We start from the raw sequence: 273,389 nt of genomic DNA on the forward strand, positions 1-273,389 counted from the left end.
TTTGGTTGGTCAAATGTATCAATATCCTTTTTTTTTCTGTTTGTCACTTTTTTTCAGTTGGAAGTGTAATTTTAATATAGATAAAAAGAGATGAACCTTGTCAGATATTGTTACTGTTGATAGCTATGTGTGAAAAAAAGGTTTATTCACAAAAGATATGTTGTGTAGAAATATTTGTGTCCATACTTACATTCTTTGCGCTAACCACCACGTACTTGTGTAAGTTTGTTTTTCACAATCAGGTGATCTATTCATTTTGTAAATGCATCTTTGTTTTCATCATTTTTGAAAAATGCTTGTGGCAGCAACTTTGTAGAAACAGTCCTTGGTCAAGTGGCAACTGACAGATAAAAGATAGTCAAGGACTTCATGTGGAGACTGCTACAGTGACTGGTTTCGACCATTTCACCTAAAATCTCTGACGAAGAAAATTGTGCCAGATCGCAGTGTTAGACGCAGAAGGGTGCTATGGCTCTGTACCTAGTCAATGGCATGAACACTCTTCTTCCTCTCACTCAACAATGCCATTAACATTTCTTCGTGATCAGAATTTGAATGTTGAGTTAGGGTTCCTGAGTGAACTACAGCATTTTTCTTTCAGCCTTCAGGGGGGTGTTTCATCAACGTTTGTCAGCGCTGACAACTGTCAGCACTGACAATTTCAGCAAAATCTTTGGTTTTGATTGGCTGAGATGCTCTGGTCACTGACTGTTACTATGGTGATTCAAGTTGTCAGCGCTGACAAACGTTGATGAAACACCCCCCTGATGGTTGTTTTTCCATTTGCTGTGAAGAAATTTCTTTTGTCAATTTTGAGGGCAGACATTCTTATTTCCAAGAATGCAGCAAGTTTTGATATTTCAGCGATCACTCCTGAATCTGGTAGGAGAGAGAATCTGTAAAGTCTGAGTACTCTGGGAAACCTCCTGGAATATTGCGAATGCTTGCTTTTCTTTCATGTCACATGAAAGGAAACATTATAATACATAGACCTATATAAAGGTCAGAAATACAGACATGGACATAGCTAAAGGACTGAACTTTTGACAATCAAGTTACTCGCATGGAAAATGATTTCGAGACCCACATACAGGTACTCATGTCTGTGTTGCTCTAATGTCATGTGAATATGTTTAGAGAGTATGTCATGACCAGAAGGAAAGTCACAAATTTTAGCTGTTCAGAACAGAATTCAACCAGTTTCGCATGAGCTAACTCTCCTGATCAAGAACAATAACATTGTTTAAAAGATGATCTGAATAAATTTTTTGTTTGTTTTTGACATTTTAATTTGATCCTGTGAATGACTTTGGTTCATGACTGATTACTCTAGACTGACTTGAATATGCATTTTTTTTAAATTTTTTTTTTTGAGGGGGTAGTTTAAGCCTGGTGAAGAAAAGTTAAGATACACATTTGGACAAGTGAATTATGTTACTGTAGTAGTGTATCATCGATATTGGGCACCAATCACAAAAACAGTGTACTTGACTCATTTGTTGCCCAGTCATGCAGGATCATGTTTTTATTGTCACTGATAAGTTTTCTATTTGGACTCAAAAGGGGCCTGAGCTCCATATTACCCCACTGCCTCACTACTTGTTGATAAGCAGTTTTCAGCAGCTCGCTCTTTCTTTCTTTCTTTCTTTTTTTGTTGTTGCTACATTACGGTCCCATTTTCATAGATATAGGGAGCATGAGATTGTTTTCTTGCGAATTATGTCTGTTGGATGATTTTTTTATTTAAATCTTATTCTCGTCACCATGACCAATGGATTCCCTTTTATGTTTCACCATGATTGGCTTGTGGAGTTTCTTAGGTCAGATGGCATATTCACATTCATATCACAAAATATGGTGAGAATAGATAACCCATTTTCTCATTTTTGCATCAGAAATGTCACCTTGATTTTGATGAGGATCTCAAGGAAGTAAACGGTAAAAGATAGATTGCATGTTAGTTTCAGAGAGGAAATGCGTAAGTGTCTCTGTACAAAATCTTACCCTTCTAATTAACATTTTCTTGTCATTAGTGGCTTATATTTCCTTCTTGCACTATGCCTCTGCTTCCTCTCTGAGTAATGGGGAGAGAAACATAAGGGCCCAAATTCATGAAGGTGGTTTAAATTTAAACCATGATTTATGTAAATTTCTTCTGCGATTGACAGATTGTGTACGCCAACAGACGTCCAGTAACAAACGCATGTATTGATACCTGAATGCTAAAGGTACGCCTATATCACGCTAATTTTAGACCATGGTCTAAATTTGTACCGTGGTCTAAAGTTTAAACCACCTTTATGAATTCGGGCCTAGGAGTTCTGGATCTTTTTATAGCTTTCTCAGCAGGTTTTAATAAAGTTAAGAGTGATTAACTCTTTCTCTCTCTCTCTCTCTGGGTATCTCCCTCTCTCTCTCTCTCTCTATCTAATTCCGATTCTCTCTATATGTATCCATATATCTTTCTCTACCTCTAAGGCTATACTTTCAGTCAGATGTACTTGATTGTTCTTCATTTTAGTCACAGCTAAGAGCAAAAATCTCTTTTTATTTCTTATTTTCTTATGGGGGGGGTTCTTCAACTGAAAGAGTTAAATATATCAAACAGCAAAGGTGCAAGAAAAGAAACGTATTACTGACCACAGACAGGACAGGACAAATTTGTGTGCTCGTAGAAAGTCGTCTTGTTCTCTCTAGAGAAGAATCATGTTTGGTGTGTGGTCTTGTCAGTGTTAAAGAAAAATGAGTTCTCTCAACAGAGGGCAGCATTCAAAGTATCGTGCTGTGTTTATATCACATGGAGTTCATTTTGTTCACTCTTACTACCTATTACCAACATTCGTTTCTTCATCCTCAGCTGTGCTTTATTCACTTTATTTCTTCTGTTAGTCCTGATTTTGGGTGGTTTCAGATATTTATTGTTACTCAAATTGTCGTATTGTAAATATCTATTATGTGTGAGTTCAGTGTTTTAGGTATACCTGATGTTTGCGTCTCGTGCATTTTATGTTACATTGGTGTACTTCCGATGTGTTCGTTACGTAGCGATTTATATTTTGTTTAGTGTAGGTGAAAGCAGAGTGCTCTATGGATGTCCAAAAATCCAAGGTGTAAAAGACAATGACGATGACAAGGACAGTGATACGAGGACCGACTCTCATGCCATTATAGAGTTAGATGATATGTCCATATTTTTGGAGACTATGATGTTCAGATATATATCTCGCAGGATGTCCGTATTTTTTTTTTCTCCGACTAATGAAACGACAAATTGATGACGCAGTGGTGGATCAGTTTTCGTGAGAGTCACTGCTGCTGCCTCATAAGATGAATCTTCTGTCAGATCCTGAGCTTTGACAAAATCTCTCCCTGGTGTACGAGCTCTAAAACATTCCACAAATTGTAATCTTTAGCAGAGCATGTGCCATCATTAAAAAAAAAAAAAGAAAAGAAAAGAAAAGAGAGAGAGAGAAAATGCACAGGTCACTCCTGTTTCAGTGAAGTCTTAGGGACCGGTGCTTTTATATCACTATTTTGAAATTTCATAGGAACTGTGTTTGTTGGTGCCCAGTATCCTGTGTTAAAGTTAGGACTGAAATATCTTCACAAAACATGGTTACCTCGTGTATTCTCTCAATTCTTTTTTCACCCCTTCTGGGCCAGGGACTTTGTACAGTGTGTACAATGCTTTGGGGGTTTTCTGTGCCAATCTATACTTAAAGGTCATAACAGGTTAATCCCATTGCCTGTAAGTTGGATCGGCTTCATAATTATCATTTTGTCAAGATACTGGTCCAGGAAACCTCATGAGTTGTAGAATGACAATTTTTTGAGCAATCAACTTTATCACAAAATTTAAAGACATGTCGTCTCAAAAGGAATGATGCATTATGGCCTGAAGAAAGCAAGATTTGTTTTAGAAGAAATAAATAAAATTGCCAAAAGATGGACCTCTTAGTGATTCATTTTGCTTTAAATGTTTATCAATACATAATTACATTTTTGGCTCAGGTTGAGGAGAGAAGAAGCCTTGATGAAGACTAAGGTTTCTGACAGGAGACAGCAGCTTCTCTCTGGGAGGCAGAGATGTTGATGGGGGTTGCCGGGGACAACAGATGATCATGTCTGGAAGGGAGTAGCCCTCAACTGCAATCCATCATTGGAAAAAACAAACAAATAAAAACACAACAATGATATCAAGGCAGATTGTGGCAAATTTTAGTCAAAAGCATTCAAAGTGTTTGTAGAGGGAAGTGAATGTGTATCTTTGATTTCTGTACAGTGTCTGTGATCACTTAACCCTTTCCGTGCCAGGGACTTTGGACAGTGTGTTACAATGCTATGGGGTTTTCTGTGCCAATCCCCACTCAAACCACACAAAGAGGTAAGGGTCATCACCACACGCTCTGAGATATTAGATTGTGATTTATTGGCGAGTGCTACAGAAAGCTCAGAGTGAGTAAAATTACTTTAGTGTCACATTATCTGGCATTTTGAGCCAAGTTGAACCTATTTTCTCTTTGAAGTCTCTCCAATGACTGCAGTTGAGGGATTCTGCCTTTAACATGCTTCAGGGAAAGCAGACAAAAGTTGGAAAGGATTCTAGCATAGAGAAGAGCTAATGAGTCCCCCCACATCTAGACAGAAAGATCCGTCTGTCCGGAGGAGTCTTTTATTTTTTTGACATTATCGCTCTCCTCTGTGTATAGGAGGGGATCCGTGAAGCCAGACGCAGTCTCCGTGGAACATATCCCCGATGACCAGATACAGACCAATCTTTCGGTCAACCCCACTTCATACCTGCATCCATAAAAACAAACATGTGACATCCCACAAATGACTTAATTAGGGATAAACAATCGAGTGTGAATGGTGAATGAGAGATTTATGGATATGTTGTTGTTTTTGTTTTCTCTCAGCTTTTCATCTCTGGATTCTATTGCACATATTTTGTGTACATACATATGACGTCAGAAAAGCTTTTTTGAGTGTGTATAGACAGAGTTTGAAAAGTCGAGTGTGAAGAGGGGGAAGGTGGTAGTATCCTCTCTTTACCGTTGTGTTTAATCTCTGCTGCAGTGTACAAGAAAAGGGAGTTGATCTCAGTATTTCATATCAATAATAAATTTGGACTTGAAAATCCACAAAAGAGTGCTGATGTATACTCTGTTGTCTATGTGAGATAGTTACAGTGACACAAAACATTTGTTGTGTGTAGCAAAGTCATAGTATGCTGAATATGAATTCCTCTTCCTCTTTATTTCATATCAGTAATAGATTTGGACTTATGGAATTTTGGGCCTCTTGCTGCTGGAGTGAGAAGTAAGAATAGATAACTGATGTATAGCAGTGGCCATCATGAAATAACAAGACTTTGCTCTGTGAACTTTATTTAAAAATGGTGGACAAATGTTATGTCTGTTTGGCTGTTGAAGATAAAAAGGATTGGACTTCAGGTACCATTTTATACATGTACGGCTTGTAAGGCACTTGATTGACATGTTGACCTCACGTGACCTCCAGGATGAGTTCATGCCCTGGAGTTAAAACATGTCACATCAGTTAAAAGTAAATGGATACGTGATCTTGTTTGCAACATCAAAATGTAATCACAATCATACCATGTAAACAAAACAAAGCAAAAAATTCTACACAAACATCAATATCTCTATCTATGGGCCTATGGTAAAAGTGAAAATATTTGCATAATTTTTCAGTCAGCTTGGTGAAATGAACTTCAGATGTTTTTAGTTCTGAAGAATTGAAGAAATAAAATATTGCACACAAACAGCAACAATATTTTTGCAACAATATTCAGTCATTGCAGCTGATTGACAAATTGCCCTACATAGACGTTAAAAAATTTACGTCGATGTAGGGCAATTTGTCAATCAGTTGCAATGAAAACATCTCGACAGAAGAATTTCATGAATTTGAATAATATTCAGTCAGCTTGGTAAAATCAACTTCAGATGTTTTTAGTTCTACAGAATTGAAGAGATAAGATGTTGCACACAAATGGCAACAATATTCGCATTTTTGCGCTAGATTCATGTTAAAAATTCCCAGGATTGTCATATGTACAGTATGTCCACAAAAAAAAAGAAGTTATAATCAGATTTTTGCATTGATAACACCCAATATGATTAAACCATCTAAATGCTACTTCAGGGTCTTAGAATATAACACCTTAGCTCTATTTGCTGAAAACCCCATTCAATTTGGTTACACGGTCACAGAGAAATGTGGATTGTTGTAAAGCATGTCACGAGTCTGATTCTTCCAAGTTTGGCACTTGGATGCTCTTGGAACTGCATATTAATGTGTAAACACAATAGACAGAACTTGGAGGGAAGGGATTCCTCATATGCTCTACAAAAATCCCCATTTTTCTTTGACCACTGAAGCAAATTGAATCGGTTTTTCTGTAAGATGTGGGCAATGATTTATAGTTTCATACCCTGAAATTGTGAGTTTGGATAGATTCACTATTTTTAAAGTTATCGTTGCGGAGGGTACCGTTGTCATTTTTTTTTTTTTGACATACGGTAGGTATGTATCTAGGTATCTAACTACCGAGCTATATCTACAGCGTATGTATATTCATATACATTTATTTTTGTTTATCCTTCTTTTTCAGTTACCACAAATACAAATAATGTATCATCCATTCCACTTTACTCATTCTTCAAGTCACACACATCAACACACAAATACTACTGTAGATGGCACAAACTGGTTATACTTGAACCACACAGTACAGATCTCATTTCATTACGGCTACCATGAACAGACACACACACACAAAGTATGTAAAGTATTTTTGTTTCGTTTTTTAATCAAACTTTAGAAGGAACAAGTATAAATTCAAATAGAGTCACACAGCCACTGGTTAAACAAATCTTTCAGAAATCATTTGGTTTTACGTTTGATTGCTTTACTTTAGAATGGTGAAAGAACAGTCTCATAACCAATGCCCATATGGTGAACCAACCTAACTTTGACAGAATAAAAAGTGACATAAGCATACCAGGGGAAACCTTGTTATAAAATGAGGTCCTGAAAACGATGACAATTGTACCTCGTTATATCGGGTTACTCACAACATCGGGGTACAAAAACAAATAAATATTAAGAGTTGGGACTGGTAAAATCAATTAAAGGATTTTGTTACAAATATCCATCCTTTTTGGAAGGAGGTTCCACTGCACTTAATCCAAGTATGAAATCTACTGTATACACCACATATTTCACAAAGGTTTTATTTTCGCGAATGTCATGAGTCCGGAGCTATTCGTGAATTTAATTCAGTTATGACATTTTCTAGAGGTTTTGAATTTTCTGTAACTGAAACAATGATATAAGAACAAATTACAGTTCATATGAAAAACACTTTTTACTCTGCCCTATGATAACCTAGCAGCGAATAGAGTGATAAAAAAAGATACACAATATGACTGAAAAGTGTTTTCTGGGACTTGAGAATTATAGCTCCACAAAAGGGGACTGAATTACAAGTAATGACTATAAGAATGAAAAATTAACACTTTCTGCCATGTTCTAGAGGCATGGAAAATTCACCATTTGTATCATGCCATGATTTAACATAATTAACAGACAGTAACATATTAAACAGACAGTGTAAAACTGATGTACAGATCTGTGTGTGTCAGATGGTACTGTGTGAACAAGATGGCATGGCTCAAAGACATGGGGTGAGCTATGGTTTGTGTTGGGCCATACTAAAGTTACTAGACCATTCACTTCTCCCAACAAACAATATAAACCTCATCATGTTATAGAGAGTGCATGTGAAATGAAATTTTGATCACTTCAGAAAAACCAGTGGACTGTTACATACACTGTATGAGAAAATAACAGCAACAAAAAAAGGCTTGAGGTTGTTACTTGGCAAACTACTCAAAATAACGAAATGAGCTGGGGAGAGCTTGGGTGCAAAGTTCACACACATAAAATGGGTTCTCTACTACCTTCATTGATTTACAGCTAACATGTGTTATTACATGTGATAAACCTGGTTTTGAAACCTTTGGGGGCACTCCCAAGAACAGACCAAGCTAAACACGGCTGCCAAACATTCACACACGAAAATCTGGGTATTTCCAAAGTTTTATCAGGGAGATATTTGTGTCTTGCATGCATGTCAAAAGGCAAAAATACTTTCCACATCAGGGCAGCTTTTACAAGGTCATTCTCTTGTCTCCAAACCATGAGAGATAAGTCTTTCAGGGAGCCCACCGCAGAATTCTCGAGACTTTCCAGGTTTGCAAAAAGAGCTGCTTGGTTTGACAAACTATGGTGAAAAGCACAACTTCAATACCTCTGATCTTCAAAGGCACATAGACCCGGTGGTTTAGTCGAATACGTACGCGGGCGCACGTCGCAAGTTCCCTACAGAGACCTATGCTATCGACTCCTCTTTAGCGCTTACGCTTTGGCCCATTTCCATGAGTCCGAAGAAGTCCGATCCACTGTAGTTAGTGGTCTGATCACAGTTCGGCTCATGATTCGGCTGATGATGACAGCTTTAGCAAACTTCTTCTGTGACGTCATACCCTGGCGTCAATACAGACTGCGTGATGTGTAGAGAAGACAACAAAGGCAACTTTACCTAGCAACACTTACGCGCTTTACTCTTGATTACAGTTCAACTTTGGCAATCTTCATATCAATGCTAACGGTGATCAGCACTATCATCCAACAGCGCCCCCTCAACTACCGGGTCTACGCACCTTTAAGCAAAAAGAAATCTGAGATGTCTATTTCAATGAATCAGACAATTTCACTATCCACAGTCATTGTTTAATCTATAAGGAAGTCTGGTCCAGAAAAAAATAAATAACACTCAGTCTGGTGTTTTAAAGATGTATTCCAACAATTGAGGATTTTTTTTTTCTGTATCTTGTCATAATTGACTTATCATACCAGGACATTTGTCACGGATATCACGTACAATGTATTACAATATTAAAAAAAGTACTGCATGCAGGCTTCATCACCCACTGATTTCCTGTTGCTATCACATTGGATTTAAATCTTAATTTACTTCTGAACTAAAATAATATTAATAAAACAGAATCTAGTACTCATTTTCTACCATGCATTCTCTCTGCCCACGCAAGCCATACATAAAGAAAAAGAAAAAGAAATCATATAACTATATATCATTTATATAACAAATTGTACGAACAAACACACGGCTCCTTCAGCGTAAAGACTTTTTTTTTCTCTGATTATGTACACCTGTAACATATACAAAAATCACATAAATATAAACTCTCAAGTCATATATTCATACATATATAAAAGCTTCATGGAATCGTCGCCAACTTACAGCGTACAATATCACTTCCTACTACCTTGCACCACAGCAAAGTTTAGTCAGTTGTTTACACAGTGAAAAGCAATGCATGAATTAATCTGTACAAAATAGTGGAGCTGCATAATTTTGAACTGGTTATGTTACACAAACTCACAAGGACACATGGTATACTGTAAAAGCTGGTATTTTCGCAAACAGATATTTTCACGAATGAAGTCACAGACATTTTCGCGAGATGTTGTTTCGTGATTTGATGCCGAGACTATCACCAGTGCACTAATACCCAAGCATATTTTCGCATATTGTTAATATGCAACCCAACAGTGATTCGCGAAAAGCCTTGCAAAAATAACAGCTTTGTAAGCAATACATAAAGTCATCTGGTCTCAGACCAATAGTGAAGATTTAACAGAAATGGACCAGGGAGTTAAAGAGCGCTGGAAAAATTGAGGTCTAAACATGATGACAGAGAAGAAATACAGACTGTATCAACAAGACTAGACCAAATGGCAATATACCAACTAACAGAGAAGTCTGCCTGCTAGAAAAAAAGAAAAATCCTCCATTGAACATAAATGTCTACTTGAATTTAAAATGTTGAATTACTCAGATCCCCATATTAAAAGTAACATGTGAGCATATTTTCAACACAGCACCATCTTAACATCATAGTTACCTAATTTGTCGCTGTGCAGAGTTTTAACTTCATCCACGGTCACATTTCTCTCTCATAGAAAAAATAAGACATTTCATCAAATGTTAGAGTTCATATAAAGCAAACAAACAAACAAACAAACAAACAAATTTCCAATATCTTGAACTCCAGTTATGCAATCTTCGTGATGTATTTAACTTTTCATATTTCACTACCTTTCTAGGTGATTTCATATACACTGACACATTATCAGCACTGGCTTGGTCATGTTATAAAACATTAATCGATCAATATGCAGACAACAGAGAGATGATCACAGAAAAAAACAGACCAATGAGATGAGAAATAATCAAAGGATGCCAGCTGAATATGTACAGATCGTAATTCTTAAAAGACTCCTGAGCAGCCAAGAAATTCTCATGCTTGATAATTAAGTCAGAATTCTCTGATTCAAATAGTGTATGATTTGACAGCACTGCACAATGCAACATTAAAACCCTAGAACAGAAAGAACATAACTTGTGAGAGAAGAAAATCTCCCACCAATGATGGGTGAAATACATCTTTATCGCATCATATTATTCATCATGCTGTTTTTGCCCATGCAGACACAATTCATACCAGAATGGCAGGTGTGATATCATGCTATAATACAAAGAGGAATACATCAATTTGTAATTTGGCTCGCAAAATCCTCTGAGGAATACACGTCAGACTGCAATAGAATTTGTTGTAAGAATTCCATCAATTGTATGCATAATGTATCTCCATTTACTTTGTCTTGCTACTACATGATTCACACTGTAGTCATCCTTACTACGTCCACCTAACACAACTTACACATGCAGTAGTACATTTTTTTCTCACCTGCACAAAAGTCAATAAACCTCACCTCACATGTGTACATGTATGCAGCTTCTTCAGTCTATATGGCTTCAATGAAAGTAGGCTGGACACAGTGATATAACGCTTTGGAGTTGTTACACATTCAATATGCCAGTTTCTACCTACATGTAGAACATTGTATAAGTGACCATGTGGTCAAAAACAACTATAAACTCACTGGCTGTTCTTGATTTTGCATTATCATGTATCTGCCAGCAAAACAAGATTTTGAAAACTGGGCAAATTTTCTTCTCTATGTTAACACCATATCTAAACAGCATGCACTGTTCTTTATCCTTCACAGCATTTCAGAAACCTGCCCTGCATAGAACTGATCAGCAGCAAAAACACCACAGACTCAACCAACCTTCCCTACGGCTATATATCATACCAAGTGCACTTATAATACAGCATGAAAAAACATTAGCAAGCAAAGGTTCCAACCACCAAACTCACTTTGTTGTTCTTGTTATTGTTGTTGTTCTCCATTGTAAGGATACTATACATTCAACATCTGAATGGTTATATATGCAACAATATACATATTTTTCTCATCAATGCATCACATACACAGTAGACATGTTGAGCCAGTATAAATGCTCAGAGAATAGAACTGTTGATGTATACACCCATCTGACTTGGCAGAACCATCTGCCATTACTGTGGTGTCCCATGGGCGTATGCGTTTAGTGAATGCGCGATAGATATTGCAGCCAGCTCACAGGACACCGCAGTAATGTCATACACAAATCAATCCTCAGATCGGTCTACAGCACAAATGATGGTGTCTAATACGACAAGTTTTCAAGTTCCCACTCATGGACCAGATGGGATAACATAGAAAGCTTGCCTCTCTTTACAGAGACGTGCATTCTTAATTACATTGATTTCACACCTGTGTTTTACTGCCATCCATTCACACACAAACTTCTACTAGAGTCTCACTGAGAAATGCATACTATGCATTATTTGTGCATATAACCAGGGCATACAATAGATATTCAGGTACGTGGGTAGTAGGCCTTGGCGGATCTACATTGAGCCAAGTAGAGTTAAATTTTACAAACTGGGGAGGGGGGAGGGAGAAGGATCTTGTACGGTATGTAACGGACTACATGCAGAGAATGTTAGTCTGTGTAACTTGAGTTTTGATTACTTACATTATGTTAATTAATTACATTTACAATTGATTGTAATATGAGACTTAGAAATACTAATAGCATACTTCATACATTTATAGTGAATTATAGTACTGTCATAATTGGAAATTTATACCAGATTACAATAACCTTGCTCTATTCTCACAGTATTTACAGAGAAAGGAGATGGCAAAAGGTGAACATGAGAACCATTTTCTTCATTTTACAGAAAAGATATAGGATATGCAGATACAGGGCTCGACACCAGCTTCTTTCTATGGTGGCTTGTTCAGGCCACTAAAATCTTTGAATCTGAATTTTGGTGGCCTGAAAAAGATATGTAGTGGCCCAAAATCAACAGAAACATGACAATCCATTTTGAAACTCAAGTGTCCAGTCAAGCCACCAAAAGATGGCAATTTAGGAAATTTGGTGGCCGACATCAATCTTCAGTGGTGCCAGGCCATGGGGCCACTACTCATGTCGAGCCCTGGGGGGCATTTCATGAAGTGCGTTGGTCAGATATTTTTCCGACAAACTGTTACAAGCTACAGAAATCCTTGCATCTGATTGGCTGAGAGCAAATATGTCCGACAACTTTGTCAGACAAAATGCTTCATGAAATGCCCTGCGATATAGATCCCGGTGTATGACAGAATTTTCCTGCATGATGTTCACTGAAGACGCCTTTCAGGTTGTATAGGCTCTCTGGAATAGAGGGCAGTATTTCTCCCCCGTCACTATATTTCTCAAGGAGGCAATTGATGATTTGCGTAATAAAGAAGCAAATCAATTTGCTGGCATGATTACAAGGTCAGCAGTTGCTAAGGAGGACAGAGCGAGTCAAGCTCATAACATCATTCCTGCCTCAGTAAGAAACACTCCTGAAAATCAGATGAGTCAGGTCTGAATGCTTTCTATCACTTGAGAGTCTGAAGTGTACAAGCCCCTCTACTGCATCTTTTTGCTTCTCAACAAGGTCAGTGGGACTGTAATACAGTATCTGCATATCATCGGTCATATCAAAAAGGAAATAAAAGCATTACCTCTAGAAGATTTGCAATATCAGCACGTTTGAATGAATATAATATCAGCAGAGTATATACAAGTTCCATCCTACTTTAACGAGGCAAGTTCAGAATAGTTCTGTTTTTGTCTACCATCTTTCATCCATTTAGTAACAAGACAACTTGTTCACATATACATCAAAAGGTCGTGTTTGGACCATGATTTAATAACAATGCTGTGACCACATTTCCAACATAGTTTTTGTTAATTTTGTGGTCAGAAAACTCCAGATTAGGAGTGAGATTTGGATCATGATTTACATCTCACTAAAATAATCACTGAAAATATTCACAATACTTTGCAGTGAGCTCTTGGATGTGACCAAAGCAGAGTCAGAACATCACTGTTCTTCATCCCACTGCGCATCATCAACCCAGCGTGATAACACTGGCAATCTGAGTGATCGCAGGGCTCACACTCCGGTTAATGAACATAATACACTGAGTAGGCTTCTTGGGAGATGAAGTTTATCAGCTTGGCTGCATGTACCCAAAAACAATATTTTAAAGTGAAGTTCACTTCTGAACACGCATGTTTTGACTACCTTGCTTGATGTACATGTGAACGAGCTTAATGCAGGAACTACTGCTGTTGAAGTCTCAATTTAAAGCCACTACTTAACATTTGCATGTGAAAAAAACAAACAGCTTTAGTGCTTCAAAGTAGTTCTATAATGTGAGTTCAAGATACACGTAGAAACAACCAATGTAAAACCAACGTCAAGTATGAATAGATAAAGTGTGAACAATAGCTTTATCAAAATCATTTCGAGAATAAACCATCTACCATTATGGTTTATTGAAAAAATTAATATCTCCTTTTATTTGTGGCTTTATTGCAAAATTTTATATATGGTAGGATGTTTTGTGATAGAATTGAACTACATATTTGCATCAAATGTAATTACTCAAGCATTTTTTCAATAAATGCTCCAAATAGTTAACAGTGGCTTTAAGATGACTTACAAATAGCTTCCATGCATGAAAGACATGAAATACACAAAAAAGGGCATGCATGCATGGCGTCAAAATCACAGAAGTTTATATTGCTCAAAGGGTACTCTCTGCTCTGTCAAGGCTACATGCTCAGGGCAAAAAGCTAGTATATACGAGGTTTGTCAAAGACAGAAAGTAGATGAATGAAGGTAACGTCATTGTGATAGCATTTATATCACTAGACACAAAACATAATACATGATGTATGCCTATATTGAGTGTTGGTATGTGGTTATACGTATATGTAAAGCATGAACCCACATATGCATACATGCATAATTATCATACCTAGGCACACATACATAAACGCGACAAATGTTTCAAGAAATTCATGTTCATTGTGATGTCACAGTCATGGATTCAGGGTCTAAATGCTGAACTTTCCCACAGCTTCACATACTGTGATTGCAACAAGCACCTCTCTGATGAAAATCAACTCCATCCCATTGTTCAGTGACTGCAATGCAAAGATGCAGTTACCATGGTAACACATGTGTCTGAGGACTTCATCGATGCAAGTATCCTATGGGGTATATGCTGGAGGCGGGGCGGACATTGAGGTTGGGGGGTACCCGGGGAGTTCCTGCTCCAAGAGTTCGTCCCAGTCCTCCACGAGGCGTTCGCGGCGAGGCTCATCGTACAGCGGGTATCGGCGCAACAAGTTGGTGGCGGCTATGATAACGGAGAGCGCCCCCGACACCACCACGAGGTAGTAGCCCGTCTCAAAGGTCACGTAGACCTTGCTGGTGGGCGCTAGCTTGTGCAGCTTCAGCTCCTTCTCCATGCTGGTCGACGCCCAGTAACAGAACCCGTTGATTGCCACACAGAATATCACTAGTTCATGGAGGAAAGGGAAAAACATTGGCACAGGTTTTGTGTATTGTCCTCTAACACACACATTTACTTTAAGGTTTTAGGATTATATAGTTTGGACACAACAGGGAATTCTGTATAAAAGTTTAGTGAGAAGAGCCTAGTTGTGTTTTAGGGCATGTGTGTTCCCATATAACATGCCAAAAAGAATATCATAATATGATAAATTTTCCTTGTTTCACAAATAGAGAACATATATAAAAGCTTGATTTGGACAGACATACTGATATACATGATAAGCAATTGATTTTGATCATTTAAACACACACATACACATGAACAGCTTCATATCTAAATGTGTCTCGCAGAATGACAACAATGTTGAACATATGTAATCGCAATACTTCTGTTTCAAATTCAAACTATACCATTTTCCATAACAATCATTATGTCTTCCTCTGTACTTTGGAAACATATAAATCACAGCAACAACTATATAATAATAAATCTTTAAACAATACACCTTGGCGAATTTAGGCCTGCATCTCAAAATGCTTTCAAGCTTGTTTAAAATACATACAAATTGTGACAAATAGGTCATGTAATGTAATCTATTAAAGCAAGTAACACATATTCAATTTGAAGTACATATGCCCATGATGCTAGATTATTCAAAAGCACTTTTTTCAACATTGCCATGAAAATAATATTCTTTCAATTAATTACTACTCTAGTAATGGAGTGTGTCACTGTAAAAATCAACAACAGCAGCTAATTTTGCTTTGAGAAAAAAAGTCCATTGGTCTTGCCTGAGGACAAAATGGGGGTTTACATACCGGTAATGATTGAAAAGCAGGCAAAGCGTCGACACATCTTGAGGGCAGTCTTCATGGGTCCCAGGGTGTCGAGAAAGAAGGCAATGAGGGAGGAGGTGATGGCTAGGAACAGGAATCCAATCACTGCCCTCATGACACTAATGGTCTGGACATCAAAGCAATGCTGGTATGCTGTACAACAGGGGGGAAAGTTATGTACACAAATATTACCAAGTAGATGGTTGTTCACTTACAATGTAGTTCATAAATTGTATTCAGGAGACCCCTTTTATAAGGTGATTTAATCACGTGAATTCCATATCATAACCCAATAAATCTTAGAATTGCAAGAGGACTAGACTTGATGCACACAATATGACCTAGCATCTGTGCAAAAGAACTTTGAGAATGGGACACATGCCTAAACCTGTACGACAACTGATGAAAAGGTTCGAATACATATTCACACTACAATAATCAATAACATTTTTCTTTTAAAAAATGCAATATAATGAACTGTATTAAAATCCAGCACAACAGAAACCCACTTTGCTGTCTACACAAGAATTACTTCAAATAATTAAACAGTCTTGAAACATCTACCTACATCTACATTTGTACATGTACCTACATCTCATTAAAACTGTATGATCAACTACTACACTTGTCCATGTAACAACTAGGTGTACACCCATGTTTTCACCATGCCCAAAGGTTTTGGTTAGATTAAAGAATCAATAAACTTGTAACATTTATTAACATGACCTTCTTTTCCTTATATCTAGAGTTAGTTGAGCATTAGTTATTACAGCCACGAGCAAGTGGACCATAAAGTGCTCAGAAGATCAGAACTGGACAGTAACTTGCCATTCTAAGCTTCGATGTAGAGACATCCTTTGATTTTGTACCTCATAACCTTATACTAACCATAACACACAATTTGAGGGCATTCCCTTTGACAAAAGACATTGGTATATTAGTAAATAGGGTCATTACAAAGTCTTTTGCACCTTATTTCACTGATAGACAATTTTTTTACACAACCATGGCAATTATTGGGTAAAAATGGATGCAGTGATGAGCATAGGCTGTTAACCCTTTGAGGACGAGTCCCGAGTTTTCTCCGGCAGGTGTCTACAGGAAATGTGTGTTGTAAAAATAAATCAGCTCGTCCTCAACGGGTGAAGATTTCATTGTCACCTGGTGTTGTCTGCTAGAATTTCAAAATGCACGTCACCACCCTCGCGCTACACACCCCCCACTAAGCTAGCTGGAATATGTGATTTTTAAATTCGGCAATGTTGGATGCAGTATGGTCAAACTCACCAGCTATGTTATCCAGATTTGGAGTGAGGAACTGGTAAGCACCCAGGTGTGTAGCAGAGCACTGTCCCCCGTGGAGCATGAACCAGTTCTTGTCAGCCAGAGCCGAGATGAGCACCGCAATCACCACCATGCCCAGGATGGCGGCCACAAGGTTCCGCTCGGTCTGCTTGGGCCTCAGCCGATGTCTTCTCCGGTGCCTGTGGTGACTGTGGTTGGACCGGCTGCGACGGGAAGAGCCCGCCGATGAACGACTCGATGAAGGCATCTGTGAAATGTGAGACACACACAGTGAGGATCCCCCAGTTTCTAGAGCTTGTTGCAACTACTTTCTTGATTTCTTTTTTGCCTGTTTTATCAAGCACATTGCAATTCTTCTTTTGATTTTATCACAAATTCCCAAACTTCTATCCCTCTTTCCAGAGTCCTGGCTTTTCCTAGATGAGTTAAAGCCAATATCAAAAACGTAGCTCAGGACTTGGATCTACAACGGTCCTAGACTTGTTATGGACTTCACACTTTGAATCTGGAACATTGGACAATTCATCAGTTACCATATAGTCAGCAGAATTATCTTCTTTCAGGAATTTCCATCTTTTGGTCTTTTAATACAAAGCATAATGACCGGGCAGATTCACAAGGGCTTTTAGCATGTCACAGCAACATAATGAAATACTTGCCCAGCATCCTGTCCAGATATCATACGCAGCACACAAGCGCAATGTCAAAAAAATCATGGCATGCTAAAAAGAAGAAATTTGGAGAGTCAAATGTCTGCAAATGTACAACTGTACTAAAATTGGTCAAAGATAGAGATCTAGTGTTCTTGGACTACATAGACAGCTCATTCACTGTGGTCACATGGTCAAGAATAATGCTAAGATGGCATCAGAGAGATTCTAGAGTCCTAAAGATTCCAAAGCCCTTGAGTAGGCCATGGACTCCATCTAATAGACACTTCATGTTCCTGGTGTTCATTTTGCAGCAAAATAATAACATTTGTAGGTATATTCATCAAGTTGTGGATCACTGACCCAAACTGCACCTTTTACAAACTCTAATATGGTAATACACCACTTGATTCAGACATAAAGAAACTATTTTGTCATTGGCAAAGTTGTGAATAGGCACCCTCCATCACAGGGCGCAGGTACTGTAGTGCGTGCATCCATGAGTATGAAAGCAAGTAAGGTTTAGGGTGGTGTAGGTACATGTAGAGTTGTATGGTAAAATCATTGGAGGGACATTAGAAAGTCTCTCCAAGAACAAAAGGAAGAAGGAAAAGAAAGATCAAAGGAAAGGTATCAGGAAAAAAAGGAAAGGACAGAAAAATGCTATGCTGCAGAAATCAGCCATACCACAACTGTATCAATTGCGCATAAACGTCACTTGGTGGAGATGTATTCACAGGTATTAAAGGGATCGTATAGTTTTGGTTGAGACCTAATTTCAGGTTTCTAACATTTTTTGGTGATATAATGAGAAACCTCTTATGAAATATGAAATAGCATGTAATTCCATGAGGAATTCAATGTTTATTTGATGAAAATTGGTTTTGAAATGACTGAGATATCGAGAACAGAGCGATTCTAATAAAGTGTGGGACCCACATTTTATTACGATCCCTTTGTTTTATTTTGTTTTTGGATGTTTCAGTCATTCCAAACCCGATTTTCATCAAATAAACTTTGAATTCCTCTTAAAATGGTATGCTCTGTACTATTTCAGGAGTGTTTTCTTGGTACGACTTTGTATCTCGCAAAAAGTTGAAAGCCCAATTCTCATCTCCACCAACACTGTACCATCCCTTTAACATTACACTGTGCAAGAAAGCCCCGTCACTGTGCTAATTGACTGTTGAACGCCATGTTGGGGCTGAATCTACATTGTATAAAACAGACTAGACCAGAGATAAAGAGTCTTGTTAGGTACCATTCACTGTAGGTAGAGGGAAATACATGTAAGGTCCCACAGTATTTAGTATAATAGATCACTCTGAATTTAGTGTTGCCGTGGGGTCTGTATCAATGTATCGCCGTTACGGTATCATTCATAAAGTGAAAATTGATTCCTGTTTCTTTGAATGTGTATGTAAATTTATCTGCACAAATTTCAATTTATGCTCTGTTGAGTGCGACAGTATCTTGGCAAAATGATAACCTTAATTATCACTGGTTGGCATCACTAGCCCAACTCCATCATAACACTTCAACAGTAACAACTAGAAAAGCACTCGGCGAGCACAGACCTCCGCCAAGCCAGCAACTCGTTTCCCAAAATAAAAGCCTGTTGTTCACGTCATTGCACGGCGCCCTGCCCAAGCTGAGCACACACTTCAGATTTTCAGTGCGCGTATGTAAACCTCCAGTACGCACAGCTTGAACCCCACGTTTGTTGATCTTACAGCAAAAGATGGAAAAAACCTTCAAAAATCTATCAAAATTCCTGGATCACTGCCAAAATTTAATGAGGTGTTCCTTGTGTCTATATCGACTTTTTATGCAAGTTTCATTTTAATCCGTATGCAAGTTTCATTTTAATCCGTACACAACTTTTTGAGATATTTTGCAAACAGACAAACCAACATTCAACAACACCAGTGAATGCAGTGGCAATGTTCACTTAACCTCCTTCCTTGGTGGAGGTACATCTATGAATTAATAACAAATGTGCATGAGAATTAATGAGATGGACGGACTGTCCATTCCTAACATCTTAATTCATGCCATGTCCACATGCCCATTTATCAAACCTCCTTTTGCATTTCCTGCCTGTGTACCGGACAGTTACCGATTGGGATAGACACTGTCTATCACAGTTCGGGAAACCCACTCACAAGGGGGGCCCCTCCTGATAAGTAACCCGTCCCCCTTATAAGTAACCCCGTCCCCAAGTCGCCACGTCTGCACTCAAGCATTGCCGCGCCGCTGCGCCTGGGACTGAGTACAGTACTCAGTCGCCACGTCTGCACTCAAGCATTGCCGCTCCGCCGCGCCTGGCGACACTCACGCCAGTAATCGCTCGCATTTCAGCATTCGCATGGGTCGTTTGACATCGCATTTAAATCCATGATTTTAGATATGATGCCTCGAACCGATTTTGCTCAAATTTCGTGAGCAACTAGGAAACTTGTGAAGCTTTATGGACATAATCAAGCGAATTGCCGCAGTCCTTTCATTTTCGCGTTGCATTGCAAAAAAGCGTGGAGACTCCTTATAAGGGGTGCCCCGGGGGTTACTTATAAGGGGGACGGGGTTACTTATAAGGGGGACGGGTTACTTATAAGGAGGGGCCCCCCTTGTGAGTGGGTTTCCCGAACTGATCACTTTGTAGCCATAAATTTACAAACATAGCTCAAAACTGCGCTACGGACTACAACAATGGAATGGAGGAGATGAAGGGATTGAGGCTCATTACATCCTTGTCATTGATTGGAATCATATCTAACGTTATTCAAAGTCAATGAATAACACACACAGCTACAGCGTCAATGCCAATGGCAATGCATTGTCATCAGTGATTGCCATTGGCATTGCATTGCGGTGTCACTGCACTACATGGTACATGGGCCATTGCCCATGCCATGGCAGTGAAACAACACAACAGCAAATTACACTAACCTTTCGGTCGTTCTATTTGCCAATTTCTCCGACGCTGATTTCCAGTCTAGGTGTTCGACTATTCATCCATGATTTCAACTCGCGGGTATCAACAGCAATGCAACAGAAAGGACTGAATACAGATTTACATCGAAGATACTCCCCTTTCATCCACACTTCGTAGCGCAAACTCGTCCCACGATTATGACATCACTGAACTTTTTGTTCCTGGTACGGGTGTTACAGAGTGTACACACAAATTCTGACACAAAACATGATCGAAGGGCAAATTCTCGGTAACCACTGTATTCTATTGCCAAAAGATGGCGCTCTTCAGAAATGAAGCCTCAGAATGAAGTCTACCGACGGTGAAACCTACACCTTCCTTTGCTGGTGACGTTCAAGAATGAGATTTTAGTTGACACTATTTTTCATGCAACTAATAACGTCAATCTCGTCACCTAAAAATGAAAGACAATGTTTCAATAGAGATGTCATGAAGCTGGATAATAAACGACACGACATTTTCATCGTTAGACTAAAAAGATTGTGACTTGTGACAAAGATTTCAGTCTTGTCTAGATTGCTCTCGACATTCGTAAAGCATCATCACATTATTATAATTGTGATATCTAATTTTTTTTTGGCATACTTTGTTGAGCATTTCAATACACGTTACCCAGGCGTAGAATAAAGATCACAAGATTTCGTTGCTATGTTTCTCACGAACATTTTCTGTTTGTTTCTTTGTTTCTTTGTTTCTTTGTTTCTTTGTTTCTTTGTTTTAGTCTTGACTGGCTTTCTTAATCTCTAGAAAAAATACTCCGAAATAGGTTAGACTAAGACTAGAGAATTGGAAAAAAGGAAAAGACTGTCAAAAATAATTACAATAAAGGTGTCATTTAAATGGTATTGTGTGTCGTTTCTATTTCTTAAACTTCTGATCTGCAACTTCACGTAGACCTACATAGAGAATAGTACATCCGTGTTCCACTTTCATGCCATTTTGAAATGTTACCAATAGACAATAATGAGTGAATATGGTTGCCTTGGGGTTGTTTCGTCCTGAAATATTGGAAATGTTGAATTTTGCCAAAATCCTTCTAAAGTATGAGTCATGTCATGTCATGTATACACATGTGTAGACATTTAATAACATAACATTCTGTGAATTAACATCAGTTTATGTTGTCAGACATCCATCAAACTTTGACCAATCATTTGCTGTAACATACAAAACATTTCGACACAACTTTTCTCCTGGAATTGATTTCGTTGTCAAAGGAGAAATATTATTGAACGCAGAACCTAAATAAAGTGAAACTGATTAGATCAAAGAAACAGATAAAACAAAAAGGAGCGAATTAGACAATGGTGACAAAAAATAATTTGAACAATTTGAACATGGGTATTGTCTGAAAGTCATCAATGATGGCGCCCTACTCGTTCCAGTGTAGCCAATGATGTCACGCTTGCTATAAAAGTTATCTTACAGTTTCTAAACAACCCGAAAATTATGCCCTTTTTAGATTTTGTGTGTGTGTGTGTGTGTGTGTGTGTGTGTGTGTGTGTGTGTGTGTGTGTATGTGTGTGTGTGTGTGTGTGTGCGTGCGTGTTTGACAAAAACAAACAAGTGTGTGTCGGGGGTGTAGGTGTGTGTGTATGTGAAAGAACTTTTTTTTTGTCATAGTAGAAAGAATGTTTACAGGGTGTGCAAGAACAAGACAATGTAGATACGACTAATGGTGCAAATAGCTTGAGAATAGGATAGGGGTGTCACGTGCTCTAGAGAATAGACAGAACGTCGTGTAATGTGGGTTACCGGTATTCAATTTTCCATAAAATGATACTGTTCTGTTGCAGTTACTCAGTATGGGCTATGAGGTACATTTTTCATGCATTGTAATGAAGCATTGAAATCTTGTTATAACTCGGATAGGACATAAAATGGAGGTCCCGTGTATGAGAGAGTCACAACTAATGCACGTAAAAGATCCTGTTTCATTCATTCATCGCAAAGAGCAGGGTGTTTAACCCGATGAAGTGGTCCAACCTCACATCCAACTGGACCCCATGGAAGACCAGCTTAGCGTAGCTGAATAATAATGGGCTATCCAGCCATCTTCTCAGATGGAAAATGAACAAACAAGCAAGCAAACAAACAAACAAACATACCAAAGCTGATACATGTACGTGGATGATTTATGCCCAAAGAAAGCGACAAATACACCGACTGACAATCGTATTGAAAATCCCAAATGGCTATCTGAATCAGACGTCATAAAAACACCTTGTGAAGTTGCCAGAAGAAGATAGATACCGCTCCTGTGATTGGCTGGAAGTATGGGCATTGTGACGCAATGTGACGTTGAGCTGTGCGCGGGCGCGCGTTCACATGGATACGTTGTAGAGCATTCTAGCATTGACAGACCATGGATGGATCTCTGGTGCATTATTCCACACGGAGCAGCGCTGTTTAGAATTGCCACCCTAAATGATCGGAGATTTGAGAAATTGCATCTTCTGACAGAATTTCGAGAATTAAGTGTCATCTTCGAGATCCACTTTCCGCAAGAAGAGGTAAATCTATGTACAAATTTCTATCACCTATAGATAATAATGACATACATTTTTGTAAGCAGAGATACGTTAACTCTTTATCATCAACAATTTGGTAATACATTGTACATCTTCAGTGTAAAAATATAAATGTAACAAGTTAGCCATGTAAATATCCATAAAATTGCCTAAGCTCTCGATTGAGTAAAGGGCATGTCAGAATTTCTTACTGGCAGCCTGAGTATACCTAAATAAGATTGCAATTTCAATCTGAAGTTGTACTCGACAATCGTATTTCATCCGCTACATGTTAATAACAAGATTGTTTTCTATCCTTTGAAATTTTGGCATATTTTTTCCCTCAACCCTGCTTTTAAAGAGGTATTTATTTAAGTAAAGTAAACGTGATACTTATACGTTTTCTTCTTTTATTTTTGTTGTTCACTATTAATACAACTTGCAAGCTGTATTAGCCAAATGGAATATCTTTGTCTTCATTATGGCTACTTCTGTTCTCGGTTTGAAAGCATTCAATCAGATGAACCGATTAGTACTTATAAACAAACATTGCTCTTAGTTAATTCCGACATGATATATCACACCCCTATTTATTTTGTTATGGACCGAAGCTTTGGTTCTGTAATCTATCAAAAATAGCCTTGTGTTATCTATTTGCTCATAATATCATTGCATTTTGTAGCTAATTTCTATGTTTCGACAAGTGTTTTGATGATTTTGATATTGTTTTGTCCACTGATATGTATCGTACTTGGTTGTGTCGAAAATACGAGAAATGAATTCAGTTAAATCATTATGGAAAGTAAGCTCACGAGAAAGCCAGAAAACAAACGTTGTTCTCTGTTTTGACCGATCATTTTTGTTCTGCACTCGGATGTTCTGAAATACCCTAGCCTTTTCTTCCTTTGAAGAGTATGCTATTGAATATAATTGAATGCACTGATGCACTCATTCATTACAGAATAAAGTGGCTAAATGCATACTGTTGCGCATTTTGACCCAGAAACAACAGAGATAAATATAATTGCTTATGTAATGTGGTTTCTGACAATGACCATTTCTTTATATAGTCTGCAAAGAAATGGAGGAGACCGTCCAGTCATCATCCAGGTTAGCCGAAGGAGAAGAAAAGTCTGCTGGCAACCGATCAGCTCGGCAGCGTAGGGCGAAGAGACTGAACAGACAACAAGAGTTGTTTGTTACCAAGGCAACTGCATCTGACACCAATGTCATCACCACCAGCACCATCGATGACAATGTGGCTCCCAAGAGCGCTACCACCAGTGCCTCTACGTGTACCAACTCAAGCCTCGTCACCAGCTCCATCGCTAATGTCACCAACAGTCCCACCTCCATTAGCGCCTCCACCACAGCGCCAATACACCTTGGACCAGCCGGTATGACGTCAGTCAAACACCCCCTTCACTTCCTGATGCCGTGGACCAGAGACGGACCAGACCCGGATCAGAGCCCGATCATAGACTGGAAGATCGTCCCACGGAGGGAGCGACTTCGGGCCATTGAGGTAGGGAGGCAGATTAGCAAGGCAATGGATGCCGCATCCGTTACCAAGACGACAGATACCATTTCGTCTGATGTAGAAGATGCCCTGGCTGATGGAAAGACCGCTCTGGTGACGAATGTGAAACCATTTGCAACTAGCTATCACACAGAACACACTGCTGCTTTGGTGAGTATTCGTTTTAGTATTTAAATATCTGCAAAGTTTTGATGAAGTGCTGTTCCTGTTTTGAAAGGTGTTGCCCATGATAACTCACAGAAGTCATAAATCCAGGAAACTGCATTCTCTTACTGTAAGTTGTAGATTTTAGCATGATGTTAATCATTCGTCGTTCATGTTTCATTAGGTATAACAGTGGGGGTTTTTTTCACTTAAAGTCAATTGTGTTCATTTGCCATTGTTTATTTCAGATGCAGAAATATCAATGGCCTCTGAATTACTGAATCAATAGATGATCTCTCATTGGCAACACATTAAAAGAATATAAGAATGATTATTTCTGCTCTTTGCTCAAATTGGCAAAGATTTTATTTTTCTGACTTTGCGCAGATTTTATGAGATTAACTAGTTCTATTTTTTCCGATATAATAGGCCTATACCAAAAAAATTCAGAGCTGTCCATTAAATGAGGACAACGCAACAGGATGTATAATTTCTACAGCATAAATCCCCGTGCAGGTCTTTATGGGTTAATGACCTCTGATATGAACAATGCTTCCAGCGAGAGGATGTCTGAGACGGAAATCCCACACTAGAGTATTCATTCTTTTGTATTTCAATGAGCAAATAGTCGCTTTTTCCCCAATCCTTTTTTTTTTCAAGATCAAATGAATCATTACCTTAACTTCAACCTCTCATGCCCGATGCGCTATCTAGTGGCTCAACTCTATGTCTTTATCATTATTTGCAACTGAATGCCCAGGGTACAATTTAAACAGTATACCAGCATTGTCATCCCATTCTCAAAACGGATGACACTTTTTCATATTTAGGGAATGGATCATTACCATCCGCTAGTAAAGCGACCGCTGGCCGTTCTATCGTCATTCCGCCCGCGGAGAACTTCCGGCCAGGGATTCGACACCCGCCGCCTCTGGGCGCGCCCTGCGGAGCCTCCTCAGCAGAAAATTGACTGGAAGAACGTCCCTCGTTCAGAGCGTCTCAAAGCTATCGATGAGGGCAAGAGGCTCATTGAAAAACTGTACGGGCCCAGGGAGCAGCCAAAGTCAGAAGCCGGCGTAACTCCGGACTCAAACCAACTAACTCCGGAGTCAATCCAAGTGAAGGAGTCCTTAAAGGCTTGCGAGGGAGAGGTGAAGATTGCCAAGGGAAAACTTGAGGTGCGTTGGCGTAACACAAGAATGATAATTCCGTTTTACAGGTAGTGTTAATCCTTAAAGCCACGAGTTGCTCTCAGCTGAGCATGATAAGCCATTTCAAACACAATTCAGTTACAGAGTTGACTCCGAGATTAAAAAGTGAGTGTTGTAAATTTAAATAGAAAAGAATTCAGGAAGCAAATAACTAGAAAGATAAAGACAAACATGACTGGTACATGTTGTTGTTGATGTTGTTCCAGTAAATTACATCAGAAAACTACGAAAGCCCTGAAATCATGCTGAAGGTAATTATTCATTGAATGAAGTTCCTCCCGTCCAGTGAGTGTTTAATTGCATATATTGTACTTACACCGGGCAAATTTCTTCTAAAATTTTGGTTTTTATTTCCCGCATACCAGGCTTCGGAGTCGACGGTCGAATACCTGCGCCTCCGGCTGGACGCCGCAGAGAAATTGCTCTTAAAACAGTGTGCTGAAACAAAAGTAAGTTTGTGTGCCGTATGTGTATAGTATTCTTAATGTCAGTGCAACATGCAATGACAAAAGTGCACGAAAGCACAGACACATCACCCATGGATAATGATGATGTCATTGCCTGTTTTAGTTGATAGATAAATTACTCCGCAAGTTAACACTCTTTACAATAATTTTGGTCACACGAATTAAAACATACCTGAAGCAAACCTTAGTTGTTTTAGACATGTCCTCTCTCCCTATCTTTCTCCCTCCCCCCCCCCCACACACACACTTTAAGAACAATAGGTTCAACTTCGCACCTTTACCGATGTCCCACTGGGAGCACCTTTACGGGTACAACTTTGCACCTTTTCAGACCAGTGTCACGATGGGAGCACCTTTAAAGGAGCTCCCAGTGAGACATTGGTCTTTACCTTTAAAGGTGCAAAGTTAAACCTATTTTTCTTAGTGTGTATAGGGCCTACTCATCTCTCCTGTTCCTCCCACTATAGGACACAATATCACCTCTCTCTATTCCTCCCCTCTTAATTGTGCCTCCCCTCTCTCCAACTCCTCTCTGTCTCATATTTACAAGTTCACTCACTCTGAAAGTCTTTAATCACCATCGCTTCAACTCAGCATTCTAGCTCCATATAAATCTGCTTTTGTTATTGTTTTGCTTTGTTTTGTTTTTGTTTTTATTTTTGTTTTTGTTTTTGTTTTTGTTTTTAGCTATAAGAGCAAACATCACGTCTTTCCGGTGCAATCCTTGTAGGCCCTATGGTACACGTCCTTCTTTCGGTTAAATTGTTTCATAATGAGCATGCAGGGATAACCCAATCCAAATAATACCCGTTCAATTTGCCTGATTTAGCAACTTCTACACACGTGCTGCATCGTGACTGGTCGGTTCGAGGTGAGTAAGGTAGAGGACATGACCCACCTCCTCCTGGAGAAGTGGTCAGCGAAGACGGTGGAGTCCAGCGACCTCCGGCTTGGGATGGAGAATGCCGAGGAGGAGGGGAAGAGACTGGAGAAGGAGTTGGGTGTGGCCAGGAGGAAGATGAAAAGGGTGGAGCGGGAACGGAAGGAGGCTGACGCTAACCTTAAGGTACTTTGTTTGTTTGCTTGCTTCATTTCCATCTGAGAAGATGGCCGGATAGCCCATATTCAGCTGCAATATCCAGCTGGTCTTCCATTGGGTACGTCCAGTTGGATGTAAGGTGGGATCACTTCACCGGGTTAAACATCCTGCTCTTGGCGATGAATAAATGAAGCAGGATCTTTTACGTGCATGAGTTGTGACTCTCTCACACACGGGGCCTCCATTTTGTGTCCTATCCGAGGGACAGAGTATTTTGCCTCTTGCTAGAGGGGACGGTATGATTACGCACAACTTTGCTCACCCGGTGTACTCATAAGCCTTTGTTTGGGACTTTGTATATTTCTCCCATCATTATAATTCATTTTCGTCTGTTTTGCCAGTCTTAACGGCTATAATATCATTACAGCGGCATGGCTTCGCTTCATTGTATTCTAATTTGCTTGGGATCGTTCAGATACAGTTATCTTCGAATTTAAGGGCGCATTGTTCTGTCACGGAAGAGTATACCTGCCTATATGTTACTCTATCTATTCGTCAAGATGGTATAACAAGGGCAACTGTAGCAACTTCGCGAAATACAGCTGGTATTGACGAGAAAGATGTTAACTTTTCTTTTCACTGGTGACTCCGATTCGCATCCTGCCTTTAATTCCTGGAGAGTGAGTAGCAAATCATGTGCAATGTATAAATGCGTATACTCAAACCAATCTTCGCTCTAAAAAAAATTCCGAGTCAGAACTGACCCGGAACTGGGTCCGTTGGGGTCATACACCGTTCCGGATCAGAAATGACTTGAATTTGGTCATGAAGACCCCGACTGGGGTCACCCTGACCCAATTCATGACTCTGAATGGGCATATCTGACCCCATTCCATGTCATTTCTGACCCGGAATGGTGTGTGGCCCCAACGGACCCAGTTCCGGGTCAGTTCTGACTCGGATGTTTTAAGAGTGTTTGCAACTAGTCAATATGCACATGTTTCAACTTGCTGTTAATCCGCTACAATCTAAAAGGACCTTGTTGCTGCCGTCAAGGAGGTAACCGGCACGTCGGCTCGGCTTAGCCCGGAGAATGCGGGGATAGTTCTTCGAGAGAGCTGGGCAAGCCTGACAAACAACTACGCCGACGTTTCGGAAAAGTACACCGATGTTTCGGAAAAGTACAAGACCACGGTGAATGAACTACAACCACAGCTGGACCTTGCCAACGAAAAAATCTCGGTGGGTTGATATCATTTTTACCTTAGTCATTTTAAAATGATCGCAATCGATTCTGAATTCTACTTGACTGTCATTATAATATATTAATTGTTTGTTGAGAGAAAAAAGTAAAGGCTTATCTATTCTAGATAATCACAATGAGTACCTGTTGCGAACGTTGCATAAGAACATGATTATTATGTTCCCATATCTTATACTCTTAAGTCATAGTTCGTGGGCTCGTTCTGTTTCTAGATCTTGACCAAACCACTCGAAGAGATTCTCGAGGTGGACCCAGACCAGTTCGAGGCCCAGGACCTGGCCGACAATCTGAGCATGGCGTGGGAACGGGTCCAAACAAACCAGGACCAGCTGAAGATCTCTCTAGAGGTATGTGGCAGCCATTTTGATCATGATCTCAACCCTTTGTCATATCTGTGCTTTATGACAATGTTGTACGAAAATATGCTAAACATTGATTTAAGTACCGAGACTGTATGAATGGTCATCAAACTTCTCCTCAGAGATAGATGCAAACAGACTTAAGATGTTTAAGGCTTTTATATGCACCATGGAATTTTTATACAGCGCTCCTTATAGTCTTCTGTTTTACTGATTGCACGATGGAATATTGCTTGTGTTTAGGATACACAAACTTTATCTAAATGCTCTATGGAGGCAGATACATTATCTGCAATATTCTTAATGCACTGTTGTACTTCTCTCTGACGTATATAATTACAGAAGTCTGACAGGGAAATACGCATACTCGAGGCGAAGTCCAGAATCCTGGCGGATTGCATCAAGGTGAGGCATGGCAAACTCTTGTGTAATCTCATATCAGATGTGCAAACTATTGCAGTGTTCAACATGCCGAATGCTGTTGAGATACTTGAAATGTTCGGTTTAGGTGTTGTTGGTTTTCCAAAATGAATTAGGATCTACTAGAGATGAAATATCAGTTACATCATTGTCCAGATATATTTGCTACGACTCACATGGCCGAAAACATTATCATCATCATCATCATGCTCATCATCATCACCTTTTCAAGTGTGCAATTCATTCCTTAATTTCTGCGTGGGTGTGTGTTGTATAGGATTCAGCCAGAGAGTTAAACATCCATTTCGAAGAGAGCACCCCCATGCGGGAGATTGTAACCATGATCCTCAAAGCGTACTATGACGTCACAGCCCGGATGACATCACAGGGCGACGAATTTCGAGAGATGAAGTTAATGAGTGACCAGGAGATCGAATCACGTAACTTCGAAATTAAGGTCAGCACTTCATTGTCATTAACGAAACATAGCTTAATGTACTATGATAATGTGACAAAATCATGTCAAAGTGTGCGTATGTTTGTTGTTAATTGTTGTTGTTGTTGTTTACTGTACATAGTCCTCATGATGATACGCAGATTTGTACATGAACGTAAGTGCCGGTAAGATTCAGTCCTACACACTTCATGCTATGAGTCCTAAAAAATCACCCCACTTTAAAATGTCAAGAGTATTGATATTTTCTTCTCCACTTGTGTCCAGTTACTCCAGACGCATCCACGTATCTGTATGGGCAGGATTATGAGTTGGCTCGGTATTCCGTAACCACCTGTGCTCTGTTTTTATCTGATAAGTCTTGATGTAAATACTGGTCCTTCTGCAGAGTACGGTATAATGAAATGATGTCGCAGCACTTGGCGTGTTCTGTATGCAGACCTCTCTTCTTTCTTCTCTCTTCTTCCTTTCCTGTCTTTTGTTCTTCGTAGACTTGTATTGTTACCGTCTTCTCTCCTCTCGGTACTGTCTCGCGTCTTATATGTTTGTGGGTAATGTGTGTACGAGTGTGTTGTCCTTGTCATATTTTCCCGGTACACGTGGTTCAGTCAACAGTGTCCGGGCATTAGCATTGATATTCTATTTTTATTTTTTTTAATTTTTTCCCGACCTGCGTATCTCAATATAACTACATGTATATCTTTACAAATAACTTAAATAATCTATATCAAATACAATAGCTATTAAAAAAAAAACCTCGAATAATATATTATTTATTCATTATTTATCCAACAAGCTTTGCTTTTTAGTGGATCACTATTTTCCATAATCGAATCTATTTTCCGCACGCCCACGAAGTATATATGTATTGTTCCTCGTAATTATTGATATATATATATATATATATATATATATATGTTGTTATATAATTTATCTCGGATACTACATGAATCTTTTGCAAATGTTTGAACAACTTTGTTTCATGATACTTTGTACTACGTTTTGATTTTCGTTGATTGGAAATAAATTATGATTGATTGATTGATTGATTGATTGATTGATTGATTGATTGATTGATTGATTGAAATATAAGTGGGAATTTATCAGTGTCTGTATATAATGATTGTAATTTTAGGCGTTGAGAGCCGAGGTAACAAGGATCACGGAGCAGATGCACATATTGTCAGGCAAGAAGAAAGGAATCTTCAAGAAGCTGAGAAAGAACAACAAAGTGCAGCCATTTATGGTTCGTCATTTTTTTTATATTTCTTGCAGCCTTTGAACTAGACCCCCATACAAACTGATGGACGTTTATCATTTCATGCAATTTCTTTCATCCCACACAAAATACATTTCAGAATACGAGTATACTATCATTATAGCATGGTCTTTATCACTGTAGGAAACACAAATAATCATGAAGCAAAAAAAAAAAAAAAACACACACAAGAAACAACTTTTTGTCAGATTGAGAAAGACCAGAGAAATAGAGAAAAGAGTCAGGTGACACGAAATTCAGGTGAGGTAAAGTCGGATTGATAAAGGGTAAAGAGATTAAAAGGCAGAAGAGATAGATGATTACAAGAATGCTAAGAAATATGAGGCCCCGGAAGTAAAAAGAACATTCAACAAGAAGAGCATGAATTTGAGAGATTCATCTATATACGAAGGTGATGCGGTTGCAGGTGATTATCAATTTTCAAGAAATGTATGAGTGATATAATTGTATTTACCCCCCCCCCCCCATCATCACTCAGTGTGTTCTGCTGAACATCATGAGAAATAACGCATATTGTTTTTATTAAGTCATGTGTTATTTGTTTTATCAATATTGCAGGGAACTCCTAATTCAGCCGCTAGTAACATACGGCAGCTGCAGGAAACCATCAAGTAAGTAACATGATTGACTGACACCACAGTCAGATTGTGGGTTTTTTTTTTTCGTACATGTATTTGCAGTTTTCACTACCATTTCATCACTGAAATATTAAACTATAGATTACAGGCTGAACACGAGAAACCTTTAATGTTCTTGTTGAAATACCCACAACGATGCAAGAGCAATGTGAATGCAGTGTATTTCTGCGTTATAATAATTTTTTGTACAAAGAATGTCATTGTAACGTAATATGTCTTGAAACACGCGTGCATTTTTCATTGGCGTTCGTGATATATACGCTACGTAAACTATAATGATTACATTGGTAAGACTTTGACACCGCAACAGGACAATTCATATCAACGCACTTGATTTCATGACACATTTTGTTGATCTGCATTTTGTCCTATTGAACTGCGAATGGTCTTTCTGTCGTAAATTCTATAATACTCCTTTTCTATCAGGGAAAGAACATTGAAAGAGTTTTCCTCATCACACTGCTGTTCGAGGCAGTGCAAAATTGTAATGAATTTCAGTTCTCGGTTTACTCAGTACTTTGTCAGACATCCGAGAACTATTGAAACATCACAGACACCAAATAATCTGTGTTCAAAGTGAAATCAGGTGTAACATGTATGTGTGTGCTCGCAATGTGTAATGTGACAGTATAATATCATGTTAACGTCAGGTCCCTTAACGCTGAGAAATCCAGTTTGGAGAGTAGGCTCAAGAATCTCTCGCGGGAGAAGGAAGAGGACGAACGCCTCCTGAGGAGGACCCGCAGTGCCAGGGACGGACTGAAGCTAAGGGTCAAGGCACTCAACTTTGACAATGATCGGCTGACTGAGAACATCGACCAACTCTACCGTCTCGTTGCTGAGTACGTATTTGACGAAAATTGTAATTCACTTCAATTCATTTCAGTTCACTTCAGTTCAATTTAGTTCAGTTTATTCCAGTTCAGTTCAGTTCAATTCAGTTTGATTCAGCTCATTTCAATTCAATTCACTTCACTTCAATTCAATTCATTTCAATTCAATTCAATTCAAATACTTCATTTCTATCGAACAAAAGATGATATATAATACAAAGTATACAGGGAGTGAAAGTCGTAAAGTATAATACAAAATATATGTACGATGAATATATAGTACAACACAAACTATGTATTTATCTCGGTCTACACAAGTCCCTAAGAACTCAGTTATCATCTGATGTTAGGAGAGCTGAGGATTGTTTATTTGTTTGTTTATTTGTTTGTTGTTTTTGTTTGTACCCGATTTTGTACGATATCTAAGTACAATTAACAAAAACATTCACACATCGAAAAGTTGTTAAATAAACGGGAAGAGAAAGAAAAAAACCCACAACAAATCGCTGAACTTCAAATCGTGGAAGATCGTGTGAAGAGAGCAGGAAGTATTTGCCATCTTCAGTGACATGTGTTCCGCCTGATGCATCACGTCATTCTTTGTGACTGAAAACGTAAACTATGTTGACGCTGCAATGCTTTACACATGACACCCTCATCTGCATAGTCTTATAAAACTGCTTAAAAAGTTTATTTCTGATAAATGAAATCTGTATTCAAGCATCAAACTCTTTAATTTCTCGCTTGATATTATTGTCACTTTTAAAAATTATAAGATTTTCATAAGAATGGCGCATCAATGCATCAGTAATCCACTAAACCCGATTTACTTGTTACATACTTAATCTCACAGACTGCAAAATCGCCACCACCCGATACCCCCTGGGGCACTTCATAGCACTACGGTCGTCAACGATTCCGTTGTCCTTGACAAGCTGACATCCACTTGCCAAGCCATAACCATCGATGACGTGTTGCCATTCTACCAGGACTCAAAGTTCCCTGAAACCCTGAAGTGGCTGGCCACAGGAAATTACTCCGAGGTCACTATGGCCCGACTGAAGGATTCCTCTGCAGCAATTGCTGTCAAGAAGCAAAGTCTACCCAGAGGATTAGTCCCGTCTGAGGCTGCTGCCGAAAGAGAGATCAACAACTTCCGGGCCAGGAAGGAGATGGCGATACAGCAAGCTGTTTCCGGCTGTGCGTCTTTCCCGCGATTCTACGGAACCATGATGATGGAGGACGACTTCTGCATCGCCATGGAGTTCATCGGCGAAAAGAACTTCGGGAAGGTGTACTCGCTGAAGCAGATCCTAGAGAAGACCCTGAAGAACGTTGTCCTGACGAGGGTTGACATGTTGGAAGTTGCCATCGACATCACCAACGGCCTCATCGTACTTCACGACAAGGGTATTCTCCACAACGACCTCCACAACGGCAACGTTCTGCTCCAACCACGCCGTGGACGTTGGCAGGGCGTGATCATCGACTTTGGATTGGCGAGCAGCATTGCGCTTCCCTTTCGCCGAAAGGTGTCCAAGGACGTCAAAGCAGAGTACAAGGCAGGGAGGATCTACAGTCATATGGCTCCTGAAGTCATCCTGCAGGAGCATCCTACAACCATCCTATCTGACATCTTTTCCCTTGGAATGATCTTCAAGGACATGGGGAAGACGGCATCAATGTTTGAGCTGCGGAGGATGGGAGAGGAGTGTACCAAGTACGAGACCATCTACCGACCAGACTCGCTCCAGAAACTACTTGCCTCGCTTAAGAAGGCAAAGTCTAAGCTCTGGAAGGATTGGGGAGAGGGTGATGGAAAGGAAGAGGAGGAGGAGGAGGTGAAGGAGGATTGTGGTGACGTGCCAGATGACTGCCACTTGGAGGAATGGGACGACGATCTGTCGGTTAATGGAATCAGTGAGAGTTTGGCCTCTTTTGCTTAGGGATTTCTGATCATCTTTTAGTGATTTAATGTAGTTTTCCTATTGATGAGCCCTACTTATCCCAATATCATATATTTTGTTTGAAGTGAAAACGGACAGCCGTACATGGACACCAGCTGGTACTGGATCAACCTGAACTTTATTTACGTAATATTACGTGGGGTAGTATTGGGCTTATAAAAAAATGACTAAAAGGGAAAAAAAAACCAACACGAAGCTATTGCTATTCAAATGGAATTCTAGATTCAACCATAATCAGTGTAGCAGATACTTTCAGAAAAGTTCAAAATGATAAAACAAAACAAAACAAATCGCATCATAATAATAGCAAACAAAGTTACAGGAAGGAAAAATCTGTCTGTGATCAGAGAGCCACGGCCAAATCAACAACTAGAAAAAAAAAATAATTCCAAAAAAAAAAAAAATTCAAAATGTGAAAACTGTCGGCAATCAACAGCAGCAAACATCTTCAGGTGATAATGCTACCACAGGCAAGCGAGCAACCGAAAGAATATTCCGTCGGTTTTTCCTTACATCATCTAAATCGTCAACAACATCAACTATGTGTAGTGGAGCATTAGAAAACAGTCCTAGCGGCAAGCGCTGATCTATTGGCCCGATCAAGCAAAGATGCGCGCGTTACCCACCCATACCCAATACACCCAATATATAGACCCGGATGCCTTTCGATGTCCTTAAACAGCGTGCACGAAAGCATTTCAAATTGAAGTTCTTCATATCGACATGCGAATTTGTAACCCGTATCTCACGGCATGCAAATTCTAAATCGCAAGGAGTTGCCAAGTTATATAAGGGAGAGTGACCAATGAAATAGTACTGTGCTTGCTGCGAAATCTTTTTAATTACGAATTTTTAAATGCGTTATTTTTGTTGTTGTTTTACGCTTCACGATTCTTTTCGTAAATCGATGATTTTGATGGATTTTGATTTTGTCAGTATTTTATTATTGTAAGGAGATTGAGAATGAAATGTTTTGTCAATGATTATCTTATGCAATGTTTAGTGTAAGTAGATTAGTACGAGTAATTTTAAGTAAGAAGTATATTTGAATATGTTTCGTATTACTATATATAATAGCAATGTTGATTGAAATGTGTATGTCTAAGTTTTCAGCTGCTTGTGAATTGCTATTTATTAAATATTTTGTATTAACTTGCAGCTGACAATTCATCATGATGTTTATTGTATAGCATTTTAAGATGTGTTTTGAAAAAAAAATATTGCGTCTGAGTAGAAATGTCATCTGAAAGTCGCAGCGCCTTCATATTTCAACACGGAAGTACAAGCATTGCTCAAACTCATTAAAGCCTTATTCTTAATGCGCTTACATCATTTCGATCACTCGATCGGGCCAGATATTAGTCGAGCTTCCATACCGCTTCTCCATCTGGACTGTTTTCCCGCGCTTCGCACTCATAGACAAGACGGTGAGCAGTGCCGTGGTCAGCATGTTACCTGGAGATTTTGTTGCTGTTGCCGTTTTGGATACATACCAACCAATCAACCACCGACTAATGCAAAATCGTCACCCAGTGATGATTATCCACAAACAACAACAACAACAACAACAACAACAAACAAAAAACAAACAAACAAAGAACACTTGATATGATATGCAAAATAATTCATTCTGTCTGGATTAGATACAATGTATTAGCAACAGAGAAACTGTTCAGCTGAATTTGAATTGAAAAAAAAAAATGCGTTTTAGCATGAATATTATATTAAATAAAGTATAGTTATTTATCATACTCACCTTGCCTACTTCATGTGTTTTCTGTTTCATTGTCAAAATAATGTTGAGGCAATGCTAGCGATGGTTTAGTTTCCTCTCACCTCCCTGGTTGGTCCTAATATACTCTTCCTCTGAATGTAATCATACAAAGTGCTGGTAGATTGTATGAATAGTGGACAGCTAGCGGTTTAATGTTTAAACAGAGAGAATGGAGACATGTTGCAGAGAGGGACAAGGAGAAGAAACACGATAGAATAGCAAAATTCAATGATACAGGGGGGAAAAGGAATATTACAACAGCAAAGCAGTAGAAACAAGAATTTGTTGCATTATTCAATTTGCCTCTATATTCCATATACTCTTAGCATATTAATCAATTTCTGATGTATCCGTGAAATTGAGGATAACAATTTGCTGAAAAGTTATCGATAAATCTGTAATTCATTTATTCATTGATAGTTTATACACAAACAAAATGGATTAAACGACAGCTACAACAAATGAAATGAAAAACAGAGTACACAAGTACACGTCCACGTTGATTGAAAACTTGCAGATGGTCATTTTGATCACTGGTACATGTATCGAATTATTCATCATTTCCTGATGGACGCTTACGAATGGCGAGAATGATATAAGAGCACAGATAAAATGTTGCCCATCTATACTCCTGCTCTTATCCGAATCAGAGAAAATCAGTTTAACCAATGGACTGCGTACCAGTAATTCCATCTCTGCAATGCTCTGGTTAATGAAGACACAAATGCTTTGATGTCAAGCAAGCTATTATAGTGACTTGAATAAGATGTTATTGTGTCTGTCCCAATTCTAAGCCACAGGAAGAGAAGTGCTTGAAAACTTGATTGTCGAGAGACAACAATCCATTCAAAGAAATAAAGGTATAGTGCAAGCATCAATGAAATATATGACAGTAATGATGTTTTATGATACAATCTTATTAGGAGAATGATGACTTTGTATCAGTCGGTAAAAAAAATCATAGATTAATAGTTTTAAATATGTACATCAATAAGAATATGATTACCTACAGTTAGAATACAATGTCATCATTAAAACTAAGAGTGACTTCATTCTGTTCAAGTTATACATCAAAAAAAGGGTCAGGGGTATCCGTGGTAGCTAGGGACCCTGCGTGTCTAAGTATTCATAATATTATGTTATAGTACATTGTACCTATAGCCGCTGAAGCTGAGACGACCTCACGGTGCTTGTGCAGTAAGATAAGTTAACGATAGGGAGTTGTATATTTCAGTGGAGTAATGGATTTCAGTCCCGTTTTTTTTTTCCCTCCCAAGAGAGTAGCTGTATGGTCTTCATTTCACAACTTGGTCCGACAACGTAATGTTATCACAGCATGAAAATTCCATCAGGGAGAAACATTAGTTCGGTGATGGCTTGCCAGACATAGCACCAAGCAGGCTGACATCAACCCAAGGGAGTGGTATAGCGAGCCGGTAGACCCCACCACCGGGTCAGTAGGTGTTTCCGTGGACGTCAGTAGCGAAGCATCAGTAGCTGTAAACAAGAACGTAATAAGGAAGATGGTGCACATTGTGAGTGGAATACGAACGAAACAAAGGATGGTAAGCAGGAAAGGAGACAAAAAGCAGTAAGAACATAACGACTACAGTCAAACCTGCCTTAATATAGCGGCCACCTATCTATAGCGGCCACTCGCCGTATATGGTCACTAAAAACGACCCCCCCCCCCCTATAGAGAAGAGACATGTTAATGACCAAGTCTACAGCGGCCGCCTGTCTATAACGGCCATTTTTTCGTCTCCCTTTGGTGGCCGCTATAGACAGGTTTGAGTGTATAAGATTTCAGGGATGGTGATAGAGATAAAGAAGATCATAGAACACCGAGAAGGAAAAACATGGATAAAGACGGTGTGAGGTAAGATGAGAGCGAGTGATGACAGTGGAAAGGTCAGGGAAGAAGACACAGAAAGAGGAATGACTGATAAAACAAGTATGCTACTAATGATAAGATATCAGGAAGAATCAATGCTGCAATGACTACTGTGTACATCATCATTGACGTTACTATGATTGGAGGAGACATGCTTCTCGTTAAATATGTCAGTCTTTGATATTTGAGCTTGAAGCTGACTCCTTCAAAGACACAATGCATTCGACATTTAAACAATGTACAATGCAAGATAATTACATATTGCTAGTAGGCCTATGTGCGCAGCTCAGAGAAAAATCCATCTGTTCACCCACACACTTACCAACGATAATGCCAAGGAAAGCTGCAAACATACGAGAAAGGAGGTTCACCTTCCGCATGGTGTTATCCCGCCTAAAAACAAATGTGATATACAAGAGGAAGACAAAGACGCATTAGAGCATTTTGCTTAAAATACTAGTAAGTTGTTGATTTGCAAGATAAGGGATATTACAATGACTCAGCGTAAAATACCTATTGCTTCGATCATAATGTTCAGGAAGTCAATAAAAAACTCAAAATCAAAATTTGAATAGACAGCAAGAACAAAATAACTTTGACACATTAGTTACAATCCATAAGTCTTGTAAATCTGCAATCTTTTGAGGTGCTACAAGTACTGGCATTGGATATGATTACGTTTTATGATTCACTTTACTTTCATGTAAACTTTAGTTATAAGATGGGAAAGCAGTATTAACAGTAAGTGGCAAAAGTTGATGAAACAAACCAGCAAAATCAATTTAACTGACTCATAGGCGTACCCAGGATTTTTTTAGAGGGGGGTGTTCAGTGGCGTACCGTGGGTCAAGACATTGGGGGGGGGGGGGGGAGGGCACCTCAATTTTGACATTTTACAGTCCCCAAACTGCCGTTTGTAGCTATATATAATAATATATGTATGGATATATATATATATATTTGCTCTGGAAATTAAGGGGGTTGCACCGGGTGCAACTGCTGGCAGTTGCTGGCAGTAACATCAGGAGAATGGCATAACGATTAAATGCGAGCGAGCGAAGCGAGCGAGCTTGAAATTTTTGACATTTTACAGTCCCAAAACTGCCGTTTGTAGCTATATTTTTTGGCTTTGGAAATTAAGGGGAGGGGGCGCACCGAGCGCAACTGCTGGCAATTACTAACAGCAACATCAGGAGAATTGCATAACGATTAAATGCGAGCGAGCGAAGCGAGCGAGCTTGAAAATTTTGACATTTTACAGTCCCAAACTGCCGTTTGTAGCTATATTTTTTCGCTTTGGAAATTAAGGGGAGGGGCGCATCGGGCGCAACTGCTGGTAATTACTGACAGCAACATCAGGAGAATTGCATAACGATTAAATGCGAGCGAGCGAGGCGAGCGAGCTTGAAAATTTTGCCATTTTACAGTCCCAAACTGCCGTTTGTAGCTATATTTTTTTCGCTTTGGAAATTAAGGGGGCGCACCGGACGCAACTGCTGGCAGTTACTGACAGCAACATCAGGAGAATTGCATAACGATTAAATGCGAGCGAGCTTGAAAATTTTGATATTTTACAGTCCCAAAACTGCCGTTTGTAGCTATATTTTTTCGCTTTGGAAATTCAGGGGGGGGGGGGGGGGCGAACCGGGCGCAACTGCAGACAATTACTGGCAGTAACATCAGGAGAATGGCATATAACGGTTAAATGTGAGCGAGCTTGAAAATTTTGACATTTTACCGTCCAAAAACTGTCGTTCATACGTTTTTGTAGCTACATGTATATTTTTTTCGCATTGGAGGGAGGGGGCGCCCGGTGCGCCCCCTGGATCCGCCACTGGTAGTCAAGGGTGTCAGTTTATGTTCATGATTGGGGGAGGTATGACCAGCGAGGGGGCGTCGAAGTGACCAAGCGGGAGAAGGATGACCAAAATCTGCACTTTATATAGAGCATCCCCTAATTTGTTTGTGTTTGTGAGTGTGTGTGTTATAGATGGAAAAGTTAGGAAATAGCCAAGGTCAAGTCTTATTATCTCGTCTCCGGGCTTTTTGAACAATGTTATACCTCTTTAATTATTATGGTTAAAAGAAATCTTAGAAAAATATCTTTTTTTCTTGATCATCCTTTCATGTCGATTTCAAAAGCAGTTTACTAACCCTTGAATTACCATTTTCGTAGGGTTTTTTTCTTTTCTTTTTTTACCAGCGGTTGGGGGGGGGGGGGGGCACGTGTGCCCCCCCCCCCCCATGCCCCCGTAGTTAACGTTACGCCACTGTTCCTAGACCTAGATAATATCTAGTGAATTTTAGGCGCAATAAAGTCATCCAACCACAATTTGTAGACTCACACTCAGTTATCTTTCAGTTTTAACTTTCAGTCATTGAAAAAATTCATATCTACTATTACTAAAGATTACAAGTCCATGTGCTATTACTAATTACATTGAGTAGCAAGTAACTTGCTACTCCCAGAGCTTCCAGAGCTTGCTGCTTCCAGTAGGCTACTATACTGACTGTACTTGGTAGTCAGTGGCGTATCTAGGGAAAACGGCGCCCGGGGCAAGCGCGAAAATTGCGCCCCTAATTTCTGAAAAAGTGTTCAACCCCAACCCCATCCCGGTAGGGACTTAAAAAAGTCCTCATGATATGTTTTTTGAAGCACTTAAGAGGGGTCTTTTGAGGGTGATTTAAATGGTAATAGGCAACCCCAAATTTTGATATATTTTGGCGAGCGAGCGCAGCAAGCGAGCCGAAAATTTTTATATTTCAGCTTTATATCACGTAACATGGAATTCTTGTCATTTTTGGTTATTAAATCTTCGAATTACAATTCTAATCAATATACAGTGACGGCCTTATAGATAACGATTTATACCAACAGTGTCCAACCCCATCCCGGTAGGGACTTAACAAAAGTCCACATGATATGCTTTTTCAAGCACTTAGAAGGGGTCTTTTGAGGGTGATTTAAATGTAATAGATATTGAAGAATTTGGGCCAGCGAGTGCAGCGAGCGAGCCGAAAATGTTTGTATTTCAGCTTACAAAACATGGAATTCTTGTCATTTTTGGTTATTAAATCTTCGAATGACAATTCTAATCAAGATATAGTGACGGTCTTATAGATAACGATTTATACCAACAGTGTTCAACCCCAATCCCATCCCGGTAGGGACTTCAAAAAAAGTCCTATTGATATGCTTTTTCGAGCACTTAAAAGGGTTTTTTTGAGGGTGATATAAAATCTGATAAATTTTGATAAATTTTGGCGAGCGAGCGCAGCGAGCGACCCGACAATTTTTGTATTTCGCCTTACAAAACATGGAATTCTTGTCATTTTCTGGTTACTAAATCTTACAATTCTAATCAAGATATAGTGACGGCTTCGTAGATAACGATTTATGCCAACAAACTAAGGACGTGGAAAAATACTCTAAATTACTACGAGTGAGTGAGCCGAAATGTTTATATTTCCACGTCATCATTACGTTTTGTTCTTCTTATTTTTTTTTTTTGATAAATTTTGGCGAGCGGGCGCAGCGAGCGAGCCGAAAATTTTTATATTTCAGCATTACAAAACATGGAATTCATGTTTTGTTTTTATTTTGTTTGATTTGGTTTTCTGCCCCCCCCCCCCCATTCTCCTTCCCCCCGTCCGGGCGAGGGTTTTTTATTTTCTTCTTCTTCTTCTTCTTCTTCTTCTTTTTCTTCGTCGGTTTCTTTTTTCTTCTTCTTCTTTTTTTTCTCGTTTTTTTTTTCACGTACCCCCTTGCCCCCCCCCCCTAGATACGCCACTGTTGGTAGTTGATACTACTAACTTAGCATGCAATGTGCCTATAATAGGCTGCAGCGCAGCATGCATTGTACACACATAATATTATGCATCATCCTACACAATTTACGGTACCGCGTACGGTATAATACCGGTAAACGGTGAACATTATGCGCAATGTATCTCCGCGATTCGGTCAGAAAGCAAAGCAGGGATCGGGAATGTCTACTGTTTGCGCGTCAGCTTCGCGCGCGGTGCAGTAACGTAGTTTTAACACCTACTGTACACGAGTTCTTTAGTACGAATAATATTACAGTTGTATGTAACTCCATAATGTATCATCATCCACACAAACATTAAGATAAAATAAGGAAGAGAGAGAGAGACAATGAACGCAAAAGAAAGGAAAGGCGGAATTCAAAACGGAAATAAAAGCGGTAAAGACAGCTTTTGTTTCATTTGTCAACATCTAAACATTGCTGAAGAGGGGTGTTGAATAGCTCAAACAACTCCCTTTTGAACAAGGGAGGTGTTTGAACACCTCAAACACCCCCTTTTGGCAAAGGGGGGTGTTTGAACACCCAAAACACCCCCTTTGGGCAAAGGGGGGGGGGGTGTTTGAACACCCAAAACACCCCCCCCCCCCCCTCGGTACGCCCTTGAACTGACTTGTGTTGCTGTTCATCACACAAAATTACGTGTTAAGATCATATATGTATGTGTTTTAGCCTACGTATAGTGGCACCGGACGTTCTCTGTATGGCTTTCTCTTTGCTTGAGATGAAAATTGCGTGCGAGAACGCAGCTTCATATTCTGACCAATGAGCATGCGCAAAACTAGACTCGTGTGTACTAAGTATTGTGACGCCAGGAATGATTTGCTGCGCATCAACGCGCTCCGAAAATAATTCATTTCTTAATTGTGACGTCAGGAATGGGTTACTCCGCATCAACGCGCTTTGAAAAATATGTCATTGTGACGTCAGAACCACCTTGCGCATACATCACCACGGTGACAAAAAGTAAACAAAAGCACTCCACACTGTACATACAGTCATGTACTGAATCACACTGCCATCCACTGTTTCGAGGTGTCAATGTTAGTCACTCGTACGAAAAGCGGAGCATACGTGATCTTCCGAGCTATCGTAGAAAGAACGCAAGGAAGCCATGAAAAAGGAAACATTTCAGGCTCGAAAAAGAAAGGGATTTCTGACAAAGTCATATCTGACATGTTGTTTTACATCAGGTAAGACCACAATAAATACAGTACAGGCAACAAATTTATCTGTCGTGATTCTCGCCCCTAAGAAATTCTGAAATCTCCATATACTTTGCAGATGACCGCACCCAGACAATGTGAACATCATTTTTATACTATCACATCATCTTTTTCGTAGCAAATATGTAGAAGGGAGTTCGGACGCTTTTGAAACATCGAAAGTAAAACTATACATATAAACTCATTTTCAAGGACTCTATAAACAGTATCATTGTATTGATACTCTTTGTCAAGAATGGCGTCCGTATAGGTCAACCTGAACAAAATTTCAATATCAACGTTACCGGCAGATTGCGACAACAGCTATAATACCCCCCCCCCCCCTCTCTCTCTCTCTATCTCTCTCTATTTATATAGATCGTAATATCTCTCTCTCTCTCTCTTTCTCTCTCTCTCCATTTAAATCTTCCCTTATTTGTATCGTTGGTGTACAGGTCAAAGGGAGAATGACGAGAAAGCAGTGGCCAAAGCCAGGCCCAGAGTGAACACAAAGAATGAGAAGGTACACAATGAAATACTAACACAGGACGTACAAAATTGTATAATTATAGACATATTAATTGATGCTATGAAAAATGTTAACGGTCACTCTCCAAACTTAGTCACAGTTACACTCATTTTATTTGCGGAGCACTTATACGTTTGTGTTCAATTTGATTCGAGTTAAGCATAAAAGATATTATCTAGTCTATATAAATCGTTGAAACACAGTTTTAACGCTGAAAATGTATAATACCTTACAATGATAACTTGGCTTTATATCCAACTTATCTGGGGAAATCGATAGGTCTATACAGCCCGCAAAGTTGTGTGATATATTATATATATTTATATAATCTACCTGTAATATATATATATATATATATATATATATATATATATTTATTTATTTATTTATTTATTTATTACTCCAGTAATTCGAGAGAAATTGGATATATGTTTGTTACATTTGCTTTCAAAGTTCATCATCGCTTGAACAATTTGCGAAAATTATGTAGTTATCCATGTAGTTCAAAAATATTATTTTTTCATAAAATCATTTCACCTCTAAACCTATACACTTGCCACAACCCCGATGATGTCGTTCACTTATACGTGAAAGAAAGCTTATCTTGCAATTTATTTCCGCTTGATTTCTTATAATTTTACTCGGGCTTTTTGTTAAAAACAAGTGAGATAAAATAACATCAATTAAAGCATTAAAGCACAAGCTGTCTTGAATAGTGAAACTGAAAGCTGCCTTTGCATTTCATTGGTATTTATTTTTATCAGAAATTCGGTAAGAGTTGCAATCTCGGGAGACGTGAATTCCAGACGGAAAACCGAAATCACGATGACGGCTCAAGCAATCCGGAGACCGAGTCCAAGTTGACAGCAGAAATCATCAGAAACTTCAACCAGTCTTATGCCTTTAACAACTTGTCTACTTGCAGAGAAGATGTCGAATCTAGCGAGGACTTAACCGTTGTCAGCGAACTCTCTGGAGATTTAAACGAGAGCGATGTCGACTGCGACAATGAAACGAGCGATACCCTCGATGAGCTGTACCTCGCAATAAGGGAAGCTGAGGAGGAGATTGAAGATTGCATGGTGGTCATTAACTCCTTTGCACAGAAAGTTCGAAGCCGCCGTGACAGAGCACCGCGGCAAGGGTGCGAGAACTTCGGCTCACTGTCCGGAGAGTTTAGCGGTGATCAGCCTCAGGGTGCCAGGGTCCCAAATGACAACACAAACAATCGTGTCGAGGGGAAGGAACTCCACGCCGAGTCTCACCGAGACATAGTCACTCTAGCCGCAGGAGATGTAAAAGCTTCGATGAGCGGAGACTGTGGAGACGAGGAAGGCACCTTGACATCGGTGTCCGAATTGTTCAATCCAGCTCCTGAAGAGACTGACACCTTCTCCACAAAATGGGACATGAAAAGTCCAGATGCAGACATAGATAAACTGTCCAAACTCCTATCAGCACGTAAAGACAGGGCAGTAAACGTTGCAATAGGGCAAGAGCCTGCGAGCACATCTTTCGAAGCCACAAACGCCCCAAGCGCCGACGTCGATGAACACGAGCAGCAGGTGGGTGAAAACTTCCAGGAGACTCTGGAGTTCACGGTGGAGTGCGGACGATACTCGTTGGTCGTGGAATTCACCAACCCGCCGGGCGCAGAGCCGATGCAAGTTGATGGCACTTGGTCTGCCATCAAGGCAGCTAGCTCGTTGGCTTGCCGCTACCTCAAGGCACGAGGGAAAGACTTCGGGAAGAAACTCTTTAGCTTTTGACTCTTTATGTCACAAGTTTTACAATATTAAGGTGATGTCACTTGATACCAACAGTCATTTTCTGTCGAAACAGCCTGGACATTGTTGAATCATTGAAAGATTTGTCCATCTGCTATCGCCATAAGAATGCGCAATTATCTAGAAGATACGCTGCACCAGGGATAATGCAAATTGTGGCAACATGGCGAGTAAAGATACGGGAAAATGTTCTCTGTTACACGATACGAGATATCTCTTTGTAATTCCTAAGGGTCATTAGTCCAAAAAGGAAGTGCGAAACTTCTCCATTTTCACTGTGCGCCCGTGAGTTATGACCGAACACCATGTATTTCAAAAGTGTCGGTTCTCTCGTCAGCATTCATGAAAAGCCAACAAAAACAAACTAGAGGAGATTGAGTTTTACTGGGAAATTCCCGTATCCCCAGAATCACATGATTTCATACAATTATCGAAGTGATCGTGTCGTCTGTTGCTGATCATCTCGGACATCTTGATTCTAACAAAAGACGAGGGATAAAGTGTATAGATTTAAAAAAAAAACCACATAAATCAATCGAGTTTTAATTAAAAACTCTTGATCAATCCGAAAACACCAGTGATAAGTCCTGCACAAACTAGATGTTGGGAAGCAATTTCAGACTAAAAGAGAGAAAGGGGCGGGAGAACAAAATGTGCATCTCGTGTTAACCATTGCAACTGTCAAAAGATCTTTTAGAAAAATGTAAAACTGATGACGTGGGGATAGTAATGCTCATCAATACGAATTGATAAACAAAATAAAGTGGCAGAATGGATGAAAACCGAATTGATGCATCCGCGTGAAATTCATTGTTCTCATTTAAACATTATATATGCAGTAATCGTATTCATACATTCATTCATGGAAAGGATTATTATAGACACGTAAGCATTGAAATCACATCACACTCGACAAAATACACCTGCCATCCAAATAGACTCTACATCGCTACACGGTGTTGCGTTCAAGGTGATTTTCATAATTGCATGAAAGTAACGTGTATGTTTAATGTGTTGTCCGAAGTATATTCCTGTTCTCTGCGTGAAATCCAGACAGTATGTACTTCATAGTTCATATCGATGAGGATATTGCACGATTTGTCACACGTGTGCTTCCGAACGAACATCAAAATTAATTGAAAAAAAAAAGAGATGTGTCACGAACGTAGGCCTATGCAAAGAGTCATGGTGGATTATTTAATTCAGGACATGATAAATACAATTGTACGTGAAAAGCTGACATTTTTCCTCCAACTTTGCTAGTAATTCACTTGATCGCACCCGTTCAAATCACACGACTCCGTAACGTGCTGACAATACCATAGCCTACCACATCGGAGGCACAATGTAGGCCTATGCATTTACGATTTTTTATTAGTTTATATATAGTAAACCCACGACTCCTTTACCAAAAAGGTCTATCCCACCTCCCTGGCTTTACTTACCACGTACATCAAGAAGAAACAGACGAAATAGGAGGCTTTCTCACATAGTAGATTTCCGTTTTATAAACGGCGCCAAAATTTCATGGCGATGCAATTCCGGAACCTCTTCAACCTCTCAGAACTGTCCATCCTGCGACTTACTTCCCCTGTGGCTGGGGAAGAGCACAAGTTTGAGCTTTTCTCCCCTTCCCCCTCAGTAATGACGCCACGGAGCTGAATTTCATCGATTTGCCGTCTTGTTATTCTATGTTGGAAGATATACTCGCACAATATCTGACCTAATTTTAACTCGAATCTATAGAGACCCCTTAGTTCGCTTGACAAACAGCACGCACTACTCAAACGCATGCGGACATGAAAAGTAATCATGGTACAATGTACATTGTGATGGACTTTCTTGGTCCTGCAATGAGCATAATATACGGCATCATTTCTGTTCGGTTAAGACATGGGAAAGAGGGGTGGGGAGAGTTCAAAGCCTCAATGAAGATAACAAGCGTTCTTTATTCATTTCTTTTCACCTTTGCATTGTCGAGTTACGGACAATTGTCCGAGTCAATGGGACCAGGGAGGTGTCTCACCTCCCTGATGGGACTGGATCGATACAAGCTAGGACGAAGAAAAAAAGTAAACAAGATGAACCTGGGAGCACGCACTAGAGAATAAGAAGAGTTTTGTTTGTCTGTAATGATTGGCAACAAAAAGGAATGAGAGGGGGCAATGTAGAGTTATTTACTTTCCCGGTATAGTGAGAACTAGTTTGAATTAATTCAAATTCATGATCTTGTAACAAATATGAAACGATTATTTGATCACGTTAACAGATAGGAGTATCAGGGTCACTCAAGTGTGTCTGTCTATTAAAATAAAACTAAATAAACATCATAAAAGTCTGTTTATACTTATGTACTCGAATGTGTAATGCAATAAAATTGTGTACATCGTTTAACATCCTATGAAAGACAATAACGAAAAAGAAAAATACAGACACAAACAAACGTACAATCCGATACATTACTGTCCTCTGCTAAAGTAAAATGCTTCATCTTTTTGAATGCCTTAAAAAGAACTAAGCACAGATTGCACTCCCTGGGGAAATGAATGAACATCGCTAATGATTTGATGTTTGAGATGAGAGAAAAAAAAAGCTTCACTCAGTAAATCGTTTTAGTTAGATAAGTCTCCATTGAAATCATATGTAACCACATAAATGAGGAGTTCCTAATCTGATATGACAGTGACCACCCCAGAGGGTTTATAGTACAGTATTTCAGATGACCACAGGGCATAATGGTAGATAATTTATCGACACTTAGATTTGAAAATTTGTCCAAGTATTTTGTGCAATCTAATGGCTAATTTTTACAAATCTCTCACTTTGTTACTCCATTCACTGATTCTTCTCACTATGAAGCAATTTCTCTTTTGATATCCTCTATTCCATCCACTGACAATTTTTTTCCCCATAACATCTCTTAGAATTGTTGTAATCACATCAGGTCAAATGAAAAGGCACCATTCAAAAGATATTGTATAATTGTTGATTATCAAGGCTTTAATTTGGTCAAATACTGAGTCACACAACTAGGCAACATCCCATTCCTCACATTATCCATCTTTTGTCTTAGCGAGACAACAATCTGATGAAAAATTAACAACTGACTTTGTCCAGTGGTGGATCCAGGGGGGAGTGCACCGGGCACGCGCCCCCTTTATTTTTTTGTTAAAGCAAAAGAAATAAAAAGAAAAAATGGGGGAGGGGTGCGTGCACCCCCCTTTAATTTTGTAAAGGTGCCCCCTCTTTACGGAATTCCTGGATCCGCCCCTGACACATGAGCATATTAATCCATCATCAAAATGTCAGGTCATGCTGTTATAATGTTGAACATTACATAACCAATTCATTTCATTCTTCGAAAACATGTTACTGTTACAATTAGGCAAATGATTACAGTCTGAGAATTTCATGATGTCTTTCTGTATCGCATTTTAGGTGACAGTATTAAAAAACACAAGAATCAAATTGCTTGCATCACATGGCAATGTCTACAGTAAGATTAAATCAGTTTTGACAGTGTACTGCATAAATATTCTATAAGTACTGAGCAGCATGTTCTTTCTTGCAGCAGGTAACTTTTTTTTAGTTGTTTTAATCTACAAGGACAAAACACTAATCAGAGAATATCTTTTGTTCAACTGATAAATTTGTTTCCCTGTCAAATGAATTCCCATGGCTTTGTGACAATCAATGGCGCGTCACATAGATTGCATTCACCAAATACTTCTTCTATTGGCAGATTTTCCCAAGTGTTGATGATAATGTGTAAAAGAATGTGGTGAAACTTGCCTTGTACACAAGGTCAAAGCTTGGTGTAACACTTGATGGACACACTGATTTACTCTCATTTTAACCATTTCTGTGCCACAAAGGGTTAATCATAAAATGAAGTAAAAACAATTAAAAGAGAAATATGAGTTGACTTAAATATGGTTATTCATTCCATTACAATGAGCTCTTAAGATTTGCATCACAAATTTGATAAGCAAAGCCAACTGACTGGAATTAACACAAACTGATTCTGTTACATATTTTTGCTTTATAACTATTGGTTAAGGTTGGTATATCTTTATAACTGATACAATCAGAAATGAGAACATATCAAAACAAGACATCAAAAACAAACACAGAATCATACGACAAATAAATTTTGATAATACAACTAGATCTAAACTCTAAATCTGATTTGAGAGTTTAAGACTTTAAAAGGACTTGACAATTTTGTCAAATGCTGGAAATAGAAATAATATTGCACTTCAAACTGTACTTTGGGATTTCACATAATCGAGAACAGAAATACAGATAAAGTTGCCTCTCTGCATAAGTTAACATCAGTAGCAGAACAGAAAAAAACTATACTAACTATAAATGACAAGGGTGGACACAATAGTCTTTCCTATACCCCCACAAAAAGAGAAAAAAAGAGAGGAAAGAATCACTACTATTTGGCATTATTCATTAATACAGAGAGAAAAGAGACACTACATAGAATTTATACAATTCTTCAGAAAACAAGTTATGAATTATTTATACAAAAAAATCTCTCCAATGACACAATATGTCTCATGAATGTGTAATATTTTCTTCTCTTCAATTTGAATGAGTACAAAGTATGTCATGCCCTTCCACTTTAACATGTGAGATGTGACCCAAGACCATCACAAATCTTCACCTCCTAGGCTGCCGTGGAATAGTTGTCATTATCTTTTATTTTCTTTCTTTTTTGTACTAGTGTACAAACAATGCACATTACAGAGGGTATTAGTGACAATTATCCACCCGATGGTAACTTTGGAACAGCCAGAAACACACAAGGCGAAGCTATGTGTGTGTTTTGAACTGTGCAACAGAGTGGGAAATTTGATAATTCCCAACCAAGTAATGTGCATTATTTGTTTTAAAAAAACAGTGGCATGATTTACATTCTGCAGCAGCCATTTTTCCAAGATTCAATGCAAGCACCAGCTCCAAATGCAGGCAATGCAACTTTGCATAGACAAGCAGTCTGCTACACTAACACCTGGTAAAAAGTAAAGTTGGGCATTTACGCAGAATAACAGGTTGGTCATGTGATACCTCTCATCCAATCATTTGATTGGGATCCATATCATAATTTTACACAAATTATTTGATTTTGTGAAATATATTTCACATCATCTCATGGATTCTAAAGCAAACCTTCCAGTTAAAATGACCCTAAAGACATGATTTTTTACATCTAAGACAAACTATTACAGACATACTGCTCAAACTTGTCTCACATGCACTGTAATTCCTTTTGATGGTTTCTGCTAGACCTGTATACAACAGTTTGGCAACATTTCACACTTTCACTTTGTATGATGCATAAATGGATTTTAAACTTTCATACGAAAGTCGCTGTAAGCTTCATCTGTATAGACGACCACAACCAGAAGAATGCCACGCAAACACTGAAGTGAAAGTGTGCAATGCTCCAAATTTTGCTGACAGAGTGTGTGATTTACAATGTGAGTGATTAACGACAAAGTTCACAAAAGGATTTCACTATAATCAGCTCACAGAAAATGAATGTAATCTGCTACATAACTTTCTATGTATTGTGACTGATCCGCATGCAATATGCCATATTACGATATGGTTTAAATATATCATAGTATTTCAGAAATAAAAAACACTTCCCCCTGTTTCTTTGGCATCACTAGAGGGTATTCCTTGAATTATTCTTGCAACTATAGATGCAAGAAACAAGACTTTTGATGACTGGTAAAAAACACACTGAACGACTGAATATGAGACGGGGGATGCTTGGAAGAACAGAGAAAAATGGTTTTGTAAACAGGAAAAAAAAATGATAATAGATAAATGATAAGAGAGTAGACTATATATGGCGGCATGAAATCATAAATCTGTTATAAATGGAAAGGTGATCTTTCTCTCTGTAAGAATTAACAGCAGAGATTAAGATCATCTTTTAAACTCTTGTGGAATGAAACAAACACTCACACACACACACAGACACACACTCTCTCACACACACTAAGACACACTTTCTCACATTTTTTTTTTCTCTCTCCCCCTCTTCCTCTTCTCAAAATCAACTAATTGTTGACAGGAATACCATAAATAAATACATGACAGTGGTGATGAAATCACGAAGCCACTCACTAGACGATCCTATTGCCACACAACATGTATCTGTCAATGTCCTTGATATCTCTTGGCGGCTGCTTTGGAGGCACTACTCCCTTCGGTCTTCGGACAGCCTCCCCCGCCTCCACGTGGCTGGACAGCACGCCGATGCTGGTCTCCGACATTGGCACGTTGAGGGAGCTCACCGAGTGTAGCGTCGTGGGCGACAGTGGGATGGTGGGCGACTGCAGTGACGTCAGGTTGGGGTCAGATGATCTCAGGTCGACCAGCTTTGGTGGAGGGCGTTTTGTTGGTTGGGGTTGGGAGGATGAGGAAGGGGCGGAGGGGGCGGAGGAGGCGGAGGTGGCAGAGGAAGCAGATGGCCCATGAGTTGGAGATTTCTTCTTCAGGAGTTCCTCCATCAAACCAGCTTCTCTCACATACTGACATGCTTTCCCCAACAAGACGATGCTCAGCAAGATTTTCACTGCTACCAGGCTGAGGACATAAGAAGAAAACACCAATTCTGAACCTCATTTCACAATGGAAAGTTTAACATCTACGTAATTACAACAAGCATTGCATATGAAATAAAAAATCAACAATCCATAATCCAATCAATAGTTTTACTGTTATACAGACTGTAGTTACTACCACCAATGTCTGTTTTGTTGATATACATTTTGTTTTTGTTTTCTGAATTCATCCATGAGTTTTTCATCACCATCAATCATTTCAGGTGGAAGAAATATGCCCTCCTGTGGCAGGAATGAGCTTCCGTCACTCTTCCCTTTCTGTTGCCCGGCTGGAATGCAGCAAAGCAAAATATGTCTCGCATACTTCTTAATGACACTACAACCAGCCATTCTTTTAACTTCAAAGGCAATATCCTGACATCTTTGCACATATTCAAAGTTTCTTACAACAGCTACATTGTACAAAGGTTGTAAATATTACATGAGTCACTGATAAAAGCATGCAAATCCAATAATTAATTAAAGAATTATTCTACAGAGCTACAATCTATTAAACTGTTGCAAATCTCGGTGACCAGGTTTTTGAATGATGGCATAATCCTTTCAGATAGCTTGTACCCAGCACCTAGACAAGACTGGTCCTAATTATCACACTTACCACACATATAGAAATGAGATGAGTACCACAGCAGTGTTCCAATTTAGTTTCACTGTCTGCCTGATAATTCTGATCACCTGCAACAACAAAAGATCACAAGAATCAAATTCCATTTCATCTGTACATTTGATACACTTTGAGGGATAACATACCATTAACAGGTTCCCTGATACAGCATATTATTATCATACTATCACACCATAAAAAAACTGAAGCAGAACAGGAACTGCATCAAATCTAGAATGTGAGTAAAGCCTATTAAAAATACAAACATTCATGATGGAGGGCATTATAGGTGACGACAAATTTATCATTCTATGTTTTAATACCTCCTACATGCACATAAGGCCTGCTTCTGATGATTTTACATATACATGTATCACACAAAATTTCACAATCATCAGATTCATAGCACATAATAGCATCATAAGTTACAACAACATTGCACAAATAATTTGTTCCTGTTGACATCTGCTGTCTTTGTGGGGTGAATATAGAAAGGATATGGTAATAATGGACTACTACTCTTTCTTTTGTTACTATAAATTCATGAAACTGAATACCATATTTCATTGCAACCTTCACTTTTCACTATGTACACACAATACTGTGATCTGAAGACTGAAATGACTATTTGTTGGATTACTCACAACACAGCCGAGGGGTAGAGGAATAAAACCCATTCTTCGGGCCACTAGGTCAGAGTGGTCTGAAAAGGCCTGAAGGAGATAAGGTTTGTTAGGAGAAAAGATTTATGAGGATCACCTACAGGTGCTGTTTAACAATGCTTTCAGTTTGAAAACTCTGAGCTATATGGTATTATATGCTACCAGTCTCTGATTATGTCTGAATATAACAAAAGCTTTACAATGAAGAAGTGAAAACATGTTGGTGAACACTATATCACACTTAAAATTTTCCTCCAAGATCAGTGTCAGAATAAATAGTGTTAAAATATATCATTGTACTCTCCTTTTCGGAGAGGTAATATTAAACAAATATGACATTATATTCAACGCTGCACACTGGCACTGGCCCGACAGTCCAGGACCAGTAAAAATCACTGTTGGGCCAGTAACTTTGTCAGGAATAGACCAGTAAAATAATGAAAAACTGGGTACCTACTGGTCCAACACACAGGTTGGACCAGTAGAAAAAATGGGTTAGTGTGCAGCCCTGTTATATTATAGCCACTTTATCTCTGTTGTCCTTAAAATTAGCACCTGTTGCATTATCCATTTTGATGAGAAAAAACAAAAGCATTCAGAAACATTAGTCGATGATTCTGTGTGTTGCAAGTGTGTGGGTGTTTTCTCAAATCATTTTGAATAGAGCTTGTCTTGCTGGTAAAATAAACACAAACTCACATTTTTCTTCCTGCTGATAACCATGTCATAAGCTAGACTTGCACGAAATTCAGTGTAATTCTGTGGGAAAGAGAAACAAAATTTCGATTAAAAGTCTGAAGATGGAAATAAAAGTATGTGTTGATTACATATTGGCTGATAAACTCCATAGTGACTACTGGCCACGCTTTGTTGAGGAATCAAACAATCAAATAGCAACACACTGTCACAAATACAACCAAAGAACTCTCAAATTTCATTACATAATCAACTCATGATGAAGCGCCAGAAGGAAATATTTGTGGTAAATTCATCCATAGCAAGATTATTTTGTAATGGGTTCTGTACTCCTTTAATTCTATTTTGTAACTCGTCATAGCTTCCATGGAGAAAAATTAGGAGTCAGAGGCATTAACTCCATCCATTTGCTTTAATAATCAATAAAGGAAGAACTTCCATAATTTGTCCCATTAAAATTCTAGTGGAAAGTGATGATGTCTGTACTTCTTATCTGAACCAGCCATTCAACTTACCGATGCTGAAAGAGCATTGAACTTGCTGATAAAAGCATGCTTCACCCAGTCAATCAAGACTTCAGCACAGAGCACCATCAGCACATCAGGGAGCATCTTCCAAAAATGATCTAAGGGAGGATGATGGCAAAACGGAAATTCACAGTAAAATAAAGTGCTTGATGCACAAGACATTTCTAGAGCACTACCACCACATATTCCTGCAATCACCAAAGCATCTACGTTTTAAGTCGTTAAAGCACAGCATGACTTGAGGGATGCATGTTCTCAAACACAACCACACAATTGATACATCTTTGCTTCAACAGTATGCACACAAGACACTAATGTAACTCATGGGTAATTGTCTGCTTGGCTAATTCTTGAGTTTGGCAAAATGGCATCAGCTATAACCTATAAACATATTTTGTATATGTTTAATGCAGAACCTGACATTAATTTTTTCCTCTATTTGCCCAAGAAAAATCACCAAATTTCAAATTGCTACTTGCCTCACAGAAAAAAAAAAGTACTTGCCCAAACTAGTACCAATGTATTGACTTGAGAAGCTAGTGATTTTAATATCAAAGTTAACATTTTACTTTCCCAATAAATCTTACTTTCCACGCACCAGCAGGCAAGTGCTAATTCCGAGCCCTGTTTAGTGTCAAGAGCTCTTTGGAGTTCAAGTTTTATATGAACACCTTGACTTCCAGAATATATCTCAATCAACAGTTACAGAGCCATAACAATGTTTTCTGGTAGGAATTCAAGTTAATACTTGTAATATACTGTTTTGGGATAGTAAATGGTAAGGACAAACTCACCCAGACTCCACGAAAATGCAGCCATGTTACGTAGCACCACAAAGAAAAGGAGCACCATGTAGTGATATCTTTCTCTAACATCTATTAACAGGCGCAAAGAGAGAAAAACATGGGGAAGAAAATGAAGCTCAGTACATTGCAACAGGACAATAATACACTCAACATAACAAAACCATTGCGAATACAGTGTTAACTTTGTTATCAATCTAACAGAAGCACTATTGTTTTCTTCTGTGTGATTAAAATAAAATGTTCTTTGTTGGTTACATAAATGCGTATGTCTAGACAGACTCAAACAATACTTGGACGTCATTACCTTGAGAGTAAGTGATGAGGTATAAAAGAATAAACAGACATGTGTCTCACAATTGAAAGCACCATATAACACTGAATGTAAATAATGCATCCAAATTTCAGTATGTTGTTGTCTAGCATTCACTTTTCTTACTACTGTAGACTATATTCCACAAAAATGTTTCCTTTCCTCACAAAATTGAACAATATAATGGTAACTGCTTTGCATGAATTCATAGATCAAAGATAAACCAACAGGGTGTACCAATGTTAATATCTGAATTACAGAAAGCAAACTAAATATTTAGCAATCAAGTGAATGGGATCCTTAGAAGCACTACGTGTACTCACCTGAACATGATATTTGATAGAGGTTGAATTTGTCAAATTTCTTGAACACGCTTCCCTTCAATTCTACAAACTGTGAAGTGCAGTGAGACAAAGATGTTGGTAAAAAGTTGGTAACAAAAGTTGCCAGCAATATAAGACATACAAGGGAGTCCCATTATAGCAACATCAGATACAACAAGAATTTGCATTTAACGAGGTAAATTGTCATGTCCCAAATAGCCTTTACATGTTAACCTATAGAAATTCTGTTTCTTTTAATGCGAGATAGATTTCAGGCCAAAAACCTCCCCCCAAAAAACAAAGAAAAATATGAACAGAAACAACAATAAAGAGTTGGTCCCAAATCAAAATCGGATGCCGTGTACAAACAAACTTCTGTTGAATAACCGCTCGCTATAGGCCTACCTGTCTGCATTATCGCTGAATGCTTGCAGCAGGCCTACATGACAATCTCCCTTGTAAAGAGCCATTTATTTTACGCAGAAAGTTGATGATGGTCAGGTTTTGGAGGCATGACTTGAATACAGCTACTCTACAAGAACTTGTCATTCATTAAATTGGATATTAAATAAAAGTTGACAGTGATCAGTGTGACAACGGCGTAACACAATTATTTTTTCTGCACAGAACTATTTCCCACACACACCTATGTATACATAATTTTCTGTACCACGCTATACTACCTGTTACAGTAATGTCAACATTTTTGCATGGAGCACATGTCTATGCTGATGCTATTAAATAAACTGTTCCTTTCTCAATACATAGCAACATTATACAGTAATTAAATACAAAATTGCATCAAATGACAAAAATAAAAAAATAAAAATGCTAAAGCATAGCACACATTCATCCATCATGCAGGTAGGCATAAATGAATCCACTCATAATATGATGCAACTCAGAAGGCATGGGAACATTCTGAAATCATAAACCATTAGGTATTAGCGCCATGCAATCAAACCGAAAATGCTCCTCACCCAACCAATACAAAGCTGCACACGTTATGTTGTTGCACCTACTCCTCAGTTTATTGTACTCTCATTTCAAGGGGGAGGGGGGGACCTATTTGTAAATCCCACTCAACTGTGATTAAATTTGTTTTATAGAATGCATGTAACATTCTGGTCACTTTTGTAATTATACAACTTTTTGAAGTTTTAGCATATTTCAAACTCAACTTTCAGGAAAACACATTTTAAATTTGATAGTAAATTTGATATTTCACGTATTCAACTCAACAATCACCATTCCTACGAAGAACAAAACTGTCTGTAGCTAGCCTTCTCCTGAGAAGTCTGAGAAAATACCACTGTCATTTCATGCTGCATGGCAACTTAACTCGTATCAATGACCGAATTCAACCAAAATGCTGTGAAATTTATGCATTCACAAAATAAAACTAACAAAAACAAATAAGAATGATTGTATTATCTATTGGGTCTTTGCACCTTTATCGAATGCAAAGAAAAGTAAAAAGTGATATTTTTTTTTAAAACTATAACTATTAATAAGTTTGTGATGATATTCTATCTTTGGAGAGCTGATGTGACGAAATGGTCCAAGCGATGAAACGTTACTGCTTGTGTGTTGCCAAGCCTCAGAGAGTGGTCAAATTATTTAAAGAAAAAAAGAAAAAGGTCAGATTGTACTCACATTATTAGACATCATGATGGTAAGAAGAGCTGTGCTGAACGAGTTGAATGCCACACTCAGTGTGGTAGCTTGGAAAATGGCTAAAATAGCATGGAGTGCTGAAGAGTATGCGATTAAAGGTTGATGCAGAAATTTCAGACAGTGAATTTTGATATCATGTTAAGGAAGCAATCAGAAAAGCTCAATCAAAAAGCTACAATCACATCAGTCTTGGAGGACCATTTTATAAGTTTTCTCTTTTTTTTCCTTTTGATAATCCGCAAGGTCTACCGAAACATTTTTTAATCAACTTCAGTTTTGGTTCAGTGTGATTAAATCCATATTTCCTGCCCAGCTTGGCTCTCCCCAATGAACAAATAATATTCTAAGTATGTCATCCAAACAAGAACTATCATTCACAAGACACAAGCATGCGATCTAATCTACAACATTTTCCTGTACAGCATGATTTCATTATCATACATTAGGGTCATGTTGTGAGGAAGACTCGCTATAAAAGTGAGTTACATTAACAGCAGCTATCACAGCAACAGTTACTCAATTTCCATAATTACAACATGTTGCTTTGAAAGTTACTATTTTAGCAAGTTACCGTGATAGAGCAAGTCTTTTCTAGTAACAGGGCGAACACATAGATGTTCTTTACGCACAATATCATCTGCCGCTGCAGGCTTTTTATGACTGAAAACATTGTTAACACACAGCTGTGCACACATCAAACTGAAAATATTCAAGCATAAGTAAAAGAAAACTATAAATTATTAAGCAATCACCCTTACACAACAATAACAAATAAATTGGAACATGAAAGGAAGAGCCAAAAATTCACACCAAACTTAGACTACATGACAAGGTGTGTATGCACATTCAGGGCTGCTTTTTCCACAACATGTTTTCTATAAAGTTACGCTGGGCTCAAACATAAACTCACACATCTGATTACTGTTAACTTGTAGATGACATCTGGTAAAAATTTCTAAAAACTGTCATACAATCAAAATATGTTTAAACTGATACAAATTGGCCTGCTCTGCTTTTTAGACATACTCTTCCCCTTGTCATAGAATCCTAAAAATGAAATTTCACTTGAAATGAAAGCAGTGATAAAGGGTTAACTTGATGATTATTTTTCACATATGATGAATATGGAAATGAGCACATGGCGTCCACTCTAGGCAGGTTGATGGTGTATACCAAGCGATATCTGAATACAATGGGGTAGGTTGATAAACCATACACTTCCATCATGACATGAATCATAATAATATTCATTCACAACAAAAACGTGATCGGTCAAAATGAATCTGTTCTTGGTCAATCTTTTCAGACCTAAATGTGTACCAGTGCTGGCTTTCATGAAAGCCTATTGATGAGCTCCTAAAGCAAAAGACGCATTTCAATTGCAGATAAAGCTTAGGATCAAATAAAATAGGAACGCATAATCTCAAACTTTTTAACACAGCCAGAAATGCATCAAGCTTGTTCAAATTTTCATGTCAATTATCCACAACAGACTTCTACAGAGAGGGCAACATCCAAGGAGTGGTTAATTAATAAAGGAGAGAAATAAGAAAAACCCAAATACTATAAAAGATAGTAATGAAGAAGATAATAAGTATTATATGAGGCTATCGTTACATGAAACATGCTCATACCCATTCATAACAAAACAACTACATAAACTCATAGAGATATATACTATGAAGAACAGTATTCAGGTCTTTTGCAATAAGCAAGGTTCAAACTTCAAACTGTACAAGTTACCAGCTCAAAGCAGCTTACTGACGGATCTTATGAAAGCCACTCAGAAGGTGAAACATGAAATATCAAGCATCACAGTTTGGATAGAACTATGTACACGGAATAGGATGAGGAATGGGGGAGTATAACTCATCGCACACTTAAAGGGGAAGGCTAGTAACTGATCAGTGGGAATCAGTGGAAATGCTGGGAGATGATTGTTCCAATCCTTATGGGATTCATTCAAGAGTTCATCGTATATCTATTGTTGTGTGAAAATGATTTGCTTCAGAATGGTCTCATATTCAAGTAATGTGCAGTTTAATGCTTCCAGGTTAGCGTCCCTGGTCAGTGACGGGGCATTAATCTGCACATTACTTGAATATGAGACCGTTCTAAAGCAAATCATTTTCACACAACAATAGATATACAATGAACTCTTGAATGAATCCCATAAGGATTGGAACAATCATCTCCCAGCATTTCCACTGATTCCCACTGATCAGTTACTAGCCTTCCCCTTTAAAGGAAACAATTGGGCTAATAAAGATTCTATCTGCATTTGCATGCAAAACACATCCAACTATTAAACAGCTATTACTTGGCTATCACTATTTTTTCTTCACTGTTCATAACACAGCTTTATACAGACACTAAAATATGTGAATTCACAGGCCTTGCAATATGATGCTCAATGTGTTTATACACGAAAGCATCACCCAAAGTAAACAAGATTATGTGTTTGAATGTTATCAGATCACTTGGTGGACTGAAAGCTAGAGTTCATTTATCATTTTAAGCAACAGGTTGTTGGATGGCCATGTTTTAGAAATGCTGGTGTGAGTGTGTGTGGGTGTTTGCGTTGTTTGTTTGCTTGTTTGTTTTTACTTTCAGATTATATGCCTGAACAGAATATCAATTTTGGAAGACTATCCAGGATGCACGTATGTTTAGCTTCAGTATATAGCATGATAAAATGTCATTTTCTGACGCCCTTCAAGTCTTACTTGTCACTGATTTTACACTATTCTCTGCCATAAAAGTCAAGAACTGATCGAAGATACACCTACAAACATATGGAAAGTGGAAATGGGTAGAGGAAGAGGAAATAATGCAGCAATAACAACTATTGCACAACAGACACGATTCTCATACCTCCAGTCAGAGCAGCAACTTACGTTGTTAGACAGAAGAATGGTGAGCAAGGCCCGGTTGTGAGAGTTGAAAGCTACTATAATACAAGTGCCTTGAAACAAGACTAGAATGGTGTGAAGAACTGCATAAAATTGTGTTATGGAAAGACCACGGAGTCCAACGTCAAGAGTTGAGTAAATCATATCTCCATGCCTCAAGAATCAAACAGAGTATTCAGAAAATGATTAAGTATATCCATCGCAGAACCCATAATCAAGCATGTTTGTATAAAACTTTCCACCAAAATCAAGGTTCACAGCATCCTTGCAGCTTACAAGCCTATTGGAAACCTTTAAAACACATCTAATGAGATACATGCTACAGTGGACTCCCATTATAACGAAGTCCTCGGGACCAGCAGTTTTCTTTCGTTATATCGAAATTTCGTTATAACTGAATAAATAAATAATAAAAGACAAAGAGCATATAATGTTGCGGCCTGATTTTTCACATCATTGTAACCAGAATTTCGTTATAATTGTGTTCGCTATAATGGGAGTGGACTGTATTCAACTTGTCACTGCATCAACATCCAAATTATCCAGGTTACAATGCATAAGCTGTCACAAAAACTTTCATCACTTATCATTTCACGAGTTAAAATCATATTCACAAAAAAAAAAATTAACAGCAATCACTTACGCTCAATGGTTTAGCGCTGCCACACAGTCAATCTTGTTAATGTAAGTGCTAATGCTAATCCTTTAACTCCCCCAGTCTATAAAATTATACAAAAAGGACAAGGAATGTAAACACCAGGAGAGGGGAGAAAAACTGCGAAGTTTCTAGTGCACTGGTAAAATTTGATAACCACATCTTGAAGATGACGCATACTCTGATTTTTGTTCAATTTTTAACGTGCTTGATGCATTGACTTGTGAGATTTAATGAAATGCAAGCATTTGCTGTGATAAAGATATCATTCGTGATAAACAGTGTGTGGGGTAAAATATCATCCAGCACTCATTTCAAGACAGAAAACACAACCTGTATGGTTTCATGATATGAAGTGACGCTTTACTCGCCTTTACAATCTATCAGCCCGAACTGCAACACTCACACCAACAAAAATGCGCAAGGCAAGTCCAAAATCAACAGCTAGAATAAATGCTTGGATTTTTTCTTCTTTTTTTTTCACTGCGCCCACTTACATTATTGTTGACCATGAGGTATGTTAGAACGTTCTGCTGCGAGTTGAAAGCAACGATGAGAGTAGTGGCTTGAAAGAGAACTAGGACAGTGTGAATAACTTACAGTGGAGAGTGGTGGTGAGGTTAAGGGTCTCACAAACTGTAAGGCTCTTAAAAGATTTCAATATCACAAAAGAAGTAGACTTGCTGCACAACAGGTTGGATAGTGAATGTTTAAAAATCTAAACATATTTCAATAGCAGAGCTGGAACACTGGCCTTGAGATGAGAACCTTAAAAACGAGTCACTCACTCATCAACAGTAATGTAGACTGCTTGTAATTCATTGCACAATTCCAACATCAAATTCAATACCTAGAGACAACAACCTGCCCCCTTTTGAGATGGAAGCAAAATATTCACAACTAAATACAGCCTTGTTCATCATTTGGCTGCTAATGAAATCAAAGAGTGAAATCCAGCGACTGTGAACTGATGTATGTTGAATATTTCTGGATCGATTAATAATAGCGCACACTGAACTCTCACCTATTCTAAAATATCATGGAAAAACTATTATGAAAAGTTCTAGAACCACACTCCCTGATTTTAGCACTGCTCTTAAAAGTGCTCTTTTTCGAGGATTTTCTTGATTGTGGCCACTCTACATCTCAAAGAACTAATGAACACAGTCGAACATGAGAACAGCACTTTTCCTTCTGAAAACCCAGTAAGTTGCACCCATTACTGCATGAAGAGAATACTGACATCCATAGATATTGGCCATGTGATTTAAATGGGACAGTAAACTTGTTAGAACTTTAAAAAAAAAAGGCTTAAAAATAAGCCATTTAAGCTCAAAATTTAAATCGACTGCACAATGATCCTCCTTGCTGCATGAAAGGATACTGACATAGATGATTGCCATGAGAAGGTGGGGGACAATCCCTAGATGATCACGCTTCTTGTCTCGCTCCTCCGTCGCAGTCCAGAAGAGGGCATCCAGGATGTCCTGTCCAACTGATGAAAACAGCTTGTCTGCCACCTTCACAGACAAACAGACACAATTTACCATTTTCAGAAGAAACAAAAACCCAGCATTAGTGCTTCAATAATAGTTCTAAAATGTGAGTTCGGGATAGAAACAACCACTGCAAAAATTTGAATCCGTATAATCAAAGTTAAGTATTGTTAAATATAAAAAAATGTGAACAATAGTTATAATAAAAATGTTTCCAGACTAAACTGTCTACAGTTACGGTATCATAAGAAAAATACTGATATCTCCTTATATTTTAGGCTTTATTGCAAAAATGTTATATGGTAAGACGTTAAGTGATACAACAGATCTACACATATGCATTAAATATGATATCTTGAACATTTTTTATTTCACTGCTCCCAAAGGTAAACAGGACCTTTAACCCATTGATGATGGACTGATTTTGCTATAACACACGCATTCCCCATAGATCCCTGCCCGAGTATGCTCGGGACTTGTCCTCAACGGGTTAAGACTGACAGAAAGACAAGACAGACAAAGAGTTTAACAAATAGAAGAATAGATTGAAAAAGATAGATAGACAGATAGACAGACAGATAGATAGGAAACAGACACACAGGAAAGAGACACGAAAGCACGAATTTTGATAAAAGTCTGATGACCTCTTTGTCAAAATTCACTACACTGAACACCTGGGCACCGTTTCATGAAAGTTGTCAGCCCTGACAAGTTGTCAGTTTCTGACAATCACCATGGTAACAGTCAGGCACCAGAGCTTCTCAGCCAATCAAAACCTAGGATTTTACTAAAGTTGTCAGAGACTGACAACTTGTCAGAGTTGACAACTTTCGTGAAATGGTGCCCTGATGACTTCTGCTTTTAGATCAAGTAACAAATAATTCTTCAAAACACCCACTGACACACTAAAATCCAAATTTTGTATGTTAAACATACAATACATAAAGCACTTTGATTGATCTTTTGTGACTGCAATCAGCTCCTCGTAACCTAAGTGAGGTATTAAATCAGACATGAATTGAAGATATAAAGATACACAATTATAATCATGAGCACTTCCTGGTGCTAGCCTTACCTCCAGCATATTGTAGATAATGTAGAGCTTGATGACCGCTTGACCTCTCACAATATGATACAGCATGGATATGTCTAGCTTGTCCAATAGATACGTGCACACTACAAGGATGATGACTTTTAACAAGTCACAGATCTCAGCCGCCTTCAATCTTGATCTCCTAAACAGATATAGATGCACACAGTGATATAAATCATTGATCTTGAAAGAAAGATTACTTATTACCTAATGAAGTATTCCTGAATTACTTTAGACTGTCGGTGAATTTGTCAGTGAGGTTGTCAATGACAAGTATGATGTTGAAACTGTTGCCAGAATTACAGGCACGACTGGTCATTTGGCACAGACATCTACTGACATTAATGTTAATTGTCAACAACTTTGGGGGATGCCAAGTTGAATGATGAGTTAAATTTCAAAAATACCGTACAATCACCAAATGATACCTCTAGCAATAGTTTTATTATGAGTGAAAGTAGCTTTTCAAAACTTTTTAAAACAATTTTCATGTCACCCAAGCTGACTCATACCAGGCCATCAGCAGCAGACTGCATAAAAACACTTGCACTTACTGCTATCAGGGTAGCTGTTTCTTAGTGTTGAGTTCATGAGACATCTGTCCATGTGTTAAGTATCCCAAACTGAATTACTTACAGTGTGTCACTCATTTATCATGATGAACTCTGCATTGCTGTCTTGTTTGCCTTTATTACTCACATCCTATGGGTATATGTATCATATTTAGATCACATGGTATCATATCACATCTATGCATTCTTTTTACCATACAAAGGTTTACAAAACGTGCTGCAAAGGAACAAAAAAACATAGGTTGTTTTCTCATAATAGGCAACAAAAGACACATTCTAAAGCATTTTGAATGAAAATATTCTTAAAACCAAACTGAAAGCACACTTAATTGACCATGCAGCATTACAAAATCTTTTTCTGTCTTTTTCCCTTCTTCTTCCCCGAGTACTTTATGAATAAATGATAACAATGCATCCTCAGCATCAAAACAGATGAAATTCAGCCAACAAAGAATTACAATATCAATAGTATAATTATATCATCACCATCACCTACTGTAAAAGTGGTTTCTTTCGCGTACAGATACTTTCGCGGTTTCCATCGGTGCCAATTTTTTCGTGTGTGTTTAAATTCGCGGTCGGCAAAATCTGTGAAATCACAGTCGGCACAAACTGTTTTGTTTTGCACATGAAAACCCAATTTATAATCCAATTATACTTCTATTCATTAAATAGAAATTAATATCAAATGCAGGCTTACCTGAAATTCCGTCTCTAGACTTTACTTTTTAACATGTTTGTACCTACATTGCGCGGTAGAGCTGTGTGTGTGTTGACCATCAATACACTCAATGCGCGGAATCTTCGTGTGTGCATGTGCGCAATAGCATTGTAACAAGCGGCGAGTTCAAAACATTTTCGCGTGATGTTAAATTCGCGGTTCAACCTCAAAGCGCGAAAATGAAACCACCGCGAAATAAACCACTTTTACAGTATTCTTCAAGGGCTTCTTAAAGTGTATCTGTACACAGAAATTTAGTTTTCTGACATTGTAGGTTATTGTACTGGTAATATCCCTATGAAATATAAAAGTGTAACGTTACTCACATACAAAAGTACAGAGATATAGCAATATATAAAGAGACATAGAGCAATCTCTAAAATGCCAAAAATTACATGCGCCTTGATCTAAGAGTAGTCTTCTGGCCTTATCGACGGCAGTCGATTGCGTAGTTCGATAATTTTCTGTATGATCAGTGTACTACGATACTCTCAAAACACACAAACGCACGCAAATGTTCACGTACGCAGCTAGGTTGGTGCTACCGCGCCGCGCCGGGCGGGGCCACTGACCAGACAGCTGCTGCAGTCTCTACTCATGCGGATGCATATGGCTCAATGAGGCGATACCGATAGACAGTATTTGATAATATATAGCTGTGTGCAGACGGAGGCGAACGAGGGAAACGTGCACATCACACACCAATGGTCTACACGCGGCTACTAGTTTCAGATCTGGCTACCATTGCAGTGCGCACTAGTGCGTGCTGATTTCTTAAAATGAATATTTCACAGTTTGGGACATTTTTTGTGATGGGATAGAATTTTCTCTAGAGTTCTTAGGACATGCTCTCACACCTCTCAAAATTAAATTTCAGGGGAGAGATTCCCTTTAAATACTGATTTGATGAGTTCTTACCTTGTAACTGAGCATGGTATTGTGACACATCTGAGTAGAGCAATGACAGCTCTCAGTGGGAGGAAGGTAAAGATGAAGAGAAAGGCATCCATGCAGAGGAAGAAGCCATACGTCATCATCTGAGGAGGAGATCGAAGAGAAGTATTTAACCCATTGAGGACAAGTCCCGGGTATACTAAGGCAAGTGTCTATGGGAAATGTGTAAATCGGGCAAGTGTCTATGGGAAATGCTGTAGCAAAAGAATACTGTCCTCAAGGGGTTAAGAACGAGGAGATTACATAAGAAACTCAAGACTTTGGCTTTCTTTCTACAATCCCCATCACATTTTGAACTTCTATATCCAGTTCTATGAATATCAATAATGTGAATTGAATTGAAATGACTTCATTATAATATATCAGGGTGGTCCACAACTTGAAATTTGAGCATGTCGCAAGCTCAGAATCTGAGCATATTGCAGAAATTGAATATGCCCAGAGCGCACACAATGAGTATGTAGTACGCAATATTTTGCTGCTTATCTCTCTTTGTGGTGCTTACATTCAATGTTCTCTCTCATGTTTTGCACACAAATATCTAAGTACCAGGTAGTTTGATGTTTCTTATGTTATGCACATGTTTTGAACATTTTTGAATACTTTTGCTTTGAGCTTATTGCAAATTCTTGAGGATGTTGCATAGCATGTTGCTGGCTTTTGAGGATGTTGCACAAGAATTTTAGCATGTTGCAGCGACATGCTAAAACCCCTCGTGGACCACCCTGATATATCATCTTGTAAAATTCTAATGCTTAATCCTTGAGAATGCAAAATATTACATTATCAAAGCTTGCACAAGTTGTGTTTCAGGCTTGCCTGATCATGACAGCAAACAATGACCAAGAACAGCACTTTTATAATTTCATAACATTTAGATCTTTAATCTATAAAGCAAGTCAATACCGGTACCTTGTAAGATACATGAGGATAAATGCACGGATACTGTCACATCAAACTGAAACCAGTTACTGTATCTCATTTTGATAAGTATAGTATTGTACTCTATGAAATTATCCACTAAGAGTTCTGTAGAAATTCTAGAAAGCAACATTCCAGGTTATATTGCATGAACCACTTGTAAAACCAAATGCAATCTAGACAGAGGCTATATGATCAATCCAAACTCAGCAGCTTTAGTAGTTATCTCTTTAGCAGCAAATTCTGTGCTACAATATGTAAACCAAATTTTCACTCAATTGGGATTTCTGTATCCATGTGTATTATACACTATAACATGTACACACAAATTGCACACATGCACAATTGTACTGATAATTGAAGGTCACTTCTTTCTGTGAATATAATACTCAGTTCAAAGTTAACATGTCTTTGCTTTTGAATCATTTAGGAGCTTAATTAAAGCAACATTGAATGACATACGTATTCTCACCAACCTTTTCCAACTCCTTTGGAACACGGATGAAGGTGTAAACCCTCTCTCTCTTCTGCATGTACCTGGCTTCGTCATTCTCCAACACATATCCTCTGGTGAGCTCAGTGCTGAGGTAACTCCAAAAGGAGAGATCTGGATGGGAAAATTTGATTTTGTAAAGACATTATTGTTCGTATGGCAATGACTCAACCGGTGCATAGTTTAATATTGAATGATGTAACAACTGTAATTATATTTTGTACATTGTATGTTATGGGCATACATAGCGTGTAGACATGCAGTTGCAGAGATTCCAACTCTCCCGCTTTCGGCAGAAAATCTCACACTTAGGGCTATTTTTTTTTTCAAAATCTCCCTGTATTTTGCTTGGGTGAATTTACTGCTCTAGCTGTATGTCTCCAACATTAGATGTAGTTTCTCCCATATTCTTAATAGAATCTAACTTTCTGCTGCCCAACTTCAGCTTTGACATGTATTTAAAAATAAGGATACGATAACATCAGAGAGTATTTATAATGCACTTGTCAATGTAATGACTCACCCCACTACCCCCGGACATGGGTGCGTCATTTCCTCGTTTGGTCCGTCAAATTTGTGACCCAGGTGTGCGTCATTTTACCAGCTATGTCCGTCAAATTTTTGACCGAGAGGTGCGTCAAAATCCCATCATTGTCGTCAAATTTTTGACCGAGGGGTGCGTCATGGTACGTCACTTGGCTATGGAAAATAACACGCATTATTCTGAACCGAGGGGTGCGTCATGGTATGCACTTGGCTATGGAAAACTGCACGCATTTTTGCACGCTACCAGTACCGGATACACGTACAAATACGTACCACGAGTGAATTTACATTGAGTGCTTTCCCGCGGCGGCAAGTGAAAATCAAAGTCGGGAAGAGTTTTGGAGTAGACCTAAGAGGGAAAAATGCTTGCCCGAATCTGGCAAGCAAAATGATTTAAAAGCCACCCTTTCTCCTCACATTTTCTTTCCAACAAACTCATGAAATCACGCATACTCAATCTCAAGCCAGACGAACTGTTTAGCGATATAACGATTTCAACCTCACAGTACTAAATAGTAAAATCAAAGATCGTATACGGAATTCCGTATACGATCTTTGGTATACCGTTGCGTGGTGCGTACTGCGCGTACCTGCAGTAGCAGGTAAGTCGAGTGTTAGTGGTGCGCGACTCGCTCGCTAACGCTGTGCAATTCGCAAGTGAGCAGCGTGCTCGTTATTCCTCATCGAACGTACATCGTCCATGTGTTGCATTCAACCGGACTAGAAATGGCCGCGCACATACAGCGCATCTGCAGACAAGTCATGGCCAGGTGACTATGGATTGCATGCACACATACATTCGGAATATCGTAGCAGCAGAGTGATCTACGGTGAATGACGGTACGGTGCTTACAGGGCCAGGGTAAGGGAAACTTGCCGAAACTTTGACAAATTGTGTTTACGAACCGAAAGAAAATTAAATTGCGTGAATAAAGCGTATGCAAAAATCCTTTCAGTATTTACGGGGTGCGTCAAATGTACCGAGGATGTCCGTCAAGAAAGTGACCTACGTGTTCGTCAAAAACCCCGTGTTGTCCGTCAAAAAGTGACAGTGGGAGTGCGTCAAAAACCCCGTGTGGTCAGTCAAAAAATGACCATGACGCACCCATGTCCGGGGGTAGTGGGGTGCGTCATTACATTGACAAGTGCATAACCCTGAAGTTACCGAGGCCCTGGCTGTAAAGGGACATCATTCTTCAAGGTCATGATGTGCGCTATGCCCAATAAGTATTGTGCATAAGTTTGCACAATCAAAGTCTCCAGTTTGCTACAATGTAGGGGCTTTGTGCATGCAAGGCATGAGGACATAAACTCAAGATCCATGACTGCATCTAGGTACTGCCATTGGACTCATCATTTTTTGTACAAGCTGTGAAGGTCAGATAAATAAATCTTTCACAATTCATTTGTGTGAAAAGACCGAATAATGCATGTAATCAAAATTCAACAAAAACAACATCCATTATTATTGTACTAGATGTTGACTGATGTCAAAAGATTATCTCTCCCGTACAAAGAATATACCGGTAATGAATAAAACAGCAGTTTATGGTATCTACAGCAACATACAAATGTGATTGTAAGGAACAAAAATTCTATGCAAGAAACTAAATGACCATTATGACACAACAAGGTCCTTCTGCCACTCTGAGTTAAGGGACCTAAATCACAAGAAGGTCAGCTTGCTTGGTCTTGAAGACTCATCTAGATCTACATCTTTGTTGGGCAATCATGCACTGCACTGTTTGTTGAGTAGGTCCATGCATTTAGAAGGCACCCGAGCCGAGTAATGTAACTGACTTGAGCAAGTAAACACCACACAGCGCAGATTGTTTCTCGAGGTCAACATCTTGATCTTGATGGTGTACATTGATCAGCCCTGGTAGAGCAACACTCAACTTTGGTTCATAGGTCATGGTAGGAGGGACATTACTCAAAGTGTTTGAATAATGTATCTTTGAATAAACTTGAATCAGCTATATCGGTTATTGCTTGTGGTAAGGAATTCCAGTATCTGGTGGTTCTTGGGAAGAATGAATGTAGATGGAGATCAGTTCTGGAAGTAGGGAGCTTGATCTGAAGAGGTTTCCAACTCCTGGTCCTTCTAAGTGGTTCAGGGTTGAATTCATCATGTCTTTCAAAGGGCAAATCAACCAGGCCATAGATTATTTTATGCATAAATATAATACTGTTCATGTGACACCTATGTTCCAGGGTAGGTAGTTTGATATTTTGGAGCATGGTTGTTACAGAGCTTCCATAATCATACTTGTTGGTTATAAAGCGGGCAGCTTTCCTTTGCATAGCCTCTACTTTTTGGATAAGCCTCAAAGTGTGCGGGTCCCAAACAGGGCTACAGTACTCCAGGACAACGAGGGCGGACTAGACTCTTATATGCCTGCACTTTGACATTTAGAGGAGCTCTATTAAGGTTAATACGCCGTAGGAATCCAAGCAACAGCGTTCAGTGGTCAAGTAAATTTATGCCTCCTGTCCAAATTATAAAAATTTAGACACCTTACTTGTCCTTACCATGCTTAACATTACACTTTTACAGTTACACCCCTTTATTAAACCAACAAATAACCACTTCAGGCCAGGTCTAGTATCTATACTAGATTTAAACATCATATGGTTCAAGTAACTGAGCTGAGTAATGCAGCTACAGCAGAAACTTTGTAAGAATCCACCAGAGAAGTCATATGATATCCAGCCAGCCAGGTAGGCAGGCTTTCCACCTCAAACTCCGCCTCCCTCCCTGTGACCCCTTACCCTCTCTGATGAGCTCTGCCCTGATACTCTGGCTGGCCCGCCTGGTGAGCCTGCACTTGTTCGCGCATATCCGCACAGACCAAAACGACGTTAGGAACTAGGAACTCACTTTCTTGAGATTTCATAACATCTTCCAGAGTTTCAGTGGCGGAGTTGTGGTCTCTGGGTTCACAGTCTGGATCCTCTGATGTTGCTTTGTTGGATTCATCAGGATTTCCTGCTGCATCTGCGGGGGTTTTCCCGGTAGATTGATCGGTATCGTCTGCATTTTGTACACGTTGCCTTACCGCTGGTTCAGCCATCTTGGTTTGTTTTGATAGAACACGCCCTCTACAATCATCACTGTGCGTCGTCTGCTATTATACGATGCAAAAAGCGTGCAAAACGGCGCGGCGTATACAGCTTCGAGGGAACTGGGAAGCAAATGACGCCCGATCTCATAGTGATAAAATGACGCCAAGGTCACACACATCTTTACCCCCCTCTTATTTTCATTTTCTTCATACCGTCAAATGATACTTGAAACTTATATAAACTCAAATTTAACCCGGTGAAGTGGTCCCGCCTCACATCCAACAGGACCCCATGCAGCCAGCCGGCAGCGTCGCGAAAATGTGTCTAAATCATTCTACAGCGCAGCGGTGTGACCTTGAAATGGTCTCTCGTGCCGTGTTCGAGGACTGGTTTTCAATCTGCGATATTTCACTTCATGTGCATGATATCAAACCAGGTTTTTTTGCAGATGATCAGCGAAATTCTGAATTTTTCAAAAATCATAATATCAAGTAGAAAAGACTGCGATAACATTTTATAATTTCACATCAAAAATAGTGTTGAAAAAAAAATAATTCAATTCAAAATCATCCGGTAAATTTCACTTTTCTAGACAATAAGCCAATAAAAAAACATCACGAAATGGGGGGAAATGTATCAATCAATCGAAAAATGTAACTCTTTATGGGTCATTTCGTGTAGATGGGTCAGGATCCAGCAAAATCTAGAGCAACTACACTGTCAACTAGCCCTAATGAAGACAATCCGATTTTCTTGTGCTGTGATTGGTCGATTACCGTCTGCAGAGGCTGCCATGAATGACGTCATAGTGAATCTCCACTTACGGCTTCTGCTTTTGCCGGGCCTGACGTAAAACTAACTGTTTATAGACTAACATCAAACCATTTAGAAGTTGATTTGAACACTTATTATCACATTTCAGTATGTATCTCGTCTTTTGATGAGTCCAATCGATCAAAATAAATGAAGGAATCGACAGAAGAATGTGAATATATACAGAGTGCAAACACGAACCCGTCAGTGTAGTCCCAAGTATTCGTTTTGCAGTGTTGCGATTGCAGCAAAAACGGTAACTGCACCGAACACTCGCTGCGGTGAACCACAGAAGCAGGTATTTCCGTAAGAAGTATCACGTGTATATCTATACGTGCCTATGATTGTTATGAACTAGTAGTAGTACACTGTAGTAGCTATAGTAGTAGTAGTAGCACTAGTAGTAGTACTAGTACACTGTAGTAGCTATAGTAGTAGTGGACTACTAGTACATTAGTAGTACTAGTACACTTGTAATACCATACCAGTAGTGCCAGCAGCAGCAGCAGTCAGTGGTAGTAGTCCAGCATAGGTGTACTTGTATTTCTCTGGACACTTGTGTGAATGGGTGCATTGGTCATTGTAGTGTCCAGATGACAAGACGGTACATAGGCTGTGGTAACTAATCACTGATGGGACTCAGAGAATGACGATAGTCAAAGCAAGCTGGCTTCCTTGCGGATCTGTTACGTTCTTAGATATTTAAATACAATCTATATATCTTTCATATTTTATTATTATTATTATTTTTTTTTTTACATTTCATCTTTTGTCTCTGGTGGATGGCAGCAAGCTGCTAGCAAGACAAGAGAACAAAAGCTGAAAATCTACTATGGATTGTACAGATTGATGTATGTGTACTCGAGCCTTTTTATCAAAACAGAAAAAAGTAATCATCAGTGTAGCATTCATTAATTTACACTGATTTGAAATCCACACTCAAATTCCACAAGACACGACTTTCACACTCTTGCTTGTTTTCCCCTCCTTAAACTGGACATCTCTCTCTTTCTTTCTCTCTCCTCTACCCAGTCTCCACAACGCTCTTCAGTCATTCTGCATTATCTTTTCAACTACTTGGCAGTATAGGATGACAGGAAAAAACTTTTCATTATCATACGGATTACCCTAAAGTTCATAACAAACTAACAAAATATTGTAAACATTATTGCTCTTTGTTAAACAGGATGTGATGCAAAAAAAACAAAACAAAAACATTTCTGTTGGCAAGGTTGGTTGTTTACATCTTTTAAGGCACATGTACCACTAGTACTACATGTATTTGGCAAGAACAGCATATATATATGCTATATATATATATATATATATATATATATATATATATATATATATATTGTCGCTGGGGCGACAAGACCACATATCTACAAAATGTCAAAGGTTCAGGAGAGCCAAAAAACATGGCGGCCAAAGCACTGTAGCGAATGGGATAGCCTTTCCTTTGACATGCCGTGGTGGCTTCATTTTTGGAGTAAGACAGTTGGGATTTGGACAGGACATCACTTAACCCATTATTTGACCATTAATCCAAAAAAGTCATTTTCACCAAAATTGCAGATACAAGGTCTTGTCACCCCAGCGACGGACTATTATACAGTATATGAAAGATGGCGAAGTAGAGTAGTAATGCATTTCAGTCCAACAGCGCTATTTATTCAGGCTGAATTTTTGAAGAATACATGAATGTCTTCCTCAGGGTTCACAATAACAATTATGAAAATAAACAAAATGAATATTTCCTTTAAAGTGGTAGTCATGGGGAATGCTTATGGCAATGCCCGAGTGTGGTATCTGAGTAGAGGCATTGTGCGTTTCTTATGAGCATGCTGACTTGCAGTCAAGATCAATTTGTATTATTATGATGTAATAATGATAGCAACCACATGAATTTGTACATGCTTAACCAAGCAGATCATCAACACATGTAAGTGTATCATACATAAGTGGTAGTCATAGGAATGATTGTGACAACACGCGTATTTCTCAGTGTAATAACTCAGCTGTATATAACTCACATTTTCATAGACTGAGGTATCTGATGTCCAACATTTCGTTATTCCAGTTCTCTCCCAATCTTATACGTGTCTTTAAAAATGTTGGCTACATGCCTGGTATCTATTATACATACAATATAATACCATACCAAGGAGGCTCAGTACCTCCTTTGTCATACACAGCTACTTTCAGTGATACAGCTGTATTTGTACTTTCCTTTTCACATACATAAAAGCTTTGTAAGAGAATGATTACTGTAAAAGTGGAAATTTTCGCGTTGTTGAAATTTTCGTGCATATCGCGCAACCAAAAAACTAGCGCGAAAATAAAAGTATGTGGATATTTTTGCTTGCCATATATTCCTGTGTGGGATGTCTTGATTCCATGGAATTAAAATCACGCGAAACTCTTCTTACCCGGCCAAGCGCGAAAATATCCACTTTTACAGTACACCCGTATGTGGAACTTCAAATTTGATGAGGGTAGGTATTTGGTCACATTCTGTCCATCAAAACTTTAGTTTGCCACACAAACCTAGGGCAAATAACATAATTCATAAATGTATAAACTACAATACAGGCTTTAAACGAGAAAGCTAAAACAAAGAATCAGTATACTAGTAGTATGCAGAGGTAGGATTGCTCTTAGATGAATACATGTTCATTATTCACACACATTCTTCACACACTGCATTAGACAAAATAACTTATCAAAACTGACTGACACATCTTCACAGTGGCGGATCCAGGGAGGACCGCAACCGGCGCACACCCCCCCCCCCCCCTTAATTTTGTTGAAACAAAAGAAATAAAAAGAAGTTTCTGTAAACAGGTATAAATGCACATATGCTTGGTTTGTGCAACTTTGATCACAATGCAAGCAAGGCTATACCATTTTCAGACAAATCTGCAGTGTCTAGATTTTACATTGTCACTATCACTACCTTCACTTTCCATAATTACATGGTTATCTAAATTTGTAAAATTCCTGCATGTACAACCAGGACCACAATTTTGCCCCTGTTTTTTACATTTGCACTGCTTATTCACACACTTATTTTTCTTACATCAACATTGTCTTGTTAAATATGCAACATTATTTCTTCTTTGTTCAATGTCTCTTGTAAATCCCAAAAAAGTCAGCAAAAGTAGAATCTTTTTCCTGAATAACTGAAAAGCAGCCATATTGAGTGATGTCTGGATACATGAATAGTGGGACATGTCTGGGGCATTTGCCCAGACAGTTCTCACCCAGCATGATTACAACCTGTGAAACCTAAGAGCAGAATGAGGGGGCAGCAGTTGATCTTCATGAGCATTCTACTGACTTGGGGATACACCTTGAGTGTTATACTGACCAAACAAAATGGGTTTAACTAGAATAATAATTTACAGATGCAATCCTGTACAGCATTCAATTTACCAGTTCCTGCGGGAGGGTCATACAAACAAGCTGTAATGGAGCATTTCCGGCATGTTCCATCTCTTGAGCACTCTTGGCGTTGAGCAAGAGCTGACTGGGTTGGTATCCCTGCAGTGGCTGGCTTGGTGGGGCATTGTTGGCTTGGGGCAGGGGAGATGGTGTTTGGTTGGTGTCTTCATACACCTTTGGCAAGAAGCTGCTTTTGTGGCACATATCTGGTAAGGGGTTGGTGCTGAAAGGCAAATCAGAGTTTAAAAAATATTCTTCAAGAAGAACTACAATTACATGACAGCCAGAGAAGGATTACAGTCATTCAAGCTACTGCCCATAATTCATTTGACTACTCTTGAAATGTGTACAATTAAATTTCATGACTTAACATTCAGTGGCATCTTAAATAAGAACATTACACTTTTTCTATTGCTCAATAATCATTAACAAAAATTTACAATACAACTGTACCAACTAAAATTTCAATTTATTAATCCCTGTTTGAGGAACTTGAGTGCAAGTTGAAAAGAGCAAGAATTCTAACTTACAGATGCAATCCTGTATCCAATTTACCAGTTCCTGCGGGAGGGTCACACGCTCGGATGTTCTGTCTCTTGAGCACTCTTGGCGTAGAGCAGGAGCTGACTGGGTTGGTGTCCCCGCAGTGGCTGGCTTGGTGGGGCATTGTTGGCTTGGGGCAGGAGATGGTGTTTGGTTGGTGTCTTCATACACCTTTGGCAAGAAGCTGCTTTTGTGGCACACATCTCGCAAGGGGTTGGTGCTGAAAGGTTAATTCAGAGTTCAAAAAATATATATACTTTGAGAAGGACTACAGTACAATTCAATTACACAACAATTATAATTATTCTAAATATTTGTCAGGAATGAAACTAATTGCAAAAATGTATACAACTGGAATTTATACAGTTCAATTCCAATGGCATTTATAAAGGAGAGCATTGTCTTTCTATTGTTCAAAGATCATTATAGAAATTTTACAAAGAGGCAAAAGAAAAAAGTGAAATAGCAACAATTGAGATGAAAATAAAATGACATTTGGCATGAACGTATTATCTATACGAAACATGCATTTGTCAAGTCTATTAAAACACAGTGGAACCAGAAGTAAATATTTCATTTGTCACAAAAACATTGGTACATCACCCCATTGTATTCAAATTGTCAAAATGCTAATGCTACGACTGTGATAGTATGACTAGTATGAGGTGGTACATTATTATGATTGTATATATTCCCATACCATCATAATGTATTTTGAATTCATCAAACTATAGAATGTAGAACTTAACTGTTGGTTCTATTAAAAATAATGATAATAATGATAATAAAATAGTGCAGGGTCTATGCCAAATACAACAAGGGAAATTGACTGATGTCATGTACATTTTACTAGTAGATCGTACTCTGCTGTCATGATCTATATCGATCTCTGTACTTTTAGTTCTAACCAGTAGTAGCGCTAGCTGTGATACGATACCGTGGACGACTATTTTACAGAACAGGACATCTAATTGTACATACGGGACTACGGCCAGTGCGTGCGCGATCAAAACTTGCCACTGCAGAGACAAAATCGAGTCCGGAATTCTCGTTAACGTGAAGGTCACGTGACCCTACATGCATACAGATGGCATCGCAAAACCAATATTTTCGGAAATTTGCTTCGACTTTGGGTGCAATTTTGATCACTTCGTTTATTTTTGAGCCAAAATGAGACTGGTATCAAAATTTCCGCTAGAATCTCATCTATTCAAATAACTGATTAAAATAACCATAGGAGTTGTAGATGGGTCAGGATCCAGCAATGTATCAGTGCATGTCAAAATCAGATTCTATCGCAAGCAGCTTCTTATATCCATTGTATCTCCCTCAAAAACTGTCAAATTCGGCTAAAAAAAGTATGGAATTAATCGTCTTTTATTGGACTGCAAGACTTACCCGGTCACGGCTCCGGAAACAGGTTCATGGCAACGTAACAACGAGCGATGTTGGGGATATACATTTTGCGTCGACGAAAAGCCTCGTCGCTAGACACATGCGCAGAATTCCTGCGCGTGGAATGAATTCGGTGGATTTGCTCATTAGCATACGACGCTGCGGACTGACTGCATGGAAGACTTGACCGAAAGATCGGTCTGTATCTGTCCGTACGTCGGGGAATGTTCCGCGGAGACTGCGTCTGGCTTCACGGATCCCCTCCGTATACAGACCGAAGTCAATGATTGCGGCTCCTGTGTGGAGCAGTCGCGCACAGATCAAACGTTACGATAAACCAAATTTCAGACAGCTTTTTTACATTCAAACAAGTATGACATGACATGACACATTATGCAGCAATATTTGGGATAAATTTCTCACATTGTGCAATCGAAATACTCACATAACCTTGGTTATAATGCAGAAATTTTATCGATATCGCAACATCGCCGTTCGCGAGCAGTAAGTCGCCATTTTGAATCTGTAACAATTGCTAAGCCAATCACATGCGAGGTACGTGTTTTAGTAAAACAAACACGTAGAAACTACCTCGCATGTGATTGGCTAATAGATTCATAGTGTATGTTTCTGCAGTTTGAATGTGACGACGCGACAGGCTGTGTTTTACGTTGAAAATTCTCCTAAAATGTTGGATTATTCATTAATCTGGTGAGTGTAACGTATTCATAAAAAACATAAATTCACCATACAAGCTTAAATTTGCCGACCTAGGGCCGTGAATTAGACGCAATCGAGAAGGGTGAGGTACCTCACCCAATTTTCCATAGAGACAGTGGTTAAGAACATCCACACAGCAATGGGTACTGCAACCTTCCGTCTGTCTACGGGGGACAGCGTTAATGGCAAAATATAAAAGAGTCCTCCGGACAGACGGATCTTTCTGTCTAATGGAAGACCAGCTTAGTGTGGCTGAATATGGGCTATCCAGCCATCTTCTCAGATGGAAAGTGAGCAAACAAACAAGCAACACAATTGATAAAATCTATAAGGTAAATGTGCAATATTACACAATCGTTGTTGAAAAAATAATGCACTTACTGTGCATTCTTAGGCATATTACTAATCAATGAGTAAGTTGACATACTCTGTAACTGAAATATTTGGAATGAAAAACTCATTTGAAGCCCTCCACCTTTTATACTCTTCCCCCATGTACACCAAGTATTTAATTCCATAAATCTCAATTATCCCTCCTATTGTTGAGTTATTCCTCACTCCCCCTTTCACCCTTTCCACACACATAACAAACCCATATATGCATCACCTCACAGGCACGGGCAGGTACAGTATACAAATAAAAACAACTAGAGAAGCACTCTGAGAGCGCTGACCTCGGCCATGCAGCTCATCTTCCAAAGAGATCAGTGATTTCCACCCATACGTATGCATGCTGAAAAATTGCCCGATTTCCCAATATTAGAAGCCTTTTGTAACGTCACCAACTTCCAGCTGTGTGGCACGCCTTGCCCTAGCAGATACTAGAGCACCCACTTTAAATAGTGTACATGTGCAAACCTCGAAAAATGCCCAACTTGAACTCCCGAGTTCATTGACCCTGCATGTATCTGCCAAGACACCAAAAATCCTTCATAAAATCATCTTTTCCTTGTATCATTCTCAACCTTAATGTAAGTTTCATCCAAATCCGTTTACTACTTTTTGAGTTATTTTGCACACGATCAAGGAACAAACAAACCAACTGACAAACGCTGACGAAATACTGTAAAACGAGGAATTTTCCCGTGCACTTTAATTTCGTGAATTTCGCGAGCGCCAAGATTCGCGAAATTAAAATACACGCGAAAGTCCTTGTTTACATTATATGCATTGAACGCCAGTGGCACTTCGCGAAAATTTCATGCCACGAAAAAGGCTGTCGGTTCCAATTTGCGAAAAATTCATGCTGTGAATATGTCATGTTTTACAGTAGCGTCCTCCCTTGGCGGAGATTATTAACAGTATTACTAGTTGCCTATGTTGGTATGTACACAACTGCACACACTTTTTTTTTCAGTAATCTTTATTCATTGACATTCATAAAAATCACACACACACACAAATATGTAAGTTACACAATGCAAGAAAGTCTGGCCACACGTTGGTTCAGGGCACCATTTCGTGAAAATTATCAGTTTCTGACAATTTCATTGAAATCCTTGGTTTTGATTGGCTGAGAAGCTGTGGTCACTGACCGTTACGATGGTACTCGTCAGAAACTGACAACTTGTCATGGCTGACCAGTTTCATGTCACTCACTATCTGTGGATAAAATCTGATGGAGGCTGGACAATTCTTGTGACAGCTCCTAGTATACCTTTCATATCTTGTCTGTCTTAACATCATCTCGTAACACATCATACATCTCCTTTAAATTATTTCAGAAAATAATGAAAGATAAACTCTGCAGCATTTGTCTTGTTTCCAGCAACTATACGGTTACAGTTGGTTATTCCGAAGGATCTTTACTCCAGAATTTTGTCATTCCGAAGGTTCGGTATTCTGATGGTTCGTAAATCTGAAAATTAAATAAGGTTTGTTATGCCGAAAGTTTGTTAGTCCGAAAATGAAATAAGGTACATTATTCCGAAGGTTCGTTAATCCAAAAAAGAAATAAGGTTCGTTATTCTGAAGGTTCGTTACTTACCCTATTTCATTTTCGGATCAACGAACCTTAGGAATAGTGAACCCAATTTAATTTTTGGAGTAACAAACCTTTGGAATAACGCCACAAATGCTCGGATTAATGAAACCTTTTTTGTTTTCGCATTAACGAACCTCAAGTTATAGGGAATTTGTGTGTTTTGGATTAAAGAACCTTCGGAATAACGAACCTTCAGAATAACGAACGTTCGGAATAATGAACAGCACCTGACTTTACATGCCTTTTACATCAAGATGACTATTGTTGGCATGGAGTTTAAGAAACTATTGCACTCATGTGATTTGCAAGAACAAACACCACTGACAACTGATACATAAGACATTCACTTGGTAATTACATTGATATGTTTCAATTTAATGTCAATCTCTGTTTGAAAGTAAAACAGAAAATACATAATATGACAACATAATACACAAAGAATGGCAACATATCTTGCTTTGCGTCGTGACACTGGACACACAATTATGATAAAACTTTGAACTCATATTTCATGCTTTGGCTGACAATGAGCAAGTCAGTAAGTTTGCTTTGTTGTTTTTAATTTCCTGCCAGAAAGATATAGCATTTAATCTCAACATTTCCACAGCCTTAATTAAATATGCACACAAATTTTTTGCATGTCACAATTTCATTGTTTTATGCTTTTCAACAATTTAACTGTTTCGATATAACTCAGTTTCACACAAAACATCACAAAGTCTATAAATCATTCAAAAGTCAATTTAAATGTCGGCTACATTTCCCATGCATTACCAATGAAAATTTCCTATAATTCTCACTCTACTAAAGCCCCTCATTCCAGCAGCTAATTGCTCAGCTATTCATTTGCCTATTTCCAGGAATTCATTGTGCCATATAAAGTTTGCTCCTTAGAAAAGGCAAGTTAAAGAAAGCTGCATTTACAGTTCTGCACCATAACATCATCAACAAGTTTCATGTGTGAGCACATCTTGCTCCACTCAAAACCAGTTACAGATTAAAGGCCTCCCAACATCCAACATCAAAATGTGAATTGTATCACATCATCTCACTATACTACACTGTATTTGACCCAGGAATCTATTTAGAAGTTAACTCCATCACATCGTCACACAATACCATGAATCTTTGTCTTCTGATTGACAGGTGGGATGATAAAATGTAAACACAGAAACCTCTTTAGTTTATTCCATTAATTACAAAACTTCTGTGTATGATCTCAACTTTCTATGGCCATATACCTTCCTGTGGGACCTTCCTGAGGTTTTACTATATACCTGGGGTGGTATTCTGAAATCCTTCCTTGGAAGAAATTTCCTATTAAGTCAGGATTTTTTTTCCTAAGTGGTATTCTGGAAAACTTCCTAAGTGTCTTCCTAAGTGTCTTCCTAACTTTTTCCCCCTAAACTTAGGAAGAAACTTAGGATATGCAAACAAGGATGAGATATGCAAATTTCTGACTTACATGTACGAAGAAGTTGGTATTCTAGACTGCACTTAGGAAAGAATTTTAGGAAGATATTTAGGAAAGCCCCACCCCTGTCCTAAGTATGTTGTTAAGATATAGCAAGCTGCAAAACATTGTGATAAGCATTGTCATTCACTGAGATCATCATGTACTTTGATACACAAAATGGGCATGAGAAAGTGGACATGCTGCGCAAATGTGCTTTTAACCCTATATGCGATTGTCATTGGTTAGTTCCTTATGATACGGCATTTCGTATTGTCTTAAGAAAGGAAGTGGGCGGGGATAAGGATGGCCTAATTTGCATTCAGAAGTTCCTAGGAAGAAATTTCAGAATACCAATTCTGTCTTTCCTAGGCACTTTCTAACTTTCTGACTTAGGAAGAAACTTAGGAAGAAACTTAGAAAGATTTTCAGAATACCACCCCTAGCCCCTTCTTTGTCATGAAGAATTACTGTGATGAGCCAGCCAAGAAAGAAGATAGTGAAAGGAATACAGCAGCAGGAAAACATTTATATCTCAAGATAGGATGAACCAGCAAACTTATGTGCTCCATCTCAGGATTTCCACACTGAGAACCCTGTATAGAATGCTAGAAAGAGTGAGAATCAACCGGATGACGAACGCAAAGTTCAGGAATATTCCCTGCACATACAATTATATTATTTCAAGCTCAGATACAATCAAGTGTAAGTTGGGTCAGCCATTGTATATTAGCTATGCTTCTCTTCCTTTATTAAAAAAAAAAATAATAATAATAATGATTAACGTCACACTAATATCCCATTGCTCTCATTTACTAACTTTTGAAGCTAGAAATTGCTATAATGTCAGATGTCACATTCCTAGCAATTCTGTGTATACCCTGAATAGCCGCTCTGATATCCAACACATTCACTTCAGTGTTACAAAAACCAAAGGAGTCTTTAGCAAAATTTACTTATTAGTCACACAATTCTTGAGAAAACTTTTGAATCATCTAGTAGCAATCTATAAAACACATGAACAGTTCAAGCCTATGAGCATCCTGGCAGAAACATGCATGTTTTATATTGCATTTTCAGTAAAGATTAAGTAAAATTCTTAAATGCTGCAAGATTATTACTCAGCAGAAAGAAAAATTTCAACTATACTCTAAAAAAAAAAAGACGACATACCACACTGGTATTGGGTGATATTAAAAGCTTTGTCTGAAAATCGTTCCATTCTTTGTAAGAATGTTTCAACACAAAACACTAGCTGAGACCATTTGCCTACTGTCACTTAAAAAAAAATGAAGTTTCATGACAAACATGCCTTGCAGATGCAAATTTTAATAGGAAATCATATAAAAGGACAGGTTTGATTAGGCATAATAGAAGAATATTCATGCACAAAACACAACAAGAAATAAGGCACATGGCAACACATGTTGGATCTTAAATACAAAGTAACACAATCAGGCAAATACATGTTTAAGGGTACTGTTATACTCATGCCGTCACAGATGTGTTAAGAGATAAAGACATACAAACAGGCAAGCAAAAATAACGAGCATCTTTTTTTCCCCCATCATTGTACTTTTATGCAATTTCAAATGCACCAATTTTGCTTAAAATGATATTATGCATAAAATCCTTGAAATACCACTCCCTTGTCATCAATGTCTAACTTGATTATACTTCTGAATACTTTTTTGATATCTAAATGAACAGTCTATCAAATTTCCTAACACTTGAAGTAATTTTGAAAGCTTTGGGAATATACATAAAATCACTAAATTACTACAAAGTACAGCTTTCAAGATTTCTCTGGCCACCACACCAGCAGTGGTGTCTTTTCATTATTTTATGGCAGATAACTTTGTCCACTGTGTATAACCTCTCGCCAGTCACCAGTGAAACATAACAAAACAAAAGAAATACATATACAGTGAATACTGTATACGCTCTTATTTTCGCGAATGAGGAGGTCATAGACATTTTCGCGAGGTGTTGTTTTCGCGAATTGACGCCAACGCTAACGTAAATGTGCTATTACCCTAGCGCATTGAGACATTTTCGCGTGTTCTTTAATTCGCAATCCAACTGAGATTCGACCCTTGTGAAAATAACCTCTTATACAGTAGAGTATTTATAATAATATTTGTGATCGGTTGAATTGGATACCACTTGACATTCACTGATTTCGTTTTAGTTCATGGTTGTGAACTATATATAAAACTCTTGCACGGGAAATCCACCTAGTCTACACAAATCAATGTTATAAATGTACTTCATTTACTTTTTCAAATAGTACATGCTCTTTCATGCACCATTCTAGGCAATGTACACCCCAAATGCATAATTAGCCCTTGTGCAATTCTATTTCACCTGTGCCTTTGGGATTGGTGAAAAAGAGCTGAACTTTGGTGAATTTCATGTATTTGTCATACATATACACTTGTAATTTTAGTATAGTGTATTCAAGATCATGTACTATTTATGTTATACATGGATAGGGTGACATATTTTTATCATACGTGCAGCACTGTTCTAATACCACAAACACGAGTACCTCAGAACAATATGTTCATAGCAAACAAACACACCAAGTATTGCCTTTTTGGTTGCATCTTATCAAAATAAAGAAGGAAGCAAACAAACCATAGATACACTGTGTTAAATATCTCCTATCTTCACCAGCCCATATATACAAGCAAAAACATGCCGACTTTCCAAAATTCACCAACACTGTGTACAAATTTGTTCTATATACACAGAATGAGCTATCTTTCAGTCGCATATCTCTTACAAGATTGCAAAATGAGGTACATAGGCTCCAGCTTGTTGGGTTCAAAAGTAGAGCAATAAATACATTCTTGAAATATATGCAGAAATTAGTGAAATTTTTGCAAATAAATCTTGTAAATGATTACATAAATCTTGTTGAAAATGATAAAGTTTGTGAACCTACTGAAAGTGATGTACTGGAGGATTGTATTTGATTCTTCCAAATAATGGATTCCTTAAACTCACATTTGTCCTTTTATATACTTAGTCAGATGCTAATGACCCAGTATTCTGTGTAAATGTTACAGTTTTAACAATATTCATCTCCCAGATCCTGTGTATATATTGCACTTGGTAAGAAGAACTGTCCAGAGCATACCTCTAGTCAATCCTGAGCCTCAATCAAATTAAGAGCATCAAATTTTAATCATGTTTCAACACTCGGGAACTGCCCATCACATTAACATGGTCACTTCAGATACCAAAATAAACATTTCCACTTTGTGGCTAAATCATACTTGTGTATGCAGTCTTTGTACTTCAGTTTTCCAATGAAAATCCCATGACTTTCATTTGACGATGGTTTTTGAAGTCTATACTTGGCTAGTGTGTCACTTAATAAAAATGGCAGGATTCCTGGATTTCTAGAAAGTTGTATAATAGCCACAGGAAACAAAGGAAATTAGCAATTTCTGTCAAATTTCAAAGGGATTCTTTGGCGCACATCTTTTACAGTGTAAGAATCTTCATGTCTGGTAGAGCTCAGTAATACACTCTCTGTGATATCCATACATACTATGTATTAACACAAATAACATATATAGGCTCCATTCGTCACATTTGCATCAATGAATACGCTTATGCTCTTTCTGCCAAAGCACATCATATACCATTCTTTCAGCGACAAATATACTGTACGCCAGAAACATTCTCAGTATGAAATTTTCATGTATTGGAGCCGATGGCCTTTTTCGCGGCATGAAGCTTTACCAGTGAATCGCCACTGGCATTCAATGCTTTGTACAGACAGACATTTTAGCGTGCATTCTACTTTTGCAAATCTTGGCTCCTCAAAAATTTTGTTATGTTTCATGCAGTCAAAAATTTCAGGTGCTACAGTATTTTGCCATGTCAATTTGCAGAGTTTCATAGCTGTGCTGGAGGGATGCATTGGAATGTTATTTCTTTATTAATATGTGATATGTGTAATATGTGACATAATACATTACCAAGATTAATTGTTTGCTTGCAAATGGGAGATCAGAGAAATACTTGAATGTACACAGACAAAATGCTACAAATCAACTCTTCTACAATTCCTGAATTTCATACTCTCTGTCATTGTTTTATTTCTCTACTGTCTACTAAAGAGTTGTTTGATGATTCATACATTCTATATTCACTTGGTCAATATTACTGTTTTCTCATACACTTGTCATTATTCAATATGTTCTCCATTTTTATTTGTTACCATAGTAACCAAAGGCTCTCACAGGAACACAAGTCCCTACTGTTCTCCTCAGTTGAGTCCAAGATCCATGTCTATAATAATTATTCTTTCTCTTCCTTCTCATATACAGTCAAACCTGTCTACAGCGGCCACCCAAGGGTGACACAAAAAAGTGGCCATTGTAGACAGGTGGCTGCTATGGACAGGGTCATCAATATGGCTTTTCTCTTAGGGGGAATTGTGTTTAGTGGTTGCATACAGCAGCTTGCCGCTATAGATGGTGATCGCTATAGACAAGTTTGACTGTATTTTGAATGTTGCTTCTGCTGTTTTCAATCATTACACGGAAATGCACTAACTTCAAACACACTAAATTTGAAGTCATAACCATGTATTTTTGCACTAAGTCTACAGCCGTTGCTTCTGACCTCATACAAACGTATGTTACTGTGATATTATACGGTGGTTAAAACTGGCCATCAGTTCATCTTCTGATGAACTTTATAAAAAATAATTTCTCTCACCCAACCCCACTGTTGTGATCTGTATCACATTACCTCTTCTCACAGTGACTCTCTTTGATCACATTCATCTGGTTCAAAATCTGCCCTTCGTATCTCGAGGGCTGACAGTAAAGCTGGATTATGCACATATCATATCAAAATGTCACTTTTCTATGATGCAGAATCAAAAGAAAGATTTAAATTCCTGCATGAGCATAACACTTTTCGTTGCTAGGTTATGTATATGAAATTCATTGTCATTAACTGACTTTAGCAAGTGAATACCTTCGATATTTAAGGGATCTTTAGTGGCTGGTCTGATAAAACTGACGAACCCCTCTTTACAACTATCACAAGATATTGTTCATACTGTATGCAAGAAGGGTACCTATGGTTATCAGTTAAGAAATGATTCATATACAGCACATCCTATGTATCACAGTAACCCAAGCACCTTTCCTCTCTTTCTTCTGTCACTACAATAAAACAAATAATGCCTCATGGTCACCAAAAAGTTGAAAACAAAGTATGCCATTATCAATCAAACCTTCACTATCACCATTGTTTTGCTCTTTTGCAAATTCATGAGTGAATGTGTTCGGTGACCTTTAATCTTTGCTATATCTGATGGAAAGCATCACAATTTGGTGACAAAATACGGAAGGTTTCCTTGAGCTGTCAAGTTTTTTTCTCTGAGACTTGAGACTATCTGCCAGCCATTCTACAGTGAAAATGCATTTCTCTCTGGCACGTCAAATACTAGGACTATAAAGTCATTGCAAGTCATGCATATTTTGTTTACTACTGTAATCAAGACTCACTGCAATGGATCCAACATATAAAAGGATACAATAGTTGCCACAGTGGGAACCCATGCACACTAAACAAAAGGAATATTGCTTTGGACAAAGATGCTCATAGCTCCCTAAATTGGGCAAACAGTCATGGTTTTGACCACAGTTTTAAACATATTTTGACCACAGTTTTAAACATACATCCTCATACAACTAATATATTTGTGGCTTGACACAAGAACATGACCCTATTCTTCTAGAATTTTCATGCAAATTATTTCCACATTATGTAAAATTAATGGCTTGTCCAGGAAAATGGGACATCACATCTTTGTCACATCGAATACCTTTCTTTCTTTTTCTATTGTCTGCCTTATTCACTTCTCTGCTACATCTTACAAACTTGAAAGAACTAAAAACTTGCATGATTACAGCTCCTTCAGAAGACACACAATTTCAGAACAGGCTAAAGAAAGAGAAAAGTGGAAAAAAATATTTCCCTAAAACCTTTTTACTATTTAAAGGAATCTGGTTGAATGAAAAAGTAAATAAATGTTGAATGAAAATGGGAAATTTAGAGTTCACATAGAAATCAACATAGCTCGAAAAGAAAAAGTAACCACAATCACCACAACTGCAGATTTACTAAACAAGTTCCTTAACCACCTACTGTAAGTTATTATAAGACACGATTAACAACCAACACCTCAGGTCAATCAGTTTAATTGGGAGTCATTAGTTCTTTAAGGCAGGTTCACACTTAACATTTTGTAAGGCATGGTTGCAAGAATAGCACTGCTCCTTTGTGCTTCATGCTCAAATCATATATCCGGCAGGATTTAAAGGGGGAAACAAGAGATTTACTGTTTATTTCTAAATGTAGCATGCATTGCAAGATATCAGCAGGGCTCATCCTCCTTCTCCCACGGGGCAGTGTCTGGATTCTCACACCACCTTTGGCATCTATAGCCATATGTGAGATGGACTCCTAGCGCACTGTCTTCCAAAACCACTACCACGCCCCTCCCCCATCACCATTAGCCCCTGGCAGGTCTGACTACACACCATACTTTGGCCACACCTTTCCCTGTAATCCAACAAATATTCCTCTCTCCACCTTCAGCGGGGATCTTCCAGTACACCATCTGCTGTACTGCACCCAGACATTTACTATTTTGTAGTATGAAGAGATACAGACAGTGGAACAGTCATATTTGAAGATCAGGATACAGGTGGAGGGGACCATGGTTTTCTCTCCTGCTGTCACCATGGCAACCACCTTGGCAACCACCTTGGCAACAAGCATCAGCAGCAGCTGAAGAAGGGCATCTTTTGGTGGAAGCTCTGGGTGAAGGAGTCGCTGTGGTGCCGGATCCGGCCCGGACCGCCGCTGGGGTCCGTCTTGTTTTTCTCCACAGTGATAAGGGGCATCTGGACCAGCTGGACGGGTGACTTGTTGTCCCTCATGGCCTGACTTAGGTTCAGCACCTGGGTTCAATGGGCGTGGTTGGAGGTTAATGGGCGTGGTTGGAGGGAAGGTTGTAGAATGGAGTGGATGGGGCACAAACACAATAATGATTTCTTTTCTCACATTTAATTTAAAAAGGAGGATGCTACACAATTAAAAGGTACACAGGAAGGCACAATTTTTTTTTTTTTAATTACAGAAGATCGATACATATTATTCGCAGAGTAATCAGGAACTTGTTAGTTTTTTATTAGAATTAAAATGAGTTCATATTATGAGGCATCATTTACACAAAAAAGATAAGATTTATGTTATATGAGATTCATATTTGCATTTTCCCAACTTCCAGGAAATAAAATTTATAAAGGAGAGAAATTGCCACAAAAACCAAGAATCCTGCTTCTCTCATATTTAATGGAAAACTTTTTTCTTCTTTCCCTGAAAGCTCTCCAGATGTGATATTTTAAAAATCTTTCCTGATCATAAAATCTCCTGCACAGTTCAGATAAATGCATGAGAGAAAAAAAAATGGTTTAATCAGCACGATACATTTCTACTGCGACTGCAAATTGCCATGCCTTTGTAGTATACATCTCTCGGTATTCCACTGCACTAAGTAATTTGTGGTCTGAAGGAGGCTTTTACTGTCACAAGATCATAATTCATTTGGAAGATGTTATTCATACCTGTCCTCGCATTACTGCCATCTGTTTCTCATACATCTGCTTGTCAAATCCTTTGTCCTCCTGAGGAAAAAAACAACAACAACAAAGAAATTATGATAATTCAATTGTACTGAGCACATTGATGTTATGAGCACCATATTTTTTATTGCAAGTACTTCATATCACATTGGTAAGTCTCAAGCTATATTACTCTTTAACAGATTATTTTCACTATGTCACATTTAACTGGAAATTCGACCCCGTTTACAGTGCGAGGCTTGGCCGCGGCTCAGCCGCGGCCGAGCCCACGTTCATTTCAGTGTAAACGCGCAAAACGCCAAATGCGAGGCCAAAATTGGCCTCGCATTTGGCCACACTCTGGAGGTGGTGGCCGAGCCGTGGCCGAGCCCGGCCTTTTCTCAGTGTAAACGCAAACTGGGCCAAATGCGCAGCCAATTTTAGTCTGGCTTCCAAACCCTCTGCCTGTACTATTTCGCTATTCAGGATTTGAACCCCCTCAACGTTGAAGACTAGTAAAGTTTAAGGTGGTTTTTCCTTGGCAAAGGCCTTTGCCCGAACGGCGACTTTGTCGCCACGGAATTCAGTTGGCAAAGGGTCTGAAAACCAGGCGATACCAAATTGCGTTTGTTTACAAGCAGAGCCCCACTACGACAAAATATTGAAAGGTTTGAATCAAAAGCGCGGCCGAGCCCGGTAGTGTAAACGGACAAAATTGCGGGGCTCGGCCTCACAACTGAGGCTGGGCTCGGCCGCGGCTCGGCCCAGCCCCGCACTGTAAACGGGATCTAAAAGAAGCACTATCAGCACACAAAATACAATCTGTTTGGATTCTCATAGAGCATGTTAAGAGCTTTGACACTTGCACCTTTGAACTACTGAATTCTCACTCTACTGCAATTCACCAAGAATGAAGGTGTTTGCTTTAAGATTAACAGCATATCTTATTTCCACTTTAGGTACTGCCACCAACTTCCACCACTGCCACAATAATCACCACCACCATCACTACCACCATCACCATCACCATCATCACCACCACTACCATCACTATCATCACCATCACCACCACCACCACCACCATCACCATCACCATCACCATCACCATCATCATCATCACCATCACCATCATCACCACTACCATCACTATCATCACCATCACTATCACCACCACCACCACCTCCACCATCACCATCACCATCACCACCACCACCATCATCATCACCATCATCACCACCACCATCATTATCATCACCATCATCACCATCATCACCACTACTATCAACATAACCGCCACCACCACCATCACCACCACTATCACAATCACTACCACCAACACCACCACCATCATCATCATCACCATCATTATCACCACCATCATCATCATCATCATCACCACCATCATCATCATCACCATCATTATCACCACCATCATCATCATCACCATCATTACTATCACCATCATCATAACCATCACCATCATTACCATCACCACCATCACCATCATCATCACCACCACCACCACCACTACCATCACTACTTATTGCAATTCAAGTACTGATGATCTTCATGTCCCCCAAAAGACACTGTACTCACACTAAAGAGGTTGTACAGCTCCTGGCAAAGCTCTTCGATGAAGTTCATGTTGCTAATCTTGGGTAGTACTTGGTCGATGGTGTCCTCGGAAAATTGCTGCTTGGCCTGAGGTAACCACGCCCAATGGTAGGGATCTGTCCACAGAAAAGACAACATCAAAAATAGTTTTAATTATTTAAAGCACAGATGGAATGGTTTGAACAGAGAGGAATTGATATGGACCTGACTCAACTGCTGTTGATACTAGTATTGTTACACATATCAATATTGTTATTACTTTTGAATTGTATTTCTTTATCATCATCATTACCATTGTTATCATTATCATATTATTATTGGTGGTGGTAGTACTAGTAGTAGAAGAAGTCACAAGAGAAGAATTATTCTCATGGTCATAATCACTGTTAACAACATTGATATCATCAAAGTTGCTATCAACATCATAACTTCCATCACAATCCAAATCTACATGTCATTTCAATAATTTTCAATATCTTATCATCATCTTCCTTCTGACACAATGTCCCTCATATTTCACGCCTGCAACAGCACCCCACATTTTGTGTGTGTGTGTGTGTGTGTGTGTGTGTGTGTGTGTGTGTGTGTGTGTGTGTGAGTGTGCCTGTGCATGTTCAAATATTAAAAAAAAAAAATTGTAGTAAAGAAATTGTCTACAGCTTCCTGACGACAGTATCTACACCACTGTGCAAGGGTCGTTTGTACTGGAGTTGACTACAGATGGCTATGACATGACATCAATCACAGATAATCCTTGCCTGTGATGCAATCCAATAACATTCCTTCACATTGTTACACCAGATTAAAACTTCAAAATGAACAGCCCACTCCACTAGCACAAGGTAGTTTCACATACAGAATTCACTCCAGCATGGCCCACAAGCTTCATACAAGAGTATATACTAAGAATCTATTCTTCAGCATAAAACATAATTTGGTTTATAAATACCACAAATCACTGCAGAAATCACACAGAAACTAAATACTGTCATCTACCACAATAGTGCCAATATTATCACATGATGTTTCCAGGGACTAGATCCTTTGTTGTCAAACCTTATGAGTATATACATGGCTTCAATTGTATAAATTATCTCTTTTGGTGGTTTATGTGGTAGGGATACAAAAGAAGTAATTGACTTTCACTTTTATTCCAAACAGCTTAAAATGCTTACTCTACTTCCTCATGATGCCCTGGTCCTATTTCTCTCAAATGCTGGCCTCTATTAAAGACCATGATGTAGCAGTATTGATAATAATGAATAATCTTCACAAAGCGCATTAATATCACAATACATAATACACCCTACGTGCTATAGGAAGGGACAGGGCTGAAGAAAGAAGACAGTTTGTGGTATATCAAAACATTCACTTTTAAGAGCCTTCTATCTCAGCTAGGAGAGATAATAGTGCCACAACCATGTTTGTCATCAGGAAGGAACACAGTACATCGGTACTGCAAACTTTGTGTAAATTTCATTGTAAGCACATGCTCATGCTCTGGAATTGACCCTCTTGTGTTGCACAGGTCTATCTCAAGAACTCCTTTGAAATATTATATCATCAAACATGATGCCTATATACACATTTTCATTGCAAAAGTGTAGTAGGCAGTTGTGAGAGAATTTGGAATGAAATGATTGTTTTCTTCTTCTTAAGAAAAAAAAATCCTGTTGGTAAGATTACAGTGATTTCTGGTATCACCTGTGCCCTGCTTGTTTCACCTATAAACATACATATGACAGCAAAAGAAAAGGGGAAAGAGGGATACATGGTGAACAAACCAAACCTATGGGACCATGAGGTTGGTCAGTCAGTAACGTATCTGCCTTTCAATCAAATGGTTAAGGTTCGGGCTTGGATTCTTAGTCCAGTGAGTCTTACTGAGCAATGTTGTGTGTTATCATGTTGTCTACTCCGGTAGACACAAAACACTCTGTCCCTCAGAGATAGGACATAACATGGAGGTCCCGTGTGTTAGAGAGTCACAATCCAACACATGCAAAATATCCCGCTTCGTTCATTCATTACAAAGAGCAGGGTGCTAATTAAACCCAGTTTAGCGGTTTGGCCAAAGTACACTCAATTCATACAACTTGTCCCCTTGGAAGACCAGCAGCACTCTGATAATGCAGCTATTAAATATGGGTCATCCAGCCATTAATATCTTGTACAGATGGAAAATAAAAAGCAAACAGACAAAGTGCAGTGTAAAGGTTCCCTACATCAGGACATTTCTCTGACACAGGAATCTTATCTTTCTATAGCATGTGACTTTGCTACATCGGCCACGAGTTTATCATTGTAAAAATATACTGGTTGAATGATTTCCTATGGCAACTCAATAGTACATTCACTATCAGACTTCCTTTTGTTATTGGGACCATGCCATCACAAACTTCCATGGATGAAAATAACTTCTTTCACTTACAAGTTCTGACTTACAAAACTCATTGACATAATTCACTGAACCCTGACAAAAGTCACAGTACCTGAAATTCTGTGAATTCTACACAGAGGAAACTATTTGGTCTATTTGTGCTACCAGATATCATTTTTCATCAAACTGAGTAAATAGCTGACCAACCCATCCATATGAGTTGCCATTTAAGCTTCGCAATAATGGTTAAGCAAATGATAAACTATTTCATAGCTGACCAAAAACCAAACTTGCAGTATCTCAAATAATAGCTAAATTTCAAGTCTACTTCCACCTCATGTTATCCCAAAACAAGTTAAATTTGTTGCTGGCGTGACTGCACTAAAATCCATATGATCTGGCATGGCAATGTATCATGGTTGGTTGTTTTATGACATCAACTGGTAAGACATTCCTCAAGCAAAAACCTACAGGCCATGGCAATAACAGAGTTTCAAAGCCTGCTTTGAAGGCTTTTCCATTCCTTTATCTAATTTCCACACATTCACTGTTGCTACGTAAAATGCAGTAAGAAATAAATCCTGGTTGCTGAAGGAAATCTTCTCTTCTCAGGATGTGCATAAACTTTAAAAAAAAAAATCTCAAACACTCAAATGAATATAGGGATAAATGGCTATCCTTTCAGTTATTAAAGCCAGTGAAAGCGGAGTTGAACAATATAGAATAAGTTCTAATGACTTGTAAACCATGCAGAACTAGCTTTATAACAATATCTGAGCGGCTAAAACTTCAACCAAAAAGGCATTATTCCAGTACAGTGTAGTTGATCCCGCTGGGGCAAAGCAGATTGGTGCCAGCAGAGGCCCTTTAATCCTCGCTGTGCCAGGGACTTTGGACAGTGTGTACAATGCTATGGGGTTTTCTGTGTCAATCAACACTCAAAGCACAACAAGGGTTAACACTGAAAAAGAAGCCAACTATCCTTAGAGGCTTTTTGAGAACTTTCATTCTTCCTGCATCACATGAGTATTTGGGGGTTAGAAGGTGTGACATTAAAGCTCTCAGAATATCTCACTTCTCAATATTATGTTGGTATCATCTTCACTCCACATTTGTAGATGACTGTCTGTCATATCACATAACGTCATGTCCTTCTTCACTGATGTGACAAGAAGGGCAAATAATCATAACTCTAACTTAGGTCATTATGAATCTGTTTCTGAAGTATGTGTATTGCATATTAACCCTTTGCATATATATGGTAACCTGGTCAGTCCTGCAAAAGTCTTCAGGAATTTCACAACCTCTTGAGTGAACAGGTTAATACAGTAAATGTCATGATGTGTCACCTAAACCCATTTTTTTTTTTTTTTTTTTTTGCTATTACATACCATGATATGCATCTAGGATATGACCTGTAATTCAGGTAATCAATTCATACAGATTGATCAATTCTTTCATACATATATATCGTCGCTGGGGTGACAAGACCTTGTATTGCAAATTTGGGTGAAAATGACTTTTTTGGATTAATTAATCATTTAAGTGATGTCCTGTCCAAATTCTAGCTGTCTTACCCCAAAAATGAAGCCACCATTGCATGTCTCTTCAAAGGAAAGGCTTTCCCATTTGATACATTGCTTTGGCTGCCATAATGTTTGCTCTCCTGAACATTTGACATTTTGTAGATATTCAGTCTTGTTGCCCCAACGATGATATGCAATATAGTGATGTGTATTTGTTTTCTGGAAAATGATCATATGACAATATTTCATTAAAAAAAAAATAATAATAATAATGTTACTCACACGTCCTCCACTCATCAGGGTGTTTGAAAGGGAAAGCCAGGCCGTTGTCGATGGCAGCAACGTTGATGTTTGGTGGTCGTACCATGCCCCAGTCACCCAGCTCCCCGCCACTCTGGGCATCCTCTTCCAATGATGACTTGTCGTACTTGATCAGCCAGTTGTCATTGCCCCTGTCTGTTTTAGAAAGATTAAGTTAAAACTTTCTCCTTCAGAGAGAGCGCAATCCTAGATTACTGAAGAGGGGTAATACTTCCACTGATGACATCACAATGAACAAATAAAACCATTTTTTCACAGTAAGATGATGATGATGATGATTATCATTAAACATAATGCATCATCACATTCTTAATATCATAATTATAATGGAAATACATCAATTGGATGAAGTATTCAACATACTTCAATTATCACTGAAATAGTAGGCTATGTGGCGCTTTCTCTGTCCAAATGTGTAGTCCATATGTCAGGAAGGTGTCATAAACCCAAATTGCACTTTATAATCCTCATCTAAAATTCTGCTATAAACTTGACTTCTTTACAGCAACATCACTTTTATTCCTTGCAATGTAGGTCACACAATGCAAAGGCAATTCTCAAAGAAACAGCCTCCCTATCAAAATAAAAACCAAACAAAATCCAATATTTCTCACTGTGCTGTTGGCGCATCTTTCATGTACATTGTACATAATTCCAAGGTAGAAGATCTCCTTTCGACATTTCCCCACCTAAACTGCTGCCTACATGTAGTTCCCTTATTTAAAAACTTTGCCATAATCTGTCAAACAATGCTACAAAGTCTAGTCTTGAAGAAATTGCCCTCCCACATTTTCATACATTCTACCCAATGTCAGCATAACTCTACATGATATAATCTACATACTCAGAGCCCTTTTTTGAACTCTGCAAACTTGCTGTAAGTCGTCCTTTAAAGGGACTGTACAGTACTGGTTGAGACCTAATTTCAGGTTTCTAACATTTTTAGGTGAGATAATAAGAAATCTCATACGAAATATGAAAGAGCATGCAATTCTATGAAGAATTCAACGTTTATTTGATAAAAATTGGTTTTGAAATGGCTGAGATATCCAAAAAAGAGCGATTCTAATAAAGTGTAAAGTGTGGGACCCACACTTTGGAACGATTGCTTTGTTTTATTTTGTTTTTGGATGTTTCAGTTATTCCAAACCCGATTTTCATCAAATAAACTTTGAAATACTCTTAAAATGGTATGCTCTGAGCTATATCATAAGTGTTTTCTGGTATCTTGCAAAACTTTAAAAGCCCAAATTCTCATCTCAACCAAAACTGTACTATCCCTTTAAGTTATCAACTGAAAGTGACTCTGTATCTAAAATCTCCTTTCACTTCCTGAAATGGCAATCAAGTCAACTACTGTATACGCTATATATTTCGCGGGGGTTTTATTTTCGCGAATTTCGCGAGTCGGGAGCTATTCGCGAAATCAACAACACGCGAAAATATTACCTTCCAAAATGAATCCCTTGCCTTGATGATACGAACATTTCAGTACTAGTATACCATGTCACGGCTTACCGAACAGACCATACTGGCTAAGCTTGTTTACGCACGTCCACGTCTAGATCTACTTACAAATACTAAATCCATTATCGCAAGGGGACCAGTCGTCAGAAATCTAGCGCGATGGACTTAACCACTTCAAAAATGTTGAATTCTAACTTACTAGTTCGCAGAGTTTGATAAGTTTTTTTCATGCAGTGTATAGATCTAACTAGTGTCATTCTTATTTGCTAGTAAGTTGAAAATTCACACTTTCTTTGCCACTTCATATTTTCTCTGGTCCCCCAATCGCGAATTTAACCACTCGCGAAAATGTGTAACAGCGGCAATTCGCGAAAATTTATGTACGCGAAAATTATAGCGTATACAGTAATAATGGCATGATTGTTTAGTCTCAAGACATAAAGCATGACATCATGAGCAGTGAAATGTGATACATCTTTCCACAGCTGATATGTATACACATGCTTCCATCAGTATGTTTCATTTCAAACCATTATAACAATTTGCTGTTGACAGCTACCACTTTCTTAAAGGGATATTCAAAGAATTTGTTCACTTCCAGCTGCGATAATAATGTTCAGTTGCTCAAGCCCGAAATATGACTAATATCCATGCTGACATAAAATGCCATCTGCTAGCAAAAAGAATCTAAGAACATGTAACTGGGACAGGACATGAAAGATAGTCACTAGGTTTAAGGGGCATGACTACATTAAAGCGTGGACCTTGCTACTACAATGTACGTATGCCATACAGTCACTACTTTGGATGGATATGACCTTTTAGTGATGTTGAATTATGTAATCTGGTCAATTAACCATGCAATATATACTGGATTAGGCGACTGTGGGCATTGCCCTCGGGGCACCGATGTATTTTGTGTTTTGCAATTCACATTCATATTGTGCACAAACGTACATGTACAATAAATGTGCTGATCAATCTTGTGCAGACTCCAAACATGGCTCAAATCTGGCAATTTGCACATGGAGTATTTGGCAAAAATTGACCAATATAAAATTTATCTAGGTTCTAGATCTAGATCTAGAGTGCCTGGTCTTCACACTAACTGATAGAATTGTTGTCCTTGCTTGTTGTCATGTAATACTGTTATATTTACAGTCTGGTGCCATATTCCGTTTGGCCATCGGCCTTATGGCACCACACTGTATATTTCCTGTATTATGTGAGAACAAGCATGGGGTAACTAATAGTACCAAGCTGCTATGGCATACAGTACAGTTACTACTCTGAAGGGAAAGACTACAGTATATCAAGGTACATGTACTATGCCAGTGACTACAAACACTGCATGCTCCTTGCACTGTGTGAACTAAACTCTGCATGCTTGGAAAATACTGTGCAACTAGGTATGAAGTTTGTCACAAATTGTGCAAGTGCATACGATTTTACAAAATATACCACACACTTACTAGTGCGTACATACAGTACACTGTATGTAAAATCTCATGTAGATCCTACTCAAAATGACTTCAGAGTATTAGGACTTACAATGTACAGGCCATATTTTATTCATATAATTCTGTCCCTGGGCAACAGTCTCAATAGAATGTCAATATTGATTGACAGACTGGGTATTATGTATGTATATATCATAAACCAGCTACACTTCCTTGAGATTACAAAATTATGAGATATCAAATACACAAAGAAAAAAAAAAATGGCATAGAAAAATGTCTTGATTCCATGCCAGAATATGATCATGGCAATTAAACTTTCATATAATGCCTCTGAACATCAATACACTGTATTGTGAGTTTTGTTGTTGTTGTGTTGTTGTTTTTGCTATGTTAACATTATTCCAACAAAGTGTGCCATATAAGATATCATCAGCAAACGATGTGGTCCACTGAACCAGGTGCTTTGAATTGCTTGACACGTATATGATACTCATGTCACGAGGAATGCTTTTATGTTAACTAGGGGTCTGTAAAGCGATAAAACGTCACACCACAAGGCATTATATTTCAGCTGCATCAGTGGAAGCTTCAGTCGAGTGCAAAATCCCATAAAATGGATTTGGGTATTTTGTACCACTCACAAACATGCTGGTGGAGCAGGGGAAAAAAAAGGAAAATATAACAAAAGAAGTACAGCATGTGGCTGAGCATATCTGGTTTCTACAAACAGTGGTTTTGGTTTTGAGAAAAAGAAAGAAAAAAAAAATACCCCGTGCTAAGCTGGCCTCAATTTTTATATGAGCTTGTGAGCAGAATAGCCAGTAGTTTCAACTCTAGGTACAATGACACAATTCACAATCAAATCTCGCTTGCGCATTTCTTGTTTGAAGTTTGAATTACCACCTTAAATACCACAGCTATTCCACACTATATTCTGCAGTGTATTTGCATTCACATTATGAAATACCACATGAAACACTGTATACGGCATATATTTAGCGAGTCTAATTTTTTGCAAATCGTGACTTCCTGACGATTTCATGAGTGGTTAAATTCGCGATTGTGGAGTACCAAACTGAATGGAGAAATGTATGCATGTGTCTGTCACACTCATGTCAGGATCAGAGTCAATAATTTTGTGTTTCTTTAAATTCGTGAATAGCATCTGACTTAAGAAATTCACGAAAATAAAAAATCTTGCGAAATATTTGGCGTACACAATACAGTAGTTCACTGTCAATGCGAATGCACCTAGGGAGGAGTAATGTATCAACCCGTCTCAGGTCATAACATGCAAACTTGGAACCATTAACGTATAATATTGCCATCAATATGGCGTGATGAAAGTAATAATCCCACGCTATCTGACAAGTGATAATGTGAGGGTAGAAAGAGGACTAAATGATTGGCTGTTATTCAAGACTATTTTACATATATTCTCTGGAAAATTACTGCATGGTATGCATTTAATAATGAATCCACATAAGGTATTCCAAATGACTAGAAGAAAACGATCCGAGTAAAAAACAAACAATGACACCTGATTATCTCATAATCAGTGAGGATTGCTTTGATACGCATGCAATTAAAATTAAAAAAAAAAAAACTTGTTTCATGCTAATACTGAGTTAAGACTGATAGAAATATGGAACTGATTTGCAAGATTTGGGTTGTTGTTTTTTTTCACACACAAGAGAAGAATATAAACACTGTATATTCTTGGCATAGAGCAGCATCTCCATTTACTAGGAGCCATCATGGCTGAAAGGTTCAAACCATACGGAAAGACTATAGGATTCCATGCATGCATGAGGTTCAAGTCCCAGCACAGCAGTAGTGCCTTTTGGTATCAACCCATTGAGGACTAGCTGATTTTGCTATAACATGCATTTCCTATAGACACCTGTCCGAGTATACTCAGGACTAGTCTTAACAGGTTATAAGGCATTTCATCCTTGCTGTCATGTCTTCCAGAGAATTAAAACCAATGGTCCAGTAGGTAGATAGGAGAGTCATACCTAATGCATGAAAGAACCCACTTCACTTCTCATATTAAAGGGAAGCAGTCCTGAGATTTTCACTGTACTGATAATTAAGAAGAGTAAAAAATATGACCTTTCACCAATTTATACGCGTGGACATCAAAAATTGTCTCCGTTCGCGATTTTTAAAAAATAATTCCTGCAAGCGATCGTGTAAGAGCCTGCCAAAAGGTGCAACGTCATTGATGCCCTACTCTCAAGTTGACAGCCGTGCCTCAGAAAACCAATTTAAGTGTTCAAAATGATCATATCTGATTTTTTCAAAAAATGTGACAGTATGTGGTTTTATTATTTCAAACAAAATATTTCAAGCTTATTTATATATACAATTGATATAAAAATAAATAGTAAACATGTATTTATAAATAACTAGGGAGCGTACGCATGACGAGCAGAACACCGCTGGAAAGAGTTGTGCATCGATGACGTATGACTCTCCGCCAAGACTTGCTCATTTGCAGAGTCACACTTTTTTAACCGAAATGTACGAGCTTATTTGGTGATTTGAAAGTTTGTTTTTGATGAAAGTAGTTCATTTGAGGTACCAACAACAACATATTTTTTTAAATTTCGTGAGGACTGCATCCCTTTAAGAGTACAGAAAAATCCGAGTAATGTAATTGAGCAACATAAAACTGGCCAACATACTCTGGTGATGAGGCCTAATGGATCACAGTCACTAAGATGACTTTTTGCTGCCCAGGAAGACTAGCATGTTTTGAAAGAATTGATAGTCAATATAATAACAATAATAATAATAATAATAATAATAATAATAATAATAATAATAATAATAATAATAATAATAATAATAATAATAATAATAATAATAATAATAATAAATAATAATAACAATAATAATAATGATGATGATAATGATAATAATAATGATAATAAATAATAACAATAATAATAATGATGATGATAATGATAATAATAATGATAATAATGATGATAATAATAATAATAATAATAATAATAATAATAATAATAATAATAATAATAATAATATGTATAATGTACACACTCCAATATACCTGTGTTTCTGATGATGTAGTCTAAGATGACCAGCCTCTCAAACTGTTCCTGGAACTGTTTGGACGTTGATTCGGGTAAGTCCTCTGTGTCAAACCTCCGCAACCAGAAGTCTGCATCTTTGTAGCCACTGACAAAGAGCTGGAATGATCCAACCTGAAAGTCGACCAAATCGAGAGAGAATCGGAGGTAATGATTAGTGAATTTGTGATGTGAAGTCCAATTCATATAGGCAGAATTCATCATGGACCAAAAACCAGGGTTGTATGTCAGGGGGCCTTTAAGCATACTGGCTCCAACATAGTAGAAATGTGACACTATAACTGTCAGGTGAACCAAGGCTAGTAAACACATATCAAAACTCATTGAAGAAAAAGGAAGTTATTCTCTCCTTGAGATAATCAAGTCAAATGGTACAGTACTACCCTACATGGTAGCTTCTTCGCTGGCCAAGAACTACTTTGTCTGACACAAGACTACAGGTGCACTGCATTATGTATCGGTAGGTGACAACTGATACCAGCACACGTCATTACAGAGCCATAATGTCTTCGCATAGGATACATTTTAGCTACCTGACACACCATTTTGACATAGACAAAGTTAATTGATTTCATTTTGATGGGTTGTATATTGATAGTGTCACAAGGGTAATGACATGTATAAAGAGTTTGCATATTTAAAAAAAAAGAACAAACTTACAAAGAGTCTTCTTGGTGCAGACAAAATACATTTCCCTTCTTTGAAGTATGATCACAATTTTCAAAATTTCTGTGTGTGTAAAGATATTTTCACAATCCATGACACATAAGACATCTGAACATTCACACATGCACCTAAACTTGGAGCCTTTTCTGATTATTCCTCATTTAATTCAAATGATGTTTGAATAGTCTGACCACAATTTACCTCCCCTGGCAATTACATTCAACTCTCACTGACATTTCTTATAACATAGCCATTAGTAATAGGTGAGAGGTGAACTTACAACATTTATTGGTGCCAGGTAAAGAGAGATTTTTTTTTTCTCAGAATGTACAGGCTTGCATGGTTTTGACAAATGAAAGCACAAGCAATATAGGGGGCATGATTGGTGTGATAATACATCAGACATGTCAATAGATATTCCAGGAGTGTTTTTATTAGACCCTATGATTCCATCTAAATCAAAATCTTCTTGAACTTCGCTCCCTTTTCGCTGTCTCGTGATGAAGACCAAATAGATTTCCTCAGCCCCCAGAAAACAATCAGGTGAAGCCATGCCATGTCAACAAACCACATGGCTACAGTAACTTCTGTGTGGCAGAAAAAAGGTAACCCTTACATCAATGAATTGACTCCCTTATATGAAATATTAACAGCGGTATCTAGTCAGTACATTATACTTAAAAAGTTGCAGCGCTATACCAACAGCCACTCAGTGTATCTAAAAAATGACCCAGTAAATATTCCTAGCCATGTAGTATTGCTACCGCTATTTGTTCTTGTCATTAAACTTTAATACTGCACAATACATGCATGCATTAGCCACGACAGATATCCCTACCCATGGTCGTATGTCAGCTACAATTGTTATCAAGGTCCTTCTCCCTTCCCCAGGGGGGTGGGGGAGGTGTGTGTGTGTGTGTGTGGGGGGGGGGGGGGGGGGCATAGACTGTGTGACTCAGCCCATGCGATGAATAAAGTCTGATTGTGCAGTATGCACACACTTTATTCATCAGCATGGCCTGTGCAGGCAATAACACTAATGAGGCAACTGTGTCCACACAGCAGCCTCACACAGCTTTTTACCCTATAGCTTGACACATTGGACAAAAAACACAAACAAACTATAATCCACAGAACTTCTTTTCGTACAGCAGCTTAGGGTGAAGCACATGTACAAATGTAAAATGCAGTGGACTCCTTTTACAATGAAGTCCTCAGGAGTGGCAGTTTCCTTTCGTTATATCCAAAAGTTGTTTAAATTGAACAGTAAGGTATATAAAACTTTATAGATGATCCTTTTGAGCCCTGAATATTTCATTCATTGTAACAAGAGTTTTGTTATAACCATGTTCATTATAATGGGAGTACACTGTACATAGTGGATGTACGTCTGCTAATTGAATTTTTGAATTGCCTTTGAAATATACATGTATACAAAACAATTATAAGTTTCATCTTGTCATTAGTGGTTTTAAACTTAGACATGTTGGCTGCTCTACTTTGAGCTTAGTCCCGACGAAATTCTCTTCACACAAACTGCTACAAAATTGTATATTGAAAATCCAGAATGAAAGGATTTTGTATTTCATATATTATTTTCAAAGACTTGCTGCAAATTGAAATATCTATTGTCTCCTTAAAATTCCATAGAATGACCCTGACTTCAAACTTTTGATACAATGCCAAGTAAAAAGGCTATAATGTTGAAATGCGATAAAAGCATTTTAGTCAGAGCTATCATAACCCATTTTGATTAATCTTGTTATAGATTTGGTTTTAAAAGGCGATTTTACATGTAAACCCACTAATGAGTTGAAAAACACTCTACAGTTTGGACAATGTCACTGAGCCAAATCCCTAAATACTCATAGACAGCCCCTCTTCTAACATTCAAGAATCTGTAATACAGTGTGGTTACCACAATTACCTTTTATTGGAGTATAAACTGAGTGATAGGAATGACTTGGCAATCCCTGCAATTTATGATTGACTGTGAATATTCCAATGTTGGCCAGACTTCAAGTGAAAGTGAACATTTGCAGAATGATATCTTAATATGTCAAAAATATCTTAAGTTATGAATCAACAGAAAAACAGGAAAGTGATGCATTGTAACACCGTACAAAGCCTGCTGTGCCAGTTCCCTTCCAGTTTATATCCCATGGTGTATTCCCTGTAAAATACAAAACACTTTCATGGCAAAACAGTTTTCATACGGGCTCAAATTTCATCTCCCACCATACCATATGGAAATTGCTTGCAATACATCAAAACAGTCTACCAAGTGAAGAAACACATCTGACTGATCAAATGCGATTTGCCAGGATAATGAGTTGTTTGGGATTATTTGAGATCAAGAGGAAAATAATTTTTATCATATGCCTATGGCTTTTATTCTTGAAGAGCCCTCCCGTTCACTAGTGAGCAGCAGAACACGACGTGATAAAATTGGTTGTGCCCTAGCAATCATATTTTATCAATCAATTTCATCAATTAATGCAATTCACTCTCAAACAGAAGATCAATGGATATTGCTAAGACCTGATTTGTCGATCATCGCCAATCGATTATAGAACATTATACAGCAACCATGATTGGATATGTTCTCAGACTGCAATACTCTTGGTGTAAATTTTGGGCAAATATTTCACATTTCTGTTATCACCCGACTGGAATTGTGTTATCAAAGTATTATTTGACACATTTTGTATGCATCTATACGTCCATTTTAGAGCAAAAATTGGCAGTTTCAGCAGGCATATGGAAACTATGCTATACCTTTAAGTGCAATAAGTCCATTTAAATGTTGACCTTGGATAGGATCCTTAAGTATGCAACTCTTGCATTATATAATCGTTAAAATACTAATTCCCAATTCCTTTTGTATTAACATAAAGGATAATCCCATAAAGGGACAGTCTGTCTGGTAGTGGCAGACAGTAGGCCTATCTCATAGAGCCAAGCACTGTAGGCACCCTAGAGTCTGGAACAATCAATAATCATAAAACTTGGTCAAAGTCTCAACTTTTAAAAAGAGAATCTGTTTGTTCCATGATATCAATAAAGTGAAATGTACACTAACAGTACCCTTTTGTCTTTATTACAGTGGCAGATACACTATGGAGTACATCTGTAAATCTTCCTCATATAGCTTTTAATTTCACACTTTATTTGACTTGTAATTTCCTGTGTTTGTGGACTGCCAGCTTCGAATGACAGTGTGTCTCATGTGATATAATATTCTTTACACTGCCATGTGACTCTTATTGATTTTTATGCTACAGATGTACTTGCTCTTGCCATGTGTACAATACTGTAATTTAAAATAAAATGTAGTGAATTGCTCAGAATCAACGCATGCAAATCAGATTATATTTTGTATAGGTTCGTGTATTATATCAAAGGTTTGGGTTACAGCTACATGTAAATATATGCAGGGCTGCCAACATTTACTCATCAATTTTACTCATCAAATTAGTCATCATTTTCAGGGCCATGTACCCAAGAAAGAATACATGGTGCACCATTAAGCCTTCTACCACTCAACGTTCTACCGCAACAGAAACCTTCCAAGATTTCATTTACTCATCAAATTAAGACAGGTTCCAAAAGGCAATCAGGAAGACACTTGTTATATGCATCAAAGTATTTGATGATAATGTCCCCACTAAGGGACACATAAAGATCCCTCCCCCCTAAGGACATAAAGAGGTGGTTAATTTTTCAAGGAGTCTCCTATGAAATGGGGAAGACATGACAGCCTTGTCGATCCATGAATTTGTAAGTACATTCTCTTGAAGCATGAAACACATTTGGTTGTCTCTTGTGTTTTTATGACATAGACAAACTGATTTACATGTTGTATGAAGAAGTCAGCTTTAAAAAAACAACAAACAAACAAACAAAAAACACTTCTCTATATGACAATTGCCATGGTAATTTTATAGGTCCCACCTCTTTGTATTTATTTGTTTTTGCACCCTGATAGATACAAATGTAGTGAGACACTTGGTGTAACACGGTTCCACTGTCATGGTTGTTACTGTAAGTCTTTTTCATGCTGAGATTCTCCTACTGTATTCAAGTGGTGTCAGCAGTGTGTGATTTAACACTTTCAGTATCACAATCCAAAATTTCCACTGACATTGTGTGCAAAGGGTTTGCATTCATAGGTGTATGTGGCGAGAACAGAGTTACTTTAATTGGTGTGTATGTAGTCCATTGAGTACAAAATGCATTTATGACAGTATGTGTGTATATGATATGGTGAGATATTTCATTTTGCAGTATTACAGTTGTATTTGCCACATTAACATGACTATAACAGAATTCACTGGTAATATTGGGTGAGCAGACTTTCAGACACATGTACACACACACACTCTCTAGAACAGAAACAGTTTCATGATTACACACAATTACACACTCAAGACACACTATACACATGCACAAGGATGCCATTCATATTAAATGCACTCAAAAGCGGGTACATAAAACACACACACACACACACACACACACACACACACACACACACACACAAGGACACATCAGCACACAGCTTTTGGAAGATTAATCCCTCATCCAAACATACATATGTCGACAGATAAAAATTTGTCTAGTTTTGATATTTTTTTTTTTCAAAAAGGGGAAAAAATACAGGAGTTAACAAAAAAAAAAAAAAGGATAGCCATATAGACAGAAGTATAGTGTACAATTTACATCAAATATTCTTTAATTCCATGTGCAACAAGGAAATAAATTCATAACAAATATTCTTCTCCATACAAATGTATGTACATATAATTTCAATTTCTTTCTGATGAATACAAGTACTGGTACACGTATATGGTTTCAATATCATAGCAAATGTACAAAACTTCTTATTGCTGAGTGTTGTTCACATTGATACTTCATAATAATTCCAGTCTTTCAGGTACAATAGGGAAAACAAATCAGATGTTCCCCTAATTCACTTTGTTGGAAGAATGTTACACATTGCATGTTCCAACATTACAACTGATACCTTAAATGATTAACTGCAGTCATGACCAATTTTTGCCAATAAAACACAAAGTTTTATATGTTGTTTTCCACACTGTGGAAGACATGTACTGAGTTGGAATAATTTAGAGTTCTTCATTGTCCCTTAACCTGCTGAAGGCTGTACATTGTAGTCCCAAGCATACATTTGTGCAAGAGTCTATGAGAAATTTGTGTTATAGCAAAATCAGCTTATCCTCAATGGGTTAATGAATACAAAAGCTAATACAAAGGTTGAAACAGTTGGAATATTTTGAGAATTTCAGCTTCGAAATAATAACAGTAAACTAATAATAATGAATCAAATTTAGCATTTTTTTAAGGGAATTTCTAAGCACATTGACGCAAAACAGAAAAGTTGAATTACATGTAAAATGCACAGATATAATTAAAAACATCATACACTACGGGCTCCAAATTAATACAATACATGTAGTTTGTAATCTGATATTCACTGAAATCTCATTCAGAACTCTCATCTTCTACATGCATGTGAATGGCAGCCTCCTCGAAATGCAGATGTCCATTAACGAATAGAAAGAAGCCACTTGGCGGATGCATCCAACACTGTGAGCACAAACTTCCGCAATTCTAGACTTCAATGATTAGATGACTTTCTGATGACCGCTAAATCCGATTGTTCACTCTCCACAATTGGCTCTCGGCTTTCAAAACTGTACTGGTTGGTCCACGGTTGTTTAATGTTTGTTCTGGTCACATTTTGTCAGCACTACAACATTCTTGTCAAGTGCATGAGCAGGTTTTCAAAACAAGGAGTTTTTGTGTCGAGACCACTCGACTCTAAGGTTTTACACCTCTGTAGAATCATCCAAACTGTTGTCTCTCCATCAGTTAAAGGTTTCAGTTCCATGTTGGCTTCCCGTCTAGGATTGTTTGCAACGAGATCCAGAAAAATGATGCCTGAGCTGCATATTCTATCCAGAAAAATGATGCCTGAGCTGCATATTCACAATATGCCCTGATGTCTTTGTATAGTGTGGTCCAATGTTGTGGAGATGATGTACTAAGGTGGCTGCAAGATGATGCTGTGTCAATGCCGAAATACACATAGCAATGGATTTTCACTGGTATTTTTATCTTTCGCGAAGGTTGACAAATGTTCAAATACTGACAGCTGGAAGGGGTCTGGTCTTGAATGACCACTCCTCAAGGATGTGACCAATGGTCAGCTGCTCAATTGTAGCCTCATTGGTCAAGTCTTCACTGATGTCGCGTCTACGGCATACAGTTGTATAATCCACACAACTACATGATTGAGTGGATCGGCCACAATATTGTCAAATTCTTGGACTGCTTTTTAACCATTAAAGTAATTCATGATCATGGAAATGCCCTATGGTAATTCATGACCACTGTAATTATTCATACCTAGTCATTCTTATTAGTAAAGGCCCATGGTAATAACAATGTCTTCCATAACTTCACTGCTACATTTGCATGTCATATCGTTACATGTATATTATTGGACATACAAAAGGGTCAATATAAAACTTCAGTTTCATTACAATTATTTACACAGTATAGTTCTCTACAGAATGTGTACATATATGTACAAAGTGTAGTTGTTACATACAATTTACCAATCCAGCCACCCATAGTAGATGGAATATGATTTGCAAAATGTAAACCTTGATTGCCTGCAACCAAACACTTACACTTGTATTTATATGTACTGTACATAGAATACTACATGCTGCATGAAAGACCACATGCAGACTTTGAACGTGGATAAATTTTCAAGGTTCAAAGTCAAATCCATTTGGCTGTAAGAGATACCATGATCTCCTGTTTGTGTTGATCTTTTAATGTTCCTCAAACATTGTGATGTAAAGTGGTTATCTCATTGGCTCGGAGTCTCTCTGGTTGCATAGTGGTCGCAAAGAGACATCTCCATGGATTCTCCTGGAGACTAGCCTGGTCTCCAAGAAGTCGCAAAAAAATCAAACATGTTCAACTTTTTAGCAGACTTTTTCCAGTCTCCAGCTGGTCTCGGAGACGTCTATGCGACGTCTAATTTTGTCCACAAAGTCTCCTCCAGTGAGATAGGCCCTTAAGTCATTGGTAAGATCACATTTTTCTTTGATTTGACACCCACTCTTCCATTTTTATGTCCTTTGAAGTTGGCAGAGCTGCACACAAACCCATTTCCTCTACTGGTCTAACCTGTCCCTGTCAAACCAGTAGATACTATTTTTTTTTACATTTTTTACTAGTCTGAACCTACATCAACTTTACTTGTCCTTTTCTTGTTTCCAACTGGCCCCAACAAAGTTATTCATTTATTTTTATTTATTCTTTTTTTTTTTAACTGGTCATGTCGGACCAATAACTTTGGCAATTCATGAAAAGTTACTGGGCCTACACTGATTTTCACTGGTCTGGGACCATCGGACCAGTGCCAGCATTAAACGTTGCAATTGGCCATGCCAACTCCACAATGTAAGCATGCATCATAGAATGAGAGGTGGTTCACTGCAACTACAATGTAGGAAACCTTACCTTGGGTGGAAGGCCTATTCTATTGAATCTCCGCCCGATTGCTTCAAACTTCTCCAGGGTGAACTTTTTGGTCTTGGCTTTGGCTCTGTCGATCGGTGAATAGTTGAATGTTTCACTAGCTAATTTTACAACCTATGGAATTGTAGAGGAGACATGGGCAGAGAGACAGAATAAATGAATTTCATATCATACAGAAATTGATAAAAATCATATTAGGATAGTAAACAATGCTGACAGTACAAAAGGTGTGCAGCATGCCCCAAGTACATGAAGGAACATCTGAAGTTACTAGTATGTATGTCTATTCATGCAAGTGACTGAGTACCAAGATAATGAATAGAAAAAAACAATCAATTATACATTGTAGTAAGTATTGATGATCACCAAACTGTATTACTGTGGATGTCGGAAGTTTGCAGATCATGTGATTCTAAAGAGTGTACAATCCTTGACAGATATGACACTTATCTAAAGTTAACAACAGTTGGTAATAAAAGCAATCCTCTCAGATAGGCATGACTTCATAATTGAGTGAGGGCTGTTGTATCTCTGCAGATAATATTTTGAATTATGCTGTCAAAGACTGGGGGGGGGGGGAATGTTAGATGCTCTCTGTAATGTCAATCAATATCTTAAAGCATTTCTCTACAAAACATTGTTCTCAAAGGATAATACTACCACCAGAACACTACCCTCAGAGCATCTTTCTACAAAGAATAAGGAAATTGCTGTACAGTGTATGGTCTTGACTGAGATCTGAGACCCCACAATTAGTGGTCATCAAAACTTTAAGTGATGCATGTACACATTATAAACAGTATATGGGCAATTCCGCAGTTAGGTGGACATGACATGGATAAAAGAAATGTGCCTCTTTATCTTATTCTTCAATTTAGGTACCAACTAATGCCATGGATGTTCACCAATCATTAAGGTCTTTCAAATTCAGTAGATTTTATTTTTCATATTTATTGATTTCGCGAGATCTAAAACCATCATTTAAAATGTACATGTGGGACTGGGGATGCTGAAATTTACTTAAATGCAAATTACAGTGGGTTCCTTTGAAATTTTTTCCTCAAAGTTTTGCTAATGGGTAAAAGATGAATACATTTAAATACTCCAGAAGTCATGTGACATTTTGTCAATTACAAAAGGGTGAAATGACCTGCGGAATTACTCCGGACAAATGTAACGTTACTAACCGTAACGTTACTAACCATGCTTTTGGGGGTCTAGCTAAAAAATAAGTGGTCGAACTGCTCAAAAAATGTGTGTGAACATTTGTCATGATGCAATAATTAAAATTAATGCAACACTTTGTTTGAAGTAACTTGAATTTTTGCACACTTTTTGTTACAAGACATTGATTTTTTTGTCATGTCCTTTTTTCGTAACGTTACTAACCTGCCCTTTAAGTTGCCATAGCAATTCTAATATTTCATGGATTGTATTCATTCTTTTCTGTATCATAAACCTGGGAAGGATGAACATGTTTTTGACATAATTTTGACTTGAAATGAATAAATGGTAATTTAGTAGTAAAAACAAATATCTGAATTTGTTCAAATGTAACGTTACTAACCGCGGAATTGCCCATATGATCACATTTCCAAATACAGCAATGCATGTCACTGATGTTGGCAAATCGGCTTCTACAGTTCTTGAGACCTTGTCAACATGTGAAACACGTCAATGTATTGTTCTAAATATAGTACTGACTGCATGATGTGACAATATACATAGTAAGTCAGAAAATTGACTTGGTGTAAAATATTATAAAGAATACTTTAAATCTAAGATACATTTCTTTTTTCTTCTACTTCTTTTTTTTTTTTTTAACTCACCATAATTCATTAATTGCCCAAGTAAGATTAGTACTGGTCTGGTGACAAACATTCAAGTTACACTGTAGGTATTACAATAATGTTAGCATTCAGTCAGGTTTAACAATACATCATGTAAATATACAGTGAACATGGCTTAGTTTGACTTATCTCTGCATCTAGACAAAGATCACAGAGACAGAAAAAAGGGATCAAAGACAAAGTAAAAGCTCGGTACCCTGGTCTTTGGGACGACGTTCAGACCCAACTTGCGGTCGACCAGGTAGGCACCTGCCTCTGAGAGGTAACCCTGGTTGGGAAGGAGACAGCCCCGCCCAAAGCAGCACGGGAAACATGTCTTCTGCAACCATTTGGTCCATTTGGGGTTGAGCTGCCCGTACGGCTCCTCGCTCTTTGGCTTGAAAACTCCTATCACCTTCTGCAATATCACAGCAACAATGAAAAATGTGATGAGGTTAAAATCATGCTTTCTCATAAAGACATTGACATCATATGCCTTGCTCAGGTATTACATGTAAAATCCAGGCATTTGAAAGGACATTTGATAATTTTGTTCAAAGGCTCACATACAGTAAACTATTAAACTGTTAAATCACTTTACCAGTGAATGATAAACAATACATATTTATCATGAATTTTAATTTTGAAGGAAACCACATACAGCACCTGTATTGTCTTTAAAAATGCAAGTACATTAATGCAAGTACAAAAATGCAAGCTTTTATTGTTATATAAAGCTTTGGTAAGACCTCATTTAGAATACGCCCATGCGGTATGGAGTCCTTATTTGAAAAAACATATATTAGCTTTAGAAAATGTCCAACGGAGGGCCACAAAATTAGTACTTAAAATAAGATCTTTATCTAATGAACAGAGATTGAGGCACCTCGGACTTTCAACTCTAGCATACCGCAGGGCGAGAGGTGACATGATTGAAGCTTTTAAATTATTTCATAAATATGATCAGCAAGTAGTGCCTGATTTGGTTTGATAAAAAATGCACAAGAGGATATACTGTAGTAAAAAGTTATATATTTTCAATCACATACCACTGCAAGAAGAAACTCATTTTACATGCGTATCAGGTAACCATGGAATAGTTTACCAAGAAATTTAATAGATGCACCCAGTGTCTTTTTGAAGTTGGTTTGGATAAATTCTGGGACAATGAACCCATAAAATTTAAGTTCGACGCCAGGCCACCTGGCCATGACCCAGCTCATCTCAAGGACTAAACCTGGATCTGAATTCAGAGGCTCAGCCTGCGTTCAGAATCTTCCATAGGTATCCATAGGTAAGTACAATTGTAGCTTCTGTAAAGTATTGTCAAGGATCAAAAACTATACTTCTGCTTTTCTTTCTCTAAAACTGTTTTCCTTGCATCAAGATGATAACTCTAGAGAAAGAACACCTATGATCAGTGATTACTTTAACTGTGCTGCTGCTGTTAAAAGTTTCTACTCCGCAGAACAGACACATGCTTTCCATTACCACATCTTGCTGTCATCTCAGAGTGAAGGCACTATGATGAATCAGATTGCAATTTCTGCATGAAAACAATGTCTAAGAGGCATTACTCAACTTGTAATCAAGTCATAAATCCCCAGAAATAGTTGAGGTAGCTCATTGCCCTGCAAACCGGATGCTGAATTAACATTTTAGCAAGGTGATAAACTGATGCAATCATTTTGTCTTTTATGTCATGGGAATAGGAATGGTTTTCTGCATTGATGTTATAACCAAAATTCCATCTCTGGACATATTTTGCCGGTTTAAAATTAGTTTTCATATCAATAACAATGTACTCATAATCATCAGGTTTATTCTGGGTTTCTTTGGCCATGACATGGCTATCAGTATTATTACTCGACGTGTGACTTGTACCCAACACAGCACTCTCTGACTGCATTGAGACATGTCCAAGTTCATGGGCACAGTTAATTTCAAAAGTACCACATGATTCTGTGCCAAACATGGAAAGATTTGGTAAATTTACTTTGCCATCAAACCTCACTGTGCAACTTTCCACTTCATCAAACACATATTTAATTTTATCATTAGTTTTATGTGCCATAACTACATCAAGACAATGGTCAGGCTGCAGAAAAATCACACACGGGTCTCTATACTCTGTCTCTGAGCACACATGCATTTTGACTAACAGGGCAGGGGATAATAAAACTTACCCCTGAAACATCTTTTACAAAATAACTTCCGCTGGAACCCTGTGAGATTCTTTCTGGATAAATCCCTTGGAGAATTGCATGCTCTGCTTCATGAATGATTCCAGTGAATTCTGGGTCGTCCGAAAATGTGTTAAAATCGTCTAGAGATGAAGAATTACGACTTCTACTCCGCACCGGCTGTAGGAGCGGCTCGCTCTCCCGGGTACCGGTACGGGTCGGCGAGCTGGGCACGGAGTTATCCAGAGTGGCAACGTTAGGCGCAAATATAACGTCCGGAAGACCTTGTAGCTGTGGAGACTCCACCTTATTTTCAACATGAACTGTCACGTTTGGAACATATCCTTCATTAAGGTCTAAGTCAACAAGCTTTCCACTACTTTCGCTGCTGTTTTTAGCGCTAAATTCCGGGCCAACAGGCAGCAACAACTCTTGGTGGGAATCCCTGCGTCGGTTTTCTATATGTTGGACTACGGAACTCATGCCTTATACTAAGCCTACTATGGCCGGTCTTGTGCACGAAGCAAAGCGAAACTCTGCTACTGTGAGGGCAGAGCTCAGAGCCGGTAGAGCAAAAGTTTATTCAACTGAAATGTTCAACCTCCTTGGTATATCAAAGCATACTTTGTTCGGGTCCTTTATCTGAATGCAAACACCGTCATGAATCGAATAGATAAGGTTTTATTATTGTGGCGAACAGAGAAAATGCCCTCAGTCCATTCATCTGTTGTGCTCACCGCGCACCGCTCTCGTGTGCGTACCGTGGCCGGCGCCGTGTAAATTCGGTACGTGTAATTCTCGCTCGCAAAATACACACACAACAGACACACACTACTAGTATTGAGTAACATACTGGTGCGTGTAAAGTTATACGTGTAAGTACACTGACGTGCCGAGTCGGGACACTATTGCATTACGTCATTGGGATAAAAATTGCTCTCATCAAATTCCCCAATAATGTGAGAACACCTATGTAATAAAACATTCTGGGTGGTAAAAAAGTACAGAAATTGCAGCAGTTACAATCAGTATCTGAAGAATTGACTTCTTAGAGTAGACTGCTACTCTATGCATTATAATACTGAGTGTTATAATCCTAGCATCCATTTTTAGAGGACGTTGACATCTTAATAAGATTGTACAATGTATTTTTTCCTATAGACCTGCTCATACTTTATACTCTCTAAAAAAAAAAAATGAGTGAAAATTTTCACTCTAAAAAGAGTGAATACAAAAAAGAGTGAATTTCGAGTGAAATTGGAGTGAATTTTGAGTGAAAATGCTCATTTTCACTCATTTTGGAGTGACGTCAGGGATCACTCGAAGATTTTGGAGTGATCCCTGACGTCACTCCAAAATGAGTGAAAATGAGCATTTTCACTCAAAATTCACTCCAATTTCACTCGAAATTCACTCTTTTTTGTATTCACTCTTTTTAGAGTGAAAATTTTCACTCGATATTTTTTAGAGAGTAGTATTTCTATATAATAGGCTAGTCTTATTACATAATATACAAATTGATTCTTTGACTTGAGAGTTTTTGTCTAAAACTGTGGGCAGAACTGACTAAAAAATAGTATTTTTTTACTATGTGACCACGAATTGAATACCAAGTAGTAGACCTACTTTTGGGGACACCTGGGCCCATATAGTTTTAACCAGAAACTCGAAATTTGGCAGAGCATATTCAAATTTGTTTTTATAGTTTGGATACAAATTTAAACAAAAGAAGGGAATCAGAATTCGGCCATCTAACACTGAGCAAGTGATGGGAAATTGATGGCACCCCAGTTGCCCATGGCAACACTCACATTCATAAGGCCAGGGTTTGTTCACCACAAGTCTCTGACGTCATTTCACAAATAGCACTATTTGAAGAATGACGTCATAAAATTGTCATGGAGGTCAAACATACCAACATTCTAGAATAGTTGGCAGTGATAGTTTATGCTGACAGGTCGTTTTCGGTTGTTGCCCCTAGATTATGGAGCGCACTACCACAGTATATCCGTCAGTCGTCTATACAACAGTACTTTCATTCAAATCAAATTACTCATTTGTGAAGTAAACATTTGTTTTTTAAGTTACGTATAATAACTATTAATACCTACAGCTTTAGACTGTTGTTTGTTTTATCCCTATCCTTGTAATTTGTCAATATCTTTTTGTGATAATGTGCGTGTATAAAAATGGATAAGAGTTTTTGTAAAGTGCATAGGGAACATTGATTCTTACATAGAAGCTCAATCATTATTACCATATTTATAATTATCACATGAAGCTTTTTCAACCAATCACTATGATAAGATTAGATAAGATTAGATAAGATATCAATTCTAGCATAGTAGACAAACAAAAAGAAAAACAAAAAGGACACAAAGAAGATCATATAGGCATCCCCGGCTTTGATATATTATGAGATTATTGCAGACATATTGAAAAATAGTAAAAGGTAGTAATATATCTTAGCAATTGAACAAAAACAACAACATATAGCCTTAGGTGAAAAACAAAACAGATCGTTGTCTTGGTCACTTAACTAAAAGATCACTTCCATCGTATTTTTATGTCGCTATTCTAACTTTTCCTCGCAAGAATCACGTTACCAACGACATCAGTCAAACAAAAGCTCCAATAAAAGCTCTAACCATTATCAGTACCCTATGCAATCATAATTGCTTACTATCATTTCTGTAACAGTGAAAATATGATCGATGATGATGATGATAATCATGACAATTATATACATAACAAATGTATATATCAAATAATTATGAAGACTACTATAATCATGATGATGACGGTGAGTTGGCTCGGTTGGTAGCGCGTCAGCCGTCTGCCTCCGACCCAAGCAACCCGGGTTCGAACCCGAGTCACACTGAGCAATGTTGCGTGTAATTATGCGTGTAATCATACTGTCCCCTCTAGCAAGAGGCAAAACACTCTGTCCCTCGGATAGGACATAAAATGGAGGTCCCGAGTCACAACTCATGCACGCAAATGACCCCGCTTCATGTATTCATCGCAAAGAGCAGGGTGTTTAACCGGGTGAAGTGGTCCCACGTCACATCCAACTGGACCCCATAGAAGATCAGCTTAGTACATGTATTCTGCACAGCTGAATATGGGCTATCCAGCCATCTTCTCAGATGGGAAGTGAACAGATAAACAAACAAACAAAATGATAACAATCATAGCTATTGCTGTTATCATTTTTACCATTATTATTACTGCCACTACTACGAACACTAGTATCAATACATGTATTTCGACTAGTTTACCGATGTTGGTAATAGGCAAGGACCAGACAGAGGTCTGTAGACAAGCACGAAAGTCTTTACATTCTTGTAACAGAGTTTGGGAAATCCATCCTCTTCTGCCCGTACGTTTTAATTCATATTTGATGTGACCAAATCTATTTTCGTATGTTTTCCCTTCTTCTTCCTCAGTTCTTCTTCTTCTGCACCCCCCCCCCCCCCCCAAGAAAACAAGGGTAAAGAAGCGCACATAGTGCAGGATTATTGCAGGACAGCGCCACCAATTGTCATATCCACGCTAACATTTTTTTTCGGTTGTTATCTGTTAACAGCCGCCTGCAACTAATTTTTCCTTCGAAAATCAAAATCAAATCAAGAGTTACATTGATTTTGGTATACATAAAACTCCATGACAAACCAGCACAACTTTAATCCAATGAATTACTCGAGTAAAGCAATTAAGCGTATGGGCTTTAAAACAAAAAGCATGTGATTACTACAAGTAATCCTTTTCAAATACAAGGCTGAATCATCGGCAGCCATCTGCGGTAAAGCTCAATCTATTTTATGGTAGTGTGTTCTTGATGTCAGCGTTGTTGCTGCTTTGTTTATATAGATTTTAAAAAAAGTATGATTCATGTGAAATAATACTTACTTTACATTGCAAATCTGATAGCACAGATTTGAGATTAGAAACCCATATCTTATGTTTAATTACTTCATACATTTTTGTTTTGCTTTTATTTTTATTTTCTATTGTTTTTCCGTGGATAAACAGACTACTCAAGCAAAAGTAAGGTAACATTTGAGCTGTTCACTTGCTCGTCATTGTTTAATAATAGGGTAACTCGAACCCTGAAACAGAATATTTTTGTTCATCAATGTTTATCACTCTCTTTGTTACATAATTTCTTAAAAATTCTCACCTATTTATTCAGTTGTCTATACAATGCAAAAAGTCTGGTGTTAAATAGTGAACACCGAGCTGGTGTTAAATTTTCGGTGCTCATTTATGGTGTTAAATCAACACCTCCGGGTGTCATTTCCAAATTTTAAACTGTTTTTTGAAGAGTTCCTTAGTAACTGCACTTCTTGTTGATTTTTAATTTAAACAAGACGATCAAGAATTTTACATTAAAATACTAGATTTTTGAAAAAATGTGAAAATAAATTTACACCAAAGTAACACCAGCTGGTGTGGTCTCTTATTGAAGCTGGACGGGTGTTAAACCATTGATATTAACACCAACAAATATCAAATCAACACCATGTGGTGTCATTTTTTAATTAACACCAATAAAGTGTCAAAATAACACCAGGTACAGTGTCAAATTAACACCACGAAGTGTCAGGTGAACACTTTTCAACACCATCACAGTGCATTTTCAACACCTGTGGGTGTGGTCCTTTATTGAAGTTTGATCGGTGTTAGATTTAACACCCGTGGTGTTAAATCTAACACCGATGTTTTTACAGTGTATCTACCTATAATCCATTTGTAGGTCGTGTCTGTTTCTGTTTATGAGTGAATATGAAAGCCTATTTGTTCAGTCTTCCTAACTAATTTAATGTCTTCATCATCACAATATTTTTACAAGTTAGTCCACAGGCTGCCACGTTATTAACTTAAATCTCTTAACCATGCACATCTCATTTCCGTGACAGTATCTTCTTCTTCTTCTACTGCTAATATTGTTACTGTCAGGGCCGGCGCTACCGGGAAAGGGGGGGGGGGTGGCTCGGGCCCCCACTTTTCTTTTTCTTTTTTTTTTTTGCACAATACAAAGGAATACAATGAGGTCTAACCACTTTGGGCCCCCACTTTTTGTCAGCTTATCCTTATGGTAAAACCTGGAAGTGGCACCAGAAATATAATCTGGGCCCGCCCACTTTTAAAAACGCGCGCCGGCCCTGTGATGGTAATGATGATTGTCACTATATACAAGCATTGTCATGCTCAATATTTTTACACTTACTGCTATCATCATCATTGTTGAAATAAACATTCGAATATCATAGTTTTGATATCATTATTAGTTTAAAGGGGATGGCTAGTAACTGATCAGTGGGAATCAGTGGGAATGCTGGGGGATGATTGTTCCCATCCTTGTGGGATTCATTTAAGAGTACTTTATATATCTATTGTTGTGTGAAAATTATTTGCTTCAGAATGGTCTCATATTCAAGTAATGTGCAGTTTAATGTTTCCAGGTTAGCATGCCTGTACAGTGACGGGGTGATCGTTAACGGCCCGTTAACATTGACGCCCGTTAACAGTTCGATGATACAAGCCGAATAACCAACAAATAATTACGATTGCTAGTGGATGGATGAGATTTGAGGGCATGTTATTGAAAGTCTGATTCACTGTCATGTCATTCGAAGATACTGTGTGTGTGTGTTTGTGTTTACGTGTGTGTGTTTGTGTGTGTGTTTGTATGTCTGTGATAGAGAGAGAAAGAGAGAGAGTTAAAGAGGGAGGGGAAGACGGAGAGGATAGGGGAGAGAGTGGGAGAGAGAAACGGATCGCTTGGCATATAGACACTGAGTTTATAATCAATATGTGCAACGTATGATACCGGTCTCTCGCCCTCTTTTGACGATGGGGCGTGACTATAGACATCGATCTCTTTATACCCAGTATTTTTACTACACACAATTCAAAAATTAACCTCCATAATGAAAGCAGCGAAACATGTGAATCATAAAGTTTTTAGCAGAATAATTTGGCAGAGATATTTCAACATTTATTGACTACAATAATTAATGCGTGAAAATGAGAGTGACCTGTTGACACATGCATGAGTGAGCACACATTAAAGACAAAATGGTCACTTTTCAATAGAAACATTCCGTTTCTGATGGTGAGTATTTAAGTGCTGTTGTTGCGTTATCAAACGCAGAGTTTCTAGGTAATGTGATCATTTTACATCTATAACAACGTTCTCTTGCTCTTATTTCATAGTAATCTTGTATGGGCCATTCTCCCCCAAAGTGTGCAAAACTGCGATTTTCGTGTCGCCGGCATGTTCATACAGTTTAAATCGATATTTTGTCCCTCAGAAATCAACATTTTTAGTTCAATTCATCCGAGAGGTTAGACTTGTAAAATATATATCAATAAGGCTATTGGGACATCTTGTATAAGGATAATATTAGAAATACGATCCGAAGTTTGATGTAACCCTAAATACACTATGTCGCCAGAAGAGGATGTGCTCATGTAACAAGTTCTTACTCCGTAACGTATCATTCAAATCAAATCTTTTGTGCTTCATTCCATTGCCCCTCAAGTGCCTGAATGAAAAATAATATTACATAACAATATGATGTTTTGATATTTCTCTAGGAGATCATTTATATCATGTCGCCAAATCGCTGTCAGATACATAACCCTTTTTGAGGCCCTCGAGAGAAGATCAAGGTAATGCCGCATAGCAGTGTAATCTAATGTGTTAAATCATGGACCTAATATACATGGACTGTTCACTGCAGTCTTTCTTTGATTTAATGATCGTCGCCGACACCTGACTATGTGCATATCTTAACGAGTACATTCAGGTGTCTGGATAATAACGATTGTGTGATCATGTATCGTCACTATTTTCCCTCATTCCAGTCTTGTTTCACTGACGTGCCCTTTTCAGACGGAAATGTCTTTGAATAAATACAGATGATGAGGAGCAGCAAACCTGAGATCATTACAAATTTTGTGTCAAAAGATGGGTAATTGCTGATTCGCACATTTTCGCACACGCATAAGACCTTGCCTAGTGGCAAGATACAATGTGTATCTGTTATCTACCATTACCGTCCCTTTTTGCTCTGGAATAAGCTGCGGAAAAGTGAAATATTGAGATCACAAATGACAATCATTCTACCAAAATGTTAGCTTAAAAAAAACTGCCTGCTTCTCCCAAGCGAAATTGTTTGAGGTATGATTTCCTAACATACAATACAACTGCACATTCACTTTACTTGATTTTTGTGAGTTATTTTCTTCTGCGCATATAGTTTTAGATTTCTCGAATCTCCGTCTTGTCCTTCTCCAGGCTTGCTGGCGGTGACGATCATGGAATCAAAGCAGTGAAGCATGCTAAAAATTTCTTTGTGGCGCTTTTGAGATGCACGGGTGCATGAATTAATTAACGATACGATGAATGTCCATGTGTATTAGGTCCATGGTTAAACAAAGTCAACCTCACGCATACATGGAACCATGATTTATTCATGGAATCTCTTGTTACAAATATATATACTGATCCGAAGCAGTGGAAACCTAATGTTACGATGAGCTGATATCAGATACGTTACTTAAACTTTGCTTCATTTAGAGAAAAGTATGCCGTTAGAAAGCAAAGCTCCGGTACTTTTGAATATTTAAGGTAATGATTAATCACACAAAAGAAATTGCTCAAGAAAATTAATATTTTGGTAAATTATAGTGTGAGAACGGTAACGCAGATCAGACACGTCAGATACGTTACCAATAAAATGTATCGTGCAGCAAAGTTAACCGCGACGCGCTTTTGTGCGCGGATTTAATCGGTTGACATCGTGCTCAGTATACGACTTGATAAGAAAACATGCAGTTCTAAAAGGAATTAAAAGTTTATTTAATGAAAAATCGGTTTTGAAGTGGCCGAGATATCCAAAATAAAGTATAAGAAAGAGGTCCTAACAAAATGTGATGGCCGATCTACTTTTATTTGAACATCTTCCTTTTATTTTATCATGGACATCTCAGCCATTTCTAAACCGATTTTCATGAAATAAACATTTCTTAAGTATTTCGTATAAGTGGATTTCAATTATCATGCAAAAGGTTAAAAACGGAATCCTCATCTAAACCAGAACTAAATTATCCCTTAGAATTATGGCATTTACAAAAAGTGCCGTCAGATATACGTTGCAAATCCATTCTATTTCTGCTTTGTTAAGGGTTTTTTTTGTGTGTGTGGGTGTGTGTGTGTGTGTGTGTGTGTGTGTGTGTGTGTGTGTGTGTGTGTGTGTGTGTGTGTGTTTTGTATCATGATAAATTTTTGTCTGTAAAAATCACCTTAGGACTTTTAAGGGCTGAAGTCTGGTACCCACCTTACGTTGTCAACTTCACAGCAAACGAGGCTACATGAACGGTCTATACCTTTGTTCATGATAATTTTGCATCTCAGTATTATGGTTAGAGTCAAGAGCACTTCCTTGGTTGCATGTTTTTTGTTCTGAAAATGACTATAGGATTTGATATCTAACGTTTTGCATCAGGTTTATTTAATCACATAATGGAGTGATCTGGGCTTGATGTAAATCGGTAGTTAAATGTGTCAACAAACATACATGCTTTGTCAGATGCGTTACCATCGTTTCTCGATTCGTGAGACCTAATTTATTACAGACAGGAACGAAGGAAAATTGAATTCGTGCGTATTATGTGCATAGAAATCTTTTCCAACTTCATTTTTACCGTCTTCCGTGTAATTACAAAATGTCGGAACTATATCAGAAAAAAAGTATTGTGGATTTGTTTTTGTTTGGGTCTCGTATTTCACGTATATCTCAAAGTTTTATCGAAGAATTATCTAAACTTCTACCTATGACGAAATCATTCTTTACGTTAGTTACGTAAGTGCGATGTTTTAACGAAAATAGTCACATTGTGACGTTCTAACAAGTTAAAATGAATTTATTGGCATGATTGGTGTTGGGTCTGAAACGTATGCTAACGGAACTTTTGATGCGCTAGATACGTTACCACACACCGTTCTTCTTCCGATCCAGAATTAATGTATTTAATCTGGCAGAGATGTTACCTGGCATTTGCTGTTTATGAGAAGTGTAATAGTATTCAAAATGTTTCATGCATAATCAATGAGATTATTGATATAATTCAAATGCAGGTACACAGTTCATTTAGGGTAACATATTCTAAGTCGAAATATATGTATTTTCTTGCTTTTTATTTAGCCTTCACTTTATAAATCTGGATCATTTTTATTACAGATTAGATCACGGTTGACTGCAAAATGTTTTCATGACGTTTGTTTATGTTTAAGCTTGTAGTTTTACATAAGCATTGCCATTTTAAAGCGAGAAATAAGCAGACAATCAACGATTTTTAAAAGATGTTTCCTCTGGTAACGTATCTGATATGTGGTATCAACATGTAAAAAAGGACTCTGCGTTTGGAAATGTTTCTAGAAAAAATATGAGCCTTCAAAAATCACCCATTGATTGTTTTGTATTCCTAAGGGATCAAAGTTTCTGAATTGATAAACCATGAATGAAATCTTTGATTTTGAATTTTTATAATTTGTATAACTGTAATTGCACACTTTTTCGGAGAATGGCCCGTATGATTTATAACCGAATATCAATTGTTCTCGTTCCCCTTTACGACTGTAAGTCTGTTTTGAGTGATTATGACTAGATGTGGTATCACTATAATTTGAAATGTCCTTAGCCATGCGAACATGAAGAATGAAGAATAAATATGAAAGAAATGATATCAGTTTCCAATTAAAGGTGTTCACAAATCGACTTCTGTTTTCAAGTGAGGCTGTAAATGTATCTTACAATATTATACCCTTGTGAAATGTTGGACATTTAGTGAGTGGCCTGGGGCCATCAGAAATATATGTCATGCCACCACTTTTCAAGAAATTATAAATAAATCAATAAAAACTTAGAAAAATATAACAATATGAATTCATATGTGATGAATGCATGATTGATACCTACAACAAACAATGCTTACAACAATCAGCTTCTGGTATTCTTCCCACAGTTACCTTGCGGTCAAAGGTTTACTTCAATCATAAGATTGCTCTCATATTGTAAGCTGTTTGTCTCGTATGTGGGAAATGTAACATGCTCACCACTGTAATCATGCACCTGCTCTCCACAGTATATCCTACTTATTTTGTCATTTTGTTATGTTGTCAACTTGTTTTACTGTAAAACGAGGAGTGTTAGCATGCATTTTAATTTTGCGAATTTTGTGAGAGCCAAGATTTGCAAAATCAAATTGCATATGAAAGTTCTTGTCTATACTATATGCATTGAATGTTAGAGGCAATTCACGAAAATTTCACGCCGCAAAAAAGGACGTCGGCTCCAATTCGCGAAAATTTCATGTCGCGAAAATATCATGTTTTACAGTAACTCTGTGTAGGATTCAAATGTAGTGTTCAGAAAGAAAAAAAAAATGTTGCTGGGGGAAGCTTGCACTTCCGCTTTAGTGCCTTTCTTGCTCTCAACTGACAGCACACACCCACTGGTTCCACCAAAGACTCACACATTCACACGCATTCAACCTGTCACGCAAGGCAAAGACATGGACGCAAGAAAGACATTACTGCACATTTATCATAATATTAACAGTGATTCTATATTTGCAACTCAAATCAAGTGCTAGTATGATATAGTGAGTGCCATAAATACAGTTGTAAGCAAAGGCCAACAAAATTACACAATTCTGTTTATTTTCTCTTCTTTTTCTTTTCATCAAAATCTAGCCATATTATTGTAAGCTGCTAGCATGGCAAGAGAATCTTACAGACTGGATTTGGAGGTATCATGAGAGTATTCTGCAAAATACAAAGTTATGTTACTCTAACTTATTTCAGAAAAACAAAATAACTGCAGGAGTTTTGAACACATTTCCTTACTTCATGTGAAGAGAGCCTATTAAACCATTTACGTTAAATGTAAATGCAAATCACATTAAATTATGAGGAAACATTTACATAGTTACTGTATACAAACATTAATATAATCCATTATCATTAATATACAAACATATATACATTCTTCTGCACAATTCTCAAACTGTGTGCAGAGCAGTGTATGTTTCTTTGATATAATTCAGAATGAATTAGTTTCATTTAATAAACTAGTCCTTTTTCAGTTTCAAAAACCTTGCCTTAATTTCAGCTAAAATTTCATCATTTACTCACCTCTTGCTTCTATAGCTTTCGGTTACCTTCCTTTGAGTCTTAAGTATCACCATTAACCTCTGAAGATAATTTCTTTTTAACTTGCCTCAACAAAGGTGATAAAACTCTCATGCATGTAACCTTTTCAACTGAGCCATCAGACTGTCTAATCCATTACTTACTTTTTTACCAGTTTAAGTTACAGTGAACTAACAAGTTTTTTTTTCCTTGAAACCATTCCGATGCTTTGTAATGATCAACTTCTACAAAGAGTCCTTATTTATGTTCCTTCTAAAAAAAAACCAAATAAAATTGCTACATGAAGCACTGACATTACACTATTATAGAAGAAATAGGCTGAAAATATAGGTAGTGGAAAATTTTTAAGACATTCATCATTACGTAAGATGGAAAATCAAATATTTCAACCATGGGCTTTTACACACATTTCTTTTTTTTCAACAATTTGATACATCATGTGATTTGTGCATTTCAAAAATCATGTCATATGTACATATATCATACAGACTGCTCAGGGCACAATATTCTGCTCTCAGAGAATACATTCTATGAAGAATCTTCATAGGTACATGAAATGAAATGAATACATACCATTTATGCAAAAACATTTTGATTCCAACTCCAGTGAACAACACAGAACCACACCAAACTCATCTGAACATTGTAACAATGATTAATACAAATTTATGTATTTTGCATTTTATATTCCCCTGTATTTTACATCATTAACCCTTCTCTTTCATCTTAATTAATCTTATCATGTCATTGTGTAAGTACGAACAAAAAAAAAGGTTAGATTTAACACACCCATCCCAATTTGTAATATGAACCTTTTATTTGTTCAACTTTGGTGAGCTTTTATACTAGATGTTCATAAACATTAACCCACAAATACAGATGATAAACACGTACAAATTTTCAAGTATGTTTAAATTACCAGTGAATGTAAAATCAATTGATAATCAACAATAATTGTAAGTTGTTTGGCACCAAAGGAATACAAATGACAAAATCTGGAAAATAAGGATGACAAAATGAAAATGATTCTTTTTTTTTAAATCTACCCAGAAAACCTGGACAATACTTTGCAGTGGCAGAAACAGGACATTCCTTTGATATTCAGATGCACATTAAATACATAATTGTTTAATCTATCAAGGATGAAACATGTTTATTGCAGACTTTGCTCACTATTCAAATCTGACAAAGTGAATGCTGATAACATTTCTGAATACATTTATGGCTCTTAATTAGTATTTGAAACCCCTTTTTGTCTGTAATTTCGCATATGAAGTCAGTAACAAATATCATTACCCCCCCCCAAAAAAAAAAAACCCAACCCAATATTTTGTATAAACACTTACAAAACACATATTTACACATCCCTAATACTGTATACTGTCACATAGTGAAGGTATTTTTTTTTAAAGGAAAAACTAATCCATGGTATCTATTAGTACATGTCCAGTGAATATATTTTAAAAAATATTTACAACTTCATTTTTGTTCACTTACATTGTCCCCCTTATGTTATTAAATACAGTAATGTTACACAGTGAGCAATGCTTTCCAAAACAACACCATTCCATTCACAATCCCTGTCCATCTATCAAAAATATATATATATTCAATATTCTCAATATTGACCACCTAACTCATGAGGTATATTTCTTGTCAGCATTCTCATACACTTCTTTCAAATATGACATAATACTGAGATCACGTTTGTAACTGAACAATTCTCTTTAACAAAAAATCATTACGCATATACTGATAATTTTCATAAATAGAACCTTTTCTACTGCTGCTATTTTTGCATTCCACTGTGACATTAACAGCAGAAAGTTGACACAAAGATGAATTATGGTACGTATATCCTCAAGGAATTTTCACTCAGAGGATTCTGCATTTTTAAAAAAAGTCAATTAATAGAGAAAACATCGTCGACGGTAAACAAATTTGCTATCCTTTGTAACAAAACCACAACTGATTGACTCAATGCTGGAGTTCTCAATGATTTTCTGCATGTATTGTTGTGAATTGTAAATAGAATCAAGTTGACTTGCATTGTTTTGTCTTAACACAATACCTCCCTTCCAATGAATACAAATATACGAGAATATAAAATAACACCATCTGAAGATGAACGGTGTCAGCATTACTGAAGAATACATTTATGTCTCCAGAAAGAAAGAAATATCAAACTACTGGTAATCAGAAAAATTTGCACCTGGGACTAAACTTGAAGAAATTGACAAGTTGGATGTATTACGTGAGCCATCATAGCCAATGAATCATTGCAGCTTAGTCCGGGTAATAACACAAAGTACCACTTACTAAGGCACCAGTCAATGAATACACCTGCTTTTTAACCCATTCCGGTTTAAGATCCAGAAACCCATTAAAATGGAATTAATGCCCAGATAGAAAGTATTGCATGTGTATTTCAACATCACCAATTTGACTATGAGATTTGAACATTGCAAAATGATTGCTTGTTTATATTTTGGGAGGAACCAGAAAATATCTGGCCAAACTATTTTTTTTTTCTGTCATGATCACCTACTATGACATAATGCATCACTACATAGAGAAGATGGAAACACCAAAGAAACGTCAAATGACCTTAAGATGACCACTGACCACAATAAATTACTTGTTCGTTGCGTCTGGACAGATCGAGTAGTGCTGACAAATACAGAAGTGTCTCAAATATGACAGATGGGACATCTTAACCCATTGAGGATGGGCTGATTTTGCTATAGCTTGCATTTCCCATAGACACCTGCCTGAGTATACTCGGGACTTGTCTTCAGTGGGTTTTAATAAAAGCTCCCTATTACATTGTACCAAATCCATCCTTACCAACAACTCATTTTTTACTCCATCATTCTCTATTCCTCGGTGAATGCACATCTTTCGTTTCTTGCCGAAACAAAAGACAAAGAACAAGAAGAAAATTGGTTGCTTCATGTGGATGTTGGAGAGTATGTCATCAACTGGACATAGCCAGATAGAGCTACTGGACATCCACAATTTATCGGTCTTGCTCGCTGATGTTCCAAAGATTCCATCGGCTCCTTCAGGTTTTGTTCCCTCACTCATGTTGATCATGCCATCATTGTGCTTTTGATTGGTTTTTGGTTGTTTTCATATTGTTCGTTTTTTCCCAAAAATACAATGCTTGAGAGTTTTCATCACATGGTACATTGATGTCTCCACAATCCTCTGGTGGTTATCACAGATTATGTTTGCATGACAAACATTGATGATTTAAGTTTGGTAATCCTGCAGTCACATGGACCTCTGTAATTCCTGGGATTTTGATGCAAGTCCCATGTTGAAATGACGGGTCTCCTCTAGACACCATTCATCATCCGGAGAATGGGTTCCCAGTGGTCGGTGTAGGTTGCATCAGGCGGCAATTTGCGAGCTTTGAAAAATGACATGGAGAGAAAACATGAGGATTGACTTAAAAACCATAGTCTTATACAATGTGTAAATAAATGTATCTATATATTGCTCACCCTATAATTGAAAAACAAACGAACAAAACAACCCTGCTCGTTTTACTTTTGACTAATGAGTTGTGGTAAACCAAATTCTAATAATCAAACCTTTCCCGATTACCAAGATTTCAATCAAAATTCAATGACAGTATTTGATTAGTGTCAATATCTGAGATACAGTACATTTATAACATGTGACCCGCTACAATGAAAGGATCTGAAAGTTGGGGGAGGACAATTTTCTGAAAATGACGACATTATTTCTTTACTCTTCCACTCTAATTTCATATATAACATGACTCCTAAAAGTACTCGGTTGTGGAGATATCGATGATTGTATAAGCGCATGTCGAGTGGTGTAGGAAATTGGCGTTTTGAGAAAACCGCCCTCAAAGTTCCCTTCCAAGATCAAGGGGAGGGCAAGACAGTTTTCACCTCTTGACAATAGAAGGTATGCTCCTAGCAACCTCTGAGATGTTCATTCAAGCTTAGCGCCAGTGGTCTAGCACGACCAATCAGTAACCAGGATGCTACGCACTGACCAATAAGATCACTCCCTCGTTGCTAGGGGCAGTCTAGCTCCGGTGTTAAATCCAAATCTTTGGACACGTTTCTGTTCCGTTGAAAGTCAAAGAATTATGGCCCACGCTAATTTCTTGCCTTTCCTTTGATCATTTTGCTTCGATATTTTGGCAGATGATAGATGATACATCAGACTACAAAATTATGCCAAAAACAGAAATCCGATTGCTTTGACCGATTTTGATGATCTGACTTCAAACTCGATTTTCTCGGCTCAGCTGTCCATCAGCGACTTTAGGATCCTTTTGCTGTGGTGGGTCGCATATTTGTGTTAAAGGGCCCTGTGGCATAACTTAAAATGTCATAATTGTGTATCTATATAATTCATTGTAATGATATAGCAGGAAGAAGAGCAAAGATGATGTGGGATGGTGACAGGATTATGACCCAAAAAGTAAAAAAACTGCTCCTCATGTCAATGCAATTTCAAACGTTTGTTTTCACGAGAGAAGGATACGGGTGGTATGTTCATCATGTCAATCTGAAGGGAAGATCAAATTCATGAATGTGGATAAAAAGGTTGGGTGTTCTTATTTCTGTCGGAATCTGGGTAATAAATCTTTGATTTTAGATGCCAAACTTACAGACAGGATGAAAAGGCTGATTGTTCAAAACTCGTTTGGAATTTGGATAGTAAATCTCCTATAATTCTAGGCATCAAAGTTACAGACAATTTTAAAATCTTTAATGAAGGAAATACGCTTTTTCTCAATGATGGGTCATAGGTCAAATGGGTCCATTTTCTGGTACTTACTTCTCTGGCAGTACTTTCCCCTTGTGTAGGCGGGACAGAAACACCTCCCCATGTGACACAGTCCTCCGTTGTGACATAATCTTCGGCAGCCATAAACTGGAATTAAAACAAGGAATAGTGAAAGAAACGCCGTCAGAGCAATTCTAACCGGCAAACATCATAGCCACATTCACACATACCTGAAATTAGCCGTTTTTGAAACTTGCGTTTTGCAATGCAATGCGAAAACCATTCATTTATACGTGTGGACACAGCAGAATAGTATAATCATGGCAATAAGACCACCATATTGAATCGGTCCCTTATGATTTGTTTCTAATTGTTGCAAAATAATTGGCCCTGCACAGTGCAAGGGAAGAACACATAGAGACTTTAATGATTCATAAAATCTCATAATATAACTCGCCAGATAAGGTTCTCACACTCGGATGCATGTAATCACATTCTGGTCACTGTGGATTTTTTTTGTTTAAACTCTCACAACAATAAAGTTCTGTGCAGCACGTGTGAATGATGGTGAATATAATAAATTTTTGCATTGTGATGCAAAAATGGTTAACTCCTGTGTGTGAATGCGGCCAATGAGATCACATGCAAACACATAGGATGCAAATGGCAATGAATGTTAACTCAATGAATATCTAATCAATGATGAAGTGCTCTCATTTAGACTTCAGTGAACTGATCCAAATTGTGATGACTTGACAGAGGCCATTTTTGGGATCTGAAGCAGCAAATAAAATCAACAGTTACCAATCAGTTGTGGTAGGCAAGTCCTCTACTAATAAATGCATGTTTTCTGCATTCCCTTAGAGAAAGACACCACCAACGCTTAACTATATTCATTGGGTATTTCAGTACGGAGCCCTGTGCAGCATATGGGTTCTGCTCTTTCCTCTTAATTGGGTCTAAGTATCTTCCACACAGTTTATGTAAAGTGTTCACCCCATGCCTAACTAGATTTGGTTGTTTTGTGCCCCTATTTGGCAGTTTGACCTGCCTGCACTTTTTTCTCTTTAATTATCTGCCGGTGGATCTAATGACCCCGTCAAGGGCAATCAGCGAACGTTGTCAGCACCTCGGCACTCTCGGTAACGAAGCCAAATGAGGAGGAGAAGATTGCCGGCTTGGAAGACAGGAAAAGGGTGGAGTCTACTTTGAAGACGCAGCCGAAGACAGGTGTGATGTCATAGACGACATCATCCTAATCATCTTGGTTCTTGCCATAAAAAACACCTTTACATGCTGCACCACCTGGCCATGTTGATATCTATGCCCTGAGTTTTGTTACATACTGAGGTGTGTTGTCATTGCCAGTAGAAATAACCAGTTACCCTAATAACAACTACAATACTTGCAGCTGATTGGGTGGAGCACAGATGTTACCATAGTAACCATGACTACTGAAAACTTGAAAATCTTGTCATGAAGTATCCATATCTGATTTATCATTAGGAGACACAAATTTATTTGTCAAAATAATTTTTTTTTTCCCTCTGCAATTCTTCACATGCAATCTTTTATCTTTCTTTTCTTCCAACTGTTAAGCTATACAAGAAAGTGGACAAGCACTTAGAGTGTCAACTTGATGAATAGTTAGTACCTGATAATTACACTGTAAGTAATGTGTATGCTTGTGTCACTTGATATTGTTAATAGGTTGTCATCATCATCACAATCACAATTATAATGATAAGAATGAAAATAGTGATTTTAACAAGTTATCATGATCACTGAAAAATATCAATTATTACTATAATTATAGTCATAATTATTATTATCATTATCATTATTAGTAGTAGTAGTAGTGGTAGTACTATTTGTATTATTATTATTACAGTTAATATTTTTAGAGCGCCTTTTCCACTTGATACAACACACTATGAGATGTCATCCCCGGTCCCCATAGGAGTTTAAATATATACAAATTACCAGCCAGTGACAGTGTAAGTCCAGTGCATACATAAGTATTATTATTACTGTAATCATTATAAGCCGCATTGTTATCTTCATCAATGTTGTTGATTACTGAGGTCATCACTAGTAACAATACTTAATCACTCATTTGAAATATGTTAAAGATGTGTAGTAAGATGATGCTAAACAGCCGAATGCATTATGATGGTGTAGGATGCCACTGTCTCCTTGGAGAGCAGATCATTTAAAAACTCATTTAGTCCATCGCTGGAATGTAGGCCACTACGGAGTGCTACAGCCTGAAGGCACATTCTGCCATTGCAACAATATTTCTGAGAGTCAGGGTACTGGGCTAGGGGATCCTAGAGGTGGTGCGTTCACACTGCCATTGAAAAATTATGACATTTCTGGGGAAAATGCCAGGCAACTTTGCCTACAGCCATCCATAATTTTGTGAGAAAAATGGTGCACTGGAGTGTAATTCGTCTAATTTCACACGAGGTTTGCTACAACGATTTGCATTGAAAATGCTCACTGCAGAAAAAAATCATGTTATATCCACTTAAGGATCTTAAGCCACATATGTAGCTAGCTGGCTATACATGCCGAGACACATCGACTCCAACCCAAAGCACCTTCTGATCTGGAGATTCTCCCGCCTGAAACCCCTTGCAAACGGGAGACTCCAAGTTGATGTGTGCGAAGCGCGAAGTTCCTAGGGTTGTAGATGCTCTCTGGTGCTATCTAAGGCTTATTTTTTCAACATACAATAGCAATAAGTAAGAAATCCTTTCCAACGGGAGACACAGAGCCAGGACAGGAGAAATTAAATCTCAAACGGGAGAACGGGAGATTTTGCAAAAATGGGTTTTCGGCGGGAGATCTCCCGTCGAAAACGGGAGAGTTGGAGTCTCTGAATTGTATTTATAATATGCAGTATTATATAACTTAGCTGATAGCAAATGTGTGTGGCAGTGGCAAAAACTTGCAATATTTCTCTAGTTCCATAACACAGCAATTTTCCATTGCAGTGTGAACAGATAGGTCAAACATCACAATTGCTAAGATCATATTATTTCCCAATGTGAATGGGCCCAAGAAGGAGGGATGGTCTTACGGGGATTCTTTACCTTCTCAACTTCCTTCAACTTCAGCAGCTGTACATCTAGTCTTAGTGCAAGTCTTGATTTTAGAGTTACTGTCTTTTATTGTAGATTTGATTGTAAGCCTCTATCTTTAGGTTTATGGCATCTGATTATAATGTACAAAGCCAGAGGACTTTAAAAAAAAAGATGAAGAAAAATTAATCTTTTCATGTATTGATTAGGATGACATTACCGGACTACTGACATTTCTGTGAAATTTATCTCCCAAATGTGACAAATTGTTGCAACAGAATCAAACCCCCCCCCCCCCCCCCCCCCCCCCGCCAATCTAACATTGCCAGTGTTTTAGTCTGAAAGAGGACAAAGTATATCAAAAGAAGAGATTAAATATTTGATTGTTACCTACACACAGATTTTGCTGACAAGTGAAAAAAGCCACAAAACAGTGATAAATTGCTGTTTCTATAGACTACCAAAGCCCTAAGTGATATAGTTAACAATATATCATGAATTCAGAACATTGTTTTGGAACTTTTTTTTCTCTTTGAGAAAAACATTGATTTCAGTGTTGGAGTGTCAAAGTTTTGTCTTTAAGACATTTCTGTCTCTAATTTTCACTTGTTTGATAAAGTGTTTGCTTTAAAATAATTGTGAAATATGACTAAAATAAAGCTGAAAAAAATCTTTTCGGGACAGGAAACTAACCACTGGCATCATTCTTTATCTGTCTGATTGCATTCTGATGCTTGGGACAAAAATAATCTGATGATCGGGGAGGCTCTTCCTTTAATATAATGATGAAGACCTCTGTGGAGTCCAAGACGGGATACTAACTTACTCTTACCCAACTAGGAGGGGGAAAAACCTAACTAGCGACCAAGAGAAATTCCCGCCAGAGGGCATGGGAATTCCGAAACAGTCCAGGAATGAAATGCTATAGCGTGATAGCCAGACGTGACACTATCTGGTGTAACATCTTCATGCTTCGATAATCATCTGCCGAGTGATGGGTAGAGAAAAAAAAAATGATCTTCATTCTGTAGTATCTCTTTCCCCGAACTATTACTGCTTTCGTTGCTGTAAACTCTTGTATATACAACTTTACAAGCACTGGAGATGTTTATGAAGTAGAAGAAAAAATATGTCGGGGTGGTCAGTGCTTACTACTTTGTAGATTTCAAAACAAGAGACAACATCAAACATTTACATGAAAGGAATGTGAATTGAGATTTTCTAAGTTAAAAATGCAATACTGTTATATTCCAATGAAAATGCAAGCAGAGAAAACATTTTCTTTTGCATTTCTAGTGACTTATCTCTAAAGATTAATTGATAGAAGAACAAGAAGAAATTGCATTGTCGAAAAATAGGTATATAGATAAAATTTCCCATTTACAACCATGAACCGATTCTTTTATTCATATGTATATCAGAATCATAAGGTATACTAGTAACATGGCAGACTGGTAGAAATGATAACTATGTTTTTTTCATTCATTACTGTATAGCACTATAGCAAAAAGCTTATTTCTGAGAGTTATAAGAAAAACAGCCCCAGATAGGATGAACAGAAGAATATTGAGGAAGAAGAGAAGAAATAAAACCTGTGCTCAGGACATTAATGGGTTGAAGAAAAGATGTGATGGATGTGGATGAAAAGGAATAGATAGAGGACTAGAGGAGGAGGACAAGGAGGAAGAAATATAATTGAAGGAAGAGGAGAAGGTGGAGGAAGGAGAAGTAAAGTAGGAGGAAGATGAAGAAAATAGGAGGAGGAGGAGGAGATTGATGAGGAAGAAGAAATAGGATGAAGAGGATGTGGAGGAAGAATAAGTAAAGTGGGAGGTAGAGGAGGGAAACGAGGAAGATGAAGAAAATTGGGGCAGAAAGGATAGAAGTGAGGAGGAATGACTGATAGAATAAAAAGGAGGGACAGGAAGAAAGAAAGAAAGAAAGAAAGAAAGAAAAAGAGGGAGGAAGAGGTTCAGAGGAAGGATGAAGACAAGATATGGTAGAAACTGCTAAAGCGGAAATGGTAGTACGACACAGAACTCTGAACCAAAGCAAACCCCACGTTTATTGAGCATGACCTTGTTGTCTTGGGGCGGTAAATGCTTCCGAAAACTTTGGGTCTCTAGAGGCTTAACTAGGCGCCTCGCTGTGCAAGATTCGTCCTCTACCCCCTCTCTGGGTTGCCTGGTCCGATGAATAAAATGCAAAGATAACCTCTGCCACACCTCAGGCCAATTCTTTGGAATTTTGTTTTCTTTATTAATCTCATGAATTTCTCTTGATGTATTTTTTCTTCTTCCTCCTCACTGGTCCTTGATTCAAGTGACAAACATCCTCAAACCAGCAGACACAACCCATGAAGTAAACAAAGTTTGATGCTGAGGGCTTTTGCACAGACAAGGAGCTTGTTTGTACACATACTTCTTCACACATTCGAAGGCAATCAAGTTTGTTTGCTCTTTTTTTTTTTGTAAGTCTAAACTTAAACTTGAATACTATTTTTCCAACAAGTTTCTCAAATAATGTTTGACCAATCATGGCCTGGTGGCATTTCCTGTTGGGTTTTGCTTGATTCTGATTGGGTGTTGGTATATCTCAATGATTTGAATTCTAAGACACAATTGAAAAGGGCAGAGGCTAGCTAGATGTTATATTCACTTCCCTGCTATGACATGCTCTCAAACATGTAAGCATATCAAGAATTGCATGTTTGATAGACTAGCCATGATACACAGCACTTGTCTGGAATACAATTAAGTAGTTAGTAAGGAGACTTATTACTCTTTCTGATTACCTGATAACTTTAAATACTTTTGAAAATATCTTTCAGATATTAGACCACAAATGATTTTTCCCCCTTCTGAGTAAGCGTGAAAACCCTGCAAGTTGCTGGTATCTATCACTAACCAGTCCATCTGTAACTTCTGGAGACTGATCAAACTATCCGCTCAACTTTGACTTAGAAAGGCTTCTAAAAAGTGTCTCTGTTTTTTTTTCTAGTAGTGATATTTAAGCATCTAAATGACAATTTTTGGGTTACTGAGTACTCTTATGTAATTTCCTGCTCACTACTTTAGTGTTGTAAAAGTTTGATAAAATCCAATGTTAGTTGCCATATTTCTCTTTTAATAATACAAAAAATCCTTTTAAACAAATTTCATGAGAAGTTACACTAGTTTATCCTGCAATCTTATTTTCAGGGTTTATAATTACTTGATAGTTCTTTGTCTTGTCAAGGCAATGATTTCCGATAAATAAAGAATTTCAATCAGTGAGAGTTAATTGTAGCTGTGACTTTTATGCTAAGAAATGTATAACACTGAGAGTCATATGAGCCCTAAGGTCCATTCGCTCTTTCCTTGCAAGAAATGCTTTCAAGACACAATACATGGGAAGTGATGTACAGAGGTACTTGAGGTAATAGCAGTGATTGTGGTTTGGTATAGACAGGAATCACACACACAGGATCGCACATACAAAAGGAAATGTGTCTTTGGATGAGAAAAAAAATAAATGCATTGAATTCATCTCTGTTTTGCTTGCATCAAATATCCCATGATTGGATTGCTGTTGGCTAAGCACACCACTGGGACAGATAAACACTGATATGGGATTAAAGGGATTATCCAGCATCCAGCTAATGCTGGGGATTATACCATTTTTATGGGTGCAGTGCTATGGATGGAAACATGAACCTTCCCTACAGAGGTGCAAAGAATACCCCCTTTCCCCCACCTCCCACCCTTGGGAGGGATTCACCTTTTATGAGGCGGGTCATGGAAGAACAGCTAGCGGAAGCCCTAGTATTTAGGGTACATGAATTGAGAATCTTCCATTGAAATAACTAAGTCTTCTCTCTAAACTGTGACAGTGGATTACTTCTTCTGAAGAAAGTAAATGTTGAAGGAGCTCTGTATACCCTAGGCGTACTTTTTCTCTGAGGTTTGACCTTGCAAACACTTGTTGCATTATAAGATAGTTTAAGTGTGAGATACACAGGAAAATACACAGAGATACAGATAGAAAGAAAAAGGAAATATTGATATCTTTTTTTTCAGTATACCCATAGTGTGCAACAGGTTATTGATGGTTTACTGGATTAATACAGCAAACCATTCATTAAACTGCAGTTCTCTTTAAGGGTAAGTTACAGGTAGAAAGAAAAAATGACTGATAAGGGCATAAAAACTAAATAAAAACTAATAAAAAGACATTCAAACTATTGAACAGGTTTACTACATAATGTACAAAGCATGGTGACCATCAATATCATTCATGAACAAATACAAAAAGTTTTTTTTTTCTCTGTTCTCTTAATGATTTACTGAGAATAAGCATGAACATATCTAGTAATTTAGTGAGTAAACAAACAAACAAAACAGATCAATGACATTGTCTTTTTATTAAGAGTCAAATCAAACAAAGAGAGATACATTAAGCCCATTTTGTGCCAATGAGTCAAACATGAACAAATTTCATGCACAAACCTATGGACATGAGATTAATCTGGCATGCAAAGGGTTAAACAGATTTAATATTTGTACTAACCTGGTTTTCTTGAGACTTCTTTCTCTCGCTCCTTTTCAGCTCTTCTGCATTTTCTTCCGTCCCTCCCTGGCATGCAGCGACATACACCTGGCCTCACACACTCACTGCCCACTGAACAATCTGGATCACATACAGCTGAAATGAAAATACCCAAAAAGCAAAAATATGCATTAATTACCAATTAATTGGAGTATAACACTAGGTCATTACAGCGTATGGAATGAGCACAGATCATATACCAAGAAATGACAAACCAAGAATTAGATGTACTATGTATTTTAGCTCTGATATATAAGTGAGCAGAGATTATTTGTTTTGATTTAATTTGATTTATTGATTCTCTGTATAGCATCACTTCACAATTCCTGATTTTCAGCGATATCATCAAACATAATGCATATCATGATATATACTGTAAATATTATGATATTCTTTTAAATACTGAGGTAAAATGTATATCATTACATGGGTACTTATTAATCTATGTGTATTTTCAACAACAACAACAACAAAACCCTGAAATGTACCTCTTTGTTATTATATTAAAATGGTATGGGTTATAAAAACACAAAGAATGATTGCCTATAGCATGGAAGAAGCAATGTATGGTGGTGTTGAATTTTGTTCAAGGAGTATACTGTCATACCTACACTACCACAGCTTCTTCTTCTTCTTCTTCTTCTCTTTCTTCTCCACTTCCTTCTTCTTCTGCTACTTTTCCCTCTTCATATTCTCTTTGTTTTAGTCCTTCTTCTTCTTCCACTTCTCTTGAACTAGACCAAACATGGGTAAGAGTGATAAAAGCCATTACAACTTACGTATTTGGCAGAGTGCCCCCTTGTAGCCCTCCGGACACCAGCACCTATTTGCTCCAATACAGCGACCACCGTTCTGACAGGGAGCATCACACAAACCTCCAGCTGTACAGATCAGAAATCAAAGAGTTTTACAAATAATTACTTGGGTATTTTATAGCAGGTGAATGCATCTGATTGACAAGATATATGAAACATTTTAAGACTGTCATGCTGTAACAGAGGAAAATATTAACTGCTATATACTTTAACATACATTGCACACAGATAGACAAGACATACATACACATATGCTTATAGAACACAAATACACTTGTACACACATCCTTGCTCAAAATGATAATTAGACATTTGGTGGTTTGAATGTGCCTATTTCATATGTTCGTCATTCTGATTCACAGTTTTCATTAGTTTCCAATCATATGACATGACTTCTCTGAAGAATTTTTGCTGTATTCAATCAATTCACTGCCATTTATCCATTCACTTGATGCTGATTTCAAAAATTTGCTTTTTCCAGTCACGCAAGCCTATTAACCTGTTCAATACTGAATTCTGAAACCCCCGTAAACTTAATACACAGGTCACCAGGTTCCCGTACGAAATGGGTTAATGTACATGTACAATTTATTCATTGAACACTCCAGTACAGGATGCATGTTTTTAAAACACCTCAAGAAAGTTTGAAAGGGATCCAGTTCACAATGAGACACAACCTCTAACCCCCCCCCCCCCCCCGTTTCTCTCTCTCTCTCTCTCTCTCTCTCACACACACACACACACACACACAAGTAGCAACAACAAAGATCAATGGAGATTTAGATTAATGCCACTAATATGACAGGTCCAAAAAGTAGATGAAGAAATATTTCTCTCAAGTTAGAAACAAACTTTTTGAGACAGGAACACCAGTTAAAAACAGAAGAGAGTGAGAGAAGAGAAGAGAAGAGAAGAGAAGAATGTTTGAAAGAGATGATGAAAGTAGTGTGACAGAAAGTAGGAAAGAAGATGATGAAAAGGAGAAAGAAGTTCAGACACAACCTTCAATTCCACTGTTAAGGGATATTGCTTTCAACCTGAGTTAATATATCACCATGGAGAGAAGAATATACTAAGATGGAGGTGACCTCACAATGAGGTAGTTACTTTGTGCAGCTGTACAGTAGTCTAGCAGTGACAGAGGAATGCCTTGGTTTCTAAGTGGGGAGGCTAGGACACGGGCTGGTTGCCTGCAGGTGTCTACTCAATCATCGCTATGCCCTAATATATTTCCTTATTGCAATAATTAGTACATTAATTACTCCATCATGTACCTCCAAGAGAGAAGAGAGCCTGTACAATTTCACCCGTGCTTCCCGAGCTGTAAATGACCAGTCATTTCCTCTTTTTAATTTTCATTTTTTTTTTGAAGAAGAAGACTCATTCATTCAATAATACCACAAATCACCTTACAATCATTGAAGACAATTAGCTGAAAAAGCAGAGAAATTATTTCTCTTGAGAAGTAACCCATAAATCCTGGGAAAATTTTGTGGGGAAATTTTGCTGCAGAAATTATCATCTTGTCATGCTTAAATTGGCAACTCTGAACTTTGTGGCACATCTTATTTCAGAGGTCAGATAAAAGCAGTTAAACTCATTGATTCTGCACAAAATCTGAAACAAATTCATGAAACTTTGCATATAAGAGCAAGAGACAGAAACTTTAATCATGTGAAATATATATAATGTATAAAATCTAAAAATCATCTGTATACATCTAGCAATTAACATACTTTTGAAAATTTTGCCATTGATTGTATATGAACAAAAAAAAAAAATAATAGTAACTTCTTCTGGAGTTCACATTCTATCAAAGAAAGACACTCATGGCTAGACAGGAAAGATGATTAAGAGATTCTTTTATATTACCTTATTATATACTTACAAAGACTGATCAATTTAGCAATTAGCATGCTTTTAAAAATTCTGCACTTGATTGTATACAAACAACAGTAATAATACTGACTTTTTATGGAACACATGTTGTGATAATGTTATAGACATAAACTAAAAATTGTTAAAAGATATCACAAAATATATTTGAGAAATATATTACAGAATATATAAAAAGAAAAACAGATTACAGAAATAAACTACAAAAATACATCACAAAAATATATTATAAGAATATATCATATGAATATATTACAAAAACATATCACCAAACTACAGCTATCAGGTTTGTGAGAGTTGATTGGTTAAAAGCAAGTTAAAAGTTGACTATCAATGGCTGAAGTGATGACATCACGGGCAGGCCATTACATGGACATCACGGCTGCTGATACCAGACTTGAGGTTTTACACTGACTTTGAATGACTAGACTGCAGGAAGGATTAGAATTTACAGTCTTGAGATAGTCAGAGCATGAAGGTACCAGGGAATTTATCCATCTACCCATTCATTCATTCATCCTTTCATTTGTTAATTATCAAATTTGTTTACTTATTGATTAAATGATTTACTTGTGCATTCATTCATTCATTAAAAACACTCAAGCTATAGCAGTTCACATAGAAAAAAAAAACCTCATTAAAAATGACACTAATATGGCAAAGATAGAAAAAATGGTTAGTGAAATAATAACCATATGTGCAAAATAGGAAAAGACAAGGTGATAAAAGTTTTTATTACGAAGCTATGGTGACACAACATTTGCTCCTGCGACAATTGCTCCGGTCTTATTTTCTCTAAGGACTTAGGGTTAGGGTTAGGGTTGTGATAGGGTTTTAGGTTTAGTTTGATGTGAGAATTAGGATTAGGGTTAGGGTTATGTTTATGGGTTGAATTTACAGTTGGCTTTAATAGCATGCAGATATATCATGGGAGTAATTGTCGCAGGAGCAAATGTCATGGAACCCTAAGCTATACACCAATTAACATTAAAAGTAAAATGTATAGAGTTACCTATTCTTTTATATTGAAGCAGAGAACAGTTTTGAAAAACAGTAATGCAGATGGCTTAGAAAATTATAAGTCAAACTAGTGCTTACCAAGGAAGGTAGATTTACAATTGAAGATTTGCACATTTAACAATTTTCTACTTGAGCTGCAAGCTCTCAAGTAGATTTACATATGCTCAAAGGCACAGACATACATATATGCTTACATATAAGTGCAGATATACAAATGTGTACACAGTCACACACATATGCTTGAAATATGACCACCAGTGGGCCTAGATAGAAAAAAGACTCTTTCGAAATCTTTTTCACAAACACAATGTGACAAAGACTGAGTTATGATTACAAATACAGATCAGATATCAAGTTGGGACAGGAGATTTTGCTAGTCTCAAGAAAGTAACAACTTCCTCGTCATATCCCTGACACTAAATGCTTCCTCTCTTAACTATTTTTTGCTGATGTCATGGATTAGGGGGAAGTCTTGTATTCAAAATCTCTTTCAACATCCCTCCCCCAGCTCTCTCTCTCTCTCTTTCTCACTAAAAATTTGTTCTTTGTGCATAACCAACCGTAGCCAAAAATTTTCAGGTCTATTGAACTTCTTGCAAAAGCGTGTGACACTGCTTATATTCCCTTTGGCAAAGGTTCAATTTTTTTTTTTCCGGTTCTGATTTGACATCATGTACTTTATTGGAATGATTACTGCTTCAAACGTGCTACTCTCTGCATTTCTTTCCACAAGATTAGAATAAAATATTAAAAGATTAAAATAACATAAATCTTTTATCAAAATAAAATAAACATTTTCTAATATGAATTTTCTTTGTTAGTTAGAACTTAAGGGAAAATCAATGATAAACAATTGGTTAATTGTAACTAAAAACACATGAATCTAACATGTATAAAATTTGCTAATGCCCTGAATTGTTCTACTGTTATTTTTACATCAAATTTATGATTCACCATGATAGAAATAAAGCTGTTTTTCTTTCATGATAGCAGTATCCTAGCTTTGAGAGATCTTGACACACTGGCATGACAATTCTTTATATACTGCCTTTCAAATTTGCAGGTGAGAAACACATTCATATCAGTTTTAAAGGCAGGTCAGTGGTTATCCTTTCTTTAACTGGCATATCATTATGCCACATCCTATTAAAACATGAACATTGACAGCAGTTGATGGATTTGCTGACTTAAGGGTCAAAGATGTGTAAACATGTAAGATAGGAAACTACACAGGATAACACGCAAGAGAGAGAAATTCTACCTTGGAGTGGTCAAACACTTGTGCTTTACTTTGAATGAACATGAGAATTCTGATCTTTATTCATGTCAAAATAGAGAATGGGTATGCTAGTGAATGTACTTGAGGTTCAAGTTATTCATTATTTTGTATGCATTTTTTATTCCTGCAATGAAAAATAAACAAGATAATTACAAAATATAACATTGCCCCAAGGTCATTGTCCCAGTCAAGCAAACTGCTTATTGATGATCGCCAGTATCCTCCACCTGTGAAAGAAAAATGTATGTTCAGGTATACACATATTTATATACATTTCCTTAAAGTACTCTTTAAGTACTCTTATTCATATTTTAATGAGAATATTGGTTTGTCATGATTTCATTTGTACCAGTGAAGAAATTAAATTAACTGAAAGTGAATTTGAATTAGTGCACGCATGCACACACACACATACACCCCAAACCAAAGCCACACCCCTTTTCTGACCCACCTGTCTTGCCCTTCCTGCGGTCAGGCCGGTCCGGTATCCTACAGCAGAGTACCCCAGACAGGAGTCCCTCTTGGAAGGAGCAGCGGTCCACCATGTCATACATGTACTCCCGGTGTGAGGGGAAGACATCGATGCGCCCCTCCCCGAGGCATGACTCGTGACGCTGGCGTCGTTTGGAGCAGTGTCGTCCGATACCGCCCAGCGTGTCATGGCCCGCCTCTCCTGTGCAACTGTGAGTGGTGGAGATAGATGGTAGGATCAAACAGGCAACATTATGAAACACTCATTGACATGAACACATTTGAATTCTTAAGTGGATAGATATGTTGAAATCAAATCTACATCGATATATATCCATACCATACCATTACTGCCATAGCACGGGATAGGCTTTTTACTTTTCCATGGTTTTTAGAATACCATTACTACAAATTAATACAGATGTGGAAGCAAATGGTATGTGGAATGTCAGTGGTCAATAAGCTATACGTGAGAATAGAATCCACAGAAACTTATATTCAAGGCAAACTATTCAATTGATTTGTTTCATGATTCTATAGGGCTCGCAATGATTGATATGAAGTGAGGCCTGTCTTGCAATGGAAACTAGCACCTGATAATTTTCTTTGTATGTGTATATGCGAGTCTGTGTGTGGGTATAATACAATGGTGAGTAGATATGAGCAATAATATGGATGAAATATATCTATGTCTTATCATCTACTATACCATCAAATAATTTAACTGGATAACTCCACATCAGAGCTACATATATTAACCAATTAAGGACCAGTCCTGACTGAGCTTGGAGTGGGGCCTATGAAGACAGTGTGTTATGAAAAGGTCTCTTCAACTTCATTGGGTCAAGATCATACTAAGACTTAATTGGCTACGCAAACCAAGTTTGTCTCCTTCCCTCACATACCTCGTGCACATGCCGTCATTATTGGCCGCATTGTAGGCATAGCAACCGTTCATGCTTGTCGCGTCAAGCCAAGAGATGTGCTTCAGCGAGTCGACGTCCTCGTGGTTACACACCCGCCAGCCGTGGGCACACAGAGTCTTCCCTTTCCTCACGTGACCCTTCCACGATCCACTGCATGCTGCCACGCTGTGCATGTGGTGGAGCCCTTCAATGGTTCCATCTTTGCATCCAACGTCCTTCTTCTTCGCTGCTGGGCGGAAACAAGAATGGGGAATCGGGTGTCATCTCATTTGACTGCCACACACAGAAATGTAAAATCTGTAGTGAGGCTTTTACTCGCATTATTTGGGCATTTGATAAGCACAAGTATGATAATGCCCCAGAGGCAGTCTGTACTCAGCTGGAAGAAGAAGAAAAAGACTGGAAATCATTGATAACATAATATATACTTTCATTAATATCTCTAGATTCCTCATAAGGGCAAATACAAACATGAACTTACCTTGAAAAGAGCATGTAAGCATTTAGCAAACTTGCTAAATGGGGAAAAAAATAACAACACTAAGAGGGAGTGAGGTCTTTAATTTGATATCAACCTTAGTGTTAATTTTTCCTGCACTGACAATTAAAGAAAAAACAGTAATTTCTCTACAAAAATTCATTCATCTGAAACAGGCATTTGTAATATTCTAATAGAAAAAGGCAAAAAAGGCAAAGAATATGCTAAAGGAGTGTTTTTGTTTTTGTTTTTTCTGCTTGCCTGCTTGCTTAATCTTAATGGCAGTAAAATGAAACAGAAATGTAATTAGACCGCATGATCACCCTTTATTGCCACAGGGAATGCATCATGGTGTTGGTACGGGGGAGATAATGTTTGGAGTGTTCTAAGGAATCATGGTCAATTTGGTGAAATCTCCCCAAAGATCTACCCACACTGTCAAATTCGTTCTCTTTCCAGTCGTCCAAAGGCCTTAAGATACAGGATATTTGATTATCATCTTCAAGGCGCGACGACTCAAAAGTGCCTTCCCTGGGAATGCTATATCTGCCCAGTTTCTTCTCTCGCATGGTTAATTCACGATCCAGGAGGTACCAGTCCTAACAAGCTACAGACAGAATGTGCTTCGTTGACGACGGAGAGCTTTTGGATAACAGCAGAGTACATCAACAACCAACCAGCGCTGATGTGGGTCTAATCGAGTAATAAACCCTTTCTAAACACCGAAGCACAAAATCAAATTATAGACAAGAAGCTACTAGTCATTGACTCAAGCTAAGAACCAGCGATGTATGCAGGTTTATCAGAGAAGGTACCTAAGTGGCAAAGAGGTAAAACAACCATTTTCCTTTCTTTTTTTCCCCTAAAAAGAAGGTTTTAACCACAGGAAAGTGCAATGACTTAAAATCAAAAGGACTACATATGATGATACCATTGTATTATGTAAGAGATTGTACAAATCTTTCCTTTCATAGCAAGAATATCCACCGACAATCAGTAAAAGTACAGGTGTGTAGAAGTGACAAAGTGTAGAATGAATATAAGACTAGATCAAAGTGAGGCAAGGGAGATGTACATTAGACAGTAAATGTCCATGCCTTTCATACCTTGTTTCAAGATGTGATGTCAAAACAAAATAAAAACACTAATAAAAAGTTGCTATTTTTGCATGGGTTTAATTTTTGCAAGTTTTTTTAAATCGCTGTTGGGCCACATTTAACAACAAGTGAAAATATTGCCACCTGATCTTGATCGTATCAAATTTGTGGTGCAAAAATACCAACATACTAATTTCCAGCATTTGGCAAATAGGTTTAAGAGGTGGGCCTATTGGTAATTTTTTCTTCTTTTTTTTTTTTTTTTTTTTTTGGGGGGGGATACAAATGATTAAAGGTACAGTTTACCATTGGGAGCAGTAATGTTAAAATGTTTGATATATCACATTCGATGCTTATGTGTAGGTCAGTTGTATCACAAAACATCCTACCACATGAAAATTTCCTAATAAAGCCTAAAATACAAGGAGATATCACTATTTTTCAGACTAAACCATAACTGTAGACGGTTAGTCTGGAAACATTTTTATTATACCCATTGTTCACATTTTGTATATTTAACAATACTTAACATTGATTATACTGATACAAATTTGTACATTGTTGTTTCTATCCTTAACTCACATTTCCAAACTATTTTGAAGCACTATAGCTGAGTTTTTGTTTCATCTGCAAATGGTAAATAATGCCATTAATCCCCTGTCAAAATGACAACATACATTGTATATGATGATATCCTATCAATGGTTGGATTTGATTTGACTGGAGTAACAGCGAATTGAATCCGTACCTTTTTCGGACACTTTGATTGATACGTCTTCTTTAGTGTAGCCCACGGTGTTGGATGCTATGCAGGAATATTCCCCACTGTCTGTTACCGATGACTTGTGAATAACCAATGTATCTGTGAGGAAGACATGAACAAGGAAGAGAATAGAATAAAACAATAATATTATCATATTGCAGTATTACATATTTATATTATATTGGATGGCTATGAATGGGATACCAGGGAATATTGCACAAGTTTAGGGCTAATATCGCACGAATCAAAGATGAGTGCAATATTGGCCCTAACGAGTGCAATATTCCCTAGTATTCTAGAATTAATGCCATCCAATATAATCATTATCATCTACAATCATCATGTACAGAAAGCATAAACTGCACAAAAGTACCATACTTCTACTTGTCTTTGAAATTGACTCAGCACTGAAAAAGGAGTAGGCACTACACAACTGGGTGTGAAGCAACTAGCAAGATGCTTGTGTGCTTGTAAATTGTAACAAGATTTCATGCACAAGTAGCAAGTGCTCGCGCAACAGATGAGACAAAATATTGTGCATTGTTGAATGGCCAGAAACAATGGTAGCCTATGGGGAATTGAGCTATGCGTTTCGTTCAATATGCTCCCATATTGAACAGTATAAAATCAAGCGGACAACAATATGCGTTTTTAATGTGCCGATAAAACATTCTACACCATAGATGATAATGCAGTATACCAAGGAGGTATTATACCTCCTTGAGTATACATTATGTACACAAGAAATACACACAAATTTATATTGATGATGTACAGATAGTTTGTCATGGTGATTTTCTCATATAAACCAGCAGGAGAACTTAATTGTTCCTGAGAGAAATAACATCTTACTTTATTGAAGAATCCTTTCAGTGTTTGATAATAGACAAAAGCATCCATTGTGCCACATACCTCTTTAATCACTCAAGTGCACAGGGCTGCATTTGATCTCTATGCACTGTGTGATTCATTGAGTATGTGACACATGTTTTTGAATGGGTGTGTTGATATCCTAATATTGACAAATTTCCACAGAAATTAATGAAGAATTAATTATTGATTCCATCACAGATCACACACAAAAATTATTTGATGATGAGATAACTGAAGATGAGGAGTTCGGATCTTGATAAATGCTTAGTAATTGCAGAAATTATGAATTAAAGACATTAAAAGACCAAAGGAGAAGTGAGGCACTTAGTTGAATTGGAAATTAAGGGGAAGAATTTGCAATGTGACAGAGACTCAAAGCTTTTAAAAGATATAGCACCATGGCTAATGTGGGGAATCGAATAGATTTCAGGAGGGTTTATTCAAATCTTCTTGAAATGAACTAATAATTAAATTACCACATTTTCATGATCAATTAAAGTGGGTGTGGTGTGAATCTGAAATGTATTTCCTCCTTGGATGAGTTCAGTCCAAATATTTTGACTCAGAATATCCTGTGTTGTCAGCTTTGTAAATAGCCATTTGAATAATCCTTGATTGTGATCAATGTATCTAAAGTTAAAATCTTGCTGAACTTTAAATCCTTAGAGATATATATATTCTCTCTCTCTCATAATCTTGATGTTCTTATTAGTTCTCCATAGTGAGCCTCTAACAAAGTGGAACCTTTCCGCATCTCTCTCCCTTTAAGTCTTGGCCGAGTTCAGCGATCTCTCTCTAGGGGAAGGGAGTCTCCCTTTCCTCCTCGTCTAGGAGAAGCCATTACCCTTGACATTAGGAACCCAACACTGGGACGTGGGGGTGGCTGGGCCGAGGGGTGCAGTGACTACTGGCGGGTGGGGCTGGAGGCTGTTGCTATGGCAACAGGGCAAGAGTAGGGAGGTGGCTAGTGGGAGGTGCAAGGGCTTTTACTTCAAAGGAAAACATTAGATATGGGAAGATATAGATGAGGCATATTGCAGATAAAGAAGATGGATTCTATAGTAGAATATTATCAGGGTGACACAGATCTTGACCTTTTATGTGACCTGCCCAATAGCTTCAACCCATTAAATAATTTTATATATCTTCAGTTTAATCCCTCCAAAACTAGCTTGGCCTTCACGTATTAAGTTGGCCACACCTACAGTTGTACTTTGATGTAGCAATGCAAGAGTGCAAAATGAATGCCACTGTGTTTCCACAATCATCCTTGTTTATTGACATTTAGAAGCAGGTCATTTGAGCTCATTAGCAAAAAAGAAAAAGAAAAAGAAAAAAAAAAGCACAGTGAGGGTAACACAAGATTTAATACTACAGAATGACAGAGAACTAGTAAGCAAAATAACAAAAACACAAGAATGATGACTGAACATGGCATAGAGAAATAAAGAGATTTGCACAATGGAAGAAAAGAATATTTGAGAACAAACAATCTCCAGAAATGAGGATATTCCCATATGGTGTTTAAAATGATGGAGAAAAATTAAGCGTGCTGGATCATGTTGCATTCCCAAAACAGAGAATTGAACATACATAATTCCCCCAATGCTTCTTGGGTGCACTGTAAAACCAGAAACTTTTCACACACATGAAACTTTCATAAATTTCACAAAGAGCCATTTAAACTTTTGGTAAAACATATGAAATGAGAGTGAAGTTGCCTAACAAGGGTATATTGCTGAACAAGAGAAGCATCAATTAAAGCTAGCAAAGCTCTAGTTTATGGTGGCTCTACTGGAATATCACAATGTCTGAGAATACAGTACACAGATATTAGAGATCAAGCTATACAGCTCTCCCCCAGTAATGACCTTTGCACAACTCTGAACAATTACACCTCACCCAAGTGACTTCAAAGTTCACTTCTGAGCAAATGAATCTTTTTCTCCCCTGACCTGTATTTACCTTGGTAGACACTTGAGTGTCTTAAGCAGGATTGTGACTTTTTGTCAATCACTTTGTAATAACATTAGCAGTCAATGAATGCAAACTTCGGCACCTGGCCATAAAATGGGATCAAAAAGTTGAATTTAGTTCAAGTCAATATTTTCATTTGAATGTAAAGCATATTAAAAAAAAGCCACACGAGCCCAATCAGTGTTTCTCTTCTCAAACTAAGATAAAGAAGGGATCAATGCATAACTTTGAACAAATTCCGGTTTATTGAAGAATGCATCATGACCAGAGTTTTTGTGAGAAAGCAAAACATATTTGGAGCTTGTAAATATTTGCAGCTAGGGGTAAAATTGCCTCTCTGGAGAAGAGATCAAATTTTTGTTGCCCGCCTCAAAGGCTCCCGATCCGTGCAAGCAGCCAAGCTATGCAAAGAAAGTTTCATGTTTACTTTCATACTTATCTCGTATTATATGGATTATGTAAAGACAATATTACTGTTGAATGAAATAGAGCAAGCAAAAAACCCCTGCCTGCCCGGGGAAATAAAAACCCCTCTTTGGTACCGAAATAATTCAGGTTCCATCACTGCACCAAGTGAAAGATAGAGACAAAGAATTCTGATCTGAGAACTTATCAGATTATCGAGCGAGTCAGACACACTGGTGACCAGTTTGACTGATTTTCATATACAGCAGGTGGATATCGTTATGTCTTTTGAAGCTTATATCTTTCTGGATGTCATCCATATTACTCACTGAATCGCAAGAAGGACTTATCTGTGGGGCTGGTCATTTCCCTCCCTGTATTTCCTTTCTAGATCTTATCCCTTTTCCCCATCTTCCTTCCAAGGTAACAGCTTTAAAAGGCAGCATAAAACTGTTTTAAGCAAAGACACACACACATACACACAAACATATATACTATCTCTCTCTCCATCACATCCCTTGATTACACTCTGCTAATTGATATCAAAGATGATCAATTCTGAAGTGATAAGGCTGCTCTACTTTTAATCCTTAACACTCAACCCATCCTTTCAATTCAACTACATAGCATCTCTGCAGATGGGTATTTCCATTAAATCTTTGAATACTGAATTGGGATAAGCTCTCTAGACAATCAATGGATGCTATATACATGTACATGTATGCAATGTTCATTACTTCTGCTGAGATCTATTTTGAGTGTTAGGATTTTTTTTTCTTTTCAAGATCAGGAGCAATGGATGTAAGTAGAAAAAAGTATATGTATCATGCACATTTAAGAATCACTGTTGTAATTAACTAGTGCTTTATGTACTCAATTTTGTTAGATTGTGCTGCTTAATTGATACTTAAATGTATAAATTTGATTACATGCAATCAAAAATCTATGCTGAGAAAATATTAGGCTCCTCATTAGAATCCTTGAAGTAAAAGTGATGCAAATTACAAGAAAGATATATGTTAGTTGAATCTATCATCACACAATTGATGGAGTATACTACAAAACATGATATATTCATGGCAGGAAAATTTCGCGAATTGAAGCCGACGGCCTTTTTCGTGGCATGAAATTTCCGCGCATTGCCACTGGCGTTCAATGCATATAGCATAGACAAGAACTTTCGCATGCATTTTAATTTCGCGAATCTTGGCACTCGCGAAATTCGCGAAATTAAAATGCAGGTGAACATTCCTCGTTTTACAGTAGTATATTCCATGAAGATCTACCATCCATCATGACGTTGATTGTATTCTTTTTCTCAGTCCCCCTGACAGGTCTCTCTTCCAATCCCTGGCTGATTTCTGCCCAGTAGTGGAGCAATCCTGTCCCTGCTACCCAACCCAGTTCTCTGATCTCCCTGCACTAATTCATTCCCCCTGTACCACGTTGATTAGCCGTCTGCTACGGGAATGACGACCCGGTTGAGGAGGAATGCTAATAATTTTCCCTTCTTCCTGTTCACATGTTTCCATGCCCCTCGTCCAAGATTCATCGGAAAATTCTGCACGACATTCAATCAAACTCTTATCCTCGATGAGGAGCCCACACCAACAACATCCAAAAAATATATAAATAAATAAAATATGTTTTTGATCGCAACATGATGCCAAAGTTATTTCTCCTGTTGCCTATGACAACATGTCTCCTTGCATGAAAGTTCTGCGAAATCACTTGTGTTGAATTTGAAGAAAAAAAATGTGAGTTTGAAAAATTAAGAAACAGCAATTAAAGCAAGACACTCATGGTCCTCATGGAGGGTGCATCAAAAGCTATAAGGTGAAGACGCTATGATGAATTGCCATTTTTCAGTTCATGATGATGCTGTCTTGCCCTTTTTTTAAAGGGATCCGCAATGACAAGCATCGCTTGTCGGTGGGCCTTCCATTCTTACAAAATATTGCAATTTTGTCCCTCAGAGTATTGGCTGGTATTCAAGTCATAAATGATACAGAATGACAGGTACAACAACTATATCTAAAGCTTTAAAACACCCACATAACAACAGGGGGTTTTTTCCTACTTTTTCAGCTCTGTTCATTTTTTTGTTACGCTATTAGTTTATAGAATTCACTGGAAAAAAAGTATTTTCCTCCTAAATATTTGTGATATATATGGAATGCATTTGTGACTAAAGTTCCTGTAAGTAGACAGATGTCAATATTCTAAGATCCCATATGAGACACTAAAATCAGGGCAGGGAAATTACAAAATGGGGACACAGGTCAACTTTCTCCCACTTTTCTACAATGATACCCACAAAAAAAAAAAAAGAATGAGAGAAAAAGGAATCATCATTCTTAATCAAAATCTAATATTCAATCTTCAAGTTAAAGGAAAGAGCGAGAGAATCCAATTTTTGGAGGTTATGAGAAACACTTTGAATCTCTGCTATAAATGCCTTATGTTGATCAAACAAAGCTAGAAACTGAAAAGATATAATGGAATGTGCAAAATCTAGTTTGAAGCAAACTTATGAACTTATTCTCTCAAACTCAAGTTAACAGCAGGAGCATTGCCATTCTAGTCATGAAAACTCTTTAGAACTTCACCTGGATCAAGTTGAAAAGAAAGAGCTGTTGATTAGATTTTCATCATCTTGAGTGTCATCAACCTAGCATGATCTGCTAATTTTGGGTCAGAATTCCCGACTGGCTGCTTGTTTATGTGAGCTTACACGAGAGAGTGTGTGTAAGACAACCAGTAATCTCATTTTCTTTATTGTCTAGTATTTTGATTCTCTTAAACAGGATTATTTATTTCCTTGTCTCCGGATGTGACATCTTAATATGCTACAACTGATTTTTTCCTGGATACAGCCAGAACGGTATGGCACCCCTGAGAAATGGCGATTCTTGTGAGCTGGGATGCTCCAATGAATAACCACGAATGGAACAACAGGAGTGTTTCCGCTGGAGAGCCCGAGGCGCCGCGGAATTTGTTGTTTTTCTCCTTCTTTTAGGAGCAGGACATCACAGTTCGTGCATTTTTTGGCATGGAGATTGGATGTTAGTCATCAGACACACTTTTGGCACAAAATACCACATCCGTGGAGACATCTTCTTTTTTTTATGCAAAGCAGGTCCCAAGTCACTTAATGCAAGCTACCAATCTGCTCAGGGCCAACATACACACACTAAAGTCTTGAGGCCGACCTATTTATTATTTTTTTAATTTACTTAACATAGTCAACTGTAACATATTTTGGTCACAGCTGCAAATCAACTTTCTAAAAAAGTATTCTTTTGCAAAGTCTGCTAAGGATTTGATTAGTACTTTGAACTAATAAATCAATTTCATATTTGAAGGTCATTTATGATGCTCATGCTATGATGAGATTTCAGATTTTCTTCACACCAAAAGATTACAATAACAGTGCCATTACCTTTTACAACTGGTCAAATTATATATTACATTAAAGGACAAGTTCACCTTCATAGACATGTGGGTTGAGTGAATGCAGCATTAATAGTAGAAGACATCAGTGAGAGTTTGAGGAAAATCGGACAATCCGTTCAAAAGTTATGAATTTTAGAAGTTTCTGCTCAGTCACGGCTGGATGAAAAGACTACTATAGCTTGTGATGTCACATGAGTACAACGATATAAAGAAAGAATAAAGAAAATTCAACATATTTCCATTTTTCTCGCATAACAACAGAACACTCGATTTCTCTCTTTCAGAAGGCAGGGGGAATAATATTACCTTTAACATACGTCAGTAGCAAGTCGAAGAAATGTGCACTTTATTCAGAAAGTAAAGTTTTGTGAAATTCTCTTTTTATTTTCCTTATATAGTTGTACGCATGTGACATCATACACTGTAGTAGTCTTCTCATCCAGCAGTGACTGCGCAGATACTCAAAATATTCATAACTTTTGAACGGATTGTCCGATTTTCCTCAAACTTTCACTGATGTGTTCTACTAATATTGCTGCATCCTCTCAATCCTAATGTATATGAAGGTGGACTTTTAAGTCTTTTAAGTGACTTTTAAGTCTTTTAAGTCTTTTAAGTGAATACGTGCATAATGCTTTCAAAGCACAAAATTGATGACTTCATCTAACCACAACTGGAGGTTGTTTTATCCTCCTAGGTCCACATACAAACCTGTTCCATCAAAACAATCATGTCAGACATATTGTTTCCTTCTTGGAAAACCATGAGAAAACAGGGGAAGCATGCTTGAGTGAAAACCAAGTATGTCAACCAAGTAGTGTTTGGACAGTGGACATCATAAATCAGGCCTGTTTATGAAGTCTTCAATAAAGTCTCAAAATAAAGAACAAATGAATATCTCCATGTTCAACACCAACAAATAAGACAGTGAAATAAATGCATTAAAAATGCATTAAAAATCACTGTGAGTTTAACAACATGCAAAAACAGCACCACTCGCTATAGGGTATTAGTGCACTAACTACTGCCTTGGCATCAAATCGCAAAAACCACATCTCATGAAGCTGTCTGTGACATCCTCATTTTCAAATACAACAGTTTTTACAGTACCTTATCAACACAGTTACACACCATCTATCATAGAATCTCAGCACATGCAGCTTAAATCTGACTTATGATTAAATAATGGAACAATAAGGTCAGCCCTGAAAAAGTCTACTGGAACATTTTTGTAAGTGATAACTGTGCTACTTGTGAAAAAAACACCTCATTCTTGTAATATTCTTTGTAAATATATAAATATATGTTTGTAGATATAGATATAGATATAGTTATTGTATACATTTATACAATATATATAAAAAGATGAAATGAGTCCTTAGAGTCCTTGCTTTAGTTGAAAATGTTGCTTTTATGCATTATGTTGAGATCACATACGTTATATTGCATATCTTGCATATCAACATGTTTTAGTTCCAGTTCCAGTTGGTATGATATCTTAGTGGATACTTGAATGTATTTTATGTATATTTGATGTAATATCCAATGTACCATGCACCACAATTACCAGGTGGACAATAAAAGTAAATCAATCAGTGTATCTATATATCTATATCTATCTGTATCTATATATAAATATACAGTAATTAAAAATTAAATACATGTCTTCAGGTAGATATAGTGATTGATGTATATATTTCAATGTCAATTTTTAGCATGGGTGCATACCTTGTTCTATGATGATTCTACCAAAGCTGTCTTCCCTCACAAAGTCTCCATCTTTGATCCATCGGATTACCGGTGGGGGATTCCCCGAGGCGGGGCAGTGGAGGCTAATGTCTTGTCCAAGACTCACATGAAGTTCGGCAGGAAATCTCTTGTGGATGGCTGGAGGTATTTCTGAAAATTGATTAAGAGAATAATCATTTTAGAATTATCATCATAAAAGTAAGACTATTAGCTCATGTGATAGAGTGTGATGTGGTATATGAGGGAACACTGAGATGCATCTGGAAAGGGATGGAAACTGACTAAAGGTACTGTTTACCATTGGGAGCAGTGATTTAAAAGATGTTCGAGTTATCACATTTGATGCATATGTGTAGGTCAGATGTATCACAAAACATGCTACCATATAAAATTTTTGCAATACAGCATAAAATACAGGGAGATATCACTATTTTTCTCACTCAACCATAATTGTAGATGGATTAAAGCCTAGAAACAATTTTATTATAACTACAGTTCACATTTTGTGTATTTAACCATACTTAACATTGATTATACAAATTAACTTTTTTACACTGGTTGTTTCTATCCCTAATTCACATTTTGGAACTATTTTGAAGCACTATAGCTGGGTTTTTGTTTCATCTGCAAATGGTAAACAATGCCTTTAATGCATTATAAGTATGATATGCATTAAAGAACATGACACTATTATATCTCAGTAAATGACAAATTTTACTATCACCATCATCATCGTCATTATAATCAGAACATCATTATATCAAAGGAAACTGTTTGCACTATGATGGTGATTTTCACTTATGTTGAAACACTTGAAATATTGAAAGATTCGGGTTCGTTGAGGGCAGCAGACATTTTCTGGCACTGGGCGTAGCCATGAGTTCAAATTGCGGTGTCTCAGCCGACCCCCCCCCCTGCTCTCCCCCACCCCCCCCCCCCCCCCACCCCTGGGCAACATGTTTATCGTGCACTTGTAACAAAGGTTCGCGCACTAAGCAAGCATTCGCGCACTCAGTACGAGACGCCCATTGGCTAAAGCAACCATGCATCAGTTTTTCATTCTGCTCGCGTGCTAATGTAGGGAGAGGGGTGGGGAGTGGGAAGGGGGGGGGGGGTCGGCTGAGACACCGAGTAATGGCGCTGCCCATGCCAAAAATACACATAGCGCATCACAGAATCGGTCAATAGACTTTGATTACTTGGATGCAGATGACACCAAAAAAACTCTCATAGTGTCTTTATATTTTGAGTGGTGGAGTGACAGTCTCCAGTTATATAATAGTGATCTTCAATCAATATCTTTGGAAGATGTGGAAACCTTTGATGCCCCAAATAAAACAAGTTGTCATGGTAACTAACTGGATGGCAACTGGAGATACTGTATACACCATATATTTATCTAGTCTAAATTTTCGCAAATCGGGACTACCTGATGATTTTGCAAGTGGTTAAATTTGCGATCGAGGGGTACTGCACTGACAAGAGGAATGTATACGTGTGTGTCACATTCATTGAGATCAGAGTCATTATTTTCGCGTACCTTAACATCGCGAAAAGCACCAGACTCGTGAAATTCGCAAAAATAAAAACCTGGTAAAATATTCGGCATATCTAGTATTTATTTCTGAAGAGGATATTGAGTTCAAAAGAGAAAGTCAAGATTGACCGAAAGACAAAAAATTAAAGATTAAGATTAAGAAAATTAAGATTCTAAGCATTGGCTCCACTTATTTTGAGATGAACTATTACTCAGCAAATAGGGTAAATTAAATCAAATTAGATATTACATAACATCTTGGTTTGAAGAAGGATTAATCAGCAAAAATGTTTTTTCTCAATAATTGTTTATTATAAAGTCATAACATTTACACATGCAGGAACTGACTACTTACAATGCACTGAAAGAAAAAAGAAATGGTGAGAGATGGAGAGAGACAGAGAGAGACAAAGAGAGACAGAGATAAAGACTAAGAAAGAAAAATTAAAGAACAAGTCCACCTTCATAGACATGTGGGTTAAGTGAATGCAGCAATATTAGTAGAACACATTAGTGAAAGTCTGGGGAAAATTGGACAATCTGTTCAAAAGTTATGAATTTTTAAAGTATCTGTGCAGTCACTGCTGGATAAGAAGACTACTACAGCGTATGATGTCACATGCGTGCAATGATATAAAGAAAGAATAAAGAAATTCAACATATTTTCACTTTTCTCGCATAATAAAGAACACTTGACTCTTCTCTTTCAGAAGGCAGGGGGAATAATATCACCCTTAACATATGTCAGTAACAAGTCAAAGAGATGTGCACTTTATTCAAAAAGTGAAGTTTTGTGAAATTCTCTTTTTATTTTCTTTATATCATTGTACGCATATGATATCATACATTGTAGTAGTCTTCTCATCCAGCAGTGGCTGCGCAGATACTGTAAAAATTCATAACTTTTGAACGGATTGTCCCATTTTCCCCAAACTTTCACTGATGTGTTCTACTAATATTGTTGCATTTACTCAATCCACATGTCTATGAAGGCGAGCTTGTTCTTTAATAGTTGTGCCACTGTGAAAGGAGCAAAGGAGAGTGAGAGAAAGAGAGAGAGAGAGAGAGACAGTGACAGAGAAAGGAGAGATCCAAAATGGTACTGCCTATCCTCAAATGCATCTCAACTTTCAATTTGTCCACCTCAACCTGACCACTGTAAGATGATTTACATGCCTGAAACCATTTCTTAACATTTCCCACAAATCTTGCCAGTATAGAACCAGCACTGGAGATAGGATAGAGGGGTACAGAACATGTCAAAAGTAGGTTTATTATACTACACATTCTTCATATTTGCTTATATATTTTTTACATCTAAAATTTACTATTTCATGTTGTACTTCTCTCTTAGAAATCAAATAGAGTACAAAATTGTATGAACTGTGGAATATGGAACAATTAAAAAAAGTATGTGTGTGGATTGTGTATTTGTCATGTGTGTGTGTGTGCATTGCTTGTGTGTGCCAATGTGTATATTATGAAGAATATATCAATTATAGATCATTGTGAGAAAAACTTCTTGACAGTATTAATGGACAAAGTGCTAGCATCCTTGAATATCACACAAATGAATACTCATGAGAGCAATTTGAAAAACAAACAAACAAACAAACAAACAAAGGACAACATTAGTTTTTATTTTTCCATTTGAACATATGAGTGAATCTTTCAGATAGTAACATTAGCTTTGCCTGCTGCATTACTCAGAAAAATGACAAATGTTAACAGAAGACTGTTATCTTAAAGTTATTCACAATTCTGATGAGGTCTGAAGACAAGATTATACTGAGTTTAAACACATAATATGTTGAATACAGCACTAGGAATATGTAAGGTGTAATAGAACTAGCTGTAAGTGCAAGTGTGGAGTCAACTGTGAGAATGTTTGATATAGAGCAGTCTTCAAAGGAAGCAATCACTGATGCAATAATTAAATAATTCAACTGAATAATTCAACAATTAACAGGTACATACTTGGTCTTTTATATGAATTAAGTATTTATTGATAGCCATGCCATATAACACAAAAGACAGTGATGTTCTGAGATAAACTCATGATTATCTCTTATAAAAGATGGCTGAATAGAAAACCACAGCCCTAATTCATTTTAAACTGGATTATTTCCAGCTAGTTTGGGTGATTAGAGATGATAGTTCTTTTGTTTCCACTGCTACTTTTTTAAAATACAAGCATATAATTTGTCTTCAACCAAATTTCTGTTCCCCCATTTCCCCTTTTCCTTTATGAACAAAAATGCATGTTAATACAAGGATGGGATTAGGAAACATTAGTTGGTAGTTATAAGACAAGTCATCCAAACAGGTATTTTGCAGGGAGAAAGCTTGACACCTGAGGGAACTACCCCTCGCGACATTGCCACAGTCGTTGAACTTTCAAAAGCAGTTCATCATCGACGGAAAGACAACAACAGCGGCTGGCTGACGGAAGTTTAGTCTGCGCCCCTCCTTCCACGACTAATCTTGGGAGACTAAAAATCCAACGTTGGATCCCTTGTCACAGAATTTGACCCAGGGTATCAAGACAGAGCTAACTTCATCCAGCATTATGAAATATGTTATTCGATGTTGTCGGCATAAGAATAACTAGCGGGGTAATACCTGGGAATGTCTTGCCTGTCTTTGGACAGCACCGCAAACCTCACACTTGACTTTTTCAAACGTATCTCCTTTCAGTGTAAAGTGGCGATACTAAAACCACCCTCACGTGGTTTTCGTCTCTCGTGTTTCATATCCGATTTCTTCCACACTCCTTTGCATGCGCTTCTAGCTACAGACACATAAAGCCAACCAAATATTCAAGAACCTTAGACAGAGACAAACCTGGTGCCTCCACCGTCAAATTTCAACATGAATTTATGATCACAGGGCTGCTGTCTTTTGAACTACCAAGACTACTTGGTTTTTGCCTAAAGGCAAGGCATGTTCTAATGGCCTGTGCAAGGATTCCTCTTAAGATCTAATGGTGAGCAATTATCTCTCATTGCCATGGTGATAATAATGCCACTTTTATATTTATATTGCTGTCCTGAGAGATTGCTCAGATTGCAGGGGCAAGTTACCCATCATTCCTAGATCTTTTAAGAGACCTTAGGATTATCAATAGACCATTACATATTTCGAGAAATTAACCAAAGTCATAGTCATGAAATTTGAGTAATATAATATATGTAGTAAGAGAAATCAGTTTGAGAGATTTAAAAAAAAAGAACAGACAAGAAATTTTGCTGAAGTAGTATTCTCCAATGGAAAAGCGTTATTCAGTTTGAGAAAATATTTATGATATTCCAATGATATTGCTAGAAAAGTAATTACAGCAAATCAGTACAAGAAAAGTAATTACAGCAAATCAGTACAAGAAATTTTGAGAAAATCTCGGAGCCCTTTTCATGACTTTTAAAAAAAGATTTTGGTCAGATAGTTAAGTAGGTTAGATTAGTCATAAGAGATAGTTGCAAATGTCATACCATTTGGGCAGAGATAACAGTCTCTCGTTTCTCAATAGATGTATCTACTAAGCCTACTCTTACAAGTTCTCAAGAGATCCAAGATTTTCTCGGAAGACAGGAAGAGATCTTGTTTCACTTTTGGATACCAAACTTCTTCCATAAATGTTCTCTCTGAACCTGTAGCCCATACTCAAGTTTTAAATACTGAATATAAACAGACAGAAATAAACCTGACGAAACCAAAACATGCCCCCCCCCCCCCCGTAAAAAAAAAAGTAACTGCAAAATTGCCCTTTTATTCCATTTAATCACTAATATATTCACATGTATCTCAAATGTGGTTCTAAGACATGTACCCAAGTTGTTCTATGCCAACAACTTCTAAAAAATCTAAATATTGCTGTATTTATTAACAAAGAACAAAGAATAAAGTGTCTCCCATAGCCCCTTCCATGATAGTTGCTGTCATAGCATGAGAAATTCAGCATGGATCACACATTATTTGCACTGATACAATCAACTGCAATCTGTAAGGAAATAATTATCTTTACTCACGATTTACAAAAAATCACGACAATTTTCCGAAATTCAAATTTTTTTAACTGCAATATTCCAAATGAATGAAAAATTGTGAGATGATCCGATTACAAGTGTGATACACTGATAGATCCAGTTCATGTCTCACCAAAATAATAATACGTGTATGTATTAAATAAAGGAAATCTTTGAAGATTGGTGAGTGCAAGCCAGATTCTTAAAAAGGCAGATTTATTGTCTTAATATAAAGTCTGGAAATCATCTTCTGTTGAATATATCCTTATCATATTTAGCTTAAAAATGAATATTTGAAATTAAGTTTATGATGATTGAAATAGAATATTAGGAATTTCAATTATCAAGCTAGTATCTTTTATATCAGCAGCATATGCTTACCTTATTCTGAATGGGCTGTAAACTGAGAATGTTCCTTTGAATAAATAGATTTGAAAAAAAAAGGAGCAAGTTAAGTACTAGACTAGGTATCATCCTTTAAAGTAGTAACCTAAATGAAGAAAAAAAAACCTAAAAGAGATAGAAAACAGAATCCAGAGTAAACTTCATGCCTAGCCTTGGCAGGAAGCCTGACAGTGAAAGTGATCATAATCCAAGCATTAACCCATGATTATCCTCTTTCCAGGCTCTTACTGATACTTCCCCTTCACAGGCTAAAACTTCCCTTCATACCATTTACCCCCCCCCCCCCCCCCCCCACTTCTCAACTCACTTATTCAACAAAAGAAAACGGCAACTACTCACAGCCTGGAAAAAAATATTATTACAATGGATACATTTTTAAAGATGAGACAAAAATAGCTAACAAACAAACTTTTTGACTCCTCCCTTGCAGAGACTCCAACTCTCCCGTTTTCGACGGGAGATCTCCCGCCGACAGCCCATTTTTGCAAAATCTCCCGTTCTCCCATCTGAGATTTGATTTCTCCCGCCCTGGCTCTGTGTCTCCCGCTGGAAAGGATTTCTTACTTATTGCTATCGTATGTTGAAAAAATAAGCCTTAGATAGCACCAGAGAACATCTAGAACCCTAGGAACTTCGCGCTTCGCACACATCAACTTGGAGTCTCCCGTTTGCTAGGGGTTTCGGGCGGGAGAATCTCCAGATCAGAAGGTGCTTGGGGTTGGAGTCTCTGCCCTTGTGACTTGAAACCAACTCAGCCATTAAATCAGACTATGCTCATTTCTCCTTATCTATATTCAGAGGCCTCAGTAATGCTATTCTTTTTTATACACTTTAATAATCAATTTCAGTGTTATGATTGATGCATTCATGTCACATCTACAAGTAATCATCAAATTTTTCTGACCTAAAAATATATAGGATGTATATGTAAATTTGCTATGAAACTTTACATGGCTTCACTAGAAGCATTTCTCATAGGTTAATTGTTGTATTCACCACAGAAAGGTTCAAGGTTTAATCAAGGAGAATGATATCACATGAGAAATGATGTAAGGAAACTATAAAGAGAATTCAATGAATTTCACTTTTCTAGCATAATGGAAGAGCACCAGACTCACCTTTTTCAGAAAGTTGGGGGAATAATATCAACTTTAACATAAGTCAGTAGGAAGTCAATAGAATGTGTACTCTTTATTAAAAATTAAATTTTGTGAAATTCTCTATACATTTTCCTTATATCCCTTGTCACATATGACATCACATTTTCGGAAGTTTTGAATGGATTGACAGGTTTTCCTCAAAGTTTCACTGATTTATTCTACTAATATTGCAGCATTTCCTCAATTCACATGTATATTTGGGTTTCATTCCCCTTCAAGCCACCGACGGCCACAAAGTATGTAGTAAGAAGACTGGTTAGACATACTCATCCTTACTAAGAGACAGATGTCCAGGTGGTAAGTGAGCCTTGAGTGACAGATAGCAGAGATACATGTCTCATGAAGACAGACAACTTAAGAAATCCGGCAATTTCCAATCACAATGCCAATATCCCTATAATACATCGGAAACTGTGATGGGAAATGCATCACTGTTAAGTTTGATATCCACCTGTATTTGTTGAATCTATCAAAAGTTATACTGACCTATTTGGCGTGAGTCATTTCACGCAAAATTTCATTATTTCTGCATACAAGTTAAAGTTCATTTATTTGAAACAAGTGGAACTTAAATGATTGCCTAAGCCTCATTTCCCCCTTAAAATATCAATGCCTAAATGACTTGCTTATCATTCAAATCAAAATAAATACGTATATCCTAGTATAAAAGTACTTCTTTTGAATATTGTTTTGGTGATTGTAATCTGCAAGATAACTGCAAATTCTTACATGCTTTTTGTCAGCCTAGGGTCACAACAGCTTGACATTTTAAGTTGTTATATTTATATAATGTATCTACTAATACCATCTTGATGATTGATAAGTTCATTAAGAATCTTTTCTGAGTCATAATTTTCACATCTTATTTTAAAAGATTCAGACTCCTCAGGGAATGGTGGTGCGTTATTTTTTTCACAGCTGACTGCCAACCTTTTTAGTCCGAAACTTTGCGACCAAACAGCGCAAGGAGCCGTGAAGATAATTCTGCATGGTCTACCTAGCTAATTGGGCATAGCAGAAACTCACAGGCTGGCTGGTCAGCCGTTTACGGTGCAGCATGGTAATTGAATAATTGACCGTTTATCCTGGAAACTGATTTAGGTTGTTGCTGTTTTTTATATGATAGCCTCAGACGCTGCTGGCTGTCATGGAGAAAGACTCGAGAGAAGAATCGCTTGAAATGGATTGTGGGTACATTGTGACATCACTACATCCTCCAAGTCTTCAGTGGTTATGATGTAGGGAGAACCAGCATGATGCAGCAGAAAGAATCGAAATAATGATGTCACTCCCACACAAATTTCTGTATTTCATGTCAAGTCACTGTCTCCACTTCTCTCCCATTTTGGATCCCCTGAAATCTTTATTTGCTTGTACTTAAAGCACAAATTTACATATTTCTGTTTCACTGCATCAAATACCTGCTTTCTCTTTGTGTTTTCAGAAATCTCCTGACCTGCATTTTTGAAATCTTTTACTTTATGTTGTCTGGAGATTTTGCCAGTGAAACCATATTATTTTCTTTTTAATTAAAATCCACTTCAATGATATTAAATGCATAAGGTTTGAAATCAGTGTTCATTATTTCATAGGTTGATCATACGAGGAAAGGAAAAATTTCACTTGATATTCAACAAGACATGTACTTCTTTATCTTTAAAAGTTGACTTGATCCTAGATTCTGTCAAACACATGCAAACATACACACACAAGTCTCAATGAAAAAAAAAATGACACAATATTCGTATACTCAGGCAGCCACCATCATTATTGGTATAAAAGGCCATCAGTAAGACCGTGGAATAGGTTTCAACACCTTTGTGAAGGTAAGCCATCTTGAAACATACTATGGAGCTGATGAAAGACAGGTTAGAACAGTAACCATTTCCTTCTCTCAATCACAATACGCATGGGGACATATTTAACCTTTAAAGGTCAAATATCCCTTTTGCAAATATCACAAAATTTGGCATGGCTGAAATGTCTCCTGACATTGTGTATGAAATATTATGGTAATACACCTCACAGGTTTTAAAAAGAAATAAAAGACTAACCCCACGTTACTCAAGAAAACGCTCCCTATTTGTACTGAGAATAATGGTTGGAATTTTTCTGGGCTTTAAATAAATTCACTGGAAATCTTCAGTATTGTCACAGTATTTCCTTCATTACAATTTTGTACTAATTTTGTATAACTATTATATGTACATGTTTTACTATAATTGCATTTTTGTTGGAAATGAAAAATGAAATAACATACATGTAAATTCACATCTCATTTGCATATATCGTCGTGCGCATGGCAGATTGTCGCTACAGCGCTTCCCTGCGCCTGGCAGATTGTCGTTACAGTGTGGGAGTGCGCATGGCAGATTGTCGTTAGGGTGTGGGAGTGCGCATAGGGTTAACAACATTCTGCCATGCGCACGGAAGTGCGCTAACAACAATCTGCAATGCGCACGGAAGCGCGCCAACGACAATCTGCCATGCGCACGACGATATGTAAATGTGATCAATATCATCCTACTGAGAACATTAAGTTCTTATAACTTTATTTATCTATTTATTTATTTATTTGTTTATTTATTTATTTAGTTATTTATTTATTATTCATTTTTTTTTTTTTTTGGGGGGGGGGGGGTATTGTAAATGACACATTCCCTGTTCAGTTGGTTTTACTTTATTCTTTGTCCAAACCCATCAGGAATGTGCAGTACAGTTTCCCTTTAAAGGGACGTTACAGTTGCAGTTGAGCTAGGGTTTGAGGTTTCCAACATTCTTCGCTAATTTTTTTTTTTTTTTGTGAGATAATGAGAAACCTCTAATGAAATATATAAGGGCATCTTATTCTAAGAGGAATTCAAAGTTTATTTGATGAAAATTGGTTATAAAACGGCTGAGATATCCAAAACAAAGCAATCCTAAAGAAAGGTGGGACCCACCTTTTATTAGAATCACTTTGTTTTACTTTGTTTTTGGATAGCTCAGCCATTTGAAAACCGATTTTCAGCAAATGAACTTTGAATTCCTCTTTTAGAACTGTTTGCTTTTTAACAATTGAGGGGGTCGGTGCAATATAGTGCTAACCCACACGATAGTCATATTGAGATAATCGCTGTTGAATGTTTGGAAAGTCCATACATTGTACATAAATAAAACATGAATGCATGCATTTTTTACCATCTTATTGGTTGAATTCAAATATGATATTTTCACAGAGGTTAGAGTGAAGGATAAGGATTATGAAAATGCATGTCACTCAATTTTGACAAAAGTGTGAGTTAGCACTATATTGCACCGACCCCCTCAATTCATAAAGTGGATTTTAGGTATCTCACAAAAAGTTAAAAACTGAATTCTCACCTCAGCCAATACCATACCATCCCTTTAAGTCCTAACCCAGAAACTCTGAGGGCCAATTAAAGGTTAACATAAAGGTGAAGCATACAGAGTTTCCCTTTAAAAGGATAGTATTGCATTGGTGAAGATGAGGATTGGGCTTTTAATTTTTTGCAAGATACCACGAAAACAAATATGAAATAGTGCAGAGCATACCATTCTACGAGGAATTCAAAGTTTATCTGATGAAAATCAGTTTTGGAATGGCTGAGACATCCAAAAACAAAGTAATACAGAGCAATCATGATAAAAGATGAGTCCTACCTTTTACTAGGATCTCTCTAATTTGGATATCTCGGCCATTTCAAAATCAACTTCCTTCAAATAAACATTGAATTCCTCTTGGAAATACATGCTCTTTCACATTTCATGAAAGGTTTCTCATTATCTCACAAAAAAAAAGTTAGGTCTCAATATACCATCCCTTTAAGGTCCTATCTCCAAAACTCTGAGGGCCAATTAAAGGTTAACATGGAGGTAAAGCTCACATCCTGTCTCTTTGGACTTGTCAATGGGAGAGCCATGAGATGAAGATGACACGCTATCAACACCTCTCTGACAGATGGTGATCCCGCTAGGAGTCAACGCTCGACACCCATGAGGGGGGTTTAGACCCACTCCTACCTCGAGTTCTTTCCTCCCATCTCGAAGAAATGACCTCATGTACATTCTGAGCAGAGACAATGCTCCCACAAATATGTGTCGCGAGTGTTTTCACAGTGTGTCATGACGCCCTATCAGAATCGGGAATCTCCCGATAGTCCCCTTTAGGTATGAGATGGAAACTTTCCCAGATTTTTGTACATTTTTAGATTTTCTCCCCTTGAAGTGTTCAAAACATCTCAATAAAGAGATCTCAAACTACAAGGTTATCCATCATATAAAAATTCAAGTGATATATCAGAAAAATATATATATATATCTCTGAAAGTGAGAGTCCTTCATCTTCTTGCACCATGACAGAGTCAGGTAATTTTTATAAATTCTAGATATTCCTTCTTTTTGTTAGAGTAGAAGCTCATCTGTATTTAGAAATTTAACTGAAATTAGTGTTTAAGGTGGTCTTGTTTACCATTGGGAGCAGTGATTTAAAAATGTTCAAGATATCACATTTGATGCATATGTGTAAGAGTAATAGTAATAATAATAATAATAATAATAATAATAATAATAATAATAATAACCAATATCTATATAGCACTTTTTCTAAACAGACACAAAGCACTTCAACAATTTTAACAAAATGCAAGAAATCAACAATATTTACCAGACAAAAGAAACAGGTCAGTTGTATCACAAAACATTCTACCATATAAGAATTGTGCAATAAAACCTGATGTATGACGAACTATCACTGTTTTTCTCAATGAACTGTAACTGTAGACGGTTTAGTCTGGAAACATTTTATCACAACCATTGTTCATATTTTGTGTATTTCAGAAAACTTAACAATGATTATACTAATTCTAATTTGTACATTGGTTGTTTCTATTCCTAACTCACATTTTAGAACTTTTTTGAAGCACTAACGCTGGGTTTTTATTTCATCTGCAAATGGTAAATTATGCCTTTAAACTATTGAAAGTCTATGACCCGCTTATTGACCGTCATGTGATCAAGGCAAAGATGGGTCATTCCGCTGATGAAGGCTGTAGCATTGACAGCTGAAAATTTTGGAGGTAGATACTTTGGAAAGAGATCAAATGTTTCACCAAAACACCAATTTCATTTCTTGTTTTTCTTACACAGAAACTTTTATCATAATCCCTTCATTAATATTTACTCATAACTTAGCAGAATTAAACTTAAAACTTAGAACTTGGAACTTTAAAAGTGAGAGAAAATTTCCTTTACTGTACTGACAGGATTTCTTCTAAGGTTTTGCAGCTTACAAAAGAATACGCAGTCATACTCTGGTATTAAGTTCTTCAATCAACTTTTCATAATTCTATCATTGAAATTCTGGTGCGGGAAATTCAGACCTCTTTCCCATTTCCGTATCAATTATCAAAGGTCATCTAGTAATGACACATACAGCATGAGACGTCTGACAAGTACAGTGGCACTCTGGGCTAGAGTCGTCAACTAAACTTCATGGGGGCTTTCCTAAAAATGATTACATAACAATGCCACCATGCAGACAGCTGACTGTCTGTACGCACAGAGAGAAGGTCAATCTGTCACACATGTCACTGCAGATTCAAGACTCCTTCAAGGGAAACATTGAGCTGTGTGACTCATTTTCGCCTTCAGTCCCACATATAAACAACCGTTTATTGCTCGACTTTTCTCACATCTTGGGCGTGGTAGGGTGATTCTGCATTTGCGAGGTTATGAGTGGATACCTCGGGGAATATATGACCCCAAGAATCTTCGGAGTTCTGCATCGACACTTCAGGAGAGTTCACGCAGCAAAGAGGATGTCTTATAAAGAATTTTGATGAACTAAATATAATTCCCAAATCTAATTTTTATTTGAGGGCATCAAAACCCTCCCAAGATAGCTCAAGTATCATTACTGACATCCTGCATTAACATAAATAATTTTTCTGCAGTTTTTTTTTTTTCTCAGCACCATCTTTGTAGAGCATTAACCTCTGAACGTTACATTTTCTTAAGATATCATGAAGTGAAATTATGTTAAAAAGATCCTAACTTTGAGTTGGAAAGTAAGGTAAAACATTACTTTGCTTTTTTTTTTTCAACAAACCAAACATAGCACCTGGTCAGAGAAACAACGTAAGGACATCAGTTTTTATTTTAGGATGGAAATGTGGTTTTTACCACAAGATAAGGTTAATTTCTCCTTGTTGTGAATACCAACTCCCTATGAAATATTGACAATCAAAATTCAAACGATGAATTATAATTCATCATTGCCAAATTAGGATATAACATTCCCTAACCTGGAATTAAAACATACATGTGGATGCCACTGGCCAAAAAACAAACAAACAGAGTATGGAAATGGAATGAAATATGGAGACTGTGAAAATACTGGCCACTACTTCTAACTTCCTTCAACTTCTTCAGGAATCTATCAACACTTTAAGGATGAAGTATGATCAACAGGTTCAAGCAGATTGCCTGCAGCTTGCCTTTCTCTTGGTTTACCACGAAACCAACTCTCCTGGTCTCCAACTCTCCTGGTCTCAAATATTTAGGTTTCTTAACCTCTTTCTTGCTTTCTAACCCCTTTCATTCATAACTGCAAGAAAGACAGAAATCTCATACTATCTCTCAGAGAAGTAAAATCACCCTTGAAATTGAAAAAAAAAAGAAGACTATAACCTATTTCACCCCAAACCAAGTGATTCAGATAGAAAACACAGTTTCAGACTGAAGTGTCATTCAAATTTAGCTGCATATTCCAAGAAATGCAAGTTAAAGGAAGAATGACCCCCTTTGGTAAATATTCCAAATATCTGTGATAGCATCAGTAAGGAACTGTAAATATCTCAAGTTAATTTACTCTTGGTTATTTGTTAGGGTAAATAGAAAATACTCTTTGCTTTTCTTGCTTGTTTGCTGTTTTGGAATTCACAGTAAGTCTTATAGTACATTGCTTGAGGGTAGAATATCCAATTACCATAAAATATATCACAATGCATCCACAAATCTATTTTTTAATGAAATGTATCACATACATGAAGTATGCCTTTAAAAGTACAAAGCATACATTTAATCTTGGAGGACCTACAATCGAAGATAGCACTGTCAAAATCTCTGTAATTCACTTCCCTATGATGCCAAGGAGAGTTTCCCTTTAAGTTGTCTTTTTTAAATTGTCCACTTCTTAAAAGTTCATATCAAAATTATTTTGTATGGCTAAAGTACTTGCACTATTCTGAAGTCCTGTTAAGTTATTGTAAAGCCATGAGTAGTATAACTTTGGTCAATATGTTCCTATGCAAAAGAAGAAAAGTGATTGGTGAACAGATCAGATTTGCAAAATCTAAAATAAACATATGGTGATTGATATGAATATCTAGATTCCAATAACCATATTGATTTCTACTCTCAAAAAACTATTAAATCTATTTCAATATGACTGATAAAAAAGAAACCCTACTATTAGCCTCAAGGCTGTTTTTCAGTAGCGTCCATATATCAATTTACAGCATAAAGCAACACAATATGATACCGTACAAAAGAAAAAAATGACATTCACAACAAGAGAAAGAACATATTGATTAGAAGAAAAAAAAGAAACAAAAGAGATTGGCTACAGTTAAAGAAGGTTATATATTCACAAAAAAAAGGTAGTAAATAGAAATCTCCCCTATAAGAAAGCTGTCTTGATTTATATAATTGCTTTCAGCAAATAGGTGAAAATGTAAAACCTAATTGGACAAAGAAATATCTACAAAGGCTTGAAAAACCCTTAGTATGTCATCTACATATCACTCAAGGGCCATACAATGTAGGTTCCTCTGTCATATAAAAATGACTCTGGCATCACACTTCTCAAAAATTACCCAAAATTTGACCCTACTTGAAATTCAAAGATAGTATTGATTTCCCCTTTGTGAAGTTGTTTGAGGACATTATATCATTGATGCACCTGAAACAGAGTCCTGGATACACTGCATCTTCTGAGGTGGTTTTTTCTTTTAATTTCTTTTAATGCAAAAAGTATGATTTGTGTAATGTATGCTCTGTAACTTATACAGATGGCATGAATGATAAATGGTAATCGATGATAACATATGATAAAAGGTTGTATAAACAGGTCTCAGTATAGAGAGTTCTGTACAAGCTATGATTGACACAATTGCATGCAACAGCTCTTCTGAGATGACCAAAATACAACAATATATGACTTATTGAAACTTTTTAAACTGTTTTTTGTTCTTTTACATATTGTGATATAAGTCAATTCTCACTAAAATTCACTTTGTTGGGTAACCTTCTCCATGGGTGAATTCTTCCCTGAATAAAGTCATTCCTTCAATCGTTACCTGGCAACTTGCAGCAGACCACACCCGTCATCAAGCCGGGGCGGTAGTGACACGCCCGGTTGAAGTGTGAATCCAGGCAGCAGCTGGCATCGATGCGACCCGACCCAATGCATGAGGTCTGCCCCTTGTTCTGGTGAGGACAGTTCCTCCCTATGCCTCCAAGATCATCCTGAAGAAAATAGGAATAATGCAGAAATGATTCACTATTAAAATTCACACATGCATGATGCCTTGATTCTATACAATAATCATAAAAGTTAAAGCTTTAGTATAGGTAATAATGGTCATAGTATGTGTAGTAGTGGCATTAGTAGAAGTACATGTAGTAGTAATAGTAGTAATAGTAGTAGTAGTAGCAGTAGTAGTGGTAGTAGTACTAAAAATGATATAAATGACAACAATAATGAACATACAGTCTTATTCATCAACTGTTAATTAATAAATGTTTACTGCGCTCTTCCAGTACTATGGTCTCAGCATATAACTAGGCACACACGTATATCCACTTTTTCCCCAGAGTCAAGAAGGTCATACGTATACTTGTGACAGAACAAGGTGCATGAATGTTCGTACTTTGTGTCCTTGTCAAGATGTCCTGCTTGAGAATCAAGAATTACATCTACTGTATCACAGCCTTCCCACATAATAAGATATTCTCCTCTCACACATCAATACTCACATGGTTGTTCAAATCATTGTAAGTTGTTTTGTTCCTATAGAGAAAAGACTAAAACCTTTATCTGGCTACTGAAACTAATAGACAAAGTGTGATTGTTGAGTGATGGAAGTAATTGAGATATTAACACCAAAAATTAACTTTTTTGCACTCAATCTTCCAAACATTTGTAGGAAAAAAAAGCCAGGATAAATGCATGTTCTTCCTCTCCACTGCTTCTTCATCAAGAAACAGAATTGATGTTTCATAACTTTGGAAATGACAAACCTCCATCCACTCATTATCACACCTAAACAATTTTGTCTCGATTAATTTTCTATATAACTTAACTGGCTTGATTAACATGATTTATTTTTACAGACCTGATATAAATTGCAGCTATATACTTCTCGGATTTTTGTGTGTGCATATTCGTACTTGTTCATTTACAGCCACTGCACTTATGCAATAATGGATTGTCATAGATGGTGAAATAACATGTTTGAATTACATAAATGTTTGTGTGATTGTAGAAGCAGAAAGGTATGACTCCATGGTAACCTTCTGTGCAGTCTGACAAGCACTGAACCACATTAAAAGTGTCATACAAGATGGTATCTCAACAAAAGGTGAACAGATACAAGGACTCTAAGATTCTCTGAAGGACAAATCTCATCACCTTCTCTTTCCAGCACAGAATGGACTCAATTCAATGGGCAATGACGACCAACTATTTACCGCAAACAGCTCAACAGCCAAAAGCACTCTTTCAGGTATTTTGCTTTGTTTTCAAAATCCAATTACACCACCGGTAATCTTGCTCATCGTGGTACCAGATTCCCTCTTCAAACATCTCCTACATATGATTCATACCTCAGAAATGGAAAGCTGCAGATTCTCTTTCCCTTCTTTGAGAGAAAAAAAAAAGGGAAAGATTTTCAATCTTGGTTCAAAAACGATGTGTTTACACAGCATCTCTTTTTTCTTTCAAGTGTTCCTGAAAGATACAGGAGAGAAAGGAGATTCCTCTCCTTTCAGATCAATACCAGTTAGCACGTTTGATTATTGCACAAGACCGCAGACAATTGCAGTGTGCTAATCCTTAATGAGAGTTTACAGGAGGATGAAGACCTACTACCAGAGACCACTTCATGATTCTACCCTCTTACCATTCCTACACCCCATCCCACCCATCTATTGGGGGGGGGGGGGGGGGCATCGCTTTTGGCTCTAACTGCAGAAAGAGTCCAAATCTCTCCTCAAACAAGAGAAAGTTTTGAGGGTCTTTCGCCTCGTGGCTAAATGACAACACACAAAGGAGCAGCTCACAGTGAGAAGTGAATGAGGTTAGAGAGGAGAGGGAGAGGAAGAAATGAGGGAAAAGAAACAACAGGTTTCATTCAAACTGGATGTAAGTATCTAGTGGCTATTACAAGTATACTTAAAAAGTATATCATGGTGTATTAATCACACCATTATTAATACTTCCTAAGCTCAGCAAAAAGCACTGCAAAACTAAATACTGTAAAACCAGAAATTTTAGCATGCATGAAACTTTTACAAATTCCGCGAGGAGCCAGGATTCATAAAAGTAAACTGCAAGCGAAAAGTTTTTCGTCTACACAATGCGTTGAATGCCGTGGCAATTTGCGAAAGTTTCATGACATGAAAAAGGCCATCAGCTCCCATTTGTGAAAGTTTCATGCTGCGAAAGTTCTAGTTTCACAGTATTCTGACCTTCCCAAAAGCAAATATGACTCTTGAAACATATCATTACATAGCTGTTCTTATCGAGTCCTTTATGGTTCTAAATTGATTTTAAGTGAGTTCATTTGATTCACAAATTTGTATGATCTAAATTATGCTTCCAGTACAGAATTAAGGAAGACTTTGATAAAATGGAAACATATACAGTGTATGCTGAGATAGGAAGATATGTAAGAGACAGAAATAGAGAAATACTCAAATAGATGTAAAAAGGAAGAGATAAAGTGTAACAGAAAGAGAGAGGAAGGAGGAGGGGATGAAAGAGGAGAGAGGAAATACAAATCAATTTCGACAGAATTAGCAGGTGGATTTGTAAGGAGACAAGTATCCAGCCTTCGTGGTCACTAGCTAAACAGTACAACGGGGAGTTGTCTCTCAGCCAACGTGTGAAACTAAAGTCAGTAGCTAGGCCAACATTGAATACCATCTCTGAGTCCTGCCTCCAGCTAACAAGTTGCAATTACAGGAAACAAGCAGGTGGAGAGGAGAGAATGTATACCTCCATCTCCGAAAACCATGACGTCTGCGTTCGATCAAAATCTGCCAAGCTGCCAGTCCATCTCACCAGCGAGATTTGGCGGGGAGAGTGGATCTGACAGTGGGCGGAGGGGAGAAGGGATCGGGGAAGGGGGAGATCTGCAGGGGTGCTGGAACCAGTGTTTGGATGTTGAGGTGTGCGTGTTTTCGGAAGGAGTAACCCCTTCAACCTCGTTGGGAATGGAAGCCCAGGGATGCCAGTGCTAACCGGGACATGTTTGTGTTGGATTAGGAAGGAGGGAGACAAATTCTAACTAACCAGTTTGATGGATATCCTTGCTTGCATGCTCCAATTTCTTTTTTCCCCCGAAGTTCTTCAATCCACATACACGGCTTATACTCTGACCCCAAAAAACTCTTACTTTATCAAATATAGAATTTAACTCACTCAACATGGCTATCATACTCCAAAATATGCAGGTGGGATTCAGAAAAACTGGACATTCCCACCAGTAAATGATCTCAAAGCCACTTAATATTGACTCTAGACACCCCTCACCAGTCATCCTTGACAAAGACCCATCTATCAACAAGTTTACAATAAATATTGATTCTTACAGGTAGTCTGAAAAATTCACTGAAGGCAATACAATCATAAAAAATCTAACATATAGACCTACCTATTACAGTGACGTAACAAAAACAGCAGAGTAACGACAACTATTGCTTTCATTACTACTAGCGCAATATTCCTTGTAATGATCGAGACGATCGACAAAAGAACTGATAATCATGGTGATGATAATGATATACTGATGACAATCGTAATGTTGCAATTATTGAAAAGATAATCATAATAATGACATTGACCATGATGATAACAATATGATGATGATGATAATAATAATAACAATAACAATAATACTACTAATACTACTACTACTACTACTACTAATACTAATACTACTACTACTACCAATAATAATAATAATAATAATAACAATAATAACAATGAAAACAAATATAATACAAAGTTAAAAAGAAAGAGAATTTCTGCTGATAACATTAATCACAATATCGCAGACATCATTCACATTCCAATCAATCTGATTACAGTAATAAAGTGTTTCGCATGGTTTTGCGTGCGATCTCAAAACAGATTGGTCTCCAACCATGGCAGATTACATCACACAATTAAGATACTTGACACCTGCCGGGTGAGTGGACAAATAAAACTGTGTAGTAATGTGTTTCCCAATATTTACCCTCCTTATCAACAGCTCGCCTATTCAAAGTACATACCTCAACATGTCTGATGCAGATTGACACACACACAGACACAAACAAAAGACTTAAGAACCCACTGCTAATAGTTTCTCCAAATATTCCATTAGAGAGATTACACATGAGCAAGGCAATATTTGAATACATTTATTTATCTTACTGGAGAATGGTGGCATATGAGGTCTGCACAGTAGAACTGTAAGACTATTATGTAGTCTAGATTCCACACACAATGGCTAACCAATTAGTGCCAATCAGAGGATGGAAACCAAGTGAACCTGTGTCAAATCTTGGCTGTCATTGACTCATTAGCAAACATAACGTGGGAGAGGGGAAGTCTACGACAAACACGTCACGTAATCCAATTAAGATGAAACAGGCTTGATACCTGTGCACTTGGGCAAGCCCTAACGAGGATGCGTCATCAATGGCCAGTAGTTGAAGATCATTTGCAGTGCGTCTCAGATTTTGACAAGAACACAAAAGCAAATGTATGCAAGCATGCAGATGAAGTTTTTCAACACACCAACATAGACTTCATCATTAATTTGAATACCTATATACGTCTAAGTAATTTTTCTCATAGGGTATTATTTGTGGACACTAATTATCCTTCACTGATGTATCCAGTAACATTTTGAATAAACACGTATTTCATGCTCGGGTATTCCCATTTGAAATATGATGAAATTGAAATGAAAAACACAAAGCCCGCACAAAGTTTATACGGAGCAAGTTAGAGACTGATGTGTATTCATGATCTTTCCATGAAACATTACAGCAAGAGAGGTCTGATGCTGCCATATGATTATCGTATATCAGGACGTTGTGTCTGAATGATTTCATATCAAAACATCATATATCCACATATTTCGCATGAATATATATTGTATGAATATACATCGTATGAGTATACATCGTATGAATATATAACTTGTATCTGAAAGCGCTATATCAATCTCTTTTTATGACACGTCCGCCATGCTACGACAACAGCAGTGAGGGTGGCCCACTTCCCTTTTCCCACCCCGCCCTCAGGAGACAACCATGATGATCCCACCTCAAACATGTCAGTGACCTTTGCTGATTATCACGATGACGCATGAGTCGCAAGATGCTACCCCCACCCCCAACCCCCTCCACAGAAAATGTCAAGAGCCTAATGAATTTCATTCATTTGTACATTTCCACTTTCCACATGTGGCTGACTGGGAAACAGAGTGTCTGTTTCCGCAATGGACAACGAGGCTGTAAGCTAGGACGCAAAAGACTGAAGTCTTCAACTTCTGTCCAAAGGGTAACGTGTGCCAACATGCGACTCCACACCCCTTTACGGAGGAAATACAGAACAGAGATACATGTCTTAATCCAAACTTTAGCAGACTAGGTTTAGTCTTTCATATTTGTAGGCACTCAATTCACAACGTGGAATCACTGCGAAGAGGCTCTTAAAGGAAAAAGCAATGGCGCGTTCTTGTGAGATAGCCTCGATGGTGCATTGGCATGGGGCAGTTACCCCCCTCACAAAACGAGAGAGTTGATACCAATTTGTTTGTTTCGTTTGAATGGCTTCTCTTATTCAGCCTGTCAGACATCAATCTCTCTGAATGGGATCAGACTCAAGTGAGCAAATCGGTCTCCGAAGATGTCCCATGCACTTTTATCGTAATAAATTTGTTATTTGTCAAAGATTTATGCTAACCAAGACTGACGGAAGACTTTTGTTCGGTCTGCCGTGAAAGAACATTGTCTTCACCGAGAACACCAGTCCGATCTTGCCGAAGTCTTTTGTCGGCCGTACTTCTGCTTCAAAGCTACGGGACTTGTCGACAGGAATTCTGGGCCCTTGCCTGGATTAATGATGAGCAATTTATTTGTGTCCAAACACGGTGAAGTCAGACTGCAGCAGGAGATGGCTAAACACTGAGCTTTACCTCGATTCATCGCAAGGACAAGATGAACCAAACAAGAGGAAGATTTCACAAGTTATGTCATAAATATGGTTTCTGTTTGTGCTCAGGTGGGGCATGAAGAAGGTTAAATGTTTGGGGGTTAAACCGTCACTTCGAATGACATCATTTAGAAGGCTTTATGTGGGGGAAAATAAGGTCTCATAAAAGCTTCTGTCCTTTCTTTAACTGTCTTCCTATTCATTTCAGCAAAGGAAACAAAAAGCAGAGTTTGTTTCTTTCATCTTTCAATTATACAAAAGAAAATGTGCAATTTCATCCCATGAATTTAACAATAAAAGTGGAGAATTTCCTCTCTTTGAGGAGGTTGTAATTTTTGCAGGTTCTTCTCGGTCAGAAGCAAAATCTGCAACCCATGAATAGAAAGCTAAATGAAAAATACATCGGTAGAATACATTGAAGAAGAGAGGAAAATATGAATATAACTACTGTAAAACACAATATTTTCGCGGCATTAAATTTTCGCGAAGGAGAGCTGATGGCCATATTCGCAGCATGAAATTTTCGTGAGTTGCCTCCAACATTCAATGCATACAGTGTGGACAAGATCTTTAGCATGCATTTCAATTTTGCGAAACTTGGCTCTCACGAAATTTGCGAAATGAAAATGCACGCAAACATTCCTCGTTTTACAACACATATATCCATATCTTTCCACCTTCACAGATGAAGAAATGATTTAATTTTGTTGCATTAATGGGATAGTATTTAATCTCTTCATGGCTAGATTAGGAAGAGGGTTTCTAATAGGGAAATAAATTACACATTCCTTCATTGACACTTATACTGATTACTAGCCCATTAGTTATCACTCTCTTACAAGATCTAGTTAGAACAGATTGCCTTGCTACGAGCATGGTGATTGTAGTGTGCAATGAGCCATCATCTACTGAAGACAAAGTGATGAGATAATTGATTGTAACACAACTGTCTAATAACTTGGTGGGATAAAACTAGATTAAGATGCACACAACAACCTCCTTCTCATCTTATACAAACTTCATTCACAAAGATGGTCTCCTCTTTGACATGGGGTAAGTCTTTCATTATTGTGCGAAAAAAAGAAACAACAGCAAAATGTTATGACTTTCAAAAATAGGCCTGCGTTTGCTAAGTTTTGAGTCAAGATTGAAACTTTGATAGTTCACAGCAACTGAAGATTCTGTACATATGCCTAATGGCCTATGGTTCTCCGGAAGCTACAGCAATATTGCTGCCATTTTGACAACTTTCTAACTGGTGTGAAATAGCTCACTGCATGTTTATTCTTATCTGTTATAAGTCATGTTTATTTCAAAGCTTATTAACCCGTTGAGGACGGACTGACTTTACTACAACACACATTTCCCATAGACACCTGCCCGAGAATACTCGGGACTCCTCCTCAACGGGTTAAGACTTTACCAAGAGAACGGTATGTCACAGAAGTAATTCTGACATACTTTTGTTGACCTTTGACCTCTTTCAAATGATATAATTACATTTTCTATATGAAAACAAAAAAGGGTACAACATAAAACTATTAAAAAAAAGGATGGGCAGTTTCAAGTTTTTCAGTGACTAATGGGTTAAAGGAAAAAACTGTGTCTTCCTTGATCATACAGTGGACACTATATGAAAGCATCATATACCTTTTGACCTAAAAGAAATACCCTCGCTTTGAACAACCAATGAGCAATTAGACAGGGATATATCTGGTGGAGGTATCTTCTTTAACTCTCTATGATTTAGTGGTCTGATAATCAGATTTTGCTTCATTTATTTCTCTCTGTTTAATCTGGCCGAGAGATGAAGAGACAGTATGAAGCGAGAGACAGCAGAGTGTGAACGTACTATCCGATTCCCAAAGTGCAAGAGTTCTGAGCCAAACAAACCGCCTCACTGTGATGAAGATTCCAACGGTTGTCTCCTCTATCTCCCAGGATGACGTTATGCCTGTCAGTCACATGACTTGGCTATATTTGTTGCCATTTCCATCTTGAAAACTAATCATTTTTTCCCCTTTTTTAACACAGAAAGCCGAACACACGGTTCCACTTCAACCGAAATGACTTAACCACAATTCTTCTTGCTAGGGGAATTATGAGTGCGAGGTCGGCTGGTGAGCTTTTCTTCACGTCGGGATTTTAAAGTCTCAAATCTTGGTCTATCTACGCTGACGTAAGATTATTATGTGAAAGGTTCCAGTGCACAATGGCAATTCTGCATTCAAAATTTCTACCAGATAGCTATAAGCCTGTACAAGCCTGCAGTGTACATTGCCCATAAGACATATCATTTTGTTAGTTTGTTCTGATTTGATGAGAGATCTTCCAAAAGTCAACAATCTACTGAAAGCACCAAACTACAATAAAGTCTTGCACAAAATTGACTTGGCTGCATCTAAAGTCTTCACAAGAGATAAATCATTCAATTTCTCTCTGTCATTCTCCTTTTCCTGGTTCTTCGATTTCTTTTTAGTCAGCTATTTTTCTCTATTTGTTTTTTAATTTTTTATCCAAATATGTACAGATCTAGGCAACTGACATATAATATATGAATGCTGTAAGATTAAAAAAAAGTGTTTTCCTTGAAAAGAAACTCTAATTACATGGAATATAATCATATTGAACGCTGAATGACAGAAACATACTACCTACAAATCCTGACAATGATAAAGTAAAAGCACCATGGAATATGTGTTGAGCTTCATTTCCAATTATAGACATGATCTGCAATTTAAAACTCTGTCTTTAAAGGTACTGTTTACCTTTGGGAGCAGTGATTTAAAAAATGTTCAAGATATCACATTTGATGCATATATGGAGGTCTGCTGTATCACAAAACATCCTACCATATAAAATTTTCGCAAGAAAGCCTAAGATATAACGAAATATCAGTATTTTTCTCAATAAATGTAACTGTTGATGGTTTAGCACTAATTCTGGGGGCTTTTTTCATTTGTAAATCGCAAATCATGCCTTTAATATACACTTGATTCAAACATGCACCACAGACAAATAAAACTGTTTTCCATAATGTGCATATCTTGCAACTAAAGAACGTGACTTGCATGTGATGAAAATTCTCTGACAGAAAGCGGCACTACCATATCTCAAAGATCAATACCTTGAGAATCATGAAATACTTCCAGTTCCATTGTCTAGGTTTGAAGCGGAGGGGACCAGAGCCAAGGGTAATTCAATTTTCAACTTGGCAACAAGGGTCATCGAACCCCAGAGGACACAGAAAGGAGGATCCCCCCACCCGCCCCCTCCACCCACCCACCCCCACACACACACACACACACGCACACACACTTGCACACACACACATTAAAAAAGATTACTATGGAATGGAATTTGGGGAAACTCTAAAATCGTATGGCCATCTTGGGGAAAGTGCAGCGTGTAATGCGATACAATTATATGGGTAAACAGGGCAGGCCCACACTCGTTACTGCCGATAGGCATAACAAACTTCAAGTCAGCCACACTCCGCCTGCTCTTTCTCCCTGGTGCCGATGCCGAGAGGCACAACAAACTTCCAGCAAGTCACACACGCACGCTTTCTCACTGTTCCCCCAAACCAGGGAGGTGGAACAAACCTTCCAGATCATTTCAAACAAAGGATTTGGGGATGTACATACATGTATCTGGATGAGTTTAGACTTTTATGAATATCTCAATGAGTCTTCTTAACTATTCACACAGCACACACTTAGTTGTACCCCTGGATGTGTTTCAGCACATCCAGAGGCATTTTCTATAAAAACTTTTGAAGATTGTGCTCAAAATTTTCCACTTTTTTATAATTCAACCTGACAGGTAGCTCTTTCAAAGTCAATTGCTGTTAATTTTAGAAATTTATCACGATGTAATTGGTAGAAAATTGGTTCATACGATACCACATATTTCTCCAAAATGAACACATTTGAGGTACAAATGAATTTAAATAGCAGTCCCTATAAAGCTCTTAATATCTGATGGTAAAATGCATTTTATATGTAGCACTTTTAGCTACAATGTAATTCTAAAATCATCTTTCACTTTATCAGCAAGCACATCACACTGGTTGTCTGTTACCAGTTTGTACACATCCCCCTGACCTCTTTTGAAAATAAAAAATTTAACCTGAAAAGAGTCATCAAAATACACAGCAGTTTGGAGCAAACGGTTTATTTGGGCCCCTTGAAATGAAACACTTTACAAATGACATAAAAAAGTAAGGTACGCAATGAACAAAGCATACGAAGAAAGATAAGAAAGAGAGATAGAGAGAGGGCGAGAGCAATTGAATTGAAAGTGGAAGGATGAATAATAAACCAGGGGCAAAGCGGAAAATATTCTGGAGAAATTCCACCTGCCGTAGCGCTGACAAATCAAACACTTCTCCCTCGAAAGTTGCATGCGCTTTCTTCCCTCGCCACTTCCCGGAGCTGGTGGCGTTACTCACAACTCGGTACATCGAGGAGCGCTGTCTGAAATCTGAGTAATAAGGGTCACAGAGGAAATAGAAGGATATCCCCAAGAAAACTTTCTTTATTTTATTTGTGCTACCAGTCGTGACCACAAACAACACATCTCTTGCTATGTCTGGAGGCACAGCGTTACAAAAATACCTATGTCCCGTCCTGTCTGCTTTAGCTTCATTTGCAGGTAATTGAATCTTGCTGGCAGGGGAGCAGAGTCAAACAAAAATAAAATTGTTTCCGTTTTGAGAAAGGAAACATATTTTTTTTCTTCCCAATTGCACGGACTTCAAATACATTTCGAGCTCTGTAGACGGCTGAAATCATGGAACATGGAATTGCTCAGATTTTATCACAGTGTATTCATGTCTACAACTGATGACAATCTTCGAAGAAATTAATTTTTGATGTACCAATCCCAAAAGTTGTAAGATAAAATCTAGAAAATTGAATTAATATAAATAAAGCCAGACAATTCCTCTTCATCTAATTGTTGCATTCAGTCTCTACACCTGTGTATCCATTGAAGACTTCATTCTATTCATGTCAAAGGGATGATATGGTTTTGGTTGAGATGGGATTCAGATTTTAATTTTTTGTAAGATAATTTGAAACCACTTATATAAAATATGAAAGAGCACACAATTCTATGAGGCACTAAAGGTTCCTTTGATGAAAATTGGTTTTGAAATGGCTGAGATATCCAAAACCAAAGTAAAACAAAGTGATCCTAATAAAAGGTGGGTCCCACCTTTTATTAAGACCAATTTGTTTTTGGATATCTAGGCCATTTCAAACCAATTTTCATCAAATAGATTTTGAATTCCTTTTTAGAAATGTAGAAATGTCTCTTTAATATATCATATAAGATAAGATGTTCCTAATTATCTCGCATAAAGTTAAAATCTGAATCCCCATCTCAACCAAAACTATACTATCCCTTTAAAGTTTGTCAAATGTCTTTAATCCTACCATTGTAAGTTTTTAACACTTTGTTTAAACTCTTCCCTTCTGAAGTATGAGAACACAAAAATAAAGAAATATATGATTATATACAAAATGGATCATAAAAGCATACAACACACATTTAACATGTCCAGACGTTTTTTCTTTTCTTTTTTTTTTTTACAATTCCCTCTGAAGGCTCTTTGAGAGAGGATAAGATTGAGTTTTAAAATAAATCTTTAATCTTTTTCAGCAAAAATTTGGTTACTAGAATTAAAGTTTTCCACATATAAAGACTCTGGTCCACTACTATGAAGAATGCTTGGTTTGTATGCATCTAGACCTTTCATTAAGAAGAGCAGAAATGTAATAGAGATGCAATGAATTTTGTCTCTGACATGATTTGGTTATATGTGTTTGTTTGAGTGTGTGTGTATGCATTTGTGGGGGAACAATTTGCAGAGCTAGTACGAGTAGCACCAACCCACTTACAATTTCTTGGCAATATGTACATTTTAAATGCATCTTGGTAGAAGTAAAAACTTTTGATAGAGATGGACTGATATGGTCTTTTCTGACTAAGGGTCACAACTTGCCATGAAATGTCTTCAAACGAAGAGGTAGATTTGGACCCCAGCACTCTATAAACTCTTATGCTCTCAAGTGATTGGCCTAAAGGAAAGAAGCAGACGATACCGATGTGGTTTTTTTGAAGACAGAAAGTGGTAGCCATTATGAAGTGGTCTTTCCTTCAGACTTTCGCACCTCAGGGAGAAATTTGGAGGCTGTCTTTGGAGTCCTGTGACAGTGGTAGCTGATAAATTGGCACAGTGACTCTCAAATCTGATATTATTGTTGACAATTTTTTCTCCAAGGATATTTGGATGGTTACTAACCACATTCATATGATCCAACCACACGAGTCTACTTCTCACTAACCAAATACAAATGTCAGTCTTCACCAGGCCTACTGGACGCATCACTCATTTCAGGCTCTTCAATATTTTCCTGCTCTTGTTTGGTGAAGTGCATTCACATTGACAGTGAGATACCACCATATTTCACTCAGGATTTTGTAATGTGAACACAAATAGATAGCAAAATACATCACAAAATACCATGGCATTTAAGGTGGTAATTCAAACTTCATTAGAATCCCAATGATCATACAGCAGTGCATTTCAATAAGAAAAGTGATAACAATTAATTCCAATGTGAATACACTTCCAGGTACATGTATGAACTGGTAAAGGGTGCTACAACTAGGTGAATATTAAACATCTTCCACAGGATTCTTTCGAAACCGTCTAACGGTTGATCACAGTGGCTAGTATTTTTGTCAAATTTTCTATGTGCTTGTAAATATCTGTAAATAAATTGTATTATAATGTAAATAGCACCAGTCTGCAAGAATCTTCAGTCTATTGAAGGAGGCAGACTTAATCAGAAGAAGAAGAAGAAGAAGGATGATTTGCCAGTTTTTGTGAACAACAACTCTGGATTAACTCCTCACCTACAAAGGTAGTACACAGTCAAATGTTTTTCTTGCTTTGCAGGGGAAAAATACTACAAGTCTAATCAACATTTACCAAATCTATCTGATATCATCTTAAATGTTTTAAATATAACTTGTAGAGTTCTATCTTTAAGGTTGAACATAAATCTTTAGTGAACTCCATCTTGATGTTATGTTGATACAGAGGATGTACTGGGTTATCTTACTGCTCTGTCAAGGAAAGAACAGAATCAGCCCTTTTTCCCTGCTCCCATTTGCATCAAACCTTAGAAAACTGACTCCAAATTGACAGCTAACTTTCAACATCAAGACTCTCATGTTCATGTCATTAATAATCACAATCTGCTATAAATTTGTCTTTTGACAATATCAACCATGAAAAGAAATTATTGGGAGACATGATAAAAATGTAATGATTTCTGTGTTATAATAATGCTAGTTTAACAGTCTCTTGATGAAATAAAAATTGTAATGAATTTTGGTTTTTAAAAAACAACAGCAAAAACAAGAGAAAAGAAACCTGGGCAGGACAAGGAATTGTAGCCTGAGGGTAGCTGGCAGAGCAATTTGGTAACACTCTGATTGCCTGTGGGTAAGGAAGTCTGCAGTTAGATACCGCTGGGGAGCGTGTTGTTTCAAGTGGTATTAATTACTCCATACTTAGGGAAACACCCCAGCACACACACTTAACACCTAATCTCTCACTCTCCCTCTCTCTCTTTTCCTTTTTATCACAATCTATCTTTTTATAATACCTTCCCTTCTCAACCTTCAACCATCAACTTGACAGTCTTACCCCGAGTCACCCTGGGGCTTCATGTAACCACAACGACAGATTGGAATGTCTCAATCAATTAACTTCACACAATATTTAAATAACAAGTCCTTTCTGGACAGAAACTGAGTTAACAGAACCTTAAAAAAGCTAAAAAGATAGCTGGTATTTGCAGGGAAAACAGAATGAATTTATCAGTTATCATCAACTGTAAAACCAGGAATGTTCACATGCATTTAAATGTCGCAAATTTCGCGAGAGCCAAGATTCGTGAAATTAAAATGCACACGAAAGTTCTTGTCTACACCATATGCTTTGCATGTCACAGGCAACTTGCGAAAATTTCATGCCGCGAAAACATCATGTTTCACAGTATTTTCAAAGTAACAGACAATACATGCAGGTTCAGATATGAACCAAATACCTAAATTAAGATTATAAGCATCTTTGAAGTCTTTTGCAGCATTCTAATGGACTGTTTTCCCTGGTAGCAGTAATTTTGGCAAGAAATATTTCTCTGTAGTGAAATTGTCAAAAATCTGAACCGACATTACAGTTGCAGTTCTGTCACACAAATCTGGCACATATATATATCATAAAACTTACAAATGCTGATTTTTCTTGCTGTTATGATCTAATGTTCACTTTATCCTTGTTGAATTCATTGTAGTTTTCATAGTTCAGAAGAAACAAATAGGTCTGTCATTAAAGGTTATCACTTGATTAAAGAGCATTTTGTACTACCAAATCTGTAACAATACGATGAAGCTAAAAAGCTCTTTGTTTCTAACCCGGGTTGACAACAGTTTCCAACTTTCTTATGGCAGATCATACAATCCTACACTCCTTTTGCCGCACAATGAAGGAACTCTCCCTTACCTCTGCACTATCGCCACAATTGGCAGACATCGCCGTGACACCGATTTCTTGGCTAATTGGCAAAACATCGGTCATTCTCTCAGCCTGGTCATCACGGACAAGGCCAGTGACATGTCCAATACTATGATGAGGAAGGATGATCTCTGAACGACTTATCTCGTGGGTTTGACTGTAAGGTGCTGATCTACTAGCTGGCTACATTGTGCAGTATTATATGACTAACATTGGAAAGGCTACAGTACTACTATTGCTTCAAGCAATGGCTTACGATAGTTTCACCTCCTGCATTAATCACAATTGCATCTATTTTTTCCAAATGAGGTCTTGTTTCAAATTTGTCAACTACTGTAAAAGTGGATATCTTCGAGCGACTAATTTTTTGTGCTAGGCCCAGTAAGAAGAGTTTTGCGTGTTTTTAATTCTGTGGAATCAAAACAGTAAGTACGGGAACATATGGTGAGCAAAAATATTCGCGTGCTCTAAGTTTTGGGCGAGTTTCTGGTTGCGCGAAATGTGCGAAAATTTCAACACCGCAAAAATTTCCACTTTTACAGTAAGTAATTTGTTTGCTTTTGGTCTGGTCATTTTGTTATCTATTTATCACACTTTTATTGTTAATAAATATTTTGAAATAAATCCAGAAAAGTATCTGCAAACAAACAAACAAACAAATGTGTACATTATGACAGCATTGATTGGTATGTAGTGATACCTTGATAAGTCAAAGGTAACAACAAAATAAGGTGATTTGGTGGTTGAAAACTGGAAAGCTTGATAATGGTTAAAAATAGAACACCTGCTATATTTTTTCCTGTTCAAACTTGAAAATTTATGAATATTTTCAAAAACAGAAATTGCCCATATTTTTGAAGCAACTTAGTTTGGCATTTGTAATTGATCTATCTTATTTAGATGTTTGGTCTCACTGAATCTGACTTAAAGGCCCTTTTCTTAAATTCTTTCGCTTTCCTTAAAAAAAAAAAGAAGAAGCAATGAATGAGTGACACTCCAGAATGTTACACAGCTCCTGCAATCGATATTCTCCTAATCCCATCATCTCAAAGCTACCTGCCAACATTGTACCAAACAAGTCATTGCATACTTAGCCTAGTGTCTATAATCAGACATTTTTATTGACCATGAGATATACTTCCTAGTCTATCAAAGTCAAATCATATATGGAAATATCCATTTCCAAGCCCCAGGCTTTTGTGTGATATCCAATCCTCCTTTCGACTCACACATCTCAGTAAATATTTTGAATGTAATTTTATGAAATAAGTAAATTGAAGTGATAATTACGAAATTAAAAATGATTGGCAAATATTATTTCTCCTCTATTGAAGAGCCAACAACAGCCATGCAAAAATGGCACCACTCCATTCCTGACTTCTCTGAAAAGATCGCTTCTTCATTCCACCTCAGGAGTCATAAAGGGTCTGAAAAGGAGTCTAAGCCTGAAACTTGTGTGCTGTAATCAAAATGACAAGTTATTGCAATTACTAGTCATACGTCTGTCAAAGTGCGTTCACTCTTATTTTGTTGCAGGAGAAATGAGACTGGGCACATGAATACAACGATCTACAAAGGGGTGGGCTGCGGGGCAAGTCGAACTGGAAGAAATCAATTTGACTGGCTGAAAAGAATAAATTAATGTCAGTTTGTCCTTCTTGTAAGAATAGAAACCAAATTCTGTCGCTTTGCATAGAGACCAATTTAAAGATAAGTTTAGAGCCCCTGGGAACAATTTTTTTAAAACTTTAATGAAGTGTTTGTATATATTCAGCAATAATCAACCTGATCTGCAATCATATCTGCTTCTAGTTGGCAGCCAAACACTCAAACACTTGCAGACACAGTAAACATACCAGCAAAGGAAGAAGACGTAATACAAGACCCCCCCCCCCCCCCCTTCGGCATTTCCGGTAATCAATAAATCTAAGCAAAGCAATCTAGGACAAATATATCGTGACAGTCTCCACCGATTGTCTCCTAATGATTGTCAATTATCATTTACAAAAAAGTAGCTTTGATCCGCATTTCAAAGTACAGCTGGTATCCCATATGGTTTTATATGAAAACATTATTGGATTCTTCAGAAAGATTATACAGATCAAATGAGTACATATTTAGCTCCCATGGAAAGATGAACTACATAATACGCTTCTTTTAGATATTAACAAACGCAAACATTTTTCCACTAATGAATTCTTTTAGATATTAGTAGTTGAAACATTGTCACTGTAGCATTTTATCATCTGCCTTTACATCATGTGGCTCATGACCGAGCAGTTAACAAAATTGAAATAAACAAACAAAATAGCTCAAGATTATTCATTACTCATGTTGATAACATTTGATAGGTAACAACATATCTGAAGAACATTCAATTTAATGAAATATCTGTTTTTTAAGCTTTTGTACAAGATCTTTAAAAAGAAATCACTGAACAGTCCACACTCCACACTACAAACATGTAATGCCACTCTCTTGTGATGATCCCCTCAATGTGTGTTAATATTGAAAATACTGAAATATTGAGGATAAAATGGCAGGTGCTTGTCTCCTGAAAGGCAAAAACATATTGCAAAATACTCTTTGATAGCTAAAACTGAACAGACAAAGGCAGTGAAAAGGTTAAAGTAATTCTTTTTAATTGTTGATCCTTATCAATGTGCAGGTCTGTTTGTTGCTTTATTGCCAGCCAGCAATGGGTTACACATACCTTTTTATCTCTAACAATACAAATAAATCTTGAACTTTGAATAATGATAAAAGCTACCTTCTCTCCAATAAACCTATACTTTACAAGCGCTTGATATGATTCATTATTGGAGTGATGTACAAAGTACAGTTGTGCAGCTCAGCTCTGTAATATGGAATATACAGCAAACAAAGCTGAAGTAAACCCCTCTTTCTGTTCTGTGTTTGGCAACATCGGTTTTAATGGGTGGGTCTAAGAGAACCTTAACTGGTAAGATTCAGACCTGCAAATATATATTTTTTTCAAGTATTGTTTAATCTAGTTAACATAACAGAATTTGGTTGAACTTGCTTGCATATGTTATGCATTTAGGGCACTATATACTTCCACACTGAGACAAATCGAGATGATTATGCGGATATATTCTGCAGCAAAAGCTAACAAATGAATTTCTGTAGAGCAATGTCATAATCTTCCATCAATATGCAACAAGGTTTTCTTTTAATTTCTTCAGTGAATTCAAACAAAGCTGGAAGATCAGTGTGCAATTTATTGCTATCTTCTTTGTTTCTAAAATCTGCTCTGAAACTAATCTTTATGTTCGTGTTTAATGGAAGTATGGAATTCCTATTATGTTATATATACCCTCATGAATATGTTTTTAATTTCTTTGCATTTTCTCTGAAATTACAGCTCATTTGGGAATTCTTTGAGGGCATTGATTCCTAACAGAAAGAGGTTTTCTAAAGGAACTTGCCTGATACTTAACCCATACAACTGAACCACAATTTGCAAAACACACATCTTTAACATCATTCACAAGCATGTGCCTATTCATATTGACACCACATGGGGACTTTGTACCAATGGTCGTCCAGGCAACAGAGTTTGTATTCCCCTCCTATGATATTCTCATCATCAGAACTCGTAAGGGATCATCACAAAATCTTGAGTTCTTGCTGGAAACATGCTTTTCCCTCCATCGAATAACAAGTAATACCCATGGGAATATCCGTTTCAAAAAGTTCATGACATTTTTTCGGCTTCTGTAACACGGTGCTTTATTAATGCTACATGGTAAGCATCATTATTTTCTTCCTCCCAAACTACATCTTAATGGAGATGCCATTCCTGTCTCCTCAATCATGGGTTAATGAAGTATCCACTAATTAAACATATGATGGGTTCAACCTTCACACTTATGACAGCTCCTGCGTAAAAACAAGCCACGAGGGCGATGTTTGAACCTGGTCTGTCGCCATGGGAGACAATGTTATGATAAACCTGCGAGCTTGGAGCCACAAACATTTTTGCTACTAATTGTCGGGGGATTTAACAATTTGCACTGGAAGACTTCGGTCCCGTTAATGATAAATGATATTTTGGCAAACATGCAAGTCACAAACAGCCTGATGCTAATGTCCTCTTTTGTATCCATACAGAATCCATGTTGATTTCATGAGTTTTGATGCCACAAGTATTACCAGAAACATCATGGCTTAAAACCTTTTGGGTGCTTTGAGTGCTGATTGGCACAGAAAACCCTACAGTGTTGTACACACTGTCCAATGTCCCTGGTACAATCCACATCATCATTGGGATATCCTCACTACAAATGCAATAGATTATTAAAGTGCAAACATAAAGATATGGGGAAGAAGAGACTTCAGGGGACAGGCTGAGCAGAGGAAGGAAAGAGGAAGGGGAAGATAAAGACGAATAAGCAAAGGAAACAAAGGAAACACTGAACATAAAAAATGAACAAACAAGAGGATATCACCGTCTATCATGGGTCCAGTTAATCCTTGCGTCTAGTATAAAGATGCGTACATGCCGCTCATTCTACATTGCCTCATGAAAGGTTGAAATTGCAGCTGAAATGTTGCAATACTCTTTGGTTGCTACATCGTGTGAAAACTGATCAAGTGTACTCAGTTATTGTTCTACACCACAATATTCAACCTTTTCTGTTCTAAAAACATACCATATTCTAAATCATGTAATGGGGAAAACATATGATATGCATGATATACCTATCTTTCTTTCTCTCTCTTTTATCAATAAAAACATACATAAACCATAAAAATACATAAGAACATACATAAATCGACATTAGCGGTGGTCTGGTGACGTGGTGGCCCAGGGGCACTAAAAATTGGTACTGGGCCACCAAATTTATCTTTTTGTGGCCCAATCGGGTAACCAAGATTCAAAATAGATTTAATTGTTACTTTTGCTTTTACTATGGGCCACTACATATCTTTTTGGGGCCACCAAAATTTCAAATTTGAAAATTTAAGCGGTTTGAATGGGCCACCAGCCAAAAAGTTAGTGTTGAGCCCTGGATATACATGCATTTGTATATGAATCCATGTCCCCCACATCAAACAAGAATATGGAGTAAGAATGACTGAGCTCAGTATACCTGCTCAAGGGAATCCCTGCAAGGTCCACATTCCCCCCTGTCGTGGGCCGCATTGTAAACAAAGCACCCCTCCATCGCCACGGCGTCCGTCCATGACAACGTGGAGAGAAGCCCCGCCTGCTCCCAGCTGCACACGCCCCAGCCCGGAGCACACAGGTGACTGGCATTGCCGACGTGCCCCTCCCAGCTACCAGAGCATGCTGCCAGGCGGTCCTTGCTCATGAGGCCCTCAACTGTACCATCAGCACATCCTGGAATAAGAAGGGAAGGAGGGAGATGAGAGGGGTAAAAACCTGCCTACAATTTTGGGTAGGCTCCAGAAATGCTAGTGCAAAAATTTGGCCTGTCTTATAATAAAACAAAAGATGATATCATACTTTGATGCTGATGTTAATTTTGACAAGAGACCCGCGGGACTAGCGCTCACCTGAGTATCGCAAGTTCACCTTTCACGCAATCACTAATCTAAATTATTCACAGCTCTACCAAAATTTGACCAGGCATTCTCAAGTAGAAGATGAAAATGTACAATAAGGGCCCAAATTTTTACAGATTCCTTAATTTGGGGGGATTGGAGCCCCCTGGGGCCCTCTGGGTGGGGCATGGTGCTCATTTTGATAAATTGAGATCCTGACCCCCTCGGGATGCTACCTGCCAAGTTTGATGAAAATCCGTCACGAGGTGTTCAGGAAGAGAAGATGAAAATGTACAATTCAGGCCCCCATTTGGACCTTCCCAACCACCCCCCCCCCCCCCCCACCCCTGCCCCCAAGAGGGGCACCCCTGGATCTCCTATGAACAAACTTGAAACTACAGTCATTAATGTACTCACTCGTAGTATTATCTTAGCTCTATAACTTCTGATTCTAGAGAAGATTTTTAAAGATTCCTTCATTTTGGGGGTGTAGGCCCCCCTGGGGCCCCCTGGGTGGGGCATGGTGCCCATTTTAACAAATTGAGATCCTAACCCCTTAGGGATGCTACCTGCCAAGTTTGGTGAAAATGGGTCATGGGGTTCTCAAGAAGAAGATAAAAATGTACAATTTAGGCCCCATTAGGACCCCTCCTCACCCCCCTCCCCTGGGTCCCAGTGGGGGGGGGGGGGGGGGGCACCCCTGATTCTGCCATGAACAAACTTGAAACTACAGTCATCAATGTACTCACTCATAGTATTAACTTAGCTCTATCACTTCTGGTTCTAGAGAAGAAGATTTTTACAGATTCCTTAATTTTGGGGGGTTTGGGCCCCATGGGGGCCCCCTGGGTGGGGCATGGTGCCCATTTTAAGAAATTGAGTTCCTAACCCCCTACAGATGCTACCTGCCAAGTTTGGTGAAAATGGGTCATGGGGTTCTTAAAGGGAAGGTAAACCCAAAGAACAATGTGGATTGAGTGAAAGCAGCAACATTAGTAGAACACATCAGTGAAGGTTTGAGGAAAATCGGACAATCGATGCAAAAGTTATGAATTGTTAAAGTTTTGGTGTTGGAACCGCTGGGTGAGGAGACTACTAGAGGATATGACGTATGAGTGGACAACAATACAAAGAAAATATAAAGGAAATTCAACAAAAATTCACTTTTCTAGAATCATGAAAGAGCAATGGACCAACCGCTTTAAGAAAGCAGGGGGAATAATTGCTACCCTTAACATATGGCAATATCAAGTTGATGGAATTTGTAATTTTCATGAAAAATGAATTTTTTTGCAGAATTTTCTTTATATTTTCTTGGTATTGTTGTCCACTCATACGTCATAACCTCTAGTAGTCTCCTCACCCAGCGGTTCCAACATCAAAACTTTAAAAATTCATAACTTTTGCATTGATTGTCCGATTTTCTTCAATCTTTCACTGATGTGTTCTACTAATGTTGCTGCTTTCACTCAATCCACATTGCTCTTGGGGTTTATCTTCCCTTTAAGAAGAAGATGAAAATGTACAATTTAGGCCCCATTAGAACCCCTCCCCACCCCCCTCCCCTGGGTCCCAAGGGGGGCACCCCTGATTCTGCCATGAACAAACTTGAAACTACAGTCATCAATGTACTAACCCATAGTATTAACTTAGCTCTATCACTTCTGGTTCTAGAGAAGAAGATTTTTACAGATTCCTTAATTTTGGGGGTTTGGGCCCCATGGGGGCCCCCTGGGTGGGGCATGGCACCCATTTTAACAAATTGAGATCCTAACCCCTTAGGGATGCTACCTGCCAAGTTTGGTGAAAATGGGTCATGGGGTTCTCAAGAAGAAGATAAAAATGTACAATTTAGGCCCCATTAGGACCCCTCCTCACCCCCCTCCCCTGGGTCCCAGGGGGGGGGGGGCACCCCTGATTCTGCCATGAACAAACTTGAAACTACAGTCATTAATGTACTCACTCATAGTATTAACTTAGCTCTATCACTTCTGGTTCTAGAGAAGAAGATTTTTACAGATTCCTTAATTTTGGGGGGTTTGGGCCCCATGGGGGCCCCCTGGGTGGGGCATGGTGCCCATTTTAAGAAATTGAGTTCCTAACCCCCTACAGATGCTACCTGCCAAGTTTGGTGAAAATGGGTCATGGGGTTCTTAAGAAGAAGATGAAAATGTACAATTTAGGCCCCATTAGAACCCCTCCCCACCCCCCTCCCCTGGGTCCCAAGGGGGGCACCCCTGATTCTGCCATGAACAAACTTGAAACTACAGTCATCAATGTACTAACCCATAGTATTAACTTAGCTCTATCACTTCTGGTTCTAGAGAAGAAGATTTTTACAGATTCCTTAATTTTGGGGGTTTGGGCCCCATGGGGGCCCCCTGGGTGGGGCATGGCACCCATTTTAACAAATTGAGATCCTAACCCCTTAGGGATGCTACCTGCCAAGTTTGGTGAAAATGGGTCATGGGGTTCTCAAGAAGAAGATAAAAATGTACAATTTAGGCCCCATTAGGACCCCTCCTCACCCCCCTCCCCTGGGTCCCGGGGGGGGGGGGGGCACCCCTGATTCTGCCATGAACAAACTTGAAACTACAGTCATTAATGTACTCACTCATAGTATTAACTTAGCTCTATCACTTCTGGTTCTAGAGAAGAAGATTTTTACAGATTCCTTAATTTTGGGGGGTTTGGGCCCCATGGGGGCCCCCTGGGTGGGGCATGGTGCCCATTTTAAGAAATTGAGTTCCTAACCCCCTACAGATGCTACCTGCCAAGTTTGGTGAAAATGGGTCATTGTGTTCTTAAGAAGAAGATGAGAAAATGTACGATTTAGGCCCCATTAGAACCCCTCCCCACCCCCTCCCCTGGGTCCCAAGGGGGGCACCCCTGATTCTGCCATGAACAAACTTGAAACAACAGTCATCAATGTACTAACCCATAGTATTAACTTAGCTCTATCACTTCTGGTTCTAGAGAAGAAGATTTTTACAGATTCCTTAATTTTGGGGGGTTTGGGCCCCCTGGGGGCCCCCTGGGTGGGGCATGGTGCCCATTTTAACAAATTGAGTTCCTAACCCCCTAGGGATGCTACCTGCCAAGTTTGATGAAAATCGGTCTTGGGGTTTTCAAGAAGAAGATGAAAATGTAAAAAGTTTACGCACGACGCACGACGGACGACGGACAACGGACGACGGACGACGCACGACGCACGACGCACGACGGACGCCGGACGAAGGGCGATCGCAATAGCTCACTTGAGCCTTTGGCTCAGGTGAGCTAATAATCATTACTGGCCACGCCCATGTGATTATGATCACAAGTTTGGGATATGGTTGATGACCTGCCAATTCAATCCACAATGCTGTACAAAACATTGCAGATACATTCCATACACAAGTCTTAAACCTATACTTAATAATCTCAAGAAGAATCTTATCTGTAGAGAGGATTCGCAGTCACTTTCCATTTAATACATGGGTAATCTGGTTTTAACATGCAACAGGTAATCTTTTTGCATCATTGTCACTTCTTATTATTTTCTTCATAGTGTGACAAACATAAAGACAAACACAATGGACTGAGATAACATTAAATGTTTAAATGGGATAATCGCAGAAAGTAAATTACATGTAACTGCATCAAGTTTCTCCAAGAAGGGCTGATTGCTACCTTGAAAGGATGAGGGTAGAAAATGTCAGCAATCCTTCAAAAAGATGGACGATCTAGTTAAGAAGCAGAAATTACATCTTGAAAAACCCACTGGTTTCCTCCCTGCCTCCTCTTGTAGCTTGGGAGCTTGTTGCCATGGCAACCTACCTGTCCACCAAATGTTAAGATTTGAGCTGTTCGGTCTCAAAATACTTCAAATTTGGTACTAATATTGGCAATGATCAATCGTGAAAGATTACATTTTTTTACACATCAATATGGTCAGTCACCATCATTGAAAAAGCATTCAGGTACTGATCATGCATCAGCAACGTTTATCCATTTGATATTTAATTTCAGTATACATCAAGCAGAAAACAAAATGTAAGAGTGTCTTTTAATTACATTTGTCAATAATGGGCCATGCACAGACTTTAATATGATGATATATGAAGTCATTCCAACAGCAGCTAGAAAAGATGTCAATGATGAGCAGCAGAGTTGCTAAAACACTACAATATTCCAACATCTCTTCATCCATAAAATTTATCATAGGTAAAACCATCATCAATGACCCCTTTCCAACTTCGCTTCCATACCCAAACCTCTCCCCAGTTGCTACATCTCCATAACTGCCAGACCCATTAACCAGCCTCCCCCTTTCCCTGTCATCGCAATACCGCTTGATGTCCCAGATCATCTACCACCGATGGGGCACTCCCCGGACCCAAAATGATATTAGAATCCATGCCCAGCACCTTGGGATTAGGGCCAAAACCCCCTATGGGAAGCCTTCAAAATTCGGAGGGAGCGAGGGGGCTACGCTACATGGCTGATAAATGCTTGAAACTCTCCACTGGGGATATTCTGCGTGATTCTGCCTAACCCCGTCCCCAACTGCAATTTCTCAGTCTAATGAGTTTCATGTCTAAAATAACACATTTAGGTGGAAGGGAGTGCTTGTCAGGAGAACAGCACAGTTTAAAGAGATGGTATAGTTTGAGTTGAGATGGGGCTTTGCAGTTTTCCAACTTTTTTGTGAGGCAATGAGAAACCTCCTATGAAATATTAAAGAGCATACATATTCTACAAGGAATTCAAAGATTATTTGATGAAAATTGATTTAAAAATGGCTGAAATATCCAAACACACACAAAAAATCCTAATATCACGTGGCACCCAACTTTTATTAGGACCACTTTGTCTTAATTTGTTTTTAGATATATCTCAACCATTTCAAAACCAATTTTCATCAAATAAACTTTGAAATCATCTAGAATATGTATGCTCTTTGATGTTTCACAAGAGGCTTCTCATTATCTCACACACACACACAAAGTTGGAAAACTATAAAGCCTATCTCAACTCAAACTATACCAACCCTTTAAGAGCTACCTTGAAATCAATTTGGGAAAGCCAGTATCAGAGGAAAAGCTTGTGTAGCTAAAAATATACCCAATGAAGAGACGGTCTGCAATATTGATATGATGCTATGCGATGTATTGATATTCAGGATAATGCACTCAGCTTCATTTTTGGGGTTCATTTTGAAGAAATAGTTTTCTAATCAAGTTTGCTGTATAGGATTATTATTGATCATGGCCACATTGATTCTATTGGTATGGAATACAACTGATTTTACTAGATCTAAAGACATATTTTAGTCCTGGAATACTCCTCCATTTAATGTGAATATCAACTAAGTGATATAAAAGGGCATTTACTTTGTCAAAACATTAAACCTGTACACATACATCTAAATCATGTCTCCTTCACAGATGAATAATAGAAATAGAGGGAAAACATCAAAATTCTCATTTGGTAAGGAAACATAATTTTCTGGCAAATATATCTACTTAGATTAGCATGGGAAGTGTGGCTAGATATCAACCTCATACTCTTAATCCAAACATCAATCCCTGTTAAGCTATGCTTTCCAATACAGAAGTATAACGAAGCGCTGGCTCAGCTCTTTGAAAAACTTATCAAATACCAAGTGTAAAATACTTTTATTTCAGTGTGGTATGTTAAATAATGAAAGGATCTAAAAGTTGCACTTGTGTAATTTATCCTCATCTACTACTTGTGCCAACTTAGCCTCTTGACAGAAGAGTTTTTCAATCATATCACAGGCTTGCATGCACAGGAACCTTCATCCAAAAGGGCTACTCTAATCTTACCTGCTATTTAAGTCAAACACATCTTACTCATTGATGCTCTCAGCTTAATCCTTAATCCCTTCAACATAACTGTGATCAGTTATTCTTGGTAGATCTTGTTTGTTTTTGTTTTTTCTTTGTTAATGGTGGAGTTGGAACAATCATGACTACGCAAAGTATGCATTGTATCTCATTTTGAACAGTCTTCGTCCAAGACTGCATTGATGTTCAGGCAAGGTAGCAACCTCATCATTACACAGAGATAAGAGGAGAACTCAATTACAAAGGAGAAGGGAAATGTGTTAGAAAGGAGCGGATGTAGGATGATAACACCCTTTGCTGGTGCTATAAATTTTACGCCTCGTTATCAAAACGTTTCCTGCCCTTACAAGTAAATGCTCATTAGCTATTCAATCAGAAGGTAAAATCCTTTGTGAAAACAAGCCCCTGGCTATGGATTTATTGGCACAGTGTTGCTGGCAAGCCACATGTGCCAATCACAGGAAATCACATTCACACTCAGTTCAGTCAGTTCAAAATGTCCCTGCCATGCCAAAAACATAATTGTCTCAGTCAACAAAAACATGAATTCAACCAACATTTATCATTTCACCGGCAGAGAAAAGAAAGATGCCACATAAAGACACAGATGATGATGGACAGTGATAAACAGCTCCTCATGAAACCTCCCAGGTTGACTTCTCCCTTGAAAACAACTCGGCCTGAACAATGGAAGTGCAAAGTCAAGAGTGCGAGAAATCTGAAATATAATGGATTTTATCACCATGACATGAAATATTTGTCAACAAAGAGACTTGAATCAAAGTTGATTGATTTGGGAATATACAGATGGTAGCATGCACATAAATGGTTCATCTTTAGTAGCACCCTGTATCACAAGCATAAAGCAGTCTGGAAATATAATCATATAAATATCTTACAGGGGAATGAAATACATTTGGCAAAACAATAAAATGATAATTGACAAATACTAAATACATTAAAAGGATTTTGTTTTTCTTAGAAGAGAGTTAGACTAGGTAACTTAGCAAAGAGGTAGAATCTTAGCTGAAATGCCAAACATTTATCTCAAAACTGACACTCATGAATATCATACAACAATGAATTGAAGACAGCTTAAAGACAAATATTTGTGCAGCAATAGAGAAAAGAGGCTAACAGTTTATATCTATGAGTATGAAATACAAGGAAGCAGTTAAAGAAAAAAAAAGAGGGAAAAGAAATAGCAGACAGACATACATATCCAGACAAGACTAAACAGAGGACTTGTCAATTGAGCAGTGATGAGATGACATCCATTAAATGCAGAGAACAAAAGAACAAATAATAGGAAAAGCATAAGAAAGGAAAGAAGAGAAGAGTAGGAAAGATATGTAAGAAGAATAAAGATAAAAAGATGATTATAAATGCAGGAGGGATAAGATGAGGGAGAGAAAAAAATAAGAGGTTGAGATATATATGTGGCACTGTCTCCTCTGTCTCTCTCTCTCTCTCTGTCTCTCTCAGACGGGTATGAAACATATCTCTCCATCAACAGATCGCGATGGTAATACAAGCTGGCAACATACCCACGCGTCAGATATGATACGATTCAAAGCAATTCATTGGCATTGTTCGACTTGTTGGTAGGTTGCAGGCATGAACGTGTGTCGACATGGGAAAGAAATGCATTGCTCTTCGCGAGTCACATGGGTGAGAGTTTGGTCGCTGAAATCCCTGTCAACCTACTTGGATAGACCATTTAAATGTCAGTGAAATACACTGTATTCATTAACAATCCAATTTGAGTGTGTGTGTGTGTGTGTGTGTGTGTGTGTGTGCTTATGTAAAGGAAACTTGATAATACTTAACAAAATGATAATTTACTCCCAATCATAAAAACTTTCATAAGTAACACATTTTGAATGATTATATCTTGACTGGCCATCAATTACAAGCTGACTCCTCATTGTAAATTATAATTCAGTCTTCTTCTGATAAATATAATCCACTTAGCTTAATAAATACATCAAGGAAGTCTTATGTTATGTTTACACAGCATACACAAATAAATTTAGGGTGGTTGTCCTATATATTTTACCCACATACACAGTGCTGTGGAATAGCAATATATAAGCCATATAATAATTATGATATTACATATTATACTGATTATAATTATTTGAATAACTATAATCATGATACTAGGTGTCTAAAAGTCTGGTGAGAGGAAATCATTTAGAGGAAAATTAAACCCAAATGCATGTATGGAATGCAGTAATATTAATATAATGCATCAGTATAATTTGAGGAGAAAATCGGAAAGTCCGTTCAAAAGTACTAAGGTTTTCAAGTTTGGTTCAGCTATCGCTGGATGAGAAGACTACCACACTTAGTAATGGCATGTGTGGACGGCAATAAAAGAAAATTTCACATATTTTTACTTCTCTAGCAAAATAAAAGAGCACTTGACTTGGGGAATAATGCTACCCTAAACATAGGTCAGTGACAAGTTGAGCGAATGTGTACTTTTCATTAAAAATCATCTTTTTTTGAATTCTCTTTATATTTTCTTTATATCGTTGTACATTCATGACATTACAATCTGGAGTAGTCTCCTCATCCAGCAATGGCAGCACTAAAACTTTAAATATTAATTACTTTTTAATTGATTGTCTGATTTTCTTCAAACTTCCCTGATGTGTTCTAATATTGCTGCATTCACTCAATCTACATGTATGTTTGGGTTTCATTCCCCTTTAAAGTTCCCCAGTGTGCCTTGTATACTCGAGTCATACATTCCTTTCATCCAAAATATTTTTGGGATATATTCAGGTTGCTGACACATCACATTAGCAAGTCATAAGTAGGAGGTTGGAAATAGGGTCATTGATTGACAAATCAAATTCTTAAAGATGATTACTTACAGTAATATAATTTTCAGTTCATGAAATAGCAGGGGTCAATGACTGACAAATTATAGATGTTTAAAGATGCCAGGTGTACAGGGACAGGATCGTTAGCTTTAAACAGAGGAAAATGTGCACAAATAACAAATACAGCTATAGGACAATATCATTTTAATATAGGAACCATTGTGGCAACTAACAACCAAGAAAGGATATCAGTTACACAAGTAGCTCTTTATGATTAAACACTTCATGGTGATATGAGAATGCATCAAGAGATCATCAGGTTCTAGGGCAAAATACGTCATCTTTATGATTGAAATTGCGCAGCTGTTATTACGCACAGCTGTAGGACAATATTATCGTGACAACTGACCAAGTATGGATATTAGTTACCGTAAGTAACTCTTCATGATTAAATAGTTCATGATGAAATGAGCGATACTTCAAGAAATCATCAGGTTCTAGGCCATGGTATTTCATTTCTTTATGATTTGAAGGTCTGCAGGTCTCCTCTATACTTACAGACACATGAAAGCAATCAGCTGAGACATGCCATAGGTAACATAAGCCACTGACATACCCGCATGTCAAAACGACAAGGGCTACTGTTGCAGACCGATCTTCATCCGGAGGGGGACCAACTTTGGGGTGCTCGTTATCGGGACAAGAGGGTAGGAATGCACCCTGGTAATATTAGAGGGAATCTCTAACTTACAAGCTGAAAGATGTCTTGTAAAATTAGCTAGCCATGGAACAATTTGTCAAAGAAATTTGGAAGAGGTACCATCTGCTTGGAATAAATGACAAATGTATGATACAAACATGCAAATAATATTTGAATAACATTATATCTACAAATAAATGAATGACAGGACCTGTAAGTCTTTTTTTTTTCCGGTGTTTAATATATACTTTATTTTTATTTCTCAACTATTTTGTACTGATAACCACATGATACATGTAGTAATCATCTCAAGCAACGTAAAACAATACAAATCTATTCCTTTAACTCATTGAGGACGAGTCCCGAGTATTTTCGGGCAAGTGTCTATGGCAAATGCGTGTTGTAGCAAAATCAGCCCATCTTCAACGGGTTAAAGAACAATGATCATTTGTTATATCATTTAATCACTTTAAATTCATCCCATTTTTCAAATCATTATAAATCATTTGCAGATGTCTCACTTATGAAATAACATACTTGGAGATAAATGGGCACACAGAATATCTCTTTTGGACTTTGTCACAGTACTTTGCTCATCTAATCTTAAATGAATGACAATGAACTTTGTGCTTGAAGGCTACAACTTAATTCATGCAATACCATATACATTGCCTGATAAGATGCTCCTATACGATCATGCAAATGGCCCAGAAGATGATGAATGATAAATGTCAGGGTAGTTTGTGAAAAACTGCACAATTTCTTCTGTTGTTAAAGCTGTGTAAACAAATCATGATCTGCCTGACAGACTTATCAGAGGTTGATATCATGTAAGCTTTTCTGCAAACAGGAAGTCATAGCATGGTACTCACTCACATAAAGAGTTTGTTTTTCTGCTTCAGTTCTGCCAATTAGACACTCTAGATAGACACTACATTTTAGACATGCTAGATGGGTTTTCCCAGTCAAAATGTTGGGATCATCACCTTACATGCATATGTTATTGGATGAACATGTTTATACTGAAAAGGATAATGAAGTATGGCAAACTTTATTTCTTTTTTCTTTTTTTTTTTAAAGTGAAAAGTACTGATGAAGTATTCATAGTAACATCTCATGTTTTTATTTTTCTTCCAGAAGAATCTCTACAAACTTTATCTTATACAAATCCATGCATTTTGTCAAATATACTCATGCTAAAAGTGAAAACTCCATAAAAGCGTGTTATTAAGGAGTATCATAATTTGTGCCTGTAGTATCGTACAATTCTTATTTTCTTCCTTCAAATCACTTTAAACATTTTAAAATTATACCTCTATTAGTCTTGAATTTATGCCAGGAAGAGAACTATAAAGCATCAGCCCAGCATTTATTTATCAAGATAAATGGAAAGAAAACAACTGACTCCAACATTAGAAGTTTTTTTCCAAACTTTTTTAGAAGTTTCCCTGAAATGAAAACAAACAAATATGATTAACATCACCAAGTAACTAATTGAGTATTGGCCACAAAGTTATCTCGATATACAGCTATTTGCTGAATACCATAGAGAGATAAAGAGTAGGAATTTTAGATTTTAACAACTGTGAATTATATATTCTGGTTGATGTAGACATAATATCTTGAGACAAAGACTTGGTCAAAATGAATGACAATATATCATCACCAAACACACCTTTAATCTTATCCCCTTGTTTATCCCAATCCTACACTCCTGATCAATTCCTTCACACCCGTCCTAATCACCTGAGAATGATTGGATAGTGTCCATTACAAGTGTCGGCTGAAGGTCAAGACACTACACTGGTATGTTGTAATGCACCTAGCCAGTGTATCTATGGAAGTGTCTGTATCGGCCACTAGACCATTCCTTACACATGGGATGATATCATTGTGCTTTTGTCCACAGTGTCTTACGCCATACTAATGCAATCTAAATGTACTGTAAAACCAGAATTTTTTGCATGCATGAAACTTTTTAGAATATCTCAAGGAGCCAAGATTCAAGAAAGTGTTTGTTTACACAATGCAATGAATGCAAGGGGAGATTTGCGAAAGTTTTATTCCACGGAAAAGGCCATCAGCTCCAATATATGAAAGTTTCATGCCAAGTTCATTTCTGGTTTTACAGTACTAATGCGTTTTTTACTAGTGTTTAGGTAATATATTTTGTGGTGTTTTGTTTTCATGAATTTCATGCACTGGCAAAAATTTGTGAAATGAACATCTCATCACAGACATTGTCCAATGTTTAAAATGTGTTGTTACCTAGTTTCCAGGGCTGGAATTCACTAATTTTCTTCTGAAAAGGAATCATGCCTTTTTCTCTTTCAGTCATTATCATTCTTAATCACAAATTCATTCACTTGCAAAATCATCTAACAAGTCCTAATACATGAAGAAATAATATCTGCAAAATATATGACATATACAGTGTGAGTCTGAACAGTAGTATTCTCTTGTAGCCAGTGTCAGGGCATCACAGTATATATAATGTTACCACTTGTGTAAATCTCATTACACATGCACAAATACATAAGTGAATGAATAAAAAGATAATGTACAAACATTCACATACATGTACATATATTCATTTTTTTTTTTGTAACGTCACAAATCATGGGCAATTTGCCAATTCAACAAACAAAAGATATCAACTCTGATCCCATAATTAACCATATGTAGATGAAACAAAAACCCAGCATTAGTGCTTTAGAATAATTCTAAAATGTGAGTTCGGGATAGAAACAACCTCTGTAAAAAATTGAATCGGTAAAATCGATGTTAAGTATTGTTAAATATACAAAATGTGAACAATAGTTATGATAAAAATGCTTCCAGACTAAACCATCTACAGTTACGGTTTAATGAGAAAAGTACAGATATCTCCACATATTTTAGCCTTTATCGTGAAAATTTTACATGATAGAATGTTTTGTGGTACAACAGACCTATTCATGTGCATTAAATGTCATATCTTGAAACATTTTTAAATCACTGTTCCCAAAGGTAAACAGGACCTTTAATGCCCAAAGTGCACATGTACATGTACTGTTGTGTGGTACACAGTACATGAACAAAGTGTATAATACCATTCCTCACATGATGGAAAAATTTAACTCATTGTGAAATTGTTGAGAAGTCCATATTCGCGAAAAATCAGACTGCTAAATATATGCCTTTACAGTATACTATGCATACCAGTAGTGTTATATGTCATACACAAAACCAATTTCATTCATTTGAAACGAAGGTCACTTGTTCTCCTTGACAAGAGAATCCAAGTTTATCCAAAACTTCATGGTGGGACCTCTTTGTACCCAGTTTCCACAATACAATTAAGTCATAAACCTATGTATCTCTCAACAACGTAAAGTGCTTATCTGGTTTATTGTAAATGAAATGCCAAACTGCCTAGAGACTCAATTTATATAATTGGTGGAGAAAAATTATCTCATGTCATCAAAGTGTCAACTTGACCCGCTGGAAAAAGGGAACTGTCTCCACGGCTATCAAAATGTAAATAGCATTTGGCGACACACTGCGAATTTGAAAATATTTCGTCGCATAGCTGCACAGTAAACTCCATTCATCCGAGATGGTCTGTGTAATAAATCTTAGTGATAAATATAACAGAATCATCTGGGGTATGCCATGAATTAAGTTTATAAAGAATGACTATATTTCAGCAACAAATCAGTTTAACCAATTATATCTCTTGGTGAACTAAAGCTTGAGTATTTATGGCTCATATATATTTGACTTGTCATATGTTATTTCTGATCTTATGCAAAGGCCAACAGCAATTTCAGGACAAGTCCACCTTCATGATATAGACATGTGAATTGAGTGACTGCAGCAATATTGGCAGAACACATCAGTGAGAGTTTGAGCAAAATCAGACTATCCATTCAAAAGTTTTGAATTTGTTAAGTTTCTGCTCAGTCACTGCTGGATGAGAAGTCTACTACAGCTTGTGATGTCATATGTGTACAACGTGATAAAGAAAGTAAAGAGAAAATTCAACATATCTTCACTTTTCTCGCATAATAAAAGAACACCTGACTTGCCTCTTTCAGAAGGCAGGGGGAATATTACCCTTAGCATACGTCAGTGACAAGTCGAGGAAATTTGCAATTTTTTCAAAAAGTAAAATTTTGTGAAATTCTCTTTATATTTTCCTTATATCGTTCTATGCATGTGACATCATACACTGTGGCAGTCTTCTCATCCAGCAGTGACTGCACAGATACTTCAAAAATTCATAACTCTTGAACGGATTGTCCGATTTTCCCCAAACTTTCAATGATGTGTTCTACTAATATTGCTGTGTTCACTCAGCCCACATGTATATGAAGGTGGACTTGTCCTTTGAAGCAATGTCCGAATGGAGACTTGTTATAAAATGATCAAGTCTGTCCATGTGAGATTATATTGTAAAGCAAGACATTTTTGTGGCATGAAATTTTTGCGAGTTTGAGCTGATGGCCTTTTTTGTGGCATAAAATTTTTGCGAATTGCCACTGACATTCGATGCATATAATGCAGACAAGAACTTTAGTGTTCATTTTAATTTTGCAAATCTTGGCTCTTGCAAAATTCGTAATATCAAAATGCATTGAAACTTTTCTGGTTTTATGGCTTATCAAGAAAACCAATATTCAACTTTGCCTCAAATTGTCTGTTTTCCATCATAAAGTGGAAATATTCCTTCATACAATCAAACCTGCATTAGCGGCCACCTGTCTATATCAGCCACCTAAAAACAATTCCCCCCCCCCCCCGATAAAAGCTACATTAACAACCCTGTTTATAGTGTCCACCTGTCTATAATCGCCTTTTTTTTTTGTCTCCCTTGCGTGGCCACTATAGACAGGTTTGATTGCATTTCCTGTTCCCCATTCATTGTGTTGAACTATTACCAGTTGATGTAAGATTAAAGGTTTAATTTTTGTATCAGATTGCTGCATCATGACTGCCACTCATTTATTTTGACAATTTTTTTTCTTAATCTAAATCTCATTTGGGGGTCAAAAAACCTATTTCTCTTCAAGATCTGTTACCACTTCACCATTTTAAAGGCACTAGCCCTTCAATTGAAGTATGAACTTCTACCAAATATTTCAGCATGAGGCGACATCTATACCAGCAGAAGATGGCTCAATTTCAGCTCAAAACTATTGGCTCTTAACTGGGAGAAATGAAGATATTCCTCAAAATAGCCTCTTCCTTTCTTGAATGATTAAAGCATTTGCTGGTTCCTTTTTAATAAAGGGTTTAAATAACAAAGCTAAACCTCACTGTCATTAAAAATGATCCCCTGGGAAAATTTCTGCCTCATAACTTCAACATTTTAAACTATTATTATGCTATTAAAGTCCCCGTCCTTTTCCAGACCGCCCATGATGTTTATGGCAAATGAGATCTGCTCTCTTTTCGACACCGCATGCATGCAGAGGATATTACCAAAAGGGTCAGCAAGCGTCGTCGTCGCAGAGTCTCCCTGCTAGATCTGACTGGTAACGACAGGCAAGGCTTCCTGGCAAGTCCTCAAGGACCACACCCGATCCACCATCGCCACCTTGCCTGTCAGCAGCCAACCAAGTTTGCCCAGACCACCAGAAATATCATGACAGCAACACTGCTCAGGTATTTGCCTCCTCAAGATACTGTTGTACTTAAAAACACATCAATGCTTTCGAGAAAATTAACCCACAGCCAAACGGTAATCCAGAGTTTCCCTGGAACAGTCCATGGGAGGTTTAAAATCTTGTAGGGGACAGGTTAAAGGAGAGTGAAACTCAAATATATATGTGACTTGAGTGAATCCAGAAATATTAGTAGACTACATCAGTGAAGTTTGAGGGTATTCTGACAATCCCATTAAAAAGTTATGCATTTTTAACGTTTCAGTGTGGCCACTGCTGGATAAGGCGGCTTCAGCAATTTGTGATGTAACAGTATGACAACAATAAGATGAAAATATAAAGAGAATTCTGTCAAATTTATTCTATATGAAAAGTACACATTCCTTCCACTTGCTATTGGCATATGCTAAGGGTAATATCATTCCCCCTGCTTACTGAAAGAGGTAAATCAATTGCTCTTTCATCATGCTAGAAAATGAAGGTATGCTGAACTCTTTTTACATTTTCTTTATATTGTTGTTGTACTGTCTTCTACAAGGATTTCTACTTTCACTCACCCTACACATATATTTAGATTCCCTTTCCCTTTAAAGGGATGGTACAGTATTGGTGGAGATGAGAATTGGGCTTTTAACTTTTTGCGAGATACCAAGAAAACACTTATGATATAGTACAGAACAAACCATTTTAAGAGGAATTCAAAGTTTATTTGATGGAAATCGGGTTTGGAATGTCTGAAACATCCAAAAACAAAGTAAAACAAAGCAACCGTAATCAAGTGTGGGTCCCACACTTTATCAGAATCACTCTTTTTTGGGTATCTCAGCCATTTCAAAACCAATTTTCATCAAATAAATGTTGAATTCCTCATAGAATTACATGTTCTTTCATATTTCATAAGAGGTTTCTCATTATCTCACCAAAAAATGTTAGAAACCAGAAATAAGGTCTCAACCAAAACTATACGATCCCTTTAAATCATCCTTGAGAGTTGAGACCCCCTCCCTTATTGTTACTCCTCCCTGTGAGATGCTTGGAAGAAGCAAGGGGCAGCTAGCTTCTAATGGAGAGTGATGGAATCTCCACCACAGCTTGATTCTTGGGGGGATCCCCTGTGGTACCTGGGAGTATCCTGGGACCCTGGGAAGGCTGATCAGGGTTCAAGACTCTGGCATGCTGTAAGATGCCAGATAGATTGGATATGGTAGCAAAACTCAGGGGATTGCCACCAAAACGTAAACAAATTCACCAACCGAGAAAGCATGTTGCACAAACAGTATCAGAGGATGGGATGTGAACTTCAGCAGATTGTGATTGTGGTTACATTTTCAACTTGATTTTGGCACTCATCATAACTTCATCATTCTCTTTTTTTTTAAAGCCCATGCTGAAAGAATGACTCATTTTCTGAGAATGATAATCATCAGATTGACAAGAGTAAACCTGAAACTCGTCAAATGCTTTCAGCTTAAAAGGGAACCCCTAAAACTTTATCAGACTGAAACTTCAGCAGAGAAAGAGTTAACCCAAATGTGTGACTTTGTCCAGAGCAAAGAATTTGGAGTAGATTTTTGGAGAGAATTTCCCATGGGTATCTTCTTATCTACCAGACCTCTGGCCCAGTGTATTGATAGTGCACATAAGTATTTCATTTCAGCCACTTAGGCAACGATTAACACCAAAGACACAGTACCTTTGTACACCTGCACAACTGAGGTCCCCATTTTGCTATTATTTGATCTGAAAACTGGCAACCTCAGTGGCGAAGTGAGTGAAAACCAATACCACTGCTTCGAAGGCTGAATTGTTCCAGTACAGAGCTGGCTTCCGGCATAAACAACACAGAGGCAGTTCGAACAAGGGTACAATCCAGGTGATACCAGGGTAACGCATTAAGAGGTACTCTCAACATCTCAGAAATATTTCAACATCTTACTTCTTAAGAAGGAAAATAAATCTCTGTTTGCGAAATGCATTTTTTACATCTGACTCTGTGTGTGCGACGACATTTCAGGGGTAGTTTGCAAGAATCAAGATGTCATGCGGGCGGGTCACCCGTTCGAATGCGCGCTCCGCGAGAAACCGGAGAACTCTTCTCTGTGGCAACAGCCGCATTCCCAGGCGAACTTGGTGTTGGTTTTTGCAGCCCGACACTCAATAATCCACAATGCAAACCGACAAATGAATAAAAGTGCCGAGCAAGCCCGCGAGGTCCATAATCCACCCAAAAATCTCTTTGAGTTCTGACCCCCTGAAGGAAAGCCCCTCCTTAATAAACGGCAATTACCCAATTACGGTTGAGCCTATTGCAAGAGGAGCTCTAGGAGAAAGACACGAGACTGGGATTTGGTCCTGCCTTGGCCCCAACCCCTCCCCCCTCCCTTTCCCCTCCCCTTCACCCTCCTCCCTTTGTCTGGTATCATCAGAGAGGGTGGAGAGTGTGAAGATGGTCGTCTCAAGACCACTCGGGACCACTCTCTCAGGTATCATTATCCCCTCATTATTCCAATAACAGTCCATTAAGGTGTTGTTTTTTTCCAGCTACCACCCCTTTGTTGCCCGATTCCTCGGTCAACAAGGATCAAAGCCGGGAGAAGCGGTCCAGCGGCTGGAGCGCACAGAAGTCCTTTTGTGGCTGAGGAGTTCCTGCCAGATATTTACTGTTTCATTCATAAATGGGGGCTTAGCCCTATAAGTGACTGGGTATGTCTCTAGAATTGTCCTGGCTACCACATACGCCTGGATACCACCTTTTTCAAAACCATGTTTACACTTTCAGACATAATGCACATGTAACCTGAACGTTTCTTGTGTTACTGGTTTATTTAACCTTTTGAACACGGCCTCTTTGTATAGCCAGGGAGGTGGGACCAGTGGCTCTTTAAGAGTTTGTTGTTGGCATCAATCATAGCAACATTCAGACAAACTGATTAAAATTCATTTTCAAAACACAACGCCGTTACAGAGTCAAATTTCATTGCTTTCATTCAGAATGTAGATCGTGCCAAATATGGCATTGCACAAGATTACTGAATGACACAAAAACTCTAGACTCATGAGAAATTTGCTGGGTTACCAAAATATTAAAAATCCACAGACTGTAGACTTCTAGCTGTGGGAAGAGAGAGAACTTTTGAATATTTTATACGTCGAATATTCGCAAGGTTTTTATTTTCGTGAATTTGAGTCAGGTGCTATTTACAAATTTAAAAACGTGAAAACATTAACCCTGATCTCGCCATAATGTGCATACATTTCTCCGTTCAGTACTGTACTCCACAACTGTTAATTTAACCACTTGCAAAATTGTCAGGAAGTCCCAATTCGCGAAAAATTATTACAGGGTGTACATGTTGAGGACAGCCCACTTCACACTGCTGCAGTTTAGGTACGTTTGCCACTACTCTCCCTTTCTCTAAACTACAATGCAGGGGAGATACCAAACATGGCTCCATAACCCAAAGGCACTTATCCCCTGGCTTACTGGGGTAGAATATCAAGAGAAATGCTCGTATGGAGGTTGCAACAGAGCAAACTTTCATCTTCCACAGAGAAGAAAAAAGAAGTGTTGAACACAAAGACTGAAAAGGAGGAAGAGAAAGAGCATAAAACAAGAAGAAAGCATTTCAAACAGTTGAATTTCCTCCAATTACAAAAGCCACTTATCTTCTATTATCGCCAAATTTCCTCGGGCCATCGAACGCTACGTTGAAAGGACTTCGCATTGAGAAGTTTCATTTGATACACAGCAGATGTGGTTGCCAAAAAAAGACTACCAGAGTGACACTAAACACAGTGTTACTCTCCTTTTCAACTATTCCTTACTTGTTTTTCTATTCTTTACTGCCTCGCTTTTTTTCATACCCCCGCTTGCCCATTATTCGATGAAAAATTTGTGACCCTACCTTTGAAGTCTCTGGATGGGGGTGCTTCGAAATACAGATTCGGGGATTTAAGAAGTTTATTCAAGTTTATCAAAACACAAATCAAGTGACAGAGGAATGGTGATCGAGGGAGGGAGAGCATGTGATTTTTCCATCGATACGTCAAGAAAGGGAGAAAGGTGGGAGACGAAAAGGCAAGGTATGGAGCAAGAACCACTGAAATAACAAAAATTGATAGTTCTTATACAGGCAAACAAGTGTCTAACATCCTACTTCTTCTTTTGTACAATGCTGTATCAATCATTCTAGCTGCCCAAGCTGAACAAACTCAAATGCTTCTCTAAGGGATATTATCGTTGCTGCTCAAAAGTATAATGTTCTCTATTTCAACATTACACTCCATTAAAGGCATTATTATTTCATCATTTGCATATGAAACAAAAACCAGCTTTAGTGCTTCAAAATAGTTCTTAGATATGAGTTAGGGATAGAAACAACCAATGTAAAAATGTTCATCAGTATAATCAATATCAAGTATTGTTAAATATACAAAATGTGAACGATAGTTATATATCGACCTCCTTATAATCTATGTTAGGCTTTATTGCAAATTTTATGGTAGGATGTTTTGTGATACAACTGACCTACAAATATGCATCAAATGTGATAACTCGGAACATTTATTAAATCACTGCTCCCAATGATAAACAGTACCTTTAAGATCACTTTGTTCTTGTAACACTGGTCTCCTCATTGTTCCCAAACAAAAACCATGTTGGCTGACAGATCTTCTGTTCATGCTGGATCCTTTGTCGGGAACAAACTTCCTTTCTATATTCACACTATCTCATCAGTTGACTCTTTTAAAACAGCACTGAAAACACACCTATCTAATTTAGCATGTGACAAATTAATAACTTCATTTTTCTTTTTCTCTTTCTTTCTTTCCTTTATCTCTTTACTGTCTATGCTTGTCAGGAATTCCTCATGCCCTTTGAGCACTCAGCCAGAATGGCAAGGAGCTTTTCAAATACCCTGTATCATTATTGTTATTAAAGGGAGAGTGATTTCTGAAGAACTTTTTGACTGCACTTCAGCTGATGTAACATACCTCACTACAAGCATTCTTGAAAACCTGTGATGTTAAAAAAAAATCCTGTTGTTTAATTATTTTGTACTACACACTTGGTTTTTTTTTTTTGTTTGTTTTTTTGCACAAATGGTGACTTAATTTTTTTCTCATCAGACTGTTAAGTCCTTCATCGATTCTCAAGCATATTTTCTTTCAGGCAAGCCATCAAAAATGACTTGTCGTTCCAGCAAGGAGTCCAGGGGCATTATACACTCTCTTATCTATTCTCAGCAGGAACTCAGCTAGAACAACCCCTGGCACAAATTAAGTTGGTGGTTGAGATCACAGTCCCACAGTCCCACACACTTAAAATGGCCGAGTCATAATTCTCTGATTGACGGCCGCAAAGCAAATCAAGATGACTGGACGGTGACTGACAATATTTTTATGGGTAATTCTACAGCTTTTGAAACACCAATTGCAGACATGAGATAATATTGAGATGCACTTACAGTGAAATCAATGATTGTATAGTGTTTATTTTTAACCCTACCTCTGTTACAAATGGCGTCTCCCTCCAGTACCAATTCATTTGAAGACTGCAGGTTTTCACCTATTCAGCATTATCATGTTTGTGAGCATAAGTATTAATGTACATAATTTGTATGTTGCATGTATTGTGTGCTATTTTGTATAGCATGTGTCACAAACTCCTTGATTTCTGTACATGTTTAAAGAAGCATTCAGCTGTCTGCTACAAGTTCCAGTAATAATAATTAATAATAACAAAGGACATTTATATTTCACAGCTATAATAAGATACTCTACTGCGCATCACAAAGTACAGTACTACTGTATGTGGTTCTTATTATGTTCAAGTACCCTAGATGTTCATCATTGTGCAACTGTATGGGGTATATCACTGTAAAAATGGAAATTTTCACTGTGCGGAAAAGTTTCAATTTTCACTGTGTGGAAATTTGCAGGCATTTCGTGCGACCAGAAACTAATGTCAAAATAAAAACTTGCTGACATTTTTGCTTGTTATCGTGGAATTAAGATCACAGGAATTCCTCTTTCCCAGGCGTGTGTGAAAAATTATTCGCACCGAAATATCCACTTTACATTTTTCCTCTTGATTATATAAAAGGTGACAGGAGGGACATAACTATTATATCCAGGCAATAGCATCAATCATTTTCATACACAGGGCAACGTATTTGACTGAGTCAATATCTATTGCTGTACCTTTCAGCTACAGGAAAGTAATTGCTAGAAATTGAATAAAGCAGAGAAACTTTCACAATTTTGTTTCAATTTCTTTTTGAATGCAACTTCTGAAACTCCTTACTTTTCTTCAAAACAGACAGGAGAGAGATAAAAAAGAAGAAAACATTTTCTTCCTTCTTCACTTTTTGATATTCAAAACAAATGTCACAGAGGATAGATTTTACTTGACCTCTCTCTTACATTTGAAGATTAAACTTACGAATCTTATCGATCAATTTATCAATTAAATATGAAATAGAGTGTACATCAATTGGAAGAGAGATTAAAAGGGTGTAGAACATTATGTCTGTGAGAAAAAGAAAACTGTTTTATCTCTAGTTATCACATCTGGAATAATATATGAATTGTTCTGGATATAAAAATAATATTTTTTGGTGAGGCAGACAAGCGATGTGACGTTCTGTCAACATGTCGCATCTCTCTCTCGCCCGATTCACAGCTCAATCCCCGGCAAGATTTGAAGGGGTTTTATGACTTCCTGTTGCCACGGTAGCTGCAACGGTAATGTTCGACGACAGAGACCACATGTCTACGCAGCCGACTGCTGACAGAAGGGTACAGAGCGCTGTGGGAACTCGTTACATTCCCCCGCAGTCAGTCAATCTTACTCGTGTCGCGTCAGCCTCATTCTTTTTCTTCCTTTGCCCTCTTGGCTTCTGCCTTCTAAAACTGTGCCATGGCAGAAAACTCTGGTAAAGAGCCCCGTCAGAGATCTGTCACTCCTCATGCTGCTATAAATATTGTGAATGTTGAATTGCAGATCATTTTTTTTTCCACATGCGATTCTCATTGATGAGGCTACACTGGCTACATGAGACAATTATCTTAATATCATCATTATCACCACCATTGTTTTTATTATCATTATTATCATTGTTGTTATCATAATTATTGTTGTTATCATCACTATTATTATTATTATCATCATCATTATTATTATTATTATTATCATCACTATCATAATCATCATCATCATCATCACTATTATGATTATGACTACAATTATCATTGTTTTTATCATCATTACTGATCTTTTCTCATAAATTTCATACATTGTTATCTTTCTGTCTCTACAATTGGGAAATACTGGAATGCCTCAATGAATACAACATTTTGATGAGATCTGAAAAACTCAGGCTTGTGCGTGTATGATATGAATCCTTCATGATACAAATTTTAAGCTCCCCTTTATCTTAATGCATACTCTCAATTTAGAGTTTGGCAAAGTTTGTACATCACCACAGTGAATTCTCACCTCTGAAACTGGAGAAATGTACAGAGGACCTGCAGTGGTGTGTAATCATCAAATTCCTTAACCCTACCACTACCACATTACAACTTTGCGACAAACACACACTATTAAAGATTTCCAAATGTAGATGTTTGTTGGTACCAGGGAATGGAGCTGTTAAAACACATTGATCACACTTAATTCCTACAGTAATAACTGCAGAATTAGACAAATTTGTCATACAAGGTCACCACTTCCCACAAACTTTGTCAGTAATCCCAAGGAAAAACTCTGTCTTAACAACACTCTTATATTCATTTTTTCGTTGATAGAGAACAAGATATTATGCAGGAATCTCTTATTTCCTGTCACATGCATACAGTTAGAAATGTCAAGTGAATGATTAAAAGAAGTGCCAGAAAAACACATCATCTAAATGGCACAGATATTTCAAGGGAAACGAGAATCACAGATAAATTTTCAGACCAGGATAAATCAGGACATTTCTCCCTCACATTCATCATGAGAAACCTGCCTCTATTATAAACATAACACCCACAAGAAAATGGAATGGTGTTCTTGGTAAATGTTACAGTTTAAATATTTTTTTCCTGTCTATATAAACAGTGCTTACACTAAGTCTCTGTGATTATGTATGAAAAGTGTAGAATGACATTATACTGCCAACATTATTTTGAGAGCTTAAATATGAATGATATATCAAATATGTTAAAGCCGAACTTCATCACATCTGGTCAGGCCCCTGGGAGCAACTTTTTTCACAGGGGTGCTGAACCCCTGACCCACCCGTTCGATTGCCGGACCATATTAGCAGCATTTCGTATGGGGAGGGGGGGGGGGGACAGTGGGAGGTGAAGGGAGGGATAGAGACATTGCAGCGAGGGCAAAAAAGCCCTCTGCCACACAAGGAAACTTTTGCATTTTTAGTGACATTCAACAATCTTGTAAACACTTTATGTGGTAAATTTTGAAATTCTCCAATCAAAACAGAAAGAAAACTATGTTCATGGATGAAATGTTCTTGAACATGGTATCTGTTATCTCTTGATCCGTGGGAGAGGGAGATTTTGAATTTTCAGACCTGAAATTCAGCGTTCTGGTGGACACTTTTGGTGAAATTTTTAAAGAAGTATGAAGAATAAATTTTCACAGAAATCAGAATGACCATTAAATCGGGGTATATAATCAGGTAATGTATTGTTCCACGTGTGGGTCATCACTGTTTAATAATTGTATTAAAGTTGATGAGGTGGGGATGGGATGGGTAGCCCCCTCCAACACGATGGAGCTTTTGCATTTTTAGAATTGAAATGCAATGTACAACGATCTGATGCACACTCTTGGTGGAATATCAAAAAAATTTATCAGAGAAGTGTGTGTGGGTCTTTCACTTTGTATAAGTCCATAGAAGGGACCTAAAGGGGGAGGGTATGGGAGGGGGTATCCCCCTCCCACTCGAGGGAGATTTTGAATTTTCAGATCTGAAATTCAGCGTTCTGGTGCATACTTTTTGTGAAATTTTTAAAGAAATATGAAAAATAAATACAGAAATGTGAATGACCATTAAATCAGGGTATATGATCTGCTATTGTTCCGCTTGTGGGTCATCACTGTTTAGTAATTGTATTGAACTTGATGAGGTGGGGATGGGATGGGTAGCCCCCTCCAACACGATGGAGCTTTTGCATTTTTAGAATTGAAATGCAATGTACAAAGATCTGATGCACACTCTTGGTGGAATATCCCAAATGTTTTATCAGAGAAGTGTGTGTGGGCATTTTCACTTTGTATAAGTCCATGGTAGAAGGGGACCTAAAGGGGAGGGTATGGGAGGGGGTATCCCCCTCCCACTCGAGGGAGATTTTGAATTTTTAGACCTGAAATTCAGCGTTCTGGTGCATACTTTTGATGAAATTTTTGAAGAAGTATGAAAAATAGATAATCACTGAAATGTGAATGACCATTAAATCGGGGTATATAGTCAGCTCTTGATCCGCGTGTGCGTCATCACTGTGTAATAAATATATGGCAGTTGATGAGGCAGGGATGGATGGGGTAGCCCCCTCCCACACAACGGAGCTTTTGCATTTTTAGAATTGAACTACAATGTACAACGATCTGATGTACACTCTTGGTGGAATATCCTGAAATTTGTATCAGACGATAGTAAGTCATCTGTGGAGGGAAACCAAGCGAGGGAAGGATGTGATGGAAGGATGTATCCCCCTCCTACCTGAGAGATCTTTTGGTTTGGTTTGGTTTATTTCTGCATTTTCTTTCTCCGAATACAATTGCAAATGAAAACAAAATGATACAGATACATACAAATCAATACAAAAAAAAAATCATTTGCGTAACAACATTCAGTCTGAAGTGGCATAATTATGAATCAAAATAACATATTAAGGCTTACTGTATCTAATAACAAAGGAGAAATCAATACAGGGGACCGTCATCATAAGCAGAGCTTGACGTGGATGAGGCCCTATCTGAATATGTGATACCAATGTAATACAACACCAATTATATAATTATGTACTCATAAAACTCTTAATCTTAATACACAAAACACATTTTGCTACAGAAAAAAAAAACAGAAAAGAAAAATAGTGACTTGGCGCTTTAGAACAAGAAAAAAAACAGCACGCAGCACCATTGACTGCTGCATGGTATAGTAGACAATAAAAGTGTAGGTGTGTGCGAGTGACAGTGCGTCGTGTGTGCAGGTGACAGTGCAAGAGAGAATAAAGGCTGTAGCATGCCTATTTTGGGGGTAAGGTATACGCTTTAATGAATGTATGCAATATCATTATCAAAGAAAGGAAAGGAACGGGAGGGAATGAAAAAAAAAACACTTTGCATGGATCAGGGCTTACTGAGACTTCAGAAAAAAAGAAGAAAAAGTACATTGATCAAAAACTACTAACTGGAGACATATTTCAATAATAAATACTTTTTTAAATGAGCTTTAAAGGAAAACAGTGAAGTACACTGCTTTAATTGATCAGGTAGGTTATTCCAGACATCGGGACCGTAATGTCTAATTGATTTCTGAGCTAAAACAGTTTTGGGGTTTACAAGGTGAAAATCTGTCGAACGGCGAGTTGGATATGTGTGTATATTCGAATTTAAGTGAAAAATATTATGAAATAAAGAGGGAAGTTGATTTGTTGCATACTTGTACATAAATATACCTGTTTGTAAAATGTGGATGTCCTGAAGCTTCAAAGTATGCAAACGATAAAATAAAGGATCTGTATGAGATAAATATGTGGAATTAGTGATAATACGAATAGCACGCTTTTGGAGTAAATACAATGAATTCAGTTTAGTAATACTACAATTTCCCCATACAATATTTGAATACAATATATGAGGCAAAATTAAAGAATTATATAAAATAATCAGGGATCGTTCTGATAAGAGATCTTTCAACTTCCAGAGTACACCAGTATTTCTTGATAGGGTCCTTTGTAAACAGGATATATGTTCGTTCCATGTTAAATGAGAATCGATTGTAATGCCTAAAAATCTAATAACCTGTTTCTCGCAAAGAGAAAACCCATCAATTGATATGTTGACATTAAGATCCTGTGAGTAGGGTTTTCTAAAATAAACAAAATTTGTCTTATTAACATTCAAAGATAACTTGTTTGATTTAAACCAATTCAATATATTCAATAATTCAGTGTTCAAACGATTAACAAGTGTCCCTATATCATAATCTGATGTAATAATGGATGTATCATCAGCAAAAAGTATAAAATTCAAAGATGGAGAAGAACCTATAATATCATTTATATAAATGTTAAACAACAGAGGCCCTAAAATGGAGCCTTGAGGTACCCCACATTTAATATCAAGTTTGTGTGATTCATAAGACTGAAAACTAACATACTGTTGACGGTTTTGCAAATAATTTATAAACCAGAGCAGAGCGTGACCTCGTATACCATACGTATTAAGTTTATGTATCAATACTTCATGGTCGATGGTGTCGAATGCTTTCGACAAATCCATGTATATACCTATAACATGCTTTTTATCAGCAAAAGCTTCAATCATTTTATCACACATGTGAGCGATTGCATAGTCAGTAGAATATCCACTTCTAAATCCAAATTGATTAGGTATCAATAAATTATTGGTTTGTAAAAACTGATATAACCTTTTATACACAATTTTTTCAAGAACTTTGGATATACTTGGTAATAATGAAATTGGTCTATAATTACTCATTAATTTAAAGTCATCTTTTTTATGAATGGGAATAACTTTTGCAAGTTTGAATGAGTTCGGAAAAATGCCTGTTAAAAGAGACATATTAAATACGTGAGTTAGAGGGCTTGCAATGTAAAAGATTATTTGTTTCAATAAATGAACACTAAGACCATCATGCCCACTCGATTTAGTTGTTTTCAGATTCTGAACAATAGTGATTATTTCATGGTCATTGGTAGGCGTGAGAAATAATGAATTTTCACAAGGATTGGGTAAATAATCAGTAAAATGTGTATTACATGAATTCATATTAGATGCTAAACTAGGACCAATATTTATAAAATAATCATTAAATGAATTGGCAATTGTGGTAAAATCAGTAATTTCCTCATTGTCAATTATGATAGAGTTGGTAGTTTCTTTTACCGTCTTTCCCATAAGAGCATTGACAGTTTTCCACAATGAAAAAAGATTATCCTTATTTTTTTCTATATTAGTTGAATAATACAATTTTCGGGACAATCTTATTACTGATGTTAATTGATTTCTATATTTCCGGTATTTCATAAATGAGTTATTACTTTGATTCTTTATTGCTTGCTTATATAACTTATTACGGGTTGATATAGACCGCATAATACCTTTGGTAATCCAGGGTTGTCTATTTTTCTTTAAAGGTTTCCGTTTAACCAAAGGAATATTTCTCTGATAATAATACAATAATCTGTTGATAAATTTTTCATAAGCAGTATCAGCATTGCTTTCATCAAATACATCGTCCCATTCTTCCTGCGCTAAATCAAATATCAAAGAATTTATATTACTTTCTGTTTCCTTATAATACATTTGAGATTTTTTATTTTCAAAATATTGTTTTATTTTCAAAGAACTATTGCATCTATTTTGCATCTTTACGATTGCAAAAAAGATCTGGAATTTCTGGCGCACACTTCTGGTGGAATATGTAAATATCTAACATAGCCATAATCAATGCATGGGGTGGAGGCTAATATACAGTAGCATATGGGGGAAAGTTATGGAAGGGGGTGTCCCTTACCCCTCCCAATCGAGAGAGCCTTCGTATTTTGAGGATTGAAATGAAAATATATTGTTTATACTCAATTATAGTAATTTATGGTGGAATATTTGAAGAAAAAAAAAACGTCAAATAAAGAAGCATAAAGCTACTAAATGTAGTGGGGGAATAAAAGTAAACTGAAAGAGGACATCCCCTTTCCGAAATTAAAGAACTTTCGGTGACAGATGTGGTGCACACTTTTTGATGAAATATTCCGAAAGTGTCAATCTCATAAGTCTATATTAAGTGTATAGAAGTTGGCCTAACGGGGCAAGGTGTGGGAGGGGGTATCCCTCCCACGCTAGGGACATTTTCCATTTTCAGAATTGAAATCAAACAATATGGTGCACTTTTGGTGAAATATCTGGACAGTTAGCAAGATCGTGGGGATCTTTTTATTTGGGGGGGGGGGGGTAGGGGGATGGAGAGGGTGGGTGTAAAGTGATGTGTTTGCACAGCCCCCACCCAATATTTTTATTCCAGGATTGATGCCATTTAATACGAGGAAACTCACTGTGGCATTTTTGGAATTCATGTGTCATTTTCTGGAAACAAATTTTTGATGGAATTTGGGAAATTATCAATACCCGAAGTGTATTGCAACAAAGTCTATGGAGGGGAACTAAGCGGGGAAGTGGTTAATGCCTAAATGAAAGGAGGGTATTACTCCCACACGAGGGAACTTTTGCATTTTTTGAACTGAAATGACAGATCTTTTTATGACTTTATTGAAATAATCATTCGGAAATATGTCAATCTAAAGACATGTACTAAATCCACGGGAAAGGATAAACGGGGGAGGGCTATCCCCCTCCCACGCGAGAGAGATATTGTCTTTTCAGAATTGAACTGCAACAATTCCTTGCATAGTTTCGGTAAAACATTTGTCAGTTTTCCGTCAAAAAAGCAAGAAAATCTCCGACATCCCAAAAAGTATGGGGGAGGGGGTAATTATTATTATGGCAACTGCCCCGCACCCCTGCATATGAGGGAGCTTTTGAATAATAATGATAATGATAATGAATAACATTTATATAGCGCTTAATACTGATGTTTCTAAGCTCATCGATCCGGAAAAAAAAGAAGTATGACATTGAAATAAAATACAGCATTATATACATGTACATATTACAATATAACAACAGCAACAAAACAACAGAATTAAAGTTGAGTAAACAGATAAGTTTTCAACAAATGACTTAAACTTATCAACATTTTCAGCATTACAAATATAGAGAGGAATACTGTAGAATAGACAGGAAAATATCGTGGCAAGGGGTATTTCCATCTAACACGTCGGAGATTTCGCATTTTCAGAATTGACTGGTGCACACTTTGGGTAAAAGATTGGGACAGTTTTTTTAAAAAAAAATCCACATCTTGGCAATGTTTGCTCCCCCCCCCCCTCCATCGACGCTACCCTTGAGGGGGTACCCTCCCCCTAAATGAAGGAACTTCTGCTTTTTTAGAATTGAAATTCAGCAATCTAGTGAGCCCTTCAGGTAGCATATTTGAAAAAAAAAATCAACAAAAAGTAAGAAAAGTAAATATCCAGGGACAATGGGAATGCTTAAATAGTGCTCTGTGCTTATATAAGCTTGTTCTGTGTGGGAGGGGGACACGCCTCCCACGCTATGGAGCTTTTACATTTTCAGAAATGAAATTCAGTGATTTGATGCACACTTTGGGTGGGATATTTGGACAGTTTTCTATAAAAAAGAAACAAACAATTTTCCCTGTAAAAAAGACAAAAGTTGGGGGTGCAGAAGCACCCCCAACTTTTATTTTTCATAGGGGTGCTACGCCCCCCTGCTCCAAAAAGTCAGGGGTGCTGCAGCACCCCCAGCATCCCCGGCTCCCAGGGGCTTGCATCTGGTAAACCTTGATGCTTGAAATTTTGAAACTTCTGTCCCACAGAAACCACTGAACTATGAATATCAGACAAACTCCCACCAATCAAACTGTTGCTCAACAAGCAATATTCATTAGGATGATCATCCTTTAACCCTTTCCCTGCCAGGGACTTTGGACAGTGTGTACAGGCCTATGGGGTTTTCTGTGTCAATCAGCATTCAAAGCACACTGAGGGTTAAAGGGATTGTATAGTTTTGGTTGAGACCTAATTTCAGGCTTCTAACATTTTTTGGTGAGATAATGAGAAACCTGTTATGAAATATGAAAGGGCATGTAATTCCATGAGGAATTCAACGTTTATTTGATGAAAATTGGTTTTGAAATGGACGAGATATCCAAAACAGAGCGATTCTATAAGAAGTGTGGGACCCACACTTTATTACGATCGCTTTGTTTTACTTTGTTTTTGGATGTTTCAGTCATTCCAAACCCGATTTTCATCAAATAAACTTTGAAATCCTCTTAAAATGGTATGCTCTGTACTATTTCATAAGTGTTTTCTTGGTATCTCGCAAAAAGTTAAAAGCCCAATTCTCATCTCCACCAATACTGTACTATCCCTTTAAGTATGGCGGTGCTACAATTCAAACTTGGCACTACTGCATAACCTGAATTTCAAACACCTGTACCCAATCACATCTGATATCTCCCTTTTTTTTCACACTGATTTGATGTTCAAACTTGAGCACGGGTAGAATAACTACAAGAGGAACCAAAGGTGACTTTATGAAGAAACAGAAGGTGGGGATATTTTGGGTGACCAGGTGTAGCTTTTCAGGTTGCAGCGTGACAAAATGTCTCATGGCATGAATATCTGTACTTGGCTTAAATTCAAAATAAGCAGTTTGGGTGATATGTGTTCGGTAATAAAACTGTTATCCTGCCCACAATTTTCACTGACAGATCTTGAGAATGACTTCTCAATAATGTGAAATCGCTGTCATAACATAAAAAAGGCAATTTTCATATCGTAATCACCTAAATATCATGATATTGGCCTACTATGAGCACAATCGAATGCCACCAAGTTTTCCATGATAGGACATTGTCTCTAAATGAATAAGAGGATTTCTGTGGAAGGCCTTTACATACAAACACCACCTGTTGGATGTGTGGGGTGACTCAAATTTTCTGAATGTACATGTAGCTCAGGGTAGCTTGCCAGGCCTATTAATTTCTCGGTAACACTACAGCAGGAAAGCAATTCAAGGAGATAAATTCACTGCGTAATGAGAAGACAAAGCAAAGGGGGACAGTATGTAAATGAAGAGAGGGTACTCTTCGGTAGACAGCATAAAAGTGACAGTAACTGGAAGGGGCTGAAAGGAAAGTTTATTGGTGGGGAAAGAAAAGAGCAAATGGACAGTGACCCAGTGACTGGGGGAAGAAAGGGGAGTGGGTAGCTGGTGTGAAACATTTATAGGGCTTCTGGAAATATGCCGGAGATCTTGGTAACAGGTAGAATAGGAGGAAAACGGTATCTAAAGCAAACACTGACCCTCTGAAGGGGGAGAAGAATAACAAGATTTGTGGGATTTACAGAGGCATGCCCAACTTGAAGCCACTTGGCATCCAGGAGCGGAAATAGGGTAAAGACTGCAAAAGATTGATGCACAGCCCATGAAAATGAGGGCAGATAGAAAGATACTGGGCCGCAGATAGGTTTTGTTAGGAATGTGTCATGGTTGGTACTTTGTCCATTTCTTTATAGTTCCATTTCACCATTCCAAGAGTTTTGATCTGATGTACTTAGATTTTAGAATACTTGCTATATTATGGTTCCCCCCTAATATTGAGTACATTTTCACAAACTTTTATACTTTGGTGTTGTAGAGATTGTAAGCTCAAACCAGAGAAACCAAACTTGCCATTACAATCATGCACTTTAGTTCATGATGCCATGCTAGAAAGAAATAATGTAAGTCCTAGAAACAGTGCAATGCTCGACAGGTTAAGTGATTCTTAACTTAACCCACTGAGGACGGCTTGATTTTGCTACAACACGCATTTCCCATAGACACCTGCCCGAGTATACTCAGGACTCGTCCTCAACAGGTTAAAACCAGTGCAATGTAACAGTGTGGGACTTTGAGCCCACTTTGAAGCATTCTTATTCCTTGCTCTAATGGTATTTCATTCTTGTTTTTATTTGTTATGACATTTAATCTACTTTTGGCTAATTTGACACATTTTTTCCTCGCAATAGATCTCTATTGCCTCTTCAGTTCAGTTCAGTTCAGTTCAGTTCAGTTCAGTTGCCCTGTTGGGCAAGTAGTACTGAAAATTTGTATCAGATTGGTATTTTTTTAAAATAAACATCAAGGCTACTGGTGGTCTAAAACTGACCAATGGGATGGGGTTGGGGCGTAAAGGACATGGGAAGGAGGTATTTTATGGGACATCCTCTTAAAGGGATAATCCCACCCAATACTAATCTTTATCCCCAAAGCTCCATGTACACTCCTCCACTGCTCATGGAAGGACAAGATAATAGAAGTCTTGGATGACAATACACATCCTTCGAGGAGGAGAGGAGTGTATTGCAGAACAAACCCTCCTCATTATTAGAATGTGAGACTTAGCAGGCTGTGTGGCTCTAATCCGACAGGTCATCAGATCTGTTCATCTTTTTGTGCTTCTTTTCACCTGCTTCTTATCCCGCTGCATTTCACTGTGTCTTCATGCAACTATTGCTTTCTTCCCTGTCAGTTACACTCTACCATGTGTTTGCAAAATATCTTCCAAAATTTCATCTGAATGTGTGCTGCAGCTACAATCGCAATAGTGGATCATGTTTTAAGAAGTCATTTGCATAGAAGCAGTTTGTGGTATAAAGGATTAAAAAGTTGTGTATTTTGAAGGATTTCATCTTCCCTTGAGCATTCACGCAAGTAAAAAAGATTAAAGGACGATTCTTCTGTATTTAGGTTGAAATGTGTTGGGTAGAGATATTAGACAGTATATAAACCCTAATTGCTGAGTTGATGATGATGATCATGATGATGATGATGATTCACAGCATTTGTATGGTACCATATATCTTTTTTTTAAAGCATTCAAAGGCACATACTCCTCCAAGAGAGTTACTAACTGAATGCCTGGTGAAAAAATGTGAGTGTAGATCAAGGCTTTGAAGTGTCCCAAATTGTCAATTTCATGGAGAAATTATGGAAGAGAATTCAATAGATGCAGCCCTTCAAATTCGATGGAAAGACATAATAGTTTTAATACTTAGTAACACCCTTCAGGGGAAACATTAATTTGACATTAGCAACAGTGCATCTCAGTCACGACAAGTGGTTGCCCACCAGGGAGGGGCGGGGTATGCAGCTCAACTCCTGGCTAAGTTGGTGTCATGTGTGCCAATATGGATTAGTGCTAAACACACCATTACTGTGAACTGTTTGGGGATATAAAGATTAGAGGGATAACCTGTGGGATGCACATAATAGTGTCAAATGAGGTAACTGTCAAGTGTCAAGCTATCAGTGATCATTGACTATGGGCAGGTCTTGGATCAATCAGCAATTAGGCTCAATGTTCTGGGGGTGAGGGGATTAAGTCTCCCCATGCTATGGGAGATCAGCGCTGTGGAGTATCTATGACATTTTGGAGTTGGTGGGTCTAGGAAGGTTAACTGAGAAGGGTCGGGTCCATTTACCCGAATCAGCTAGAGTGAAGGAGAGTGACATGAAGGAAGCTATGAATGTCTTCTGATGTATGTGACATGTCATTGTTGTCTGGTGCAGATGACAGCTGCTCATATCCTCCTATCGGCTCAATTCCCTCATTATTCTCCGCAAACCACTCTTTCCTTTAACACCATACAACAATATGCCACAGATAGTCATCCTTCCTACTGCTTGGAAGTCATCTGAAAGAGAATTATCCAAACACTTATTAATCACCAACCCCATTGAGGATTACTGAATACTTCTCACCTAAACTCTGGACCGCAGGCAGTACTGCAGGTCATTCACTTGACTCAATATTTCTGAATGCCAGAGGTAAAGGCCGTCAGCTCCTATTCGCAAAAGTTTCATGCCATGAGCATTTCTAGTTTTACAGTATCTGTAGCAGCTACACTTTGCAATTAATTTCTTAGTAGTTTGAACACAAGCAAAACTGTTCAACAAAAACATCAACAGCCGAACATATACAAAGAAACAAAACAAAACAAAACAAAACTGAGAAGAATCAGAAACACTTTGGGCTTGTTCAAATTCATGAAAGTCCCCCGTCCAGGTTGATGTTGTTGGGTTTTTTTTTGGAAAATGATTGACAAATTGCCCTACATCGACGTAAATAAGCAATGAATTGATCGATGTTTTAGTAGTAGCAGCCATGATAAAAAATCACGGGCGTACGTACTCCAGCAGGATTCGAACCTACGACCTCCTGATCACCGGACAGGCATCATCTCCACTAGACCACTGAGCTTCCGCCCGACAGCAAGTACTGGTTCTAATGGTTCTAATACTTTGGGCTTTTACCTAGACATGACACTGCCCACATTTGATACCAGCCACACCAAGCAGTGTTTATCCTCTCATTAGCCCGTATCCATGGCAGGTGGGATACCACCCTTAGAAGCCTTCATCTTTATACATAAAAGGATACCACCTTAATGCCTCCCCATAGAAGACCCAGAACTGGAGTCCTCTACCCTTCCACTTTATCTCTTACTCCCTTCCTTTCTGTCTTTTCCTTAGCATGCTTACTAAGGGTGTGTTTATGCTCAATTTGCGAAGGCAGAATCAGCGTTTTGAAATGTTGATTCAAAACGCCGTTCATGGGAGCACTGTTTATGCTCATTTTCTTCGAGCCTTGGAAAGAGCGTTTGCGATTGCTTCACTGACCTCAGCAGAGGCAGGTCAAATTGGGGCGCACGCTGCAATTGGTGGCCTGGCCTGGGAGAGCAGCTGGGAAAGTTTATGGGAAAATTGCACAGGCCAGGGTAGCTGGCTGGCCGGGCGCGCGCTTTTTCACGTGAACCGGAAAGCCGTTTAGATGACGTCACTCTAAACGCGTTTATGCTTCCCCGTCAAACATGATTAGTCAGAAACGCCGATCGTAAACGCACCTTTTTGTGCATTTTGAATCAGTGTTTCTATCGAAGTGAGCATGAACGCAACAGCGTTTTGCACTAATCACGTTTCAAAACGCTGATTCTGGCCCGAAAAGGGGAGTCATAAACACGGCCTTATATTCACGTATATCATTACCCCTTATTTGTTTCTATTTCTTCGAGTAGCTTTTTTGGAAGAAATTTTTTTTTCATTTTAAATTTCATTCTTGTTTTTGTATCAACAGAACATAACATACACTTTACTCTTTCTTCTTCTTTTCTTGTAGCAAAGGAATACTAGTAATACAGGTAGATGATACATTGTGAGATGTACAGGGTATATACAAAAGGGTAAAACAAAACTGCAAGAAATTACAATACTGAAAAATTGTAATAAATCATCATGATGAACATTATGTCACATACAAAGAATGTACGGACCTATTCTCTCACTCTTTCTATCTAAGTACAGTATCTGCTTCTTTCTCTCTCTTTCTCTGGGTAAGTTTGCTGCCAATACTCTTGCTCGGTACTTTTTCCTGTTTCCCTTTGGGCCAGCCTGTATCCCACTTGTCTCGCTTTCAAAATGAAAAAAAAAAAGGGGGGAAAAAACTTGCTAAAAATGAAAGAAAAGGATCATACTGTTGTAGAAAGTATCATTGTAGTACTAAGAGAAAGATATAGCTAGGAATGACATTAATGCATGCAACAAGACATAATATATCTCTCCAGTACATGATGTTGATCTCTTTCTAATATAACAGTACGCTATTTATTTCTACAGTACTACATGCAATTATACAAGAATAAGAAAATCTTTATATCAAGGCCATGGACATCGTATTGCTTGTAAATGCCACGACCTGAGTCAGTATGGGTACAGGCAGTCACGTAGGACAATAGTGTTGAATGAGACGGTGAACTAAGACCACTAGCACCAGACGGCCAAGGGACAACTCTGGGATAACTCCCCCAGTGGGCTGGCTGGCAGGCTGACAGCCAACCTGTTGGCTAGCTCACCAGTGCCAGCGGGCTAGACAGTTAAAGGAAACCACATATCACAATACACAATGTACTGCCAAGGATTCTATATTTCACCTAGTCTACATATACAGTAGACTCCCATTATAACACCGTCGGTTTTCTCTTGTTATATCAAAATTTCAGTATAACCAAACAAATAAATAAAAATAAATATAGTGGATAATCTTGCGGCCTGCATTTTTACTTCATTGTACCCGGAATTTTGTTATAACCATGTTCGTTATAACAGGAGTGCACTGTATACCACTGGTTTTCATCCACAGGCATGGACCACAGTTGATATCAATTTTTGCCATTCACCTACAATCAATGTCAATGTAAATTCATTCTCTAATAAAGAGATAGATACCAGGATTTCAAATCTGCATAGACTCAATGTTCACATGCACATTCATCAAAGACCACTCACTGCGATATATCATGCTATAATCTATGGACTTCGAATGATAATTGGTAAGCTCGAGCAATCTTTAGCATTTGACTAAAGTTGATAAAGCCATTGTAAATAAGTTTACATGTCCCCAACGATCCCAAAAAGTGATCCTCCACTGTTGACCTTCTGTTTTAACCCATTGAGGACGAGCTGATTTGCTAGTACACGCACTTCAAGAAGACACCTGCCTGAGTATACTTGGGACTACCAGTAGCTTCTATGGCTCAAGTTTGACAGAGTGACTGAAAAGTATGCTATAAAAAACAACGACCTGATGAGTGAGTGACATTTACTCAATATAAATGCAAGAAGGACGGTGTTATAGGTGGAGTCCAGAGAATATATTGTCGCTGGGGCGACAGGACCTCATACATGTATCTACAAAATGTCAAATGTTCAGGAGAGCAAAAAAAAACAAAACATGGCAGCCAAAATGCCACATGGGATAACCTTTCCTTTGACATGCTGTGGTGGCTTCATTTTTTAGGTAAGACAGCTAGGATTTGGACAAGACATTACTTGACTGATTATCTGACTACTAATCGAAAAAAAGTCATTTTCACCAAAATTTGAGATGCAAGGTCTTGTCACCCCAGCGACAAGATGTATGCCACAATTGATGATTCCACACTAATTTTCTGGGTCATCATCTTGTCGTACACATCAAGCAAATTTATCAGAGCTATTCCTTGATTGTGACATATTATTATTAACTTCAACAGGACACACTAATTACACAAAGAATAAAATAAAAAGGGAAATATTTTATCTGAAAAGAGACTTTGAGAGAAAAAAAACATAAAAAAGGTTACTTGTATTTCTGTCAAAATGCCTGTTTATAAATCTATCTTTCTGCTAGTTTTCATGCCCTTATGAGAAGTAAAATGCACAAAGTTACATTGAAATACCTGATGAACCGAAGGATATTTCAAATCTCTAGAACTAGAAATTTGAAGCAAAATGAGACTCCTCCCATCCTGTTATAAATCTTGCAGAAATGAATGTAAAATTGTGAAAACATGATTTTCTGATTTCAGACCCTTTTCATGCAGTCTCAGCTCAAAATAGAGACTATTAATGCTACAATGCAAAAAGAGCCGTCCAATTACTCTACGTTGGAGGAAATAGACATATCTTGGTCACAAAATGTCAGCTATTAGGACACTTTTGAGGCAGCTAATAGTTCTGAGCTAATCTCTTTTCACGAGCCGCCTGCTTGCCGCAGAACTCTGTCACTGCGGGCCAGCAGGCCAGCGGTCTGCCGAGTCTACCGCTGCCACCGCCGCGATCCCTCGAAGAATAGAAATGGATTTAGGTCGCAAATCTGAAAACACGCCTGTGAGGAGGTTCCCTCCCAACAATAGCTCCTCCGATGAAAAGAGAAAAAAAAAATCAGCAAATGGTCTATTTTCGCTCTGCATAATTGGATGGAAATTGCCTCCAGATAGGTATTCTGATTCACCCTAGCAAAAAAAAAGCAGGGGAAAATTCTTCTTTACCGGGGAGAAAGCATGTTCATTGCCACTCATGTTTGAGTTCTAAAGCAATGGTCAGAAACCTCTCTAGGGTTGGCATGTCTCAATCACATGAAATGAGCTTTGTAAATTGCAACAATGAATGCTCAAAACATTCCTTTGTAAGTGTCGAAAAAAGAAAAAACACACCAGTCTGATAGTGCTGCTCTGACACACACACATTCCAAGAAATAACAATGTTTGCAAAATAAAACATGAAAGGCCCAAGCTGACCAGTGTGTCCTTCAGGAGTCACAAAGTGAATGTACAGAAAGGAATGTTCATTGATCATGTAAACAAACACAAGCAAAGAATACTTTTCTCATCCATTTTGCCTTATCATGCGAGGCCTGAAGCATCAATGAATGAGAAAACACGGCTGAAGTTTCAGCAGTAATTGCTCTCTTGTGCAATGGTAGCCTCGTGATTTCTATTTACTCAAAGTAAATCCAATGTTTCATCAATGCATGGGTTTCTGGCAGCTCATTTTCCTTCATCTCTTAATATTTCTATAAAGATAAAGCGATGGAACAAATCTAGTTTGACATTTATATATGGTTGTGCATTAGTATTCACTGTTGGCCTCCAAGTTAACGAGTATACTCGGGCAGGTGTCTATGGGAAATACAGGTTGCAGCAAAATTAACCCGTCCTCAATGGGGAAAATGACAGTGACATCTTAGTACAGGTACTTCTGAAACACACATGCACAGATAGATAATGAAAATATAGTAGAAAATGAATTGGTGAGTCCTACATAGACAGGAGGAGACAGACATACACAAAAGAAAATAAAGGAGAAGAGTTAAGAGAAAGAAATGGATTTTCTAAAAAACAAAACAAAACAAAACGAAAATCTGGTTGTTTGTTTGTTTCATTCTTCCACCTGAGAAGATGGCTGGATAGCCCATATTCAGCTACACTGAGCTGCTCTTCCATGGGGTCCAGTTGGATGTGAGGTGGGACCACTTCACTAGGTAATGCACCCTGCTCTTTGAATGAATGAAGCAGGATCTTTTACGTGCATGGTACTATCATTACTGGTAACAAAATGATGCTAATCTTACAAATGCCATGAAAGAGAAATGAGCGAAATTAATTCACGATTAACATCCATTCTAATGAATGTGTTAAGTGAGAAAAAAATTAACCTACATTGAATCAAACTCTTTGTACATGAATTAAAAATCATTCTTTTCTTTTCTCTTTTTCCTTTTTTTACTGAGAGTCATGTTCAGGACTACCCTATGTCACACCATGTCACAAATCATGACTGAATATATCAAATTGACCTCTCTTTTTAATCGTTACACTTTAATTTCCACATACAACTGTAGAGGTAATGTCAGTTACTGTCTATGTAAATATAATTTCTGCAACTCACATTTCAATGCATCCCCTAAACAACTGTGGGCTGTGGTAACAAGGACCCGGTTTAAAGAGTTCACTAACAGATGTACATTTGCCCCTTCCTAGATTGTATTTGTCAGACCTTCTTGAATGCATCTGTGGTACACGGATCTCGATTCACCCCTTCCCCCATTGCTGTAATTGATTCTTCTGCAGTACAGTCCAGCTGGGGTAAAAAAAGGGCACCTATTATACTAGCCAATTGGAGGAAGATGCCACACAAAGCGGCTTCTGATTATCTCTCTCCTTTTTAACTCTCCGTTTCAGGCTGAATGTGCTTTTTTTCCACAAATAGGGAGAAAAACGTTTACCGATAAACCCATTTGGAATTTTCTTGACATAGCCAATTACATCATTAAAACTCCTCACGCAAAGAATGGAATGAATAATGACAGGAAATGGTCGGTAATTATCTAGTTTACCAGTTTGAAAATGGGGCAAGGTCTAGCTAGCCACACTTTGTTCAGGTGCTTAAAACAGATGCCTTCCGTAAAGCATAATACAGTGAATGAAAACTTCCACATTTCCATTCAAATATTCTATGTCACTGAAGACAATGCCATCACTCGACATAAATCATGATTTGTAAGTTCTAGAGACAATCATTGATAATGTGAATGACTTATCACTTTGAGTACCTGACCTAGTAAGATGATTTGCTGGTGTGTTGAATTGGAAGCATAAAAATTTTAGCAGGAACATTACATTGTTCCTTTCTAAATATTATGAGAAGACGAAACCTCTTGTATCATTGGTTGAAAACAGGAGGGAGTCGGCTCGACTGTAGTCACTATCTGGAAGCCCTTTGATGTTCAATGTGATCTATTAATTTTTTAATCTATTCATTTACAAACTTTACCTGGGCATTTATCTATTATACCTACTTATCTATGTACCTATTCATCATGTTGTTGTTGTTGTTGTTGTTTAAAATACCACACTTCATGACCAGGCTGATGGCTGTTCTAAAGTGAACCTCTCTTCGAATGGTGCTGATATACTTTTCTGAAACTCAAAATTACTTCTATCAAAAAGACTTCTGTACTCTCCATCCATCATATCTCTATTTCCATCTCAAAACTATCTGTCTATCTATCTGTCTATTTCTATAGATCACAGTTCTTCCCTGATGACTTAGTGCACCACAAGCTCCCTCATACTGTCAAGCTCACATCATCATCAAGTCGATCAAGTTACTCTCACCTGCAGACACACACACCATCCTACTGAAATATGTCATCTACTCACCCTGCTCAGCTTGCGTTGTGGTCCAGGTTGTGACAAGACTAATTGTGATAATGAAGGCTGTGAATCGAAGTCCTGAAAATGTCCTCATCTCCATGATTAATTCTTGTATCATTTATGAAATGTAATCCACTGGTAGACAAAATCTCACGGCGTCGCGGATCTCCGATTTCCAAAATATCTGTCGGCGCGGCGACTCAAAGGACCAACTCTGGATTGTTTTCCAAACGCTCTTCGTAGTGATGACACCAGTAGGGTTGTTCCCGAGTTCCACTTGTTTCAAGTCTCGAATCTAATGTGCAAAGACATTGGCTCTACTAATGTGATGGAGATGAACACACATCCATGCGGTGTGTCACGCAGATCCAAATCTGCACTATCATGGACTCTTTAAAGATCTCCAGTTTCTACCCGCATCACATTTTCCTATGTCTTCAAATTTTTGTGGTGAACCACATGGAAAGAGCAGCTTATCAAAACTAATTGAAACAATCGCTAATCCAACCACGCACTATCTATGGTCCAGCAATGTCCTTGCAGAAAAGGTTTACCACTACAAAACAAACTTTAGCACCTGGTTAAGTGCATGTAATTTCTTTCTTTTTCCTCCTTTCCAATGACTCCTCACAAGTGAGATATCAGTGTGAAAGCACCAATCAGGTAGTCCGGAATTCCAGCTTCCAAGTATCTTTTCCTCACCACTGCCTCATATAAATATCTTTTTATATCGCTCCTCTGATAGAAAGTATCCTCAAGATCCAAGACATGCGTGACAGCACCACAATCTCCTCTCTTCAGGCTTGCTTGCTGAGGGGGAAAAAGTGCAACGCTTCTGGACCGACACAACTCTGAGATTGAATCCGAATAATGAAGTCACACAGAACCAACTTCGCACTCTCCATGCATGTCCTGCACACTTCGCTTCTTGCTCACTCAACCAGGACACTGCTATCCCCCCTGCATTCCCCTGGCCTACTGATTGACAGTTCACTACTGGCCAATCAGAGAGGAGCACCCATCCTGGCTCCGCCTACCCCTTCCTTATTTGGCTAGTGGAGTGATTGACTAGTTTTGTAGGGGTTATGAACTTGCTGGCATGTGAGGATCTTCACAATGAATGGGTGTGCTTTGTGGACTAATATTTGCCAAAAGGATTTTTCCAAAACTTATTGCAGTATCATAAAAATGGGAGGGTCATTTACACTCCTTTGGTCTACAAGTAGCTCTCATAACTAACACATTCTTGATTGCCTGTTGACAAGATAGTGGGAAGTTTGGGTTTATGTCCAGAAAGTAAATACTCTAAGGTTTCAATTCAAATATGACTTGATTTATGTTGATAAAATACACATTTCTCCCCACAAAGAGTAAGAATTTGAATTCAGAACATCACAAAAGGTGTAAACTAGAGTATGATTGAAATGTCCCCTAAGGTTGGCAATTATGCAAGTATGCTATTACAAGCATTGATTATTCTACAATGAGAGAGGCAAAAAATATGTTATCTAAACTCCATGGCAACCATATCAACCAGCTTGACAGATCTGACAAAATTTGGGACTCGATTTCAATACACCTGGTCCTTCCACGCCTCAAAGTTTCAGTTCTTAACATTTGATATTGAGGGCATTACAAGTAAAGTTTAAGAACAGATTGATCTTTAGGAATTTGACAAAATTGATGAAGTCACAGACTAAAAGCATAATATCACATGTATATCATAAAAAAACATGATACTGGAGTATAGCATCACTCAAAAGCAGTTTTGTGGTAAATAGATGTATGAACTGTCAGGAAACTATATCGAAAAACAGATAAAACACACTCACACACAAACACAAACATGAATAAACTTACAAGCCCCAGTTGTGTATTTCAACATTCAAACCTCTATTAGACTACTTTGTGTTTGATAAAGATTGGTAAATGATTTTTTTTTCTATATTTGCAGAAAATGTATGTTGCTTCAAACATATTTACTAATGGTAATCCTTTGTGGAAAGTAGTGTATCCTCAAAGAACAACTATACATCTTTGCACAGAAGTAGTTAGCAATGCTAACAAGAAGGTAACAAATAACAGTACGACATTTTAAATAGGTTTATGTCTTATCATAGTAGCATATCCATCATGTGGAACCTTGATACAGCTGTCTCATTGGTATGTCTATCAGAAAGAATAATGCAATATATGCTCATGATTTTCATCATGACTGTTACTCAAACACCAAATAATCATTGTTTATTTTACACACCTTACTTGCATTCAAGGGAACTTTAAGATGTCTCATCAAACACCTTTAAAACACATTATACTTCGAGATTTCCCTCACTTCTAACTCTCAAGACATTTCAGCACTTAAACATTATAATCTATTTACTTAAAAACAAGTGTATAACATACAATCAGTTTATATTTATTGATTTGAAGTGGTGTAAAATTACCCACTACATGAAACAAAAAGGACAAACTCATCTCAAGATTGTGAATAACTTTAGCTGAAAACAAGAAAGCAATGTATTCTGCATAGAAACAATAGAATTATGCCCTTTCACTTCTGAGGTGATTTTATGATAAAAAGGGATGTAGCAATAAGTAATTAAGTACACACTGGTTTAAGGCACTCTTGAGCTGTCCACGGTAACAGTACAGAGGCAGGTGCATGACCTAGTTATCCTATTAGGCATCTTCTAGGCAGCTGTCTGTAGCATTCACACACACATTACATTCCCAGAAAAGGCAAGTAAGTCATTTCATTTAGCAATGTGTGAAGCCAGTGAATAAACAGCGTGCTTTATACTATGAGGTGATGGGTGCATCTTGAAATTTTCATCCTTTATTTCTTTCACTCAGAGTTTTTTTTAAGAAAAAGTGTAGATCAAGCCAATGATTGCCACTCCATTTCTATACAAAATTCTAAAGTCGTACATGTCTGTAACAAAACTGTATATAGTGCTGTTTTGGGTACCATGGGTACCAAATGAATATTCATCATTCTGTTGAATTTTGAATTTTTTTTGGTGCCATACCCCAGTTACCAAAAATGGGTGACAGTAATTTTTAGTGCGTTATGAAAGAAAATTTTGTTGCAACAATGAGCTCAGCAGTGCAGCAGCATCATAACATTAGGGCTCATGACACAAACTACACCAAGCGATCCCAGTGTCACACACAGACAGCTGCATCACACTAGATTATGCCTTACCAATCTACGGAAGACGTAAAATAAGTAATTATGGGACAAGTTTGTGGATTGAAATGATCTCATTCTGAATAACTGCTCAAAATTGTAATAACATGTTGAAAGAAAATACAGAAAGTATAGAAAATATTATTATTATTATCATTATTATTATTATTATTATTATTAGTAGTAGTAGTAGTAGTAGTAGTATCATTATTATCATTAGTAGTAGTAGTATCATAATTATGGTTAAAGAAGTCATAACAGGGCTGTCTGCATTGGGATTATTGCCGTTGACGGATAAAATTCTTGTATTAACTGTATCTTTCACTTATATGGGAATGCTGTTTATCAATTTGTCACTGTACTCGGGGAAAAAAGAAGTACATAAATAAAACCACACAGACATGTGTTATGTGTAACATATTTAAGTATGCCAGAATAATGATCTATGTACAGTATATGCTTTCAATCAGATCGGAAATAAACTGAAATGAAAAAATGAAAATATCTCAAGCAATATGCTTAATTTAATAACATTAATGATAACAATACCTTTCTTTTAATAGCCAGGAAACATTTGAAATACATCAACCTAAAACCTGATTGGTGACCTCAAGTACTCTGTCCTTTGATGTTCACCTCAAGTTCTTCCAGGAAAGATGTGGGAGGAGTGGGAAGGGGCAAGGGAAGGTTGGGGGGGGGGAGGAGGAGGGGGTGAGGGTGGAGTCATGATATCCTATCACAAGGAATGAATCATCGGATGAAGACTGAAGGAAAGATGCTGAGGTCTCTCCAGCATCGGCAAAGAGCAGGAGCTCAAAGATGCACCGCTGTGATCTCCCAAGGAGTTGGGCTAACCAGACATGACGATGGATCATGATGCAATGGCTTTGCAAGGTGGTTAGGAGAGAGAGAGAGGGAGAGATGGAAAAAAGAGATAGAGGAGATGGAGCAAGAGCAAGGAAGGGAGAGGGGGAAGAAAGAAGAAAGGTGTACAAGAGAGAAAGAATAAAGGAAGACAAAAGGGAAGATATGGAGAAAGAAGAAATAAACTGAACGAGAGAGATGCAGACAAAGATGAGACAGAAAATAAGAAGAGAGAGACGGACAGACAAACAGACATACACACAAGGACAGATAAAATGGAAGAGAGAGTGAGCATGAGAGAAACAAAGAAGGGGAGAAATAAATAGAAAGAAAGAGAAAGATAGACAGAGAAGGAAATATATAAAGAAAAGAGCTAGGAGGCTTAATGTGCAGTCCAGATACCGTACATCTGTAGAGCGGACCGATTCATATTTCAGGTTGCATAACGACAGACACCTGTATGTGTCATCCCTTGTGTCATCTCGTGTCATCATGGAGGCTCAGAGATGATTAACACATCAGCAAAACCAGATGCCACTCTATGGAGCTGATGTACTCATAGGATATTCACACACGTCAAGTGTGCTTTGTGACCCTGTATCAGTATATTACAACAGTAAAACTCCTTGAAGACATACTGTATGTACTACTACAATCTTGAGACAGAGAGATTTGCAGTAACAAAGTCCTTTGGAGAGGTCTATAATTTGGCGAAAGAAGACGCTTCAGTCTCATAAATTGTTCAGCTTCATTTTTTTATATATATATTGCAAGGTATCATAGCATGGAATAGAATTTTGGGTTTTTGCTTGAAATAATACTTGAAGAAATTTCATGAGTCAATTTTTATCTCTCAGAGAAATGAAAAAAATTGTTGTCATAGTCAAATTAAGAGGGTCAACAAACCTATCATTTCCATCACGGCCCTTATTGAAAGACCTTGAGCAAGAAATGATCATGGTAAAGTTTGGGTAATTGAGACAAAAACAAATTTCCATATTCTTGATAGTATGGGAATCATGCACATAATTTTCTTCTCCATATTTAGAAACTTAACCACCCATTTCTCCTAAAGTATAAAGTCATACTCATATCTTATGAAGAAAAGGGGAGTGAACTTTGCAGAACTGAGTTCTAGGGACCTAGCTCTGATTATGTCTTATGAAAATAAGCCCGTTCGTAATTAGCCCATGTGCACGTTGATACAAATGACCTTTCTATTTTCTTAGTTGGTTTGGCTAGGCACTTCACTCATATTCAAAGCAACATAATGCGTACCGGTAGGTTTGCCCGGCGTAACAATTTATGGAATTTGCGTTAAACAAAAAATTATCTTGCACAGTGAGACCAGGTGACCAGAATGGTCCATCAAACAACCCTCGGGGGAAGCATCCATTTCTTTGTTTTGTATTGAATGCATTAAAACATGTTTATATTCGTAATGCCCAATACCAGGTTTGCAGTCAGGTGGATGTAATGGCAAGTATCATGTACAAGGATTGCATGAATAATCATTATATGACAGATGCTTATCTCCGTGAATTTAAAAACCATCATGCGCTTTGGTACCAATGACTTTTTCTGCTCGTGCGCAAAGTGGAACTACGAACTGGCTTATTAACTCAACTAAATTGAATATACAAGGAAATCACAGAGTGCTCCATTTCAAAAAGGAAACAAAAAAGACATGAAGATAGAGTCACCTGCAAGGGTGCATTAATTCATGTTTGATTGTTAAATAAATCAGCATTGTTATTAAAGCATAATTAGTATAACATTACATACAATGCAACATTCAAACATAGAACGAGACATGTTTGACTCAAACTGGAACATCAATATGAGAATTCCTACTTGTATACTGTGGAAGAAAGTTGTTTCTCACCCCCAAATACTCAGTTGAAATTCTAGCTGAGAAATATACACATCTCCCACTTTGAAGTCCAGCAGGTAGGGCACTCTGCGGTCACTTCTTGGTGCGGACATCATTTGGAAAATAAACACTGAGAGTATTTATCTCTATTTTCAAGAAAAGAGGACAAAATATTCTTGACAATCTGGAGGTATTCCCTCTCATTATATTCCTGCTGTTCCTGATTGATTCCTTGGAGATAGATGGGTTGGTACCTCGCTGAGAAAGCAATTTTCTCTCCTGTCCTTAGAAACGGGAAAAAAAAAAGTCTGTGAGTTTTACCGGCTATGTGATGACCTTTCCGAGCAACACTTTTAAACTCTGCATGAATAGAAAGTGGTAGCAACCTTTGTGGAGAACGGGAAGTTGAGAAAGAAAAGTGCAAGAATATGAAGAAATATGGGCAAAAATGGATAGCAAGAAGAAAAAATGTGACCAAAATGAAGAGGGCTTCCCTTGGATGCCTAAATTCCTAAATCCTCTTCTTATTAGTTAAATACTTACATTTTGTGGTATATCTTTGCACAAGCACACACATACACACTTACACACAAGCACAAGCATATATACACAAAAACAATTACAAATACACATGCACAAAACCACACAAAAGACTCTTAAATGCACAAGTCCCAGAAGCACAAGATGAAAGATATATTAAAGTTCTGCAGCTACAACACGATATGAAAAAAGCGAATGTTTTGAAATGCACTGTCATTCATGCACAGTGAGTGGAGACTCACAAGTAGAAAGTCATAAACATATACCAGTATATTTATGTGCATAGATATATATTATATATATGCATATTAAAGCTGCTTAAAAAAAACCCCATAGAAACCAAAAAGAAAGTACGGAACATTTGTAATCATAACTTCAAGCATACTTGTGTAACAAGGGAGGTATTCCCAGAAAAAAAAAATTATTATATTTTGCTCCATCTGATGATGGACTTGTCCAAAAAACTCTCACTGATAAAATGAAAAAGACATACGTTAAATATAATTTTTTTAAATGGTGCTTACACCACTTTTTCTTTCAAACTCTTCACTTGTCTTTATCATAAAGATGTCAGTAAGATTTACTTGTTAGAGAAGCTTTTTTCAGTAATGGAATAATTAAGCAAACATCCATATCACACACACTGAAAAACAAACAAAGGAGCCAAAAAAAAGGAGAATGTCAACCTAAACACCTTTTATGTGCAGATAGGCACAGGGGAAAAAAATCCTTGTAATACTACCTTAGGAGATTCTTTGCCACCCTCTCTTGTAACAATAAATAATGGATGTAATTGGAAAGCTTGCAAAGGTTCCTCATGGGCGGCACTTTGATGAAAACAGTTTGTAATCAACCCCAACTCCTCTTCATTGATAGAATGAAAAAAGAAATAAAGAAAGAAATGTTGCCAACACTAGCCTTGTAACCTGCAGTCAAGAGGTCATATAATATTTTTCTAACCTCTTTGAGTATTTTGCACGAGTCTTTTCCCTCACACACATTCAGCTGCTACTCTTTGCACCCCACCACCACCCCCCCCCCCAATCTTGGTGGAAAACAATTTTGTGTTCTTAACTCTTGCAAAGGATGGTTGACAATGGTTGAAGCAGCAACTCAAAGGGCGCATTCACATTTATAACAATCAGAGTAATAGTAATATGGAAATTTATAGAGCACTTATGATCAAAATATTACTGAGCACTTTACAATTAACAAAAGAGAAACAAACACATAAGTCGACTATGAGTACAAATAGTCCACAATTACATAATCATCAGTTCTGTTTTTGAAATAAATGGGTTTGAGTTTCTTTTTGGAAATGTCAATGGAGGCAGAGGACTGAATATAAGTAGGGAGATTGTTCCAGAGAGGGGGGCGGGGGGTTCAAACGGAAAAAGCATGATCACTAAAACTGTTGTGGATGCTAGGTTTATGGTTTCTTTGATTTTGTTTCATATAATGTTTGTAGTTTCATAAAGTCATCATTTGTTCTCTTATGTATTTTCTGACGGTCCCATACCCTACAAGCTTTGCTTTTTAGTGGGATCCTCCATTTCCATTCCAATCCTTATATTATGCATATGCATATACCTTAAAAAGTGAATTTATGTTGTTACTTGTGATCACATGTATTTTGTCAACTTACATTTTTGAAATTATTACAAATAAGTTCTGTTAATGCACTGTATATGATTTTCCCTGTTTACTTAATGGAAATGAAAACTAAAGTTGATTGATTGATTGATATGGTGAACTACCGCAGTATTTTGCGTAGTAATTCATGTGGATACAAATAATATGAAATACACCACGAAATACATCGCAAAATGCTGTGATATTTAGGGTGGTAATTCAAACTCTGCAAGAAATACACACGAAAGACTTACAGTGCGAATCATGTCACAAAATGCCATCGATTGTACAGTGGTGCATTTCTCACTTGACCTAATCTCTCCTGTCTTCTCCCATAGGAGATGCGCGTGTGCAGTACTTAACCTGTAGGAGACTAGTCCCGAGTATACTCGGGCAGGTGTCTATGGAAAATAAGTGTTACATAGCAAAATCAGCTTGTCCTCAACGGGTTAACCTTAGAGAGGTGTACTTTCAGGCCAGAACAGAATGAGAGCAGTATCAACTGAATTACCGAAATATCTATTACTGCTGTATTTAATTCTGGTACTTCGAATGTGAATGCACCTAAAGTAACACCAAGAAGGCAAGTAAAAGCAGAGATCAGAGAGAGAAAAAAAAATCATCTATCAGGGATTTCACAGGAATATTTATTTGCCAAAGATGTGTTGTCAGATGCGGTGTAATATGACAGTGCTATTTCTTCAGTGCACAAATACAGGCAAAGATAACAAGATTTGGCATTGTAACTTTCCCTCATTGTTTGAACCTCACACCAGTATTTGCTTTTGCCAGTAAAAACAAACCTGTAGAATACAAACACAACTAATAGTCAATTTTCTCGCATATTTTCATAAATTTCCAAACCCAGATCCTTATCTGAATCTGCTCAGCTGACTTGAAAGAAAAAATGCTGAAAAAAAAAAACATACATACATACAGAATTCAAGCCTTGAACCCTTCTAGAGTAGTCTCTGAAAAAAAGGGGAAAAAGAAAAAAAGGTGCTGCCTGGTTGGGGCACTGAATTTAATGAGAGCTCACAGTCAGTAATAGCCTGCCTAACAGGTGAAATAAACAGAAAACTACATGACGCCCCCAGTTTCAGACTACAAAAATGCCTAGTTTGTAATCATGTTTCTGGACAATTCAGGAATAAATTACTACAAAAATATTCTGTTTGAAATTATGAATTTCTCTTGCTTGGTCTCCTCTCCTCTCCCCATCCGTTCTTTCCCCTCCCATCAAAACTTGTCTTGTTTACTCCCTTTATTTCTTACTTTCTCTTTTTCTCTCTTTCCTATGAGCTGAGCTTCAGCTTTTAATCTTCACCATTTTGTATATGCTTTGTCTTATATCCAATTTTCAGGGGCATAAGTAATTTAATTTATGTTTTAGATTTGGGTCCCCCTACATTTATTCTAATTTCTATTTTGCATTACCTGCCTTCATTTTCTTAAAAAGCTTTGGGCAATTAATTTGACATATTTTTCATTTCATTGTATGCTCATTTTCATTGAATTTCAAAGGTTTCTCACCCATTAGGCCTACATGGAAGGAAACTTCACAGCAAAAGCAAACCGAACAGCAGTAAAATATAATAACATGAATTTTTCATCCTTAACTAATTTTCAGCGATAAATGAAAGCAGATGATAAAAAGATTTCAGTGATTTCACAGTGAAACTGAAGGAGAGAAATTAATGGTAGGTTTTAAAAATCAAACATGGCATCCTACCTCACCTCATAACTTTCCAAATTGATTTTACAAAGCAAACCCTACAATATTATTTTGGTCAATGATTTAGTAACTATAATCTATTACCCCTTAAAAGTCCTTATTGTTAGGTTAGTCAATCCCTGAAACAGTTTTGATGCAAGGGATATCTTTTATATTTCATTCAAAAACAATGAAATATAGTGGTGATTTGTGTTTGTGATTTGTTGGATTGAAATAGAAAATTGAATTGAAATGAATTGAACTGAATTGAATTGAATTGAATTGAACTGAATTGAATTGATCTGAACTGAACTGAATTGGGTCAATAGATGAATAGTGAGATGACAATACCACCCCATCTTAATTGAGTTTGTGTTGTTTACCCATTCCACTGATTCATAATACAGATTCATGAAAGCAAATCTTTCTTATTCAAATTCAACAAATTCTTCTGTCGAGATGTTTTCATTGCAACTGATTGACAAATTGCCCTACATCGACGTACGTCGACGTAGGGCAATTTGTCAATCAGTTGAAATCTTTCTTATGTTGTCCAATTTAGGAAAATTTGAATAGTCGGACTGTTGTGTGTTTTTTGTTGTTATCTTCTTTTACCTAAGAGATTTGTTGGCAATGACATCAATTCTTTCAATATGTACCTGATTAGTGCCAATTTGTCTATTTCTGGAAAACATGCAAAACTTTGACATTCTACAGTGTTCTTGTCTTTGATATGATTTGGAAGGTACCTTTACTGTCCTGTTAATGTGAGGGTTTTTTTTTTCTATTTATTGCAATGAACTTGAACATGGCATGGTATTTTAACAGAAGGTGGATCATATTTCAATATCACTTTCCCAGGACAGTTGGTGCTGATCAAACCCCCTTTGTAATCAGTACTCCTTCTCATTAGGTAGGCCTATACATCACACATTATAGTCGATACTGACCAGTTATCATCCACACTATTGTGTACATAAATGTGTGTGAAGTCTTTTGTTTGTTGTTTACTATTGACAAAGTACAAACATTTGTGCTCACTTGATTTTCAATGTAACCTTTTATCAGGAGTATAAACTAAATCTAAATGAATAGAATGTTGTTGTTGTTGTTTTTTGGGGGGAAGTCCTTCTTTATTCAGTTACTACTATCTTTTTCTTGTGACTGGTACCTCATTGGAAAATCTAGTACAAAAATGATTGCTCCATCTGAGCCATTGCACCCATTCAGATATTATGTTCTTCATCAAAGGTCTACTGTGAGTAGCTCCTCCTCTCTCCGTCTCTTCTGTAATTCATTCCACAGAATGAGGGTGAAAGGTGCTACGGAGGCCATTCTCTGCCTAAACATGCACTTTCTATGACCCAAACATTAAACTGCGGGCATCAAACTCCTATTGATGGGATCATCTTGTGATTGAGATGCCACTGTTACCATGGCAAACTTCATCCACTCAAAATTGCTCTCCCCACAGTTTATTTCCCATTGCACTGCTGGGATGGGTGGGCTGCAGGCAGTATACATCAAGAAGAAAATGCCCGCCATCAAAATTTAGCTGGACTTTATCATGAAGACGACAGGAGCAATATGTCCCATGATCAATGACCTCGATCAATTTGATTCCACAGAAGATGGATAGATGGCCTTATGCCTGGACAAGGAGCATGATGCTAATCACACAGCTGGTAACGACAAAGCTTGCCGCTCGCCCTATTAAAGTAGTATATTACATGGCAATTTCTATAACAAACAAACAAAATGAAATGCAGTCACCTTCAAAAGTTACCCAGTTTCAGGCTTTTTTTTCAAATTCAAATTCAGATTGAAATTCATTTAGATTTTTCTAAATTGATTAAATCACAAATGAAATACAATAATTTTTAACCCGTTGAGGACGGACTGATTTTGCTACAACACGCATTTCCCATAGACACCTGCCCGAGTATACTCGGGACTCGTCCTCAACGGGTTAAAAAACAATAAGACATACTATTGGTACATTCAAACATAACTACAATATTACTTATGCAACACACTGACAACAGAATGAGTAGGTGTTGATTCAGAGCGATTCAGGATAAAGGAATGATCAAGTGATCTGTTTGAATTATGGAAGAATGTATTGGTAGGATAGGAATGGAGAAGGGTGTCCTTAAATAAGCAAATGGCTTGAAGAGATGATGGCCTGAATTTTTAAGGTTAATGTCAAGACAACCTTCAGCATCTGAAAAAGAGTAAAAGGTTCTTGCAAACTGAGGCAGTAATTTGAACAGATGGGAGGATAATAGAAAATACCTGGCAATATATGGGAGAAAGTGACAGTAGCCTGATGAATGCAGCAAAACAATGATTTAACAGAATTAATAAAGTAAAACAATGTGAAAACCATTTCATCAAAGATGATAAAAAGGACATTATGGAGCGATCCTAATACAAGGCATATAAGGGTACAGAATCTGGCAGTACAGCAACTTGATCCACAAATGGTGTGATAACATAGAGGAAGACAGGAGTAGTTTTGGGGAAACTTGACAGGTTATTGGTCAATATCTGGACCATAAATCTCTCCATGAGGTGTTGCAGCAGACACCCCGGCCTGTCTGTTTGAATAAAATCCAGATTGGAATGGGGGAACCCCTCTGGAGAGGGCAACTTCCACAAAATCAGCTCCCCTAATGAAGAATGACGGCCTCATTTTGGCCCGCTTCACAACCATCCTACCAAGCACATCGTCTACGAGATGCCTCGTCGTTTTGCGCTCTAAATTTCGAGCAGGAAGCAGCGACCACCCGCGGATCAGGTCGGAAGTCAGGCGGGCGCAAGCGGGAGGAGTTATTGACAATTATGTGCGTGGTAGGAATCTTCAGCCCTGGCCAAACCGATTTGCCAGTATTGGCCCCTACATGCTTGATGTGTTAACAAAACATGGCTGACGATGTCTCATGCAGGTTAATATCCAGAAAGTCATCTCGGGGGACGGTATGATAACAGTTCATTGAATGCCAAGCCAGACATACGTCACTCTCTGACTATAATTTCATTGTTCACTACAGACTAATATGGAGGTGATGTCAGCTTTGTAGCCTTTTAACCATTGGATAACTGAGAAAATTAAATAATTCGTTTGACATTCTACCCAACTTATCTTCTAGTTCTGTGATGACCTCATACATGCAATATCTCTTTTATTTTGTTTATTTCAGTGTTAACCATATCAGAAAAAAAAGACCTTTGAAAAGTACCCATTCACACAAAACCATATTACCAGTCAAAATTTGAGCAATTGCCTTTTTTTGCAAGGAGTACAATAAAATGTCCTTTGACATTCCTAAATAATAGACCACTTCCATTAGATTTTTCATAAGACAGAGCACACTTCAACAAACACACACACTCATTTTTGCTCAACTTCTATCACCATTGTTAGGGGGAACTGAAATGTAGTCTAAAAGTTGAAGTTTAAGTCTGAAAATTGACATTTGGAAAAGGGTCCTAATCCTCCTCTCTCATTTCCTGTTCAGTCTGGAAAGAACATTTAAATATAACTCTTTGTATGGACTGCATTTTAAAAAAAAAACAAAAACTGAGCAATGTATGAATTTTACAAAAGGTGCTTCAACAAAAAACAGACGTCTCATGAATATGAAATCAGAATAGATATATATAATGATATGACAAAAAAACATTATTTGTGGAAAATCACAAAGATAAACATAGATGCACATCTGTCTTCCTTCCATTAGTAGGCGCCTACATATGACGAAAATATAAGATTCATATGGACACAACAGTCAGACAAAAGGAAACATATTAGGAAATATTGACTACACTGTAATAATGAAATCTTTACTTAAAAAGGTGCTTGATGTAGATGAAAAAAAATAATGATTGATGAAGTCCCAACTTGGCAATATCTGTACTGCTTATTCTTACCCTTTTTTTTTGTTTCTTATTCTGAAAGTAAGCTAATTAAACTGAGGTTATTAAAAAGTTCAAGTGTCATCAAACATTCATAAATACTATATCCTTTTTGGCTTTTCAAAGAACTATCATAAAAACCAAATGATATTAGGGCTTTAAGGCATGCCTGTACCAGTGATTATGTAAGTCGTAAGTCCTTCAGCAAGCAGTTTCTATTCCAGTGGAAGATTTTGACTGAATATGATGATGTCAGGCATGTTCATTAGGACAGACTAAGATGTATTATCCTATTCACATTGCTCTCTTCTATAGAGAGCGGGAGTTGGCCAAACTGAGCATTCATTAAACATAAAGTGAAGGAGATCAGGAGAAAAAAAAAATCAAATGCCACCTGAATGCACAATCAGTAAATGCTTTAACAAGACTTTTCACACGAATCAAGAGAATGGACTTCTACCGACTCAATGGGACCTTTTCACTGCAACCAGTTGGAGACCCGTCCGCCCCACACCTCGCTAATTGTGCGACCACAGAACCGCTTTCCCATACTCGTCTTGTCCGCCGCAAAATCTGGGCGTAAAACACCAAAAAGCAACAACCAACACAATGCCAAACTCTCGAAGAGTGCTGAGGAGAAGCCGTAGCAGGACCACTACACCCCTTACCTCCCTGTCAATACTACAAATTGGATACCCCTTTTGAAAGGCAGATAATCCCGGTCCTAATCTATCTCTTTCTCTCCCTCTCTCTCACTCATACTCTTTTTGAGTCAAGTTTAAGCATATATCGAGTACAAAGAAGGGTATAGGCCGGCCACATATTTATGTTTTCCTTTATCTCTCACAACCAAGTTTGTGTTGCGCACTAATTTGGCAAATTTACGCCGACTGAACTGCCCCGCCTCTTGAATGAAGTCGAAGAGGTGAGCAGGAGGCACACAGGACCAAAGTGAATGGCTGAGATTGATTGACACGAGGCATGGAGATAAGTGACAGCTACCTTCTTTTGTCGCTGGAGTATTTGCTGAAGAAAAAATGACCCGACAAGGTCTCATTATTTCATTTTTCACAAGAAAAAGAAAACAAGACCCGGAAACAAGAATGCTGTTCATTTTTTTTCTTCCTCTCTTTCCCTCTCTTTCTTTTTGGTCTGTCCCTCTCATCTGTTCCTATTCTTCAGATGTTGTTGAGATCCAGTCCTCGGGTTATTTACCTACTTGATGAATTGATCTAAGCAGACTCACAGTAAAGCAGTGCTAATCATTCCCTTTAAGCTGAAGTCATTCCACTAATATCAAAAACTTCTTGAATCACGTAAAATTATTTGAAATCATAAAGGTGAAACTGCTTTCAGCTTAACTATATAATGGACTAGACTTAATACTCAATGATATGTTTTGAACTGATATTGGCCAAATTCAATTCACTTCAATTCATTTTCAGTATTGATTACCACTAATATCTTGCCATGTTTAACTAACTATACTCTCACTTTAAAGTTAGGCCTTGTTGGTGAAGTTAAAAAAAAACCTACTGGATAGATTCAAGATATGACTTCAAATATTTTTTGGTTAACCCCCATAACTAAAAAAATTTTTCCTCGTTCTGGCCAATAGTAAGAATTGAGATCTCATATGATAGACATTATTACAATGTATTGCCACAACATTTTATTTAAAGACCTTTAAGAGAATACTATCGACACATTAGTTGAAGGCAACATAAAATGTCCATGTTTGCACATACATAATGAATCCTTTTTGAGTCTGATGATTTGTCTTTTCATGTGTGCACAATTCATTATTTATTCAGGTGTGGAAATTCATATTCTGTAATCCGATTCTATTTTTGCCTTTTTTTTTCTTATGATGAACTGAAGAAATGAAAGATGTGAAAGTCATGCGTAAGGATACTGAAGAAAGGTTAAAATAGGAATGATATCATAACTTAATACAGAGTTTGCACTTTTGCTTTGTTAATGTAAGTGTCTCTCACCAAGAATGCAAGTGATAATACTAATTCTCAATTTACTTAAGGCAGCCATCAAATATGGCAAATTGTCTTCTGGATTAGAATTAGTGAATACAATGCTAACTCAATAACTGGGAAGCTCTTTAGACAGGAACACCAATAGTGCAATAGAATTCAATTAAATTTCATTCTATGTGATAGACTTTTTATGCATCATTTTCACCGCTTAATGAGAACCACAGATTTATGTTGGGATATATTTCCCTCAGTAATGTCTTAAAATGATAACTAAATATATAGATATAATCATTGGGATTTCATGTTCTTTGTAGAATGGGCACTTTTCAGATAGGTTTGCCAATTGCACAGTCTTTAAACAGTTTTTAAACAGTTTTAAAACAGGATTTTTTTATTGGGGGCAGGGAGTGGGGAGGGGGCAGATGAATGGAATTTGAGCAACTACATAGAGGGCAGCATTGTGCTGGCGGTCACATCAAACATCATCAACTCCTCGTACTCGTACATGCACTTCTGTTCTAACAGGAGAAAATCTTCTCTTCAACCCCTCCTTATTAACCCGTTGAGGACAGGTTGATTTTGCTTTAATACACATTTACCATAGACACCTGCCCAAGTATACTCGGGACTAGTCTTCAATTGGTTAAGTGGGGGCTACTGTATCGGTGGTTAATGGAGATGTAGCTCTTCACCATGCAAGTCTGTATATCAGGAGACACGGAGAAATCAACAGCACCGAGCAATTATAATATGTACCACCAGTATTATGTATAGCTGTGAGGCTACAATGATGTCTGACGCTGGCCATTGTGAAGACAGAGAGAATCGTCTGGGAACTTTGTGTTTTGGGGTCTCTGCGCTTTAGGGGGACTTCGGGAATGCAAACAGCAGCAAAGTCAAATCACTTAGGACGAGTGCATTCTCTAAAGATTCACACCAGGCTGTCAAACGGAAGTGGAGTCTACCCTCTGACAATGGGTGAATGAAAAACAGAAGTCAAACGGTTCTCATTGTGTTGGGGACAGTTCCAGACAATGCTGAGGCAATGAAAAGTTTTTAGCAAAAAACAAAACCAACTAGGTTTCTTCCACAACAGTCACTCTTAAACTTACAATCTATGTTTGTCTTGATCTTCATTTTAATCATATTTCTGTATTTTTCAAACAAGATAAACATAGAAGTATACTGATATATATAGTTAGGGAAAAGGGACATACAGAGAACAATTTCGCATAAGAGCACAAAACAATATATTTCTAGGACACGATAAAGTCATAATCATAAAGACGGATGAATTGAAGTGGTTGGAAGTTAAATAATTTATATGCAGTCTCTTCTGCTGTTATACTCTTAATGGCAACATGTGAAAACAAACAATATTTTGCAAATATACACTGAATTTAATGAAGTGAATAGGAGGAAATATTGAAAACATGCATTTAATGCTTGATGTATGACATATAAACATTAAATGTTATAATGCCACCTCAAAAGATATAAACTAAGCAACATTTTTTTTTTCAGAGCAGCTTATATATCCTGATTCCATTTGACAATATAGAGGGATACTATAGGTGCTCTTTCTTCTTCTTAAAAGAAAAAAAAAATCTTCACAAGATTGATACCGTAACAATTACATTAAGTTCACAATGTAATAACTCAGCAAGGAAACTTTGTTTTTTCAAAGTGGGGTCATGTTTGCAGACTTTATTAACAAAACATCATTTGCAAACTAACATATTTTGAGGCAGTAATATCACCTTATCTGATTTACAGATGTGATTCTGACAGATGTTGCTGTGTCATGACAAAATAAGGAATTTACATTCAGAATTTTCTTAGTTTTGGTCTGATTTTGATGATTAAAAATAAAAATCGCTTTATAAAATAAAATTGTACTCAGAATATTTTTTTTTTAAATTCGTAGTCCCAAAAGGATGCCATCCTTGAATCTTGAGTGTACAAAATCCTTCCTCCATCACTAATAGACCTTCCCTGTTGCCATGGTGACATTTGATGAGTTTCATTCACCTTCTCTGTAATGTAAACTTTCTACATTTTTTTTATAGCAACATCTAACAAATGAAGACTAGTCTTTGATTAACATAAAATGTATATGTAGTGTCATGCAATCCTTTTTATTTATTTAAAAATACCATATCTTAAGTAGTAATTGGATCATGTACCCAACTGATATTTTTAAGCAAACGTCAATGAACTGTTTTCACTCTTAGCAATTTTGACTCTGGTCATGAATTACTCAAACACAAACATGCCAGCCTCGAGTATCTGAGAGTTGACTCCTGTTACAAACCACCAGAAAAAAAAGTAGCACAATCTACACAAGTTGCTACAAGATTCTTGACAATAGTTGATAGCGGTCTGCAAATAACAGCACCGAAGATGATGAGTTTGTAGGGATGAATCATAATAAATGACATGCCTTGATGAGTCAGCATGGAGAAATGTCACCCACCCCCAGATGGAAATGAAAACACTGCCACGAATGTGACACGTAGTAAAGATACTAATTGCTGTATGGCGATGTCTCATCCCTCTTTGATATTTTAATCAAACAGCAGGATTAAAGGGACTGGGGAGGAGTGTTGGAACCCAAAATGCAAAAGTGCTATTTCATGAAGTGAAACAGGCAAAAACAAGGACCAATGCCTATGAAAGGACTAAGCAATGAAAAAGAATCGATGAAAAATACGGCATTATGAAGATATCTATGATTTTTTGAAGAGCGTTACATGTAACGCTTGTCAAAATCACGGGGGGTCGGCTTAGAGGCTCTCCGTTCAAGTGTTGTTTTTGCCTCCCTCTTTTGTCCGATTTTGGCACAGCGTTAATGTATTGCCTTCTCCCTCGGCGAAAAGCAAGCCCAAGATATCGCCGCGATTGCGAGGCGAAACCCGGGTGCCTGTTCACTGGCTAGCGAGCGTTATCGGTGCATTTCCCGGGATCCGCCCGGCAGCTAGCTAGCACGGGTCCGCTTGAACTCTGCTGGCTGCGTATAGCCTACTTATATTACCGGACCGTGTACCACTCCATCCACACAATGGAGCCGCAGGAGGAGAGCGAGAGATCTGTCTCCAAGAAGAGGAAGACCATGACTAGTGACAGAGTATGGAGATGGTGACAGAAAGATAAAATGTAGAGTCCCAATTCCCCTCAAGACACTAGAAGATAAGGGGCTGAACGACAGAGATGTCATTTCACTTCGGCTGGATCGGTAATAAATTTGTGAAACTCGGAAGACCTCCTACACTAGTCATACTCGTTCAGTGTGAGTAGGACCTATACTGTTACAGTGTTAGTGTTAGTGTTGTTAGTGTAACATTAATTGATAGAGATGTCACTTAGAGGATCTACACACACTATAGGCCTACTATTTTTAGTAATACTGATAGTAGGCCTAGATTAGTAATTTTGTTAGGTGTCCTATGCCACACCCTAACATTTTTCTATTAAACTAAAAGATATAGGCCTAGGCCTATCAGAGTTTGCCTGAGATTTTACTCACATATGTGGAGAAAGGCAGCTACATGCAGATTCACAAAAAGGTGTATTCAGAATGCGATTGAGGTATGGTAGGTATCCTAGACCTATGTATTTTGAGACCCATAATTTAATGATATGAAAGTAGAATAGGGCAACATAATCCAGAATACGGTAAAAAATGAATTCGCGTATCTACATGCAAAACACTTTATTAGCGTGCCATTTCTTAATGTGAACAGCGATTTATGTGTAATTAATAGAGAAGCACATTTCAAAGGGGAGAAATGTTGAGCCAAATTTGGGATGTCATACATAGGCAAAAAAAATTCCAGTTATGGTAACTATACACAGCCCAGTCGCTGTACGTAGGTACGTAGCGACAGGATTCGCACAGTGTACTTACAGCGTCTGGTCGGGCTACAGCTATAATGGCAGAGAAAAAGGGCCTCGGACTAGGAGTGGTAGACGCTGTAAGTACGCTGTGCGAATCCTGTCGCTATGTACCTACGTACAGCAACTGGGCTGTGTATAGTTACCATAACTGGAAATTTTTTTGCCTATGAATGACATCCCAAATTTGGCTCAACATTTCTCCTTTTTGAAATGTGCTTCTCTATTACCCCTGGTACACATAAATCGCTGTTCACAGTAAGAAATGGCACGCTATTTGTGTTTTGCATGTAAATACGCGAATTCCTATTTTACCGTATTCTGGATTATGTTGCCTATTCTACCTTCATGTCAAATTATGGGTCTCAAAATGTCAAAATAAGAAAGTTACGACACTCATCAGAACTGACGTTTGTTACAAATTGGCGATAGGCGAGAAATCCAATTTTACGAAACGACACTGAATGAATGAAAGTGTCGGCAAATCTGGTAACTCGGTTTTTACAAAATACTTTGTGGAGACTCAACTGTGTATATGTTGTCATCGCAGCTATGATCGGACCAAAAACGTGAATTCACATGTTTGGTAAGGTACCTTGTTATGTCTCCGGTACACATGGCATTGCAAAAATGTTGATTGAAGTGTATCTATTGTGCGTACATACATAAGTGGCTAATGGCGTATATGCATTATAGCGCAGTTCACTCAGTCTCTATAATGTAGTGGTTAATGGTGTATGCTTTGTAGCACAGTAGGTGCTAGTTGTTGAGAAAGGTCTGTCAGATATTATTGTGGGTATCTTTTGTAGGGCAACAGCCAGCATCGCATTCAAGGACCATCCTGACTAGGCAGCTCAGTGAAGCCAGTGACAGCCCCTCTGGTCAGTTGAGACCAGCCCTCCCAGCTACCCAGCTTGATGAAGCCAGTGAAATTCCCTCTCGTCAGTTTTGACCAGCTACCCAGCTCGGTGAAGCCAGTGACATCCCCTCTCATCAATTGAGACCAGCCCTCCTAGCTAACCAGCTTGATGAAGCCAGTGACATTCCCTCTCGTCAGTTTCGACCAGCTAGCCTATACCCGGCTTGGTGAAGCCAGTGATGTCCCCTCTCATCAGTCGAGACCAGCCCTCCCAGCTTGATGAAGCCAGTGACATCCCCTCTTGCCCATTGAGACCAGCTCTTCCATCGGTACAAAAGGTTTGTACAAACTAACTTTAATTACCTGGTACTATTTTAATACACCTAGATCCAACAACTGTTTTGAACCTGCAAATGAAAGTTAATGTTGATATTTAGTACACAAAACATCAATAAATTGTTAGATAACTCTATGTTCTCAAACGATGCTGTTCTTATTCTTGCTGTAATTTAACTTATAACATTTTTTTTTTAAACCCAAAGCTGTGGTAGTGGTTAATAAGATTATGGTTGTCTTGATCATTACTTTTAGGGTTACAAGTTACATAGTTTGTACATTGCAGCCACATACAGGCCTACTATATGATTGTATGTGGAATTATACAGACCCCCAAATCCCTTGCATGTGGCTGGATTGAAAGACATCATAGGCCCGATGTGAGGTTGTATACACAACATATAAATAAATAGGGCCTACTTTGTAGATGGGTAATTCCATGAAGTTGGGGCAGTGTCCATGTATGTAGCATCGTGATATTGAAAAAATACATGTCAGCATAACTCAATATCAATTATGCTATACATTTATTGTTTGTAGGCTTTACATTTACATTGAGGCCACACATTTTCCTGGAAATTTTGTGCCATTCAGACTCAATTTTAATGAAGTTATTAAACAATAATATGTAACACTGTGTCCTGTAGCATCGTGACGTGTCCACGTAGCATCGTGATATTTTAAAATTTGGTCCTAAGAGACAAATTATGGCAATGAGCTTGACCAAAATTTGATGCAATATGCATATTTACAAGGTATGAATAAGATAGCTAAATATCTCAAATTTCCTGTACACAGTTTCAATTTTAAAAGAAAATTACAAAATGTATCACGATGCTATGCGGTGTCCTTTTTTATGTAAAACTGTGGAAAGGAGAGTTAAGATATTTAGCCATCTGACTAATCTAGTAATTATGCATATTATATCAAATTTTGGTCAAGCTAATTGCCTTAATTTGTCTTTTAGGACCAAATGTTTACTATCACGATGCTACATGGACACGTCACGATGCTACAGGACACCATTACATATCGTTTTAATAATTTCATCAAAATTGAGTCGGAATGGCACAAAATTTCCAGGAAAATGTATGGTCTCAATACAACTGCAAAGCCTATAAACAATACATGTATAGCATAATTAGTATTGAGTTATGCTAAAATGTCACACTTCGTGCCCCAACTTCACAGAATTACCCAGATGCACAATGAGAGGCTGAGGTCATCCCGACGTCATGTGCAGTGTCAACTCATCAAAAATTTGGCTAGGGTCTCTGTAGGTCTTATTTTCCTTTTTGCTATTTAAGTTCTACAGTAGACAGTCTATTTCTAACATATTTCATGGAGTTTTCTCTGTTGCATGTATGTGAGCACTACAAGATAAAGCTACCTGGTAGACTCTACACTGAAATACATGGGATAGCAAGTTCTGTGACTAAATTTACAGATTGGTGAAGAACTAACGGGACTATCCTAATTGTAAGTCAGTGTTAATGCCTTTCATTGTGTCTGATATACAGATGAACTCCAGTCCAGATGCCCCTGTGAAATGGAAAAAGGACAAGTTCATGAATGCCGTTGCCTTCTCCAATTAGTTGTGGAGGAAAATGCTACTCTGAGGAAAGGACTTGGGTCAAATTGAAGTGGATCAAAACCTGGTGAGAGTGCTGACAGATATTGATTTTATCAGAGCCTGGGCAGATGTAAGGAGATAACAGGTTACTTTGGTACTGTAAAAGTGGATATTTTAGCGCGACTAATTTTTTTTTGCGGTCGGCGAGGTAAGAAGAGTTTCGCACGTTTATAGTTCCGCGGAATCAAGACATCAACTGCTTGAACAAGTGGCGAGCAAAAATATTTGCATGCTTTTATTTTCGCGCTAGTTTCGGCTTACGCGAAATGCATGAAAATTTCAACCAACACCGCAAGAAATTTCCACTTTTACAGTAGATGATGAAGACGTCCCTTTGGCATGCATATTAGGGAATTTTTATGTAAATATCATAAATAAAGTGAGCTATTTTCATTGGACTTTCAGCATATAACATAATTGCTTTCATCAGTACTAAACTTGTCATTGCTTGAATGATAGTCTTTAAAGAGAATATTTACTATGTGTATTACTGAATAGTTAATTGAGTCTATATGGGTAGTAAAATAATTTTTCATTGTAAATGTGTAGTAGTTACTTTATTACCAACATTCAGTCATTAGATGAGAGATCAATAGAATGTGCTTGTTGGCCTCTATTGCAGTGGAACAGCTAGCATCACATCCAAGTGCCATCACAGATATCCAGGTTGTTGAAGCCAGTGACACCCCCTCTCGCCAAATAAGACTGCCTCTTCTAGGCTACGCAGCTCGGTGAGACCTGTGACATCCATCTCGCCAGTGGAAACCAGCCCTCTCTGCCACCAAGCTCAGTGAATCCAGTGACATCCCCTCTCATCAATCAGAACCAGCCCTCCCAACTACTTAGCTCCATGAAGCCAGTGACATCCCCTCTCATGTTCTTCTTTGTGGCTGGCAAATGTTTGAAAACTGAACTTGGATGACTTCAATATCATAATTATGTTGAGTGCATCCAAGTGATGGCAATGATAATAGCTCTGACACCAGTTCTTCCTGTAGGCCTACTGTCAATTTATGCCTTCATTGTGTATTATAGCAAAAGACATGTTAGAAATGAAAAAGCTGCATCTTTGTACCAGGATTGTTGGGGATTCTGATAAATGCACATTGAACATGAATAACATCAATTCCAATCATAGACTACATTCATGTGATGGCAGTGATAACTGATATGACACTACATTTATATCTCTGAACTCTCTATTTCTGTCTTTCCTGTGAGGTAACAACAAACATGTTAGTACTCAAATGTGTGAATCAGAATGAAACAGTGAATTGATTGCCTGGAAAATTTGTTCTTGCCCCATGTAGCAAGTAGGGAAAATAAATCCTGTAAACTCCTAAACTGCATGTGCGTTAAACTGTTACTGGAAACTGAAAAGGCTGCAATATCCAGGCACAAAGTGTTTTGTCCTTTTTTTTTTTCATTTGGTCTTTTTTCCCCCTGTGTTTCCCAGGTGTTTCAGTGGTGAAAAACTACAATTACTCCGTTACGATAAAATATTGCATCAGTGTTTTAAAGTGAACTTAAGCAGGGCTGTCATGCACAACAGTGTACATCACTGAAGGGCCTTTCACACATTTCATTATTGCTCTAATTGTTATTATTATTACTACTACTACTATTGTTGTTGTTGCTAATTTTTTATTACTATCATCATCTTCATAATGATTATTATCCTCATCATTTATGTGATCACTGATATCATGCCATGTGTTACATTCAAGTGGCACAGCAGGTCCTACACAGTAGTATTGTCCATCAGCATTTTGGAAGACACTTTTTCAGCACAAAATTTTGTGATAACTCTATCAAATCACATTATTATGAGGACAATATTTTTGTGGTAAATGGAGTTTGTGCCCTTGTAATATTCATTGCATCTATATTTTGTGGCCAAAAAAAAAAGTATGAATTTTGATAAACAAATGTGTTGGAAGTGCTTCAAACAAGATGTTCAGTTTTCATTCACATAGATATAAAAATACATTGTAATATACATTTTGGTAGGTCCCTACATGATGTTCTACTGATATAATTGTATATGCTCAAACCCTAAACCGATTGTGTTTTGACAATGCAATATGTAGAAGGTTTCCACACTGAAATAGTATAGTGTTCTTTGTACTTGAAGTCATTAACCCTGTGACATTGATTCTTGGACTTTCACTCCAATATTTTTTCCCTGCAAATGTGCAAGTTATTTGAAAGTGGTTGCATTTGTAAGGTTCTTTTAATTTACATGTTATAGTATTATTATCATAATTGTTCAATATGATAGGAGTATAATGTGTAGATGCCAAAATTGACTAATGACAGAATGCTGAGCAGTTTCTTTTTTCTTTTTTTTTCTGCAAATGATTACCTTACCTGTGTCAATTGGCAATCTTTGCTTTACAACTATTTCTATTATGACATTTTATATTTAAAAGATATAGGCCCGGCCTACATGCAAGTAGCCAGCACAGATTTGTTATCTCTACATTGTATATCACATCACATTACTGTGAGAGCAGTTTCTAAATACATGTAGCACATTTACAATTAGAACCTGTGCTCATGATGCAACACCAAATGCAAATATACATGCAAAGATAAAAGAAAATGTAAGGTCAGTGTACCCTGGTACACACAACTTCTAATGTACAGAAGGTCCCATGTACACATGCAATTTATATGTGCACATGAAATTTGTATTTATGCATGGTAGTATAACGTAAGTGTAGGGATTTATTTTGAACCATTTATTATAAGTGTATCCCCCCTTCTGTTATTACAGGTACCACCCCTCTACACATAAATACGTCAACCCACACATACAGTAGTACCGGTATTCACATCCACATGCATCCACACACCCCACCTACAATTGTATCACAGACACACCACATATCACATGACATTTTCCACTCTTTCACTTCTCACCCATTTTTCCCTGTAATACTGAAATCATGCCTAAATCACCCAAGCCTACACATCATTTACATATTATTATGAATATTTAGTTTTAACCTTTGTTTCTTTATTTGCATGTTTTGTTATGTTGATTTTGTGTATGCATATTTATGTAACAACCCACATTTACATGTAAACCCATGCCAAATTATGTGAAGAATAAACTGGCTACAAGTTAGTTAGCCAGGGGACTCCTTCCAAGTAACACATGTGTGCTGCCCTAGTTTGCTTTTAGTGTGATGAGTGCTAGAGAGCTAAGTGAACCCTAGCCCTACATAAGTAATGTGTTAGATTTAAATTCACTGAAATATCAGAACAAGATATTACCTGTGTATACAGGCCTAATTGTTAAGCATCAATTTACCAATGAGAAAAAAATGTGTTTGGATGATAAAAACCTAATCAGGGTTCTAGATAAAAACTGAGTGAATGTTGTTGACCTATGTGTAAATAATTGACTTGAACAGATTATTTCTTGTGTCTTGATTTTCTCCTTGTATAGGTGAACAAGACATTGCATCATGCATGGTTGCATTGTACAATGTGTATGATAAATAAGAAAATGTATAAGATAGCCTCAGAAATTGTTGGATTGGTTATTAGACTATTACAGGTGTCACATTATTCAGTCTAGAAGACTGAAAATGATCTGATTCCCAACATTTTTGTGTGTATCTGTGAAATAATTCCAATTAACCCTATCTATACAGAAAATAGGCCTAAGCCATACCAATGACCAACTTTCTAACCTAGTATGTGCATGTGTCCATTGTGAAGAAAATCATCCACAATAAATGTTACAACTATTAAAGTCACATGAAATTACGAATACATGACAAGTTGTACCGGTAATAAAAATGAACTACAGTGTATTGGTTAGTTCCAATGCAAGTTTAGATATAACATTGTACCGGATACTTCAAATTCTCTGGCCTACTCGGTACTTGTGTTTCAAATCTTTGAAGAAAAAAAAAATGGGTTTGCCATGAAGATTGCATTGAATTGCATGTACATGTAATAACACAACCCGTTTGTGTTTCATGTAATAATTACATGAATTGTAAATTATTGTAAATTGAGATTTCGTTGATTTTTTTTTTCTACGTAGCCCGACCAGACGCCGTGCGAAGCACGGCAGTTACTGCGTACATGGTACCTAGCGCTGGGCCGGCTGTGTCCGTCCTTACCCGGAAAAGTTTCTACGTACGTACACGCACAGCCCAGTCGCTGTACATATAGCCCGCCCGGCCCGGCGTCTGGTCGGGCTACGTATTACTGTACCGCATTCACCTATCCCGCTTTCGGTACTTCTCAACGAAGAATCTTGTAATGGAGTTTGATGGCTTTTAGGATACATAGCCTACCGAGTCTTCCGACGATAGAACTAGCTCTCATAATATCTTGGAAGAAGGACATGTGAATCAGAAAAGGAGGAGTCCTTTGATTTTAGGTTAGCGCTCTCATCAAATGAAAACACGCAAGATCGTACAGCAGCTCGAGCTTAGAAGCACTAGCACTGGACACTGTGTATGATGCGAGTTATGGCAAGTGAAGTGCGGCCAGCGCTCGCCGCCGCGCCCATAGGCACAGCCAGCCGCAATTGCTCTACGTATAACTACTAGTAGTTCCGCAGCTCACTCGGCATGTTGGCTTGATTTCGCTGTTAGTTGGCTTGATGTTCGCAGTCAACAAGCAGTATTCCGCAATTCAAATACGTATCGCCATCGTATCGAAGGGTCTTTTTCCAGAAAAGTATGTTTTGTTTTTCGCTTTTTAAAACATTTGAGAAGATTCCGATTTCTAAGATATTTTCACACATGTTAAGTTACATATCTACCTTTCATTTTATACCCAAAACACCTTCTCTTTCGCATGTTTTGCACAACCGAACACTCATCCCCAGTCCCTTTAACTATGATAAATAAACACTCTTCTGCTTGATCTAGTCTAAAGGGTAAGACCCTATGCTGACCTCAAAACAACAGAGAGTTTACCACAGATCAAATCTAAACATCGTAATTCTGCTACATCTAAGTTTAGACTGACTGCAAGTATAGTATAAATCTAGAAGCATGTCTATGGACTGGAAATAGTTGAGTGATTTGTTTTCAATTATAAATGTCTTTCATGTATCAGGCCCCTTAACAGTAACAGATCAATATGGTTTTCATTCAATCTGTGATGGTTACTCTAAAATACAGAAGTACATCTCCCCAATTAGATATTCAAGCACAACATAATCAAAGTTACATCTTCAAGCATTGAAAATATTTGCATGTTATGTAACATGCTGTTGTCATCTATTACACTATATAGTTTTAGTTTGTCTTCAAAGGAATAAAACAGCCAGTATCATACCTAATTGTCTCAAGATTTCAAGTCAAAGTACCACATGTGACTCAAAGTCAAACACTTCCTCAGATGATGTTTTGGAAGAGAAACTTCCAAGACAAGACAAAATCAATCAAGAAAAAATTACAGTCAATATGAAAGCAGTGGAGGGGTACCAGGATTGACTCACCTTTCCCCGCAGTATTTGGGTGCAATAACATTTTATTTCCCAAGAATTCTTTGGTGCACTTTTAAAAGTGCACAAATTTAGGCTGAATATATCAAAATGTTAATAAAAACTAGAAACATCTTCAGGGATGGCAATAGAAGTGTCTCAAATATTTGACCACAAATGACCTGAGGAGTAATAGATAAAGGGTCATCCTTAATGCAGGAGCTGAACCAAATTTCTTCCACACATGTTTTCATTGATTGGTTCATTGGCGGATGATCCTCTCAACTCTTGACATACAAATATTTGCTCAGACCCGATAAAGAAGAAAGACTCATATCTTGACGGTGTCTGACATCTATTGTCTCCACTCTCCTAGCCTCATCTAGTCTCAAGATGCATCTTCCAATATCTGATGATGTGATATGAAAATTTTGCAAGCATAAAGCATCTTATGGGAGGGGGGAATTGTCAATCAGTATTAACGAAGAGAAGTGCAAAAAAAAAGGGGGGAAGAAAAAGAGCAATAAAGTCGGCGCTCTTTTATGAGGGAAGTGCCCATCGAGGGCGCAACAATAACTTACAAGTGTTCGTGTTCCGATACCATCGCATGGCTCACATAATAGATGCCCTCCCACTGGAAAATGTGTTTACTCTAGCATGTCGGAAACCCAGCCCATTCTTGTGGCCCGTGTCACCGGCGGTCTGACAAATCCACCCACAAAATTGATTTTGGGACGTTTGCACCGACTGCATGTGGAATGACACAAATTACCCCAGCATCTGCCAAAAGAGAGGTAGCTATTTGCTTTCGATATGTCCAAATCCATTCATAAACCCTAAGGATACAACAAAGTGCCATCTAAGTCATACCAGCTGCGTAAGTCACAGGAAAGCACGACAAGGAAACGGCTGCACTTTTGATTTTGACTTTGACTGACTTTGGAAGTGAGTAAAAGACGGCATGTAATACAGGTGTATCAATCTCACTCTTGGACCTGAATACTCCTACAAAGAAAATGCGCAACGACATCCTTGAAAGCTTGTAATATTGGAGGAAAATCAAAACAGTTTGATAAAGCATGGAAGGAGATTAGGAAAAGAAAGGAAAGAAAGAAGAGATGAACTGAAGAAAGAGAAAAGGTAGGCAAAGAAGAAGAGTAAGAAAGGGAAGAAAACAGAGAACAAAGGAGGAAATAATAAATTGATAGGAAAAGCAGAAGAGAAAAAAGATGAAGAGCAAAAAAGGACATGATGAAATAAAGCACAGGAAACTGGAACATACTGTAAAACATGATATATTCGCGGCACGAAATTTTCGCGAATTGGAGCTGACGGCCTTTTTCACGGCAAGAAATTTTCGCGAATTGCCTCTTGCGTTCAATGCATATAATGTAGATAAGAAATTTCGCGTGCATTTTAATTTCGCGAATCTTGGCGCTCACGAAATTCGCGAAATTAAAATGCACGCGAACATTTCTCATTTTACAGTAAATGATAACTGAATTCGAATAATGGGAAAAACGATAAGTAGATGAAACAAGAGACCCGCGGGTCTAGCGCTCACCTGAGTATCGCAAGTTCACCTTTCACGCAGTCACTAATCTAAATTATTCACAGCTCTACCAAAATTTGACGAGGCATTCTCAAGTGGAAGATGAAAATGTACAATAAGGGCCCAATTTTTTCAAGATTCCTTAATTTGGGGGAATTGGGGCCCCCTGGGGCCCTCTGGGTGGGGCATGGTGCCCAGTTTGATAAATTGAGATCCTGACCACCTAAAAAATCCATCATGAGGTTTTCAGGAAGAAGATGAAAATGTACAATTCAGGCCTCCATTTGGACCCTTCCAACCACCCCCCCCCCCCACCCCCAAGAGGGGCACCCCTGGATCTCCTATGAACAAACTTGAAACTACAGTCATTACTGTACTCACTCATAGTATTATCTCAGCTCTATAACTTCTGATTCTAGAGAAGATTTTTAAAGATTCCTTCATTTGGGGGGTTTGGGCCCCCTGGGGGCCCCCTGGGCGGGGCATGGTGCCCATTTTAACAAATTGAGATCCTAACCCCCTAGGGATGCTACCTGCCAAGTTTGGTGAAAATGGGTCATGGGGTTCTCAAGAAGAAGATAAAAATGTACAATTTAGGCCCCATTAGGACCCCTCCTCACCCCCACCCCCCCCCCCCCCCTGGGTCCAAAGGGGGGCACCCCTGATTCTGCCATGAACAAACTTGAAACTACAGTCATCAATGTGCTAACTCATAGTATTAACCTAGCTCTATCACTTCTGGTTCTAGAGAAGAAGATTTTTGCGGATTCCTTAATTTTGGGGGGTTTGGGCCCCCTGGGGGCCCCCTGGGTGGGTCATGGTGCCCATTTTAACAAATGGAGTTCCTAACCCCCTAGGGATGCTACCTGCCAAGTTTGGTGAAAACGGGTCATGCAGTTCTCAAGAAGAAGATGAAAATGTACAATTTAGGCCCCATTAGAACCCTTCCCCACCCCCCTCCCCTGGGTCCCAAGGGGGGCACCCCTGATTCTGCCATGAACAAACTTGAAACTACAGTCATCAATTTACTAACTCATATTATTAACTTAGCTCTATCACTTCTGGTTCTAGAGAAGAAGATTTTTACAGATTCCTTAATTTTGGGGGGTTTGGGCCCCCCCTGGGGGCCCCCTGGGTGGGGCATGGTGCCCATTTTAACAAATTGAGTTCCTAACCCCCTAGGGATGCTACCTGTCAAGTTTGATGAAAATCGGTCTTGGGGTTTTCAAGAAGAAGATGAAAATGTAAAAAGTTTACGCACGACGCACGACGGACGACGGACGACGGACGACGGACGACGGACGACGCACGACGGACGCCGGACGAAGGGCGATCGCAATAGCTCACTTGAGCCTTTGGCTCAGGTGAGCTAATGATGATGACATATGTTAACAAAGACCAACCAAATGTGGTTTGTTTGTTTGTTCTCCTGATCTGTACTTTTTAGAAGAATTTGCTATATATTCCTAAGTATTCCTGTCTTTTTTGTTGTTGTATATTTTGGTCCTGCTTTGTATCTGTGCTTCTTTTCTTGATCTTCACACTCGGTTTCAATACTGGGACCTACGTTTAACAAGTTTGCTTTTTATAAAGAAGGTTCCATCATATTTCTTCAGCATTTATAGATTCAAACTTTCATAGAGTGATCAAGATGTTGTATATGCTTGCAATATTATATTGTGCATCCTATATAAGCAGAATATCATGCATCATTTTACTTTGATATATTTGATGTCTATTTCATTGAGGAATATGAAAGAAAACTGAAATGAAATTGAAATGAAAAATGTTTATACAATAATGCTTGTTATAAAGAGGAAAAACAATAACTTCCTGAAATGGCCATCTCTCAATTCTGAGTGATGACTAATCCAGTGTACGCTGAAAAAAAGAATCACAGTGTGAGAGAACAGTCACCCCCAAACTAACACTTCCACATCACAGACAATCATGTCCTTCCTATAGAACTCTGACAAAGGCAACAAGCACTCTCTTCTCTTCCGTAAGTGGGTGGAGAACATGTGCATCACTAGGCAACCTTGAATGAAGATGAAAGGGAGCAGGAGGAGGAGGAGGGGAGGAGGAGAGAGAGAGAGAGAGAGAGAGAGAGAGAAAAGGGAGATACGGGGAAAAACATGAAAAGCCTTAAAAAGGTTGGATCTGATATTTTGTATGGCAAAAATTTCAAAATTTTTGATATGTCATTTTTTCTGTAACAGACAGGATGATTCACTCATTAAAAAAATTCTTTACAGTTTGATACACAAAACATTTTTTCATCATTTTTTGCCATTTCAAAATCTCATTGTTTTTAAAGTCTTGTCTCCTGAGAATGAATACTGCCAGATATTTGAAAGCCAGTCCTTCATTGATTTTTCTAAGGAAGCCTCTGAGAAGAAGTAGGTATTATAATTTTCAAAGCCTGGAGGGTTTCTGAGACTGCAAAGTGAAATGCCATCAGAACTTTGCTAACTTTGAACTCTGACATTTGGAAACATCATTTAAGGCTTGTATGTGTGAAGAAAAATCATAAATTGGAATTATGTAGGAAGAGATTAATGTTAGTGTATTGAATTAAGAAAAATTCTATTTCAGTTTTCATTAAAGCATTTTTGGCAAAGATTAGTACCTTGTAAGCACTCCATCTTGTACTTCCACTTCTCCTGCCCATTTTTTTTAATGTCAATACAACTTAAAAAAAAAAACCACACACACACACACACACACAAACAAACAGTAATAATTTTGATTTCCTATCTCCTTAATGTATTTTTTTAATCTACTGTGTGAGCTTGAGGCATGTGTGAGAATATTGGCATATGTATGCTCTTACCACTGGTGCAGTGTATATGCCTGTACCATTCTCATTGGTTTGAAATTGTGTGTGTCTCAGTAATATATCTTGGCATGTCGTAGGTGTAACTGGGTGGGTTTTTTTTTTATAATTAAGAATAAGTACATGTTACTAGTTCCTTGCTCAAGATTTGTATTATTTCACATTTTGCTAAATAGAATACGATGAATAAATAAATGAATGAATGAAAGAAAACAAACGAATCATTACATTGTTATTATTATCATTAAACTTATTTTTATCTTTTTATTTGTTATCACTGCTTTTTTTCCACCATCATCATTTTTTGGTGATACAAAGATACATTGTAAGACATCTGTTTAACAGGTATAAAGCTGGTTAATGCTAATGCTTCAGATTTCACAGCATAATTGAAATTCTGAATCTCTGTTGAAAAAAAAAGAAAATTGTATATTTCATCTTTGACGGAAGTGTCTACATCTGTAATAAAATCTTGATAACGTGACGGCACTACTTGTGAGTATCTCCCAAACTCTTCGTTGAGGACACCTTCATCCCTCGTTTCAGCATAGATTAGGGCACAAATGTTCAAAACCTGTTTCTCCAAGATTTCAATCAGTGTTATGTTTCCCCTCAGAACAGAAGTGGGAGAGGAGAAAAAGAAAATATAGAGCAAGCCCCCTAATCCACATGGTTCTTGTCACAGATTGGACCCAAAATACATGTGACAAGAGATTAGAGATATCTACGTGCCTTCTTTTCAACCCTAAATCCTGGACACCGAAAGGCCAAATCTTCCTGCTCTCACGGATGCCTCTGGACTTTTCACTTCCGACTTCCACTTTCACAAAGCCCAAACATGTGATGGATAGGACATATTTCCTTCCGTTTTGAGGTATTCTTTTCTCCTTATTTCTAAGTTTAGATTTTTGAGCTTTCTATGTATTCGATTCGCTTTCCCATCTTCGGTTTGCTTTTCCAGCTTCCAAATATTCCTTTATTCTGTACATTCTCCATTTTTTTTTCAGACTCCTCTCATTTTCTCCATCTTTCTCCTGCTCTTTCTTTCTGTTTCTCTCCTTCAATCTACCCCTTTCTCATTCTTTGTCTCTTTCTTTAAAATAATTTTCAAATATATGCTTTCAAGTCTCCCTGTCTTCTCAATGTCACATTACAGCCTTGCTTTGTATTTAATATACAGTATATGCCATATATTTCACAACTATTGTACCATTTGTACAATTTCACAACCAGCTTTACTTTGAGATGAACAGTGACAGAATTAGAAATAAGTATTAACCATTTTCAAGAGAAAAATTGGTGATTTCAAACCTTGGAGATAATGTTATGTTGCATTAAATGTGTCACACTCACAGCTGGCAACATTTTTGCTTGTTCTTAATTTTGCAAAAAGATTGCAACTTGCAAAATTCACTGAAAAAAGAATCCTGCAAAATAACCATCATGTACAGGACGATTACAGAGCACCTGTCCATCCAGATTAGTTTGTCTGTTTCTCTGTAGAATAGTTTATATGTTACTGAACCTGTCTATAAAGACCACCTGCTTTTATCTATGTGAAAATGTATATATATAAAATACATACACATGTACACATATGTTTGTATCAATGCATACTGTGTGTTTCTCTTTCAGTTTCTGCTTTTCCTGTTATTTTTTTTATTTTCTGGATCAAATTTAATTATTTTTGACAATCCTTCTTAAATAGTGCATTGTCCATAACATTGTCACGGAATTGAAGCAATTTTCCACCTCTGATTGAACCCTTGTTGGTTTTATGTCCTAACACATATCCATCTCCCTCTCATATTATACATGAGCGTCATATTAATGTTAATCATCACAGCATGTGCACGGAACTATTTCTGTATTACTGAAATCTGCATGCATCCTGCAAGAGTGTCTGGGTGATCAACTTGATCCAATATACAACAGTAGAGCTAATAGTTCCTGATGGACACATCCCAGGTTCATTGGTGGCTGTGGTGTATTTTTGACACGAGAACCCTCAAGCGACTCAAACCGGACGAATATTTGGTGAGACAGATTACCAATAATAACAACGATTGCAAGGCTAAGGCCCCTGGATTATACTTTCTCTTCAAAGCATGGTCAGGCTTTGGATGCCAAGCTTTAGCTTTAAAGGGAATGTAAACCCAAAGAACAATGTGGATTGAGTGAAAGCAGGAACATTAGTAGAACACATCAGTGAAAGTTTGAGGAAAATCGGGCAATCGATGCAAAAGTTATGAATTTTTGAAGTTTTGGTGTTGGAACTGCTGGGTAAGGAGTCTACTAGAGGTTATGACGTATGAGTGGACTACAATATAAAGAAAATATAAAGGAAATTCAATAAAAATTCATTTTTCATGAAAATTACCCATTCCATCAACTTGATACTGACATATGTTAGGGGTAGCACTTACTCCCCCTGCTTTCTGAAAGCGGTTAGTCAAGTTCTCTTTCATTTTGCTAGAAAAGTGAATTTTTGCGGAATTCCTTTCATATTTTCTTTGTATTGTAGTCCACTCATACGTCATAACCTCTAGTAGTTTCCTCATCCAGCGGTTCCAACACCAAAACTTCAAAAATTCATAACTTTTGCATCGATTGTCCAATTTTCCTCAAACTTTCACTGATGTGTTCTACTAATGTTAATGCTTTTACTCAATGCCCATTGCTCTTTGGGTTTGTGTTCCCTTTTATCGAAGACTACAGATAACACAAGCACTTCAAAAAAAAGGCAAATCTGATAGTTCCGGCACTTGTGCCACAGTCACCTTGCTTCTAAACATTCCAAGGAGGAACATTCACATTTTTACTAACAGACCATGATTCTGCTTTTAGATGGATTAAGTAAAAGAGAGAGAGAGAAAAAAAAAAAGGATTAATCTGTTGACCTAATCCATGCTCTTGTGTATTGACATTGCTCAAAGCAAAGTTTGAAGGACATGTTAATGACAACAAATACAATATTGTTCCCTTGTCATTTTGCAATAAATAAAGGAGCTTTTAGTTTATAAATGCAAAATCATAGTTCCTGATCAACAAATAGAATATCAAACAAAACTTTTTAAAGTCTCCTTATTTGAAAATGATATGAATACACCAAAAATGAGCTGTGTCATAGCAGACAACTGAATGTCATCATTGAGATTTCTTTTTCATTAACTTCAGCTTTGATTGTTATCATACAATTATGAAGTTTAATTTGTTTCAGCAACATACAGTCATGAAGTTTAATTTGTTTCAGCAAAATCTAATAATTTACGTAGAGGAGGAGCAGAGTATATTTAAGAGATTTCGCCAGATGTGAACAGTGCCATAGAGGTAGCACACCTGTTGTCCATACCCCAAAGCCTGAATCTAGCTCAAATCAATAGTTTTCTCCAGATAGTGCCAGGTGTCATGTGTAAGCCATGATTACTTCCCAAAGATTGCTTTCACTTCCAGGCAAGGAACATGGGAAGCAAGTCTTCCACATGTCTCTAATGCAGGCACAGTAAAATAAAGCAATACGTTTCCTAAAGGAACTATGCATAACTTGCATGTTTCCATGTTACTAATGTGATTAAAGGGATGGTATAGTATTGGTTGACGTGAGGGTTCTGCCTTTAACTTGTATCTTTTTATCTTTCATATTTCAGAAAAGTTTTCCCATTATCTCAAGAAATTATCATCACAAAATGTTGGAAACCTGAAGTACAATTCCAACCAAAACTGTACCATCCCTTTAACAAAAGGCAGGAAACATGTAAGTTGTGCTTGGTCCAGAGGAAGGTGCATTCAAATGTCATCTTTTTTTATCATATCAGTATTTTACCTGTGATTGATAGATGATGTCACTGGCAGAATCTTGATTTGAAGGTTCTTTGGTGTCGTGTCCAAGTACTCTAAAGGGAAATAGTAGAAAAAAAATATGACAAAATATATGTCACATATTTAGATATTCTCTTGGCCACTTAAGTAATGATCAGGGTTTTGTGAATCAATACAAGTCAACACTTTAGTTCAATTCCATTCAATTCAAACTTTATTTGAACTTTTTTCATGCATCTGTATATATTGCATATTCATTTTTCTCTTTTATGCATCTACATTACATTGTTCCTTTAAAGGGATGGTATAGTGTTGGTTGAGGCGAGAATTCAACTTTTAACTTTTGGTGAGATTCTGAGAAACCACTGTATGGAATGTTAAAAAGCTTACAATTCTAAGAGGAATTCAAAGTTTATTTGATGAAAATCAGTTTTGAAGAGGCTGAGATATTCAAAAACAAAGTAAAACAAAGCGATCCTATTAAAAGGTTGGTCCCATATTTTATTAGGATTGCTTTGTTTTAGATATCTAAGCCAGTTAATAACTAATTTTCTTCAAATAAACTTTGAATTCCTCTTAGGCCGGATTACATGCTCTATCATATTGTATTGAAGGTTTCTCATTATATCAAAGAATCATCATAAAAAAACATTGGAAACCTGAAGTCCCATCTCGACCAAAACTGTATCATCCCTTTAAACTACATCCACGGCACCCTCCCTAGAGAGACAGAAGGAAGCTTGATGCAATTTTGTTGAACATCAAGTGATTGATATTACTGTAAAAGTGGATATTTTCGCGCGACTAATTTTTCGCGCTTGGCCGAGTATGAAGAGTTTCGCAGGTTTTTAATTTCGCGGAATCAAAACATCACGCACAGGAACATATGGCAAGCAAAAATATTCACATGCTTTTATTTTCGCGCTAGTCTCTGGTTGCGCGAAATGCGTGAAAATTTCAACACCGCGAAAATTTCCACTTTTACAGTATACCATCTCCAGGTCCTTTCTCTTCTTTTCATTATGACATCACAGTCAAAATTATTTTTATCTGTCTGGATCATGTTCATTTGAACCAACAAATATGCAATAATGTTCAAGGTATTTATACATAAAATTGTTTTCATAGCTTTACCGGTAATGTGTTGACAGCATGAAAAAAGATGTATATAGACCCTATATATATATATGTGTGTGTGTGTGTGTGTGCAAAACTCCCCTAACTATATAGTAAGGGAGTTTCCACTCTCGTATCATTACCAGTCTCAGTGGAGAGTGGATATCATCCTATCTTAAATTTTAATATGCATATGATATTGATATATCAGTCATCAAAATATGTACACATTATATCAAATAAACAAAAAATATTCTTTCTTCTATCAACCTGATACCTGGAACAATATTCCTTCAAAAAGCAGTCACTGCAATGTCAACGCACTTTGGTAATAATTTGATGATGAAGAAATAACTTCCTATTTAAAGGACAAGTCCACCTTCATATATATAAGGATTGAGAGAATGCAGCAATATTAGTAGAACTCATCAGTGAAAGTTTGAGGAAAATTGGACAATCCGTTCAAAAGTTATGAATATTTAAGTATCTGTGCGGTCACAGCTGGAAGAGAAGACTACTACAGTGTATGATGTCATATGCGTACAACTATATAAGGAAAATAAAAAGAGAATTTCACAAAACCTTACTTTTTGAATAAAGTGCACATTTCTTCGACGTGCTACTGACGTAATGTTAAGGGTAATATTATTCCCCCTGCCTTCTGAAAGAGAGAAGTCGAGTGTTCTTTTGTTATGCGAGAAAAATGGAAATATGTTGAATTTTCTTTATTCTTTCTTTATATCGTTGTACTCATGTGACATCAACAAGCTATAGTAGTCTTTTCATCCAGCCGTGACTGAGCAGAAACTTCAAAAATTGATAACTTTTAAACGGATTGTCCGATTTTGCTCAAACTCTCACTGATGTGTTCTACTAATATTGCTGCATTCACTCAACCCACATGTCTATGAAGGTGAACTTGTCCTTTAAATAATTAAATTTTTAAAAATCAAATCAAAAAATTTACCTGAATGTTTCATTTAAAAGAACACTTTTTCAAAAAGGTGATAAACAAGAAATGAAAATGACATACTAACCTAATGAATTCTGATTTGCATTTGCTGTAAGACAAGTGATTCCCTCTTAAGGTTACCCAAAACCATTAACCTGTTGAGGACAGGCTGATTTTGCATTTCCCATAGACACTTGCCCGAGTATACTTGGGACTTGTTCTCAACTGGCTAAAGTATCAGCCGGTTGAGAAGTGAGTACTAGTATACCAAACCAGGTATATTATCTTTTCTTTTTTATGACCAACAATGCATTATCCCATTGCTAGCTAATAACTAATCCAGACCTTAATTTCCCTTTCCCAAACATGCTTACATCTAGGCACTGTTAGATTTAAATAAATCCTTTTCACCGACTGCAAAAAATGAATTCATTTCAAAAATTGTTCTTTCTCTTGTTAGTGGGTTCCCTGGAATTCATCTAGCCGCAGATCCTCTATGCTTTATTTTCCTGCCACATTTTTTGTCTTTTTTTTCCAAGGCTGGTCGGAATTTCATCAATAAAGGAGGCACTAAAAGGGCAAGTAATTTACACCACAGCATGATCCCTACTAAGAGAGGTTGGGATACCAATTTGCTTCTCTGCCCAGTGGTGGATGAATACGATATTGATATTGGTTGTAAAAGCGGCAATTTTATAGCTCATTTGCCACCAACACTAAATTTCATCTTTTTTGTGACTAGTCTGTGGGCCAGACTCCACTGAAACAACAGCAGCCTGCTGCTAAGCAAGACTAATACATACTGGATTCTGATTCTACAGTGCATATATTAAAAAAAAAAGTAATTCAACTTTGGAGGGGCAACAATTTTATAATCTATTGTCAGCTACGTGGAGCGCAATGTTGGTCGTATGGAAAAGGGAACTCTTCTTCTTTCCATTGATACCTAATTATGTTGACAAATGTCATGCATGACTGAGCACATGAACTTTAAAGACAACAATGACATTTTGCACTTTTTCCAAGTGTGCATGTTACTGTGAAGGAACAATGCATGTCTCACTGCATGAATGTGAACCGTTACTAATTGTTGAAATCGGTTTCCAGTTATTTCACCACTGCTCAGGATTCTAGCCTCCTTTAATAAAGCTATTTTAACAAACTACAATGTTATACACAAATATCATCACCAATTTATTCTACTTCATGAAGCAAGCGTACTTTCTTGGTAGTTACAAACAAAAAAGTGTTAACAAGCAATTCTGTAAGTTCTGTGTAGTCTAACAAAATTAAGGTGTATTGCTAAAGAAACCTGGCTACTGTATAATGTAAAATAATGTACATTCTCTTCAATATATGAAAACAACATTTTAATCCATTTTAGTTGCATTGAAGTCCAAAACTGTGAACCACAGTGGAAAGAAAAAAGAGATAAATAAAAGGGGGTGGAGAAAGAGGGGAGAGGGAAAAGATAAGAAGAGGGAGAAAGAGAGAGGTGATAGATGAAAATTATAGTCAGTTTCAGCGATGATCACAAACACTTTAAGAATGCCAGATGTTGTATCACAGGTCCCTCACCTTCAAGGAAAACAGAACAATCTAACTTGCAGGTAGCAAGGAGGTACTACCTTCTTGCAGGGAATACCACATGTTCATCTCTGTCACACCAAGAGAAGGGATCTCTCCCCCCTCCCATGAATCTTCTCTGAAGGGGTAGTGGGGTTCCCCATGCATGTTCACTCTGGGATAGAGAAGAGGGGCGAGAGGGGCGAGAGAGAGAGAGAGAGAGAGAGGAAGAAATATATAAAGAGAGGGTGATGGCTTTAATTGTTTGTTTGTTTATTTTTATTGTTCCATATTCCACATTTCAACAAATAAACCATAAACATAACAACAACAACAAAAATGCATAGGTAAATTGTCAAATACAGCATTTAAGGCAATTAAACATTAATGATGATATTTAACAATTGCTATACTAGTCCACTTTGGACATCAATGAAGCTTCTTTTTTTTCAGTCACTGAAATAGATATGATACAATAGTTCTCATAAAGTTCCCATAAATCAATGCATTATTATGTTGAAGCATTACATAACTTATATGAGCCATACATGCAAGAATGTCCTATTCTGTCTTTGTCTTCACTGGTGCTTGAGAATGGTCTCTGGCATTGAGAAATTGTCTCTAGTATTTTGAGAATGGTGTCTGGTGTTTGAAATTGATCTCTGGTGTTTGAGGATGGTCTCTAGTGTTTGAGAATGGTATCTGGTGTTTAAAAATGGTCTCTAGTGTTTGAGAATGGTATCTGGTGTTTAAAAATGGTCTCTAGTGTATGAGAATGGTATCTGGTGTTTAAAAATGGTCTCTAGTGTTTGAGAATGATATCTGGAGTTTAACCCTCTGTGTACCAAGTTTATCTCGTGTCCATAGGTTTGTGTGTCAAATTTGTGCACACTTGACTCACTGGCATAGAATGGATTAAAAATGGTCTCTAGTGTTTGAGAATGGTCTCTGGTGTTTGAAAATGGTGTCTGGTGTTTGAGAATAGAGTTCTATCCTATGAATGTATGTCATCTGAAAATCTTTGCTGAATCCTAGTCAGTATCTGCATTGCGGGATTCCTCTGTTAGCCAATGATAAGTCTGAAAGGAATTCAATTAACATCTTTAAAGAATTAATTGAGATGATAATTTGATGATAATGGAATGCAAGATTTGTAGAAATCTATAAAATATGTCATTGCTTTACTAGAGTATGGATCTTTTTAGCTTCATTGGTAAGAATACATCTTGTAGCTGCAAGTGATGACACAGTTAAAATTTTCTGTAGACATTCCTATTCTTGCTGACATTTTGAAAATAAACTGAATTACTTCATGAACTAATTTCCGCTACATCTCTTTTACTTAAGTACAAATACTCCCAAGTCACTAAAGGGCGGCAAATGCCGCTGTTCATATTCTGAATGATTCTTATCAACAAGACCAAGATTATCTACTAAGTACCTGTTGTTTTTGAGAGAAAAAATTTTAAAAGGCACCACAAACCAGGACGTCTTTGTACTCATCACAACTGTCCCTCAAAGTATTATGGTTCACTACATCAAGTTTCATACCAGCAATCCCACAAAGATCAAAACACCTGTATAGGGAGTGGAGGTCTTTTATCTGAAGATTCTTTAGAAGGATAAAGGGTTCACTGGGATGAATGAGTGAAATGACAAAAAGGGGTGATACCTCCGGGGGGCAATGAACTTCAGATTGTGGCCAATTTGTGACAATTCGCTGTCCATTGTGTGGTACACAGACCTCCAATCTGATCTGGATTTCAATCATTGGTAGACTATCATCTTCTGATTCAAGTACCTTCAAACTCTCTTCACTAAAAAAGAGACAAAATCCTTGAACATCATCACACGAAATTCTTTAATTAATTCCTCCTGACCATAATTTCCTTCCTTCGGGGGTCTGGCTTTCTCATTACGATTAATAGGATACCAGAAGTCATTTTGTCCATACTTTTGATAGAAAATTAACTCCACTCAGTATATCTTAATCTCTCTTTTTCAAATTAACTTGTAGTACATTTTGCTCTACAACACAATGCACAATTGAAATTAACAATATAAGAAGCTGAAAGTACAGGGTACCTTGTAGCTCTCCTTGTAAAGTACATTAACTTTGCTGCTGTATTGAACCAGCCAAGTGAAGATTGTCAGTCTAGCCAGCATCTCAATGTAAACACATAGCTCAAGAACTTGGCTTAACACATCACCAACAGCAGTCCTGACAACACAAAAGAAGTTACTTCTTAGCAACTAAAACCTGAAGTTATTCCTTCATGATGCCAACAGCTTGCTCTTTGAAGTTTGCTGAAAAATGTTCACAAAACACACATTTTATTTACTATGCATTAGCCACTGAATCAATATTATTGTCTCATACATATTACCATTTTTGCTTAATACCAACATAAGATAGATATGCTTTAAAGAACTCATTAATGGATCAAATTTCAAAGTTAACATTAGACAAATACAAAATCATGTATCTTTGTTGTCAATAGATAATTTGTGGCACACATGACTGAATTCATGATATCGCAAATCTGTGCCATAAATTAATCAAAAATATACTTGTTTTTGTTATGACATCTGTAAAATAGAATTCAGTGACAGGGAGTAATACACTATCAGTTGCTATGATTGTGATAAAGCAAGACTATATGATACTGTGTGAGTGTGACTGCCAAGATGTGACCACCAGAGTAGTCTCCTGGCTGAATACGAGTGAATGTCATGCCTAGATTTGAATAAGATTGAAGGGACTGTGCAAGACCTAAGTGTGAGCTCTTCAGCAACAAAGGCAAGAAATGCACAAATTCATAAAGAACTGTGCATATAATGCTCATGTACATATATCTATAACACATACA

At 37.6% G+C, this 273,389-nt stretch overlaps 4 protein-coding genes across 4 annotated transcripts; all 4 read right to left on the minus strand.

Moving 5' to 3' along the window:
* Nucleotides 1–13,910: 13,910 nt before the first annotated feature.
* Nucleotides 13,911–20,851, minus strand: LOC139739892 (transmembrane protein 127-like). Its single transcript, XM_071650492.1, has 4 exons — nt 20,657–20,851; nt 17,040–17,304; nt 15,735–15,905; nt 13,911–14,919 (listed from the first exon to the last, which is right to left on the minus strand). Exons 2-4 carry the CDS (start codon nt 17,302–17,304, stop codon nt 14,609–14,611), a joined length of 747 nt encoding a protein of 248 aa, XP_071506593.1. The 5' UTR covers nt 20,657–20,851; the 3' UTR covers nt 13,911–14,608.
* A 31,058-nt stretch (nt 20,852–51,909) lies between these two features.
* Nucleotides 51,910–71,532, minus strand: LOC139739944 (transmembrane anterior posterior transformation protein 1 homolog). The gene is made up of 13 exons (XM_071650544.1): nt 71,340–71,532; nt 67,896–68,026; nt 66,463–66,581; nt 64,234–64,393; nt 63,047–63,182; nt 60,993–61,090; nt 56,419–56,488; nt 55,774–55,854; nt 54,968–55,077; nt 54,456–54,515; nt 53,739–53,807; nt 53,089–53,165; nt 51,910–52,452 (listed from the first exon to the last, which is right to left on the minus strand). The coding sequence occupies exons 1-13, from the start codon at nt 71,530–71,532 to the stop codon at nt 51,990–51,992; spliced, it is 1,767 nt and encodes a 588-aa protein (XP_071506645.1). The 3' UTR covers nt 51,910–51,989.
* A 16,879-nt stretch (nt 71,533–88,411) lies between these two features.
* On the minus strand, nt 88,412–114,433 carry LOC139739893 (phosphatidylinositol 4-kinase type 2-alpha-like). Its single transcript, XM_071650493.1, has 8 exons — nt 113,691–114,433; nt 111,722–111,922; nt 109,658–109,789; nt 101,389–101,542; nt 95,343–95,516; nt 91,137–91,270; nt 89,544–89,603; nt 88,412–88,877 (listed from the first exon to the last, which is right to left on the minus strand). The coding sequence occupies exons 1-8, from the start codon at nt 114,168–114,170 to the stop codon at nt 88,695–88,697; spliced, it is 1,518 nt and encodes a 505-aa protein (XP_071506594.1). The 5' UTR covers nt 114,171–114,433; the 3' UTR covers nt 88,412–88,694.
* A 12,684-nt stretch (nt 114,434–127,117) lies between these two features.
* LOC139739945 (uncharacterized) lies at nt 127,118–194,123 on the minus strand. Its single transcript, XM_071650545.1, has 11 exons — nt 194,078–194,123; nt 189,900–190,150; nt 170,053–170,221; nt 154,548–154,718; nt 146,094–146,207; nt 143,750–143,996; nt 142,807–143,054; nt 138,143–138,238; nt 137,325–137,459; nt 129,742–129,837; nt 127,118–128,329 (listed from the first exon to the last, which is right to left on the minus strand). Exons 1-11 carry the CDS (start codon nt 194,121–194,123, stop codon nt 128,256–128,258), a joined length of 1,647 nt encoding a protein of 548 aa, XP_071506646.1. The 3' UTR covers nt 127,118–128,255.
* Between the last annotated feature and the right edge of the window lie 79,266 nt (nt 194,124–273,389).

Source organism: Diadema antillarum, unplaced genomic scaffold (assembly GCF_040938485.1).
Source record: "Diadema antillarum isolate AM-2024a unplaced genomic scaffold, OU_Dant_1.0 seq00000821_RagTag, whole genome shotgun sequence".
Lineage (NCBI taxonomy): Eukaryota > Metazoa > Echinodermata > Echinoidea > Diadematoida > Diadematidae > Diadema > Diadema antillarum.

What these genes read in the sequence shown, in the direction of transcription:
- LOC139739944 (XM_071650544.1), bottom strand. Translation starts at nt 71,532, where the DNA reads ATGGCTGAACCAGCGGTAAGGCAACGTGTACAAAATGCAGACGATACC. An exon ending in TTATCTACAATATGCTGGAG is followed by an intron (nt 63,183 to 64,233) that starts GTAAGGCTAGCA and finishes TTGTCTGTGAAG; the next exon opens with GTGGCAGACAAGCTGTTTTC. An exon ending in ATCTCATTTCTATATGTGTG is followed by an intron (nt 52,453 to 53,088) that starts GTAAGTGTGATA and finishes TTATGTCCTCAG; the next exon opens with CCTGGTAGCAGTGAAAATCT.
- LOC139739892 (XM_071650492.1), bottom strand. Translation starts at nt 17,304, where the DNA reads ATGCCTTCATCGAGTCGTTCATCGGCGGGCTCTTCCCGTCGCAGCCGG. An exon ending in AAATCTGGATAACATAGCTG is followed by an intron (nt 15,906 to 17,039) that starts GTGAGTTTGACC and finishes CCTGTTGTACAG; the next exon opens with CATACCAGCATTGCTTTGAT. An exon ending in CTGCTTTTCAATCATTACCG is followed by an intron (nt 14,920 to 15,734) that starts GTATGTAAACCC and finishes TCCATGAACTAG; the next exon opens with TGATATTCTGTGTGGCAATC.
- LOC139739945 (XM_071650545.1), bottom strand. Translation starts at nt 194,123, where the DNA reads ATGGCAACAAGCTCCCAAGCTACAAGAGGAGGCAGGGAGGAAACCA. An exon ending in GGTCTGCTGCAAGTTGCCAG is followed by an intron (nt 154,719 to 170,052) that starts GTAACGATTGAA and finishes ATCAATTTTCAG; the next exon opens with AAATACCTCCAGCCATCCAC. An exon ending in TAGAATCATCATAGAACAAG is followed by an intron (nt 146,208 to 154,547) that starts GTATGCACCCAT and finishes TCTTCCTCACAG; the next exon opens with ATACATTGGTTATTCACAAG.
- LOC139739893 (XM_071650493.1), bottom strand. Translation starts at nt 114,170, where the DNA reads ATGAGTTCCGTAGTCCAACATATAGAAAACCGACGCAGGGATTCCCAC. An exon ending in CTACATCATCAGAAACACAG is followed by an intron (nt 95,517 to 101,388) that starts GTATATTGGAGT and finishes TTTCTAAAACAG; the next exon opens with ACAGGGGCAATGACAACTGG. An exon ending in CCCTGATGAGTGGAGGACGT is followed by an intron (nt 91,271 to 95,342) that starts GTGAGTAACATT and finishes TTCTGTGGACAG; the next exon opens with ATCCCTACCATTGGGCGTGG.